This window comes from Emys orbicularis, chromosome 8, assembly GCF_028017835.1.
Source record: "Emys orbicularis isolate rEmyOrb1 chromosome 8, rEmyOrb1.hap1, whole genome shotgun sequence".
Taxonomy (NCBI): domain Eukaryota; kingdom Metazoa; phylum Chordata; order Testudines; family Emydidae; genus Emys; species Emys orbicularis.
This window is the reverse complement of record NC_088690.1, coordinates 78693303-78981660: the sequence shown is the minus strand read 5'-3', so window position 1 is coordinate 78981660 and position 288358 is coordinate 78693303. Positions and strand designations below refer to the sequence as shown.

The window sequence follows — 288358 nt, the reverse complement described above, 5'->3', positions numbered from 1 at the left end:
CAGCATTCCTAATGCATGAATCAATGGTATTTAATAACCACACACGTCTTCCGGCAAATTAGCTAAAGCCCCTGTCTTTGCCAAAGCCAGCACCATTTAAACCAATTTGCCATTTCTAGGCTAATCTGTGCTTGAGATATCACAAACTTACAGAGAAATAAGGAAAATTTCCCCAGATCCTTTATTTTGTTAAACCCTCATCTCTCACTAGCTAGAAACTTCAAACCCAGCCTGTGTTTGTGCCTGTGACACGCCAGGTGCGTTGCTCTGGATGTGAGAGTTTGGAAGGGGCTCTGCTCTGCTGCTGTAATGGAAGGTTCACTTTAACCTTGATGCTGGAGAGATCAGTTTCTCCACCTGCTACAAAGCCCACCACTTGGTACAGGAGCTCTTGGTGACTCCACTGTTATGTTCATGACATACGCACAGAGAAGTTAAATACAAATATAAAACACTTTCTGGAAGGTTGCAGCGTAACACTGTTTCTTAGAATTCAGAATAACTCACAGGAACCTCAAAACAGAGAGCGACAAAGCAGGCTGCTCCCTAAAAATAGAAAGGCACAACTCACCCCACCTTAGTCTAGGTTGTCTTTAGACTCTCTGCTGCTAGTTCCACGTCACACATCAGTCTTCCCTACTGAGCCCCCTGCTTGCAAGCAGAACCAAGAAATACCCCTGAAATGTAAAATGACAGCCCACAATTTTAACTGTTTTCAATGCAGTATGTCCACAAAGCTCTTTTTGTGAAGAGAAACTCCACATGAAATGCAGAGCAGGCTCTCCTGCTATGATACAGGAGAGTTTGTAATGTGCTTATAAAACAGATGTTCTGGGCACGTTCCTCTTGTGCTAGATGGCTCATACAACACAGTGGCATCTGGAACGTACATACCATGACTCCTGAAAGTATAGGTCTTCCAGAACGTGAAAACTCTGGAGCAGATGCAGAAGGGGATGCGTGAAAGATGGGAACTTGGGGGAGTAGCCGATAGATAGAGGGAGGCATTTTCCAAACCACGTGTTCCTCAGCTCCAGCCATTGTCAGAGGGCCTATGGGCTGGGCCAGATCCTCCATTCCTCCTGAGCAGCGCTTGGGGCAGGAGCAAACTGGTGGGGGACATAGGGTGACCAGATGTCCCGATTTTATAGGGACAGTCCCGATTTTTGGGTCTTTTTCTTATATAGGCTCCTATTACCCCCCACCCCGTCCCGATTTTTCACACTTGCTGTCTGGTCAGGACAAAGGTGGCTTTAAGCACCCATTTTACCACCTGTGGGGGGGAGAAGTGGCACAGCAGGTGTTTGTGCCAAGGGAGGTACACAGCTGTTCAGAGGGTGGGGCCTGGCCTTTAGATGTTTGACTGGTGGCGGTGGCCAGAACCATAGACTGCATGATTAGTTCATTGCTATCCAGTGCTGTATGTTCTAGGGGTTGTTGGCCCTATGGAGTAGCTCGACCTCCAGTGCCCTCAGCACAGGGCGCCGTGGGAAGGGGGATGGAAGCTCAGAGACACCGATGGCTTCTGTAAGGAACGTGGGAGCAAACACTGACCAAGCACCCTGCTAATCAAGCATGTTTGTTTTGTGTGTGTACAGCACCTAGTACAAAGGGGGGGGGTGGTCAGTGACTGGGGCTGCTAGGCCCCACGGCAATATAAATATTTATAATAATAATATTGCCTATTCTCAAAGCTGCCCGTTTCCCACTAGTGGGAGCTGGACTTGCTGTAGCACTAGCTGGAGCTGGGGGCCTGAGCCCCCTAGGCAGCTTGGAAATCTCAGCTGCAGAGAGGAATAAATAAGAACAAAGAGCTGAGCTCAGTGAGTGGAGAGGTTCCCACATGTTTTATTAAGGTCACCCACCAGCTGCATTTGTCTTTCTGGAGGACCTGCCATTACCCCTGCTCCCCACTTCTCAGCCCTTCAGTCCCCTGCTGCCCTCCCCTCCGCAGCCCCTCCCTTCCCACAGCCATGCCTTGATCACTACCAGGCTGTTGACTGTCTGCTCACTGGTTCCAGCCACGTCCTCTGCTGCTGCTGCCCGGATCCCCCTCCTCCTCCATTTTCTGCTGTTTGCGGAAGTGAGAGCATTGTGGAGAAGGGGAGGAGTACTTCGGGGCATGCAGGATCCATCTGGTCCCTTCCCATGCCCCGCTTCTTTGTGGGGACCCACCATTTGAGAAACAGAGCGCTTTTCATCCCTAGATCTCAGTGCTTTACAAAGGAGGTCAGTATCATTATCCCCCTTTTTGCAGATGGAGAAACTGAGGCAGGGAGCAGGGAAGTGAGTTGCCCAAGGTCACCCCACAGCCAGTGGCAGAGCCAGGACTAAAATGTAGCATTCCTGAGCCCCTCTCCAGTGCTCTCTCCATTAGGCCATGCTGCAGAGATCCCTGCTGATGGCTCTGGGCCAGCGCCGAGCGCTGTGATTTTTAGTGGTGCGGGATTGTTCCTCCCGACCTCTCACGCTGCCTCAGGGAATAAAGCTGGGGATGGGATTTAGCAATGTGCGTATCCTCCTGGAACCTGTCCAGGGCCCCTGGTGCCCTCGTGACCTCTGCCCCACCATTGTGAAAAGCACCATGCTAGCAGAGTGATCGCAGCTGAGCAGGACCTAGGTTTGATGTGAAGGGCAGTCTCGTGTGCCCATCCTGCTGGGGCCTTGGCTGAGGAAAGGCTGCTACACACCCCCATGGCCTGTAACACCTGCGTTTTCCAGAGGTCTCCCACCCTCCAACTGACCAGGCTTCCCCCACTTGGATATTCAGTCCTAGGTGCTAAGGCAACAGTCCCACAAGCTCTGACTGGAGAGAACAGTGGGTCCAGGTGTTTTCTAGTTGGACAAACTGATTGTCATGGGGTGTTGGCAGGACAATGCGGTACTTGTTTGTGTCCTGCAAGGGACTGAAATAAGCTAGGACTATTTCAAAAGTGATGGGAGTTAATTGCACACTTAGCAGGCACTTGGGGAGAGCTGCTCTGTAATTATCATGCATTGCTCTCCAATGGAAGGGGTCCCTGTCGTTTCTGAAACAAGCCTGTAATTAACGCTTGGTGCTAGCTGTAGCCCAGCCCGGGATCCATTTATCAAATTTGTGGACAGGTGAAATTAACACTGACCTGCTCCTTCCCTTGTCAATTAGCGGGTAGCGCTGAATGACAATCTGCCTCTCAGCTGGGGTTTGGACATGACTGTATGCTGAATGTGGGGAGCAGCTTGTGCTCTTGTTGACGGCATGAAAACTGCTGCTGCTATGGACTTGCTGTCATCTGAGTGCTGTGAGCCAGGATGCCTCGCTGCTCCTAGGTTGCTTTGCCAATGTCATCAGACTGTGTCCAAAGTGGTGAGCTCTCTTGTGGCAGGAGAGGGTGGGGGAGCAGGTTTGGGCTCATTTAAAACCCACTCGGAACACGAGAGTTCAGAAAACAAGTCACCAGGGACGTGCATCACAGGGATCAGCAAAAAAAATGCTGCAGCCTCTGGGTTTTCTTAGGATGGATCAGAACCTGCTTAGCTGGTGAGATCTGACAGGAACAAATGCAAGGTTGGGGTGGCTGTTGGTTTTGCCCTACTTAAAAGCCCGCAAAAGCATAGCCCAGGTGTCCAACAAAAGGAAGAGCCCAGTCTGATCAGGTCAGTGCACAAGTTGTGCATTAATGTTGCAGATTTCCAGGGTACACGTGAGCCCCATGCTGATGCTGTTTTGGGTGGGCGAAAGTCAGCAGCAGCCCCCAAGGTATACATGGGTGGCAGCAGTGGGAAAGCAGATGGTTAGTTACAGCACAGCTAGAACCATCAGGAATTTTTTTTACTAACTTTTCCCTCAAAAATGCCATTTCATTAAACCCGAAACTGTTCCCAAACCAGGACTGGTTTCAGTGAATCTCCCAACTCAGAATTACTGACAAAAGTTTTGAAATTCAGTGTCCCAATTCTGTTTTCAGAACAAAGATTTTCAGGTTGCTGAGTTGAAATGATTTTGTTTTGGAATGTTGGTACATTTACCCTTAAAGGCTGGAGAAAAATGTCAAAATTGAAAGTTTCCGTTAACCTGAACCAAAACATCGTTTGGATTCTCAGTTTGACACCATTTTCAGCATTTTGACTTTTCATCTTGATTTGGGACAGGAAAACATTTTGATACCATGAATTTTCCCCCCAATTTCTCCCCACCTCTAATCACATAGTGGGCTTTGTTCTGCAGTGCATTCGGAGACATGGCAGCTAACCTCCAAAAGCCCATTGTCAACATCGGTGTGATAATCCCCACGCACCTCTGTCTAGGGGGCTGGCATTGGGATGCTGTTTTGGAGCAAACTGCTGTGATCTACAGGCTCTAAAACACTGCACTGGCTTTTCCTTTGGCTTTTGCAGGGAATGAGCCTGTGCTAGAGGGTTAACTGCTGCCAGTGTATGTCAATGATCTTTCTTACACAGAGTGTTACGCAGGGACCCCCCGTCTCTCACCCTGTAGGCTGTGCAGCCACACGTCGCTTCCCAGCAGTCTCTGGAAAGGAAGGGGCTGTCTTCAAAGGCTAGTCATTGTTTGAATGGCTGGAGGCATCCTCATTAGTTGGGAGCAGGGGGAGAATTGAGCTATGGCACAGTTCTGTTAACAAGCAGGTGCCAGACCTCAGAGTCGGCCCTTGTTGGAGCCTGCTGCAGGGTGCTCCCTGTATGGGTTGGGGCCAAGACGTGGGCAAGGGTTCTAGCACTGACCGCTTCCTGTGGCTCCATATGCTCACACTCACATGCAGGTGTTTGCACCTGGGCTCTCACCCCCTCAGGACTAGGGCGGTGAATGTGGGGCCATCCCCTCCCACCTCGACGCACACACAGCCATGGCCTCCTCAGCCCATGTACTCTGCTAGCCTGGAGCTCCAGTGTGCCCAGCCCACCTGTGGCAGAGAAAATCCAGCCAGGCAGCAACAGAGAGCCCCAGGAACCAGCTCTCCCGCAATCCCTCTGCTCAGGGTGCCTCCCTCGCCCGGCCACACTCTGCTCCCTGAGCTTCCCCCTTCCGCTGCATCCCCAAATGACACTTAGTTTTCCTGCCCACTCCCATAGCTCTGCCTCTGTTCTGCAGCTTTCCCTTCCCATCTGCTCAGATGCTCACTGGCCCCCACCCAGTCGCAGGCCGCTTCTCTCCTCTGGCTCCACCGTGCGAAGCCCTAGCCGCTGCTCCCTTCCTTCCTGCTGTCCCCTCCTTGCCCTCTTCCAGCCCAGTTGCTCTTCTCTCCCCAGCCCTGCTCCTCTGCTCTGGGCCTGGCTCCATCCATCTCCCCTGACTCCTGCTGGCCTGTGCCGAGGCCCACCTGCTCTAGGAAGCTCGGAGAAGCAGTTTCCCCTTTGTCAGGAACTATTTTCCATGTCACCAGGGCAGCCAGTCACCCAGGACACTGCAGGAAGCTGGTGGCTGGAAAGGGTGGTAGAATTGGGCCTCCCGAGCCATAGGCATAGGCTGGAGCCAAGAGCAAGGCCTCTGGGTGCTGCAGTAGGACAGGTACGATCTGCTCACCCAGCCAAATTGTTCCTCACCCTTGGCTAGTGGGAGGGAGACTACTGTATGGCTGGGTTAACTGATCTCCCCAATGTGCAGGTGGGGGAGGGGGTAAATAATTCCCAGTTAATAGCTGCCCAAGGACTGGCCCATGGCCTCCCAACAGGTGGGGGCAGAGCGGGGATGAGAACACAGCCAGTCCTTGCCCCTGGGCCTGTGCTCGGCTCCCTGGAGCCCCTAAGAGTGCCTCAGGCCAGCATGCCACGTACCACGACTCAGCACTGGGCGAGCACAGCCCAGCATCCGATCCGAAGGGGAATGCCTAGGCAGGGTCGGTTTCCTACTGCCACCACTGTAAATAGCCAGCACAGTTGGTCCAGCGCGCAAGTTGTAGGGTATGTTTTAAAGCATTGTCCTGGATCGAAAGATCCATGTAATAGCGACTCTCCATGTCACGGGCATTGATGGAAGGATTGGGGCGCTTCCTCCTTGGGTCTGCTGGGCACCCAGGGCAGGCAATGATCTGGAAATTCATTGCCTGTCAGGTCTTCTAGCTTAACAAGCAGAGACACAGTAAACAAAGGGCAGCTGGGACATGCTTACAGTCCTTCCTGTAGAGTCAAGATGTCCATATGGACCACAAGATATTGACAGGAGGCCGCCCAGAAAGGAAGCTCAGAACAGGGTTCTGTGTTGTGCTGGTCTAGTCTTTCATCTGCTCTTCCCACTGTGCACAGAGTTTATCCAGCGTGTTGTCCTTTTCCTGACCTACAATGCGATGTTGTGTACTAGACGCTGCTGTGGTGGGTGCCACAGAACCACCTTTGGTGGAGAGAGTAGAAATACTGCAGCAAGCGCTCATCTCTGCACCACAACGGCTGTTTATGCTGCAACTCCCCAGTTTTCATGTATGAATTTGGGTGCAAATTTCTGCACTGCACATGTGAACGGCCCAGGTATGTATTGTGGGGAGTCAGACAATCTAACACATTCAATCAATACAGCTACACCTATAAGATATCCCTGATCTTAACTCCTGGAAACATCTAAGTCATCTTATATAAACCAGGGGCATGTTCCTAAGGAGAACTCTGCTTTAACAAAAGGCCATAGGAGGTTCCAGAGGTGAAATCAATGGTAGTTTTGCCATTGATCTCAATTGCGATTTCACCTAGGGTGACCAGATGTCCCGATTTTATAGGGACAGTCACGATTTTTGGAGCTTTTTCTTACATAGGCACCTATTACCCCCCACCCCCGTCCCGATTTTTCACACTTGCTGTCTGGTCACCCTAATTTCACCCAATGTATTTTGTCCCAGTTGGTCACAATGGCGACAGCCCCTTCCACACAAACACCAGCCAACCAACAAAAGGAACTGGAAACAAATCAACCTTAAAAAAAAAAGAAAAAAAATTATCAAACAAACCAAGAACAAACCCCAAGCAGAGTTTTGATTACCAAAGGGAGAAAAGCTTGTGATTGCATGGAGTCCTCTAGGGATCTGGTTATTGATTAGACGCTCAGTTACTACAGTGATGGACAGCAGTATAGAACCCTGTGATAGAATCAATTCTGCAGTTAAGCTAGGGTTACCATTCGTCCGGATTCCCCCGGACATGTCCGGTTTTTAGAGTTAAAAATAGCGTCCGGGGGGAATTTGTAAATGTCCGGACTTTTCCCCCCCTCCCCTGCTGAGCACGCGCTGCTGACAGGGCAGCCAGACGGATGGTGCCACTTACATGGGGCTCCGACAGCCAGAGAGAGCCCCTCCTCCGCTTCCCCCTCCTCTCCCCTGCAGCTGAGAGCACTCCCTCCCTCCCTGCATTCGCAGATCACCAGCCTGCCCTTCGCACCGGCAGCCTGGAGCTCCTCCCCCTGCTCCTCCTCCCCGGCACGCTGGTCTGAGCGGCAGAGTAAGGGGGCCAGGGGGTCGGAGAAGGGGCAGGGAGGTTCTGGAGGGAGCAGTCAAGAGACGGGGGGGTTGGGGGGTCGGGGGGGGCTTTCTGGGGGTGGGGGTGTGGATAAGGTTTTGGGCAGTCAGGGTACAGGTAGGGGGTAGGATCCTGGGGGGGGCAGTTAGAGTGGGGGGGTCTCAGGAGGGGGCAGTTAGGGGACAAGGAACAGGGAGGCTTAGGTAGGGGGTGGAGTCTGGGGGGCAGTTAGGGGCAGGGGTCCCAGGAGGGGGCAGTCAGGGGACAAGGAGCAGGGGGAGGGTTGGGGGTCCTGAGGGGGGCAGGAAGTGGGAGGGAGGGGCTGGGGCGGGGCTCCTCCCGTCCTCTTTTTTGCTTGCTGAAATATGGTAACCCTAGTTAAGCCTCTGCCACTCCAGTGTCTTCAGGCCATCCAGTGGGGCGGGATGGGCGTAGCAGAGCGACTGGGACAAGAGGACAACTCTTCATTGGATTCAGTCCGTGCTGAGGGAATGATGGCAAAAGAAATGACAAAACTTAATGTCCTCAACTGTAGCCTATGGCCAATTTTCCAGGGAGTGGCCATGTGGGGAGTTTGAAAACTGTATCCTTCTGTTAAGATCATTGGGCACCAGAACCATCTGACCATTACTTAAAGGACCCATTTGTAAATTAATTTTAACTCTAACTAATCACCAATTTACTTGTGAATTCTCAGAAAACCCATTCTGTGCTCGGTGGGTGAGAGCCGAGTGTGGTGCAGACAGGCTGCATTTTCTGTACATAGCAGAGAGCTGGAATCCCTGCTCTAAGGGCAAAGTTCAGCCTCAGCTGTGGAGCCAGTCTAGCTCCTCCATGAAGTGGTGAGATCTCCCCATACACACCCCGCCCGCCCTTGCAGAGGTCAAGGATTGACTGGGATTACAGGTGACATCTTTACCCCTAGATGGACTCTCAGGCACTGGGATGAGGCTCACTGGTGGAGCAGTGTGGCGGGGCAAACCTGAACTGCCTCTGTGAGCTCTGTACCCTTTAATGGAGGACTGCACCCTCTAGGGAGGTCAGGCCGCCAGCAGACAGAAGTGAGGCCAGCTGAGAGGGCATGATGGTCTTGGTGTCAGGACACTGGTTTGGGTCTTTGGAATTGGGGGTCTTTTATTGAGAGATCCCGTTGGTTCCAGTGGGGCCTGGAGTTAGAGCAGAGCAGCAAGGCCTGTATGCTCTTCCAGCAGGGGCACAGATGCGGGCGGACAGTACACATGTATAGGGCCCTACCAAATTAATGGCTGTGAAATCAGACCTCCCCTGTGAAATCTAGCTCTTGTAGGGGCAGGGCTGGGGGCACCTGGGCTGGGGGCTCCTACCATGCACCAGGCTCCAGCTGCTTGTCCTGGCCAGGCTGGGGACGGACTGGACTTCCTCTTCCCCTGCATGGCCACTCTCGAGGGAAGATCAGATCCACCTCCAGGTAACACCCCCAGTTGCAGGAAGCTCCACTGCTGCTCTGCCTTTAGAGCTGGGCTCTGAAGGCAGCAGCTTCAGAGCTTCTTGCAGCCAGAGGAGTTTCCCAGAGGTGGGTCTGCATCTGATCTTCCCTGTGCTGCTGGGAGTGCCCAAGCTGGGGCCTCCTAGCTGCTAGTCCCGGCTGGGCGGGGGAGGGACAGGACTACTACTTCTGCACCACAGCTGTCTGTTGGTGGGGGTGGGGGAGAGATCAATCTACCTCTGGATACCTCCCCTGGCTGCAGGAAGCTCCAGAGCTGCTGCATTGCAGAAGTGAGGGGGGCAATCCCGCAACATCCCTCCAACAGCTGTGTGGCACCCCCCCCATGACCCCGTTACAACATCTGCAATTTCACAGTATAAACATCTGAAAACCTGAAAGTGACTTATTTTCAAATCCTAGGGCTGTGAAATTGACCAAAATGGGCCCTGCCATCAGCCATCCTGCCCCAATTGCCTCAAATCCAGTGGGGGAATGATGGGGGGCGAACAAAGATCGATGCCTGCCACACCCCACCTCCATAGGCCCGTGGGATGGGGCTGCAGGATCTGCTGTGTCACACCAATGCACCCCAGCTAACATTGTCGAGAGCCTCGCGTGCGTGTGGCTCCTCATCAAAGCCGTGACGCGCAGGGCCACATTTGGCTCCGTTCCCAGTATAGGTCACAGTAACTCCATCGCCACTATGCTAATGAGTGAGATTTGAATTTGGCCCTAAGTGGGATCATTTCTTCAAATCCAGACAGTTCCTAGTGGCTTTGTCAGGTGTTTTTTCCTGGTTGTTAGAACTACCTCCCCCTCGCTGCTGCTTTCAGCCTGCACTGAGCTAGACCTGCCACTCTTTTTTCCCCCCCTTCCCACAGTGCTATGCATGTCCATCACAGCTGTGACCCTGCCCATCTTGGAGCACTCTGCATTGCAGAAAGGCAGAGACCCCTCCTGAAGAAGCCGCCGCAGGGGCTGCTCTCTCTTCAGAGTCAATGAGGTAGCAAAAATCTGGAGGCAGCATGTTGCAAGTTGTTCTGTAAGCCTTTCAGGAGGTCTCCGCTCGCCCAGCTGTGCACAGGCGAAGCAGGCTTCCAGCCCAGCCCAGCCCTGGGGCACAGTGCACTTACAGAGCTGTGTAAATGGCCACATAATTCCCCATTGAATGAGACTGGCAGCAAAAAGGGCTCCAGATCCTCCACTTTAATTAAGAGGAAATAGCTAAATCTCTCACCTGCATTCTTGTGAAGGAAACTTTCTAAATGTGACAGGCACAGGGAGACCTGCCTGAGTCTGCAGACAGCCTGGGTCAGTGAGGAGGTGGGCTCTGCCCCCCTCAGCTGTGCAATGCACTCACACTGACGCCCCGGGCAGGCAAAGGGAGCATGGCCATTGCCCACCAGAGCACTGCTTCTCATGTTAACAGAAGCACTGAGCCCACGTGATTCCCCATTGGTGGATGTGGGGGCAGCTATTGTGGCGTTCCAGCTCTCACAATTTAGTCCCAGTGCTGGGATTCCAGCCCCTGTTGGAGTCCGTCTCCTTGTGACAGAATGGGGAGAGAGGGGTGAAGGATCCTTGGAGCTGCAAGAGCAGCAGAGGCAGGGCTGGGGGTGAGTGATGAACTGTGGAGGCTTCACGTGTGGAGCACAGAATTTGTTGGCTGGAAGTTAGGGGAGAAACTGGAAGCTCTGCACAGTTAGGTGGCATCTTATACCAATGTGTGTATTGTGATCTCAGCTGGGGTCTAGTGAGAGCTGCAGTGGGGCCAGAATCACCTTGCTCTGTGCACTTGGGTGACTTAGACACCAGCAGCTGCATGCACGTTGGGGGAGCAGGGGAAGTTCAAACATGGCAAGGCAGAGTAAAGCCGCTATATAATCTGTTTTTTAATTTTGGGACCAATCTTGTGATCTTCGAACTTTTGAGCCTGCCACACTGAATATGCCAGGAGAGGTAGGGGTAGCAGTCACTGAGGTTTACAACTTGAAGAGTGAGAGGGGATTGGATGTTTATGTTGGGAACGAGACTTCCAGTGTTAGAATAAGAACAGGAGTACTTGTGGCACCTTAGAGACTAACAAATTTATTTCAGCATAAGCTTTCGTGGGCTACAGCTCACTTCTTCAGATGCATAGAGTGGAACACACAGACAGAAGATATTTATACATACAGAGAACATGAAAAGGTGGAAGTACGCATACCAATTGTAAGAGGCCAATCAATGGAGATGAGCTATCAGTAGCAGCAGAAGAAAAATCTTTGAAGTGATAATCGAGATGACCCATAGAAGGTGTGAGGAGAACTTAACATGGGGGGGAAAAATTCAATTAGTGTAATGACCCAACCATTCCCAGTCTCTGTTTAGGCCTAAGTTAATTGTCTAATTTGCATATTAATTCGAGTTCAGCAGTCTCTCTTTGGAGTCTGTTTTTGAAGTTTTTTGTTGCAAAACTGACACCTTCAAGTCTGTCACTGAATGATTAGAGAGGTTGAAGTGTTCTCCCACTGGTTTTTGAATGTTATGATTCCTGATGTCAGATTTGTGTCCATTTATTCTTTTGCATAGAGACCATCCAGTTTGGCCAATGTACATGGCAGAGGGGCATTGCTGGCACATGATGTCATATATCACGTTGGTAGATGTGCAGGTGAACGAGCCCCTGATGATGTGGCTGATGTGGTTAGGTCCTATGATGGTGTCACTTGAATAGATATGTGGACAGAGTTGGCATCGGGCTTTGTTGCAAGGATAGGTTCCTGGGTTAGTGTTTTTGTTGTATGGTGTGCGGTTGCTGGTGAGTATTTGCTTAAGGTTAGGAGGCTGTCTGTAAGCAAGGACTGGTCTGTCGCCCAAGATCTGTGAGAGTGAGGGATCATCTTTCAGGATAGGTTGTAGATCTTTGATGATGCGCTGGAGAGGTTTCAGTTGGGGGCTGAAGGTGGCGGCTAGTGGCGTTCTGTTATTTTCTTTGTTGAGCCTGTCCTGTAGTAGGTGGCTTCTGGGTACTCTTCTGGCTCTGTCAATCTGTTTTTTCACTTCAGCAGGTGGGTATTGTAGTTTTAAGAATGCTTGATAGAGATCTTGTAGGTGCTTGTCTCTATCTGAGGGATTGGAGCAAATGCGGTTATATCTTAGAGCTTGGCTGTAGACAATGGATCGTGTGGTGTGTCCTGGATGGAAGCTGGAGGCATGTAGTTAAGTATAGCGGTCAGTGGGTTTCCGGTATAGGGTGGTGTTTGTGACCATCGCTTATTAGCACAGTAGTGTCTAGGAAATGGACCGCTTGTGTGGATTGGTCTAGGCTGAGGTTGATGGTGGGATGGAAATTGTTAAAATCATGGTGGAATTCCTCGAGGGCTTCTTTTCCATGGGTCCAGATGACGAAGATATCATCAATGTAGTGCAAGTAGAGTAGGGGCGTTAAGGGACGAAAGCTAAGGAAGCGTTGTTCTAAGTCAGCCATAAAGATGTTGGCATACTGTGGGGCCATGCGGGTACCCATAGCAGTGCCGCTCACTTGAAGGTATATATTGTCCCCAAATGTGAAATAGTTGTGGGTGAGGACAAAGTCACAAAGTTCAGTCACCAGGTTTGCCGTGATGGTATCGTGGATGCTATTCCTGATGGCTTGTAGTCCATCTTTGTGTGGAATGTTGGTGTAGAGGGCTTCTACATCCATAGTGGCCAGGATGGTGTTTTCTGGAAGATCACCGATGGATTGTAGTTTCCTCAGGAAGTCAGTGGTGTCTCGAAGATGGCTGGGAGTGCTGGTAGCGTAGGGCCTGAGGAGAGAGTCCACATAGCCAGACAATCCTGCTGTTAAGGTGCCAATGCTTGAGATGATAGGGCGTCCAGGATTTCCAGATTTATGGATCTTGGGTAGCAAATAGAATACACCTGGTCGGGGTTCTAGGCATGTGTCTGTTCCTGTGCTTTCTCCGGGAGTTTCTTGAGCAGATGGTGTAGTTTCTTTTGATAATCATCAGTGGGATCAGAGGATAATGGCTTGTAGAATGTGGAGTTAGAGCGCTGCCTAGCAGCCTCTTGTTCATATTCCAACTTATTCATGATGACGACAGCACCTCCTTTGTCAGCCTTTTTGATTATGATGTCAGAGTTGTTCCTGAGGCTGTTGATGGCGTTGTGTTAGAATAGTTAATGGTGAGAGGCCAAGCCTGCAGTCAGAGCTGCGACTCCAGCATGTGCAGTATCCCTTCGCCTCACTAGGCGCCCAAGGCAGGTACTAAGGGCCAGTAATACACACCTTTGCCTCTCCTAGTGCAGCTGAGCAGCATTGCCTTGTCTGGGAGCTGATTGACTTACTCGTACTTGGAGTAAGTGTTTTGTGATGGCTGTATTTTATCCCGGAGATTTCAGCATGCCAGTGAGCCTTTGAGGGCCAATCCTGTCTAACCTGACTCATCTCTTCTGTCTAGCTGGGTACTGTAGTCTCTTAGGGCATCAAAATGGGCCGTGTGATGACCAACCGTTGATACACGGAGAGCTATGCTGGCTATCTGCCTGGCGCCTGAGGGCCACGCCTCATTTCCATGTACTTTCACATAGGGCACAGTCCACATCTGCTCCTCTCAGGGAAAACCTACGTTGACTTCAGTGGGAGTTTTGCCTGAGTAAGAAGTGCAGGTTCAGGATTGTAATTTTTCACAGAAGAAATTAATACATGCTGCCCTCCATCCGTGGAACAGCCTCGCCTAATGGAGGGGATACTGGACTGGGAGTCAGGAGACCTGGGTTCTGTTCCCTGCCCTACTACTAACCGGCTGGTCACCTTGCAACTCCCCGTGCCTCAGTTTCCCTGTCTGTGTAATGGATGCTCCTTGCCTCCTCTGTAAGGCACTTAGAGACCTGGGTATTTACTCATGCATTTATCTCCTTGGCAGGATGAACAGAAGTTAGTGGAGTTCAGCAGCCATCAGTCCCAGTCTTGGCTTCACCTGCAGAAACAGGGAGGGGCAGCCCATAGCTATGTGTTCAGACTCTAAGGCTATACATGTTCTTAGGACATCTTTGTACAAGTTCCTCTTGGGGTTTCTATGTAGAACTAGGTTTGTTTTTCAGCACTAACTTATCCATGCTGCAGAGGGAATAAAACTAATTTGGCTACTTCAAATCTAGGAAATTTGCTAACTATATGGTTTACTAATTATGCTGAATTTCCCATTCAAGTCTGTTTTAAAAAAAATTTAAATCCGGTTTCTAAGGCCAGAGAGTCCTGCATGAATTGTGGCTGACCCTCATGAGCATTTAGTTAGTTTTGATATGGAAATCTTTTGAAAATGTGAGGCTAGGTCTGTGTACAAATCCAGCTCTCGAGTCTGCCCCGGGGCAGCTTATGATATCTGTCACATGATGGACAGACCCTGTCAGTCATGCTCAGCAGTTAATGAATGTCTCGTTTTGCCAGTGGGGCAAATGGAACAGACAGCGTCATGAGCTGACATCCAGTGCTCCTCTTCTCCTTGCCTCCTTCCATAGTGCTGGACCCCCTAGAGCTGCTGGGTGGGGCTGGGTTACATTAACTCTGCTTCAGTTAGACCTAGGCTGTGAAGAATTCCCATTTAAAAATAAAAAGTTAATGAAGAATATCCATATGAATTCCAAGAATATTTTTTCTATCAAGTTAAAGGTGAACTGGAACATACCAAAATAAACAAAACAAAATAGTGCTTGGTCTGGTCTAGGCACAGTTTCTGTCCCAGTATAACTATGGTGGTTAGGGATGAGTGTTTTTTTTAACGAGTATAGTTAGGCTAGTCTAAATTGTAGTGTGGATGAATTTACACTGATCTACAGGTGCCTTTTGTTGACGTAGCTTATTTTCCCTTCCCATATAGGAATGAACTGTACTAGTATAAACACATTTGTACTAGTATAAATGCTTCTACGCTAGAAGGGTTCTACCACTTTGACTGTACCAGTATAGTTAAAGCGGTACCACTTTTGTGTGTAGACTTGTCTGAATATAACATAAGAACAGCCCTACTAGGTCAGATCAAAGGTCCATCTAGCCCAGTATCATGTCTTCTGACAGCGGCCAATGCCAGGTGCTCCAGAGGGAATGAACAGAACAGGTATCATCAAGTGATCCATCCCCTGTCGCTCATTCCCAGCTTCTGGCAAACAGGCTCGGGACACCATTTCTGCCCATCCTGGCTAGTAGCCATTGGTGGACCAATCCTCCATGAATTTATCTATTTCTTTTTTGAACCCCTGTTATGGTCTTGGCCTTCACAACATCCTCTGGCAAGGAGTTCCACGGGTTGACTCTGCGTTGTCAAGAAGAAATACTTCCTTTTATTTGTTTTAAACTCCTGCCTATTAATTTCATTTGGTGACCCCTAGTTCTTGTGTTATGAGAACTAGTAAACAACACTTCCTTATCTACTTTCTCTATACCAGTCAAGATTTTATAGACATCAATCATATCTACCCGTAGCCATCTCTTTTCCAAGCTGAAAAGTCCCAGTCTTATCAATCTCTCCTCATAAGGAAGCCATTCCATACCCTTAATAATTTTTGTTGCCCTTTTCTGAACCTTTTCCAATTCCAATATATCTTTTTTGAGATGGGGCAACCACATCTGCACACAGTATTCAAGATGTGGGCGTACCATGGATTTATATAGAGGCAACATGATATTTTCTATCCTATCCCTTTCTTAATTATTCCCAGCATTCTGTTCGCTTTTTTGACTGCCACTGCACATTGAGTGGATGTTTTCAGAGAACTATCCTCAATGCCTCTAAGATCTTTCTTGAGTGGTAACAGCTAATTTAGACCCCATCATTTTATTTGTGTATTTGGGATTATGCTTTCCAATGTGCATTACTTTGCATTTATCAACATTAAATTTCATCTGCCATTTTGTTGCCCAGTCACCCAGTTTTGAGAGATCCTTTTGTAGCTCTTTACAGTCTGCCTGGGTCTTAACTATCTTGAGTAGTTTTGTATCATCTTCAGATTTTGCCCCCTCACTGTTTACCCCTTTTTCCAGATCATTTATGAATATGTTGAATAGCATTGGTCCCAGTACAGATCTCTGGGTGGACACCACTATTTACCTCTCTCCATTCTGAAAACTGACCATTTATTCCTACCCTTTGTTTCCAATCTTTTAACCAGTTACCAATCCATGAGAGCACCTTCCCTCTTATCCCATGGCAGCTTACTTTGCATAAGAGCTTTTGGTGAGGAACCTTGTCAAAGGCTTTCTGAAAATCTAAGTACACTATATCCACTGGATTCCCTTGGTCTGCATGCTTCTTGACCCCCTCAAAGAATTCTAGTAGATTGGTGAGGCATGATTTCCCTTTACTAAAACCATGTTGACTCTTCCTCAACAAATTGTTAATTTATATGTCTGACAATATTGTTCTTTATTATAGTTTCAACCAGTTTGCCCAGTACTGAAGTCAGGCTTACATGTCTGTAATTGCCGGGATCACCTCTGGAGCCCTTTTTAAAAATTGGCATCACATTAGCTATCCTCCAGTCATCTGGTACAGAAGCTGATTTAAACGATAAGTTACAGATTACAGTTAGGTTTCAGAGTGGTAGCCGTGTTAGTCTGTATCAGCAAAAATGACGAGGAGTTCTTGTGGCACCTTAGAGACTAACAAATTTATTTGGGCATAAGCTTTCGTGGGCTAGAACCAACTTCATCAGATGCATGAAGTGAAAAATACAGGAGCAGGTATAAATACGTGAAAGGATGGGAGTTGCTTTACCAAGTGTGAGGTCAGTCTAACGAGATAAATCAATTAACAGTAGGACACCAAGGGAGGAAAAATAACTTTTGAAGTGGTCAGAGAGTGGCCCATTACAGACAGTTGACAAGAAGGTGTGAGGAACAGTAGGGAGAAATTAGTATTGGGGAAATTAAGTTTAGGTTTTGTAATGACCCGACCACTCCCAGTCTTTATTCAGGCCTAATCTGATGGTGTCCAGTTTGCAAATTAATTCCAGTTCTGCAGCTTCACGTTGGAGTCTGTTTTTGACGGGGTTTTTTGTTGAAGAATTGCCACTTTGAGGTCTGTTGTTGAGTGACCAGAGAGATTGAAGTGTTCTACTGGTTTTTGAATGTTATGATTCCTGATGTCAGATTTGTGTCCATTTATTCTTTTGCATAGAGACTGTCCGGTTTGGCCAATGTACATGGCAGAGGGGCATTGCTGGCACATGATAGCATATATCACATTGGTAGATGTGCAGGTGAATGAGCCCCGGATGGTGTGGCTGATGTGGTTAGGTCCTATGATGGTGTCCCTTGAATAGATATGTGGACAGAGTTGGCACCGGGGTTTGTAGCAGGGTTTGGTTCCTGGGTTGGTGTTTTTGTTGTGTGGTGTGTAGTTGCTGGTGAGTATTTGCTTCAGGTTGGGGGGCTGTCTGTAGGCGAGGACTGGCCTGTCTCCCAAGGTCTGTGAGAGTGAGGGATCGTCCTTCAGGATAGGTTGTAGATCCTTGATGATGCGCTGGAGAGGTTTCAGTTGGGGGCTGAAGGTGGCGGCTAGTGGCGTTCTGTTATTTTCTTTGTTGAGCCTGTCCTGTAGTAGGTGGCTTCTGGGTACTCTTCTGGCTCTGTCAATCTGTTTTTTCACTTCAGCAGGTGGGTATTGTAGTTTTAAGAATGCTTGATAGAGATCTTGTAGGTGCTTGTCTCTATCTGAGGGATTGGAGCAAATGCGGTTATATCTTAGAGCTTGGCTGTAGACAATGGATCGTGTGGTGTGTCCTGGATGGAAGCTGGAGGCATGTAGTTAAGTATAGCGGTCAGTGGGTTTCCGGTATAGGGTGGTGTTTGTGACCATCGCTTATTAGCACAGTAGTGTCTAGGAAATGGACCGCTTGTGTGGATTGGTCTAGGCTGAGGTTGATGGTGGGATGGAAATTGTTAAAATCATGGTGGAATTCCTCGAGGGCTTCTTTTCCATGGGTCCAGATGACGAAGATATCATCAATGTAGTGCAAGTAGAGTAGGGGCGTTAAGGGACGAAAGCTAAGGAAGCGTTGTTCTAAGTCAGCCATAAAGATGTTGGCATACTGTGGGGCCATGCGGGTACCCATAGCAGTGCCGCTCACTTGAAGGTATATATTGTCCCCAAATGTGAAATAGTTGTGGGTGAGGACAAAGTCACAAAGTTCAGTCACCAGGTTTGCCGTGTTGGTATCGGGGATGCTATTGTTGATGGCTTGTAGTCCATCTTTGTGTGGAATGTTGGTGTAGAGGGCTTCTACATCCATAGTGGCTAGGATGGTGTTTTCTGGAAGATCACCGAAGGATTGTAGTTTCCTCAGGAAGTCAGTGGTGTCTCAAAGATAGCTGGGAGTAGCATAGGGCCTGAGGAGAGAGTCTACATAGCCAGATAATCCTGCTGTCAGGGTGCCAATGCCTGAGATGATGGGACGTCCAGGATTCCCAGGTTTATGGATTTGGGCAGCAGGTAGAATACCCCTGGTCAGGGTTCTAGGGGTGTGTTGGTGTAGATTTGTTCCTGTGCTGCTTTAGGGAGTTTGTTGAGCAGATGATGTAATTTCTTTTGGTAATCCTCAGTGGGGTCAGAGGGTAATGGCCTGTAGAATGTGGTATCAGAGAGTTGTCTAGCAGCCTCTTGTTCATATTCCGACCTATTCATGATGACCACAGCAGTAGTTCTGCAATTTCACATTTGAGTTCCTTCAGAACTCTGCATGCAGAGTTGCATGGTGTGATTTTTAAACCAGTACAAAAGACCATGTAAACGCTCATATACCTCTACCCTGATATAACACTAATTCGGATATAACGCGGTAAAGCAGCGCTCCGGGGGGGTGGGGCTGCATGCTCCGGCGGATCAAAGCAAGTTCGATATAACGCGGTTTCACCTATAACGCGGTAAGATTTTTTTGGCTCTCAAGGACAGCGTTATATCGGGGTAGAGGTGTATTTAAATTTAAATCTGGTTTATTTGAATTTAGCATAAATTGTTTGTTTGAACTGCAGTATGCCACCCTTAAACGTGAATAAGAGCATCAATGCAGAGGTTTGACTGAACTGGTGCAACTGTCATATGTAGACAAAACTGAAGACTTACTGTATTTGCCCCCTGCTCACTAGATGTCTGAGAATTTCTGTGCAGGACTGCCTATTGTGATGTCATTACCAGAACTGGGCAAAAAAAACTGACCAAAACTTTTTTCGTGCAAAATTCAGATTCTGCACCACTGAAACATTTAATAAATTCATGTTGATTTTTGCCAAATAGTTATGATTAAAAAAAAAGTACGAATTCTGGAAAAATCAAAAAGTTTAATTTATTTGGCTCAAAATTATCTTTTGTTTCAAAATTTCCTTTGGTTTATTTTTTTTAAATTAAAAACATTTTAAAAATGCTCAAAATGATTTTTTTTCCATTTTGTGATTTGCCAAAAAAACTTTTTCAGTTTGACCTGAAACAACAATCATTTTCAATTATTTTCAGAATTGCAAGCGAACTGAAAAATCTCTGTTTTTCACCCAGCTCTGGCTACTGGCCTGCTCCAGTCCTGCAGCAAAAGCAGAGTCAAGATCTATTATTACTAAGGTTAAAAATCAGAAAAAAATGTCCTGCGGTGATTTCAGCACATTCTATGGGATCATTGCCAAGGTGGGTCTGCCAGTGTCACCAGACGGGTGTAGCAGGTGTCATGCTCACCTCGCTGTTTTGTCCTACCAGGATACTTACTAAAAGCTGCAATGCTAATTGTGGGGAATTCTGAGTGCTGCTATAGTGGAATCCGATATTCCTAACATGTTCCAGTTCCGTAGGATGTAACAGCCCTGACCACCAGCATGCTCAGAAAGTGGCACCAACTACAGAAAGGTAGAGGAGCAGGGATTGATGGTTGTGGATGTGGTGCCTTGCTGCTATGGGGGTTGGCTGCAGTGCAGTGGTTTCTCCAGACCTCATTTCTAATCTCCACCGAGGAATCCTGTCTCCTCAAGTAGGCCCTGGTCCAAAGTCCGCTGAAGTGAATAGGAGCCGTTTGCCATTAACTTCACTTTGGATCAGGCCCTGAGCTTCCCCAAGGCCCTGCTGCCCTAGGAAGAGCTAGGTGTGGAAACTGTAGAACTCAGCCTGTGGGTTTGGGAATCTTTTTGTCCCCGTCTCCTGTCGTGACTGAACAGTCCCAAAACTTGGGAGTTGTGCCCTGGTTGGAGAGCTCTGATTCAGGCCTCTGACTGTTGCAGTCATGGCATTGCAGGCAGACGCAGACAGACAAAAGCAGAGAAGTGCCCTCCCAGCTGCGTAAGTTACACCCTGGTCAGTAGGGGTGAGTGTAATGTACCCATGGAGGGAGCAGCAGGGCAGGGTCGAATTAGGAGAAGCAACTCCCATGGTTTTGTAAGCAAGCACTCTATCCTGCCCCTAACTCATAAACAATTCTGCCCTTCTACACCTCCAGGTCTGAGTTGAAGATGTTGACCAACAGCCCCCCCCACCCCCACCCCAGCCATTAGTGCCCCCCTGCATGTAGCCCAAGTACTCACATGGCTGCAGATGCACAATCTATTGCTAACCGTGGAAATGTTTTCTCGTTAATTTTGGCTGGAAGGAGAAATCAAGAGTCACCAACATCCTGATTAGAACCCCATCGTGCCAGGTCTGTCTGCCTCCCACCTCCTGCCCGCAGTAACGCTACCCCTCCCCTTGGGCCTGGTGGGGTGGGGGGGAGCCTCTTTGGTGTGTGTATGTGGGGGGGGGGATACAAGGCTGTGTGATACATGTGTGTGTCATGAGATACATGGCTGAGGTGGGTCACTTACACGTTCACCGTCTCACAGAAGCAATGAAAACAGCTTGTGGTGACCCCTTCTCAGCCTCCCTGGCCCTTGGAGTGGCTTTACCTGCACCTCCTGGACTCTGAGCCTTGGGGCCATGCCCTGGGACACGGTGCAGGCCTCCCCTGCTGAGCCCCCAGCATGCTCTCTGCAGGCTGAGCTGCTGCCTTTCCCTAGCAGTGCTGCCCCCGTGTTCTTAGCATAGTAATGGAGGCCGGCGGTGGGAGCAGGGGGCAGGCAGCTAATTGAGCCATTGCTTGTGCTTTCAGTCAGTTGGTGGCCAGCTTCTGCCTGTCAGCTGAGCATCTGCCCCCCAGCTCTGGCCCAGTCTCAAACTCTGAACAGTGGTGCCGGCAGTCATGGAGAGATCTGCCACCCCTCACCACCGTGGGTCTGCCCCCTGCACGGGGGCACTAATGGGTACCCTGGCTGGCTCTCAGGGGGGTGGCTGAGGCTTGGGGCAGGAGGAGGCTGGTAGAGCTGTGGTTGGTGCCAGGGAGCACTGGCAGGACATGCTGAGGGGAGCTCACCGTGTCACTGACTGTAGTGCCCCGTTGGTGTAACAAATCAAACACACATACCTGGAACTGGGCAGTTGTCCCTGTGCATTGGAGCCAGGCACGACTTCACAGCAGCCAGGAGCCTAGACTGACCTGTGCAGACCTGCTGTGTGATCTTGGACTAGTCAGTTTACCTCTCTGTGCCACCACTACCCTCCTTCCCTGGGTGTTCTCAGGACCAATTTTTTGGTGGCCTCAGCATATGGCCCCCAACTCTGGCTGGTGGCCGCTCTCACACTTTTCCCTAAAATATGTAATTAGCTTTAGGAAAAACAAATACACACATCCAAATCATTGTCATTTATTTATTGCTAGCTGGTAAGTCTCTTGTCAACAGTGATATTAACAAACATACAAGTATCACTTTTCACAGCAGACTTACTCAGCCCTCCAAGCCTGGGAACAAATTAAGCCCTGCATGGGGGGGTTGGGAAAGGCAGCAGGGGCCAGGGGCAATGGAGGTTGGTGGGTGAGGGGCTTGAGCCCGAAGCCCATTGGCCAGAACCTGCCACCCCACCACTCCAGGGCTGAAGCCCAAAGCCTGAGCCCCACTGCCCCTGGGAAGGTGGGGAATTCACTGGCTGCCTGCTCCTCCAGTGTGTTGCCCCAGGTGTCTCCAGACCCAACCCTGTGGGCAGCCCCAGCAATCAACATGAAGGTGGTGCATCCAGGAGCACCAGGGAGGGAGAGGGGCTGCTGTATTGCGCCCCCCCCCCCCCCAACACACACACACACACCAGCAGGCTGTGGCTGTAAGAAAAGCCCCTGATGGCCACATCCAGCCATGGTGGCCACATTTGAGAAACTCTGGCCTGTAAGCCCTGTGGGGGAGGGATTGCCCCTCACTGTGTATCTGGGCAGCACCAAGCACAATGGGACCCCAATCTCAGACGGGGCCTCTAGGCCCTACCGTAATGCAACAGGCATGGCTAGTGCCTGTGCTGCTGATGCATGAGGCAGTATTGCATCCAGCCCAGTCTCCTGTAGCTGGGAGGGTTCATGCTGCTAACAAAAATACCAGCATTGTTATACAGAAAGCAAGACAATGCTCATTAAGGTGTACTGTTCAATCTACAGCACAGGGTGATAATCACTATGATTAGGCAGTCACTGTTTATTACTTAGTGGTATTGCTGTGTATTATTTTCTACATTAAAGGGAAACTGTCATGATACATCTCGTGTAGTTTAACAAGCCACGCTAACAAAACCTTCCCTAGAAGAGCCTGTGGGCTTAACCTGGGAGGGGCTGAGCACTCACGGCTCCTATCCCTGGGAGCTCAGTACCTCCAAAACATCGGCCATTTATCTCTAGTTCACAGAAGAAAGTGCTGCTCGGAGCAGGTTCAGAGTCAACATGGGAGAGAGAAATTCCTCCTAAAATGAGAGCGAACAGAAATGGCTCCCTACAGTTCATCACAGACATGCTCCACCTAGGCTGAGTTTGTCACTGTTAGGATTACAGAGGGTCTGGAGGCCCCCATTGTGTGGGGTGTCGCACAAACACATAGTAAGAGACTGTCCCTGGCTCAAAGAGCTCACACTCTAAATACACAAAGTGTGGGAGAGGCATTGGGGGGGGGAGGTGAAGTGACTCGCCCGAGGTCACCCAGCAAGTCAGTAGCAGAGCTGGGAAAAGAACCCTGCTCTGAGTCCCAAGCCAGCATCCTGCCTACTGGCCTATGCTGCTTCCTAAAGATAAGTTGGCCTGCTTTTCTTCCCATGTAACTTACACTGACTGTAACGTACAGGCCAAGCTGTGATGAAGCTACTGCTCTGGCATGATGGAGTGGAGTTCGGTGTAGTGCTGTGGCAGACCGCTTGGGAGGCTAGTTTGAGCCAGGTTTGGTAGGAGACGTGCATGGATTTTGTGCCATTGTAATAAGTGAGGTCACATTACTGTCTTGTGGGCCATAAATCCAAACACACAAGGGGACCAACGCTCTCTTATTGGCAGAGCTCCAGGACCTGCTTCCCACACTGCAACAGCTTGTGCTCGGCTGACTGATTCCACCAGCCTTGCTGGTGTGCTTGGGTGACAGCTTTATGCTGGTCTTAAAGGGACATAATGTCCCAGGCAGGCCGAGGAGTTCGGAGCTGTGCCCATTTGTATGCTGCTGCCTAATTCACCAGCCTCACATGAGAAAATGGGCCAATAAATCACCTGTTTTCCCCACCTGTAACTCTGCCATATTAACTGCTCACATAAAAATGGACAAAGCATAAAACTTACCACTGTGTCCTGATTACAACAGGCTCAGGTCTGCGCACCTGCTAGCATGCAGAGGCCTGTGTTCCACATGGATCACAAGAGGGCGCCTCTTGGGCTCTGATCTGGGCCATCCCTGCTGTATTATGGCCTCCCACTAGTATGGACTGTGCCAAAACACCTGCAGCTGCCCTGCTGCATGTGTGGCAAGGCATGTGCGTGGAGTGGACTGAGGGTAGGATGTGGCCCAAGCTGCCTCCACATTCAAGTAGCATTATTGGCAAGGTCACTTTTCCCCATAGCAGGTCCCAGCTGAACCACACGCAGGTATAGGACCCAGGTGATTCACCTCCAAGTCTATCCGGGTCCTACCTGAGCACATCCCAAACATAAGCTAGTTTATCCTCCCTTTCTTCAGAGAGGGAATGGAGACAGAGTGAAATGACTGGCCCAAGGTCACGTGGGAGCCTGGCGCTGCGAACAGAACCCAGAATTGCTGCGTCCTCATCTGTTGATTTCCATAAGCTCCCCTTCCTCTAACCATGGTAGCTTGAGATTAAATGGCTGTTCCCCAGCTTGCTGCTGTTGTACTACAGAGCAGCGATTAGAGGGCGACATTCATAAATAGTGAAGAACAAGAAGAACGGCCATACTGGGTCAGACCAAAGGTCCATCTAGCCCAGTATCCTGTCTTCCGACAGTGGCCAATGTGCCCCAGAGGGAATGAACAGAACAGGTATCATCAAGTGCTCCATCCTCGGTCGCCCATTCCCAGCTTCTGGCAAACAGAGGCTAGGAACACCATCCCTGCCCATACTGGCTAATAGCCACTGATGGACCTATCCTCCATGAATTTATATAGTTCTTTTTTAAACCCTATTATAGTCTTGGCCTTCACATCATCCTCTGGCAAGGAGTTCCACAGGTTGACTGTGCATTGTGTGAAAAAATACTTCCTTTTGTCTGTTTTAATCCTTTTGCCAATTAATTTCATTTGGTGACCCCTAGTTCTTGTGTTATGAGAAGGAGTAAATAACACTTCCGTGTTTACTTTCTCCACACCAGTCATGATTTTATAGACCCCGTTAGTTGTCTTTTTTCCAAGCTGAAAAGTCCCAGTCTTATTAATTGCTTCTCATATAGCAGCCGTTCCATACCCCTAATAATTTTTGTTGCCCTATTCTGAACCTTTTCCAATTCCAATATATCTTTTTTGAGATGGGTGACCATATCTGTATGCAGTATTCAAGATGTGGATGTACCATGGATTTATATAGAGGCAATATGATATTTTCTGTCTTATTATTTATCCCTTTCTTAATGATTCCCAACATTCTGTTCACTTTTTTGACTGCCGCTGCACAGTGAGTGGATGTTTTCAGAGAACTATCCACAATGACTCCAAGATCTCTTTCTTGAGTAGTAACAGCTAATTTAGACCCCATCATTTTATATGTATAGTTGGGATTATGCTTTCAAATGTGCATTACTTTGCATTTATCATCATTGAATTTCATCTGCCATTTTGTTGCCCAGTCACCCAGTTTTGAGAGATCCTTTCGTAGCTCTTCGCAGTCTGCCTGGGACTTAACTATCTTGAGTAGTTTTGTATCATCTTAAAATTTTGCCCCCTCACTGTTTACCCCTTTTTCCAGATCATTTGTGAATATGTTGAATAGCGTTGGTCCCAGTACAGACCCCTGGGGGACGCTGTTAGTATATAGGTCTGTTTGTTAGCCTGGGATAGAATTTTGGGTTTGACTTTTTGATACTCTTATACTAATATGTGTAAACAAGGGACATTGTGATATTGCTTCTGCCTAGTCAGCTGGATTTGTTAGTACAATGGGAACAGATAAGAACAGTTAAAGTGTTACTCAGGCACACTTTTAGATTGCCTCATCCCCTATCTCAAGGCAAAATCAAGCAACCAGTTGGGAGGGGCAAAGGGGCTTGCAGGTGTGTGTGTATAAAACATTAAAAGACCGAAGAAATGCCGACCGGAGCACAACCTCACTCCTTACGCCTCTCCTGGGGTACAGAAGAGGTGGGATGAGGACCCCAGACCCAAAATGAAACATGACCCTAAGTTGTAAGGGGTGGGACTGTGGGTGTGCATTGCTGGTATATTTGGGCCTGCTAAGGAGGAGGTGGGAATGGGGAACGAGGACACAGGCAAGGCTCTGCGGCTTCAGAGCTGGAAATGGGGATATGGGGTAAATGCTCTGCGGTGTCAGAGCTGGGAATGGAACACTGGGAAACACTGCCAGTGTGTAGAGCTATGGACATGTTTGCTTGGAACTAACCCCAAGAAACATTGCGTTGTCTACACTTTGGACTTCTGGTCTTTTGCTGCTTGCTGTCTGCGTGACATAAACCAGGGAAGTGGGAGGGTTGAGGGAAAGCCCTCTAACAGACACCACTGTTTACCTCTCTCCATTCTGAAAACTGACCATTTATTCCTACCTAATGGTTGAACTGGGCAGGCATGTGTAGTGGAGAGCAGAGAGACATACCCGCTCATCCCCAACAGGTATGCATCACCAGGGGTATGTGTCTCTCTGGGCTTTGCACTGTAGTGTGAACTTTCACACATGCTCAGACACCCTTCAACACTCCCATTCCTCTCCCAAAGCCACAATACCCCTACAATGCCCGGCCCACACTGCTAAGTCCTAGCTGAATTATTCCAGCTCTCCTCTAGTCTAGAGCTTGGCATGACTAGGGTGACCATATTTCCCAAAGGGAAAAATGGAACATCTCATGGGGCTGGCCCAAGCCCTCCCCCCCCTTATGGAGATGCCCCCCTCCTCACCCGAACCCCTTCCCCCCCCTCACGGGGCTGGCCCCTGCCGCTCACCCAAGCCCCTTCTCCCCCTGCCGGTAGGGTGACCAGATGCCCCGATTTTATAGGGACAGTCCCAATTTTTGGGTCTTTTTCTTATATAGGCTCCTATTACCACCACCACCACCACCCCCTGTCCCGATTTTTCACACTTGCTGTCTGGTCACCCTACCTGCAGGGTTGGCCCCGTCCGCTGGTTGCTCGAACTCTGCTGGCTTCCCATGCAAGACTGCCGCTGGTTGCTCACACCCTGCCAGCCCCTCCCTCAACCCCCCCCCCCCCCCGTGACAGAGCCCCGCCTTCCCCTCTGTGTGGGGCTGGCATCTCCGCTTGCCGCTGCACAGTCCTCTGACCGCACCGCACCCCACTTTTTTTTTTTTTTTTACAAAAGTGGGCATTTGTCCCGTTTGCTCTTGAAAACTGATCAAGTTGGCAAGAGCAAATGGGGCAAATGCCCACTTTTTCCAAAAAAGTCGGGATGGGCAGGACAGGGCTTAAAAAAGGGAATTGTCCTGGCCAAAATGAGACGTATGGTCATCCTAGGCATGAGCCATCAGAGACTGGGATAAATAGAGTTTCCCTAGTGTTTCTTCTCATCAGCAAGGACAATGGGTTTGCAGTTTTCAAACCATTTGCTGTAGCTTTGGAATCCCCTCTACACTAAGGGAGGGTATCCATCTCCATATTAACCCCAGAGCTAGGTATCTGTCCACATGCTTGATAACATGTAACATATGGAACAATGCCAGGCACTGGGCACCTCAAAGTAATTGAACTCCGTGAGTTAAAGTGCTAGACATTGAGGAAACCACTGGGCTGCTAGTTGCAGCTCCCTAATTCTACCCCAGCGCTATGCTGGCCCCAGCATAGGTCTGAGCAGCCTGCAGGCTGCTGTAATCTGTGACCCAGGAGGCCCTTTGAGAATAGCCAGGGTGCAGTGGTGCTTTGGGGGCACAAGAGGAGCTCTGCGAGCTGAGGGCTCTCTCACACCTGGGCAATTTTCAACTCACGAGATCTGGCCAGTTTCCAGCCCCTTGGTGCTGCTGGAGTGACTCACAGGGGCCGGAGGATCTGACTTGGAGGGGGGATTTGGCCAGTACTGTTCCTTCCTCTTCACACCCTCCCATCTCTCTCTATTTGTGCACGTCTCTTCATCCTTTCTCATCGCCTGGGAAAGATGTAAACAAAACTACTTCTAGACCTTTTGCAGACAGCCTCGTGCATAAAATTAAGAGAAACTTTTAATACTACTGGATTCCTGGGAAAATCAGACCTCTCCCTCCAACACCTTCATTTGCAATAAATGTCTCCACGGCAGCTGAATCAGAACCTTCCTTTGCCCCTGTCGGCTGCATTTCAAGGAGGCAGTGTCTGGCTGCAGCACTAGTAGGGCTAGGTGGGACAGTGATTCCAGGGCAAGGGCTTGTGATGGGGGGACAATTTTGCTTTGCCCCAAGGAGGAGTCGCAAGATGCTACCTCGTCTGCGTGGGCTGACATGTGAGGGCAAAGTAGGAGCATTATGGGCCGGTGGGATTTTGCTTCTGGGCACCTCGTTAGTAGGCGAAGCTCAGAGGTGGGAGGGACTGGCTCACAAGGAGAACTGAGAAGAGCTAAGTGTTGTGTGGTTAAATAATGATTTATGGGCTGCAGCTGCAGCCTGCAGATACCATGCAAACGCCAAAGAGAGAGGGGCTCATTTCGAGGAGTGCATGTGGGCAGGAGTCTTGGGAGGACGTTAAGGAAGGTAAGATGTAGGACCTGGTCCCACAGGAGCCAATGGGGGTGTTTCTATTTAACTCAATGGGTTTGGATCAGGCCCCAAATGAGGAAATCCATCCGGGCTGTGAGCTGTGTGAGGTGCTGGCATAGTTCCCCAGCGGATGTGGGGGAAGGCCCTTGGCTTGGGGAATGCTGGGTAAGAAACAGTCCTGCGCTGGGGAGAGATGGACTAGATGGGACTCATCAGCCATCTGGAACTCTTCAGATTCTAGATGCTGTACGAGTCCAGGTGTTCGGGTTATTGCGGTTGTTCTGGGCATGCCCAGCTCTCTGTCTGCTCGTGCAATGCCATTGAGGTGGATGGGTGGATTGTTTTAAAATATGCCTCCCCGTATTGGTTCTGGTTTCATTGGCATTCTGAGCTATTAGCCTGTGTGGCCTGCCCAATAAAATCAGGGAGGTTGCTGTGCAGCAGTGACAGGGAAGGACAGACTAAAATCAGGAGCAGGGTTTAGGTGACTGGACCACAATTCTTTGTTGTGCTCCTGTGGCAGATGATGAGTTAAGGGCAGAGACAAGAATCGTCTGCCGAGGGGAGAGCATTTGACACTGTCAGTGATCCTAACCAGGAGTGAGCACCCAGCCAATGCGAGTAGCAGCATGTGAGGCATGGAGAAAGAAGCCTTATGTTTTAAGGGAGAGTAGCTGGAGGCCAGAGGAGTGACATGGTGCTAGGGTGGCATGTTAGTGCTCTGGCTATTTGCAAGGCAAATGGTGATGCTGAACTGCAAGGCAATGTGCAAACAGTGTTAAGCTTGGGTTTTCTGTGCTCCTTTCTCCCCACTCCCAGCATGGCTGGCGGCCTTCGCTTCGGCACAGAGGGAAGACCTTGCTCACCATTTCCTTGCTTCCCACTCTGTGCTTCGCTGACTGTAACAACAATGCATGGTCCTGTGACAACACATGCCCTGTGGGTGTTTGTGGTGTCGTCTTCTGGGATCTCAGCAGGGACCCAAGAAGAACCAAAAGCCTGTGCCAGAGAGGGGAAGGAGGGGCTAAGGGGCTGTGTCTCCAGGTTTGGGGAACTCCTCGAATCAAGGCACCAAGACTCGGTAGTTCTATTCCATTCCATTATAGGTACTTATACCACACTCCTCACCAGAGTATCTGAGCACCTTCCAGCAGGGCATTAAGTGACATGACTAACATCTGTCCTGTGTGTGTTCTCTCATTCTCTCCGCAGGAGAGAAGTGTATGCCGGGGAATGTTGTCTTGTGGATTATATCTACCATATATAAATAATATACACACATGCAGAAAGATTGATCTGCATTTGTGTCAGAGAAGGGTTTGCACTTGAAGCGATAGGTGGGGAGATTTGGGGTGCTCCTTAGTTCCTGGAGGAATTAATTCCATAGCCTTGGACCGGCCCCAGAGAAAGTTCTGTTTTTCACACAGACAAGCTTTGCAATTATTGTTGTGAGTTCTGTTGTGCCAGAGGAGCAGACCTGTCAACCATGTTCTTCGGCTCGGAGCATTAGATGGCCTTTTAGATACCTTGTGCCCAGGCCATGGAGTGCCTTGAAGATAAGACTGGGACTTTGAGCTTGTAGACAGTGGAGGACAGGTCTGATGTGCTCTCAGTAGCCTGTCTTGCTGAGGAGATGCACTGTGGCATTCTGTACTAACTGGAGTTTCCTAAGCACTGAAGGTAGGTTGTGCCCCAGCTATATTGTAGTGCAGCTGAGAGGTGACGAAGGTGTGTATAACTGAGGCTAGGATGAGACCGAGTCTCCTAGCCAACCGGAGATGATAAAAAGCATTAATTGCAGATGCTGCCAAATGAGAACTCTTTGGCAGTGAGAAATCCATGAGTGCTCCTCAACCAGGGGCACCAGAATGGGGGAGGGCAGGTGGCCATGGCCTATCCACTTTTTGTCAGGGGCCCCGCCTCCCCCCCTCCAGCCAGGCTGGCAGCTGGAGCCCAGACAGCTGTGGGGCACTGTGCCGTGGACCCTTCACCTGCCTCGTGTATGGGGGTCGAGAGCAGCCCCTGCCCCGTGGCCCTCTCCCCTTCCCCCACCCAGGGCAGGAGGGGCTGCGGTGCCCCACAGCTGCCTGTGCACGACTCTTACCTGGACCCAGCTCCAGCTGGGGGGCCACAGCCCAGCCAGGGTGAGAGCTGTGGGCAGCTGCGCTTTGGACAGGGCCGGCTCCAGGCACCAGCCCAGCAAGCAGGTGCTTGGGGCGGCCAAGAGGAAGGGGCGGCAAGTTGGGCTGTTCGGCGGCAATTCGGCGGCGGGTCCCTCTGGGAGGGAAGCACCTGCTGCGAATTCCCGCCGAAGAAGAAAGCAGCACGGTGGATCTGGAGCCGGTCCTGGCTTTGGACCCTCCACCTGCCCCAGGAGTCCAGGGGGTAGGGACATGGGCTGGGGGCTGCTCTTGACCCCCCTCACCCCTGGCATGTTGAGGGTCCGCGGCTCCCAACCTGCTCTGGCTTGGCTGGGGGCGGGGCCTCAGGCAGCAGAGGAGGAGCAGGGGGCCATGGCCCCTGACTTTTGGTCAGGCTGTGCCACCCTTGTCCTAAACTACAGATTGCATTGACCAGCTGTGGATGTGACCCTTCAACCAAAGGAGACTTCACCGTGGCTGCAAACACCTCACAATACTTTCCTCTGCCTAGCGCCATTACCTCTCTTGCTCAGGTTCAGCTTCAGCCAGCTGTTCTTCATTCCTGAGCTAATCTCGTCCAAGCACTGGCCGTCTTGGTGGAAGTGGAGTGGTTGAATGTACAGAGAAGTACAGCTGTGTGTCCATCTGCATATTGCTGGCACCTGACTCCATGACATCTGACCGGTTCCCATAGTAAATGTTGAATAGGATCAGAGAGAGGATTCATCCTTGTGGGACTCCACAAGAGGGGACCAGGGGGCTGGAACAATTTGTACAGTGGAGGTGCTGAGAGCCATTGAACCAAACTGTAAACCCTGTCTATGGTGGAAACCACTTCAAGCCAGGGGATGCGGCAGCACCCCCAGCACCCTAGTTCCAGCACCTATGGAGGGGACTAGTGGTGTAGGTTGGTTTCCCACCACTACTCGTTGGTGGAGTCACCATTTTAGTGCATTCCTCTGGACCCTCACCACCGCTCTCTCACAAGGCAGCAGTATCACACAACTGACCATGTCAAATGCTGCAGAAGAGGTCCAGGTGGATGAGAATGGATGTCTGCCCTCTCTTCATTGACAGCAGGAGATCATGATGACTGATATGACTGGCTTATCTCCCTGTGTCCTGTCCCATCATGCACTGGGCTCCATCTAAAACACGGGATAGAGACCCTGGGCGCTGTTTCAAATCCAAGGGGACAAGTTCAAGTTTAGTTCTCAGCTGAATGACTCCACAATTAGTTAGTGAGGGCTAGACCTGGTCAGGATTGTCCAGTCAACACTTTTAAAAATGAAAAACAGTCTTTTTTTTCGAAATGGGATGTTTGTTCCCCCTTTTAAATGTTCTGGTTTTGCAATGGGGCAAATGTTTGTCATCAAAAACCTGGATTTCTGCAAAACATTTTTTTTTTTTAATTTTGTTTCTTGAACTTTTTTGCAGCAAACCCACCATTTCCCTGCCAGCGCTTGTGGGGACCCTGTGCGCTGCGCTAAGCCCCGTACTCGCGGCTGCATGGCACTCCACCTTTCATCAAAGTAAGTTACTGGAGGGGAAAACTAGCTCCCTTCTTTCTCCTCCCACAAGGTGCCCTAAAGCCTGCTCCCAGCTCCAGGGCAGGGATCCAGCTCCCAAGCTCACTGGAGTGTGGGTCTGATGCTGTGATTCAGGCCCATCTCTGATACCAACCCTGCAGCATCAAGACGTGTCATCTGAATACTCTCGAGGAAAGCCCCAGAGGGAGATGACTAAGTGGAGCCCCCAGGGACCTGCTGAATGCTGCTGCTCAGCCTGGCCCACTGGAAATGCTGCAGAGGACATCAGAGGTGAGCAAATGGATTCAGAGCGAGGGTGACCATACGTCCCGTTTTGGCTGGGCGAGTCCCTTTTTTAAGCCCTCTCCCGGCTGTCCTGACCTTTTTTTGGCAAAAGCAGCATTTATCCCGTTGGCTCTCGCCAACTGGATCAGTTGCAACAGCAAATGGGACAAATGCCCACTTTTTTTTTTTTTTTTTTTTTTTTTTTTTAAACAAAGTGGGGTGCAGAGGAATGTGCGGGAGGATGAGTGGGCACAGAGGGAGACAGGGCTGAGGCGAGCAGCGACACCAGCCCCAGCCTCACATGGGGGGGTGGGAAGGCAAGCCCTACGTGGGAGAGATGGTGGCGTGGGTGAGCTCGGGCCAGCCCCCTGCAGTGTCCCATTTTCCCTTTGAGAAATATGGTCACCCTATTCAGAGAGAATGAGAGAGTCTCACACTTCCAACACTTTCCCCCCTCCCTCCAAACGCCATGTGAATCCAACTTGGCCGTGAGTGTCAAAATGCATCCAGCAGCGTACTTATCCCACAGTATAAGCGTTCACCCTGCACTCGGGCCAGTATAGATGGTACCTCTGACCTGGAAGCACTGGAGATCCCCCACAGGGGCAGCTCCAATGAGGTTTCTATGACCAAATGGCTGAGGTGAGGTCAGTGTCATTTTGGTCAATGGTAGGTGGCAGGAGACAGCAGGTGTGTGTGTGGTGGTGGTGGAGAAACAGGTGTGTCATGTTTGGCATGGAGCAGGCAGGTGTATCCTGGTGTGTGGAGGTCAGACTGTGACCTGCTGATGCAGAGCCAGGGCTTCGTGGCAGGCTGGGCTTGTCTTTCAGGAATCCTCACTCGCAGCTATCCTGTCACTATGCAGCCTCAGGGGCTTTGGCTACAGGTCTTGCAGTGGACGTGGTTAGCTGTTGTGTGTGGGAAGTGGGCGAGTGGCGGACAGGATTTCTAGTAGGCCACACTCTGTGCGGAGATGCCCAATAGGAGATCGCATGGAAGCTTCAGCCTGTGCAGAATGCAGCTATCGAAATGCCTGGCAGCATGTCTTGCATGGGGTACACTGCACCTGTGCTATTTGCATTGGGCCCTGATCTCTTTTCTGGGTTCAGCCCAAGGGGTTAATTATAACCACATGCCTCCTTATGGGTTGGACTGTGTATTTTAGAGATCTGCCCATCTCGCTGTGTCCTGTCACAGCTGGCATGCTCACATGTGTGATCCCTAGAGGAGCAGATTCAGAATTGCCCAGCTCCTATTCTACTCGGTGGAGGGGGAGTTACTGGGTAAGAGCATGCTTGAAAACCTGATTGCTTCATTCGGTGGCTAAATGGGAGTGGGTGGAGCTCCTAGAAAATCTGGCCCTGGATTTATACATCTGGGGCTGCTGACAGGGTGTCCCTAGTGCAGGGCACTGAACCCAGGACTTTATCCCCTTTTGTCCTATGGAGGCCACATGCACCGACCTTCAGGACGTATTGCAAACCCCAGACTATGTTTTAGGGGGTGAGCTGAATGGCGAGGGTTTGGTCCTGCCCCCACTGGAGTCAAGGGCAGCTTTGTCCTTGGTGTCTGAAGGCTGGGGAGGATGGCAGTGTTTATGTTGACGTTGTGTTGGCTCAAATTTATTTCGTGCTGTGTGCTGGGATATTGATTGTTCCTGCATCTGGAGTTTTATGGACAGTGCATAAGATAAATAAAAAAAACCCTCATGGAAATATGGAAAAAGCCATGTGTTTGGGGAAGTGGATTGTAAGTACAGTGAGATGATGGGGAGCCGGCTGGGCCATACAGAATGTGGGAGCTGATGGAGGCTGCAGAAGCTATTGTACTTAATTCTCTTGAATGTTATGCTTTGTGTGAATCCAGCTCATTTTCTCCTCCAGGTTAAGCAGTTTGCCTCAGTAAACCAGTTTGAAATGACTCCCCAAATACCTCCTGTGATTGTTTGTTAAATGAGGGCACAAGATTAGCCTAGTTCAATTAGTTAATATTTGTGAAGCACTTAGAACATGTACAACTGTAAAGGGATCATCGTGTTTACAGTGTTGTAGCTTTGTTGGTCCCAGGATATCAGAGAGACTAGGTGGGGGAGGTAATAGCTTTTATTGGGCCAGCTTCTGTTGGTGAGAGAGACAAGCTTTTGAGCTACACAGGTTCTTCTTCAGGTCTGGGGGCTGGTCTTCACTACGGGGAGATCGACACTGCTGCAATTTAGCGGGTCTAGTGAAAACCCGCTAAACTGATGGCAGAGCGCTCTCTGGTCGACTCCGGTACTCCAGCTCCTCGAGAAGAGTAAGGTTAGTTGACCAGAGAGCATCTCTCATCGACGCAGCACAATGAAGACATCGGGGTAAGTCGACCTAAGCTACGTCAACTCCAGCTACATTATTCACATAGCTGGAGTACCGTAACTTAGGTCGACTTACCCGGATAGTGAAGACAAGCCCTGGGAAAAGTACTCATGCAGTGTTACAGCTAAATACAAGGTGGAACAGATTATTTAGCATAAGTACTTAACACACATTATGAAAGGCCATTCAAAGTGAAGTGGCTCGTTAACACCTCTGCAGTCATAAGACAAAAAAGGGAGGTTGATGGGTTGCAGATTGTTGCAATAAGCCATAAATCCAGCATCTTTATTAAGACAATGATTTTTAGTGTCTAGCAAAGTTAGTAATTTAAGCTCTAAGGCTCGTCTTTTGAACGTGTTGTGCAGGTTTCCTTTGAAAATGAGGACTGAGAGGTCAGATATGGAGTGATTATTTTGTGACAATTGTTCGCCCACGAGTTTGTCTTTTATCATTTTTCTCTGTGAGCTCATTAGAGACCATAATGATTGTCTGGTTTCACCCACCTAGTTGATATTGGGGCATTTAGGGCACTGGATGAGGTATAGCACATTGTGATCAGAATGTGTAGGACCAATGGGTCTTGAAAGGTGTGTTGTGGGAGTGTTGATCATTGCAGCAGTGGAGATATGTCTGTGGGTTTTGCATCTGTTGTTCTGTGAGGGGCTGGTGCCGCTTTGAGTTGGTATGTCCTGGTTTATGGGGAGCTTGCTTCTGATTATGAGTTTAGTGAGGTTGGGGGGTTGTTTGAAGGCTAGAAGAGGGGGTTCAGGAAAGATTTATTTCAGGATGTGATCCACATCAAATCTGGGTTGTAATTGTTTAATGATACCCCATATGGGTTCCAGTGTGGGGTGCAAGGTGAAAACTTGGGGTGTGCAGTTGGCAGGTTTTTTTTCCTGTATTGAAGCAGGTTCTCTCAGGGTATTTGAGTGACCAGTTCCATGAGGTGATCTACTTCTCTGGTGGAGCACCCTTCTTTGGTAAAGGTGGTTTTAAGTGTGTTAAGGTGTATATCCCAGACTTTCTCCTCAGAACATATTCTGTGGTATCTGAGTGCCTGGCTGTTGAAAACAGATTTCTTGCTGTGTTTGAGGTGGTGACTGGATCTGGGAAGGTAGGTGTGGCGATCTGTGGGTTTCTTGTATATAGTTGTCTGTAGGGTTCCATTGTTGAAGCTGATACTAGTGTCCAGGAAGTTGATGCTGGTGTGGGAGTAGTCTAGAGAGAGTTTGATAGATGGATGGTGGTTGTTGAAGTTGTGGTAGAAATTTATGAGGGAGTTTAGGTCATCTGTCCAGAGGATAAAAATATCATCAATGTATCTCAGGTATAGCATTGGTTTTGTGGTGCATTTATCCATAAATTCTTCCTCAATGTGGCCCATGAAGAGCTTGGCATATTGGGAAGCCATCCTAGTACCCATGGCTGTTCTCATGGTTTGGACAAAGCGTGTTTTGTTGAATGTACAATGGTTATGGGTGAGGATGAAATGGATGAGTATGGCGATGTCTTTGGGTTGGATATATGAGGGTTGTCCATTGTCTTGTAGATATTTGAGGCAGGCAGCAGTGCCGTCACTGTGAGGAATGTAGGTGTATAAGGAGATGATATCCATGGTTGCCATGATAGTGTTCTGAGGGAGGTTGTTAATGTGGCGGAGTTTGTGGAGGAATTCAGTTGTGTGCTGGAGGAAGTTGGTCCTTTGTGTGGTGAGTGGTTTGAGGTTATTTTCTATGAGTCCCAATATTCCTTCAGTAAGTGTGCCATGGCCAAATAGGATGCATCTGCCTGGTTTCTCTTGTTTGTGTATCTTGGAAAGCATGGAGAAGGTACCTGGGTGGGTTCATGGGGAATGAGTTTGTAGAGGTTTTCTTGGAGTTGTTTGGAGAGGGAATTGATGATATCCTTAAATCATGGGTAAATTGTGGGGTGAGGTCTCCTTTGAGTGCTCTATAGTAGGTGGTGCCGGAGAATTGTTGGTTGGCCTTGTTAACATAGTCGTCATGCTTGAGAATTACCATGGCACCCCCTTTGTCTGCTGATTTGATCACTGTCTAGCAACTGGATATCAGGAACTGTATAGCTATCCTCTTGGTGGTAAAGAGTTTGTGGTGGGTGTGATGTTTGCTACGGATTTCAGTCAGTTTTTTTTCCTGAAGACAACAATCAATGTAATGATCAAGTGTGTGGTTTCATCCATGGTGGTTTGTTCAATCAGATGATTCTTTTTTCTGATGACTGTCGATGGGGACGTGGCAGTTGTGGGTAATGTCCACGTGAGAGAATTCTTGGAGGCGGAATCGGCAGAAGAATTCTTCTCGCTCTCCCCGTGTTAGTATGGTAGCAGGTTCTGTGGTGGGGCAGACGTTCAGTCCTTTGGAGAGTAAGGGGCACTGGAGCCTTTCCAAAAGGGAGGGACGGGGGTCCCACCCCCTGAGGCTTCTCCCCTGCCCCTCTTCTTCCCCCGGAGGCCCCACCCCCGGCCAAGTTGGAAGCTGGAGTGCCCCTCTGCCCAGGGTGGGGTGGGCTGAAAGTAGCGCCCTGCCTGTGTCCCCGAGCCCCCTGCCCAGGGCAGGTGGAAGGTCCCTGGCTCCCCACAGCATGACTCTTACCATGGCCGGGTTGCGGCTCTGAGGCCCCCAGCCAGAGCCAGCTTGTGGAGAGCCAGCACGGACCCTCCATGTCCACCTGCCCTGGGCCGGTCAGGGAGCTGGGGGGGTAGGGGGACAAGGGCCTGGGGCTGCTTTCAGAGCCACCACCCCCCCCCCAGGGCAGGTGGAGGGTCCGCCACGGCTCCCACAACCACCCAGGCTTGCCTCCACAGCCAGGCTCCACGCTGGCCTGGCCGGGGGCTGAGGCCTCGGGGCGAAGAGGAGGGGAAGGGGGCAGTGTCTGCCCCAGCAAAAAGTGGTTGGGCCATGGCCCTCTGCCTCCCCCGGTTCTGGCGCCACTGAATCGTATCAGTTTGTTTTGGAGTGACCTGTCAATCTGCTAAATAATTTCTTTAGTAGAGAGGTGCTATCATGTCAAAAGCTACAAACTTTAAAAACACCAGCCCTGCCTTGGGGTGCTAACAGCACCTCAGACTTTTAAAACAGCAGGCATTCTAACCATGGGACTTGCTTTACTCATTGATCTCTTTGCCGCTTGTTACATTCTTTCCTTTGTCTCCCCTTTGATTTGAAACCAAAGTGGAAACTGACTAGCCCAAGTCACCCTGGGTATCTCCCACACTAGAACATGCTTCAGTGTCAGGGTTGCAAAGGCTGTGGGGAAATGATTTGTCCATGAAATCTGTTTCCAGTGCAATTAAAAATAAAACCATCTCAGATGGAAACGTGTGAAAGAGAGATTGGGGTTTTGTTAAAATCTGACCCCAAAATGTCAGCTTTATGTAATAAACCAAACTGAAAAAGACACAGGGTCCTGAGCTCCCCTCTATACTGTGCGCGGGAGGGGAGTTAAGGAGCAGGAGCTGGATGTGCCAAAGAGCTCAGCACATTGGAAGCATGTTGAATGAGATCTTTTGAAAATCTGGCTCTATGTGTCAGTGTGGGGGGCTGCTGGGGGTTGAGCATGTCTGCACATCTGGCCCCAAGGGCCCTTCCAGCACACTGGTCAGGCTCCGAGCTCTCTGACTCCAAAGTTCCTCCAGTCCACTTTAACGCCACTTACCTCCATTTACACAAGGTTTAACTGAGGTCAGGATCTGGCCCCACGGTCTCTGTGAGCAGCCCCCCTCCCCACCATCCCAGACATGGAAAGAGCCTTAAAGATACATTCCAGCCCTCAGTGGATCCAGACAGGGCAGGAACTGACCTGGAAATACACTGAACTCACAAATGACAACAGACAACAATGACAACTCGCAAATCCCAAGTGAGGATCATGTCGTCTGCTCCAACCAGACCATCCTCCGATAGTGACATTGCTCCAGCCTGGCAGTGCCCATTGGGGCCCTAGTGCAGAGCAGGTATCCGTGCAAGAGCACGTGCCCTGTTATCCACCAGATACACATTTGCCCCCATGTTCTGGGGATGACCCTCTCCCCTGGAGACGGGCTTGGGGACTGCTGCTCCCAGGGCTCTGAAGGGCTACTTTCACTTTTCTTGGGGGATTGACATGAGGAAGATAGTCATAACAAGGAAGTGTCGTCTAATGGTTAAAGCAGGCATTGGGCACCAGCAATGTCTGGGTTCCGTTCCCCGCGATGCAAGCCATGTGAACTGCTCCATGCCTCAGTTTCCCCATCTGTGACATGCTGATAATGACTCCCCTCTGTAGAGTGGAGCTGTTAATACTCACCTGATGCCTGTAAAATGCCTTGAGATTAGTATGCAGAGCACTCTGGAAGGGCAAAGTAAGGAGTGGAAGGGACAGCAAGGAGGGACGTCAGCTGCGCTGAATCATAGGGAGGTGTGGACTCTCTGTCACCTGAGGTCTGTATATCTTTCTAAAAGAGACGCTACAGCTCAGCCAACAGGGCCGGGCTAGATGCGGGCCTCACGGGGTGAGCTTCTCGGGCCTGTGCTATGCAGGAGGTCAGACAGAGGATCAGAATGATTCCTTCTGCCCTTGGACTCTGTGAATGAGTGATTGTGACTAGAACTGCTAGGAGACACCAGAGGGTGCAATATTGCAGATCAGCCGTGATTTTAACCCCTACACCCAACACCATAGTTAGAAAAGCAGGAGAAGGGTAGGTGGTGGTGCAGCATCTCAGCCTGCTGGGTCTGAGGGGAGGCAGAGGAGGGTGAGAGTTTGCTGCTGGGACGGACGGAACTGGAGCAGGGCGGTGCAGTTCCGGACAGGATACGGTAGCACTGTGAATACTCCTTCCCATCTTCACCAGGGAGTGGCCAGTGTACCATGGAGTCGGAGGAGCTGCTGGCTGGTTCAGGTGCCAGTGGCAGAGAGGGGCAAGCAGGATTATGATTTGAAATAGACCTGTGAGATCTACTCCTGTTGAATGATTCAGAGTGACCTGCTAATGAGAAGGGCCGGGCTGCATTTAGATAATTGATGGTGTTTGTATTGCCATGGCATCTGGCCCATCATGCATGAAAACAAGCAACAGGAACGTGGGAGCACCAGGAGCAAAGACGGCGCTGTAGATTGGGCACAATGTGGCATTCTGAAGGTGACCAAGCTGCAGGTCTGATGGGCTGCCAGGAGGGCATTGATCCCCCCCGCACATGGGCAGACTCTCGGCACAAGCACCAGATCTTCTCGGCTCCTGCGAAGCGGGAGAGGCGCTCTCAGGAGCCAGGACCTAGCCAGCAAACCCAGCACCTGGAGGCAGTGGGGTAGTGGATACAGAGCACACATGCTCACGCTGACCCCTACCACTAAGCAGCTGGCTTCAGCGTGGCCTTCCAAGAGGAGCTCATGGTAGCCAGCCACAGGAGGGGATGGGCAAAGGGATAGGTCCTAGGTCCTCAAACTCTCTAAATACCTTAGAGGAGTTGGATGAAGGGATTTCAGATATGCCCAGGGGCTGAGACTCTCCTTGGCAAGCACTCTGCCTGCAGGTGGCATGTTCAGTTCATCTAGGGCAATGTTTCTCGGTTGGTCACGATCCCCAGCGAGATCACGGCAGGCAATCCTGGAGGGTCCTGAGGCACTGAAGCTGCTATTCCGATTCTAAAGCAAAGCAAATAACTTCTGCAGATTTCAGAGTGGTAGCCGTGTTAGTCTGTATCAGCAAAAACAACGAGGAGTCCTTGTGGCACCTTAGAGACTAACAAATTTATTTCTCCCTACTGTTACTCACACCTTCTTGTCAACTGTCTGTAATGGGCCACTCTCTTACCACTGCAAAAGTTATTTTCCCTCCCTTGGTATCCTGCTGTTAATTGATTGATCTCGTTAGACTAACCTCACACTTGGTAAAGCAGCCCCCATCCTTTCATGTATTTATACCTGCTCCTGTATTTTCCACTCAATGCATCTGATGAAGTGGGTTCTAGCCCACAAAAGCTTATGCCCAAATAAATGTGTTAGTGTCTCAGGTGCCACAAGGATGCCTTGTTGTTTTAACATTTGCAGAGTAGCTCAGGGGCAGCCAAAAGCTTCAGAGATTGTGAGGCCAAATTTAGTAGCTGTAGCTCTGCTCCTTTCACGTCCCTCTCCCATCACTTTGCTCCCCGCTGCCCACCCACCATTACCCTTCAAGGTCAGGTATTCCCCATTCCAGAAACACACAGGAGTTCTACCGGCATATCACTGCTAGCACTGGTACACGTGATACTCTGGCTTCTATGGTAAATATAAGGGGGTTGCAACATTTTTGGCTTTGAATAAGAGGCTGCCTGCATGGAAAGATGGAGAAATGCTGAGCCAGTGGCTTCATCCCACCAGCCCCAGCACCCTATCTCAGCCAGACTGAGTGTCAGCCATCTTGTTCTTGTAGCACAGGGATTCTCAAACTTCATTGCACCACGACCCCCTTCTGACAACAAAAATTACTACACGACCCCAGGAGGGGGGACCGAAGCCTGAGTCCGCCTGATTCTCACTGTCCTGTGTGGGGGAGCCGGAGCCAAAGCCAAAGCCCGAGCCCCACTGCCCTGGGCGGGGAAGGGGTCAAAGCTGAAGCCCAAGGGCTTCAGCCCAAGCCAGGAGGCCTGTAACCCTCAGGCTTCAGCTTTGGCCCCAGGCGGCAGGGCTCGGACTTCGGCCCTGAGCCCCAGCAAGTCTAGGCCAGCCCTGGCGACCTCCGTTAAAATGGGGTCGCGACCCAGTTTGGGGTCCCGACCCACAGTTTGAGAACCACTGTTGTTGCAGGGTCCTTCCTGCTACATCTGGGCTTGAGGAAAGGAGACTCAGTGCTGAGCGTCACACCTGTACCGACAGCACCGCGGCCCACTCTCTCATGGCCTTCCCTTGCAGCCTCCAGCAGGGCACAGGAGGGGCAAGAAAATGGACCCTCTCATGGACCCTGTATGAGGGGAAGAGCACCCCGCTCAAAAAGGGAGGTCTTGAACCACTGAAGAACAACCCCTGCCAGGTCCTGAGGGAGGATCAGGGACGACATGTCTGCCAACAGAGCTAACACACTCAGCACGGACACCTGCTCTTACCTCCCTGGCAAAAGGAAAGAAACAGTCTCTGGTGCACAAGCAGGCCTGAAAGCAGGCTGATAGGGATCCAGATGAGTTACCTTGAAGTTTCAGCACCCCTTAGCCCTGCTGGTTGGTTATAGCTTGACCTTCTTTTGCAAAAGAACCCCAGCATGGATGAGGGGTGTATCTTTGTGTCACCAGGAAGACCCTGTGAGAGGAGAACCCATCTGGTGGGTGTGTGCCAGCAGCCTCTATAGCAGCTTGTCAGTAGTCCAAATGGGCCCCTCCATCTGCTAGGCCTCCTAGGCTCAGGCTGTTGGCCAAAATGTAAATCAAGATTCGACAGGCCCAGACACATGGTATTTAACAATGGAAGTATTATTCCTCAGCAAACAGGGAAGCTGAAAATTCCAGGCTTGCGAAGATGGAGCGACAGGGAAAGACAAAGTGAAAATAGAGGCCTACGCATGATATTCCTCAGAAATGACTGTAGTGACCCAGTTTTAGTCAGAACACTTCCCTAGTGAGCTGCTAAGGACTGACATGTTAGCTAAAGAGAGGATATTATAAACATAACCTTCTCTACTCACAGGACTGCTTGCATAATCAGTAAGCCCCTGCTTCCTTGATACAATCCCATGTTACTCCGGATTCCATCACTGGGATTTAAAAATAAATCTTGCATGGACCGTAAATATCAACCTGTCTAAAAATATATGGCAATGTAGATGTGATGAAGCTATGTAATGTTGCTGGGGAAAAGGGCTTGCCTCTCAGCCCTCTTGCTCTTTATAAACTATTAGCAACTATCCACTCTCCTGCTTAGAATTACCTATGGAACTGGGTGGGTGTGGCAGCAAAGAATGAGCTAAAAACACTGACTGCTCTTGCTGGGGAGGGAAGAGCCTGGAGGCATTATGGAGGCAGTACCTTGAATCTCGTCTTGCTTTCAGCTGCTTGATCTGCGATGTAAATCCCACCCTTCCAGTCCAGAAAGACGATGAGCTTAGAGCTTTAGGAGGGGAGGGGAGACGGAGATCCTAGTAAAATGCCCCCTAAAAAGCTCCAGTCCAAAGTACACTTTCAATCTTTACTTCTTCATTTCCTTCCCATCTCCCCATAGCCGCTAGCAGAGGATTTTGTCCTGGAAGCATTTGTCGCACCTTAGACACGATAAGACTTTAATCATCCTCTGATCAGCAATCTCCTGCATCGTCAGATTTCTGCAGATGTCCTCATCTGCCAGCCTTGGCCTTCTGGGCTGTTTGTTAGTTACTTTGCAGATGTCCTTCCCTGCTTGAGATGTTTGCATCACGATCATGAAGGGGCAGCAAGGCGGATTTGCTTCTGTCCTCTTGTGTCTACATAATGTGTGGTTCTGATAGGACCTACCGCTGCTTTTGAGAGATGTGGTTGGAAGCCTTGCCTGTGACTACGTACTCTGACTGCTCCAGTAACACAGTTTATTCAAAATCCTTTTCAAAGAGGTAGGACTAGCAGCAGATTATAGAGTCTCTAGTCTGTAGGTTATTGATTTAAATCCAGCCCTTTCTTCAGGAGTGGCCAAAAACTGTTGACTGCTCTTGGCTGGGGTGGACGGGCATCCACGCTAACTCTTCTGCTGGCAGAAGTCAGATGGTTTGGTCCAGGGAGACTGAGCTATGGTGGTGCCACCAGGTCCCTACTGGGTGACTTGGTGGGGGAAGTTTGCACTGCTGCTGTCTGCACTCTTCTTTTTGTAGGGATAAAGACTGCTCCAGAGCAGTCAGCCCAGCACCTGAATGAGCTCCATTAAAATGTTAAAATGTTAATAGTTCTTCCGGTTCTGTACCGTTAAGAGCCGTCGTTCTGGCGTTTGGAGCCCGGGTTAATAACGAGCAGAGGAGTGAGGCAGGAAGACAACGCTTGCCTGAGTGCAGAGTAAGAGGTTAATTTAGCTGAGTGACACTCAAACTACAGGAGCCTGCAAGTGAATTCTGATTTTCTCTGGCTCTATAGAAACTCTGCCCCACCAGTGCTCAAGTTTTAAACGTTGTATCACTAGGTAAACGTGGCTAATTGGCTCTACCCTGGGGGCATCTGGCAACTCTGGTGAGTGACCCATTCACTGCTGTCACAATCTATCTAGATGTGGAAAGCAAAGACTTTTAAACTCTTTTTGAAGGAAAAAATGGTAAAAAAACTCTAATTTTGGGGATGCACAAATTTTTTTAACTTAGCTGCACAGTGCATGAGCCGTCAGCCATTCAAACACATTTTAGGCAACTTTAGATCTAAGAGTATCTTAATCAGGGTTTCTAAGCGTTTTCTTTGATAAGAAATTCCAGGAATTTTTTTCTCCTTTCCTTTTAAGAGTTTGCTCTTTCTGTACAGTGTGTTACTCTGACAATCTAAGGGAAAAGGCCTGGGGGTGTAATTATCCATCCGATGTTCTGATTCAGTTTCCTGCTGGTTTTCTCTAGTGGTTTTCTGTTACAGTACAAATAACTGGCAGGATTCATTTGCATTTGTACAGTGTGTGTAGCTGGGGTCCAATGGATCAGCATGCACAATCTGAGTGGATAAGGCCTTTGCAACATATATATAAAAAGTAGACAAATGCAAGGAACAACTTTAGAGTCAATTCTTCTCTCAGACCCACAGAATGTGTCCTGGCTCTGATATTCTGGTACATGGAAACACGGGTTCTCAAATAGCCAAGCCGAGATCTTGCCATGCGGATGTAAGAGGGGAATTTTGCCTTTAGGAGAGGTGCCATGTTTGTAACCTGACCAAGCTACTATATGATGTTTGTTCATTTTTATTCTAGACAAAGCCATCCAGGGTAGGCAACTCAGGCCATTGAGCCATAGACCCATCTGCTGCCTGCAGAGCTTGGGGCAGCACTACACTGCCCTACAATGGCACTTGTTTCTTTGGCTATCATGGACCTTTAAAGCATGCAACAAGTGTCTGAGTCCAGGGAGTCATAGCCTCGAACACTAATTTCACATCACAGTTAGCCCTCCACAGAGCTGTGCTTTCCTGCAGTGCTTCCCAACCACTGACTACAAGACAGGGACAGTCCAGTGTAACAGACAGTGAGGTCCTGAGCAACATTTGCAAAGGGGCCCCTGAGTTTGGGCACCTCCATCTTCAGGCCTGATTCTCAGAGGGGTGGAGCTCTCAACTTCAGCTGACATCAATGGGAGACAGGGTATGCAGCAGCTCTGAAAGCCAGGCCCAGGGGATCTCAGGTTGGGGCCCCAATAATAATGGCTACTTCTGAAAACTTCATACTTGATTTGCCCCAAGTCTCACAATGATTCAGCCATAGATGGGATTAGAACATAAGGCATCCTGGCTTCTGGCCCTGTGCTCTATCTACTGCCGCTCTTCTTTGATCCCCCTGCTGTTACTTGTTAACCGTGGAAGGCATCCTGGGTGAGAGACAGTTGGTATGGTGGGTACAGACAGAGCTGTCTGGCGTTGGCACAGGTTTGGAGGGGGAAACCAAACGGCTCGCGCCAGCCTGCCTTAAACTGAACACAGCCTTTGGGAAGCTGGCTTGATTTTCATTGCCCTGCTGATTTGCCATACTCCTGTTTACACCCCTGCCTCTTCCGACAGTAACACCTGCTCGTGAGCTGATGCAGCAGAAAGCGCTAGAAGGGCGCCTTCTGGGTGTGCGGCTCCTGGCTTGACATTTCTTGCTGTGTTTCTGCTGCTTCGAGGAGGGAAAGGGAATGAGCAGATGGCGTTTGCTCGCTCACATTCAGTGCGCAAATCACCCTTTCATTTAGCTTGGTACTGCACCAGTAGTGGCAGGCCATTGGTTTTGCTGGAGGTGCGCCTGCTGTACACGAGTGCGCGTGGAATCAGGCTGCATGTGTCCGTATCCATCCAATGCAGGTGCACTTGCCAACTGTAGTGATGCATGCCAAAGCTTCTCTAGGTGCATAATTAACCTGGGTAGCTGTGCAGGCCAGGTGGCAATTTCCCTCTTGAGCTGTGGGAGCAGGCAGGTCAGTGTTGTGTCCCAGCTGTCAGGGTGGAGCCCTGAAGGGCACTGCTGGGCCAGCCATGGCTGTGGCATTGTAACAACGTGGATTGCGCTACACTGTCTTTTGGAGTGTGCAAAGTACCGGTAATCCTTCCTGAGCAAGCACCCGGCAGGCACCTAAAGTCCCCAAACTTGCAGCTTCTTCCTCCCATGAAAAGGTGAGAGGGGCCCCTGGTTCTGTTAGGTGTTGCCCCTTCACACAGACTGCCAGCCTGATGATGGCTGTCAGATGGTGCCCGTGTGTAGCCATCCACAGGCCCTGAAGGTTTAATCTGAAGTGGGAAAGCCCAGGACTGTCTCTGGTAGAGAGCGGAGGGGCAGAGTGCGCTCCAATTCAGTACCTATTCATCAAGCTCCATGCTGACTGCAGCTGACTTCACACCACCAGCCGGCTCCTAGGAAAGGCAGCTGAATGGTGGCTCTGTGAGCGTCCTTTGAAAGTTGGACTTGACTGTTACATTTAGGAGCACCAGCTTGCAGTGAGCAATGAGAGTGGACAGGACCCTCGGCTGGTACATCCCCTCCTTCCCCTGCCACCCACCACATACACAGCTTTGCCTTCACTCTCCCTTGTCCCTATGCTTTGCAGAGCCCTGACTCGCAGGAAGAGCCTGCTCCTTCTTCCCTCTGGCAGGAGCCCTGCAGCACCTGCCCACTGCTCCTTAGTTGCCCTGGCAGCCTTTTTAGCTCTGCAGAGAAGCAGAGTCCCAGTTCATTATTTTAACTGTAATATTTTGGTTTGATCACTTTTGGCTGCAAAAAGCACCAGCACGGATGCCCAGGATGGCACATTTTGCCTCGGCTGAGCCTTTCTGCTCAGTCACAGAGAGGCAGAAGCAGAGATCAAGGGGCATAGAGCCCGCAGGCACGTATTAGCCTTTCCATTGCAGTTTGGGCTTGACACTAAAGCTCTGTGCTGGGGGCGGGTCCTGTTTTAAATGCCTCGTGCACCAGTGCTTGAGTCACCACCCATGGGCACCTATTCCATACCCCAAGAGATCTCATTACCAGGATATTGCCCCCGATAATCTGTCTAAATTTCTCTATGCTTTATTTCACCCCTATATGGTTATCCTCAGCTGGACCCACACGCTTCAGATTCTTCAATTCGCAAAGAATTCTGGGGAAAATCTGTAGGAATTTGTGCCTCCCCCCAAACATGAAACAGCAGGGGTTGGATCCAAATTCCAGGCGCACATGTGTGTGCGCTTCCTTTCAGTGTTGCCAACTCTTATCTTGCAATGTTTTTATTCCCAGCTCCTAGAATCCTCTGAATATGGAAATATCTCAACTTTCATTTAAAAAAAACAAAACTCTTTTTTTTAGCCATCTGCTGCATGGAAAAAGCTTGAAAATGTGGCACACCCCCTCACCACCCCCTGAAAGCCCAGGAACTAGAAGCCAAATAAAAGAACTCAAGATGTATATTTGTACAGATAATCGTATGTTTTTTTTAGGCCTGACTCATGAGTTTTGACTGTTCGGGGCTGCCGACCTTGAGTTTCTCTTCTGCATATTTTCAGTGTTTTGTAGTTGCAGCACAGGCTCTGTTGTCTTTGTGACCTTCTTTGTGCCTTACATCTACTAGCTTATCAAACTGCGCTGTAAGTTAAAGCTGAAAGCACAAGCAGAGCTGAAGAAATCTGTGCCCAACCCCTAGCACCAATCACTGAGCCATTGCCCGACAGGGAGCAGGCACATGGGTCATTGTTAACTTAATTACCATTGCTTTTAATAAAAGCGTAGCTGCTTTTGGAGCTGCCTCCTTCTGAGCAATGCATAGAAGGCCCGTAAGGGCTGGCCCATCTGTGCCTAAAGCTAACACTCCCTTTGATGGGGAGCGCTGCGGGGAACTGGCCAGAGGCGTCCGCTGCAGGTTTAAGGAGGCTGGTACGTTGTACAATAGAGGATGGCACAGATGTTTCCTAGCGCTGGGCCCCGAGGTGTGGGGGTGGGGCCCTTGGTGCTGTGGGGGAGGGGCTTAGGCTGTTTCAACTCACATGTCCTTTTGTAAGATAACACTTTAAACAATCCAACCAATTCTATTAATCCTGTAGTTGTGTCACTGGTTGGAGGAAGGATGGTTTGTCCGTGTGCTAGTGAGAGCACACAGGTGAGCCAGATCTGCAGCGGGAAATGTTGAGCAATGAGGAATGCTCCTCTCCACGTCTCTGGCTGGAAATCAAATGTCCCTGTGTATCAGCGTTATTGGATTCAGACTGGCTCAATTGGCAGCAGTCACTTTTGGGTTTTTTTGCACATAATGCTGGCTGCCCTGTTCTAGATTTACTGCTGTCATGGCTCAGGGCTGGTTTGCTGAGTTTCAGCCTGTTATGACTGCTCATTTCCTTTGCTGAGAAGGGAAGTGTGGAACAGCTGGGGCCTGCTGCTCCAACATGGGCTGGGCCCGGCCCAGCACCACTAGAACACAAAGGCTTATTTTGCATCATCCAGTGAGCAGGTCCTAGCTCAAATAAAGGTGCTGACTTAAAAACAAATCCAAACCATGACTCCCTCACTGATGTGCCCAGGAGGCAGGCGTGTCTGGCACTCTTTTATTTTACTGTTGCTAACAATCATGTGCTGTTAGCTGCAGAATGGATTTCTGTAACTGTATTTAAATATTGTTTAATCCAAACAAAGGCAAATCAATATGCATAAATACCTGTTAATGAATAGTGACACTTGACAGGCTGTAAAAGATAGTCAGAAATATTTTAGCATCAAGAAGGAAGGGCTAATGGCTTTGAAACAGCCCAATCAATACAAAGCTCAGTAGGCTCACATCACGCTTAGAGGGAGGTTGTCCATTTTGTGCATGACAGGTATAACTTGTTTGTCCCTTCTTGACAGGACTTACGTGGACCACCATGAACACAGCTTTCAGGGTTACAATTTCGGGTATAGTGCCAGAGCGTATCCTTCCCTGGTACAGCAACTCCACACTAGGCCTCTTCACCAGCAAGCCTGGCTCTCTGACACTTGCTCTTTAGGCCAGATGCTGATCTCTGGTTTAGTGCTCATGCCAAGTGCACTGGTATCATTATGAGGGGGCAGGGCTGAAGTAACCTGGCTGCTGCCTGTTGGCAGTCAGAGAGAATAGATTGGGTTTAGTTTTGACAGTTAACAGGATCTGGGTCTGGTGAACTCCATGACCCCCACCCCTCAGCTGGGGCAGAAACATGCACAGAGCAACTCCTGTACAGCATGCACGTGGAAGTGGCTTAAAGCCATATTTGCACATCCTTGAGCCTGGGCAGCTGCCCCCCCGCTAATAACCCCTAAGGGCTCTCCAGCATGACCGAGATGCAGGGAAGTCTTTTTCAGGCACTTAGCCCCCTATGCCAGTGGCAGAGAAGGTGATGGCATATAGCTAATTAAGCTGAAGGCTCACAGCCTATAATGTAACCCTGTGTACTATTTCCCGGGGGGAGGGGACTCCTGGGTTGCAGGACTCTGTGCAGGCAAACTAGATCCAGCCCCTAGTTTTTCTGCAGCAAGCCTGTGCTGGAGCAAGGGCTTGTCCAGCTGCATAGATTTTGCCTGCTTTAGAAAGGGCTCGAGGACACCTTGTGTTTGGTGCCTCATTTCATTGTAAGCACAGAGTTTTGTGTAGTTCCTACAAAGCACTGGCAGCCATATAAATACAACTATTTATTATATCATCAGTAGGGACTCCAGGGCCGGCTCTGGCTTTTTTGCCGCCCCAGGCAAAAAAGCCTCCCGCTTGCCCCCCCGGGGCTCCGCTCTCCCCGGCGGCCAGAGGCTGCGCCGGGGGGAGGGCGGCGAGCCCCGCCGGGGCTCCGCTCTCCGCGGCGGCCAGAGGCTGCGCCGGGGAGAGGGCGGCGAGCCCGGCCGGGGCTCCGCTCTCCCCGGCGGCCAGAGGCAGTGCCGGGGGGAGGGCGGCGAGCCCAGTCGCAGCCCCGCTCTCGGGCCGGAGCGCCGCGCCGCCCCCCTCCAGGTGCCGCCCCAAGCACCAGCTTGGTGGGCTGGTGCCTGGAGCCGGCCCTGAGGGACTCCCACTGGGGAAACCCTGCAGGAGGCATACGGGTTTCCCCATGCCAAGCAGGGGGATCCACTCAGCTGAGTGCCTAATCCAGGCATTGAAGATAACAACATGACTCTAAAAGGGCATGGTTAGCCCAAGTCTGCATGGCCCAGGGACCAAACCATATCTCTCTCCTCCCCCCGCTGTATTAGAGAAACTGCCTTTGGGATGACACAGCATTAGATTAGACACACTTACGTGACTGTACAGCATTCTCCGTGGCAGGAATGCTGCCAGAAATCAAAGTGTTGTTAAAGGGCTTTCTGTGGATAAAAATTCTAAACAGAACCTGGAGTGATGGAGGGGGCATATGGTACCCTGGGTTAATGTACTAGGCTGTCTCCTGTGTCAGGGTCTAGACTCAGGTCACAGGGGAAATGGAAGTGGTGGCCTCAATCCAGCCTTTAATGGACATTTATCTGCAAAGCATCAGAGAGTACAACCGGCAACACGGGCTTAGCTGAGTCGAGCCCTGTGCTTGACTAGCCACTGCTGCCAGTCAGGGAGGGTGATACATAGAAGCTACCAGGCCTGATTGCCATGGGCTGGGAAATTCATCGACAGACAGACTGGTGCCTTTTTTGTTTTGCTTCTTTAGATGTATAAAGAAGGCCTGAAAGATTTCCCTGCCAATAGCTCCCTTTTGACCCCTCCCCACTCATTAGAAATTCAGGTCTTGGCCATCTTTCTTTTCTAAGCAGCCTCTATCAAAAACTGGAGGACAACTATGTTCATAACATCACAGATACCAAGCAAGAGAAACCTGATTAATTGGCAGGATAAATGATTTCTAATTATTTCTTTTTTGTTTAGAATGCCTGAGTTTTTATTTGGGGTTTATTAACATCTATTTAACTCAAAACCCTAACAAACAGCTGGAAGAAAGGCTTTTTTGTTGAATATTCAACATCTTTCAACAAAGGTCGGAGAAGGCTCCTAATCTGAATCTATAGGTCCTCTATGCAGACCTCCAGGAAGACAAGCGTTGATATCCGTGGTGTTTCTGAGGGAAGACACAAGCAGAAAGCACACTTAAAAATAGAAACCTAACAGCTTTCGATCCTTCTGTATAAATTGTAAAGCAGCAAAAGAAAGGGTCACCATTAAAAAAAGAACAAAGACCAATCGCAGTTGCGTGGGAAAGTCTTTTCCCTTTACAAAGCACAGATGTATAGGTGCCTGAATTAGCAAGTATGTGATCAAAAATGCGCATCAGTTCTCTGGACCCTGAAGAATCTCTGCATTTTACTAAACAGATTGAAACATCCTGTTACTTACATTAAACATATTAGAGGTTGAGGACAAGATGCAATATTCCTTAAACATATATACTCCCATTATCTGGTATCTTAGCACAGACCAAGATGTGAAATGAAAACACTCCCCAAAATGTTTGTATCTTTCTTTAATAATGGAGCTGTTGGCTCACTTGCCTTGTGGAGGGATTTTGCTTTGACCAGCAGTTTACTCAATAGTTTGTTTATGCATATCCGTCAAAATTCACCAGGTTATCATGACTTATTTTTTTTTAAGCTCAGTCAGATTACAGATATCCAGGTCTTAACTCCTGAATAATGGTATTTATAGAGCTAAGGAGTTCCTTAAAATAGCCATCATTGTCCCCTTCCCTTTGTTCTTCTGCTGCCAGTTCTTCGTATTCAGTGCGGAGCATGCTCAGCGTGGTGCTGAGGGCATAGTCCCCTTGGTATCCGTCCCTGCAGGCGGCCATCAGAACGCGCACTGTTTTTAGAACTTTTTCTCGAGTGTCATGCTCCGGCAATGCCAGGAGGTTAGAAATAATCACACACCAGCCCTGTTCCACCACAGCTGGCACCAGGTTCACTTGTTTGTACTGCTGAACTTTCTCTTCCAATTGGTCTTCCTTGTTCTCAGAATCCTCAAGCAGCATCTGCAAGAAACCATGTTAAATTGATTATCTGTATCCAAGAACAATAACTACCCTTAGTACTGTTTCCAGCAGGTTATACAGTATATCAGTGCCCATGGGTGAATCCAGACATCCCACGACTCCTGGCTTTTGACAGCATTGTACTCTATTTTATTTCTTTATATGGTGCATGAAGTTAGCCTGAAAGATTTGTTTTGCTTGTTGGGTTTTTTTGCATTAGAAATTCAGGTCTTATCTACTCTGGAAATTGATTGGAGAACGAGTAGAATTATGATATTGCAAGACACTGAAAATCTGATTGAAAGGAGAAGGGGGTGAGATGAGACTGTTTTAAACAAATTATTATTTATTTCCATGCTCACCTATATAACTCCGGCATGTACTAAACACTTTGGATACAAGACCTCTTTGTTAAACACTCAACATCCCCACCCTTCATTTAAGAGCGTTCCCAATTCCCACTGGAGGTGCCTCCAGCAAAGCTAGGGAAGACAGTGTTGCTATTCTTGATATTTCTATGATTAAAACAAAGCAGAGAGAAAACAACTTTTCTTTGAGGGGGGAGAGGGAGATGGGAAACAAAGGGCATAAGCGCAATTTTATGAAATATCCTTTGTGGGGCAACGTTATACCAGGACCGAGCAAGCAAAGCCTCAGGTGAATCCAGTGAGATACCAAAGGGAAGCCAGCAGAGCCCTATTGAACTGCATGGTAAATGCTCCCACATACAATATACACCTGTAACAGGGCAGAGCTCCTAGAATCCAGAGGACAGTGAGATGCGCGGGACACTGGTGGAGCCCTTGTGCTGTTCCACAAGAGACCCCCCCCATTTCCTTAATAAAGGAGAAAAGGGCAGAAAAAGTCACTGTCAAGTCAATTCCTTAAACTGTGCTTATTTGAAGCAGTTGCCTGAAGGCTTCACTGCGCCCGTGGCCTCGGTGCTGCTGTCTGCAGCAAATGGCAGAGAGTTGACTTTTTAGCCTGCTGGCATTTCAGGCCTGATTTTTGCTTTCCATTGCCTTTTCTAGGAGGTAGGGGTCCGTCCAGGATCCTCCCCCCACATCTTTCACCCTGTGGTTCGCCAGCGGCACCATGCTCAAGCTCTGCATCATCACAATTCTCTCTCTCTTGCTGAACTTAGCTCATTGGTGCTGCTCTGACAACAGCCAGAAGGGGATGCTTGGGCACAAGCCACAGTGCTCTGTTCCCCACATCCAGAGACCAGGCACGTGGCTTCCACAGTGTTCCCAGCTCCTGCTGGCCCAGGAAGCAAGAGTATGAGCTAGGATCCTGATTGTGCCATGGCCCAACCCAATGCTCACCTTATGCCAGCCCTAAATAAAAGGTGCATCCATTCTGTTCAGTGCAGTTATATGGACATTCAACAGCCTCACCACGAGTGAGCTGAGACGTGGATTCCCACCCCACGGTCTCAGTTACGACGGGCACGTTTAAGGCTTTCAGCGGGGAATGAGCTGGCTTAGCATACCGAACCTGCACATCCTTTTACAGCTGGCTTCAAATATTCGGGCCTAGCAGAGCTGGTAGGGGAATGCGAGAAGCAGTCGTTGACATATATAGGAATCCCATGCATGTGTCACAGGCTGGAATGTGACCCTAGATGCATCTCAGTCTGTGTGCCAGAAGGAGCTGTTCACAGCACCATTTCCCAAAGAAGAGCAATATGGGGTCTGTTTCCCTTTAAGAGCTATTCCTCTGGCTTGGCTGGTGGCCTCCTGTGATAATTACTATGTATGCGCTTCATTAATTAGATCTGAATAGCACAAGTCTGCTTGCTACGGTATTATCATTAAGGGAAGATTAGGGCTTTTACAGGTCTGATAAGAACAAATTCAAATCTGCAGAAGAAAAAGGCTGGAAATCAGCAGAGATACAGTGAAACTCGCACAAAGGATGAGCCTTGCTAATAAGCAACTCCCTGTCTGGAGGGACCACTCGAGTCTCCCCAAGGTTTCCTGTAACATTTTATCTGGCCCTTTATTTAAGGGCCCACCTCTGCTACGTAACTGACTTTTGTTGATCCCTTGGGTGGTTGCTGCTGGCATGTTTCACGGCATTGTATTTATACTTTGATTTACCATATGTGGGGAGAAAAGGAAGAAAAACTCAGGCGAGATTTCCCTTCCCACAATCCTGCAGGAAAGCCATTTCCACCACCTGGAAAACTTTACAGTATTTTCAGTGCACGCAGATTGTCCATCCTTTCAGGGTTAAACAGAGACAATGAAGCAGGAAAAGCAGTTCAGAACCATCTTCTCTTCTGCTTCATTTCACTGAGCTGGCACTGGCATGGGCTGGAGTTAGTTTTGCTTCATTTAAAAAAAAAAATAGCCTATTGCTTTTCAGTCTGTCACCCCCAAGCTAGTCCTTTACAGCATTTGTGACATCACCACTTATTCAGATTAATCCAGCACCTTTCCAGGTGCTGTTTTTTTCCATTTTGTCTGCAGACGTAATGAGAGCAGTTTGTGATGTACATCCTAGAAAATAGTTTTCACACTCAAAAGGGCTATAACTGTCATTGTTCCAGTATAAAACTTAGAATGTGTAGGGTGTGCAGATTATCTCAAGATAGATTGAATCTGTGAACAGATGGAGTTGCTAAAGGTACAGTATTAAAACATGGAATGGGATTAAAGGGACAATGCTAAAACAAGTCATAGATACAAATTCCTTATTTGTGCCGTTGAAGGGACAGGATTAACTTATATTGGACCCAATATTTATATTTTATAAAACTTCAGACTAACAAAAATATTTCCATCTCGTATAAAAAGTCCATTAAAAACTACTTTTAAAGCATATAATCATTTTTCTTCAAGGTCTGAAACCCAAACACTACAGCAATAAAAATCTGCAGGTGAAACTGACTATAAACAGAAGTGAAACTTGACTTAATTGATTTCATTCTCCAATGTAACAGAAATGCAGAAAATAAACAACAAATCAAACAGTGGCTAGTAAACAGGGTTTTAAACTGATATTTACAGTAATAATCAAAGTTGGTGTTAAGTAAAATAGATACAGATGTTTACTTGGTTACAACCTAAGATTTACAAATGGACAGTGCCCCATAAAATTAAAAGAATTACAAAAATCTAGCTAGTTTGCACATCGATACCCTGGTAACTCTCTTTGCATTTCATTCACTTTGGACAATGAAACCAGAATGATCATTTCCTGGCTCTTCTGCACTCTAGCACACGTTCTTGGTTTTAACATTTCAGGGTAAAAAACCCACCACCTCCAAAACAAACATTGATTTTATTGTTAAAAAGATGCTTAAATGGCTACACAATATTTTCAAGGTTCAGAGACAAGATCAGCCCAGGGAGTACAAACTGCCTATGCCAGGGATGGCCAACCTGAGCCTGAGAAGGAGCCAGAATTTACCAATGTACATTGCCAAAGAGCCACAGTAATACGTCAGCAGCCCCCAATCAGCTCCCCCCCACCCCTGCGCCTCCCGCTCACTGGCAGCCCCGCGGATCTGCGCCTCCTCATCCCTCCCTACACCTCCCGATCAGCTGTTTTGTGGCATGCAGGAGGGTCGGAGGGGGAGGAGTGAGGGCATAGCAGGCTCAGGGGAGGGGGCGGGAATGGGTGGAGGGGGGCAGAGTCAGGGGTTGAGCAGGGAGCACCCCCCAGCACATTAGAAAGTTGGCGCCTGTAGCTCCAGCCCCAGAGTTGGTACCTATACAAGGAGCCGCATATTAACTTCTGAAGAGCTCCGGAGCCACAGGTTGGCCACCCCTGGCCTATGCAATATGGAACCCAGCTCCACAGGGGCTTCTCCTGCAGTGCTGCAGGGAGGCGTGTTGGAGCAGAGCGGGCCTTCCATCCCCTGGAGATAGAGGTGATGCGTGTGTGTGTGGGGGGGCGCATGCAGGGTCGCATGCCCCTCCAGATTTGCTGCTTGGCTTGTACGGAGCATGCTCAGTAACACCGCTGAAGCCAGCTGCCCTCACTCTGAACCCAAATCTCCACACACACACCCAACCCCACCCCACTATCAGCAGGCACAGCTTGTCTCTGCCTGGAGAGTTCCCTGGTACCATGCCTCTCTGTTTGGCCTTGATACAACTGCCCTTTAATGAAGATCCTAAGAACTGTCTTGCATTGTTATAACTGTTCCCGATTCACATGCATTTCCTCACTCCCAGGAGTATAGTTCACATCTTCACTGTCAACCAGTGAACATGGGCTCCAGCAAACTGCCCCACAGCCCTCTTACCTTTTCTACAATCAGGTCATAGAGCAGCGTCACAACACGTATGTAGAGAGTCTCCATGCCTTTTTCTTTGAAGAGATTTCTAAGTACTTGAAGGCCACCAAGCTTGAGGAACTGCAGCTGGGCATAGGGGAAGTGTCTCAGCATCGAAGACAAAGCAAAGAGAGCCTGGCAAGCACAACAGTTAATCAGTCTTCTAGTCCAGTGACAGCTGCCATATCTGAATGAACTCTTGCTCAGCAATCTATTCTGAAGAGCCCTAGCATTCTGGCTTCATCTTCCTTTATGGATTGCCACAAAAGGCAGCTGATTAATGCTACATAATATGGGTGCGATTTAAAAGTCCATCAACAATCTCACTTAATGACTTCTAATCAGGGGAGAAAAACACAACTGTGTTCACTCATGACTTGCTGTTCTGCAAACGCTTGCCCTTGTTAATTTAAATCTCTCCTCACCAGCGAGGTAGTATCTCTGCATGGAACCTCAGTGTGATGTCTGATCCACAACTTACAGGAACTCGAAGACCATGGATACGTCCACATTGCGGTCAGAGGTGTGACTGCAGCTTGTGCAGACATACCCCCACTAGCTTTAATCTCATTAGCTCAGGTACCAGAGCAGTGAAGCTGCAGCACCATGTGCTTCAGGTGGGGCTGTACAAGCCTGCCTATAACCCTGGGTAATTACTCCTGATGAGCAGTGAAACTGCAGCAGCACAGACTTCGAGCTCTCTCAGTTAAAGCTAGTGCAGACATACCCCCTGCTTAGTCCTGCAACCTCTTCTGACTTCAGGGGGTACTGTAGGTGCTCAACACCCCTCAGGATCATGCCCTTTGACCTTTCTCCAGGTTAGATGCTGTCAACACATCAATGCAGCTCTCACAGACTGACACTGCCTACATCAACTTTATATGCTCTCAGACTAAGGCCAGAAGGGACCATCATGATCTAGCCCAGGGGTTCTCAAACTTCATTGCACCGTGACTCCATTCTGACAACAAAATTACTACACGACACTGAGAAAGGGGACCAAACCCAAAGCCTGTGGACTTCAGCCCCATATGGGGGTGTGTGTGTAATCTGAGCCCAGGGCTGAAGCCAAAGCCTGAGCCCCACCGCCCAGGGCTGAAGACTTCTAGCTTGGGCTTTAGCCCTGGGCCCCAGCAAATCTGGTGACCCCATTAAAATGGGGTTGCGACACACTTTGGGGTCCTGACCCACAGTTTGAGGACCGCTTATCTAGTCTGACCTCCTGGACATCGCAGGCCACAGAACCTCACCCACCCACTCCTGTAATAGACTCACAACCTCTGGCTGAGTTACTGAAGTCCTCGAATCATGATTTAAAGACTACAAGTTACAGAGAATCCACCATTTACTCTGGTTCAAACCTGCAAGTGACCCGTGCCCCACGCTGCAGAGGAAGGCCAAAAAACCCCAGGGTCTCTGCCATCCTGACCCACGGGAAAATTCCTGCCCAACCCCAAATATGGCAATCAGTTGGAACCTGAGCATGTGGGCAAGACCCACCAGCCAGACACCTTGAGAAGAATTCTCTGTAATAACTCACAGCCCTCCCCATCTAGTGTCCCATCTCCATCCGTCGGGGATACTTGCTGTTAGCAGTTGCAGATCAGCTACATGCCATTGTAAGCAATCTCATCATACCTTCCCCTCCATAAACTTATCAAGCTCAGTCTTGAAGCCAGTTAGGTCTTTTCCCCCATTGCTCTCCTTGGAAGGCTGTTCCAGAACTTCACTCCTCTGATGGTTAGAAACCTTCATCTAATTTCAAGCCTAAACTTGCTGATGGCCAGTTTATATCCATTTGTTCTTGTGTCCATACTGGCACTTAAATAACTCCTCTCCCTCCCTGGCATTTATAGCGAGCAATCATATCTCCCCTCGGCCTTCATTTGGTTAGGATAAATACGCCAAGCTCTTTGGAGTCTCCTTTCATAAGGCAGGTTTCCATTCCTCTGATCACCCTAGCAGCCCTTCTCTGACCCGGTTCTAGTTTGAATTCATCTTTCTTAAACATGGGAGACTAGAAGTGCACACAGTATTCCAGATGAGATCTCACCAGTGCCTTGTATAACGGCAATAACACTTCCCTGTCTCCACTGAAAATACCTCCCCGATGCATCCTAGGACTGCATTCGCCTTTTTCACAGCCACATCAAATTGGCAGCTCATAGTCTTCCTGTGATTAACCAATACACCCAGGTATTTCTCCTCCTCTGTCACTCCCAACTGATACATCCCCAGGTTATAGGAAAAATTCTTGTTGTTAGTCCCTAAGTGCATGACCTTGCACTTTTCACTATTAAATTTCATCCCATTTCTATTACTCCAGTTTTCAAGGTCATCCAGATCTTCTTGTATGATATTCCGGTCCTCCTTCATATTGGCAATACCTCCCCCAACTTTGCATCATCCACAAATTTTATTAGCACACTCCCACTTTTTGTGCCAATGTCATAAATGAAAAGCTTAACTTTATTATCTCAGCTGTATAGGATCTTCCAAGAGAACTTACTTTGAGCAATTACTTTAAATGGTGTCAGATACAGCACACAGTTCATGGCACTGTCTCCCTATTAAAGCAGTTTCCAAACAGTTTTGTCTAGTGGTTCAGTCGCAGGACTGGGAGTCAGGATTTCTGGGTTGTGTTCCTGGCTTTGCTACTGATTCACCATGTGACACATGGCACATCACTTCACCTTTCTGTGTCCCAGGTTCCCTCTCTGTGAAATGAGGAGAACACCACTGACCTACCCCTACAGGTGTACTGTGAGGCCTAACTGATGTTCAGGAAGAGCCTGAGATCCCTGGGTGAAAGGGTCTAGAAGCGCAAAGGGTTTATATTCTTTATCTCCCAGGACAATTGATTGAGGCTGCTGCTTAGGCAAGGGTTACATCTGTCTGTATCTGCAACAAGCAGTCTGCTGTTGCTACAGTTCCCCAAGGAGCGTGATAAACAAATGCAGCACTAGAACGTGGAGTTGCACAAGAGGCTCTTTCTAAATACCAGAGCTGAGATGCGGAAATGTTCTGTGCTTAAAGCTGTTGTAGCCCGTGCACCTTGCATTCCTCCTGCTATGGTGGGGATAAGCCCGAATATGCAGGAAGGAGCAGGTGGCCAGTCCAAATGAGAGTGGAAACTAATGGCAAAGACATTGCTCTGAATCTTTCTAGTACTAGATACAAGGTTTGGGATAGATGTAGGGCCAATGAGATTTTTACTTTGATTTGGTTTAGCTGCTGATATTAACTCAGTCTATAGTATTTATATAGCCTCAATCACCACAATACTGAAGCACTGAAACAGAGTAACATGAAAGAGGCAGGTTGCAGATCAAGATGGGTTCTGCTCTCACTGAGCTTTGTTAACTTGTATTTCAGGCAGTAGGTCTGTTAAAATAGCCAAACTGGACCTATGCCCATCACTTGAACTGAACCCAAGCCAAAGATTTTCTCCTTCTGGGGGCTTTGCAGTCTGGATGCTGTGCCCAAATACCCTGAGAAAGCCTATGCTCAAATCTCCAGCCCAACCAGCAGAAATAGTACCAGTATTCTGGTGGATGTCACTTTGGCAGACACCCATCCAGCCCCATCAAAGCTCAGATAGCTTGGATAAATATTGAACTTCTGAGTGTTTCTCTAATCCTTCAGAACTCACTGATGTACACCCATCACTCTCACCTCCCTGTTCACTGCTCTCACTGAGTGCATCTTGTCTTAAACTGGATTATGAACTCTGATTCTGTGTGAGTACAGACCCAATTCTGCTTGAGCTCTTTGGGCACTACCGCAGTACAGATAACTCATCCTAATATAAAGATTACTTTGGCTAGTGAGAGAGACGTTTAGGTGCTCTCTCCCTTTCAGAGCTGTTACAGGCCTGTGGTTAAGGCTGAGGAAGGGGGCAATTTGTGGCTAAATTATTGATTTTTACACCTCTCTGATATTCACAAAAATGGTTACTTGAGGCAATATGTTAAGTGTTAAGCAAGGCACCCAGGCTGCCAGTCTACCCCTCAGGAAAGGCTGCTGCTGAAACGAGAACTATTACTGAGATCATCCATCTCAGAGCCTGCCAACAATGGGAATTGACTCCTTAGTGCACAATGGTGTTTCCTGCACCCACTGTGGGCAGATCAGAACAGACAGCTATTTTTTCCCAATCCAATATTTTTCTATTTTATAATCTCTTAGTTGCTCGCAGTAGTTTAGTGGATGCTTCTGTCTCCTCCTCACCACAGTCCATAGTATCAGTGTGCTGGCATGCCGACTCCGCCTCCACCCAAGCACGGCTGGATGGGAAATAGGACTCTCCTGCACTCACCATGTTTTCATTCTGATGGGAGTAAAAATCTCTCCCTGTCACGCACGAATGTTACATGCATTGCAGCTGATGCTGAAGTACCACATCAGCCTGTAGTTCTGCACTACACACCAGAGCCATCCCCTTCATTCAGAAAAAGGCCTTAAAGATTGTCATACTGGATGGTGGGGGTTTAGATTTGAAGAGAGACTGTCACAACTAGAACAACAAGGAGTCTGGTGGCACCTTAAAGACTAACAGATTTATTTGGGCATAAGCTTTCGTGGGTAAAAACCTCAAGTGAGGTTTTTACCCACGAAAGCTTATGCCCAAATAAATCTGTTAGTCTTTAAGGTGCCACCAGACTCCTTGTTGTTTTTGTAAATACAGACTAACATGGCTACCCCCTGATACTTGTCACAACTAGGAGTATTTTGCCTGGAAAGGGGATGTGTTAAGGAGCCTAGACAGAAGCATCCAAATTATGACAAGGAGAGTGAAAACCTTACCCTATCATAATACAAGAACAAGGGTCACTCAGTTAAACTCCAGGCCGTGGTGAAAGGGCTCTCTGGAGTCATTTGTTACAGCTCAGTCAGTAAACTAAATTAAAGAAAATACTGGGGTGATTTCTCGGTCTCTGGTGAGGTCACCCCGTCTCTGAATGCTGCCAGAAGTCTTTGAAAAAGGCAAAAGCTTTGTTTTTGGAATGAAGCAGACTACACTCCAGGGCAATGGTTTTCAAACCCTTCCCTAGATACCTCCTCACCGTCCCTGTGAGGTCATCACACTGTTCGCATCACACATGCTGGGCTAGGCCAGCAGGATGCTCAGTGTCATTTTCAGGAACATGGTGTAAACATTTCTAGCAAGTGCAGCTTTACACAAGCCTGCCTGCCCAGCCTTGACAAGGAGGGAATCTTTTCAAGTGAATAAATGCCTCAGTCTCTCCACTCCTGTGGCCCACACATTCCTTGAGACTCAGGAGTTTATCACAGGCTAGAGGGAAACACTTTCATGGTATCCTCTTTTAAAATATTGACAGCACATCACTGATATTAATGGCAGGTGCATTAAGGTTGAGTAACAGGAGCTACTTTTTCCACTCCTCCTGTGGAATTCACAGTGCCAGAAGGTCACTGAGTCAAACGCTGGGCCTGGATTTGAAAAGGAGCTAGATAATTTTATGGCCAACAACAACCATTTGTAGCTTTGCATGTTAAGGTAAGGGTAATCAGATCTCATGCTTGAGCGAGTAAACTGATCACTGAAGGGGAGAGTGAAGAATCCTGTACCTCAACGTACAGCACTGCACATTTAGCTAGGGGCATTAGGAGAGCTTTTCGCCTTCCTCTGAAGCATCAGATATTGGCCCCTGCTTGAGGCAGGATGCCAAAGTGGATGTAGCAATTATCTTCTCCAGAACATCGACTCCTATTCATTAGCCTGTGATCTTCATGCCGGGATCTGCTCCTTCCCTCCCAGACTAACATACAGCACTGCCTGCCCAACAGTATGAACTCGCTGAGTGATCTGAGTTTTCCTTTTAAAGTAGGGCAAGGCCTATTGCTGCCATGAGGTGACAACAGTGGGCTGGCTAATGGCACTGTACACCAGAGAGGCAAGGTTTCCCTGTCAGTACACAACTGCAGCTTGTTAACTACAACATGGGTCACCTTGAGAGCACTGAAAGAAGAACAGAACCCCATCAGACTGGGTGGAAGGGGGGGAATGCCCATAGACCTCAGGGCTGAATCTGACCCTCTGAACATAGCCTGACACCGCTTCTGTGAATGCGCCTCATTATAAAGCACCACATATCCATGAACAGGCGACACAGATCACATCACTATGTAATGGTGCGAATGCAAGACTATACACCTGGATGTCATATTTAGGAAACGTTAATACACACACATTTTGGCCAACTTACCTTTTTCTTCACAGACAATGGTTGTTCCGTAGCTAAAATAACCATCAGTTTTTGTAGAGCACCACCCTCAATTGCTTCCACTTGAACTTTGGGATTGCTGAGGGAAAAAGCAAAACGAACATCAGGAACAGACAATAGATCACAGGGAAACTAAACAGGTTAGCACACACTTGTTTCTAGGTAAGGGGTTTTGTTTTTTTTAATAGTGGGGATGAGTTACTTTCAAGATGTACTGCAAGGCGTTAATGAATATTAAGCACCTATTTCAAATTGGATTGTTTAACAACATCTGCCTCAATTCCTCCCTATATGAGGGACTGTCTATGAAGATGACACCTGCTGGTGAAATTTGGCACTGCATACCTGATCTAGGAACTGATTTTGTCATTAGGGCAAGCACATGTTTTTGTGTACGTAAAACCTCAAGCTAAACAGAAAGACTTATTTTTAAAAGCCAGCCAGATGCTGACAGTTGCCATGTACTTTCTTTACTCCAAAGAGAACTATTAGCACAGGCAGGGTCATCTAAATGTGAGTGATTTGGGAGATCCTAGTATCACATTGCAAAACATTTTGCTTCTTTCTCCTGATCAGAATGAATACATCCCTGACAGAAGATTGAGAGGGTGCCTCTGGCATCAGCGCCATCACCACATGACCCTGGGTGTGAGCTTCTGAGGCTACCTGGAGGATGAGAGGGAGGGCCAGAGAGGGAAACAATATAGTAGCCATCTGTATGCAATCTGAACATGGAGTACAATGCACCTGGTCTGAAATCAGTGACATTTCCAAAGTCAAACTATGTATGGCAGAATCAACAATGAAACCATCTGAGATCCCAATTTGAAAACTCAATATATGGAAAATTGCAACCACATTTTTACATAAACTACCATCTATTTTCATTTAGGTGTCATGGCTTCTGTTATTTCCTTTCATTAATAACTAATTAAAGTTGTGTTACTTAATTAGCCAACTAGCACACATCTGAGCATGGGGCAGAATAATAGATATCTTCCCTCTGCAGTTTCTGTTACTCCTTCTTGTGGCCTGCATGGCAAAAGGTTGCCGCAGAGAAGGTGCGGTTACTAGACCAGGGCAGTTCACAAATGCAGATCTGTGATTTTGGTGAGTCACCTCCCTCATTTACCTGCCCTGTGCTAATGGAAGCTACACTGCCACAGGCCTGGCACCACCCAGCTGAGCCACCATGCTGATCTGACGTGTGCCTATTTGCATTGCCACCAAACCCTCCCAGTCTGACTCTCAATACCCTCGTCTTGCTGAGGCAACCAAAGTTGGTTGTGAGGTGGTGGGGACTACTCCAACAGCTGGATATCAGCAGGTTGCCCAGAAACATCACAGCTCCCTTTGTACTGATTGGGTGATTCTGGCCGGTGGATCCCTTTACAGAAGTTTCTCTCCTCTTTTGTGTAGGTATGTATTTATTTATCGCAGGATTGTGCTAGTCAAAAGTTAGCCCACATTGTTAAGTCCAGGACAGATACTCTAGATCTTTTCCTTCATATAACCCTTAGGAGGCAAAGGGAGGCATGTATGGTACAATACCATATTTTACATGGGGTAAAGGCCATCATACTCCTTGGTTGGCTGTAAAGTGAAGTCAGTGTTCCAAACTCCCAATCAATTTCAGACTGACTGGCCTGGTTGAGGGGGGCATCTGAAACATACCTGCTGAGGGAAATGTGGCTTTGCAAGTTAACTAACCATGCTGGCTACCAAAGGTCTGGTCTACACTACTGACCTATATCAGTATAACTACATCGCTCAGGGGTGTTCAAACTCTAGCCTCATCTGGAGGCATAAGAAACGTTTCAGTTCTAGTGCCATGTAACTGACAGACTGGCACCAAAAAGATCAATATAATCAGTAGTGCAACAGAAAATGAAATGTGACTGACATAACCTGAAGTGATGGCAGCACAACACATAAGGGGCATGCTAGGCATTCTGTGCTGTTCCTTCTGGGTATACTAGGTTCTCACTAGTAAATATCTTTTTGTTACCACAGGTGTTAACCTAGCAATGATCTCTCCCATCACCATTTCTCGCCTTTCGTTCACACCAATTGCTCCATTAATCCCTTTCACTTTATATTCTATCTATCCCTTAATGGCCTTTTATTCCAGTTCTCACTTTCCACCTCTTTCTTGTTCCTCAGTTTCTATTAACACGCTGATTTATTTAAACACTTCTCTGTCACTGCCCAGCCTGTACTGTAGGACCCGTCTTTCCCCACACCTGCAGAAGGGAACTTTGTCCCCAAAGCTCATGAATTATAAATTATGACTTGGGTCTAACACACGCACAAAGTCTCATGTTATGCAGTTTTCCTTATGGATTATAAATGGCTACAACCACCGTCCACTGTACAAATGGGCTGGAGCTGTATAATTCCAGTTCTTGACCTGAACTGCCCCATAGTTTGTGGGTCTTGGGTCCAGCTAACACCTTGGCTTCAGGAGTTCTCATACTTTGTGGTGCATGCGCACACTTTAGGTAAGGCTACTGACACAAGAGGGTATCAAGGAAGGCAACACATTCCTTACGGCCTCTTCCCAGATAATGCTGCACAACAGGGTGGGGGTTTGAATAAAGTGTGCCCATCCCATATGGGGTATATGAACCATCCAGTGCAGGGCAGACTGGGTCTGGCTAGGCCAGGGAAAACGCGATGCTAAGCGCATTTTACTGCCTCTCTGAAACCCCTGGTGGGCATGTGTGCTGCAGCCTGCCAGCTGGGGGCCTGACCATACAAGCTCGCTGCTTTCCAGGCAATATTTTAGACACACACTTCAAGTGCTCTGATTTGCAGATCAAAGTTTACGCACAGTAATAACAATAAAAAGGCAGGGAGGCTCCAAGGTTAGTACAGGAGGCTGGGAATTACTATTTCTGGGCTGTATTCACTATTCTGTCACCAACTCACTGTGCCATCTTGGGAAAGTCACCTGGAGCCAGCTCCTGTCAGCCTTATTATGGGCTATTCCCAGGGTTTGGTACTGCTCAGCTTGAGTGGCCAAATCCAGCCCTTAACCAGTAGGTGGCTCATTTTACCCAATGGGGTTAGTACCATTAACACAGGGGTGCTGGGAGGGTGATTTCTTTAATGTCTGTGAAGTGCTTGGCCAGCCTGGGCGGATAGGGACTTTCAGCATCTGAGATAAGTTCAGAGTATTACTGTTAATAAAAAACCCTGGACACCCAAGAGGCTGACATGCATAAAGCGGGTTGCAGAGTCCTGTTTATACCATAGCACATGAAGACATGTTATCTCTCTCTTTTATTGTGAGCAATTCTAGTCAGACTGTACCCTGAGTGCTGAGCTCTCATTGGGGAGGTAATGGGGTGGTCTCAGCCTTTTTCAATCTCTTGAAAATACTTTACAGAGGTTTAAAGTTAGTGCTGCAGCGTGCTTCTTTGGGGGTGAACGTGGAAGTGTCTAGATGCTGAAGGGTTCCTCCTTGGTGGGGTTGGTGGTGAGAAATGAATATGCACATTTGGACCAAAATGTCTAGCTGTCTTTGTGCCTGATCCCAAGCGACGCTCAGCACTCAGTACCCCTTGGGCACTTGCTTTCTGAGGAAAGAATACAGTGCATCAGCCTTTCTTGACTTTGAAGCAGCACTTGTGCTGCAGTTAGACTAAGGTCACATGTCTCTGCTACAGTTGAACATTTAGAGTTGTTACGATTACCAGAAAGCTGGAGCAGCCAGTGCCAAGAAACATACAAGAGATAAAGACAGAGACAGGCAAAGGAGGTCATAAAAACAGAAAGACAAATGGGTTTGGGCAGGGAGAAGCATCGAATTGAACCGATGGCTTAATATTAGCTCATAAAAATGAAGCAAACATAAAGCTTTCCTGTGTCAATCAGGGTGTGAGGCAATCTATCAGAAAGCATTTCTGCAGGGAGATTAGAAGCAGGATCACTTTGGGTTTTGCTTTTCTTATCGTTATAATGACTCCGTGTTTCGGAGGTGGCAGATCTGATGTGCGGATTCCAGATTCTAATTACCAGGTTGACCTCAATATAGAAAAAAACAGATTGTGAAAGCCACCTACTAATGGCTTCCTTTGATTCTTTTCCTCACTCAATAGCTGAGATACTGAGAGACTCTATTAATAACAAGCCATATTTTGTGGACTGAACAGCAGAAGCACAATAAAGCAGCAGCCAGTACTATACAAGGTGTCAAGGAGAGAAAATCCAGCTGCTTTTCTTTCCAGCCTGACTCTCCACTTGCAAAGCTTTCGAGGAAATGAAGCCTCTGTTTGGAGGATTTTGGGGATGGAGGAGTTGAAGACAGCAAATTTTTCAAGACAAGGAGAGTTCCAGCCACATCCAGGGGGTTGTGGAAAATGAATGGCCAACCAGGACTGAATAATGGCTGAGATGTGGTAATGAAAACTGAAGCTACAGTGTCAAAGCAGAGAAAAGGCAAAGAATAAGTAACCCTGAGGGAATGGTACTGGAAAGTATAACAAATCCCTCCATTCCAAAGATACCACAGCACATTATAAACATCAGTTAAGCTGTTTCGTGTGAGAGAGGCCTTACACAATGTATAATTCACCTGTGGGACTCACTGCCTTAAGATATCACTGAGGCAAAAGGCTTAATAGGATTCAAGAAAGGGATGTCAAGTATCGGGGCAGCGTGTGTGTCTGTATCCACAAAAACAACAAGGAGTCCGGTGGCACCTTAAAGACTAACAGATTTATTTGGGCATAAGCTTTCGTGGGTAAAAAACCCACTTCTTCAGATGCATGGAGTGAAAATTACAGATGCAGGCATGATTATACTGACACATGAAGAGAAGGGAGTTACCTCACAAGTGGAGAACCAGTGTTGACAGGGCCAATACAATCCGGGTGGATGTAGTCCACTCCCAATAATAGATGAGGAGGTGTCAATTCCAGGAGAGGAAAAGTTGCTTCTGTAATGAGCCAGCCACTCCCAGTCCCTATTCAAGCCCAAATTAATGGTGTTAAATTTGCAAATAAATTTTAGTTCTGCAGTTTCTCTTTGAAGTCTGTTTCTGAAGTTTTTTTGTTCAAGTTTGGCTACTTTTAAATTTGTTATAGAATGTTCAGGAAGATTGAAGTGTTCTCCTACTGGCTTTTGTATGTTACCATTCCTGATGTCTGATTTGTGTCCATTTATTCTTTTACGTAGAGACTGTCCGGTTTGGCCAATGTACATGGCAGTGGGGCATTGCTGGCACATGATGGCATATATCACATTAGTAGATGTGCAGGTGAATGAGTCCCTGATGGTGTGGCTGATGTGGTTGGATCCTCTGATGGTGTCGCTAGAGTAGATATGGCGACAGAGTAGGCAACGAGGTTTGTTACAGGGTTTGGTTCCTGCGTTTGTGTTTCTGTGGAGTGGTGTGTAGTTGCTGGTGAGTATTTGCTTCAGGTTGGGGGGCTGTCTGTAAGTGAGGACTGGCCTGCCTCCCAAGGTCTGTGAGAGTGAGGGATCATTTTCCAGGATAGGTTGTAGATTGTTGATGATGTGCTGGAGAGGTTTTAGCTGGGGGCTGTATGTGATGGCCAGTGGTGTTCTGTTATTTTCCTTGTTGGGCCTGTCCTGTAGTAGGTGACTTCTGGGTACCCGTCTCACTCTGTCAATCTGTTTCCTCACTTCTCTGGGCGGGTACTGTAGTCTTAGGAATGCTTGATAAAGATCTTGTAGGTGTTTGTCTCTGTCTGAGGGATTGGAGCAAATTCGGTTGTATCTTAGGGCTTGGCTGTAGACAATGGATCGTGAATTGACACCTCCTCATCAATTACTGGGAGTGAACTACATCCGCCCTGATTGTATTGGCCCTGTCAACACTGGTTCTCCACTTGTGGAGTAGGGTGACCAGATGAGAGACGTGAAACATCGGGACGCGGGGGGGGCGGTGCTGGCGGAGCAAAAAAACAAAACAAAACAAACCCCAAGAGCCGGCGGCGGAGGAAAAAAACAAACAAACAAAACAAGAGCCGCCGGAGCATAGGAAAAATTGGTGGGGCTGAGAACCCACCGGCAGCTCCACGCCCCGCCCCCCCGCCCCAGCTCGCCTCCGCTCTGCCTCCACCTCACCTGAGTGAGCTGCCGCGTCCTGCTTCTCCCCCCTCCCTCCAGAGCTTGCGGCGCCATGCAGCTGATTAGCGCAAGCCTGGGAGGGAGGGAGGGGGGAGGAGGAGGAATGCGGCATGCTTGGAAAAGAGGCGGGGCCAGGGCGGGGATTTGGGGAGGGATCCAATGGGGCAGTGAGGGGGTGGGGCTGGGATTTAGGGAGGGATCCAATGGGGGAGGGAGGGGGCGGAGTCGGGGCGGGGGGGGGGGGGCGCGAGCCCTCTCCGCCTGTGCGCCAGAGGGCAAAATATCGGGACAATTTGCGTCCTGACCGAACATCAGTCGGGACGCGGGACAAACAAGTAAATATCGGGACTGTCCCGATAAAATCAGAATGTCTGGTCACCCTACTTGTGAAGTAACTCCCTTCTCTTCATGTGTCAGTATAACAATACCTGCATCTGCAATTTTCATGCCATGCATCTGAAGAAGTGGGTTTTTTACCCACGAAAGCTTATGCCCAAATAAGTCAGTTAGTCTTTAAGGTGCCACCGGACTCATAGGCGCCGACTCCGTGGGTGCTCCAGGATTGGAGCACCCACGGAAAAAAATTGGTGGGTACTCAGAACCCACTGGCATCTCCCCGTGGCCCCGCCCCCCTGCTCCAGCTCACCTCCGCCTCCGCCATGAGCGCACCGCCGCGTCCTGCTTCTCCCCCCTCCCTCCCAGCTGGTTCATGGGGCAGGGAGGGAGGACGCGGTTCGCTGGGGGAAGAGGCATGGCCGGGGCAGGGATTTGGGGAAAGGATCCAATGGGGGTAGGGAGGGGGCGGGGCGGGGCAGGGCAGGGGCGGGGAAAGGGTGGAGTTGGGGCGGGGCCACGTGTGGGGGGGTGTGGGCACCGGAGAAAGTTGGTGCCTATGACCGGACTCCTTGTTTTTTTTAAAGAAAGGGATGGGACATTGATGTGGATAATAAGAATATCCACAGTTAAATCAAATAGAATAAAAATATAAGGAATATAAAGCCACATGTTTCAGGGCATAGGCCAAGCACTACCTTATAGCAAAGGAGGAACCTTCCCCTATGGCAGTGGTTCTCAAACTTTTGTACTGGTGATCCCTTTCATACAGCAAGCTTCTGAGTGCAACCCCCCTTTGTAAATTAAAAACACTTATTAAATATTTAATACTATTATAAATGCTGGAGGTGAATCAGGGTTTAGGGTGGAGGCTGACAGCTTGCGACTCCCCCCCCCCCCTGGAATAACTTCACGACCCTCTGAGGGGTCACAACCCCCAGTTTGAGAACGCCTGCCCTATGTGAAGGCTATCCTTCAATTGTCCATTGTGGCGTGCTTTGCACCTTCCTCTGCAGCATATGGTACTGGCCACTCAGAGACATGACATTGGACTTGCTGGATCCCTGGTCTAACCCAGTTTAGCAATTGCCATAGTCCCAGGGCTTTGCCAACCACCCCAATGCCAGTTCACACAGTGGTCCACAAACTTTTCCATTGGTCCAGCTGGTGCACAATTTACAAGCCATAATGTTTCTGTTCCTGCATTTATAGATGCACAAGTGCAGACTTCCATATCTCTGGTCTGTAAATGTGAAGCACTGCCTGTAAGGTCTCATAGACTTTAAGGTCAGAAGGGACCGTTATGATCATCTAGTCTGACCTCCTGCACAACGCAGGCCACAGAATCTCACCCACCCACTCCTGTAACAAACCCCTAACCTATGCCTGAGTTATTGAAGTCCTCAAATCGTGGTTTAAAGACCTCAAGGTGCAGAGAATCCTCCAGCAAGTGACCCGTGCCCCATGCTGCAGAGGAAGGCGAAAAACCTCCAGGGCCTCTGCCAATCTGCTCTGGAGGAAAATTCCTTCCCAACCCCAAATATGGCGATCAATTAAACCCTGAGCATGTGGGCAAGACTCACCAGCCAGCACTCAGGTCATGTGAGTTTGTAAAGTCCCTACGCTACGGCTCAAGCCTCACTGAATCTGGCCTTTGCACTACATACAGGTAATCGTTGGCCTAAAGATGAACAGTCCAGTGTTTGATTGAGAGATAAGTTCAAGGACCAGAACTAGAACATCAGGGTTTGGATGGCTCTGCCAACCACAGAAAAAAATGTTTTAGATACCCTTTGATTTGTGTATCAATAGGGCTTGCAGCAGGGCCTATTTCCTGGGGGTCAGGACAAACACTTGATGCATACATCAACAGATACATTCAGTTCTTTTATGCAAGCCCTCTCTGTCACCGTTTCAAGAGGCACGCTGAAGTCTTCCTGAAAAGTAAAAACAACAGGAGTACTTGTGGCACCTTAGAGACTAACAAATTTATTAGAGCATAAGCTTTCGTGGGCTACAACCCACTTCTTCGGATGTGGGTTGTAGCCCACGAAAGCTTATGCTCTAATAAATTTGTTAGTCTCTAAGGTGCCACAAGTACTCCTGTTATTTTTGCGGATACAGACTAACACGGCTGCTACTCTGAAACCTGAAAAGTAAAGTTCTCGCAGGGCCCAACAGCACATTGGCTGCTGCAGTTGGTTGGAGAGAGGTGTGTCTCAGAATCTCAGAGAGACAACTTTTCAGCAGTCATATATTTTCTATGTCCAGCTTCTCCACATGTGTTTCAGACACCTCTGTGAATTCAACACAGCAGAGATGCCTGAGTTGCTTACCTCTCCTTCACTCTTTAACCTTGGCATCTAAATTTATGAGAACAAGTTCTGCAAAGCTGCCCTACCAAAACTGAGCCGCCACTCTTTCGCATCAATATCTAACAGTGATCGGTTTGAAAGGGCGTGTGAGCTGAACTCCATGTAGCTGCTTGACAAATTTTCTCCATCTCAACATGCTGGGAAATGCTCTACGGTGTTGCCCCTCGCATTCAGCAGAATGAACCCTGATGTCTTCTGGGAATGGCACAAGCCTTCTGCAGGTGACAGCTCACTCAGAGACAGGGTAGGCTCTTTGATCTAGCTTGGCATTTGAACTTTTTCACCTATGCTACGAAGTGTAGTGGAGCTTAGGAACGGCAGCTGGGCCACCGAGGGAGTAGCTTAGAGTTCTCTCATCCAGTTTGTGAAGCAAAAAAGCTCATCCTTGGCTGAATGGGGTCCAAGAAAGAACACTGAAATCCCAACTTTGTGGGAAACAGGTCAGTTCTCCTTATGGAGCACCCAGAAGCGAGTCTGTAGCTCATTTATCCTAAACAGAGAGGTGATGGACAGATGAAAAGTCACTTTGAATGACAAATGTGCAAAGCACCGTCCTTGGAAAGCTCAGAAAGATGATCGATGACATTTTTAGACTCTGGATCAAGATCCAGGATAGTTATCTGGTCAGAGGACATTTGTGCATTAGAGAGGTCTGGCAATAAAGAGATAAGAAAAGAGCCCTATTCTGGAATAACCATCTGAATGCTGAGAAGACTATCAACCAAGGACTCATTTGGGCCAGAGAGGTAAGTAGACTTTGACACAGCCATCCTTCATGGACCAAAGTCTAGCAACTGACACTCTGCTGCACAAACTGCTCAGAAAAAGAAAATTCAGCTAAGTACTAGCTGTGTGGTGAAATCCAGTTCCTGGAGCAAGCCAAAAATAGGCTGTGAATAAGCCAGGGGACTGCAGAGATTGCTAATTATATTTTTTAAAGCTTGAGAAACGCCAGGGGCTGACTTATTTGGTACCCAGTGAAATCCAGTCAGTGCTGTGACCTGGGATGGAGTTCTTTAAATGGTGTGTGTGGGTGTTCGTTCATTTAACCATCCTCATTTGTTTTCTGTTTTGTGCCTGGAAGGAAACTATTTGCTGTTGATCCTGTAAATAAAGTTGACTCACATCTCAAACTGTTCTGGGGTCTTAGGGCTTGTCTCCATTTGAAATCTGTTGTGGGTTAACTTGAGTTACTTTGCATTAAAATGCCTTCTGTCCACAAACAAAATATTTGTAGTGAATTTTCTGGCAATTTAATTTGTGTTTTTCAACCCCCTGTGGATCCAGGCTTATGGAGGGGATGAGTTTACCTGGAGCAAAGTAGGTATGGCCACATCCTCCTCCTGAAACAACTGTTGTGCATATACCAAGCCGTCCTACTAGTATCCTGCACTGCTTTGCTGGCTACCTGGGTTGTCCTCCCTGTCTACCTGCATACCCTCTATGGCTCCAGGATCATCCTGACCGGATGTCACCTTTCCATTTAAATAGTTCCTGCAACCAGGTGCTGTCTTTGGGATTCCATCTCATGTGGAGTTTGCATAATCCTGATTATTGATCAGCCATGCCTTGTGCTTTGCCATGGTCCCATACTGAGATTGTGAACTTTATTGCTCTCTGGGGAGAGGAGCATGATCAGGCCCATCAGAATAGCAGCCCCTTAGCACAGAACTACAGGTGGCTATCACCACAAATGCAGGATAGGGCACAACTGGGACACCCTCCAGTGCCACAGTAAGGCAAAGGAGCTTTGGCTGGAGTACAAGACTGCTGAGTACAATAGGATCTCTGGGAGAGCAAGCACAGTCTGCTGGTACCATGAGAAGCTGGACTGTCTATTTGTCGGAGATCATACCACTCAACTCCAGCATTTTGTGGGCTCTGACTGAACCTCAAAACCAGGATCTTGTCAACCCAGTAAACCCCGAGGCAGACAGTCTCAGAGTCCAGGACCACCACACAACACAGCCAGAGGATCAACCTGAACCAGAGGTGGAGGCCCAAACTCAGCTGAGATGAGGTGGCTGAGTGATTAAGGTGATGGACTGCTAATCCATTGTGCTCTGCATGCATGGGTTTGAATCCCATCCTCATTGGGCACATTTAGTCTTCTCCCCGGTGGGAGGGATAGCTCAGTGGTTTGAGCATTGGCTTGCTAAACCCAGAGTTGTGAGTTCAATCCTTGAGGGGGCCACTTAGGGATCTGGGGCAAAAATCTGTCTGGGGATTGGTCCTGCTTTGAGCAGGGGGTTGGACTAGATGACCTCCTGAGGTCCCTTCCAACCTTGATATTCTATGATTCTATGAACTGTAAAGGACCAATTCCAATATGTCTGGAATGATACATTAAAATAGGACTGTATGGGGGATGAAATGGTAGGGAGACACCATGTGTGTTAACCAGGAGATTCTCTGAAGGAATAGCACTTACTGTAGCAGTGCACTCAGAAAAGAAAAAGCAAAAAAGTAGTATTTCTGGCTCAATTTTATTAATGCCAACATGAGCTATTATGAGGTAAATTGCTCAAATCATGCTATGCTTACATTTCAAAAAAGGAAGAGATTTTAAAGGCACTTTAAGGACAGCATCTTTGTCACAACATACACAACAACATCTAAAAGGGCACTGTAATAGAAGCACTTTATTACAAACTACACAAATTGCACTGAAACTCTACATAAAAGGTGATAATCATATTTGATGTGGGCATGTTAATTCCTTACATTAGTACACATACACCAGAAGACATTCAGTAATCCTGATAAATGCTTTATACAAAAGCATACACATTCTTCATAAGTGGCCCTTAGACTCAAAGCATGAGCACAATGCATTCCTCACACTGTGCAAAAGTAGTTGTATCACTTCACAGAGGCCTCCAATCTAATCTGTCTGTTCAAAACAATCACCAAGTCTGCCCACTTCCTGCTCCCATCCATGTGCAAGGCTGTCTTGTGCTCTCGTCTCCCTTGCTCCCACAAAGGTTGTGCAAACCACAGCAAGCAACTATCACTAGAATACAATTTTTCTCATCAGCCTCATCATCAGGATCCTCCATCCTTTCAGTCTTCCAAATGAACATGCCACAGTCATTCTGCAACTACTCTGGGTATAGTTAAACAAGATCGTCCTATCCAAAAGGGTTCATAAACCAGGCAAGCAGTTAGCTGGGTTTCCCAGAATGGGTAGTGGAATGGAAACAATATCAATGTCCACAGAGAACATGGGAGCAGAATTTCCATTTGCCATTGCAGAAAACAGTCCATACTTTCTCACGATCTTAGCATTAAGGACCTTTCTAGACCACTCCCACATAAATATTTGTGAATCTTCCATGGTGATCAACCAGGCCTTGCAGTGGAGAAATACCCTTTTCTAATGATAAGCTCGGAGACCTGGTGGAGGGGACAAAGAACTGGCATATGGGTTGCATTAATGGCTCCAATACAATTCAGGAACCCCAACCAAGCAAACACATTAAATAACCACCTGTGCACTGACTAGTCTTATGACCAAGGGGAGAGTACTTTCTTGATGTCACAGAGGTGTGCACTGATAACAGGCCTAACAGTTGCTCTACCAACATTAAACTGTTCAGGAATTGACTGGAAGCAATTGGGAATAGTGAGCTGCCAGATAGTGATGGCCATGTGCTTCTCCATGCTGAGGGGAGCTCTCAGGTGGGTGTTCCACCGCTGCAGCTCCAGGATGAACTCTGCACAGAGTTCTAGGAAAGCGGCATTTGACATCCTGAAATTCTGCCACCGCTGCTGGTCATCCCAGGTCTGCAACACTCCCACCTGTTAGTGTTAGTTGGCCAAGCCCCAAAGTGGCACTCCACCAAGTGAAGTAGAAGCGATTGCTTGATTTCAGCCTCCTTCTCATGTGGCCTTATTGCCTTGGTCCTGAAGTCACTGCGTAACTTTAAATATGCTAGCAGCAGGCTGTTCATATTCATCACTGTGAGGAATGCAGCAATTGCAAATGTTTCCTCCATGCTGCCTGAGAGTGCTTTGAAAGTGCCACCAGCTGGCTCACAAAAAAAAAAAAAAAAAAAGAGATGGATGATGGGATGAAACAAGAAGAAATATGGGAATTACTAAACTTGACCCCAAACCCCAGAATTCTGGCAGGTATCACACAATGCACAGTACAAAAAAATACCAGAACATGTACAGCACTGCAGCAGAAAAATGCATCATGGGATGTCTGACCAGAATGCTGAATGCTTACTTCAAAACATTGCTGTGCTGTGTGGCTGCAATGATATGAGGCAGAAGTACTTTAATTTTGGATATTACTATGGTGAGAAGGGCATACTCACATAACACTTGTCAAGTGTAGCATGTCATTAGTTGCCTGCTCTAAACCAGAGGGTCAGTCCTGGGACACAATCAAATCCCTCGGGTTTTCCTGACTAAAGAGGGTATAAAAGGACAATATTTCATGGTCAAAAGATATCACAGAATCTTGCTCACAGAACATGGCAATGATAGGCTCATCAGTACACAACGCTTGTCCATTTTCCGTTCTCCACCCTCAGAAGCTTCTCATAGGTAGATCTGGTATAAGTGACCTCGCAGAACTGTAAGGAACAATGCCATGCAACTCAAGATTCTGGAGGATCCAGGGTTTAGATGAAGAATCTTTAAGACACATCCCATTGGATTTGAAGGTAACAGTGTGGTCCCTGCCAGCCAAAGAGCCAGGTACTAGTGGTATCTGCCCATGCAAAACTTCATGCCCTGCATCTCCTCTCTTATCAGACATTTACAAACCGGATCTAGATATTTAGGATTAGCATGTTTGGACTTATTGGTTAGTCCAGAGACAGTTACAAAGTGAAGAATATTTTGGAAGGTTTTCTTCTAATAAAATGGTGGGAAGTAATAAAAAAAATCCATAGAGTATATTAACCATGATGTGAAAAATATAACTGCTGACTCACCAATGGTGTAGTCGGAAACTTTCGTAGTGACTGAGGGAGTGCAGGGACCTGTGCTAGTGCCACTGTTCCTGCTAATATAGCAGCAACATGAAATATACAAGACAAGATACTGGTCAGTGTAAATACTGCCTAGAGAATCACCTCGTGCTGCTGAAGAATGCTTCTAACAGCTGTAGCAGAGACACAGACTAAGTCCTCTACTGCTGTGATAAGATGGGCTAGGAACTACACAAAGAGGGGGAAAAAGACTCTCCTCCCTTTCCTGTTTCCAATGGGAGAATTAAGCCCTTGCCTCTTCAGTTTCTGCTCAGTGCTTTCCCAGAAGCAGCAGTGAAATTTACTACACAGCTACATAATTTCGGATTCTGTTCTGTCTTGCGCATCATCATCAACGCTTGTCAACTAAATTCTAAATGGAGATTCTTTATTACTGGTGATGATAAACAAGGCAAAAAGAACCTAGCTGTATTTTCAGATCCGAGGAAGAGTTTGCAACCCTGGTAGTTAGAACATTACACTTCTGACTTGTAAACTTGAGCAAATTTCCTGTGAAAGTCATCGAGAAAGCACGACAGCCCAATAAATATGGAACCCCATGGAGTAATTTGTAGAGGCACTTTTCTGATTGTAACAGCACTGAATGAAATCTCTTATGCTGGAGACCTGTTACTGTCATTCAACCAAAATATAAGTCTGGGATATTGAAGTTCTTTTGTCACATCTATCTAAAATAAATAATGAAAACTCAGCAGTAAAGGATCTACTTGAAAAATTGGTATGTCTTTTGACGCTTTGTTGGTCACCGAGAGAATTAGATCTAATTAAAATCTCTGAACCATGGCTAAAGAAAAACTCTAGAGGTTAGGAAGTTTTACTAGATTGAAGGTGTACAATTCAGCTTTCAGTGTTTCAACATTTCTATTTTTTAAGTGAAAATGCCTCTGCTAGAGATATTTCAGTGCTCTCGATGACCGAAAGTCCATCTGAGAATTCTGAAAACTCAGAGCATCTCTGTACAGATAAATTGCATGATCCTGCTTAAGGGGATGAGTCGGCTGGACAACAACATAAATATGATTAGACAGATCTTGATTTACAATTATATGAAATTCAACAGGCACTAATCTATTAATATACGGAGGGATGCCAGCATCAGAAATCTCTTGCCGACATGAAAGATTAGTGATAGTTTAAGGATTAGAGTACAGGCACACATATTTTGCCCAAATAAAGACTACATGGGCACCTTACCAGGATCTAAGGCCCATGGTTTAATTTGCATCAAATGGAACAGATCTAATCAGACTCCTGTTTGGTTGAGGTGTAGCACACAGAAACTATGGATCCCAACATGCAATGCTCCATCTTGATTCAAATGGCCTTGACAGAGCACTGCATGTGGAGACTTGTAATTTCAGTGGGTTGCACTACTGCAATAAAGGTGAAGGCAGCTGCATTGAAGAACTCAGCCACATTTGACTCTGGGACCACACTTTGCAACCCATGGTCTATTCTCTTCCCATCATCAGATTATCTGAGTGCCTTCCAATTGTGCATTAAGTGGTGTGACTAAAATGTGTCATGCGTAGTTCATTCTCTCTCTCATGCGGTCCCCAGGGGAACATCTGTGTGCGCAGTAGAGTATTTTGGTAGATTTTTTTAAATGTACACACTACTATGGGTTTATACTAGAGAAGGGAGGCTGAAGAAGTGTGATGAAGTTCTGATGATGAGATTTGCAATGGTGTTTAGTTCTTGTGGGAGTTTGTTCCACAGCCTCAAACCAGCCCCTAAGAAAGCTCTGTCTACTGCACAGACAAGCTTTATCCTCGTGGTAGAAAGTTCTACTGTGCAAGAGGAGCAGAGTTCTTGACACAGTCTTCATCCTGGAGCTTTAGGCTCTTTTAGACACTCTGGGCAGAGGGCACTGGGTCTTGAAGATCAGGAGTGAGACCTTAAACATGACTCAATAGTCTACGGGAATCTAGGTCTTTTACCAATATTTTCAAGTCCAGCACTGGGGTGACTCTCCCTACATCCAAGAACAACTGAATATAGCTCCATCCTGTGGAGCTGCTAGTGGTCCTCTGAAAGACAGAGAAAGGTGGCTCTGCAAAAGCAAGATGGGGGTACTCCATGCTCCAGGAGCTGAGTGCACAGTCTCCTCAATGTTCCCGTCTCTTGCACTGAGCTCATATCAGACTCCATAGCAACTGCAGTGTGTGCCACCAGACTGATGCACTGCCAAGCTTCCAGATGCATTTTTTAAATGGACAATTTTGACCATAAGAAAAAAATATATATATTTTATCACTGCAGTCCCTTTCTAACCTTCTGGATTTGTAACTTTGCCTGGGACAATCTTAACATGTCATTTTACAAGCTCTGCACATTTTTAATTTTGGGACTGCAAGAGAGTGGCTGTGCCCTTCAGCAAAAGGAAGAAATAGAAAACCCGCATCTGAACCTAACTATTGCAGCTCACAGAGCTGGCGGAAGGGAACATTCCATTTTCTGCCAGTTTAGATTTCACTATGTTATAACTATAACTTCCCACAAGAGGTTAGAGATTATTACAAATCGAGGAATGAATGGCATGTTTGTCAGAACACTGCAAACATCAACAGCACAAGGAAAGAGGAGGAGAAGTAATAAAAACAAGTGGTGAAGCACTTCGATCAGTGATATGATAACTTTGTAATTTGTAGCACGCAGTAAAAGTGAAATAAAATAAGTTCCTACTGTGCCCCAAGTAACCTGCCTTGCTGAATCCTTCCTTTATGTGGGCTGCAAGGGCAAGGCATATTACACCAACTTTCTATTCAACTTATTTGAAAAACAGATCTAATAGGGACAGGACACATGCAGAATAGGAGCCACACATTTTGGGAGCTGATGCATTTCCAATCCCAGACTGTGAGAATCAATTTCTTTGGCTTTTTTCCTCCCCCCCTTTCTATTAAAATAATGTAATGCTGATGAAAGATACTAGACTAACAGCAAGCTCTCTAGTTATTGTGACAAAGTTCCTCCTCTATCTTGGTGGGTCCTGCGCTTATTGGCGGATTTTCTTGCCTCAGAGATTCACCATGTGGGTTGGGGAACAGCCCAGAAACCTTCCCCTCTGGAAGAACCCACAGTCCAGGTCAATTGGGAGGTTTGGGGGGAACCCGGGCCTGCCCTCTACTCCGGGTTCCAGCCCAGGGTCCTGTGGACTGCAGCTGTCTATAGTGCCTCCTGTAACAGCTGCATGACAGCTACAACTCCCTGGGCTACTTCCCCATGGCCTCCTCCAAACACCTTCCTTAGTCTCACTACAGGACCTTCCTCCTGGTGTCTGATAACGCTTGTGCTCCTCAGTCCTCCATCAGCACACCCTCTCACTCTCAGTTCCTTGCGCCTCTTGCTCCCAGCTCCTCACACTCCCACCACAAACTGAAGTGAGCTCCTTTTTAAAGCCCAGGTGCCCTGATTAGCCTGCCTTAATTGAGTCTAGCAGCTTCTTCTTAATTGACCCCAGGTGTCCTAATTAGCCTGCCTGCCTTAACTGGTTCTAGCAGGTTCCTGATTACTCTAGTGCAGCCCCTGCTCTGGTCACTCAGGGAACAGAAAACTACTCATCCAGTGACCAGTATATTTGCCCTCTACCAGACTCCTGTACCCCACTGGTCTGGGTCTGTCACATTATCCACACAACAGTTATTGCACAGGCTCAACCTATACTGCCCATCAGTGGGCAATTATATAGAGGCTAACCTCTATGGTGGGGAAGATAATTTGGTTTCTACAGATCACAACTGAGATTGCCAATAAGACAGTCATGATGATCGTGGTTTTCTGGCAGGGACATCTGTCTATTATGCACTTGCAGACTCACCAGCTCATTTCACATATGCCACCAAGCAGCCTTTGTGTGAACTTCTGGTTCACTCCTGGCCTGGGTCAAATTCAAATTAGTGACTCAGCCACATTTGCTTTTCCTTTGCTATTGTCACTGGCAAAATTGTTTCATGGAAATCAGTGGCACTGATTATGGAAAGAGATGACTCATGATTATTATTACTAAGAGAAGGAGTGGTACTAGTTGTAAATCTAAGGTCATGTGTATCCTTGTTTTTTGAAAGGGAAAAATGGATTTTGACAGCATTGTTAACTTTTATGTCTTTATTCCGAGAATGATCCAAAGTTTAAAATTCAAAATTTAGGGTACTTTTAGATAAAGAAACATCAGAAGCACACACAGTCAATGGGAAGGGGAAGTATGGAAAAGAGTAACACAGAGATCCCTGAGGCAAGAGTTGATCACAAATTAGATATGAGCTTGCAAAGCAATATGGCAGTAAAAAAAATCAAATTAAATTGAAAAAAGCTACAGTGGTATGATGGGATTTGGGGATACATACTCAGAGGTATGGCGAAGAGCAGAGAGGCACTTGCCCTTGTCTATATATACAGCTCTGCTGAGTGTGCGCCCAGAATGTTGTGTTCAGTTCTGGGCACCTCAGTACCAGAAAGACAGAGACAAACTGGAGAGTACTGAGACAAAAGCAAGGGAAAGGATTAAACAGTTGGAGGGACAGCCCTAGGAGGAAAGATTGAAGGCAATAGGTATGTGCATATTAGCTAAGGGGGCTGGAGATCATGCGAACTGTAGACATGTCTGGGAAGGGAGAGGAAATGTTTAGGGTGGTAGGAGGTGGTTTTATTAGGAGCAATGGGACAGAATTAAAAAAGAGAAGTTTAGACTAAGTATCAAGAAAACACCCTGACACTGAGCTCTACTGGAGCAAATTCTGCCCTCAGACCTAGTGGTCCGAATAGGAGTTATCTGTGAGTGCCCGGGGCTGAGTTTGGCCCTCAGACTGTGGAATAATCTTTCAAAGAAAATGGCAGAAGCTCCATCATTTGAGACTTGTGAAACGGCTGGACAGTAGGGCAGACTGCAGAGAGCCATGCTGTGCTGCGCTGGCGCCCACAGAGTGGAGGAGGTCAGGCTCTCTCAGACTGGGGCCTGAAACTCTTCTCTGTCTTGTTTTATTTACAATGGAAAATAAAACAGTGCCAGCATCTGCCTGGGATGCTGTGTGAGATTCCCTGGGTGCTTGGCTCAGCACCAAGTACCCCCTCTCTCCTACACACAGCAGGGCTGCAGGGTTCCCAGAAATGACCCCTTATGGCTTCTAGGGACTGCCTCTCTTTCTGTGCTCTCGATATCCCCTAAAGGGGTCCAGCAAGGGCAGAGCCCCCCGGGGAAGAAGAAGAAGTGATGTGGGCCTCGCTGGCAGGGAGATGAAAATTGGAGAAACAGAATGGTGAACTTCCATCCCCTCAACCTGTTCTTCTCTTCTGTCCCCCCAGCCGTATCCCTTTTGAACCCCTATGCCCCATTCTCTTCCCCTGGAACTCCTACCCTCCATTTGACCCCCTCAACCAGTTACCCCATTCTGATCCCCTGGCAAAATTCACAATCACTCTCCTGTTTCAGTTTGGATCACTCTTTCCCTCTCTGGATAAGCTCTGGGCACAGAAACAAGCTGCTCCCTCTCATTCAAATTCATTAGGTAAAGGACTATTATCACTGTATGTACGTTAGTATCCTCATATTTCATTAATAGTTGATCTATATGAATCTTCTGTCTAGTATATGGGAAGGTGGGGCCTAAGCTCATTTGCTTTGATGAAAGCAGGAGCTGCTGGTAAAAAGGCTGATAACCACTAGACTAGATAGGACTTAATAGGTCTCTTCTATCTTCAGGAGAGATACAATATGTGAAATCAAAAATGTGATCAAATTCTGTGAATCCATGAAACATACTAAAAAATTTAGTACAGTCTATTTAGCTTTTGCTATAATCTATGTATAAGGAATGGTTATGACTGAGGCACATCTTAAAACAGCAAGAAAAATGTGATGTTTGTGGGAAGATCTATGACTGAAAATGACAACATTCAGATGCTCTGCTCTCAGAAATGGAAAGTGGTTTATGCTTTAAGTTTGTCTGGCTGTGCAATATACGAGTCCCTAAAACATATTTACAATTTATTGAGAGTTTAAGTGGTGTACAGAATCACATATCTGCATAATAGGAATTTGAAAAGATCCTTGCAAAAGGACATTTTTAGAATACTCAAGCGATTGAAAGCAACACACCAATGGAGCTACCTATGAAACTGACAAGAATTTTTGAACAGAGGCTTCCATATTTGGTGAATTTCTGATAGGCCATATAAATGTACTAATGCTAAAATTATTCTCACAAATAATAAAGATATAATGCTAAAACAGATAATTAAAATGTGACCATTTGAAAGGGGTTCAGTAATTCCATTCTTAAACAGCTGTAAACCTATGTGCTTTGAAAAGGGCTGGAAACAAGAAGCTGGATGATTGAGTGCTTGTTAATACTTGTGTGGCTGAATTTTAGATTGCAGATTTAAGAAAAGCGTTAAAATAGTTCAACTGAGAAGTGACATATGCACAGAGTATGTTTTTCTGTGGCACACAAACGAAGCACAGATACAGCATGAAATATTACTAACATGAATGATTGCTTAGCAGTGCTGTTAGCCCTAGCATAAAAACTAAGCTCCATATTTAGACTGACACTACAAATCTCAAACATGGAACCCAAGTAAAGGTTGTGTCCATCAAATTGAAGAGTGTGCAAGTAAACACGCAGAGGTCAATTCCATATACAACCATAACAACTTTCCTTCTTGCCTTTTGAATGTGAAAAGTTTCCATTCTTCCAAGTAATCAGGAAATACCCACAATCAATTCACTGTCAGTGACTTTCAAGGTGAACTGCACAGGAAATTTGAAAATTATATCTACCTCAGCAGTATGTTCTCAGTGTCCCACTGAAGAGACTAAGCAGGATAAGTCAACACAACTAAAAATTGACCATTCCTCCTTGCATTTAGGTCTTGCAAAAATTATCCCCCATCAGATTCCATCTCTGTGCGATCCCAGAATGTATCATCCTGTGATGTGACAATGACCACAGAAGCCTAGTTAAAACAAGGAGTTAGCAAATCCCCTTTAAACATATTCTACGAGGCTTTAAATTACTTTAAGATAAGGTATCAAAAAGAAAAACAAGTAGCTCATACACACAATAAAAAAAGCACTTGGTAAATATAATAGAGCTATTGCTTAAAATAAATAAATAAAAACAAACATGGCCAACTCCTGCTAATCAGATCTGAAATGGAGAGACGTGAGGGGCACACACCAAGGGCCCACCACAAGGTCAGCATTGCAGCATTAGCCTACAAAAGACTATTCTCTGAGCACCTTGCAGAAACCAAGTTATCATAGACAAAGGCCTTGTGAGCTACAACTAAGAAGATTAAAAACCACCCAATAAAATGGAGCCCTACGTAGCTGTGCTGATCAAAATACAGTAAGGAAGAAAGTAGAAAAACCTGACAAAAGGAAAACTAGGTTTCGATGGGCAACAAAATACAACAATATCATATGAAAGATGTGAAGCATAAAAGAGATGTTAGATGTTCAAAAGGACAGAATGCAGGAGAGACATAAAAAACCCTAGAAGAAAGATAAAATCTCCACATCAATGCAATACTTCCTTCCTGCTTTCTATCAAGCCATGCAGCTGATAGAACTAGCAGGGGAGCAGCAGTGCTCCTATGAGAGAAGAAGCACGTCTCAATGTGACATAATGGATTACATAGATGTAAGTCTGGTTTAAAATGAGCAATTAAGTTATTGAGTATTTGCTGCTAGGAGAAAAGAATTGGGGAGAATAAGTTTGAGCAGAGGAAATGACTGTGCTTTTGATGGGCTAATGTTATATAGAAGGCAATTTAACCATGGAAACACAGTTCACACCATACATGGACAAATGGCATGAGGATAGACTGGCAAAAAGTAGAGGAACCTTGGATTGATATCAGTTGTACATCTATGTCAGAGAAACCAACAAGGGACAAGTCAGCTTGTTACAACAAGTCCTGCAACGTGTCCAACTCAAATCAAGATAGTCCTTGGGGCAGCCCTACACAGCATATATACAGTAACTCCTCACTTAACGTCCTCCTGCTTTACGTTGTTTCGAAGTTACGTCGCTGCTCCATTAGGGAACATACTCGTTTAAAGTTGTGCAATGCTCCCTTATAACGTCGTTTGGCTGACTTTACAAGGGAGCATTGCACAAGTTCCTCTTCTCTACCTCCTCCCCCTCCCTTCCTCCTTCCCTCCCAGCGCAGTTGTTTGGCGGCGCTTAGGACTTTCTGGGAGGGAGGGAGGGAGCGGGGAAGCTGCTGCCCCGCCCCCCAGCAGGCAGGGCCACCCGGAATATAAGGGCTTTAGGGGCTGCAGGGCCCTGGGCTAAGGGGGCCCCGGGGCCCTGGCCTGCAGCTCTAGAGCCCCTTTTGGAATGCGGCCCTACGAGCACGGACTGGAGGACTCTGGAGGAGCAGGGGCAGCCGCGCAGCCAGTGGCCGGAGAGAAGCGGCGCTTTCCCCTTCAAAGCCGGCCAGAGAGAAGCGGCGCTTTGACGGGGAAAGCGCTGCTTCTCTCCGGCCGCTGGCTGCCCCTGCTCCTTCTGAGTCCTCCAGCCCGTGCTCGCAGGGCCACATTCCGAAAGGGGCTTTAGAGCTGCAGGCCAGGGCCCCGGGGCCCCCTTAGCCCAGGGCCCTGCAGCCCCTAAAGCCCCTGCGTTCCGGGTGGCCCTGCCTGTCGGGGCGGGGGGAGGGGAGGGCACTCCCAGAATCACAGCTATGGGGGAGGTGCCGCACTGCGCAGTGCCGCCTGCACACCCCCTGCACCAAACAGGAGCTGCCCCAGGTAAGTGTTCTGCACCTCCTGCCTGCCCCAGCCCTGAGCCTCCTCCCGCACCCCAACTCCTTCCCAGACCCTGCACCCCCAGCCCTGAGCCCCAGGGGTAAGCCGGGGCACCTTCCCACCACAGTACAGTACTGTACTGTACAGTATATAATGCCTTTTGTCTGCCCCCCAAAAATTTCCTTGGACCCTAACCCCCCAAATTTACATTAAATTTTATGGGAAAATTGGATTTGTTTAACATCGTTTCACTTAAAGTTGCATTTTTCAGGAACATAACTACATCGTTAAGTGAGGAGTTACTGTATATATCCCCAGTGTTCTGGGCCGCTCAAAACCACAAAAATATCCTGACATTGACATCTGCTGGGACAAATCCTACCCCCAGATATATATATCCCCACTTCCCGCTGACTTGACTGGGAATTACCTGTGCGTGACCAAGGGCATCATTTGGCCCTTTGACAGTGGAACAGTCTTCTAAAGCAGTGATTGTCAGCCAGGGATACGCATACCCCTGGGGGTATACAGAGGTCTTCCACGGGGTACATCAACTCATGTAGATATTTGCCTAGTTTTACAACAGGCTACAGAAAAAGCACTTGTTAATACAGTACAAACTAAAATTTCATACGACTTGTCTATACTGCTCTATATACTATATGTTGACATGTAAGTACAATATTCATCTTCCAATTGATTTATTTTATAATTATATGGTAAAAATGATTAAGTCAGCAATTTTTCAGTAATAGTGAGCTGTGACACTTTTGTATTTTTATGTCTGATTTTGTAAGCAAGCAGTTTTTAAGTAAGGTGAAACTTGAGGGTTACGCAAGACAAAGACTCCTGAAAGGGGAATGGTTAGCTGGAAAGGTTGAGAGCCACTGTTCTAAAGCAAGTAGGAAGAACATGCTATCGCAATGGTGCCAGGACCTTGGATTAAATGCAACCAGAACCCTTTTCCACTTTCAGAGCCTGGTATGCAAGAAGCTGACCTATCCAACAGAAACGCCAGCTTGCTGTAGAGACAGTATCCCTAATGTAGTTCACTGCAGAGGAACTTACTCCTGTGTGATAGGACAAACCTTCCCTAAGTTCAGTGTTCATATCTGGAGTTTGGGTCATGCCAGTTCCTAATTTTTAATAGCAAAATATCCAAATACAGCAACCAAACAAGGGCAGAGTGACATTTCCTCCACCAGAGATGCTAGTAAGGCAGCATCCCTGGTAATCACTCAGGGCTCTAGAATCATGAGTAATTCCATGACTGCAAAGCAGAGCCACCTTCCATGGTTCGTCTGTTTGATGGCTTCCAGCCCTTTAAGAGAAAAATGCAGTTAGTGTATATTCAAGAGGGCAAAGTCAAGCTGGCTAGTATTACAGGATGAGAAAGAATGACACAAACTGCAGTGCCATAATGTAGTATAACAGATGGATAATTAGATTTATACTAAGAGCTGTAAAATAAGTAATTAAATAAAAATATGGAACAATGAATCTGTCATAGAAAGACACCTGCCAGAAGCCCCAGGAAGATCCTACAGCTGGCATCCAACATCCGACTAACAAATGAGTGGACAATAGAGCCAATACACCACTAATTTAGGTCTGATATAAAGAGGCAAACAATGCCTGTGGCAAGAAAGAGTTGTAGCTAAACAGCAAAAGGCAATCCCTTCCACCAAACCCCAAAGCAGATTAAAATGTTACCACCAGATCTGGGCAATAAAATCTTAGGTGGTGTATAAAACCAGCTATGCCAGACTGTCCTGCTAACTGCATGCGAACAGCAAACTGTCAGACTGCATTTATGTCTGCAGACAAAAAAAAAAAATTATTATAATGGAAAAAAAATATTATGGTGGTGTCATAAACCAAACAAAGACCGGAAATCCAACCTCTTGGCAAACATTCCAACTTCCGTTAATATACCAAGAGTCTTCCCTATTTTGTCTCTAGGTTTTGCATCTTTAGTGAGTTGTGTGTGTCCCCTGTGTGCTAATCAAATGCTAATGCAGGGGTCGGCAACCTTTCGGAAGTGGTGTGCCGAGTCTTCATTTATTCACTCTAATTTAAGGTTTCATGTGCCAGTAATACATTTTAACGTTTTTAGAAGGTCTCTTTCTATACGTCTATAATACATAACTAAACTAGTGTTGTATGTAAAGTAAATAAGGTTTTAAAAATGTTTAAGAAGCTTCATTTAAAATTAAATTAAAATGCAGAGCCCACCGGACCGGTGGCCAGGACCCAGGCAGTGTGAGTGCCACTGAAAATCAGCTCGCGTGCCGCCTTCGGCACACGTGCCATAGGTTGCCTACCCCTGTGCTAATGCTTAGGAAGAGCCTATATACTCATATACCAGACGGACTGATTTTCAAAGATGTGAGCACTTGCAGCTTCCATTAACTTCAGTGGGAGTGGGTGGGTGCTGCTCAGCACCTTTGAAAATGAGGCCTCTAATGTATACCTGCATTTTTAGTTTGTTGCTCCTTGCTGTGATGATTAAAAACAAAGATTCTTTGGATTCTCAGGATCTAGAGGCATTGTACTGTCAGGTGAATACAGAGAGAGGGGCAGCATACGGAAGGAATGATAAGAAATACTACTGTAAATGTTAGACCAACTTATCTGTCCCCGACAGTGAGAGATTGTTCCCTACAGTCTTTTCTGGAGTGTTTTGCCAACCTGCTATGATTTAAGAGAATGGACTAGATGACTAACACCCCATCTACAATGATCACAGAAACTGTGTTAGCTCTTTTCTAGCACAACAGTGATTAAATGCAGTTCTTGCTAGAAAGATATGAACAAGCACTCCCTGGTCCGTGCAGAAGGACATAAACTCCCTTCACAAACAAATCACCAAAAACGGTGCTTTATGTAAAGCTGTAAATCAACCTTAAGACTGTATGTGCCATGCTTATCAAATGTTCAATATGCATTTCAAAAAGGTGGTTATTCTGCCATAGATCAAATTCATCTCCCTGCCTAAAGATCGCGTTTGCTTCATCAGATATATGTATTATGAAAATACAAGCCTATCTGTACATTGCACAAAGGCAGAATTCATTTGTTCAGGTGAAGTTTGAGCAAAAGCCCTAATAATTTTGTTGGCCTCTCTCCAAAATGGTGATCCCAACAACAGTAATAATAATACAAGACTCTGTTGTCCCTTTATGGCACAGTATCATGATGGTTGTAGTGCAGAGCCCATCAGCACACGGAGGGTGCATTCCTGCAGCCACTCCCCTGTGGCACCTAGCCACCTCCTCCCCACCTCTTTTGGGGTGTCTTATACCCCATAGGGTGCAAGGAGGGAACTATCCCTGCTATAAATAACTAATTCTCACAAAACACCTGTGAGATAAGTAGGCAAATAAGTATTATTCCCATTTCACAGATGGAGAAACTGAAAGCAGAAAGATTATGGACCTTACCCCTCACCAGAAAAGAGTCAGTTTCAGAACCAGGACTGGAAATCAGGAATTCTTGGTTCCTTACCTGTACTCAGACCAATCTCCCCTCTCTCACTCATGCCTAGGAGTGCCTCGCTGAGCATCTATGGGTATGTCTACATTGCAATAAAAGACCCGTGACTGGCCTGGGTCAACTGACTCAGGCTCGGGTGGTGGGGCTATGAAATTCCAGTGTAGACATTCAGGCTCAGATCTTGCAAGAGGGGAGGATCCCAGAGCCCAGGCTTCAGCCCGAGCCCAAATGTCTACACTACAATTTTTTAGCCCCACAGCCCAAGCCCCCATGGGCTGGAGTCAGCTGACCAGGCCAATCGCAGCTGTGCCACGGGTCTTATTGCAATGTAGATGTACCTAAATGTTTCCCCCTGTACTCATGCTCTTACTCTCTTGCTGTACAGCTCATTCTTAATAAATACACTGTGTGTTCAGCATGCCAGCAACAGGAACCTCTACAGCAGGGGCGGGCAAACTTTTTGGCCTCAGGGCTGCATCGGGTTTCAGAAATTGTATGGAGGGCTGGTTATGGGAGGGGGCTGGTCCCCCCCCATCCGCCCCCCCCTAGGACTCCTGCCCCATCCAACCCCCCGTTCCCTGACGGCCCCCCCGCCTATCCCCCCAAACTCCCCTGCCCTCTATCCAACCCCCCCGCTCCCTGCCCCCTTACCGCGCTGCCTGGAGCACCGGTGGCTGGTGGCGCTACATCCGCGCTGCCTGGCTGGAGCCAGCCATGCCGTCGCCACCGTGCAGCACAGAGCACCGGGTCAGGCCAGGCTCTGCAGATGTGCTGCCCCAGAAGCTCGCAGCCCCAGCATTGCGGCGGAGCGAACTGAGGCTGTGGGGAGGGGTTACAGCAGGGGAGGGGCCAGGGGCGAGCCTCCCAGGCCAGGAGCCCAGGAGTCAGGCAGGAGGGTCCCGCGGGCCGGATATGGCCCGCTGGCCATAGTTTGCCCACCTCTGCTCTACAGGGTCATGCCAGGCCTCAGCTCAGTCTCAGGCTAATCTTTTTGCATGGAGAATTTGCAAACACTGAGCACAAGTGTTCAAAGTCAGCTTTCTTCCTGGCACTGTCCTGATCCTGGTGCTGCTCTGTGCATGCCCCAATCCTCCCTGCACTGTGCTAAAGCAACCTGAAGATTGCTCTAACTTAAACTGGCCTGTAATGGCAACAAGGGCCTGAAAACATAGGTTAGGATCATCATGAGGCAGGGGTGTCAGGACCATACCCTCTTTTCTCTAATCGCATTCCCTTTTCCCAGCTACAAGGTGTGTATGGGGGGGGGGGGGGGCTCTGTGCCACTCCAGAATCCCTCTTGTACTGCCTCTCTGAGGTAGTTAAGCAGGTTTTGCAGCCAACAGTGTGGTATAAAGTACAACCACGCCACCCAAGGATACGCCCATTCTGGTTTGGATATATTTATTTACTTTCAAAATTAGTCACCATAATACCTAAAGCATTGTAAAAAGATGGCTATTTGAATGTACTGCAAGAGGACTTAAGCTTTAGTGTAGAGTGCTTGAATTCTAGTACTTTGCCTAATACTCTTCAATGATATTGAATGACTACATAAAGGATTAAGGCAAGACTAATACTCTTGAGAGATGTTAAAAGGTAGCCTAGGGCTGAGACCTTTTTACTAGTCATTCTATCCATTTGTTTGCTTGCTTGTTTGACTTTGTCTTTTTAATACAGTGCTAATAAAATGAAATCTCTGCTTGAGTCTCTCTGGAAAGCCAAAAAGAATTCACAGAGACTGTTTGGCTGTTTTGTGACAAACACAACATGGCATGAGAATACGCATGCCACTTTTCACTTTTCCAGCAGTGTCTTCAAAATGCAATGTCCTATTTTAACCCTGCCATCTGTTTCTTAACTCTCTTTGCATTCCACTTGTAACTGAGAAAGCTGCTACATTGCATCAAACAAACTGTTTTATCATTTACCTCTGATTTTGTTTACGGATGTGCCATATCGCAACTACAAATTTTAGAGGAAGGCTGTCTCATAAGCAAATATTCTGTTGACCATGCCTAGCACACAATTTTCAAATAGTTAAGTATTTGTTTCAATCCATGGCAATTATTTTAAAACTACCCAAAGACACTAGTGCTCAAAGAGAACTACATCCAGTGCAAGCTTTGAGTTTAAAACGTTGGCTGTTTCTGCTCTCCTTGTATTTAAAAGAACATGGTGAAAATCTTTTTAAACTGGAAAAGTGTATTTATTTTCTTTCCTCATAACTAAAATATAGTATTTTGCTCAATTAAAAAGCAAATAAATATCCTGGAGAGACCAAGCAAGGAAAATTTCAGTCCCAATAGAGAACATTGCAGAAAGTTATCAGGTAGTGGAAATGGAGCTATAACAAAACCCCACAAAACTGTTTTTAAAACAAGTGCATGGTATGACCATTTTTGCCCCAATTTTTGGACATACAAACAGAAGTACATATGGGCCAAGCAATAATCCTATCCTGTAGTCTGGCTAGGAGAGAGTTAGCAGAAGCATTTTTTTTTCCCAAAAGAAAAAAAGGATGCTTAGAGCCACAGCACCTGGAGCTGTGATGGTGTAAGTAAAGCACATACCACCCCGGTCAGTTCTTGTGGGAATCCATCAAGGAAATCCTGGTGCTGCACAAGGGGTTGGCAATTGATTCTCTGAGTCATCCCTGTTCCAACAGTTACACATTGTGGTAAAGGGTGATGGAGCTACCATTCATTGGATGAGTCTTAAAATCAAGGTTCTAATTGCTGTCATTGAAAAATCTCACGGCACTATTCACAAGAGTAATGATGCTAACATCAATGTCCTAGCCAACACAGCAATAATTTTTTCTGTAGTTACAAATGGGTAAGAAATACTTCACTTTGTCCCAAATTACTGTTATTATTAATTATTATTATTACTACTATTTATTTTTGGTAGCACCCACAATATACCTTGTGCTTTCCAAATATAGAAGGAGGCAGAATCTATGCCCCAAAATGTCTATATTCTATGGATCTATGTACACTGCAATCAGAGGTGTGACCACAGCACTTGTAGATATGCCTGAGCTAGCCTGATTATCAACAACAGTGAAGCAACAGTCACACTTCTGACTGCAGTGTAAACATAATCTAAGGTTATGGAGCTTGAAGGCGTAATTTTCAGCTTGAGGAGACATACTTGGACTAGCTCTGATTGAGCCAGCATGCTAAAAATAGAAGCGTAGCCACAGTGGTGTGAGCAGTGACTGGCTAATCACTCCAAATATGATCCTGTCCGTGATTCTAGGTACATACTCTGGTGGCTAGCCTCTCCTGCCACTGCAGCTACACTTCTATTTTTAGTGAGCTAGTTTGATCAGAGCTAGAATGGGTATGTCTACTCAAGATGGAAGTTACAACTCTAATGTAAACATACACTAAAAGACAAAACACACAAAGAGTATAGAACAGAGAAGTTACTTATCTTGTCCAGTAACTGGAGTTCTTTGAGATGTGTGGTCCCGATCTGTGGTCCTGATCTGTATTACACTGCAGTACACATGCGCTTTATGTGCCAGAGACTGGAAGATTTTTTGCCAGCAGTGTCTGGTTTGTGCCTATGCCTTTCTCCTCCTCATGCTCTGAACAGAGGGTATAAAGGATGGTGCAGACCACCCTCCCCTCCAGTTCCTTCTCTACTGTGAATACTGCTTGAAGGATCCAAAGCAGAGGGAAAGGAGAGTGGGTAGTGGCATACAGATCAGGACCACACATCTCGAAGAACTCCACTTACTGTACATGATAAGTAACTTCTCTTTCTTCGAGTGCTGGCCCCTACGTGTACTCCACTGTGAATGGTTAACAAGCAGTAGTCACTGAGAAGGATGCGAGCACTTCTGTGGTACCAATGACTGGAGAACTGCTGTGCCAACAGAAGCATCAGCTACAAATATGGCATAATGTGTCATGACAGCATGGTCCAAACCCTACTGCTTTACAAATGTCAAGGAATGGAAGGTCTCTAAGAGAGGCTGCAGAAGCAGCCTGGGCTTTAGTAGAGTGAGCTCTCACACCCTATGATAGAGGAGTGATCATCAAGTTGTAATAGAGCAGAACACATCCCAAAAGCCACTTGGAAAGTCTTTGAGAAACGATCACTTCCCCCTCATCTGTTCTGCAAATTATATAAACAATCTAGGTGATTTAAAAAAAAATGGTTCTTTGCAGGTAGAATGACAAGGCCCGGCAGAATCCAGCGAATGAAGGCTTCTATCCTCACTAGTGGTGTGTGGTATTGAGAAAGGGTAGGCAGGTGAATTGTCCAATTAAAATGAAAATCGAAGATCACCTTGGGTGTAATTTTAGTGTGCAGTCTTAGAGGAACTTTATCCTTATGGAAGACTGTGTGTGGTGGATCCAACATTAGGACTACTAGTTACCTACTCTTCTGGCTGAGGTGATGGTCATGAAGAGGGACAACTTCATAGACAAGTGGTTTAAGGAACAGGAAGCCATAGGTTTGAACAGAGCCCTTGTTAATGCTGACAGGATCAGACTCAGGTCCCATGTTGGAGGAGGTTTAATCACAGGATAAAAGGTTCTGACCAGAACCTTGTAGAAAGCATACTGTCACAGGATGGGCAAAGACTGAGTGGTTACCAACAGAATGACAGGTGCTAATGGCCACTACGTGGAACTTTAGGGAGCTGAGAGAGGTCTTTAAGGAAAGAAGATATTCCAATATAACAGGGATGTCCGATTCCTCTGGGGTTATCTGGAGAAGCTGTGATCCATCTGAGAATCTTTTCCACTTAACTGTATAGTGCTTTCGAGTGGACTCCTTCCTATTATTGTTAAAGATAACATGGACTGCTCCTGAACATGTTCTTTCTAGGTTCGATGCCCATCCAAATACCAAGCTATCAGGTGGAGGTAAGCCGGATTGGGATGTTTGATCCTGCCCCTGTCGTGGGACAATAGGTCTGAATACTGATGTATGGGCATACTGACATCTAAAGAGAGCTGGGATAGCAGAATTACCTGAGCCATGTGTAAGCAAATCAATATGAGCTGGCCACATCATGCTTGAGCTTCCTGAGAACCTGAGGTAAGAGAGGGATCGGTGGGAAGGTGCAATTTAGGTGCCCCAACCAAGGAACTAGAAATCCATCCCCACTGGAGTCCTGACCAAGGTGCCCTCCCCACCACCACCACCCGGAGCAGAAGGCCATCCATTTTTTGTCCTCTTCTTGTGATGCAAATAGATCCCAAGTCAGAGACCCCCATTGATGAAATACATTCTCTATCACAGAATTGTGTAATTCCCATTCGTGGTCCTGGCGGAAGACTCTGCTGAGGTGGTTTGCCAGTGTGTGATGCACTGCTGACATGGTAACCTGGTGTCCAATACACCAGTTCCACAGATTGACTGCCTCTACACAGAGGGGGTGGACCTTGCTCTCCCTTATTTGTTGATGTAGAAACCTGTTGTCATATTGTCTGACATCACTTGAGCATGCAGGGACTGAAAGAGTGTGAAGAATCAGTTGCAGGCTTCTCAGACAGCTGCAGTTCTAAGAGGTTTATGTGCATCCTGGACTTCAGGAGAGTTCATATCCCTGCACTATATGTCCATCCAGATGGGCAATCCACTCTAACAAGGAGGCATCTGTGATCAAAGTCTTCTCTGCTGAAGGAGGAGTAAAGAGGATTCTCCCCCCCCCCACACACACTTGATCCCTGTTCTCCCACCAGGCTAGATAAGCCCACACTGTGTGTAGGAATGAGACTCACTTCTCTGCACTGTGTCTGTCTGGAGTGTATACCATCCAAAGCCAAGACTGCAGGCCACACAGATGAAGTCTCCTGAAAGGGGGCACGTATGTAGAGGAAGCCATGTGATCTTGAAGGATGAGACACGAACTGATCAAAATCTGTGGACTGTCTGAGTAGAGCGAGTTCCTTTATGGATTGGACTCTGTGCTGGGAAAAGTATGTTTTGGCCCTCATGGAGTCTGAGAGGTTCAATAAATCCCATAATCTGTGCTGGAACTCAAATGGACTTTTCTGTATTTATAGAGTCCCAGTGATCAAAGAAGAGTGAGCAGGAACGTGGTTACTGCCAATACATCCTGATAAGACCTGCCCATGAGCAGCGGGCTGTCAAAGCAGGGGAAAACTGATGATGTGTGGCACCTAAAGTGAGCTGCCACTACTGAATCTTTTAATATGTGTAATCAGTTGTCTGTTTTCTCACTAAACAGGTTGTTCCCTTCAAAGGGAAAATCCTCCACTGTAGATTGGACTTCTCTGGGGAATCGAGAGGCGCAAAGCCATGATGCTCAATGCATGACAATAGCTGACACCATCGATTGGGAGGTCATGTCCATTGCCTCGACTGAGGCTTGGAGGGATGACCTGGCAATCAATTAACCCTTCTCAATGAGAGCCTGCAATTGTGCTCTATCCTCCCATGGAAGGATATCTGAATTTTGTAAATTTGTGATAGTTAATAAAATCGTATTTGGAGATTGGGACATACGGGGGTACAAGCCAGACCAATGAATAGCTGTGTCCCCCAGCCCTCTAACCTGGAGTGCCCTTTACAATGCCTTGCTGCTGCTCACAAACAGCCTCCAGCATGTAAGTCACTCACTCCCAGCTACATCTGAGTGCTGCAGCCAGCTAGTCACACCTTGGCTCTTACCAGCCTTAGTTATACTGCAGGGTGACCCCAACACATTCCCAGAGCTTCCCCCAGAAACGTATGTCCTGTACTGCCCAGCCCTCTCCTGGACAGTACAAATATATTAAGTCCATTATTCTTTTAAGGGAATAATATGCCAGCTTATTATTTTAAACAGAGTACCCAGACACTCCAACTCAAGCATACTGGATTAGATAAAAGAGTAAAACAAGTTTATTAAATACAAAGAGAGAGATTTTAAGTGAGTATAAGTGATGAGGCATGGTTACAAGAAAAATAAAGATAAAACGTTTACTAGTGCCTAACTTAACAAACTATATTAGATACAAGCAAAATTTCTCACCACATACTCCAGCAGATTACTGCCCAAACTCTCAGGTCAGGATTCCCACCCCCACTCCAAATCTAACAGCTGTTTTCCTTTGTCTTCTTAGGTACAGAGACAGACAGGGAAAGAGAGGAGGGGTATATTTTGTCACAAAGATTAACACCAGACAGTTGGCTATGTGGAACTGCTAACCAAGTTCAAACGTTTAGCAACTTTGTCAGGTGGAGTAGATCTTGGTTGATGTTGTCTACTCCTTTCAGCATTAGCTTACATGACCAGGGAGTTCAGGGAAGGAGATGTAAATAAGAACTCTCCACCCTTGGCTGCAACATAGAATTTCTTTTCTGTCCCTTTTGGAGTGGAGGCACATGTTGCTGGTGATGCCAGACAACCTTAGCAGGCTCCAAAACAGCCTCGCTAAGGGGAAGCTCCTCCTTGCTGGGCCCTGCGCTCTAAAGAATATCTAAACGTTTGTGAGGTGTCACTTGTGCCGACTCTAGTGGGAGTGTGTTGGTGACGCTCCTTAACAGATCCTGAAATTGCCTGTAATTATCAGGCAGAGTAGGCAAGATGGGTGCAACTGCCTCATGGGGGATGGCAATGACACTCTCACTGGAGCCAACAGTTCTGGCAGTTCCAGTTGCTCTTCCTCCTCTGTGAATGTACAGATTCTGAGTAGTGCATGCATGGATCCCATGGTCCCCAGTAAGGCCAGTGAGAGGAGTTGAATGATGGTTGGGGCTTTCCCTATAGAATAGGGTACCACCAAGTCCCAAGGATGATATCCTGATTTATGAGACTGTAAGGGTGCCCAAGAGATGCTGGACCCTCTGTCTGGGCTAACTTCTGGTCTTGGTGGGGTTGAAGACTCCCTCACCTTAACATCCGATTTGCAGAGGAGGAGAAGGTAGCCTCCAACTCTAAGGGTGGTGCCAATGGTACCATGGCTATGTAAGATATAGGAGAATGGCTTTTTCTTACACACCATCCCTGTACCAATGGTGTCAAGATCTCTTTCGTAAAGACTGCTCCGACAAGATAAGAGATCTCAGATCCAGGTGGATAGTGATGTACTCATGGGTAGCGTATCTGTCAGCAGAATGAGGAGGGTCTTGTCCATCCATACTGGCAGAGTCACAGTGTGACATTTATCCATTGACTTTTCTTTACTGGAATGCATTAGTACCGTCTATGCAAGAGGCACTTTGTGTTTATTCTTTGTCAGTACTGAGGATGGTGCTAATCTAGAAGCACCCTCGGTCTTCGGAACATGAAGGTCAGTACCATGCCCCTTGTGAGATCCTAAGCTTCCCGTACTGAGTTGCAGAATCTCACCCAACTTGGATGGTGCTGTGGAAGAAGCCTTCTTCTTGGAGAGGATCTAGAGGGGGATCTCCCTTTTTGTTTATGAGAGTGTTTCTCATTCTCCTGTCTTTGTGAGAAGTAGTAGTCCCAGACTCTACTTGTCATGCCCTGGATCAGAGGTGACCATGCTAGGAGGCACACTTCTTGGTGCCTCTGTCCATTTTACAGGGGGGATCTGCACAGCCCACGTCTGACTGGTGCCTCATAGCAGGATCCGTAAGAAATTTTTGAAGCCGATACTCACGTGCTTAGTGGGTTCAGCTGGGGAAGGATTGGCAAATACTGCACCTTGAAGGGACATGAACTGACCAAGGCAATAGAGGCACCTTTGATAGCTGTCATTAATGGAGAAGGCTTGGGGGCAGGAAACACAGTTCTTAAACCACAGGATCCTGGGCATAATAGTCACCCTGTATGGAGGGGAGGGGACCCAGAGATCTAACTTACTCTAGCTAACTAGAACTAAGAAACAAAATACATACCTGCACAGGAACACACAGACCGACCAGCACTCAAACAAGAAGTGGGTGTAACACAGAAGTCATGTGATCAAATGGCCACATTAAGATAGTATGTTTTAGCAAGACAGTGAATTTGTGTGCATGTACAAAATGTGTAGATTCTCTAAGTACCTACACTCTAGCGATAACCAGACTGTCAGTTACTTGTAGGCATCACAGCAGAGGTGAGTATTCAGAAAGAATTTGAATGAGAGAGTAGAAGTCTTGTGGATGACTTCAAGAAGGGCATATTATGCAGAAGAGTGGTGTGGAAGAAGACACCGAAACACGGGACACGCTTACATCATTGGCAGGGTGGAGGAAAAGGGATGGAATGAAGGAAAAAGAGACAAGGACAGCTAAGTAATGCAGGGCCTTGAAGGCCAGGACCACTTCCCACTGAGTCAGTACTGTCAGCAGACAAGATGCTAGCTGTAGGATGTGACATAAAACCAAGGCCCGTGGCATTCTTATTAAGAGCAGGGTGCTAAACCCCAGTGTCTTAGAATATAATTAGGCAAATTCTAACTTTGATATCTACCTAAATCACTTCTACAGCTTCAATTGCAGAAGATACTCTTCACTTTCTGTGCTGAATTGCTGATAGCGTTACTCTGCACTCTAAAATAGCAGTTACATTTCACCCAACATGGCTTGAGTGTCAGCAATGAACACAGTGATTGCTCTGTATAGTTTGCACATGAACCTGTTAAGTTTGTGAAAAGCTTTAGGATTTTTAGGATGAAAGGTGCTATAAGATCATTATCCTTTTGGTACATACATTTCTTATCAACAGCACCATACCAACCCCTATAATATCATTATATGGTACGCTGCTAAAACAACTGCACAATCTTCCTAGCTGGCAAACACGCCACTGGCAGCAGAAGTCTGCCAACCGTGTGATTCTCAGAGGCCCAGGAGACAACACTGTGCTGGGAGATAATCACTTAGTTCATGAACTGTTTTAAAAATTAGCAGTGGATAAATCATTAACATATTTTTTAAACTATTCAGCAGCTATCACAAAGCAGGTCCGCAGCCTGGAGTGACTAAGGGCCCCGCAGCAGGAAATAGGTTACTAATCCACTTTTGCTCACCTAATAGGCAGCAGACAAGAGCTGGTCACTGCATCATCAGTGCAATGTTTGCCCCATCACCACATTGTTTATCGTTAAGCCTACATTTTAGTCATGGGTATTTTTTGTAAAAGTCATGGACAGTTCTCGGGTAGTAAACAAAAATTCACAGCCTGTGACCTGTCCATGACTTCTGCTATATACCCCTGATTAAATCTTGGGGAAGGAGGGGTGGCCCGGGGGTGCCACGGGTGCTGAGGAGGGAGGGGGGCCCTGCTGGTGCTGGGGTGGGGCGGCAGCGGCATGCAGTCCTGCCGGGACCCCCACTGGTGCTGAGGGTGGGGGCGGGCAGGCGGCGGCGTGTGGCCTGGGACCCCACTGGTTCTGGGGGTGGGGTTGGCAGGCCCGGCAGGCTCCCTACTTGGCTACACGTCTCCCCAGAAGTGGAGGCGTGGCCAGACAGCTCTGCGTGCTGCCTCTGCCCAGAGTGCTGGCTTCGCAGCTCCCATTGGCCAGCAACCACAGCCAATGGGAGCTGCAGAGGCGGTGCCTGCAGGCGGAGGCAGTGCGCAGAGCTGCCTGGCCACGTCTCTGCCAAGGAGCTGAGCGAGGGGGATGTCACTGCTTCTGAGGAGCCCCCCAAGGTAAGTGCTGCCCAGACCCTGCTTCACCCCATCCCGTGCCCCAACCTCCTGCCCCCTCCCACACCCAAACTCCTGCTGCTGCTGTTGGGGGAGGGAGGGCGCGGTGGCCTGAGACTGCCCCACCAGTGGCCAGGGCAACTGGCGCAGGGGCTGCCTAAGCTGCCCCCGGGCCAGGCGCACCAGCCACTGCAGAAGTCACAGAAAGTCATGGAATCATGACTTCTGTGACCTCCGTGACAAACTCGCAGCCTTATTTATTGTCACTGAAAAGTATCAGACTGAATCAGCTCACTGGAGAACAGAAACAGAGGATCCTACTGCAGACACCACATCTCTTTGTGGAGGAGGAGGTTTGTTTAATTTCAGACTTCTGGCTAGCATTAGGAGTGCCTAGGGCTGGACAAAGAGAATCCTTCAGAATTTTGTTAGCTCTGTGCATATCCCTTTCTGATAATCTCCAGAACCCATTTCTCAGAAATAGATTTTGCCCACACTAGTAGGAATTTGGAGAGATTGCCACATGTCTGGAAAGGAAGGGTCACTGCTGTTTTGGGAGACTTGTGGCATGCTTTGGACCTTGAGTGTTGGGTGGTGTGGGGTCTCAACTGAACTTTCTGACCATGAATCCTTTATTGCTTTATTTCCCTCCAGCAAGGGCTAGATCGTTTTAAATTCAATCTGGAGGATGGATAAGAAAGGAAGAGGCTCTGGTTCCTACTGTAGAGCTTGTATTCTCTTCTTGGGGTCCTGGAGGAAGAAGGCAGAGACCATTTTTCTCTCCCTGCATTTTCTTCAACTAACTAGCCTGTCTGAGGATCCTCCAAAGGAAACCACACTCATTGTAGCTCCAAAGACAGCTCTTGGACAGATCTCCACATCAGGAAAATTCCTAAGGTGATCTTTTTTTCTTACAACAGAGATTTTCAACCTTTTTTCATTTGTAGACCCCTAAAATATTTCAAATGGAGGTGTGGATCCTTTTGAAAATCTTAGACATAGTCTGCGAACCCTCAGGGGGTCCTCAGACCACAGGTTGAAAACCACTGTCTTACAATTAACAAGGTGACACAGTCTTCACAATACTGGGACATATGGTGCTGCTATGACAACTGGAATGGGATGCTAGTTACTAGTCTTATCCTGAGATCTAATGAGCAGTCACAGTTCCCAGTGAAGTTAGAAATCAATGAGAGTTGCTGATACTACAGCACCTCTCCGGATCAGGCCCTATATTTGGTGAGTTTTTGAAAAGAGAGAGACATTGTTATGACACAAGCACCATAAACTCAACTTTTGAAGACAGGCAAAGATTTCTGTAGAGCATGGATGAATATTCATGAAGGAGCTCAGTTTGGGAGAGGAAATGAATCAAGTATGACAAATGGTACCAATTAGAAAAAGAGGGTGATGTCTATTTTTAGAGAGGTTAAAACCAACACAAAAGCTCATTCTTTATTAACCCTTCCTCTCCCCCTCCTGCCTCCAAATAATACAGCTCGTTGGCTCTGGCTCTTGATGCCTAAGGTGCTGCCCAAGTTGGCTTCGTCTTGTCTGAACAGAAGTTTTGGGAATTAGCCCGTGTTTGTTTTATAAAAATAAAAGTTTTAGTCCGTAGCTGCAGGGGCAGAAGTGGCAATTTCTACTAGGAGATTTTTCCTCCAGCATCACAAGACTTGAAGGAATCTTTGAAACAGGAAGAAAATGCATTCAAAATCTGCTGAAAAGAGCACTCACGTGGAGCTGTAATCACTTCAGATGCACAGAATTATCAGGAGAAGAAAACTCATCTCACTTAAAATCAAAATCCAATTTGAATCAAAAAGGAAGAGGGGCTGATTTGCAGAGGTTCCAAGCACTCACAACTTCAACTGAAGTCAAAGGAAGATACAAAGGAAAATCATGTCCAGAATCTTTAGACACTACAGCAGGCTTGATCAGTATATTGATGGTTTCAAATAGGGTTACATAATTTTATGCTGTTTTAGAGATACTTAAACTGTGCATTATTAGTTAGCAGAGGTGCAGTGTTTACAGCCTCCTTCTTGTAAATTAATAAGATTTTTGCTGTTTGGTCCATGGGGGTGTTTTTTCTGGTTAACATTAAGGGGGTTTTGCTCTTTTTTTAGGAATATGAAATGTGCTAATTAATAACACCTACTAAAAAGAATATTAAGAGCTAAACAATTAAATGACGGACATAGGCAATTAAAGGACTGAAATCCGCAACCCCAAAAAAGAAACTTAAGACATTCTGAGGTCAACACCTGTATAAATAGACAGGCCTCACATTGTTGCCCTACACAGTAAGACTCCAATGAACCAGGGGAGGGAGCTGTTCCAGTGAGGTAGGGCACTCTCAAAGAATGCCCTCCCACCAGCCCCCCTCCTGTATAAATCTAGGTTATGCTAGCTCAACCACTCCCACTGTCCTTATGCTGCAGGATCCAACCCGGAGAGAAGCAGCTTTTGAGGCACGTAGGGCCCAAACCTTTAAGGGTTTTCAGATCAAAAGCAGCATCTTTTCCCTCATTGACTACTACACCTGCCTTTTGTGCCAATTTTGAATCATATATTTTTGCTAAGTTTTAATCAGTCTAAAAGGTCTAAAATTAACCAAGCCTGGAATCAGATGGCCAAATATTTATTAATTATTTCTTTACTACAGGAATACCTACAGGGTTCAAACAAGATCAGGGCCCCATTGTCCTACGCACTGAGTGAATACATAGTGAGAGACTAATCTTTGCTATAGAGGTTCTTATACAGCACTCATCACCCGAGTATCTGAGCACCTTCCAGTCGTACATTAAACAACATGACTAACATCTGTCAGGTATTTGTTCTCTCATTCTGTTCAGGGGAAGATTTGTTTGGAGGGGAGTGATTTGTTCTGGAACAGATTCCTCTCCCCCCCCCCCCCCTCTGCTTATTGCTGTGAGAAGGCAAGGTCAAAGAAATACGCCTTGCACTTAGAGCAGAAGGTGGTGAGGTTTCTGATGACCCTTAGATCCTTTGGGAGTTCATTTCACGGCTTTGGGCTGGTCTGTCCCTACTCCAGACAGCTTACAGTATAAATAGTTTAAAAAAAAGGTGGCTAAAACTTATCAGCTCACCAGTTCAGAGTTACTTGAGTTTCTGATCGAATCTCTCTCCTATCTTTAAAAATCATATACGTTCTCCAGGGCCATCCTTAGGCATACACAGCATACGTGGCTGCGTAGGGCACCATTTCCCTTGCTGGCTGCGGCTGGAATCCTCTCTTCTCCGGCCCCTCCCCCACGCTGGGCCAGCGGGCTTCTCCCCAACCCCACCTCCAACATCCGGCTCTGCCGCCCCAGCCTTGGGAAGCCCAGAGCTGCGTGGCCCACCGTCACCCGGAGCAGAGTCCCTCCCTGGACCCCGCCTGCCTGCGCTGCTCGGTCTCCAGCAGGGGCCAGGACAGGAGGGAAACGTCTACGTGAGTTAGGGGGGCGGGAGGAAAGGGGGCTTAAAGTGACAGTGCTCTCACGGTCTCTCACACTTCCCTAACACACACAGACTGCCTCTCACACCCACATACACTCTGCTTCTCATGAGTCACAGTCCCCCAATACAGATTGTCACATACACACACAGTCTCACACTCCCCAACACACAAACACACAGTCTCACACTCACGCACACACATTATTATTGTTATTACTGCTTGGTACTTCCTGTCAAAATGCTCATGGTGAGCCAGGAGTGCCATGGGGCTGCAGGAGGGCTGTGGGCTCTGGCAAGATGCAGCTGCCATGTGACAGTGTGAAGCCTGCCTTGAGCCACCGCCGCAGCATCTGCTGCATACGAAGCTCAGTGTGTGTCAACAATGGTTTGGGGGGGAAGAGTTTCTGGGGGTCCGCAGACGGGGGTGGTGACTGTGCCCCCCTCGACACACTGGGGTCAGCGGCACTGGCTGGGGACTGCCTTCAGTGGAGCAAAGGGGCACCAGTTTAATAATACTGCATAGGATCCCATAAATCCTAAGGACAGCCCTAGTGTTCTTTATGAGAAGAAGGGGTAACGTTTTCAAAAGTACCTAACCTACTCAGAAATCCCACTAGAGTCAATGGGACTGACTCAGCCTGCTAAGTGGCTTAGGGTATGGATAAACTGCAGTTAGACACCCATGGCTGACCTGAGCCAGCTGACTCGGGCTCAAACTAAGGGGCTGTTTATTGGCGGTGTAGACGTTTGGGCTCAGGCTGCAGCCTGAGTTCTGGGACCCTCTCGCCTTGCATGGAATTAATGAATGGGCCCAATCGAAAGCCCAGGCCTATGGCAAAAGGGGATGTGGAGTACATTCAGAACTTTCTCCTTGTGCTCTGTCATATGGGGTGTCTGCATTCAGATATGACTTGTGTTTTTGGGATCCCACCATTATATCTGAGGTGGACAAGGTGGTAATGTACTTTCCATCTCTGGACATCCATCTCAGCTTCTTTCTTATTTTAAGGTATTTCTGTGGCCACTATATTTTTATTCTCTTTTTTAAAACTTTAAACGGGGTATTTTCTGACACCACCATATTTATTGAACAGTTCTGCACTCCAAGAATTCTATAAATAAAATCATCATCATTGAATTTGGCACAATTTTGCAATGGGAGTAGGAAGCCTGGCTGGTTGACTGGCTCATCTCAGCATGGATTATCTCCTTGGCATGTTACAGTATCATTTGCTAGTAAAGTTGGGTCCATTGTTCTCTATAAAGCACAGCTCTGTCCCTTCCTGTGACCTGCCTTCAGTAACTGTTGCCATGGTTATTACATTTCAATGCTTTTCAGCAAGGGGATGCTGCGAATGCAGGATTGTCTCTAGCAGCAGTGATTTATGTGGCTGCAGTTAGGAATAATGGGTTCAAATTGCTTACTGAAGCCAACAATTGCTATTATTTTTAGTTTGATCCAATCTCCTTTCTGGTCTGTGCCAGGTTCAAGAGTATAGTGGAGGTTAGAAAATATACACAGAAGAATAAATGCTTCCTAAAGAGAACAAAACATTTATCAAATGAGAGTAGATTAGAGGTCTCTCTTTATACAAAGCCTCCACTTTTCAATCAACCACAGACTGTTATAACGAGGCATGGAAATAAGCTAATGAATATATCCTGCAGTGTAGGATTCAGGTGTAGAAAGCATGATGAGGCTGTGGAATACATCCTAAGGGTCAAGATATTATACAATAATAGAATATTAGGGTTGGAAGAGACCTCAGGAGGTCATCTAGCCCAATCCCCTGCTCAGAGCAGGACCAACACCAACTAAATCATCCCAGCCAGGGCTTTGTCGAGCCGGGCCTTAAAAACCTCTAAGGATGGAGATTCCACCACCTCCCTAGGTAATCCATTCCAGTGCTTCACCACCCTCCTAGTGAAATAGTGTTTCCTAATATCCAACCTAGAACTCCCACACTGCAACTGGAGACCATTGCTTCTTGTTCTGTCAAAACATTATAGACCAAAACAATGCACATGACATAAATAACTGGATGTAACTAGTATAATGGTGCACTATACTACAGTCTCCGGGTTGCTTCATGCATGTTCTCCTTTGTGATACAAGTGCTGGTGTGAGAGGGCTGTTCCTATCCCTTTGCATGAGCAGGTATTAGCACTGTGGCTCTGGGTGGGACAGTGGTGATTTATATAGAAAGGGGTAAGGTTTGAGCCATATTTCAGACAAATTTTCAAGCTTAAAAAATGGTCAAAGTGAAACTCGTTTTGTTTAGTTCCAGTGGTCCTAGGGGGCAGTTAGTGGCAGTGGTCCCAGGAGGGGGCAATCAGGGGACAAGGAGCGGGGGGGGGGGGGGTTGGAGGTTCTGAGGGGGGCAATCAGGGGGTGGGAAGTGGGACGGAGTGGATGGGGGCGGGGCAGGGGCAGGGCTAAAGCAGGGCTCCTCCCTCCCAGTGTCCTCTTTTTTGCTTGTGGAAATATGGTAACCCTACCCAAAGTGGGTCATGACCCCATTTTACTGGGGTTGCCAGGGACTTGCTGGGGCCAAAGCCCAAGCCCCGCCACCCGGGGCCAGGAGGGCTTCAGCCCTGGGTGGTGGGGCTCAGGCTTTGTCCTCCCCACCTGGGGTGGTGAGGCTCAGGTGGGCTTGGGCTTCAGTCCCCCCTCCTGGTGTTGTGTAGTAATTTTTATTGCCAGAAGGGGGTTGTGGTGCAATGGAGTTTGAAAACCGCTGACCTAGATTTAAAAAAAAAAAAAAAAAAAAAAAAAGTTAGTTCATTAGTCTGTAACTTAAAAATGAATAGAACCTCACTAACTCCTGCTTTGCTAATCTGCAGTCTACTAATCCACAAACCTGATAATTCCCAGAGGTGAAAAAGAAAAACCACAGTAACCTCGTATCATTTCTCAGCAAAGATTTCATGGCAGAATCCTGCAGAGAGTGCTCACATTATGAAGACTTCCTTACTTTTACAAAATTCACTACGGCACATTTGCTGCTATGCTGAGGGGTATCATGAATAATGGAAACTAAATTGCACTTGTCAGAACAAATGAACAATGTGCATTTTGCAAGGCACTAGCCTTGATGTTCAGCATGTTTGTTCGACTACTTGCTAATTTACAAAAACTGGCCATTCACGGCAGCTCTCCTAGTCACTTGTGCAAATGAGCAAGGTTCTAACCAAGTTCTTAAATTCAGAAAGCTGCTACTGCATTGCCACTGTGACCACCTTTCAGATCATATTGCTGTATGGGGAAAATCTCATTCCAGCTTCCTCTGCCCCCTACTCAGAGAGCAGCAGTGGATCCTCAGCAGATGTATCGGGGATTCCCTATGGCAGCTTCACCCCACCATCTCTGTGCAGGGTGGGTTGGCTGGTCCATCAGCCATATCCCTCCTCTGGGTGGAAGGAACCACCTGTACAGCTGTATTCTCAGTGCCTGGGGATATAGACCTGACCCCAGCCCATGCCACAGTATCACATTTAACATCTTGCATTGGGGAGTGGATTCAACCTTCTGAGCCAAATCTTTTCTCCTTTAAAATTAATGTTAAAACTTCTATGAACCCTAACTGGAACAGCATTTGGCAAGTCAAGCTCCCTCCTCCACAGGTGTGGAACTTCCTCCCCCCGGCAGCAATTTGGTGTAGTTTGACTGCACAAGGGCACAGGGGGGAAGGACCAAATGAGGGTAGTATGCAGGGGGTTAGAGGAGATGGTGTATGGCCTGGTCAGTCTAGAATCATAGAAGATTAGGGTTGGAAGAGACCTCAGGAGGTCATCTAGTCCAACCCCCTGTTCAAGGCAGGACCAACACCAGCTAAATCAGATCCTCTGCCTTCCTCCTTCACAAAGACCCATGGAGGCTATTTTAGCTATTGGACTGAACTAGCCTTTGTAAAGCAACTCTGCAACCATTCGTTACACTATCTAACTGTGCAGCTCCTGAGATTTTCCAGAGAAAGGTTTTCTCCCATGGGCCTGTCAAACTTCATGGAACAGTACATGCCAGAGGTGGCCAACAAAACTATTTCAGGTTACAGTATTTACATGTGTTGTTGCCAATTTGTACAGGGAATCAGTGCTTTAAAGTCCTGAAGAGAGAAATTCCTTTTTATAATGTTTCTTTGTATTCCTTTCTTATATACTTGATTTTAATAAACCAGGGAAAAACCTAGGATAGGAAATTATTAAAGGTGTGTCGTTATGGACTAAAAAAAATAATAATCAGGAAATGCCCAAGACAAGAATAATACAATCAATAAATACTACTACTTTGAATGTCACCGCTATCTTCCACTGGAGGATCTCAAAGCACTTGGCAACCATTTCTGAATGTAGTCACCCTCTATGCAGTACGGAAGGATAATAATCCTCATTTTACAGATGGTAAATTAAAGCACAGGGAAATGAAGAGACTTTTCCAAGCTCACATGTAATGTGTGGCTGTCAGGAACAAAACCCAGATTTGATGACTCCCAGTCCCATGCCCTAGCCATACATTCAGCTCTCCCCCTCCTCTGTTTTGTGTTCTGGGTTCTCACAAATGTCTCCTCAAAAACCACTTATTCTCCATGCTCTGCTCTAGACCTTTGTATTAATTTTAGGTCTGCAAATCTATACATCTGATGAGCTTCAAATTAAAATCAAGCAGCTCATTAACAAAAAGTCTACCTTTATGTGCAATGGACACGGATATGCCTCCTGATTTTCTTCATATTAACCTGCATCTGCACACTACACTATTATCCTTATTTACTGCTTCGTGCAACACCTTTCACATGAGTGCTCTCAAGGTTCTGTGCTAAATAATATGAAACAACACTTTATGTTACTTTGTTTCTTCCAATTTCATTTTAAAAGCTGGAAGAAGATGACACAGTAAATTGGACCAATTCTATTAAATGACATCTGTATTTTTTACATTTATTTTTTCAACTTCTACCTTGTGGAGATTCAGGTTAGAATAATCTCTCTCATGACACTGATTGAATGGGATCAAGCTCTGACTTGGTTTGACTCTTGAAAGATTCAATTAATCATAAAGCCAATTCCATTTTGGGCTCCATCTGTCTTTATTCCTTTAGGGATTAATAATTGCTCACTGTGTTTTTACACGCTAGTTGAACTGAAATTAAGACCGATTTCAGTATGAAACACTCAAGAAGAAAATGCATTTCTTGAAGGAAAAATTTCAGAGCCATTATAGTTTCCAGTCTGGATAAAGATAGTATTAAATAAACAGAGCAGCACAATATTAATTTAAAATTCTCAAGACTATGAAATAGGCACACAAATGAATTTCTGCTTGCTACAGCTCACGCTCACAAACACTCTAAAACGATATTGATGATAATGCAATCTTTTTCTGAAGCAAGGTGAGAAACACAACAAAGGGAGGTTAGAAATCTTAGACTTGTACATAAGCTGACAACACAGGTTCCTGCTTGTTCAGACACCCTGTTTACACTGGGCCTGGACTAGGATTTGGAAATGGTGTTTAAAATATGCTCTGTTACACTAGTCACTATCTGCTTGGGGTTAGGAAGAAACTTACCCCATTGGCATTTTACTGTATAATTTACCATTACAGGGGTTCTTATACCTTCTTCTGCAGCACTTTGTCAGACAGGATACTGGACTAGATGGGACCACTTGAATTATGTGATAAGGCAATTCCTATGTTGATGTGATGGTTCTTTAGTGGCCTAGGTAAAATGAGTCCATGATCCCAGTGAGCATACTGAAACAAAAACCACCACTATAATTGCCTCTCAAATGCAAACTTTTTGGTCTCAGCAGGGGGAGGGGCCAAGAACTGGATCGGCCATGGAGAGTCACTCCCCAAGGAAGTCATTCCAGAACAGGGCTCAGGGCCACAGACATGTTGACAAGCATGGAGGGGGGCAAGCCGGTACTGCCACTACCTGTGTTGTAGCTGTTCTGTGAATAGTCTCCAGCCCCCTCCCCTCCCCCCCCCACTTTAAATAATATTGAAGGGCCATTTCAGATTGATAGAAGTCAGGACATTCAAAATTCGGGTTAAATTTCACCTCTAACTGAACTGTACCAGAAGGACTATATGTAGAGGCAGAAACAACTGTAAAGAATAGTGAAAAAAAGTATAAGTATTGGTGAGTAGGATTTTTTTCCAGCCACATATTCCTATGGTCCAGCCAACACCATCTGACTGCTGTTGGAGTCCCTTATCCATCCCTGACCCTTTATTTTCAGGACATTCAGTAAAGGAGACTCTGGAAAGGACTGCTGCAAAAGATTATACTAATGCACTCCATGTTAAATTCATTAGATACTAAAACAGAGAGAATCTGTGAAAAATTAAATGCACTGGAGGGACAGCTAGACACTTCTGATGGAAGGCTGAGGGCTTAGATGTGAAGACAGAATCCTTTGATGGCTGCTTATGAAACGGGCTGCAGTACCCAGGAAACTTATTAAATACAGCAGAAAAGAAGAGTGACATATGGCATGGAGAACCTAGCAAACCAAATTAGTTTTAAAATGTATTCAGATCTCATGTAGTCCAGTGTCAAGGGGCTGAGACACTATGGGAAGTGGATATGATAAGATTTCCCAGAAATGAGATTACTGTGATCTAATGTGTGTGAGAGAGAAATAGTTAATTGTAGATGTTCTCTAGAGATGTGCACCTTAGCACTTCACTTCCCTGGGCCTGTACTTCTAGTGTATGGCCAGCACAGACTCTGGTAGCTCAAAATTCTGAGCCATTGGTCTTGCTGTCAGTAAAGCAAGTTGCCCCCTTTAAAAAATGCAAGGCAGTTCCTAGTGCCTCGGATGATCACTTTCTTTTTAGTGAAAGCAGTATATAGTATAAAAAGTGATTACAATATGTATCCCAAGAATGGCATAGGCTCTGAACTCCTTAGGGATGGGCAAATGGGGAATGGCTGTGAGAACAACAATTTCAGGTAAGTAATTCTCTCTTCTCTGTCAAGACACATCACAACAGATCCCACTCACAGAATACAAAACTCTCAGGAGGTCTCAATGGGGGAAAGTAGTAATGGCTAAAAAGATGGTTCAAAAGACACTATTGGAGGAAGAACTAGGGAACAATCCTTGTACAGTAACAATTCAAGCCTTTTTAGGGGAGGGTTAAATGACCTCTCAAAGCATTTTAAAACACTCCATACAAAAGAGTAGAGAGAATCAGAGACATGGTAAAGTTTCCCCTGTTGGACTCACCAGGCTGCTGTGCTCGGGTATCTCACAATAGACCTGTGTGCTTTTAACCTTACCTTGGTCTGCATAAGTTCTATCTCTATCAATGTGTTTGGTCTCTCTGGCATACTTCCCAGGCAGATACTCAGTCTGTTACCTCTTCATGGAAGTGGGACCAGGACCAGTGCGGAACCCTGCCAAGACCCCCTGGCTGCGTAAGCACACTCTTTCCCAGAGCTCCACCCTTGTGGGCACTCAGTTTTACTGTTTACCTCCCCAGGGACATAACACACACAGACTTTGCAAATGGTTCCAAAACCAATCACTCGTTACTTTAGACAGCCCAAGAAATATACAGATCTAGACAAAACAATACAACACCCAACCCTGCCTCAGAGCCCCCACCGCTCTTGGGTATTCTTTGGGATTTGGTCAGAGTCCACTAGGCTGTCCAGGGTCCCCACCTGAAGCTGACTTCTCCTCTGAATCACAGAGTCTCTCTCTCTCTGTCCTGCAGCTACCTTCCTTCTGCGCTCTCTCCCCCGACAATGGTCAGTAAAATACCCCCCCCCTTTTTTTTTAAAATAACCACCAGTCATTTTTTTTAGGTAACACCCCCCCACACTCACACACAGCCCCCCCACCTGGGCAGACTGGTTCTTTTGGGTGGTAGCCAACCCTTTGTCCACGGGTGCTTCCATCTGAATAGAGGACCATCACGTTTTAACAACCCTTATACCGCTACCCCTTGGAATTTCAGCCCAAGATGGAGGTAAAGAGACAAAATTCATAAGCTGTACATAGAGTCCCCAAATCATCACAATCCCCAATTCAAATCATATCGCTAGAGGGCAAGCTATCAGGAGCACTGCTAGCCTGGAAGTGGATCCTGATCACTGCGCTTGACATTTCTTATCTCTTCCTTTTTTCTCATCACTATAGGCAGGAACCTACAGGAACCCAGCCTTAGACACAATCAAAGCAAGCAGCTGTTTAGGATCATGATGTTTTGGGGAACCCTCATCTCAGGCTAGCTCTGCATCAAATAGGCCAGCCCTATCTCCCACTGCACTAGAGCAGGCCTGCACAACATGCGGCCCGCGTGGGCTCACTGTGCGGCCCGCGGGGGTTGAGTAGATGGGCTCACTGTGCGGCCTGCGGGGGGGTGAGTAGGCAAGCGGTGGGTAAGGGAGGGGGGCTGAGTAGGCGAGCGGGTGGGCAGTGGCGGGGAATGAATAGGCGAGCCGGGCGGGTGGAGGGCTGAGGAGGCGAGTGGGTGGGCAGTGGCAGGGGGGCAAGTGAGCCGGTGGAGGGGGGGCTGAGGAGGCGAGCGGGCGGGCAGTGGCAGGGGGGCAGGTGAGCCGGCGAGCCGCAGGGGTGGGGGGCTGAGGAGGCGAGCGAGCAGGCAGTGGCGGGGGGTGAGTAGGCGAGCCGGGGGAGGGGGGCTGAGGAGGCCAGTGGTGAGTTGGTGGCTGACCTGTTTTACTGATCTGGTCTGGCTCCAGGCACCAGCAAAACAAGCAGGTGCTTGGGGCGGCACATTTCTAGGGGCGGCATTCTGGCGCCAGCCATCATAGGTGCCGACTCCGGGTCATGGGGAAAAAGTGCCCTCGCCGCCCCAGATCGCCTCCGCTCTGCTTCCGCCTGCTCCCCTGAGCGCACCGCTGCCGCTCCGCTTCTCCCCCCTCCCTCCCAGGCTTGCCGCGCGCGAAACAGCTGTTTCGTGCAGCAAGGCTGGGAGGGAGGAGAAGCCAAGCGGCGGGGCACTCGGGGGAGGTGGCGGAGGTGAGCTGGAGCGGGGATGGTTCCTCTACCACCCCGTTACTTCCTGCGCCCCCCCACCCTAGCTCACCTCTGCTCCACCTGCTCCCCTGAACACGCCGCTGCTCCACTTCTCCGCCCTCCCTCGCCTGAGAGGGAGGGGGGAGAAGCGGAGTGGCAGCACGCCCCAGGGAGCAGGCGGAGCGGAGGTGAGCTAGGGCAGGAGGTCACGGGGGGCCCGCAGGAAGCAATGGGGGGGGAGAAATGCGGCACGCCGGGGGAGGAGGCGGTGCTGGGGATTTGGGGAAGGGGCTCGGAAGGGGTGGAGTTGGGGTGGGGCCAGGGACAGAGGGGCACGAAAAAGAAAGGGGAGGCGGACAAAATTTTTTTTGCTTGGGGTGGCAAAAATCCTAGAGCCAACCCTGCCCTCTCCAAGGGTTGCAGCTGTCTGGAGGTGCCTGCCTTCCACGCCTTCCTCATTAACACCTCATTCATTCAACAGGGCAATTGATTACAAAGTGGGGGGAAGATCTTATTCTACTTCTAGCAAAAAGACATTTTTCTTTTACCTTAATTATACTACCTTAGGGGCCCGCTATAACATATTACCGAGGTTCAATACTGCTGTTTCGGTGGGGCGGCGCTGGGGAAGGAGGGTTTGTTTCCACGGGGCAGGTGGCGCGGGGGTGTGTGTGTGTGTGTTTCGGTGGCGCTGGGGGGGTTGTTTCCATGGGGCGGGCGGCGCGGGGGGGTTGGTGGCGCTCAGGGGGTTACGGCCCTCAGCTGTTTTCTTTGGAGTAATATGGCCCTTGCCGCCTTACGAGTTGTGCAGGCCTGCACTAGAGCAACAAGAGGGGAGGAGACAATTCTCTGTCAGAGCCCCACCCCTTAACTCCTTGCAGCTGGACGGACAGGCAACTCATGGCCAAATCCTCAGCTCTAAAAACTTGGAACCCCACATATTGTAAGGTCAGAGCTAAATACCTCACTGAATACCTCACAAAATCTGATTGTGGCATTCAAATTTATACTGAAAAAGCTGGATCAATATAACTTCCAAAACTCACTGCACATAGTTTGTCCAACCATTAAATCCATAAAAGCAGAAATTGGAGGTAGAGAGGGGAACATAAGCAGAGGGAACTGTCATCTGGATCCTGTACATGTTGAGGTAACTGACTGCAATCTTCTCTAGGCCAGCTTTGTCCATGACAAACTCTAATCAGAACTGGTACATAATTTAGGAGATGTCATTTATTCAGTATTTTCATTGTTCCGCCTCTTTCCCCCCCTATGATCTTTTTTGTCTGTTTAGTTTACTTTTGAAACCTAGTCACTAAAGTATAATAATGATAGCCCCCTCCAGCATTCCATGCAATGTGATTAAAGGGTAGCCCGATTGCCTCTTATTTGTGGAACATTTTGTACCTACTAGTTTGAAAAATACAGGGAACACGTGAAACTAAAGAGTCACGGCAGGTTAGGAAAATAACGTAGGTGTTATGGAGAAAACTCTTTGAAGCCCTTAGCTGAGTGTAGAGGCTGTAGTAAAAAAGAAAAACAATATATGAGCGAGGAATAAACACAGGGAGAGGAGACAATGGAATCCACGTTGTTTTTATACTGAACATTGTTTACGCCTTTGCTAGACTACCATTCAGGCTCTTATTCTTCATGAAGGTAATTATAACTTAAAGTAACCAGGCTGAATACATATTTTAAAGGGAAACAGCAGTAATTAGAATACCTCAGAGCACTGCACACACTACACATTTACTAAAGGAAAGAGGGAATAAATAATGAGTTTTCCATACACCACAGCAGTACTTCAGCGGCTGGGTCTCATGGCTCTCCCACTAAATCCTGCATTTTTTATGATGCATAGTAGGACTGTATCATACAGGTTTTACCATAGGAAGGGGAGAAAGGTGTAGGAAACACTACTGCACAGTTCCCAGAGGAGTGCCTTCCTCAAGGATTGGTGGGTCATGAATGCAATGAGTACAACCTTCAAGCCCTGCAGATCTGGACACAAAGGAGGTTTTGAGCCTTGAGAGAGGCCGTCTTCTTCCTCTGACTTTGTTCTCCATGTTACCTCTCCCTCTATGAAAGCATAGCCTCCTAAGGAGCTATGATCCCATTAGCCACACCTCACCCACACAGAGGGAATGGCACAGAACATATTCTCTCTCAGGATTTGCTGGTGGTAATTCTGCTGGTTGCAGGGGAGCATGCTTGGAAGGAGTGGGTGAGCAGGATGTAAAGACTCTACTCCCCCCACAACCTTCTGTCTTCTATACAAATTTCAGATGGCTTCTGCTAGAGAATGTCGAGGGGAATATCCAGCCAATTGCACTATTTTCCCCAGTGGGAAATTCAGATTCATTAGGATTGAGAGAATTCAGGTCCTATTAAAAGCCACTGGAAATCAACAAAGTTGAATATGCTATAAGGTAAATTATATCTATTTTAAATTTGGTTGTGGAAACATGATCCAAGGGTGAAAGCACCTGATGGAGGGCCAGGAGATCTGGGTTCCATCCCACCAATTAATGGCCTTGGGCAAATCACTTAATCTGGGCTCATTTTCCCAGCTACAAACTAGCATCCCCAGTGCCCACTCTCTACAGGTTACAGTCATTGGTAGTGCCAAAGTACTCTGAGATCCTTAGTTAACAGATAGTACATGAGTGCCAAGTATCATCTTCATTAAAAAGTAGTTGGCTCACCTAGTTTTAAATTAATAAAAATTAATAAAGGTATTTATGAAATACAGAAATTACCTTTAAAACACAGCCAAAATGTCAAAACCTTGATTTCTAGACATTTCTAATATTCTGAATTCTCTCTGTCCTACTGTGTCTCATGAGATTACAAAAATGTCAGCCTGCTATTTGATTGTTAATTACTCTTTTTTCATTATATTTCAGACACTTAAAAATGTTTAGGGATTTACTCTTCTGTGTAATTATATGTAATGATTAAACCAGGTTTTATACTGCACTGCAGTTTTTCCTTTAAGGTTATTTGTTATGGGGAAAGGCTAAACAGGCTGAGTTCATTTTCATTACAGAAAACTTTAAGGTGACACAATAAAATTAATTTGAAATTAAAGTGCAGTGAGGCTGATAATTCCACACTAGTAAGGAGTTTAAACAAAAACAGGAGACACAATCTAAAAAACAAGAAAGTACGAGCAAACAGGGAATCCAGCTAGAATTAATTCATCTGAAAGGTGGTACACATAGAAATAAATTGTCAAACAAGACCACTGAAGCAAATACTGAAAATGAATAAAGAGATAGCGAGCAGTTGCAATACATAGAGTGAAGCTGGAGGAAGCAGGGACAAACATGAAGATGGATTTGAAATAAATGTATAGGGACTGGGCTTGTTAGGTTAAGTGGATTTATTTTCCTGTCCAGAAATTCTTATGTCCTTATGAGTTAAGAATGCACTGGTTTTAATTTTAATTTTACTGGGTTTTATTGCTTTATGCCAGACCCTTAAGGTTGTTTAACAGAAGCAACTGTCAACTGGGTTCAGTGCAAAATTTGACTTTATTTCAATTGACTGAAATCTAGTAGAAACTTTTCCCCCTTGACAAGTGAACTTTTCAGATGCAGGCACTGACTATTCTTTACCCCAACAAAGACGGAGACTGGATATAATAGGAAAATCATACAAGTATGGAGAACTGACATCACTGAATGACTGATGGACAGTGGTAACAGACCCACCTTTTGTGAGAAAGGAAGGCATAAAGCTCAAGGGTCTAGAGATAAAGTGCTCGGATATCATAGTGATGGGCACTGAGCACAGAATAATTACCTACACACAGCAGACAGATTCATTAGACCTTGAGAAAAAGGATTTTATTTTTCTGTATTGTATTTTTTAGGAAAGTAAACGTGCAGGTCTCTTCTATCACTCCCCCCCTCACAGTAGCATTGAAGGGTCTAAAACCTTCTGTGATGGATGTGATGTCAGGCTGCTCTGTAATTTATGAATACTGGATGTTGATTTGGTTAGTGGGACATTTACTGTATGAATATGTTCATTTAGTTTAATAGGGGGGTTGTAAGAAAAACAAACAGTAAGCAAAACAATTGCCATCTTTGTTAAACCCCTGTTATTCCCCTGGCTGTCTTCATTGCTTCTCCTGATGATTCCTCAGCTATTTCTCAATGCAGAAAGAAACAGGAGAAAGCAGCCTAATTAACTGATACCCCATACACCTCCTAGTTCTCATTGTGGTAGGTGCAGCTTCAGCTACCTTCAGGAGAAGGTGTAAGGAAGGAACGAAGCCACATGGAGGAGAGGAAGGAGGAAAACATCCCAGAAAAATACTGGAATGAGGAATTCCTCAGGAGAGGGAGAGATTCCCACAAAGCTGGCAGAGAGGAAACAGGCAAAAAAATGTTGGATGTGGGGAGCAGGCCTACTGGGCCAAACACACCGAGAACACTTTGTGCTTTCCCAAACATAAATGGGTGCATTTATTTCTAGGTATTTTGGATCTGGAGTCAATGTGTCCCACAGAACAGGATTGAGAGTCAGGAGATGTGGGTTCTAATCCTGGCTCTCTCAATGCCTTGCTGTGTGGCCTTGGGCCAGTCACTTCTTTGTGTCAGTTTGCTTGTCTGTAAAATGGAGATAATGACACTTACTTTGAGACTTATGGAGAAAAGCATTATATAAATATGTTTGGTATTATCACTCCTCTCCTAAACTACTGTGTCAAACTGCTGTGCATTGTTAAACATCTGCTGTACTTCATCCCAGATGTGGCTGCATTTCAGCAGTGGATGATTATCAGCTTGTTAAGTTTGGCTTTGTCTTCACTACCCGCCGATCCGGCGGGTAGCAATCCGTCTATCGGGGATCGACTTACCGCGTCTAGTGAAGACGCGGTAAAATCGATCCCTGATCGCTCTGCCGTCGACCCCGGAAATCCACCTCGGCAAGAGGCGGCAGCGGAGTCGGCGGCAGCGGTCGACTTTCCCGCGTCCTCACCGCCAGGTAAGCCGACCTAAAATACGCAACTTCAGCTACGGTATTCACGTAGCTGAAGTTGCGTATCTTAGGTCGGACCCCCGCTGCAGTGTAGACCTAGCCTTTGTAAAGCACTTTGGGATCCCTTGGGATGAAATATGCACTGTAAATTGAAAATAGTTTATTTTCCCCTTGTACACTGTTTATGAAAATGCCTTTATTACAAATAAATGCCTTTATTACAAATATTTAATTTTAAAAATTACCAAAATGTGAAAAAAAATGTTTTCTGATGTAAATCTTTTAAAGATTGAGATACTACACAAAAATATTATTTTTGTACTTAAATCTCTGATATCGTGAAACACACAGATGCAATCTGTCCATGGCCTTCCCTGTACTTGATTTACACAATGAGGAATTTTACGGGCTGTAAATAGTCTCAGGACATCAGAAGACTCTTCTCTCATTGGAAATATTCTTAGCTTAATATAGCTCCTCTTTGCATAAAACATTAACATTTTTGTGATGTTTAGGACCCAGTGGTGTGAATCCTGATTACCTTCGGGTTCTAACACTCTGTCACTCTGATGGTACTCCAGCGTACAATCAAAAGTATGCAGAAGCTTTTTCCATACAGTAGTTTTACTTGCTTCCAAAACGCTAAATCTTAATATTTTATACTTACATATATTTAAATTTTAGCAGCACTGGATAAATGTTAACATGCTTTTATGCTAATGCAATCACTGACAATCCAGATAATGTTGTGTATTGGCGTATACTGTTAGTGAATTATGGATACCTAAATGTACTATAGCACAAGCCTAACAATTATTTTTGTTAGTGTATTTAACTTTTATTTGCAATCACAGCACTTGAGAATTGTTTACATTAACTTTACTTCTGCAAACTCCTGAACAGAAAACATTTTGTTGAGGTTTTAAAACAGCAAGACCGTGACAAGTTGCAGTAGTTACAATACTGGTACCATTTAAAGGGATCTAACCACACTGAACAACATTTGATGTGATCACAGACTAGGTGGCTAAGACCAGTCTTTCAGAACCTCAAAACTAACGACTTAGAAGAAAAAACAATGGATGAACTCTTGCATTCCTCCATAACAACACTCTCTCCTCTCAACCACACAACTTGATTAGTACATAAGTAGGATTAGACTTGTAAAAAAAACCTTGTCCATATACATAAAAACAACATGTGTAGTAAGGGGAATAGAACCCAAGACCCTCTACTTCAAAAACACAAGCCTGTAGCACAAAACTACAGTAACCCAACCACTAGAGGGCAGTCTCTCTCTCTCACACACACACACACATATACATAGTTTTGACAATACAAAAATAACAGTCTCCAGTAAAAGATAATAGTAAGCTGAGCAAGAGATCTTCAAGAACTCACTGACAGCAAAATATCACTGGGTCAAAGGTATGGAAGTTTGTGGTTTTGCTGCACCTCAGGGGGAAGTGGCGACATCATTCTGAATAAATCTGAATATGTTTGGAAAAAGCATTCTTTTCTGGGCCATGGGAAGGGGTTGGAAAAATCCTGATCCTTGTGGAGGGCTTGGCTAAGATGGACTCCTCTCAGCACTGACAACAGAGCATTAAATGGGAGCAGAACAACAATGGAATAAGCCACACAGTAAGACCTTGGCTACACTTGCGAGTTACAGCGCTGTAAAGCCGCCCCCAGCGCTGTAACTCACTCCCTGTCCACACTGGCAAGGCATTTGCAGCGCTGTATCTCCGTGGTTGCAGCGCTGCATGTACTCCACCTTCCCGAGAGGAATAGCGAGTATTGCGCTGCCGCTGCAGCGCTGCGGCACCAGTGCGACCGCCCAATGCGCTGTGAATGGCCTCCAGAATTATTTGGCAGTATCCCACAATGCCTGTTCTAGCCACTCTGGTCATCAGTTCAAACTCTACTGCCCTGGCCTCAGGTAACCAACCATGTGACCCACCCTTTACATTCCCTGGGAATTTTAAAAATCCCCTTCCTGTTTGCTCAGCCCAGCGTGGCGTGGAGTGCTATCAGCGAATCTTTCCAGGTGACCATGCCTCCACGCGCCAAGCAAGCCCCAGCATGGAGCAATGGCGAGTTGCTGGACCTCATCAGTGTTTGGGGGGAGGAAGCTGTACAGTCCCAGCTGCGCTCCAGCCATAGAAATTACGATACCTTCGGGAAGGTATCAAAGGACATGATGGAAAGGGGCCATGACCGGGACGCCCTGCAGTGCAGGATTAAAGTGAAGGAGCTGCAGAGTGCCTACCGCAAAGCCCGCGATGCAAACGGCCGCTCGGGTGCTCCCCCCGCGACCTGCCGATTCTACAAAGAGCTGGATGCGATACTTGGGGTTAACCCCACCTCCACTCCGAGCACCACCATGGACACTTCAGAGCCGGTGTGGGGGGAGGAGGAGGAGGAGGAGGAGGAAAACGGGAGTGATGGTGGTGGGCCGGATGGAGACACCCCGGAATCCCTGGAGCCATGCAGCCAGGAGCTCTTCTCAAGCCAGGAGGAAGGTAGCCAGTCGCAGCGGCCGGTGCTTGGTGGAGGACAAACAGAAGAGCAGGTTCCCGGTAAGCGGGTTTTTTGGGGGGGAAGGAATTTTTTCGGTGCGGGCTCTTTGGGAGAGGAGGGTTAGGCATGCATGCCTAGATGCGGAATAGTGCATTGATGTGGTTTATCACATCGCGGTAATCAGCCTCGGTAATCTCCTCGAATGTCTCATCCAGAACGTGTGCAATGCGCTTGCGCAGGTTTATCGGGAGAGCCACCGTGGTCCTTGTCCCAGCCAGGCTAACGTGTCCGCACCACTGTGCCGCGAGGGGCGGGGGGACCATTGCTGCACACAGGCAAGCTGCATATGGGCCAGGGCGGAAGCCGCATTGCAGTAGAAGACCCTCCCTTGCTTCCCAGGTCACCCTCAGCAGCGAGATATTGTCCAGGACGAACTCCTTTGGAAAATGTTGGGACAGTGTTCAGTGTAGGTGCCCCCTGAAGCTGTTGGCTCTCCCCAAGGCACAGAAACCCAGAGGACAGTGCAGCCCTGAAACAATCAGTCCCCCTTTCTCACCATTTTGAGGCTCCCATGGGATGTGTGTGCTCTGTTTCGGACGGGAAAATTATGCTATTGTGTAGACCCAGTGTGGTTTCTACTCCTTAAGTGCGGGGGAAATCATTACTCTGTCTGGTATAAACAATGCTGCCTCTGTTAAATGTTGCATTTTGCCTATACAGCTGCATCAACCTTGAGACCTCAGCCGTCCCTCTTATCGCCTGCTCAGAGACTGCAAAGACTCAAAAATAACAGGAGTACTTGTGGCACCTTAGAGACTAACAAATTTATTAGAGCATAAGCTTTCGTGGGCTACAACCCACTTCTTCGGATGCATATCATCCGAAGAAGTGGGTTGTAGCCCACGAAAGCTTATGCTCTAATAAATTTGTTAGTCTCTAAGGTGCCACAAGTACTCCTGTTATTTTTGCGGATACAGACTAACACGGCTGCTACTCTGAAACCTGCAAAGACTCAGGAAGAGAACGCGAAAAAGCAAAGAAGACATGCTGCAAGAAGTGATGCGGCAATCTATTAAAGAGAATGAGAAAGCACAGAACTGGAGGGAGAGAGAAAGCAGGATCCGCCAGGAAAATGCAGCGCACCGGTGGCAAAGCATGGATCAGCTCATAAGCATCCTGGAGCGCCAAGCAGACGCTATCCAGGAGCTCGTAGCCATGCAGAAAGAGGAGCAGTACTGCAAATGCAAACGCCACCCCCCCCACAGCCCTTGTCCCAAAACTCTTTCCATTGTGCCCCACTGTCACCTCCAACCCACTTTCCCCAACTTCCGTGTTCTTCACACCACCCGCTGCCTCCAACACCAGTATCTTCACCACCCAGCCCTGAAAACCACGACCCTTACCCTCTGCACTCAACCCCCATCACCATGCAGTATAGCTATCCTGAAGTGCAGCACTCACTGCACAGCACACCAGACAGGACATACGCAAATCTGTGATTGTACCGTTCCCCACTCCACTCCCTTGTTTCTTTTCAATAAATTTTTTTTTCTTTTCAATAAATGGATTCTTTGGCTTTGAAAACATTCTTTATTATTGCATAAAGTAAAAGACTCCTTAGCCCAGGAAATAAACAGGCACTGCAAGGCTTCTTGTCTGCTTAGCAAACACTGATTCCTAAAGATTGGAACTACTGCACTTCGCTCCCGTGCAGGGCACCAGATATCACTGCTGGTTTCAGCCTCAAATTGCTCCCTCAAGGCATCCCTAATCCTTGCAGCCCCGCGCTGGGCCCCTGTAATAGCCCTGCTCTCTGACTGTGCAAATTCAGCCTCCAGGTGTTGAACCTCAGAGGTCCATGCCTGAGTGAAGCTTTCACCCTTCCCTTCACAAATATTATGGAGGGCACAGCACGCGGATATAACCGCGGGGATGCTGTTTTCGGCCAAGTCCAGCTTCCCATACAGAGATCGCCAGCGGGCCTTTAAATGGCCAAAGGCACACTCCACAGTCATTCGGCACCGGCTCAGCCTGTAGTTGAACCGTTCCTTGCTGCTATCAAGGCTCCCTGTGTAGGGTTTCATGAGCCACGGCATTAACGGGTAAGCGGGATCTCTAAGGATCACAATGGGCATTTCAACTTCCCCTACCATGATCTTCCGCTCTGGGAAAAAAGTCCCAGCCTGCATCTTCCTGAACAGCCAAGTGTTCCGAAAGATCCGTGTGTCATGCACCTTTCCGGGCCAGTCTGTGTTAATGTCAATGAAATGCCCACAGTGATCCACAAGCGCCTGGAGAACCATAGAGAAATACCCCTTCCGATTAACGTACTCGGATCCTAGGTGGGGTGGTGCCAGAATAGGAATGTGCGTCCCATCTATCGCCCCTCCACAGTTAGGGAACCCCATTTGTGCAAAGCCATCCACTATTTCCTGCACGATACCCAGAGTCATGGTTCTTCTGAGTAGGATGCGATTAATGGCCTTGCAAACTTGCATCAACACGATTCCAACGGTCGACTTTCCCACTCCAAACTGGTTTGCGACCGACCGGTAGCTGCCTGGAGTTGCCAGCTTCCAGATTGCAATAGCCACCCACTTCTCCACTGGCAGGGCAGCTCTCAATCTTGTGTCCTTGCGCCGCAGGGTGGGGGCGAGCTCCTCACACAGTTCCATGAAAGTGGCTTTTCTCATCCGAAAGTTCTGCAGCCACTGCTCGTCATCCCAGACTTCCATGACGATGTGATCCCACCACTTGGTGCTTGTTTCCCGAGCCCAAAAGCGGCGTTCCACGGTGCTGAGCATGTCCGTGAATGCCACAAGCAATTTCGTGTCGTACGCGTTACGCGGCTCGATAGCATCATAGAATCATAGAATATCAGGGTTGGAAGGGACCTCAGGAGATCATCTAGTCCAACCCCCTGCTCAAAGCAGGACCAATTCCCAACTAAATCATCCCAGCCAGGGCTTTGTCAAGCCGGGCCTTAAAAACCTCCAAGGAAGGAGACTCCACCACCTCCCTAGGTAACGCATTCCAGTGCTTCACCACCCTCCTAGTGAAATAGTGTTTCCTAATATCCAACCTAGACCTCCCCCACTGCAACTTGAGACCATTGCTCCTTGTTCTGTCATCTGCCACCATTGAGAACAGCCGAGTTCCATCCTCTTTGGAACCCCCCTTCAGGTAGTTGAAGGCTGCTATCAAATCCCCCCTCATTCTTCTCTTCTGGAGACTAAACAATCCCAGTTCCCTCAGCCTCTCCTCATAAGTCATGTGCTCCGGACCCCTAATCATTTTTGTTGCCCTCCGCTGGACTCTTTCCAATTTTTCCACATCCTTCTTGTAGTGTGGGGCCCAAAACTGGACACAGTACTCCAGATGAGGCCTCACCAATGTCGAATAAAGGGGAACGATCACGTCCCTCGATCTGCTGGCAATGCCCCTACTTATACAGCCCAAAATGCCGTTAGCCTTCTTGGCAACAAGAGCACACTATTGACTCATATCCAGCTTCTCGTCCACTGTAACCCCTAGGTCCTTTTCTGCAGAACTGCTACCTAGCCATTCGGTCCCTAGTCTGTAGCTGTGCATGGGATTCTTCCGTCCTAAGTGCAGGACTCTGCACTTGTCCTTGTTGAACCTCATCAGGTTTCTTTTGGCCCAATCCTCTAATTTGTCTAGGTCCCTCTGTATCCGATCCCTACCCTCTAGTGTATCTACCACGCCTCCTAGTTTAGTGTCATCGGCAAACTTGCTGAGAGTGCAGTCCACACCATCCTCCAGATCATTAATAAAGATATTAAACAAAACCGGCCCCAGGACCGACCCTTGGGGCACTCCGCTTGAAACTGGCTGCCAACTAGACATGGAGCCATTGATCACTACCCGTTGAGCCCGACGATCTAGCCAGCTTTCTATCCACCTTACAGTCCATTCATCCAGCCCATACTTCTTTAACTTGGCAGCAAGAATACTGTGGGAGACCGTATCAAAAGCTTTGCTAAAGTCAAGGAATAACACATCCACTGCTTTCCCCTCATCCACAGAGCCAGTTATCTCATCATAGAAGGCAATTAGGTTAGTCAGGCACGACTTCCCCTTGGTGAATCCATGCTGACTGTTCCTGATCACTTTCCTCTCCTTTAAGTGTTTCATAATTGATTCCTTGAGGACAATTTTTCATGATTTTTCCAGGGACTGAGGTGAGGCTGACTGGCCTGTAGTTCCCCGGATCCTCCTTCTTCCCTTTTTTAAAGATGGGCACTACATTAGCCTTTTTCCAGTCATCCGGGACCTCCCCCGATCGCCATGAGTTTTCATCGGACTCCTCACTCATCGCCATGAGTTTTCATCGGACTCCCCACTCTCACTGTCACTTTGGATCTTAAGGAATAGTTCGACAGCCAAACGTGACGTGCTGGCGAGGCTCGTCAGCATACGCCTCAGCAGTTCGGGCTCCATTTCCCGCAGACAGATCGCGCTGCACAGAAACCATTGAAAGATGGCGCCAAAGGTGGACGGAAACAAAGGGATTTCTGGGATGCGAAGCGATGCATCACGGGGCGTTGGGACAGGACCCAGAATACCCCGCACCTACGCCCCCTTCCCACAACCCACGGCGCCAGAATGGGAAGAGGTGCTCTGTGGGATAGCTGCCCATAATGCACCGCTCCCAATAGCGCTGCAATTGCCGCAAATGTGGCCACGACAGTGCGCTGGGCAGCTGTCACTGTGGACAGACTGCAGCGCTTTCCCTTCTCAGCTGCACGAAGTCAGGTTTAACTCACAGCGCTGTACATCTGCAAGTGTAGCCAAGGCCTAAGATAGCATCCATGGCCTCTGCTCTTCCCTTCCACAAGGGGCTCTGACCCATGGTTTTCAAGGACAAACCAAGTTTGAAGAAAATCAGTTGATTCATTTTAAAGCTGAAAGGTCTTCAGTCTGAGATTTGTGCGGAGTCTGAGACAACTCAGTGTTCTAAACCACAATTGTTTTCAATTAATCTAAAATGGAATAAAACCATTTCAACTGGCTGCCTTCAAACAAAGGTAAATGACTTGACCAAAGTCACACAGGAAGTCTGTGGCACAGCCAGGAGTAGAACCTAGAACTTTTGTTTCCTATTATCTCAGGTTTCCTTTTGTTCCCCTCTACCAGTCTGTCTGTATCTACTTATTGTCTCTTGTATTATACTAAGGCCTTGTCTACACACAAAAGTTTTATCACTTACACTACACACACACACACACACACAGTACTCTTAAGTGTGTGCACCGTTACCCCAGTATAAAAGTACTTATACCAGTAAAGCTTATTCGTGTATGGAAAGGAGACTAAGATACACCTGTATAAGGATTTTTATGCCAGTATAGCTGCGTCCACACCAGGGGTTGTACCGGTAAAATTAAATTGGTTAAAAAAAAAAATCACTTCCATAACTGAAATAGTTATACTAGTATAAAATCTGTGTGTATACCAGGAAATAGATTGTAAATTCTTTGGGTTAGAGACTGTCTTTCTGTTCTGTGTTTGTCTATGAGGTCCTGGTCCATATCTGAGGCTCCTAGGTGCTACTGCATTACAAATAAATAAATAATAAGATTCCAGGATTGCCACTCTCTCTGTATGTCACTCAGAAGCCTAGAATGTCTGTTGAGTCAGTGTGAAATGATGGACAGCTACAAGCATAGTTGAGAGCTCTTTTCATTTAGAGTATCACCAGGTTCAATCATCCCTGTGATTCAGGGTCTGTTACCACCTAATTATTAAGTTCTCAGCCATTCTGACTTCATGAATTACAAGAGTCCTAGACCACTGTGATATCAGAGATAACTCACCCAATCACCACCCTTATTCTACTGCTAATGTGCATGCAACAAATTCATTGGTTGTATGAAGGAGACTGCACAGAAGGTGGATTATCTTCACCTAACTGCCACACCCATGCAACAATACAGGCTTAATAAATAATAACAATAGTAATAATAATCTTGATTTAGAAAAAAACACAATGCAAAAAAAATGTGTTGAGTGAAGTACTCTGAATGTCCAGGGAAGTTTAAAAAGGAACACAAAATAAGCACTTAGCTAATTTACAAGCAAATAAATTAACCAGATATCACAAACTAAACATGTCAGCATGCAAATGTCTATTTAATAAAAAAGTTTAAGCACAGCAAGGTAAAAAGAATAAAAAGTTCCTCAAATATGGAAACGAAGGAATGAGACAGTACATCATCTGAACCACTGAACGTTACCATCTGTCAGAAAGCTCTTTTAAAAAAATTAAATGTTTGCAAGAACAGTACTTTAGTACTATATCTGAGAAAGATATACTTCTTCCCCACAATAGGCATTTGTAATTTAGTGAGAAAAAATATACATGCATTAGTGAACAATCATTAATTTCTTGTGTCATGTCTGTGTTGCTTTAGCTTTCTCGGGGAAGATGTGGTTTAAAATTTTCCCCTTTATATTTCAGATTGCCCTTAAATGTTTCCAAATTCCCTGCATTGTATCTATGACAGAAGTAAAAACAACAAGGTGTCCGGTGGCACCTTAAAGACTAACAGGTTTATTTGGGCATAATAAATAAATCAGTCTTTAAGGTGCCACTGGACACCTTGTTGTTTTTGTGGATACAGACTAACATGGCTACCCCCTGATATATGAAAGATGTGAAACTTACAATTAAGTTTCTACGCATTAGCAGAAAGTCCAATAAAGCCACTAAAGATGTAGTTTTAAATGGTACTCTAAATTATCAGAATATAGAGCAGGGATTGCATTTCTGTTCTGAGAGAATGTCTGACAAAGAAACCAGCCTATCATATGAATTCATTTTGAGTTTGGAAATTTTTTTAGCTTACTTGGCAGATCTCACTGAGACGAAAAATTCAAGCTTGGTCTGAAAAGTGAGAGACAGATCATGAGCTGGTGTAAATCAGTGTAACTTCACTGAAGTCAATGGAGTATGCCAATTCACACCAGCTGAGGATCTGGCCCACTGTATGTAAGCTTCTAAAAGAAACGCTAGCTTTTATAGGATAAAAAATGACAAATAATTCACAATGATGTAAAGTGTGACCATATTTCAAGGCATAAGAACAAGCAGACTTTTTAAAAAAGGTTTCTGGCTTTCATCCTTCTCTCTGGGTTTCTTGACTTCTCTGTGTTTATTATTCACATTCACCCCTTCCCCCCCACACTCACTATAAAAGCTTTTAAAACAAACCAACATTCAAACCCAAGCTGCCAACATTCCTACAATTTGAAGCACTTTAACACAGTGTAACATGAGGAAAAATGGATTCCTTTCCGTGGTAGCCATCTTTAAGTGAGTTATAAACATCTTTCAGATCAGCCCGTCGGCAATTCAGTTTCTTGCCACCAAGTTTAGCCTTTACATGTTAGGAATTACACATGTGCATTTCAATGGCAAAATTAGGCCCCTGGATTCAGAACCTTGACTTGTGTTCTCCCAGAAGACTAAAGTGTATCTGATGTCACAATCTCACTATTCAAAAATGAACTGTTCCCTGGAGAAGAGAAGAAGAAAAAAGACAAAGGGAGGGGAGAAGAGAAGGGAAATCTCTCTGGTGTCACATTTCCACTAGCCTTGGAATTTTTCATGTGTACCAGATAGGATAAAATACCCATCTGTTCAGAAAGGTGAAGAAAAGTATCTCGACTGTCTGATCTCTTAAAAAGCTATTCTTTCCCATTCATCCTCCCCCACCCCCATTCCCAGTGAGGATACACGCACTGCTCACCTAGATAGTGCAGCTCCCAGGACAAAGGCAGCATGTTCCTTTAGCACAGGCTCGGTGCTGTTTAGTCCATTAATCACAAGCTGAAGTCCACCCAAGGAAAGAAAGTCTTTCGCATTGTCCACCTATGAATGAATAGATTCCACACTAATGTAAAACTTAACATGCATCACTTGGGTTCCCATCAAGTTTTCAAGCAGAGTAAATTAGAACAACATCTAAATCAATTTTATCTTTTCCAAATCTATCTGGAATTTTGTTTTGAAAGCTTGTTAAAATTAAAGAAAAAAAATTATGGCTCATAAATCATACACTGCTCCCTGTGAGCATCACATTCCACACTTCCAGAAACAATATACGCTGACAGGTGGCTATTATCAAATATACAACGCATCACTGAGAATTCAAATAATTTGATTAGCTATCAAAACTTTCCCCTGACACATGTGTTGTTAACTCAGGGAACCTGACACTGTCAAAACAAAGTAAATTCTCACTTATTCTCACTCTAGAAGGCCATTATTGGGAACATAGGGAATTGTATGTTATACATATACACAAAGTGAGCTGTAATTGGCAGTCTTGAAGTATTAGAAATAATTGTCAAGCAGCCCGTCAGCAGCAGCAATAATGCACTAACTTCACATTCTAAGCTTCTGGTTAAAGCAAGAGATGGACAAACTATTCCTGACATTCTACATTAATATAGTGCAAGGCACTGTGTTAACTTGAAAGGTAGAAGCCAACCTCGAATTAATGGAGGCTAGCAAGAAACTTTCCTTGGATGCAGGTTATCCCGTAAGTGCCTGCTGCAGGGTTTCTTGTGCCTTCCTCTGAAGCAGCCAATACTTGGCTGACCACTCTGAGACAGGATTCCAGAGTAGATGAACCAGTGGTCTGATCGTCTATATTCTTACATTCATCTGCTGAACTTTGACTTGAAACAGATTTTGGGCTACCACAGAGAAAAAGGAGGGAAAAATAAATCTGAATCAACACTAGAAAAGTGCCTGCAAGTAGTTTGCAATTGTTACCTAAAGGGAGAGTCTCAAGCAGTTCAGGCTTATTTAGTGCAAAGTTTAGTGCAGGGGTAGGCAACCTATGACACGTGTGCCGAAGGTGGCACGCGAGCTGATTTTCAGTGGCACTCACACTGCCCGGTCCAGGCCACCGGTCCGGGGAGCTCTGCATTTTAATTTAATTTTAAATGAAGCTTCTTAAACGTTTTAAAAACCTTATTTACTTTACATACAACAATTGTTTAGTTATATATTATAGACATAGAAAGAGACCTTCTAAAAACGTTCAAATGTATTACTGGCACGCGAAACCTTAAATTAGAGTGAATAAATGAAGACTCGGCACACCACTTCTGAAAGGTTGCCGACCCCTGGTTTAGTGCTTGTAATTTTAAAAGAAGGATTTTTCAAAAATCTACTAGAGAGAGTAGTCTTCAAGGAATTTTCAAAATCGTTTTGTATATTCATGGAATTTTTTGTTTTTAGAATTCCCACCATTCCCATTTGGTGATGGAGACAAACACTGAAAAACAACAAAAAAGAGACTGTTGCGTCAACAAGGTAAAACTGACCATTTCAGGTTCCCTGCCTAAGCTGACTGAAGTGCTAAAAGTAACAAAATACTCCAAATAGAGTACAACAGAGTTAGCCAATTAGTTTCAGATGTAATAATCTAGATTTTTATTAGTAAAATATTTTTATCTTGACAGTGTCCCTTTAACAAAATTGGTTATGGGTCAGATACTTCAAGCAAGATCCTAATCATACAAACACTGATCCATGTGCTTAATATAAGCAGTCCCATTGGCTTCACTGCCTAAATCCTACTGAATCAGGGCTTAGGTTTATATGCATTATCTATAATTCATTATGAGGTGGTACCCAACATTCATTTGGCAATTTACTGCTCCTCAGCAAGAATCAATGGTACCTTGGAGTCCAGTTGTGAGATCATTTATCTTTTGCAGCAACCGTTTTTTCCTAAGTCCTTTTGGATCACATTCTTCTAACTTTTCTATAAACCTGACCTCATGTATCTCCTTGCCTTTCTCTGAGTCAACCCTCCTTTAGTTATCTTAAACTGCAATATAAATCTAATCTAATCTCCTTGATTATGCCCAACCACCGTAATATTTAACAATATTTAAAACTAGAAATATCAAGTATCTCTCAGTCTGTAGGAGCAATAGATTGGTTAGTTTACACTTTGCAGATATGTCTATATAAAGAGCTTAATGAGGGAAAGCCAAGTCAAAAACCATGAGTTTTGCATTTAGTACTGATCACAGTGAGGTCAGTCGTCATTCTACTCTCACCTGGGCGCGAGTCCCATAGTCTAGCTCCAGTTCCCGTGAAAGGTCTCCCAGTCACAAGACTGGAGTATAAATTGTAAAAATGATATAAAAACTTTTTTAAAAAATGTTTTAACCTTATTTTGTTTCTTGGCATCTGTTGTGAAAACTGCTACTTCTCACGTTTTTTTTTTTTAAAGCACATAAGCATTAACCAGGGGTTCTCAAACTGGGGGTCAGGACCCCTCATTGAGTCGCAAGGTTATTACATGGGGGGTCACGAGCTGTCAACCTCCACCCCAAACCCCTCTTTGCCTCCAGCATTTATAATGGTGTTAAATATATAAAAAAGTGTTTTTAATTTATAAGGGGGGGTCGCACTCAGAGGCTTGGTATGTGAAAGGGGTCACCAGTAAAAAAGTTTGAGAGCCACAGCATTAACCTCCCTGCGGAGCTGGGAATGCATTGCTGAGCAATGTATGCAGTGTTGTTATTGCAAATGCTTAGCTCCAGCCCATTGAAAACAGCAGAGAAGAAAGCCCAAGATCAAACGAGCACTCATGCAAGCAAGCATGCGGCCGAGGTGGGGGTATGGGAGACAAGTAAATATGACAGCAGTCACAGAGGGAGCAGCTTTAAATTGGGAGAGAGAGAGAGAAAATGGAGAGAGAGGAAATATTAGAAACGGGGAAAAAGAAGACTGTCAATAAGACAGAAAGGAGAGGAAATTAACACCGTGAAATGGTGTTGCAGTTCTGAAGGGGAAAGGAAGAAAAAGACAAAGAAAGAAGAGTAAATAATCTGAGAGAGAAAAATGAGACTGCAAACTATGAAAAGGGGCCTGGGCTCTGTGTGCACTGGGGTGTTAACACTCTGGGCTCTGTTTATAAAGGAGTTATGCTCTGTTTTCTTTATACTTGCTTTGTTTTTTGCATGTTACAGATAACAGCACAGCATTCTCGGTCTCTCCACAGCTGCCCCAAACACACTAAGCTGAATCCTGATTAGCATAGGGGCCAACTGATTCTGGCAAAATAAGAGCTGGAGAAGACCTGTGACCCTGAGCTGATTCTCTGTGAAAGTTCAAGTTGGGTAAATCTCCCAATCCAGTCCTTCCCCCACCCAATCCCAATCCAGTCCCTGACCCCTTACCACTGCTTCCTCAGCACATCCAGTGGCTTCTCTGCTAGATCCTGAAGGACCAATCACTGCTTATGTGCCAGCAATCTGGGACTTCCCCATGACTTGCTCCTCAGAGTAGACAGTAATACTCTGCTAGGAAACCTCAGAGTACAAAAGATTTTCCACTCCAGGGCTTCCCATCAACAGTACACTTCGCATTCTGAGGACTGAGGAGCCAGTACAGGGTAGCACACAAGAGCTGGAGTATTAGCATTAGTGGTGCAGTAGGGTCTAACTTGGAGGTCCATCACCTTGTAAAGAAGACGGAATGGAGCCAACGTTTTTCCTCAATAGGTCTGTGTAGCCTTGGCTTCTTGCTTTCCACACTCTTCTGTAATGTCCTGTTAAGGATTGCTACTCAGATCCATCGGCCTGCATTGGTGTAACTGAGTCACAGGACAGAGAACTCCTGACATTCTTTTTTGTGTTATGCTCCAGGAGCGTATTTGGCTGTCCTTCAGTAATTACACTAAGCAAGTGTTGCTAAAGTTATTATTAAATAGAGATAACATCCAGGGGGCACTCAACTAGCTGGAGGAAGAAAGAGGAGAAAGTTATGCCTACTGAAGGGCAGGTAATATTTCTTATCAGCTGCCTGTGGGACATGGAGGGACTGCCCATACATCTGCAGCTATCCTCCATTCATATTACAGCTTCCCCTCCATTTTCTCTCTTCTAGTAGTTCAGAGTCCCACCTGTTTGTGTTTGGGTATGATTCCCTTCACCACTCTGGTCCTACAGAACAGGAAGCAGTGAGCACTTACCATCTATACTAGCATTTCTGAATCACAGGGATTGAACTTGGTTCCCCCTGATCCTGGAGCGTATATAACCAGCAGTTAGGGCATTGGCAGTCCAAGTTTATTCTTTGAGTAAGTCAGGTGCACATGGCAGCAAAAGTATTGCAAGGAAAGAGAGTGCCAAAGTTTGCCACTCTGTGAATGTCTGTGAGAAAGATTCAGTATGGGAATAGGAGATGAAAAGCTCTGGAAATAATACTTTGAAAGAGATTTTTCTTTTGCAGGAAGCTTGGCAGATGGACTTTGCTTCTCATCAGACCATTTTTTTCTAGCTTCTCCCAAAAACTGTTTTTTAAATGCATTTCATGCTAGTGAAAGGTGCCAGATTAACATCTCTGGAGACTGAACTCCACAGAGAAGGTTCAGCACTGAGAACAGCAGTGGAAGCTTCCCCATATTTGCCTCTGTCAATCTGCTTCAAACTAAACGTGACATCTGCATGTGATATAAGAGGGTACTTTTTTCTCTACAAGGTTCATTCTGGCCTCGGTCTCTGCACCGAGATTGTTCACAAGAAAGCAAATAGGTGCTGAAAATGATTTTTGGGACATGGGCATCTGTTTACTGGGAACAAACTCATTTCACCTACCATCAGACAGCTGTTTGGTGGCCAAAAAATTCTGGTCACTTGTGGGCCCACATCCCATTTCTAAGTCGCTCTGAGCTAAAAGATGGGTTTTCTGTATGTGTGCGCGCATGCCTGGGTTATCTTTCTTGATATAGTGGCTTTCTGTATGGAGAAGTGTGAGGAGAGATAATCATGAAGGGTGACCAGATAGCAAGTATGAAAAAAATTGGGACACTTCTTTTTTCTGTAGTGGAGGGGCATAGTTGTGTATATAAAAGACAAAGCCCCTCATATCAGGATGGTCCCGATAATACCAGAACATCTGATCACCCTAGTCACACAGGACAACAGATGCCTTTCATGTAATAATAAAAGAATAATAATTTTATTTATATTTATGAAATACCCATCCCTGTACCCTGCAAGGCATTCAGGGCACTGATTAATAATTTCAACAATAAAAATATACACACAAATGGCAAATAAAACCCATCTTCATCAACCACAGGCAAAAAGATAGATACATACAGAGGGCTGAGAGCACATCGCAAATTGTGAAAACTTGGCCTCTAGGTAAATAGCGATTATATTTTATCAGTTTAGAATAATAATGTATTAGAAATGCAGATATAAAATAAGCCTGCAGTGGTCCTGTGAAATCACTTATTGTCTTCGGATTGCCATAATTAATTTGTATTATCTGATAGTGAAAAGAAGAATAAAACCGCATTTATGATACCAAATTCCCTGGATTTTACACAGCAGCTGTTAATGTTTTTTTGTTACCTCACCTGATGAACATAATATTCCAGGTCGTACAGTGCTGCTACTTTCTCATCCAGAGTAGAAGTAGAGCTGTTGAATTTGTTGATTAATTTAACCATAACTTCAAAATCAGTTTCTATCTTCATATTGAGTTTTTCAAACTCCTTCTTCAGCTCTTCTATGGGACGAAACCTTTGTCTCACATCTTCCAGATTAGCCTTGGAAATGAGAGAAGTAAAACCAAAGGAAATACAGATGATAAAACAGTGGATTGGGGGAGTACATCATCCTAAAGGTACACCCCAGCCTACAGACAACTTAAAAGTGGAATTTGACCTTCAGTGAGTTTGAGGGCCTTGATTTAGAGATTTAGGGAGAGATTTTTAAGGTATTTAGGTACCTAAAGATGCAAATAGGCACTCAGTGTGAGTTTCAAAAGTATATAGATACCTAACTCCAACTGAAATCAGGGGGGAATTTGAGATTTTGAAAATTCCACTAAGTTTCTATCTGCATCTTTAGGTGCCTAAATACCTTTAAAATCTGGCCCTTAGATACTAATATGAAGAGAGAAGAAATTACCTCATAGCTTTGTCTGCACCTACCATTCTATATCATCTCTCTATCCCCTTCCTACACACCATTCAAGATTAAGCAAAATAAAAAAGCATTACTCTTGATATGCCATAAGGCTAAAAGTGCCACAATACTTAAATCCATTCAATACTAACATCATCGTCATCTTGTCACATTTTTATACAGTGACTTTCACCCCAACGGCTCCAAAATTACAAATACCAGAATCACTTCACCAACCACTAAAATGCAGGCACCTAGCATATACTCAGGCAGGCAGCAGCTATTTAAGAGCATCCAGCAATCTTGCATAACAGTTTAGGACAGGAAATAGAGAGTATTGTATTTAACTGAAACATCAAGGTAATTCCCTAAACTGAATTTGGGCTGGCTGCTGTGATGAAGGCCCTGTCTCCTTAAACTCACTTTTAAAAATGGCCAAGAATGTGTTAAATACTCAGTCTGGTGATGTGACAGTGCAATAGAACTCTATTTTATATAGTATCTCTCATACAAACAATACCCTATAAAGTTTTGCAGAGTTCAGTAACAGCAGAGCGTGAGAATATAAAAGTTACATGTGGAAAGTAAGAAAGAAGAGAGATACTTTCAGCTGAGATATGAAAGGAGATGAGAAGTGAACAAGGTGGAGAGACTCAGGTAAATTGTTCCAGGTAGCGTTAAATTGTGTGGACGGACACAGTTGAAACTTCTGATATATAGATAAAGCCAGAAAGGAAGCAGAGAAAAAAGGCTAATGTGAGATACGTTGAAGCGTGGCCAGCAAGATTATGAAAAAAAGGAAGACCATTCCAGGGTCCACTTCAGAATGAACAGAGATATCAGAGAATGGAAATGATGTGATCACTTGTCTTTGTATGGAAGAGAATTGTGTGAGGATCTGAGCCCAAAAGATTTTCAATTTCATTGCTCATTCCAACCTAATATACCCTAGTATTAAACACACACTTTATGGTTCATGCGAAAGAAAACCGTGAGCTCAAGCTGTCAAAGAGAACAATTTAGGGATGAAAGTTAAATCACTGTCAATCTAATGGTAGCTGTACAATTTGTGCTACTGTTTGCTTTGGTTAAATTGCTATATACACTGTATGGAAATTCAGAACACTACCCCCATTCCTCCCAACAAAGGGAAATGAGCATTAAAGTTATAGAGCAAAGTTCATCCTTGGTATTAAGTCAACTCTACTTCAGTGGAGTTACCCCAGGGATGAATTTGGTCCTTGCAGCAGTAAATGATGTAAAATGGAGTATTTTACATCCATTAGATGTAGCTGTTTTTAGCCCAGTTGTTGACATATCTATTAAAATAGTTTTTGAAGGACATGGTGTGACCCTAGGATCCCCTCAATGGCAAAAGGTTCAGTACTCTGTGTGAGCAACTCCTATCAGGCCTGACAAACGCACTATACCCAACACACTGCTTTCGTAGTACTTATCCAACAAGTGCCTAGTAAGGTATCAAATGAAAGCCAATGATAAACTGGTCATCAATATAACTAAGAAATGCATGCACTGACACTCTATAAGGAAACGTGTACATATATACACTGAAATTATGTTTTAAAGCAGGGGTCTCAAACATGCGGCCCGTGGATTTCCTGCGGCCCGCCAAGCGGCCCGCGGCCCCCTCCTCCCCCGGCCTACCTCCAGGCCAGGGGTGGGCAAACTACACCCGTGGGATTGCCCCCCTCGAGCCCCGCGCCGCTCCTGAAGCAGCTGGCATCACGTCCCTGCGGCCGGGGGGAGGGGAGGGAGCAGAGAGCTCCGTGTGTTGCCCTGGTTTCCAGGCACCGCCCCCCTCCCCCGCAGCTCCCATTGGCCGGGAATGGGGAACCGCGGCCAATGGAAGCTTCGGGGGAGGTACCTGGAGGAGCGGCAAGCAGTGCGCCGAGCCCTGCATCCCCCTCCCCCAGGGGCCGCAGGGACATGGTTCCAACTGCTTCGCGGAGCGGGGCCGGGGCCAGGACAGGCAGGGAAGCAGGCAGCCTGCCCTGGCCCCAGTGTGCGCCGCTGCCACCCCAGAGCCACTTTAGTAAGCGGCTCCGAGCCAGAGCCCGAAGCCCTCCTGCACCCTGCCCCCCAACTCCCTGCCCTGAGCCCTCTGCCTGCACCCCAATCCCCTGCCCTGAGCCCCCGCTGCATCCCACATCCCTCTTGCACCCCAACTCCCTACCCTGAGCCCCCTAATGCACCCCACACCCAACCCCCTGCCCTGAGCCCCCTGCCTGCACTCCCAACCCCCTGCCCTGAGCCCCCTGCTGCATCCCACACCCCTGCTGCACCCCAACCCCCTGCTCTGAGCCTCCTGGCTGAACCCCAACCCTCTGCCACACCCCTCACCCCTCCTGCACCCCACACCCTGATCCCCTGCCCTGAGCCCCCTGCTGCACCCTGCACCCCAACCCCTTGCCGCACCCCTCACCCGTCCTGCACCCCACACCCCAATTCCCTGCCCTGAGCCCCCTGCCGTACCCTGCATACCTCCTGCACTCCCTGTCCTGAGCCCCCTGCCGCACCCTGCACCTCAACTCACTGCCCTGAGCCCCTGCCACACCCCTCCTGCCCCCTCTGGGGGCAGGAAGGGGGCAGAGTTGGGGTGGGGACTTCAGGGAAGGGGTTGGAATGGGGACAGGGAAGGGGTGGGAAGAGGCAGGGCAGGGGCGGGGCCTCATGGAAGGGGTGGAGTGGGGGCAGGGCCGGGGGCAGCGAGGGGGTGTGTGTCAGTGATGCGGCCCTTGGGCCAATGAACTAGTCCTCATGTGGCCCTCCTGGTCATTTGAGTTTGAGACCCCTGTTTTAAAGTCTGTTACAAGGCAGAGTGAACAAACAGGGCTTCTGCCAGACAAAAGCATGTCTATTCACCTATCCCTGTTGCTGATGTAAATTAAGCATTCTAAAGCCAGCACAATGGAACCTCTATTTGCATGTGAAGTTAACAGGAAAAACAGGTTGAAAAGAGGGATGTGAACCCAACAGGGGGAACACACGGGAGAACAAGCAATGGGGAAGAAGAGACTGGTGGTGTTGGGGCACCTCAAAAGGGGCATTTCAAGGTTTACTGGACTGTAAGAAAGGAAGTTATAGATATGTATGGTATATCTGTATTTCCAAACTTGTGATGTTTCTGGGTGACACCCCCAGACAGACTGGCATCAGCACTGCCTAACCTGTTTGATGGCCCATCAAGGATCATAAACTGTACAATGAACCCATTGAAAGGAACCAGGGAAGACATCTTATGAGTCAGCAAAGCATGTGGTATGCCTGTGGACAGAGAACTCTAAGGCTTCCATGCCATGTACTGTGAAGCTTGTGTTTGGGACAAAGGAAGTACAAGCCGCATGGCAAAAGAATATAAAAGGCAGCTGCATCATCTCCGTTTTGTCTTCAATCCTGTTTCTTACCTCTGGAGTAACTTTTCTACAAAAAAATGGTTACCTACCTTTTTGTAACTATTGTTCTTCCAGATGTGTTGCTCATGTCCATTCCACCACGTGCAAGGCCGTCCCTAGAGATTGTGGTGCCCTACGCAGCCCCACTGCGGGGGGGCTGGCCCCGGGCCTCCGAGGTAGGGGGAGTGTCTCACTCCCAGGCCTCCACGGGGGAGAGGGGGGCTGCGCCCAAGGGCTTTGGGAGGCAGGAGCACCCAGTGCAGGAAGGCAGCAGGAGTCAGGCCCGCCCCCGCACTCACGGGGCGGCGGGAAGTGGAGCGACCCGGCCTCAGCCTGCTCCGCTCTGCTCCCAGGTTTGAGAGAAGGCGGGGGGGGGAGGGGGGAGAACAACCCCCCAGCACTCACCAGCGGCGCAGCTGGGAGCCTGCATAGCAGAGCGGGCTGGGGCCGGGTCGCTCCAGTTCCCGCTGCCCGGTGAGTGCAGGGCAGGCCCGACCCCAACCCCTGCTGCAGTCCCCCAGGACCCATAGCTCAGGGGATGGGGTTTGGGTGGGAAGGGGTGGAGTGGGGGTAGGGCAGGGGCGGGAAGAGGCGGGGCGGAGCAGGGGCTGAGGGGAAAAGGGTGAGGCAGGGGCGGAGGCAGCTTTCCTGGGCCTTGTTGTGCGCAGCCCATGAGGGGCCAGCTCAGCCGTCCGGGGGATCGGGCTGGCCGCTGGAGCTGGATGCAGCATGCAGCTGCGTAGGGCACCAGGAAATTTGGTGCCCCGAATTTCCTGGTGCCCTATGCAGCTGCGTAGTTTGCGTATGGGTATGGACGGCCTTGTCCACGTGCACAGTTGTCTGAGATTTCTGCCCACGCCCTGGAGTGGTGCTCCCACGCCGCGTTATATTAGGCACCGCCGGCTCTGCACCCTCTCAGTTCCTCGTGGCCGGCAACTCCGACAGAGGGTTAGAAGAGCAGGAAGAATGGACATGAACACATCTGGAACAACAACATTTACTAAAAGGTAGGTAACCGTTTTTTCTTCTTCAAGTGCTTGCTCATGTCGATTCCATTTTAGGTGACTCACAAGCAGCATCCACGGAGGTGGGCTCGGAGTTCATAGCTTAGCGGCTTGCAGTACTGCCCTACCGAAGCCAGCATCGTCCCGGGCCTGCTGGGTCAAGGCATAGTGGGACATAAAAGTGTTGACAGATGACCAGGTGGCCACTCTACAGATGTCCTGGATAAGCACATGGGCCAGAAAGGCTACTGAAGAGGCCTGCGTCCTGGTAGAGTGGGCAGTGACAATCGCCGGGGTGGCACCTTCGCTTAGTCGTAGCAGAAGCAAATGCAGGGAGTGATTCAAGAAGAAATTCTTTGAGTGGATACAGGGCAACCTTTCATTCTGACGGCCAAAGTGACGAATAATTGCATCGACTTACGGAATGGCTTGGTCCTGTCAGTGTAGAAGGCCAGAGCCCTTCTGATGTCCAGGGCATGTAGCCTGCACTCCTCCTCCGATCTATGTGGCATCGGAAAGAAGATTGGTAAGTAAATGTCCTGGCTCGAGTGAATCTGAGAGACTGTCTTGGGGAAAAATGCTGGGTGTGGCCTTAGTTGGACCTTGTCCGTGTAGAAGACCGTGTAAGGCGGCTCCAAGGTGAGCACTCAAATCTCAGATACCCAGCAGGCCGATGTCACTGCGACCAGGAGAAGGAGGGAACAGGAAGCCAGTGGCTCGAAGGGAGGACCCACAAGCTGCGACAGCACCAGATTCAAGTCCCACGGAGGGACCAGATCCCTGACATGCGGGTAGAGGCGTTCCAAGCCCTCAAGGAATCTGGCCATGATATCCTGAGCAAAAATCAACCTGCTCTCAAACGGCAGGTGGAAGGCTGAGATGGCCGCAAGATGGACCTTGATCAATGAGAGGGACAAGTCATGGAGCTTGAGGTGCAGGAGATAGTCCAGAATAAGCTGCAGTGAAGCCCACTCAGGATGAACACCTTTGTCCGCAATCCAGCAGGTGAACTGTTTCCACTTGGCCATGTAGGTTGCCCTGGTGGAAAGCTTCCTACTTCCCAGCAGAACACGCTGAACCTCAGCCGAGCACTACTGCTCTTGCACGTTTAGCCATGCAGCAGCCAAGCAGTCAGATGTAACACCGCCAGGTTGAGGTGCAGAGGACTGAGGTTCTGGGACAACAGATCTGACCGGAGCGGTAGCTGGAACGGGATTGCCACTGAGAGGTCCATCAGAATGCTGAACCAGTGTTGGCGCAGCCACGCCGGCACTGTGAGGATGACGCTCACCCTGTCCTGTTTGATTTTCGTGAGGACCCTAGGTAGTAACGGCACCAGAGGGAAGGCGTACATCAGAGCCACCGACCACGGGAGCAAAAAGGTGTCCGACAGGGATCCTCTGTCCATACCCCAATCAAGCAGAAGACGTGGCATTTCCTGTTCTGCCGGGACATGAACAGGTCTACCCAGGGAGTTCCCCACCTGCAGAAGATGGAACTGGCCACCTCTGGATGAAGGGACCACTCGTGGCAAGATGAGAACGTCCTGCTGAAGCCATCTGCCAAAGCCTTCTTGGTTCCTGGAAGGTGAGCAGCTACAAGATGGATGTTGTGCTGCAGACAGAAGTCCCAGAGCCAGAGGGCTTCCTGGCAGAGGACAAATGACCTGGCTCCACCCTGCCTGTTGATATAGAAGACCGCAGCCGCGTTGTCCATCAGGCCCTGGACTACTCTGCCTTGTATATGAGGTAGAAAGGCTAGGAAGGTTAGTCAAACAGCCTTGAGCTCCCTGACAGTGATATGCAGGGAACGATTGTGACTGGATCAGCGACCTTGAGTATTGAGGGTGCCCAGATGGGCTCCCTAACCCAGGTCTGAGGCGTCGGAGACAAGGGTCACTGACAAGACCAGGGCCGTGAAGGGAACTTCTTCCAACACTGAGTTGGGATACTGCCACCAGAGGAGGGATGACAGGACGCTGTCTGGAATCCTGACTACTCGGTCCACGCTGTGCCAGTTGGGGACATAGACCGATGCCAGCCACACCTGAAGAGGTCTGAGGCGGAGCCAGGCGTGCCTGACCACGTAAGTACCTGTTGCCATGTGGCCCAGCAGCCTCAGACACGTGGGCAGTGGTGAGCGGGTGGGCTCGCAGGCCCGCCATGGCCTGGAACCGAGTCTCTGGGAGGAAGGCCCTGGGCCGAGTGGAGTCAACAACTGCTCTGATGAATTCTATGCATTGTACTGGTGTCAAGGTTGAATTGTTCTCGTTTATTATCAACCCCAGGTTGCGACAGGTGGAACGTACCAGGTGAAGATGTCTCCGCACCTGCTCTGGAGACCGGCCCCTTATCAACCAGTCGTTGAGTTACAGATATATTTGGACTCCCCGATGTCTCACGTAAGCAGCCACTGGTGCTATATACTTTGTGAATACCCTCGGGGCCGACGAGAGACCAAAGGGCATCACTGTGAATTGGAAATGGCACCGGCCCAATATGAAGCGGAGGAAGCGCCGGTGCCCCGGGAAGATGGAAATATGGAAGTATGCATCCTTTAAATCGAGGGTGCCGTACCAGTCTCCCGGATCCAGGGAGACCATGCAAAACTTCAACTTCTTGAGAGACTTGTTGAGGCAACACAGGTCTAGGATGGATCTGAGGCCCCTTTTTGCCTTCGGAATTAGGAAGTAGCGGGAGTAGAATCCTCTGCCTTCCATGTTCCGAGGAACCTTTTCCACTGCCCCCAAGCGCAGGAGGTTTTTGACCTCCTGAACAAGGAGTTGCTCATGAGAAGGTTCCCTGAAGATGGACGGGGAAGGCGGGTAGGAGGGATGGTTGGCTATAAACTGCAGGGTGTAGACCAAAGCAACCACGTCTAGCACCCAGCAGACGGAAGGGCGGGGTTGGATCCAGTACATTAGCTGGGGTGCCGTCCTCGAGCGCACCCTCAAAATGACTGCTTCTGGCCTCCCTGACTTGTGGGAGGGTCAGGTTGGGCAGCTGGGCGGGAAGAGGATGGGTAACGTCTCTTAGGCCCTTGAAGCCGGGGCAGTGGCGCATGCCCCGCTCGGAGCAAAGTCCCAACTGGGACTCTATTGACTAACTATAACACTATTAACTAACTATCTATAAATTATGTACAACAACAATGAAACCAGCCAAAGGTGCTTCATCCAACTGTCACCGGCAGTAAGAAGGAACAGAGGACGCAGGGCCGGCGGCTTTGGCAGTGCTGAAAAAGATGCCAGCAGCTTTATCGGTGCCATAGCTCCTGAAGTCGGTCTGTCTCAGTGTCCAGAGCCAAGAGACGATGCCGAGGACTGTAGGTCTGCCTGGTTAGGGTCCTTAGATTAGTGTTTCATACCAGTGGTACTCAAACAGGCCCTGGAGCTATGTCCCATCAGAGGATGTTAAGGTGACTAACCTCACAGGGGATTGTGTTCTGATGGGCTGTGGCTCAGAGCGTAAGGAGGAAGCCAGTTTCTTCTCATCAGAGCGAGAAAGAGACTACTTTCTCTAAGAGGAATGTGCGGAATTTGGATTGGCGGATGACCTGGCTGCATCCCATTTGCTGGGGAGAGTCTGGACCGAGGTCCAATGTTGGACTCAGTGATTTCATAGAATCATAGAATATCAGGGTTGGAAGGGACCTTACGAGGTCATCTAGTCCAACCCCCTGCTCAAAGCAGGACCAATCCCCAGACAGATTATTTTTTTTTTTTACCCCAGTTCCCTAAATGGCCCCCTCAAAGATTGAACTCTCAACTCTGGGTTTAGCAGGCCAATACGCAAACCACTGAGCTATCCCCCCTCCATGAGAAAGTCATAACCAAATGTCCCAGTCTCTTCTGGCTCTGGAAGTCAATTCATGGCAGTGGGAACACTTTTGTGGGACATGTCCCTCTTCTGGACAATAATACACTACAGGTGACTATCAGTTACAGGGAAGGCATTCCAGCAAGAGACACTCTTAAAGCTGGGAGATCCAAGCATAAGGGTGACGGAAAAAGCTTCCCAATCTGGAAGGTCAGGAAGCAGGAAAATGAAAACCTAAGCTATGAAGTAACGGTAAAGGTAAAGTTAAAACAAACAAAAAAATATTTTTTTTACAGTATTCCTACTACTTTTCCTTTCCTCTAACTACACTAAAAACTGACAGGTAAGGCACTATCTACTGGGGGGAAAAGGAGAAGTGGTCTTTGCTGCGGATTCCATCCCAGACCAAAGGCCACAGAGATGGAACTGGGGAGCGGTTGGACCACACAGTGCTATATATACACATCCCACTCACAGCTCAAGGGGGGAGGTGCACGTGTGGTCCGACAGGCACTGCTGATTAAGATCTCCGATCCCAGGCACAAGGGCTCTGCTGCACCTACAGTGGTGCACCTATCACTCTAAGAAGAACCTGTTCTTATTATCCTAGCTCTCTCTTAAATCTTAATTTTTTTGTAAATATACACTTCTACCTCGATATAACGCTACCCGATATAACACGAATTCTGATACAACGTGGTAAAGCAGTGCTCCAGGGGGGCGGGGCTGCGCACTCCGGCGGATCAAAGCAAGTTCGATATAACGCGGTTTCACCTATAACGCGGTAAGATTTTTTGGCTCCCGAGGACAGCGTTATATCGAGGTAGAGGTGTATTTGATTTCACTATAAGCAGATTCCAGTGGTGGTGTTGTTATAAAGGACCTGATCCGCAGTTGTGCCAGTCAAGCTGTGTGTACACTGTCTCTTTGGAGACAGCTTACTAGGCTATTTCTGAGAGTGTTTGGTGACGGGGCTGGATATTACAGATTGGGATGCTGGCAGAGGGGCTCGGGGATTAGTGCGTGTCTGTCACTACCCTGCACAGGAGAGGGTTAGGTCTCTGGAAGTCAGTGCTTGTCTGTGTCCAGAGGCTGTTGGTTTCAGGAAGCTGAGCTACAACAGGCATCAGGCAAGACTGCTTCACACTAAGGGCAGGTGATGGTGAGATACCTCACAACTCAGAGTATCTCTGGGGAGTGTCACACATGGCTCATTCTCACACAATGGATTATTACTGATTTTTGCATTTAAATGACATTCATAAAAGAATTCTGCTATCAGTAATATTGGCTACCAGATAAATAATTATCTGAAAAAGGAGATGTCTTGCCCAAAGGATGATAAGAATATTGCTAGAGCAACTGTAACACATTGACTGGACTAAGGGAATAACATTTCTAATCAACTGATAGGCTAAACATCTTCGTGATATATGGGGACTGTGATGGCAGTATAGTGTTTTTGGGACCCAAAGAGGGGGCATCACAGTCATTGCTCACTTCCCTTGCCTCAGTTTTCCTATCCAACTCAGGCAACAGCCACATACAAGAGTGAAGCTTGGACCCAGAGGAATCCTCTCTGGTGCTCAAGAGAAAAAAGCTGCATCCCATTTGCTCAGCCTTATATACACAAACGTAGTTTGTTTTACTTTGAATGGTGGCCTCTATGTGACTGAGTAGCCAAGAGCGGACAACCTGAGTTGAAACTTTATGTTATGCTGGCAGGCAGAGAAATAAATGAGCAGGTCTCTTTTTGAAAAGAGCGGGCTTTTTTGGCCTTTTTAAGTGTATTTGTTTTATATGAGGACTTTTTTTGGAACTGACTTCTGTCATGGAGCCTTATCCTGTTCCCATTAAAGTTATAGGGGTTTTGTGACTGGCTTCAATATGAGCAGGAATGGACCTTCATGAGCTAAATGATCCAAACATAATAATTACAGCTGGTTAATAATTCACTGTCAATAAACCACCTAATGAATTTAGCCCACTTTTTGTTTGCAGATCATTCAAGAACCAAATCTGATTGAATCAGCTTATTTGGAAGTGCTCACCAAATAGGCTGAAATGTAGTCACAAACTATGGGGAGTTCACAGATTCTTGTTTGCTTTTCTTTCCCATGGCATGTGATTGGTTACCTAGAGTCAGAGGGTATTTTTTCTACTTCCTGATTCTGAGTGAAGGCTGTTAAACAGGATAATAATGAATAGCAAATAATACATTAGACAAATAATCCTCATACTAGAAATTACTACACTTTGCGGTTTTGCAAACGTTTTCATGAACCAAACCAGCAATCAACTAAATTAACAAAAACAATGAACAACAGGACCACACAAGAAACAGTAGTAAGATGTATTCACAAAAATGTTCACATATTACTCTTGGTATTACTCATTCAAATCTAATAATGATGTCCAACCAAAAAAGCCAGGGAAGCAACATCCCACCTGAGGTCTTACTGACATAACCTACTTCATGTTCACGGAAGAGATTTGCCATTTCACTTCTAGCATCACTTGTATGACACGAGCCTCAGTAAGAAATTTAGATCTGGGGTCTGGGGGTTTCAGAGGTTGATTATATGGAGATTCAAACTTCCACACTTGTGGTTCAAATCTGACTCCGGAAGTTAGTGACCACAAGGCCACCTGATGGCTGTTCTGTCACTGAACCAGTAACCTGAGTCCACTTCCAAAGTGCACTAGCGTCCACACTGTGATCACCACTAGTGGCAGCTTTTCCAGCCACAGTTTATGGTGTACCAATTATCAACAAATATGTTACACTACATGTATAAATATATTAACTACAGCTGTGCAATAAAAGGCTTTTTAGAACAAGGCGGCTTAGAATTATCTTTACAAAAGCTTTCAATTTATATAGAAATCCCAGCTTTAGCAACATAGCTGAGGAAATCCTGACACGCCATTGAAATCAATGGGAAATTTTGCCATTGATTTCAATGGGATCAGGATTTTACCCAGAAAATTTATATTTGCCTGATAACCATAGGCAAAGCAGGAAATGGTCTGTTGGGTTCCCCTTACACTGGTGGTTTTCAACATTTTCCCATTTGCAGGTCCCTATAAAATTTTGAATGGAGCTGCATACCCCTTTGGAAATCTTAGACATACTCTGTGGACCCCCAGGGGTCCATGGACCATAGGCTGAAAACCACTGCCCTACAAGATTGTTCCCCACAGTACATTTTCCAGCACTTGTAGCCATGTTATTTCTAATGCATGCTTCATACAGTGTTACACCAGCCTTTCATGGGGTGCTTTAGAAACAGGAAATACCTTTTGTTCCATTGTGCTTTCTGTCTTTTCTTTTTCCTTCATTTTAGCCAAAGCCTCTTTGAGTTCCTGTGATGTAAATGAGTTTGAGCTGATATGCATCTCATCCAGCCTTGCAGAAAAACAAAAACAAAAAAACCCACATTATATGGGTGAACAATTTATCCTTAAAAAAATACAACAATCAACATTTGTCGGGAGAAAAAGTTGAGTACTAAATTCCCATTTATCTAGCACAGAACATGCAGAAAAATCAATGCTCCAAAGTAAGGTTAGATCTAGTGCTCAGTTTAGGAGTGTGGCTTTAAGACACCATCTTGACAGTCATAAAGCTGTGGTTTGAAAATCCTCATGGCAACACGAGATCTCAATTTCTAATACTATAAAAACTGCTCAATTTATCTCCCTAATCTATTATCTGGGGATGTATAAAACAGGAAAGATTTCATAAGCAAAAAAAGAGCACAGGTGTGCCCAGAATATTGACAAGGATCTTTTACTTGTAAGTCTTGGGATGGGTGCATTCAGTTCCAAAGCTGACATTTTGATGATTATGATATCAAACCAAGGATTGGGCAACATGTAGTTCCTACAGTCTAAGAAACTAACTCTGCTGTTCTTTTTGCTTTGTCCTAACCTGGTCCTACTGGTAAGGAGGCTTACTTTTGGCAGTGAGCATTGTTGCACTGGCGAAAGGAAAACCCAGGGTTGGGACATCTCAATGAGCTTCTGCATGCACTGGATCATAAGTAGAGGTGGGGGGGGGGGGGAGGGGGAGGGCACAGAATGGTAGTACTCATGTATTTTGAGAAATAAGTCCCCATGGTTACAAAACCTGTCTTTGTAAAGAGAGCACAAGGAGGGAAATGGGGTTGAGAGTTGTATTTTTTAAGCAATTTTTTAAAAATAGATGTAGTGAAGGCTGGTGACATCTTGAGTGTGTGTCAGCAAAAACTGACACTTAAATGAATGCTTAGAGCCAATGCACAACAGCAAGTAAAGACCTTGTTGTATCTGACTCAAACCACTGTGAAAAAAGCCTCCATAAGCTATCCTGCTGCATTAATGTCTAGAAAATAATTTGCACCCCATTGCTACAGAAAGTTTCAAAAGAACAAGTGACATTCACAAGAAATCATACTGCAAGTTTAGTTTCAGAATCATGGCTTTACAAAGTATGAAAGTCTCTCCAAAAGCAAAGTGAGGGCACAGTTTTAGCACCCATGCGAAAAGGAAGTAGGGCAGCTAGGGCCCAGTTTACAGAAGTACTGAGCACCCCAAATGCCAATTAGAGACTCTGCGACCTGTGGATATTCAGCACTTCTGAAAATCCGGCTCCTAATAAAAGAAATGAAATCAAAAGCCCATCTACCTCTGTATAGCAGAACAGCAAGTACTTTATACTACTGTACCTTTTCCTTTTCTTCTGGTCTTTCATGTCACTTTTTTCATTTTTGTTATCTAGAAGCCTGGCTTCTCTTTCCCCTGTTTGAAGATTTAATCGCACATGTAACCCTGCAGGAACAGCCTGACCTACAAACAAAGGTTAGAGTATTTTAGGCCACATTTATTCTTCTCAGGATTTACCATGCTGGGCATATTTAAGTCAGACACTTCTATTCCAACGCCGCACAGCAAAGATAGTGAGTCAAGCAGAAAAGTCAAGGTTTGCAGTGTGACAAAGAACAGGGTATTTACTGTAGCCTGAGCACTTCCCCAAAATTAATAGGCGGCAGGTTTAAAACAAACAAAAGGAAGTATTTCTTCACATAACACAGTCAACCCATGAAACTCCTTGCCAGGGGATGTTGTGAAGGCCAAAAGCATAACTTGGTTCAAAAAAGAATTAGACAAGTTCATGGAGGATAAGTCTGTCAATGGCTATTAGCCAGGATGCTCAGGGATGCAACCCCATGCCCTGGGTGTTCCCAAGCCTCTGACTGCCAGAACCTAGGACTGGATAACAAGGATTGATCACATTGCCCTATTCTGTTCATTACCTCTGAAGCATCTGGCACTGGCCACTGTCGGAAGACAGGATTCTGGGAGACATGGACCATTGGTCTGACCCAGTATGGCCGTTCTTATGGCACCTTGACACAAGTGCCATTTAACCTCCAGGAAGTCCCATGACACACAACTGTTAATATGGCTGACACTCCGTTCCCTGACCACCTCACAAACTTAGATCCAGATTGCTGACTCCTCAATTAAATAGTGACACTTGGTTATGCAGAGTTCCCAGTGAGCTAGGGACACTGGTTCTGTTACTGGCACAGTAGTACTTTTATCATAGTGGGTCAGAAGCCTTAGAAATCAGACCTCTCTGTACTTACATGTCTCAATCTAAAAATCAGTAACAGCCATAGGTGCGTAGACAAGCTCAATGCATGCAGCAGAGGATCCTTTCAACTTCAACAGGTATATTCTGGATATTATGTTACTTTGCTGTTCTGTAGCGTATTGAGATGCCAGATTTAAGGAATATTTGATCAACATTAAATGCCAACAAGAAGATAGGAAATTCATAGTCAGTCATCCACATCCCTCTAAAAATGCTTTGGCCTAGTCACAAGATTGAGGTTACAGCTAACTGAGAACATTTCAGCATGGACCTGTATTCCATGGATGAAGTGGAAATGGCAATATTTCCTGTGAGGTATGATTCCATTTTCTGTGTACTTCCTCTTTTAATACAAGAAGTTTGCCTGATAGATGGGGGTGGGCATCTTACTAAATCTCTCACACTCTCACACACACACACAAACACACACACACACACACACACACACACACATTCTCTCTCTCTCTCTCTCTCCGCTTTTTCTCCCCCACAATATGAAGATTTTGTATTTAGTCTTCCTTTGTCTGTTTTCCTTAATTTAAAAGACATATAGAGTGAAAGGGTATGTTTGTCTTTTTGAATTTGAGACACACAACATTTCCTATTGAAGGGCACTGGACGCATAGATAATTCATTTTATTATAAATATGTCTTCTCAAAATATGAAAGCCTCTAGTCTGAAGAACTAGTGTGCGGACTCCACCGACATAAGAACACAGAGGTATCTAACTGGTCAAAGCTACTGGTGCCTGAACTGCTCCTCCATCATCAGTCTGGAGTGTGTCTCACATCCTTAAACAAGGAACATCCAAAGTTTATACTGGTTTTTAAATGTACAAAGGTGGGGGAAAGTCCAGACTAAAGGATTTCCTATTCTAATACGGTATATTTATGATAAAAATAAGTTGACTTCCTACATTTCCCTTTAGTAGGAAATGCTGCATGTCTCAAAACAAAGAGACAAACATGTCCTTTCACTTTAGAGTAAGGAAAACAGACAAAAACAGATCAACTATAAAATGTTCATGTGGCATCCTATACCTTGGAGGAGCATCTTGTAAACCCCACATTCCTCATCTGTATACAATTGTGATATTGCATATAAAGCAGGCCGTGTGAGGTATCAGGGGAAAGGTTATGATTGTCTGAAAGTCATTTTTCTATCTATCATTAATGCATATGAAGCTATGAAAATTGTGTTGTATGGCTGTCACTGAAACATACTGTAAGCTAGGGAATCAGCCAGATATTAGCTCCCCAGCGGCAACAGCAAGGAAAATAACCAACACCTGAGCAGGGTGTCAAACAACCCATCAACAGCCATTGTCCAGCAAGGGAGCTACAATTCAATGATTCACCTGCATGAGGCAACACCAGGGGAAGTGCTCAACCTTGCCTGGAGACTCAGCATTGCCCCCCAGACATGCCTGGACTTGTGTTCCCCAAGCACATGGGACTAAGGGTATAAAAGAGAACAAATGGGGCTCATGCTTGGCCTTTCTCCTGCACCCACCTATGCTGCAAGCAACAAGGACTCCAACAGAGGGGACTGGCCCAGGTTTCAAGGGTGAATGACTAGGATATGATTATGAACTGCAATATCCAGTGGGGTGAGAAAATCTAATCTAGATGTTACCCAGTCTAATAGGGTTGAGAGCTTAGACTGCGTGCTTATATTTTATTTTCGTAACTAACTCTGACTTTTTGCCTATCACTTAATATCTATCTTTTGTAGTCAATACATTTGTTTTATTGTTTATCTTCATTTGTATGAAGTGTGTGGCAAAGCTGCTCAGGTTTGCAAAGACTGGTGTATATCCACTTTCCATTGATGAAGTGGTGAACCAATTAATAAATTTGCACTGCCCGTCTTGAACAGTGCAAGGTGGTATATCGCTGAGGTAGAGTGCTGGGTGGGATTTGGCTGGTGCCTTTCCCTGTGTGATGCATGAGTGGCTCTGGGAGCATTCATGCTATCTTGCTGGCTGTGGGGCTCCACATGCTGTTGTGCTGAGTGATAACAGCACCTGGAGAGATTTGCTGCTGGTCACTAGCAGGGCATTGTGAGAGACAGCCCAGGCTGGAGAGAATTAGGGGGCACAGCGGTCCCACAGTCCCAGGCTGCGAACCCAAGGATCCAGTCACAGTTCAGATACGTATATGAGAGAGGCGTGCTCTCAGACACCATAGATCTTCCATCATGAGTCTCATGACTCAGATGGGGAAGAAAGATGCAGTGACAGCAAGGACTCTGTGTTCCCCTGTGACAGCAATCTAGTCAGGGGGCAGCTAGAAGATGCTTTTAAAAGAAAGGCTTTAGTAAAGTCTTGAGAAAAAAAGACAAGCCACATCTCCACTCTGTCATTCAAGAGACATCAGACTGAGGATTCTTAAACATACTGATTGTAAAATGAAATTATAGAGAGGGATTTCCAGACAAATAAATATATTTGCCTCTTAGCCTTCATTAGGTATGAATACCATTTAGACCGAGACAAGCATAAGGAGAAAGCAAGGTTCTTCCAGTCTCAAAGTGAGCAGGATTACCTCACTAGGTCAAAAGCACCTGGAGATAACGAGGTTACAAATGCAGTATTTTCTCAAGTAATTCATGAATTGTCAAGTGTAGCCAGAAATAAATGTCCCCGTTAGAACAGTACGGCATACTCTAGCTTTCACGTTCCACATGCATCTGGCCACATTAGTTCACCATGTTGCAGGGGACACGAACAAGGATGATGTGTTTTACTTAAAAGAAACATAAAAAAGAGAAGGAAGAAAAGCAGCCTACAGTAGGACTGAATGACTCACATGTTACTATTTCTCTTACTTTTATTTGCTGGTTGCTGAAAATAGAAACTGAATGTGAATCCCAGGGTTTGTGAGCTTGCAAATGCAGCACAACTGAATTAAGGATTTTGCCATCAGAAAAATGACACACACATTTCTGCTTCTGGGTTTTCACACTTTCTTGAATTAAGTTTGACTAAGAACAAACCAGGAAAACCTCTGGTTGCATGTATGTAAAAGATAAATAGTATTCATTCCATCAAGAAGCTTGTCCTATCATTTGAGACAGCAGCAAAGTCTCATGGTGCAGTAGTATAAGGAGAATCACTTTAGTAACCTGCCAAAGATGAGTCTCAGTTTCAACAACAGTCTTATTCACTCATTCTAAAATGTCCCAGATCTTTGGCACAGGGCAAGGACTCTCTTTTTGCTTTGGGGCATATTTAGTGTTATTATTTTAGAATGAGTTTAGAGCTGGTGAAAAGCATCAGATATCTCTTTAGCCAAAGAACAGAGACAGCAAACTAAGCTCCCCCAACTACCTTCCAATGCACCTTGACCCTGACATGAAGAGACTACTTCTAGCATCAGAGGGTAGTTCAGCCACCATGCCTATTTAGCCCTTGGCCTCCCTGCTGAGACTGTCAAGAAGGAGGTCACACAGTGGTGTTATTTCCTGTGTTGTGGTCATCTGTCCAATACAAACCAGATTAAGAACTCAATTCATTTTACATAGGCCAACAAAGATCTGCCTGATGGTAATGTATTTCTGGGACCAGATTTGAACCAGTGACCGCAAGGCTCTCCATCCCACTACCAATCCCCTGAGCCAACAGTGCCCAGCCCCTTAGTTGTAAATAATAGATAAAATCCATCATACAGAAATATCATCACACAATAAAGGACTCCTGATGCTACTTAAACGCTGAGGCATTTATGGGAAATAAATGTCAAGGCAAAGCGAAGACACATTTTCAAAGCAAGAGACATTGATCCAATGATAATGTTCTGTTACTATGATTTTATACCCACTGTATATTTAATCGCTTTATTTAATGGCTGCTGTTACAATGGAGACAGTAGCTTCCTGCACTATTGCTGACCCAGTGGATTCCAGCATTCAAGCTGGGCTTAGAGAACAACTCTCTTCTGCGCTTCCACCAATTGGAGACCAGCCTATATATATAAAAAAAGAAGAACATGTCTGCTTTATGACAAACTGCTTTCTCAATCAAGAGCCAACCTGACTATTTTCCAAAATCTTTTCTGACACGGATATGTTAAACCTATCTGAATGTAAAAGTATTGGCATACTAAAACGATGTGGTGCTTCTCAGGTCTTTCTTGAGAATTAACATCTTTTTATTTAGTCACATTTTGCCTGTCTTGAAAGTTGCTTAAAGTGACATAAAGGAAGAATTTAATTTATAGCCCTATTCTTTTAATCTTGGTCAGCCAGATTTTTTCAGACATCTGTTTATTTCTTCTTATAATATATTAGACAAAATAACAGCCCCAGAGTCAGCTTCAAGGCAGCAATTCACTCTCAGGGGTTCCGCTGACATTTATAAACTGATCCTATTTCTCTCTTGTGTTTTATGTTATCAGCTAAACCTGTCAACTTAAATTATTGCCTTGTAACCAAATCACAGTTATCTATTATTCTGTTATGTGTACATTTCTGAAGCTTTGTACCTATATCAAGTTTTGCAGGGGTTGAAAACAAAACTATAAATAAACAACTGGAAAACAGAATAGGTTACCATTACATTGACAACCAAAGTGAAAGTCATAAGCATCATACACAGAGCTACTACAGCAATGGGACCCTTGCACTGCATACGCCTCATGCAGAAGTTTAATTAACACTTGTAACATTTTTTCTTGACAGGGATCAAATGACTCCCTGTTGAAGGAAAAGGCCCAGGTAGGGTCCATCGAATTATGGAAGTAAATGAATGGTTACGCAGGTGGTGTTGGAGAGAGGGCTTTGAATTTTTAGACCATAGAATGTTGTTCCAGGAAGGAGGATTGCTAGGAAGAGATGGGATCCACCTAACTAAGAGAGGGGAGAGCATCTTCGCAGGCAGGCTTGCTAACCTAGTGAGGAGGGCTTTAAACTAGTTTAGCTGGGGGATGGAGACCTAAGTCCTGAGGTAAGTGGGATACCGGGAGGAAACACAAGGAGGAGGGTGCAACAAGAGAGGCTTCCTGATTCATACTGAGAAAGCAGGGCAATCGGTTAGTTATCTTAGGTGCCTGTACACGAACCCAAGAAGCCTGGGAAACAAGCAGGAAGAATTGGAAGTCCTGGCACAGTCAAGGAACTATGATGTGATTAGAATAACAGACTTGGTGGGATAACTCACATGACTAGAGCACTGTCATGGATGGGTATAAACTGTTCAGGAAGGACAGGTGGGGGAGAAAAGGTGGAGGAGTTGCATTGTATGTAAGAGAGCAGTATGATTGCTCACACTCCAGTATGAAACTGGAGAAAAGCCTGTTGAGAGGCTTTGGGTTAAGTTTAGAGGCAAGAGCAACAAGGGTGATGTCATGGTGGACTTCTTCTATAGACCACCAGACCAGGAGAATGAGGTAGACGAGTCTTTCTTCGGACAACTAACAGAAGTTTCCAGATCACAGGCCCTGGTTCTCATGGGGGACTTCAATCACTGTGACATCTGCTGGGAGAGCAATACAGCAGTGCACAGACAATCCAGGACGTTTTTGGAGAGTGTTGGGGACAACTTCCTGGTGCAAGTGCTGGAGGAACCAACTAGAGGCCATGCTCCTCTTGACTTGCTACTCACAAACAGGGAGGAATTGGTAGGGGAAGTAGAAGTGGGTGGCAACTTGGGCAGCAGTGACCATGAAATGGTCGAGTTCAGGATCCTGACAAAAGGAAAAAAGGAGAGAAGCAGAATATGGACCCTGGACTTCAGAAAAGCAGACTGACTCCCTCAGGAAACTGATGGGGAGGATCCCCTGCGAGGCTAATATGAAAGGGAAAGGAGTCCAGGAGAGCTGGCTATATTTCAAAGAAGCCTTATTGAGGGCGCAGGAACAAACCATCCCGATGTGCAGAAAGAACAGCAAATATGGCAGGCAACCAGCTTGGCTTAATAGAGAAATCTTCAGTGAGCTTAAAAACAAAAAGGAAGCTTACAAGAAGTGGAAACTTGGACAGATGATTAAGGAGGAGTATAAAAATATTGTTCGAGCATGCAGGGGTGTAATCAGGAAGGCCAAAGCACAACTGGAGTTGCAGCTAGCCAGGGATGTGAAGGGTAACAAGAAGGGTTTCTACAGGTATGTTAGCAAGAAGAAGGTCAGGGAAAGTGTGGGACCCTTACCGAATGGGAGAGGCAACCTAGTGACAGATGATGTGGAAAAAGCTGAAATACTCAATGCTTTTTTTTTTGCCTCAGTCTTCACTGCCAAAGTCAGCTCCCAGACTGCTGCACTGGGCAGCACAGTATGGGGAGGAGGTGAGCAGCCCTCAGTGGTGAAAGAACAGGTTAAGGACTACTTAGAAAAGCTGGACATGCACAAGTCAATGAGTCTGGATCTAATGCATCCGAGGGTGCTGAGAGAGTTGGCTGATGTGATTTGCAGAGCCATTGGCCATTATCTTTGAAAACTCGTAGCAATCGGGGGAGGTCCCAGACTATTGGAAAAGGGCAAATATAGTGCCCATCTTTAAAAAAGGGAAGAAGGAGAATCCAGGTAACTACAGACCCGTCAGCCTCACCTCAGTCCCTGGAAAAATCATGGGGCAGGTCCTCAAGGAATCCATTTTGAATCACTTGGAGGAGAGGAAGGTGATCAGGAACAGTTAACATGGATTCACCAAGGGCAAGTCATGCCTGACCAACCTGATTGCCGTCTATGATGAGAAAATTGGCTCTGTGGATATAGGGAAAGCGGTGGACGTGATATAGCTTGACTTTAGCAAAGCTTTTGATACGGTCTCCCACAGTATTCTTACCAGCAAGTTTTAAAAGTATGGATTGGATGAATGGACTATAAGGTGGATAGAAATCTGGCTAAATTGTCGGACTCAACAGGTAGTGATCAACGGCTCGATGTCTAGTTGGAAGCCGGTATCAAGCGGCATGCCCAAAGGGTCGGCCCTGGTGCAGGTTTTGTTCAACATCTTCATTAATGATCGGGACAATAGGATGGATTGCACCCTCAGCAAGTTCATGGATGACACTAAGCTGGAGGGAGAGGTAAACATGCTGGAGTGTAGGGATAGGGTCTAGAGTGACCTAGACAAATTGCAGGATTGGGCCAAAAGCAATCTGATGAGGTTCAACAAGGACAAGTGCAGAGTCCTGCACTTAGGACAGAAGAATCTCATGCACCTCTACAGGCTGGGGACCAACTGGCTAAGTGGCCGTTCTGCAGAAAAGGACCTGGGGATTACAGTGGATGAGAAGCTGGATATGAGTCAGCAGCGTGCCCATGTTGCCAAGAAGGCTAACGGCATATTGGGATGAATTAGTAGGAGCATTGCCAGCAGATTGAGGGAAGTGATTATTCCCCTCTATTCGGCACTGGTGAGGCCACATCTGGAATATTGCATCTAGTTTTGGGCCCCCCACTACAGAAGGGATGTGGACAAATTGGAGATAGTCCAGCAGAGGGCAACAAAAATGATTAGGGGGCTGGGGCACATGACTTACGCGGAGAGGCTGAGAGAACTGGGCTTATTTAGTCTGCAGAAGAGAAGAGTAAGGGGGGATTTGATAGTAGCCTTCAACTACTTGAAGGGAGGTTCCAAAGAGGATGGAGCTAGGCTGTTCTCAGTGGTGGAAGATGACAGAACAAGGAGCAATGGTCTCAAGTTGCAGTGGGGGAGGTCTAGGTTGGATATTAGGAAAAACTATTTCACTAGGAGGGTGGTGAAGCACTGGAATGGGTTACCGAGGGATGTGGTGGAATCTCCATACTTAGAGGTTTTTAAGGCCTGACTTGACAAAGCCCTGGCTGGGATGATTTAGTTGGGGTTGGTCCTGCTTTGAGCAGGGGGTTGGATTCGATGACCTCCTGAGGTCTCTTCCAACCCTAATCTTCCATGATTCTATGACTGGTCACGTTGCCATCTTAAACAATAAGAGCTACATCCTGCCCTGACCCAAAAAAACCAATATAGTGAAAGAAGGTACTTTATTTGCTACTGACCAGGGCTGGCTGCTGATTTTGCAACATTTGCATCGACTGGCTACTGACCCAGTTGTGCCACTTCTCCACCAATCTAGACCTCCCCAGGCTGTGGCTTGCACCCTGGCTCATTGCAGAGGCATATGTGTAAGCATGCCCTTGTGCATCAATGCAGAATGCTGCTTGCCTTTATGCCACACACAACATATACCAGATTGTCCTGTGCCCTTCCTTCTCCTTGCATACATGCATAAGAGGGACAGGATTGAACCACAAATTATTTTACAGCAATTTTAAAGCAATAAAGTAGAAGACCATCAGGCAAATCATATGCACACTCATGTATATCACATATGTGATATGGAGGTAATATCAATGTGATGCAACAGACAGCCAAGTGATAAATGAATTATGCACCTTTGACCATCTCTCCCACCCTCTGGCCATTAACCCGTCTCCTGGCGATTACATCTAACTTTCTAAATTCCCGAGCAGCTTACAAAATAACAATAACCCAACCTACCAGAGAAACATTGCCACTCTCACCCTTAACTATGGACTCTCCTCACAACAATCGCACCTGACTGAAGTCCAGGGCAGCCAAAATTCAGTCCTGCACCAGCATCAACTCTCTACATACAAAATGTAAATGACTTTCAAGTTTGTTATCTTGTGCCCCTGCAGGGATAAAAATGAGAGCCTTATACCACTGGCAAGGGGAGATTCCCAGATTCCCAATGTGACCCACCATTGATTCCTAGCCATGGAAGAGCCTGAGGTAGTACATTAATGAAGAAAAATCTATTTTCAGTAATTTTTAGAGGTTTTTCTCATCTCCCTTTTAGCCCTGAAATGAGTCATGGTAACTAAGGAACCTGGATTTACAGTGGATACAAAAATTAGCTCCAATAAATTTTCCCCCCCAAGCTCCTGTTGCTAAAGCCTTCGCATCTCATCATCCCTTCCTACATGCATACGCACGTGTACACATACAGAGTAGGTAACTATATGGATTTTATATATATAAGGGCTGTCAACCGATTAAAAAATTAATCACGTGATTAATTGCACTGTTAAACAATAACAAAACAGAATTTATTTAAATATTTTTGAATGTTTTCTACATTTTCAAATATATTAATTTCAATTACAACACAGACTACAAAGTGTACAGTGCTCACTTTATATTTATTTTTTATTACAAGTATTTGCACTGTAAAAAAACCCAAAAGAAATCGTATTTTTCAGTTCACCTAATACTGTAGTGCTTTCTTCATTTAACAACGTTCTCTTGCTAACGATAAAAAGTAAATTCACAAGCCCATAAGTCTGTGGAGGCTGAACACCCTCGGGAGCTTATGGAATTTCTTCCTTCTAGAAATATATTGAGGCCCAAACTTGGTCATATTAAAACAGGTGCAAGATGGATCACTTCCTTCACTGAGAGCGATGAAATTGTACCCTCGCAACCCCAACATCTCCATTGAGCTTCCCACACCTATTCTTAAACCAGCTCTCCACTGATGGTAAAGCCAAATCCATAGGGTAAAGGAAAAGGCATTTGTTTGGCTGATGCTAGGTGGTGGCACTCTCCCCAACCCACACACACAATCTCCCTGATAACCACCAAAACATCCCCTTATCCACCTTTACCTCCTTCTTCACCCTTCTGTTTCCCCCCCCTTGGAAAATCTATTAATAGTGTGAAAAGCACAGCTATGATTCAGTAAATGGCTCTACAGTTCTAGGAAATAATCCTCTTGATATACGAGCAAGTGTCTGATAAGATCTACCTATCTCTTCTCTCTGTTTTCTTTTGAGTGGGCGAATGGGGATAGAGGCATTTTATTTCATACAGGCAACAAAAGAATACACAAGTCAATATGTGTATGTTACCTGCAAAACAAAACAGCAGCACTGTGATATTAAAAAAAAAAACAACCTAAGACTATGTGATAGACAATTTGAGTATCCTGCAAAAGTTATCTGATGCCAGATTATTTATTAGTTTCATAAGAAAAGGATACAGCCTCCCCCCCTGAGCTATGTTGCACACCCCCTAGCTGTATCCAAGGTTCTAGACCAGTAGCCCCCAAACTTTTTATGTTGCACCCCCCCACTCATAATTAATCTGTTCCCCCTCCCCTTCGGCCCCCGGGCCAGGAGTGGAGCCAGAACCAGGGCCAGATCCAGGAACGGAGCTGGGATAGAGCGGAGTGGGTAACACTCCCTCCCCGTGCCCCCCGGGGCCTGGCCCAGGCCCCAGCTTGCCCCCACGAATGTTCCTCTATGCCCCCCTAGGGGGATGCACCTCACAATTTGGGGACCAGTATTCTAGACCTATATATTGACTATCCAGATAATGAGGTGCATGCACATTTCCTAGTGGTATAATCCTGTAAAATTGCCCTTCCCCACTATCAGACTTCATCTCCAATAGGCTGAGGCTGTTGAAAGGATATAATTTTATGTGAGTGGACTGTTGTGCCCCATGCTACAGATGCACAAAGAGGACGCTTATTTCCTGTGCTTAATGCTGTGTTAGTAGGATAACAGATGGATAGGCTTTATTCTGAAGAGGGTTGACATATACTGTGAGACTGAACTTTCTGCATAGTACATACAACGGCGAAGGGGTTGTCAAAGCACCAGCAACTTTTACAAAGGTGAGTATACTCCTCGGATTGTTCATTATTTTAAACTGGAACATTTTTACATACAAAAGTGAGAGAAATGTAACAGGCACAGGTCGAGGAAGCAGAAAGACTGAATCTCATTTTGCTATTCCCTGATCCTTTTCTACCCTCTCTAAGGCCTTTTATATTATTTTGTTATCCTCACTAGCATTCACAACTCCTCCTAATTTAGTCCCCTCTGAAAATTTAATTAGCATACCATTTATCATCTCTTCCAGATCATTAATGAAAATGTTTAATAAAATCAGACCTATAACTTCACTGCAGAATCCCACCAGACACCCGCTAAGTTCATAGGATCTCATTACACCTGGTTTGCAGTGCATCAGCCAATGGCTGGGCTCCTATCCATAGCAACTGGACACTGTACCAAATATTTTACTGAAGTTTTGATGTAACTTCTATTGCAAACACTAATTTTGTAATTGTATCCACGAAGTGACCATGTTTGTCTAGCAAGATTTGTCCTTCATAAAATACATGCCACTCACTGCTCATAGTTCTGTTATTCTCTAGATTTTTATAATTTGTTGCAAAAATCACTGATAGCCTATTATACCTAAGGTTGAAAAATACCTTTTCTTTATAACCTAGTTATTTCAGTTGCTGATAAACTATCTGAAAATTCACTTTGGGAGCTGAAATCTTCCGTGCATAGTTCCTATCTGAGAGTGATTTTATTTTGAAAGTTTAAGAGCTGCTTTTAAATTATGGAAGAGTGGAAAACACAAAATACTTTTGCCATTACAAAAAAATTGTAACCACCCTTAAAAAAAAAAAAAGATTGAACTTGACAAATAGCTAGCTCTTAGTGAAGGATGTGATTTTTTTTAAATCTATTTGATTTACTAAAGTTTTAAAACTACAGATCTCCCAACAGTCCCAGGTTTCTTACGATTGTCCTCTTTGACCCCCAAAACCCCATGTCTCGATTAAAGTGGTTCCTCTCCTGCAGGGCTAGCTGGGCTCAGCTCCCCACTTCAGGCACTGCGATCCCGTGCATTAAGTCACAATGCCAATCAAATTTGGCTCATTTGCCCCTTCATCTCCATCTATGGAGGTGTAGACAGGCCAAATGGAGCAGCACTGTGAACAAGTGAACCATGGGCCAGGTTACAACACTCAGAGGTAGCCAAGCCCAGCAAGCCCCTCCGGGACAGGAGCCACTGTAGCCACTGTTGTAGGATGAGTGCAAGGCAGTCTTACTCTGCAACCTCCCACCAGCGTCAGCAGCCAACCCTCCCTCCACAAGGGATAGCACCCAACACCACCACTACCTCCACCCTAACAGGGCAGCACCTTTCCCACTTTAGCTCCTTCAGATGTTGGGAGGTATGAAAAAGTGTACTGAAAATACACAAATTTTTGTTAAAAAATAGAGGGCCTGATCCAATGGTAGTCATTCTATTTATTTCAGTGGGCAATGGATCAGCCCAAAGTGCATATTTCAGGAGAGATGTGCTATGTATGCATTCACGGCATAAGAAATAGGCACACGTTCATTCCAAGGATTTACTAGCTTCAAAGGGCTGTGGCTATACATCAGGAAAAGCAGAGGAACTTGAACAATTCAAATAGTTCCAGATATTTTATCCTTTTCTTATTTTAAAAAATGCAACAAAAATACACACAATGGCGTAAAATATGCCATTAAGGTGGCATAATTAGAAACCAAAAAAGTCAAGTAATGCAAATGTCATTAGCCTGATTTTCAGAAGTGCTGAGCACCGACAAATCCCATGGATGTCAATGAAAGTGGCATCTTTAAATAGCAGACCATATCCTGGCAACAGCAACTAGACCATACTTCACATACACCAGAATAATAACGGCCATATTGGGTCAGACCAATGGTCCATCTAGCCCTTTATCCTGTCTTCTGACAGTTGACAGGCCAGGTGCTTCAGAGGGAATGAACAGAACAGGGCAATTATTGAGTGAACCATGCCCTGTTGTCCATTCTGAGCTTCCGGCAGTCAGAGGCTTAGGCTATATCTACAGTACCGCGGGATCGACACTCCGGCAATCAATGCACCGGGGTCGATTTAGCGAGTCTAGTGAAGACCTACTAAATCGACGGCAGAACGCTCTCTGGTCAAGCCCAGTACTCCACCGGGAATGAGAGGAGTAAGGTAAGTCGATGGGAGAGTGTCTCCTGTCGACCCAGCGCGGTATAGACACTGCAGTAAGTCGAACTAAGCTACGTCAACTCCAGCTATGTTATTCACATAGCTGGAGTTGCGTAAATTAGGTCAACTTACCGTGGTAGTGTAGTCATAGCCTTAGAGACACTCGGAGCCTGTGGTTGCATCCCTGACCATCTCTGACTAATAGCCATTGATGGACCTATCCTCCATAAACTTACCTTATTTTTGTTTTAATCCAGTTATACTTTTGGCCTTCACAACATTCTCTGCTAATAAATTCCACAGATTGACTGTGTGCTGTGTGAAAAAGGATTTCCTTATGTTTGTTTTAAACCTGCTGCCGAATAATTTCATTGTGTGACCCCTGGCTCTTGTGCTATATGAAGAGGTAAACAAAACTTCCTTATTCACTTTCTCCACACCAGTCATGATTTTATAGACCTCTATCATATCCTCCCCACTTCGTCATCTTTTTTCCAAGATGAACAGTCCTAGTCTTTGTAATCTCTCCTCATACAGAAGCTGTTCCATACCCCTAACCATTTTGTTGCCCTTTTCTGTACCTTTTCCAATTGTAATATATCTTTTTTGAGATGGGGCGACCAGAACTGCATACTGTATTCAAGGCATGGACGTACCACGAATTTATATAGTGGCATTATGCTATATTCTGTCTTATTGTATCCATTTCCTAATGGTTCTTAACATTCTGTTCCCTTTTTGGGCTGCTACTGCACACTGAGCGGATGTTTTCAGAGAACTATCCACAATGACTCTAAGATCTCTTTCTTGCATAGTAACAGCTAATTTAGATCCCATGATTTTATATGTATGGCTGGGATTATGTTTTCCACTGTGCATTACTTTGCACTTAACACTGAATTTCATCTGCCTTTTTGTTACCCAGTATTGTGAGATCCCTTTGTAACTCCTTGCAGTGAGCTTTGAACTTAACTATCTTGAGTAATTTTGTGTCATCTACAAACTTTGCCACCTTCCTGTTTATCCCCTTTTGGAGATCATTTATGAGTACATTGAACAGCACAGAATCTCACTTATTCACACCTGTGATTTCAGTGAATTATTGAACCTTGTGAATTACTAAGAGAACAGTTCAAAAAGCCAAGCATGCTGTATCACAAAAGTTGCTTTACTTTGTTCATTTGACAATGTTCTGTAATTTAATCTGTAAAAATAATAAAATTTAAATAAAATGAGAGCGTACTACTCAACTATTTTTGCTAAACAACATTTGTGGCAAAGGAGAGAGAGAAACAATTTAAAGTGTGCAAGTTGGGAGGCATTCGGCATACCAAAGGGTGAATACATACTTGATCCAACTGCCACTGAAGTCAATGGGAGTACCTCTACGGACTGCAATGGGAGATGGTGTCTGTGGTGTGATCTGACTTTCCAAAGTGCCAGGGGGTGCATGATCCCTGGCTCTGCCCCAGGCCCTGCACCCCATTCCACCCCTTCCTCCAAGGTCCCACCCACCCCACGCCTCTTCCCATCCCCACTTCACCCTAGCCCCACCTCTTCCCACCCCCGCTCCACCCCTCCCCCAAGCGCTCTGCATCCTCACTCCTCCCTCCCAGCCTCCTGCCACGAAACAGCTGATTGCAGTGGGCAAGAGGCGTGGGGAGGGAGTGGGAGGTGCTGATCAGCAGGGCCTGTCAGTGGATAGGAGGCACTGGGTGAGGTGGGGGGGAGCTGATAGGGGGGCTGCCAGTGGATGCTGAGCACCCACCATTTTTTCCCTGTGGGTGCTCCAGCCCCGGAGCACCCATGGAGTCGGCGCCTATTGATCACACCCTTCATGAAGTTCTACTATAATGCACTATTGACTTTCTTGTTAAATGAGAAGATTCAGAGACAGAGACAGACACACACACACAGATTTTGTTTACCAGTAACCAGAGCCATGTCTGCGCATTCACACTGGTGGAATCCCCCAGTGAAGACAGCTTTAAAGAGGATTCTGTGAACACAGTGCCAAAGCGGCACTATGCCCCACAAGAAGGAATGCAAAGAGGCCGTTGATCATACTCTCTGCTGGGGGAAACATACCATAAAACCTACAGGACATGCAACAAGTGATATATGTTGTCACTGGGATTTCGTACTTTTGCATTACCTAACTTTTCTGATTGTAACTGTCACCTTAATCGTTGCATTAATGGAGATTTATTTAAACACAGTCCATCAGACTATGCCTCAAATACTTGTTTACCTGGAAAGGTTTATAAAGTCACCCTTTTGTTCTAGTGGCATCTAAAAGGCCTTCTCCTCTGTAATTTGTTTTCCCCAATAGATATAATGAAAATGTTTTTTTAAACTATTTCAAAATCAAATCTACCAGTCAGTAATTTGATCTGCAGCAAACAGAGAAAGGATTGCAAGCAAAGTGCTTTTCAATACAGCATACTTAATTACACATGCAAATGCATCAGCTAAATTTGGGCACTCTGTTGGACAACTAATTATGTTGAAAACACAACTGCCAGCTTAATAGACCACACTGTTCTCCCAATTCCCCAAGCTGTTTCTGCTTTCTAGACTGGCCTGCAATTGCAGGGGGAAAGGCGGGGGGTTGTTTGGATTATTTAAATATGCACTATACAGGTATTGGCCTCTCTGCCTGCTTATGGCTCAGTAAGACCAACATTTATAATCCTTCCTTGCCAAAGCATCTCTGGCTGCCCTTTTTGGCTTTGATTCTGCTCTTCCTCAGGCAGTCAGTGAAGCCTACAATGATACATGATGGACCCTTCGAGTGAGAAGAAACTATGAACAAAAACTGCTCTAGCACGTGCCTTGGGTTCTACTTACACCTCCACCACCCTCTCTCTGCCTGTGAGCCCAGCACTGACACTTAATTTGCCCATTTCTCCCACAAGCATCTCCTGCCTCACTTTTCCTGGTCAGTAACACCCACCATGCTCTCCTCGTTTAAATCCATAGCACAATAAGCATGGACCCTGCTCAGCTGTATACTGTTGTTGTGAGCATTACAAAACACCTCGTGCCTTATCCTACAGTATTTACACAGCCGATACAGGAGCCACCGCACGAAACACTGTGATGCCATGCAAGCAGCCCCACTGGAAGGCAGAGTGGAGCAATTTGCAGTTGATGGTGACAGTCACGCATCACCTTGACACGGTTGAGCACTACTTCTGGGCCTGGGAAACAAGCACCGACTGGTGGGACCACATCATTATGCAGCTATGGGATGACGAGCAGTAGCTGCAGAACTTTCGAATGCGTAAGGGCACTTTCCAGGAACTGTGTGAAGAGCTTTCTCCAGCCCTGAAGTGCAGCGATACTAAAATAAAAGCTGCTCTGACAGTGGAGAAGCGAGTGACGATAGCTCTGTGGAAGCTTGCAACGCTAGACTGCTACCATTCAGTGGGGAATCAATTCGGAGTGGGTAAATCTACCGCGGGATCTGTTGTGATCCAAGTGTGCAGGGCCATCCATAGACTTCTGCTCAGAAGGGTAGTGACTCTGGGCAACATGCAGGATGTAGTGGATGGTTTTGCCGCGATGGGGTTCCCTAACTGCGGTGGGGCTATAGATGGAACGCATATCCCTATCTTGGCACCAGACCACCTTGCCAAAGAGTAAATAAACCGAAAGGGATACTTCTCAATGGTATTGCAAGCACTGGTGGATCACAGGGGCAGTTTCACCGACATCAACGTGGGATGGTCGGGAAAGGTGCATGACGTGCACATCTTTAGGAACTTCAGTCTGTTCAGAAAGCTGCAAGCAGGGACTTTCTTTCCAGACTGCAAAATAACCATTGTTGATGTTGAAAGGTCAATCGTGATCCTGGGAGACCCAGCCTACCCCTTGCTCCCATAGCTCATGAAGCTGTACACAGGCAGCCTGGACAGCAGTAAGGACCAGTTCAACCATAGGCTGAGCAAGTAGCCCCTTTGTTATTGCTACCTGCTGTGCGCTCCATAATATCTGTGAAACAAAGGGAGAAAAGTTTCTGGTAGGGTGGGGGGTTGAGGCAGATCACCTAGCAGCCAATTTTGAGCAGCCAGATACCAGGGCAATAAGAAGAGCACTTTGAGGGGCTCTGCGTCTCCGTGAGGCTTTGAAAACCAGTTTCAGCAGTGAGCCAAAGTAATGTTACACTTATCTGTGTTGTTCCTTACTAACATCCTTGTCCCCTTCATTGCATTTTCTCCCCTGTAAACTCCACCCCCACTAACCACCACGTGTTGAATCAATAAAGAGCCTTTTCTCCTCAATTCATTTTTTATTATGCACACAAACACACAGAGACAGCAAAGAAAAGTAAGATAACCTGGGGCAAAAGGGTTGATAAACCAAGGTGGAGGGTTGAAGGGGGGAAGAAACATGGACAGCTTGCTTACTGATGCATTGCAATAACAATCAAAGGTGTGGGAATGGGCACCTTCTGGTTCTTGCATTCAAACACTAGGGGAGGGTACAAGGGATACTGAACTTTCCCCCCTGCTCCCCCCCCCCACCTCATAGGACGTTTGGGGGGAGGAGGATGTGGAACTTGGCGATGATGACAGAAAGTTCAGCATAGGCTGCAGCGGGACTCTAGCAGCCAGCTGCCTTTCTTGAACCTTAACCAGATGCCTCAACATGTCTGATTGCTCCTTCATAATCCGCAGCATCTCTTCCTGCATTGAACGCTCTTGTTCCCTGCATGCTTTCCTGTCCTCCCTGTCCATGTCCAGGTTCTCAGACAGTGTAATCCTCCATGCTCTTGTTCAATGAGTTAATGTGTGCCTCTGAGAGTGACATGTCCTCCCAACTTTTCTTTTTCTGCCTTCTAATCTGGGAAAGTCTCTATCCCGGTGTGGAGGATGCACTGACGGACAAGGTTTCAGTTGCAAGGAATACAAAGTACAAGGGTAGCATTGATAGTGCATACATTATTTCTGGTGCAAAATTAATTCTTTTTACAAAAAAACACCCCTCAATACACTTCACTGCAAGCCAAAACATAACCACAATTTCTGGCCACTGCAAGAGTCTGTTTGTTGCTCCAGCCATGGCGAGTAAGGCCATGAGGCATGGGCGAGAGGTCTTGTACTACATCTTTTGTGAAGACATCCTTGGGATCACTGGATGGAACTTCAGAAAAGCCCCCTTTCCCCTAGCAACCTGGATGGTGCTTGAGGACAGGCACCAGTGTAAAGCCCCCTAAACAGTTAATTTTTATTTTTTTTACAGAAGTGGCACCGGGTTGGGAGTAGGGAGACAAACAGGAAGCCGCCCCCCCCCCCCTTTTTAAATGCTGGTTGCAATACACGGTGATCCCTTCCAACCAAAACCAGGCATGTTTGGGAAAGCATGGTTGTGTGACCCAGATTTCACCAAATAGGAGCAGATTACTTGTTGAATTGTTTGCAATTTAAGGGCTAGCATTGAAAAGTTCCCATTTTCCCTAGGTGACCATATGCGCTATCACTATCCTGAGGGTAACAGAGGCAGCAAGGAAGTAGATGCTGCAAGCGTGTGAGTACAGAACCGCTCCTTATGCTGCAACACTGTGTGCCGCAATGATGCCAGCAGAGTTAATACTGGAGTGGCGCGGGAAGTGTCCTAACGTGGTGGACGAAATAAGGCAGCCCTTCCTGTAAACCTTCTGCAAAGGATTGCAGAGTACCTCCATGAACGCTTCCTAGAGATCTCCATGGAGGATTCCTGGGCCATCCCCGTGCACATAAACAGTCTTTTTCGGAGAGCACCTCTGCATAGCTGGAGTGGCCACCGATACCCACTGCACCTACTTTTTTGTTCAGATTAAACATTAGAAATAATAGCATGAAACCCCTACAGTTTGATTTGAAATGTGTACCCACCAGGGGTGCCTTCCCCAGCATCATGCTCCGCCGACAGCTGGTCCTGTGAAAGGATGGGCTCCAGGGTTAAAAACAGCTCTTGGCTGTCGGAGAGAATGGATCCTCCACTTGCCTGCCTCACATTCTCCTCCTCTTCCTTGTCAACAATAGAGGTCGCCCGGAGCTTCTGGGAGGTATCCATAGAGCGTTTTGGAGTAGTGGTGAGGTCGCCGCCGAGAATCGCATACAGCTCCTCATAAAAGTGGCACGTCTGTGGGTCAGAAACAGAACGACTGTTCGCCTCCCTTGTCTTCTGGTATGCTTGTCAAAGCTCCTGTATTTTCATGCGGCACTGCTGCATGTCCCTGGTGTAGTCCTTCTCCCCTATGCCCCACGCAATCTTGGTATAGATGTCAGTGTTTCTTCTGCTGGATCAGAGCTCTGCCTGCACAGACTCTTCTCCTCACACAGCAATAAGATCCACCCATTTCCTGTGTACTCCGTGCTGCAGCGTGTTTGTGGCCTTGAGTCTCCATGATCAGCTGGGCTGACGAACTCTCCAGGCTGATCAAACAGGAAATGAAAATTCAAAAGTTCCCGGGGCTTTAACAGGGGAGCGGCTGTTTTCTGTACACCTGGCTGACGTACAGTGGAGTTGAAAGTGCTCTCCAGAGCAGTAACAGTGGAGCACTGTGGGACACCTCCTGGAGGCCAATTAATTCGAACTACACAACACAATGTCTACACTACCCCATGTCGACCCGTGGATGTCGAATCAAGCGCTACGTCTCTCGCGGAGGTGGAGTACAGAAGTTGACTTTACAGATCACTTAGGTCAGCGGAAGGGACTCAATAGTGTAGACAAATACATTATTAAATCGACCTAACATGGCTTATGTCGACCTAACTTTGTAACATGTAGACTAGGCCTCAGAGTGAAAACAGAAACTATATCAGCAAAAAGCAGCATGGAGAAGAAGAAAGGGTCACCCTTTTGTGAAATTCACAAAATATGGGTTTTCACTTTACAAGTGAAACCTTTTCTCAGACTTCTATAGCCAGTCACTTATTATGCATTCCAACATTCCCTTGTTTATAGTATGATGCATGTGCTTAGTGAATAAATATGAAGAACTTCAACAACTTATGTTTTAGTCTCATATTCAATCCAATCCTGCAAACTGTTGTGTACCTCCAGTGCTCAAGTGAGCCCAATCCTGCAAAGTGTGAGTCACTCCTGAACAAAGTGGGAATTGGGGCATTCAGCACCTCAAAAATCAGACTTAATGCAGAACATCTTTGCATAGTTCAACTGCCTACCAAAACATATGCCAGTCTGTGTGAACCCCATGTGTCACTGTGTAGCCAAGTCAACAATAAACCAAATTGCCAGTATTACCAAAGCCAGATATAATTCCTCTTCAATTCAATAAGTGTTCTTACTGCGTGTCCTAAACTGCTGGATAATGTTGCTGTGACTTGCCAAATGGATTGCCACCCCCGAGGTGAATGTGTTTCAGCAGTGCTTAGGTATAGTTTGAACATTGGTTTGTTATATTTGTAAAGCACCCTGGGATGAAAGGACTTACAAAATAAATAAATAAAACACAGGTAAGTAATATAAAATGATGAGAGAAAAACAGACCGCCTTCAAGGTTCCAAATATAGCATTTCAGTACACACTGTACCTGTTGGAGTCTTTACTGAGAGCAATGAAATCATACAGCTCACTGCCTCAAATTCTACCTTTGATAGGTCGTGGTCTGTTGGCTCATTTCAAATTGTTACGTAACAGGTCATGTTAGCATCCCAGCATCAAGATCACCTTGAGCTGTGTCATCTACAGTAGGTATCATAACTAAAAAGAGTCTAGTCACATGGACAAAACCACTGGACAGCTATTTCCCTTTTCATAATAGGTGAGTGATCTGAAAATTCAGGTTGGAGACTAACAGATTGCGCTGAATAAAAGCACCTGCCAGCCAGGCTGCCAAGCAATAGCGAAAATGAATCTGAATAAAAGCTGGAATAAGAAGATACCTTGGAGAGAGCCCCGTTTCTATAGCTAATGCAGTCATAAGGGACATTAACCTAATTTTTGTCAGGACAACCTGTCAACACTGCAGCACTTAAGATGGGCACTAAGGGGTTATTTCATCTCTAAGATGGATCACAAAGAATGAAATTAGTCATGTTGGTTCACAGAAAAATAAAGCCCTACTTGTTCAGGGACAAATCATGGAGTGGGTTTTTGTGCGTTTTTTTTTTTTTTTTTAAAATAATGTGTGAGTAAGCACAGCAGCTGATTTTACTGATCACACAGTGCTATATACCCTAGTTTCATAGCCGAGGTCTGACTCAAGCTCATGCACTACATATTAGAGACTACTTGGAGGTAATTTTCAAAGATTGCCTCTTGCAGACAGGTATCAGGAAACACAGAACCTGTTATCATTTATCCTTCTTATGCCAGGTGCATTACTTCTAAGGAAAATGCTCAATTTCACTCCTTGGAGGTTGGAAATTTTTGCTGAATTAAACCACTTACCTCTCATTCTGAAGGTTCCAGGCATGTATAGTGTACACACTGCAGTTCAACCATATATAACTGGTCATTTGTAGGATTTTATGAATGCGAGAATGGAGAATCATGTATGTGTGTGTGACATGATTTGTAGAAGAGTTGGAGGGAAGGGGGTTTGATTATTCTGCCTTCCTGATGGCTACTGTAAGAGACATACCGAAATTGCCTGACTTGTTCTTTAGGGACTTTCCATGAATGAGTAGGCAAAAGGGAAGAGATGAGAGACTACAGCCTTGTATCTTGATGAAAGGTGCTCTTCCCCTTCAGGAGACCAGCCCATTCCTTCCAACCTTCTAGCTGTTTATATATACGCTTCTTTAGCTTCCATCATGTCTGGGTACTTTACAGTGTTAAAAATCAGAAACACATGAACTAAACTAATTGTCAGGCTACCAAACCACCCACTCTGGAACTCATTAGTAATAAGGTGGTGATGGGGCTTTGCATCATGCAAACCAAACCCCTAACTGAACAGGTGAGCTTCCGAGCTTTACCAAATCAACAGAGGAAGTGGCGTCTACAGGCAAAAGTCTTCTACTGACAGCAACCCTCAACTTGGTCCTCAGTCTGTAGAGCGCTTTAATTACACACAAAAACCCTATGTTAAATGAATATTATTAAGGTTGCAAAGTAAAGCTCTCAGAAGTTAGGAAATGCCATAGTTGCCTGTGCAACCTTAATTCAGCAGCCTTGTGCTTATCCATTATGATACTGTCTTTAATTTATATTATCACATACTATTTTTTCCAGAGGACCCCTGCTTCATTCAGTGTTCAGGCTGGACAGTACTCAATGAGCAGTCGTTCAAAATTTTGATTCCTCCTCATTGTTTAACATGCAGCCCCAGGTCTTATTTACTATATACTTTTCAAAACCTGCTCTGAAAACAGGGCCTTTTCTACTGCACTGTAATTTATTTTCCTCACACCCCTGTGAGGTGAGGGAGTGCTATTATCCCCATATTACAGGTGTCAAGTTGGGCACCCGGAAAATGAGGAACAAACAATTAGCGACCACCTCTGAAAAGTTTGGTTTAAGTGACTTGCCCAGCATCACACAGGAACTCCGCAGCAGAGGCAGGGTTAGAATCTGATTCTTCAAGGAAGCGTTCAATTGCCCATCCTTTCTCTTCTTGCAATACCCTTTCTCATTGACTACACTTCCAACTACTCCAACAAATGAGGTAAGGAGTCCTACAGCCAACCTCCTCCTTTGTTATATAACCCTGATTCATCCCAAGAGCAGGTCCATCCTGTGTACTGAATGGAGCAGGGGTCCTATAGTTCTGACATTTCCTAACTTTTGAGTCCTGGACTTTACATCCTTAATAACATTCTTTTAACATATTTTTGTATGTAATTTCCTAGAGTTTTAAAAAAAATAAACTGAAAAAGCAAATTCCGTCATGTAGCATCATACTGACATTCACATGTCTCCTCAGCAAGGTAGGAACTTTTAGATCCACTTACTGCACAGGCTTCTGCCATTTGAGCTCATGGAGTAACTGATAGTGGCAGTAGGTTGCCATCCTCTATGTCAATCAGCATTAGAGGTGGATGAGACACTTTGACAGTGGATTTCACACATATCTGCTGACAGCAGGGGAATGGCAAGACTCAAGGATTTTGGGTTCCATTCCAGGCTCTGGAGAAGAGCATGCTCCAGTGGGCACAGACTCTTCTATCCTGTCTCCTCCAACCTGTCCCTTCCCCACCACTGGCCCCTTGTCCCAGTCCCATTCTCCTCACCCAAGTAGTCCCAGTCTCCATCCCTCAGGCTTCTCATCCCAGTCCCAGTTTCCTTGCCCAGCCAATGCCCTCCTGGCTCCTCATCCAATTACAGTCTCCCCACACCCACTCCCCATTTCTTTCCCCAGCTGCCATGCTCATCATCCCAGTCTCCACTCCTAGTTTCCCACTCCAGGCTCTTTGTCCCAGTCTACTCTCCCAACCCCATCAGATCCAGCTCTTATCCTCTCTGCATTTGAGACAGGCAGCTTCCTTCTCCATATTGCCTTGGCCCTAGCAGAGGAATCATTGGGAACACAAGAGAGAGATTCCATAGTCTCAGTTTCAGTGCCTAGCCCAATCACAGAGCAGCTGGGAAAAAACGGTTACTCACCTTCTCGTAACTGTTGTTCTTCAAGATGTGTTGTTCATGTCCATTGCAATCGGGTGTGTGCATGCACAGTCATCAGAAAGTTTTCCCTTAGCAGCTCCCGTCGAGTCGGCTGTGGAGCCCCCTGGAGTGGTGCCTTCATGGCGCTGGATATAGGACCCTGCGCCACCTCAGTTCCTTATTGCCAGCTACTCCAACAGAGGGGAATGCGGGTGGGCATTGGAATGGACATGAACAACAGATCTCGAAGAACATTTACAAGAAGGTGAGTAACTTTTTTCTTCGAGTCCTTGTTCATGTCAATTCCAATCAGGTGACTCCCAAGCTCCACTCCAGAGGTGGGGTTGGAGTTAAGGACTTGCTGACTGGAGCACCACTCTGCCAAATGCTGCATCATCTCTGGCGTGCTGGGTGATAGCATAATGAGAAGTGAACATGTGCATGAAGGACCAAGTTGCTGCTCTGCAAATTTCCTGTATCAGTACCTGAGCCAAGAACACCGCTGACGTGGCCTGTATCCTTGTGGAATGGGCCGTAAGTGCTGGGGCTAGGACCTTGGCCAGCTCGTAACACATGCGGATGCATGCCATAATCCAGGAAGATATTCTTTGAAATGAGACCAGGAGCCCTTTCATCCGGTCTGCTATCGCCACAAACAGCTAGTTCGAATGGCTTAATGCGCTCGATGTAGAATGCTAGCGCCCGCCAAACATCCAATGAGCGTAGCCTCTGCTCTCGACTACTGGCATGAGGCTGAGGATAAAAGACACATAGAAAAATGTCTTGCCTAGTATGGAAGTGTGACACTACCTTGGAAAGAAAGGCTGGGTGAGGCCTGAGTTGCACCTTATCCTTGTGGAAGACCAGTTAGGGTGGGTCGGAGGTAAGGGCCTTTAACTCTGACACCCTCCTAGTTGATGTGATTGCGACCAGGAAGGCTACCTTCCACAACAGGAAGAGGAGTAAGCAAGTCTCCAGCGGTTCAAATGGGGGCCCCATTAATCTAGAGAAGACCAGGTTAAGGTCCCATGCAGGAACAGGCTGTCTAATCTGAGGATGTAGTCGTTCCAGACCCTTGAGGAAATGTCCTACCATGGGGTTGGCAAATATGGAGCGTCCAGATGCTCCGGGGTGGAAGGCCAAGATAGCAGTGAGTTGTACCTCGATGTATGACGCTGCCAGGCCTTGTTGTTTCAGGTGCAGAAGGTACTCTAGAATGAGTTGTATAGGCCGCTGGGTACACCAGCAAGTGAAAGTTTTCCACTTAGTTAGATAAGTGGCCCTGGTGGATGGTTTCCTGCTGCCAAGTAGGGCCTCTCTTACTGGTTCTGAGCACATAAAGTCCATGGGGTTTAACCATGAAGCTTTCAGGGCGTGAGATGGAGGGACTGGAGGTCCAGGTGGTGAAGGTGACTGTGGTCCTTAGTGACCAGGTCGGGGTGGAGTGGTAATGCGATCGGGGCGTCCACTGACGGCTCCAAGAGCATGGTGGCCACCAGAATTACCTCCACTGTGTCCCTACAGACCTTGAGATGTACCTTGTGCACAAGAGGGATCAGGGGAAGGGCATACAACATGCAGCCTCCCCAGGGTAGCAGAAACGCATCCGTGATCGAGCCAGTGCTGTGATTCTGGAAGGAACAGAACATTGGGCACATTCAGTTGCTCTGGGTGGCGAACAGATGGCCCTGGGGAAACTCCCACCTTTGGAAGATGGAGTGTGAGACATCCGGACGGATGGACCACTCGTGATTCCAGAGGGCTTCTCGACATAAGGGGGAGGAACGGGTTCCACCCTGCTTGTTGATGTAAAACATGCAGTGATGTTGCCTGTCATCACTGCCACGCACTGTCCTTGCAGCTGGGCCTGAAAAGTTTGGCGTGCTAGTCATACTGCCCCGAGCTTCTTGATATTGATATGAAATGGGAGCTTGTCCTGTGACCATAGGCCCTGTGTTTGGAGATCTCCCAAATGTGCACCCCAACCCAGAGCTGATGCGTCTGCTACCAGGGAGAAGGAAGGCTAGGGACTATTGAAGGGGACTCCTTCGCACTCCGTCCGAGGGACTCGAGAATGTGTTCTGGCACTTTCACCACTGAGTCTAGGCTGTCGCACTTCAGGCGGTAGGCAGACGCAAGCCTCGCTTGTAGGGGTCTGAGCCTCAGTCTGGCATGCCGGACTACATACGTGCAGGCTGCCTCGTGGCCGAGGAGACTCGGGCATCCCCTTGCAGTAGTGGCTGGGTACCGCCTTGTACGGGGAGATTTTGGCAAACCAGTAAAGTGCTTGAAACCACTATTGCTAACAGTAGCCAAGTCAGCAGGCCACACTGAACCATGATTGCTTATTACTAAAAGTAGCCAAGTCATCAGGTCGTAAATTGGTCATGCAGCGGCCTTAGCGTAACCAAGGCAGGAGGGGCGGGTATTTTGGGTGCCACAGACAGGGCAGCTTGAGCCCGCGCCCTTCCTGCTAAAAATGTTGAAATTGCTGATGCATGTATTTTAGAAAAACAAGAAGTATGTTTATATGTGTCCCCGGGAATGTTTATCAGGGCCCCAAGGCATGGACACGCTGGAAAAGAAATAAATAAAACAAAACATCTCTGGTTAATTGATGATCATCAGGAAACCTCTTGCTTGACCTTTAAAAACTGCTTGCTTAGCAAGTTTTCTTTCAGGGATATGTCATTGTATTATTAATGTATAAATAAAGGGAAAAGTTTGAGGTAGTTGGACTTCTCAGAAGGGGCTCTTCAGGGACGCTCCCTCTGGGCGCATCTTGGGGTCCCCACCGGCAGACGGAAGTTTGGCCAGCAGAAGCCACCCGAAAGCCACTGGTGGTAAGAATGAACTGAGGAGGCATGAGGTCGGCAGGGTCCTATATCCGGTGCCCTGAAGGCGCCACTCCAGCGGGCTCCACAGCCGACCCGATGGGAGCTGCTAAGGGAAAACTTTCCGACAACTGTGCATGCAGCGCGCACGCACCTGATTGGAATTGACATGAACAAGCACTCGAAGAAGAGCAGCCATTAAAGAGATGGTGCAGCTTCACCCCTGTAGCCTGGGGCTGGAGACAGCATGCTCAGTCACTCATTGGAGATGGCACATACAGAGCCTGGTCAACTCTAAGAGCTCTGAACATGCTAAGGGTGCATAGAATCTTTGGAGATTTTAGTTGCTAAAATCAAAGGGCTTGTCTACACAGACAATTAATTCACAGCATGCTGGGGTGCAAAGCTACCCCACACTAGCTTGCCTCGGACTAACTGTCAGTGTGGACACTGCTGACATGCATTAACGGTTTGTTAGTTCACTCTGATCTAGTCCTCTCTGAAATGGGACTAGACCAAACCCCAGCTTGCCATGAGCAAAATGAGTAGACAATCCCTATTAGTCTCTACTAAGCATGTGCAAACTGAGATTTTTCAAAATCTTATAACTTGGCCAAATTTGGTCAGATTTTCACTGGAACAGCAAAAGGCACATCTCTGAAACAAAGATTACATCCCTGAAAAATTTCCAAGCCCCTGCTCCGAAGCATACAGGTGCTAGAGCATTTCACTGAAAGTCACCAGACTTTTTTTTTTTTTTTTTAAACAACATCACAAATCAATGCATTTTCCCCTAGCCTCATTTTCTGAAACAGTTGAACTGTTTTGGCTAAAACTTTCAAAAAAGACTGAGACAGAGACCAGCATAGAAGATATCGGCCCAAATGCTTAAAATTTAGCAAAATTATAAGCAACTGAATACAGGCTCTTATAAATGAGATGTGTTTGACAACCTCAATGATAGGCAGAGCTTCCAGCCCCACCTATAATGTATAGTTCTTTCTACAGCACTCATCAGCACATTATACAAGTGTCCCAACTCCTCCAGGATGGAAGGATATATAGTACATAAGTATTAAAAAAAAATACTGATATTATTTCCCTTTTTATAATATGCAACAGTATTATGATGGGACCAAATCCTGCTTCAGTGGGAGTTCCCTGTGCAAAAAAGTACAGGATTAGGTCCCATGGCTTAAACAGTACTATATACCTGAGCAAAGACAGCAGGATTTGGCGCGTGACCTGTAAAAACATTCACATCTCAAGTGCAGAGAAAGTGGAAATGTGCACACTAGCTGCCAATCAGAAAATTTTGATTCTTGAATTGTCCCTAAACCTATTGTGCACATCAGCATTGGACTTGCACAACTAACTGAATACTTATGGGCACAATTTCACATTTTTCATGTGCCAACATGAGATTTACAAGTGTAACAGGTGTGTACACACAAATTTTGCATGCACAGCACAGATGCCAATCTTTGACTTTTAGTCTCTAAAACTGTAACATTAATAATCCCCCTGTATTTGCAACTGCTGCTCTGAAGTCAGAAATACACCCTCCCCCGCTTTGGAATGGAATGGAGGGTTAAAGAAAGTGTTGCATCCCTGTGCTACTAAGAATTCTGTACTCAAAGCAGAACTAAATCATCATAATGGCCAGTAACTTCCCCCGGGAAGGAAATCCTTTCAGAAGATATATCAATATCTTGTGTAATTTTAGAATGTATCCAGGACAATTTATAGTGCCAATAATGCCAAGAGCTCTGCCACAGAGGAAGAGCTACTACATCATCAAATGTCCCCCATCCTGAATCAAAGGTCAAGCAAAGCATTGCATATGAAAAGGTGTCCTTATACTTCAGGTTCTGTCACAAAATATATCTTCCCTCAGCGTGTGTTCTAGCTGCTTTCTCTATTCCAGAGTCGGATAAATATCGGTGGTGTCATATGGACAGAAACGGCAAGTGCTTTAGAAACCTTCCGATGGAAAAGTGCTGTACAAGTGCAAGGTATCATTTAGGACAAGTGCTGAATAATGCAATGCTGGAAAAGTTATAGGGCCAGGTGATGTCAATCAGTATAGCTCCACTGAAATCAATGGAGCTACAGCAATCCATACTAGCTGAGGATCTGGCATATAGATTTTAACTCTGTCTCAACAAATCAAACAGTGCAAGTAAAATATAAGTGACCCCAGTACAGAGGCAACAATGTTACACTGCAGAACACATTTTTATTGATGAGAGTGAAATATATGTAAATTTTATTAATGAAAAGTACACTTGAACCATTAAGTTCAAGGAAACACTTTTCAGAGTTGAACCAGGCTGTAAGGAGAAAATAAACTGTCGGAAAATGGCACCTTATTATTCAGTAGATTTTTTCCCTGCACGTACTTAGAACCCAGCCCACTTCCCCAGAGCTGACTCAATTTTGGCTTATAGATCATCAACAGAATTATTAACTAAGTTCCAACTGCAAGGCCAAATTCTGATCTTAGTTTCAACTGCACTACTCCACTCCACACCACAGGTTTACACAGGTGTAAGTGATGGTATAATTTTCCACGAGCCCAGACTCAGTGAGCCTTGCATCAGCTTGTTACATAAGAACAGCGCTTTGGTACTGAAGGAATTTCCAGGACCTGAACACAATAGGTGCCTGCTTAGGACCTTGATTCTCCAGTAACTAGAAAGTTCACAGCACTGATAAAGAACTTGCCTAGCAAATTCCTTAGAAGCTAAATTGGCCTCAACATCAATAAAGTTTCAGCACCAGAAGGCTCAATCTCTCGGTCAGCATTCTTTATGTCTAGGACTCCTTAAAGCCCAGTGCAGATTGTGGAGCATGGCTGTTATGCCTCTTTAGCACAGACTTCTTTGGTCCCTGATTCATCCATATCTTGCCTCTCAAGCTGAAAATATCCTACTCCGTCCCACCACAGTGGGAGGTGCTGATCTGAGGACAGACCTGTGACTGGGCTCATGAGATCTCCTCACTGAAGAAAGCATAGAGCCTCTGCTGCCTACTGAGCAGTGATCAGGGAATAGGATTCCTCCAGACAAGACAAACAGCAGGAACACACATCTGCCTCTGGGGACATATAACTCATGATGCCTTCTTAGCTGCATTTTTCGAGGCCTGTCCAGGCCTGGCTTTGAGTACACAGAAAAATTTCTTCTGTATATTTTTTAGGTTTTTCAGCGCAAATGGCCTCACATCAACTCATAAAATGCTTTTTTTACCCCCTCTTTATCTTGAGTCTTATCCTGTTATAATTAATCCACTTAGCATAGCTGTACTTCAGAATGAGTTGAACTGCTACAGGGTTCTTGTGGATGCATTCCCATATCAAATTAACTATAATGCTTCAGGTAGTCCTCCCACTGTTATTCAACACTGCACTGTTCTACATCTGAATTGACCAGTCTGGTTACCTATGTGCTCTCCACTGTTGTGGGATTATCTAGCTAGATGTCTCTCTCTGTTTAAATGCTGACACACCTCAAGTGTACTAATTTGTGATGCCTGCTCATGTAGTTCACAGTCCCTAAGTCCATTACACCTTATCGTCTGTGCTTCCATATGGTCTTGTCAGGAGATTCTGGATGTCCCTGCCCCCTGGGCAGACGAGAACATTGTCTAAACTAGCAATTAACAGCGCTGCAACTTTCTCACTCAGGGGTGTGAAAAAACACCCCCCTGAGCGCAGCAAGTTGCAGCGCTGTAAGGCACTAGTGTAAACAGTGCCCCGGCGCTACACCCCTTGTTGAGGTGGCCCAGCGATGCACTACGACCACACAAGGCATGTTAAAGCACTGCCACGGCAGCGCTTTAGTGTTACCAGTGTAGACTAGCCCTTAGTCTCATCTTTCCAGTAGTCACTGGAACGTCAAGATCTAGCAGAGCAGATGCAGAAGGGGTACTTCCTGCAGACATGCCAGTGCTGCACTGAAGAGCAGTGGCAGAATTAAAAAAAGCTCAAAAAACAAAACCAACACTCCGGTAATGCTCCCACTACATGTGCAGACTATGAGGCGCTTCCTGAGAAGCAGCAAAAAAACCTGGTATATGTTGGTCAGTTTAACCATGGCCCACAATAAGCAGACATATCCTTTGGAAACCACACAGGCAAAAACAGACGCTGGCCAGAAGTATATTTCTCGAGACAGCCAAAATCTCTTTATATACACAAACAGCCAGCTAGCAATTCAGCTGGAAATGCCACTAGAGACCTAGTCAGAGAGCCAGAGTGACAATGCTGCTCATCCAGTAAGTATGATTTTGGGTATATCTAGCAGGAGCTAGATACCTACAGCTGGCCCATGCCAGCTGACTCCGCTCGCCCGGCTTGGATTGTGGGGCTGTTTCATTGCTGTGTAGACTTAGTGGCTCGGGCTCCAGCCTGAGCCCTGGGACCACCCCACCTCGCAGGGTCCTAGAGCCCGCACTCCAGCCCGAGCCTGGAACTCTCCACAGCAATGAAACAGCCTCACAACCTGAGCCACAGGTCAGCCATAGATTTTTCTTTGCTGTGTAGACATACCCTTAGGGTCCAGAATAAAAAAGTTGGCATTAGCAGGTTAGCACAAGCTAAACTAGCTACTTAACTATAAAACGGTTTAATAGTAAAAGATAAGGGAGTTTGGGATACCCCTTCAACACCAATATTGCTGCAGAGCCCTTGCACCTGCAACCAGTCATGACAAGAAATGTACTGAAGAGATTGGAGCCACAAAGCCCTTACTCAACCCCATTTCAGAACGTTTGGTGCCACAAGACTGTACTCATGGGGCCCAAATGAGCAGTGCTCTCCAGAAGGCTCTCGAGGCTCAACAGTATCAGAAGTTGCATCCTGCAAGTGGAAACATGCAAAAGCCACCTCAAAGAATACTAGAGGGATACAGACCGAGCCATTTGTCACACAGCAATTTGTGTGCATCCTAAAAAAACCCTCCAATAAAATTAGAAATCACTAGCAAATAGCAGAAAACCTCGATCATGCACTGAATACAGAAAAACATTTGTACCATTGACTTTAAAAGTGCATAACCAAGGCCTGGTCTACACTAGGAGGTTATGTCGAATTTAGCAGCGTTAAATCGAATTAACCCTGCACCCGTCCACACAACGAAGCTATTTAGTTCGACATAGAGGTCTCTTAAATTCGATTTCTGTACTCCTCCCCAATGAGGGGAGTAGCGCTAAATTCGCAATGGCCATGTCGAATTAGGGTAGGTGTGGATGGAAATCGACGCTAATAGCTCCGGGAGCTATCCCACAGTGCACCACTCTGTTGATGCTCTGGACAGCAGTCCGAGCTCAGATGCTCTGACCAGCCACACAGGAAAAGCCCCGGGAAAATTTGAATTCCTTTTCCTGTCTGGGCAGTTTGAATCTCATTTCCTGTTTGGACATCGTGGCGAGCTCATCAGCACTGGCAACGATGCAGAGCTCTCCAGCAGAGGTGACCATGCAATCTCAGAATAGAAAGAGGGCCCCAGCATGGACTGATCGGAAAGTCTTGGATCTGATCGCTGTGTGGGGCGATGAGTCCGTGCTTTCAGAGCTGCGATCGAAAAGACGGAATGCAAAGATCTACAAGAAGATCTCAAAAGCCATGACAGAGAGAGGATACAGCTGGGATGCAACGCAGTGCCGCGTGAAAATCAAGGAGCTGAGACAAGGGTACCAGAAGACCAAAGAGGCAAACGGACGCTCCGGATCCCAGCCCCAGACATGCCGTTTCTACGAGGCACTGCGTTCCATTCTAGGTGCGGCCGCCACCACTACCCCACCACTGACCGTGGACTCCGAGGATGGGATATTGTCGACGGCCGCTTCCTCGGAGATGTTAGCGGACGGGGAAGATGAGGAAGGAGATGAGGAGGATGAGGCAGTCGACAGCGCTTACAACGCGGATTTCCCCAACAGCCAGGATCTCTTCATCACCCTCACAGAGATCCCCTACCAACCGTCCCCAGGCATTAACCCGGACCCTGAATCAGGGGAAGGATCAGTCGGTAAGCGTTTTAAACATGTAAACATTTATTTTGAACAGAACAGGAATATTAACAATGGGTTTTTCATGATTAGTTTGCCCTAGGCGCTTAACGTTTAAGTCCTTGGCAGTGCAACTACTGGAAAATAAGGTCTATATGTCCGGGGATAGAGCTGAAATCCTCATGGGACATCTCCACGAAGCTCTCCTGGAGGTAATTGGAAAGCCTTTGCATGAGGTTCCTGGGGAGAGCGGCCTTATTGTGTCCTCCGTGGTAGGAAACTTTTCCGCGCTAGGCTATCATCAAGTACTCTGGGATCATTGCCTTGCAGAGCATGGCGGCATATGGCCCTGGTTTTTGCTGGCTTTCACGCAGCATGCGTTCTTTCTCTGTCTCAGAAATCCTCAGCAGACTGATGTCGCTCATGGTGACCTGCTTAGAATTAGGGGAATGTTACTATTGGGACTGCTTGCCTGTTCCTTTACAGAACTGTAACCGGCGGTTTACAGCCACGTGGTGGAGGCGGGAGAGGGGCAGCATACAGGGATCTTTCCCGGGGACAGCCGCGAGGGGGAGGGATAGGGGCAGAGTTCATGCTTGCCGGATTGCCGGCAGCAGGAACTGGCCAACGCTAGGAGCATTGCTTTGAACGTGAAAGGCACTGCTATAATTTAAGTTTTAAGCAGCCAAAAGTCTACGGCTTACCATGTCAGCCTGCTACCCGAATTCCACTGTCCTGCCCCGCTTGTCTGATCTCCACTGCAAGACCCCAGGCACTGAATGCGAAGGCCGAAAATTCGACCTTGTCCTGAGTGCGCATGTGATAGGTGCTGTGCATGGTCTTGTTCACAGAGAAAGACTATGTTCGTTGTTCACAAAAAATTATCTTTTTGAGGAATCCACTCCCTTTTTCCCATCCCACAGCTGCGACTGTCTCCCGACCTACCCTGGAATCCCCCTCCCAGAGGCTGGCGCAGATTTGGCGGAGAAAGAAAAGGACACGGGACGACATGTTCTCAGAACTTATGGGCTGCTCCCGAGCCGAGGCTGCCCAGCAGACCCTGTGGGGGGAGAACATGTCGCAATACCATCGATCACACATTGAACGGGAGAAGAGGTGGAGGCAGGAAGACCAGCAGGCGACTCAAATGCTGCTTGGACTAATGAGGGAGCAAACGGACACGCTCCGGCGCCTTGTGGATGTTCTGCAGGACCGGAGGCAGGAGGACAGAGCCCCTCTGCAGTCTCTCTCTAACCGCCCTCCCCCGCCACAAAGTCCCATACCCCCCCTCACCCAAAGTCCCAAGAAGGAGGGGCGGCAGGGGCCGTGAAAACTGTCACTCCACCCCTGCAGACTGCTCAAGTACCAGAAGGCTCTCATTCCCAAAAATTTGATAAGTCCTTTCCTTCCCGCCTCACCCAAGCCCCCGTCCCAGTTTCATCCCCTGTGTAGTTGCTAATAAAAAATACGTTTCTGTTAATTACTGTTTGCATCATGTTCTTTTAGACGAGAGTGTGTTTGAAGGGTGGAAGGGGGTTGGTAATTGGAGAGGACAGTCACCATTACCAGGGTACAGACACGGGGGCAGGTTCAGCAGCAGGTCACACACACATTGAAGTCACTAGGCACCCTGGTCAGTCTGGGAGGTGGTTTTCATGTTCGGGGGGGAGGGGGGGGCTATGTGACTTTGTGGCAGGGGAGGGCGGTTAGAGATCTTATGCAGCGGTCCTTATCCTGGATCACAGAGCCACGCAGCAGGGGATCTGTAACCCTCCTCCCCCGCCACAAAGTCACATAGCCCCCACACACAGAGTCCCGAAAAGGAGGGGTGGCAGGCTCCGTTGAAACAACCAGTCCACCACTGCGGACCGCTCTAGGAGCAGGAGCCTGTCATTCCTCGAGTTTAGAAGCGTTCTTTCCATCACTACGCCCGCTCCCCACCACAGTCTGCGTCCCAGTTTCAACACTTTACCGCGAAACCCATAATAAAGAAAACGGGATTCATTAACAAAGTTCCATTTATTTTATTTTTAAACGTGTGTTGGAAGGGGGGGGATGGTGTGAACGGGGTATGTAGCTGGAGAGGATAGTCAGCATTAACCGGGTAAAGAAACGGGGGCAGGTACAGCTTCTCTTTAAACAAACTTAATAGTCACAGGTTACCCTGCTCACTGAGGAACCTAGCTTTCAAAGCCTCCCGGATGCACAGCGCGTCCCGCTGGGCTCTTCTAATCGCACGGCTGTCTGGCTGGACGTAATCAGCAGCCAGGCTATTTGCCTCAACCTCCCACCCCGCCATAAAGGTCTCCCCCTTGCTCTCACAGAGATTGTGGAGCACACAGCAAGCTGCAATAACAATGGGGATATTGGTTTCGCTGAGATCACAGCGAGTCAGTAAGCTTCTCCATCTCCCCTTGAGACGGCCAAAAGCACACTCCACCACCATTCTGCACTTGCTGAGACGGTAGTTGAAGAGTTCTTTTTCAGTGTCCAGGGTGCCTGTATAGGGCTTCATGAGCCAGGGCATTAGCGGGTAGGCTGGGTCCCCGAGGATCACTATAGGCATCTCCACATCCCCAACAGTTATTTTGTGGTCCGGGAAGTAAATACCTTCCTGCAGCCGTCTAAACAGACCAGAGTTCCTGAAAACACGAGCGTCATGAACCTTGCCCGGCCATCCAACGTTGATATTTGTAAAACGTCCCCTATGGTCCACCAGTGCTTGCAGCACCATTGAAAAGTAGCCCTTTCTGTTAATGTACTGGCTGGCCTGGTGGTCCGGTCCCAGGATAGGGATGTGAGTTCCATCTATAGCCCCACCGCAGTTTGGGAATCCCATCGCGGTGAAGCCATCTATGATGACCTGCACGTTTCCAAGGGTCACTACCTTTGACAGCAGTAGCTCAACGATTGCGTTGGCTACTTGCATCACAGCAACCCCCACGGTAGATTTGCCCACGCCAAAGTGGTTCGCGACTGACCGGTAGCTGTCTGGCGTTGCAAGCTTCCAGAGGGCTATGGCCACTCGCTTCTGGACAGTCAGGGCTGCTCGCATCCGGGTGTCCTTGCGCTTCAGGGCAGGGGACAGCAACTCACAAAGTTCCAGGAAAGTTCCCTTCCGCATCCGAAAGTTTCGCAGCCACTGTGATTCATCCCAGACCTGCAGCACTATGTGGTCCCACCAGTCCGTGCTTGTTTCCCGGGCCCAGAATCGCCGTTCCACAGCATCAACATGACCCATTGCTACCATGATGTTCACGGCGCGGGGTCCCGTGCTTTGTGAGAGGTCTGTGCCACTCTCAGACTTCATGTCCTCACCGCGCTGCCGTAGCCTCCTCGCCCGATTTCTCAGCATCTGCCTCTGGAAAAGGTGTACGATAAGGTGCGAGGTGTTGACAACGGCCATAACTGCAGCGATGGTCGCAGCGGGCTCCATGCTCGCAGTGCTGTGGCGTCCGCGCTGTCACTCACCAGAAAAGTGCGCAAACTGATTGCCCGCCGGCGCTTTCAGGGAGGGAGGGCGGGAGTGACGGTTGGATGACGACAGTTACCCAAAACCACCCTCGACACATTTTTTTCCCCAGCAGGCATTGGGGGCTCGACCCAGAATTCCAATGGGCAGCGGGGACTGCGGGAACTGTGGGATAGCTGCCCACAGTGCACCGCTTCCAATGTCGACGCTTGCCCCGTTAGTGTGGACTCACAAAGTCGAATTACTGTCCTTAGTGTGGATACACACGTTCGACTTTGTAATATCGATTCCACATATTTGATTTAAGTAAAATCGAAATACTCTCGTAGTGTAGACATACCCCAAGGAAGCTTCCAAGGGACGCTGAGAGAGTGAAGCAAGCTGCTTGAATTGAAGACATCCCCCCTACTTTTTTTTTTTAAATGGAAAAAAACCATTAATAATAGATTTTCAATGCAAGAAGAAAAACTGAAACCCACACCAAATTCTCCTGGTAATAACAGCCTTCTGAAAAAGCCCAACTATTAATGTAACAGGGACATCCATCAATCAAACTCAAACAAAGTATTTTCAGAGCTAAAAATGGAGCAGGCAAACATCTGCTTTTTGCAAGTGATGCACTTAAAGCAAAGAACGTGATAAATTATTGCAAGTCTAGGTTTGAACTAATCATCTTCCCCTCTGGATGATCAAACTGTGTGAGTGAGTGTGTGGGGGTAGCCATCCCAATCCACATATTGCCATAGTACTGTAATTTGTGCTCAACAGATTGCAGGGAAGAGGGACATACAGGCACAGTTTTGTTTAAAAATGGAGGAATACTTGAAAAATTTCTCAGTCACTCTCAGGATCTACCTAATATTGGAGAAGCATATGAGAAGATTTTAATGGTCCTTTAAACAAGAGCGTCTCAACTTTTAAGAACTAGTTCTCATTATTAAAGTTAAAGGTGTTCACATTAATACCTTCCCACCCTCCACCTTCTCTGAACCAATCTAAGTCCCTGCTTACATTAAAAGTAATATCAGGGTAATATTAAGCAAGATAAGCTGAATATAAACTTGTACCTTTTTTGTTTTAGTTTCTTCCTCTCCCTGAAGGACTTTACATTTATTAAGGCTAATTCTCCCCTTGTCTGCAATCATCTCTCACTGCTCTGATCTCTGTAGACCCTTTTCAGTTCAGTTCCCTTCTCCTAGATGCGTGCTCTCCCCTCTGATTCTGGTGTTGTCCTCAAATTTGCTGACAACAAAGTTTATACCAAAGAAACACCCAACAAAGAAAGTAATGAAGAAGAATGTAGAAGTGCTTCAGATTTTTCTTTTCTTAAGTTTATGTGGTCAAAATAAATTCTAGAGACACAAAGTGCTAGATTCAGCTAGTATTAGCAGTAACCATCACTGCTTAAAGTGATTACCTACATTGAAAAGTGACACTAAGATGACATTGCAGGGTTCTGTGCTTATCATTTCTCAATGATTTCCGTATCTCAGCGCTCTGCTTACAATTAATAACATGCGTTTTCCAGCTGCCAGCACGGCAAACTCAGCTTGCGATCTGAAACTGGAGTTTTTTCCCTATCTTCACCAATTGTAAAGTTTCTGCAGGCTGAATTTTGCCCTTTGTCATCACTGAATTTAGTGGGGATTTCACAGTTGTGACTGAAAATTCTATTGACAATGGTGCACAAGAAGAAATAGAATCAGCTCACTCTCGCTAAATTGGCTCTGTAGGGCTAACAGGAGTACAGAGTAGCAAAAATGTATTTTTATCACTAATTGCAGATCTGACTCCAATACAGACAAGAAGCAGAGCTAGTGAGTAAGATGATGCAATTATACATAGTCATTTTTCAGAGTAGAACCACATTTTGAAATTGCCAGAAGCTTCACTGTTGTGAGAAAAGCAGTTCCATGGAACACCCAGAGGGGCTTGGAGAATCAGCGGTTCGCACACCAACATTTGAGGATTACTGTTTTAAGTCTTTACCTAAATACAGCAGAACACATCATTAGGTTAATTCCTGCAATGAGGCTTTTTGGTAAACTTCTGTATATGCATTATCTGGACTTGGGAGAAGAGAGAACTAGCCTGAGACTAGACTTAATTATTTTTAGATAACAAGGGCCAAATTCCAATATCACTTACAGGTTATGTACATCTGGATGATCTCCATTTATTTCTCTGGAGTTATCCCAGATTTACACCACTGCTGAGCAGAATCTAGCCTATGGGATGTGTCATTCACTCCTGCGGGACCTCTGCCACAGCCCAGCCTTACCATTTTTCAAGCATCCTCTTTCAGAGCTTTTGTCTGTTTCACTTATTATCCGCTAAATTTGGTGCACATGTAATCAGCTTGCAGTCCTTTATCTGGCTTTGACATGATCCATCTTGCAATGATTTCGTGGTTTATCATGTGACCATTAACTGTTTGTGCAATGTTCTGGGTGCCTCAGCTTTATAAAATCATCATGGTTGCAATTACCTAATAGAATATACAGCAACAGTTTCCCAATTTCTCCTTCACTTAGTGACATACTATATCTTGGGGGAGCGTCTTGTAACCCCCATATTCCTCATCTGTACCTAATAGTGATATTGCATATACAGCATGCCATGTGAGGTATCAGGGAAAAGGTTATGATCAGCTGAAAGTCACTGTTTTATCTAAATATGTATATCTTTAGAGCATATTAAGTTATGAGATTGTGCTGTAAATTGGGGAATCAGCCAGCTATTAGCTCCCCAGAGACAACAGCAAGGAGAGTAACTAACGCCCGGGCGAGGTGTCAAACAGCCATCAACAGCCATTGTCCAGTAAGGGAGCTACAATTCAATGACTCACCTGCATGAGGCCACACCAGGCATAGGCGCCGATTTCCCCTCTGCCCCATGGGTGCTCGACCCTCCCCACTGCCCCGCCCTCGCCCCGCCCCAATTCCACCCCCTAACCCAAAGTCCCCGCCCCACCTTTTCCCATCCCGGCCCCCTCCCTGCCCCCATTGCACCCACTACTCCCAAGTCCCTGCCTCTTCTCCATGTCCTCCCCTGAGCGTGCCACATCCCCGCTCCTCCTCCTCCCTCCTGGAAAGTCCTAGGCGCTGCCAAACAGCTGTTAGGTGGCAGGTGGGAAGCGCTGGGAGGGAGGGGAAGTAGCGGGGATGCGGCGCGCTCGGGGGGGGGGGGAAGAGGCGAGGCAGGGGTGGGAGAAGCTTGGCTGCCGGTGGGGTGCAGAGCACCCGCTAATTTTTCCCCATGGGTGCTCCAGCCCCGCAGCACCCACAGAATCGGTGCCTATGACACATGGGGGAATTGCTCAACCTTGCCTGGAGACTCAGCAATGCCCACCAGACATGCCTGGACTTGTGTTCTCCAAGCACATGGGACTGAGGGTATAAAACAAAAACACATGGGGCCCATGCTTGGCCTTTCTCCTGCCCCCACCTATGCAGCAAGCAACTAGGACGCTGAGAAGACTGAAGACTCCAACAGAGTGGACTTGCCCAGGTTTCAAAAGTGAAACCTGTACACTATGAACTGCAATATCCAATGGGGTGAGAAAAACTGCTTAATCTAGATGTTGCCCAGTCTAATAGGGTTGAGAGTTTAGACTGCGTACTTATGTTTTATTTTCTTTTGGTCACTACTCTGACTTTTTGCCTATCACTTGTAATCACTTAAAATCTCTTTTGTAGTCAATAAATTTGTTTTACTGTTTATTTTTACCACTGAGTTTGCCTGAAGTGTGTGGTAAATCTGCTCAGGCCTTGCAAAGGCTGGTGCATATCCACTTTCCATTGAAGAAGTGGTGAAGCAATTAATAAATTTGCACTGCTCGTCTTGAGCAGTGTGGGTGTGGGGCTCCACATGTTGTTGTGCTGAGTGATAACAGCGCCTGGAGAGGTTTGCTCCTTGTCACTAGCAAAGCATTGTGAGAGACAACCCAGATTAATGAGTTAAGGGGGCACAGCAGTCCCACAGTCCCAGGCTGCACCCCGGGGATCCCATCACACTTAGGTTCATCAGAGGGATTTGAGCATTTCCTAAAGGTAATACAGGATGAGTGAGGCACCTTCCTTTCCCCAGCCCTGCTCCACCTGAGCCAGGTTCCCTCCATCTCAAGACTGGGACCAGGTCTTGGAGAAAGGCAGTGCAGCAGTCAAAGAAGGCAGCAACCTGGCACAGGGTGATGCAGCAGGCTGAGGAAAGGAGAGCGCCAGGCCTCCAATCTCCTGCACTATATCTTTCAGGAAAGGATTTGGTTGCACTGGGGGCTTCATGGGGGCTTTCAGCTCCTGGCCCCAGTCCTGCCGCAGTCACTGAGGACAGCTCCAAGTCTCTCCATAGCCCGTTTCAGATCCCAGGTTTTGTTGCAGCTCTTCATAATGGTTTCTAGTGGCTGCTTCTGCGCTTGTTCCTCCTAGCTTCTACTAGCTGTAAACAAGAGGGAAGACCCAGCAGCACCATGTGGATTTGCAGCCCTCCTTGGAGCACTGCATGAGATTTACTTTCCTAGTAAAATGTATTGTCAGTTTATAAATAAAGTCTTCACAATATCTCACAGCACTCTCTCTGCTGTTAACTCTTCCTTGAGAGGTGGCGGATTGTTTCTGCAGACTATAACGTGCATATTAGTGAGATGACTATATTTACTAATGCCATGGCTGACAGATTAAATGAGAAGGAAATTAATTAAGATAAGGTGGGTTTCATTTAAAATAAGGCAAACAGCAGATATTATCTAAAACCTATTGCATATTATGTAGGCGTTGAAGGATAATTTAAAGCTTCTTGTGGGAATGTTGCTAGACATACAGAAAACCTTTGACTGAGTTGAATGGAGATATGTAGATTAGAAAAACATCTTTAAAAAAATCTGGTCTGGGGTTAAACTTCAGATTGTTGATAAGATTCATTTATTCATACCACTAAGAGATGGTACAGACAAATGACTTAAGATCCTCTCTCTTGCGTCACAGGAGCATAGCAAGGGCTTTAGAATCTTTGGAGATCTCTAGCAGTAGAGGGGAAATATCACTTGCCAGGCTGCATAAATTACTTCTGTTTGCACATGACATACTGTAAGTAAGTGATCCATGCAAAACTTCTTTCAGTGTTAAATGTCATGGAGAAATTTGGAAAAATATCTAGGTATAAGTTAGTTATTTTAAATCAGAAATCTTATTCTGAATTAGAGAGTCTACAAACTCCTCCATGTCTATACCTCACAGCATTCAAAGAGGAACAAAGAATTAACTTTGAATATAGGACTGATAATAGTTTTAGAGATAATTGGGATGTTAGCTCTACAAAATGTCAAGACAGACTCATGGAGTTGAACTCCATTCCCCAGCCTACACTTGTGGTGTACAGCTAGTAAACTACAGATGCTTTTCTCCTTCAAAAACGTCTTGTAGAGGTTAGGAACATTTATTTCTAATGTCTATTTGGGAAAGAATAAAGACAAAATAAGCTTCTAGACCTTAAGAACATAAAAAAAATGTAATTTACATCACAGACTAATTCACTGCGGATTCCAGAGGTGAATTCATTGCCAAGGGCTGAGATTAGGAGAAAGTTTACCAATTCAGGAGCGTGTGATGGATCTCTTAGAGTTTCCCTCACAAGAGCAACAAACTTTTTGTCATGCAGAAATGGAGGACATGGAGCAGAATGCACAGAATGGGGTGTGTGTAGGAAGGGATCTGTTGCAAGTTTGAATCAACAAGCATGTATCTAGAATAACTGAAAAACATAGCTATAGCCATATATGAACTATGGTATTAATCACATCTGTGATTTGTGAATCAAAGCTAAGATATTCCTTGCAGAAGACAAAATTTGATTGGGAGCTGGACCATGCTACTGAGAAAAATCAGATTTTGTGCTCTCCAAGCATCTAATCTACATCAATTTCTTATACACTGTAATAATGACAATTCAATACAATTAAGACTCAGATGAGAGTAAGGGTATGTCTACACTACGAAATTAGGTCGAATGTATACAAGTCGATTATTAGAAAGCGATTTTATACAGTTGATTGTGTGTCCCCAATAAGCGCATTAAGTCGGCAGAGTGCATCCACAGTACCATGGCTAGCGTTGACTTTCAGAGCGTTGCACTGTGGGTAGCTATCCCACAGTTCCCGCAGTCTCCGCTGCCCATTGGAATACTGGGTTGAGCTCCCAATGCCTGATGGGGCAAAAACATTGTCGCGGGTGGTTTTGGGTACATCTAGTCAGTCGCCCCTCCCTCCGTGAAAGCAAAGGCAGACCATCATTTTGCGCCTTTTTTCCATGCAGACGCCATACTGCTTTCAGCAGACGGGGCAGTAGGACTGCTAATCGTCGTCATCCAACCACCGCTTCCGCTGCAACTCTGCTCTCCTGATGCCATGAATCGACCTCGCAGATCCTCTCGTCGTTCTTTATAAATATGTATTCTCGTGGCATCTGTCATCATCCACCGCTTCCGCTGCAACTCTGCTGTACTGCAGACGCCATACCACGGCAAGCATGGAGCCCGCTCAGCTCACTGCTGCTGTTGTGAGCATTGTAAACACCTCGCGCATTATCCTGCAGTATGTGCAGAACCAGAACCTGCAAAAGCAGGCGAGGAGGCAATGACAGCGCGATCACGATAGTGATGAGGACATGGACACAGACTTCTCTCAAAGCACGGGCCCTGGCAATTTGGACATCATGGTGGTAATGGGGCAGGTTCATGCCGTGGAACGCCGATTCTGGGACCGGGAAACAAGCACAGACTGGTGGGACAGCATAGTGTTGCGGGTCTGGAATGATTCCCAGTGACTGCGAAACTTTCGCATGGGTAAGGGCACTTTCATGGAACTTTGTGACTTGCTTTCCCCTGCCCTGAAGCGCAAGAATACCAAGATGAGAGCACCCCTCACAGTTGAGAAGCGAGTGGTGATAGCCCTCTGGAAGCTTGCAACGCCAGACAGTTACCGGTCAGTCGGGAATCAATTTGGAGTGAGTAAATCTACTGTGGGGGCTGCTGTGATCCAAGTAGCCAACCAATCACTGAGATGCTGCTATCAAGGGTAGTGACTCTGGGAAATGTGCAGGTCATAGTGGATGGCTTTGCTGCAATGGGACTCCCTAACTGTGGTGGGGTGATAGACGGAACGCATATTCCTATCTTGGCACCGGACCACCTTGGCAGCCAGTACATAAACCGCAAGGGGTACTTTTCAACGGTGCTGCAAGCACTGGTGGATCACAAGGGACATTTCACCAACATCAACGTGGGATGGCCAGGAAAGGTACATGACGCTCGCATCTTTGGGAACTCTGGTCTGTTTGAACAGCTGCAGGAAGGGACTTACTTCCCAGAACAGAAAATAACTGTTGGGGACGTTGAAATGCCTATAGTTATCCTTGGGGACCCAGCCTACCCCTTAATGCCAGGGCTCATGAAGCCATACACAGGCACCCTGGACAGTAGTAAGGAACTGTTCAACTATAGGGTAAGCAAGTGCAGAATGGTGGTAGAATATGCATTTGGACGTTTAAAATACGCTGGCACAGTTTACTGACTCGGTTAGACCTCAGCGAAACCAATATTTCGATTGTTATTGCCGCTTGCTGTGTGCTCCACAATATCTGAGAGAGTAAGGGGGAGACATTTATGGCAGGGTGGGAGGTTAAGGTAAATCGCCTGGCCGCTGATTACACGCAGCCAGACACCAGGGTAATTAGAAGAGCACAGCAGGGCGCGCTGCGCATCAGAGAAGCTTTGAAAACAGGCTTCATGACTGGCCAGGCTACGGTGTGACAGTTCTTTGTTTCTCCTTGATGAAAACCCACCCCCTTGGTTCATTCTACTTCCCTGTAAGCCAATCGCCCTCCTCCACTTGATCACCGCTTTCAGAGGCAATAAAGTCATTGTTTCAAAATCATAAATTCTTTATTAATTCATCACACAAATAGGGGATAACTGCCAAGGTAGCCCGGGAGGGGTGGGGGAGGTGGGAAGCACCGGGTGGGGTGGTGGATGAGGGGAGGAGGGAAGGACAAGGCCACACTGCACTTCAAAACTTATTGAATGCCAGCCTTCTGTTGCTTGGGCAGTCCTCACGGGTGGAGTGGTTGGGTGCCCGGAGGCCCCCCCACCGCGTTCTTGGGTGTCTGGGTGAGGAGGCTATGGAACTTGGGGAGTAGGGCAGGCGGTTACACAGGGGCAGCAGCGGTGGTCTGTGCTCCTGCTGCCTTTCCTGCAGCTCCACCAGACGCTGGAGCATATCAGTTTGGCCCCCAGTAGCCTCAGAATTGCATCCTGCCTCCTCTCATCGCACTGCTGCTAGCTCTCATCTTGCTCCTGCCACCTCTCATCTCGCTCGTCCCTCCTGTCCTCGCGTTCATTTTCTGCTTTCCTGGACTCTGACATTGTTTGCCTCCTCGCATTCTGCTGAGCTCTTTCAGTGCGGGAGGACAGCATGAGCACAGAGACATTTCATTGCAAGTGCGTTTTTTTCACCTTATCTGCGCTAGCCTCTGGGACGGAGAGGATGGGGGAGCCTAGAAACATTTGCAGCTGCGGGAGGAAAAAAAAAGGGAGAGTAGTATTTAAAAAGACACATTTTAGAGAACAATGGGTAGACTCTTTCGCGGTGAACCAAGCTGTTAACATTACATAGCACAAGTGCTTTCGGTACAAGGTAGCATTTTGCCTCTTATATTGAGTGCCTGCTGGTTTGGTGTGAGAGATCACACACGCAGGGCCGGGCAACAGAATTCGGCTTGCAGGCAGCCATGGTAAGCCACAGTCTTTCAGCTTCTTCAACCTTCATAACATGTGGGAAACAGCAGCGCCCTCCTTTCCCATACCAAGCACCCGTTGGGTTGGCCATTTAAAAGGAGGGACTGTACTGGCCATGAATGCAGTCTTCAGGGCAAATTAATCATTAAACACGCTTGCTTTTAAACCATGCATTATATTTACAAAGGTACACTCACCAGAGGTGCCTTCTCCGGCTTCATGGTCCAGGAGCCCGCCTTGGGAGGGTATTGGCTCCAGGGTGATAAACAGTCCCTGGCTGTCGAGGAGAATGGTTTCTTCGCTTGCGTGCTCTGCGCTACCCTCATCCTCCTCCACCTCATCTTCCTCGTCCCCAAAATCCTCATCCCTGTTGCATGAAATTCCCCCCTTGCAGGTGTCCACCGACGGGGTGGGGTAGTGGTAGGGCCCCCCCTAGAATTGCATGCAGCTCATCATAGAAGCGGCATGTCTGGGGCTCTGACCCGGAGCAGCCATTTTCCTCTTTGGTTTTTTGGTAGGCTTACCTGAGCTCCTTAATTTTCACGCGGCACTGCTGCGGGTCCCTGTTGTAGCCTCTGACCATCATGCCTTTGGAGATTTTTTCAAATATTTTGGCCTTTCGTCTTTTGGAACGGAGTTCTGATAGAACAGATTCATCTCCCCATACAGAGATCACGGATTTATCTCCCCAAACAGCGATCAGATCCAGTACCTACTGTTCGGTCCATGCTGGAGCTCTTTTGCGATTCTGGGACTGCATCACCTGTGCTGATGAGCTCGCCACGCTGGCCAAACAGGAAATGAAATTCAAAAGTTCCCGGGGTTTTTGCTGTGTACCTGGCTAGTGCATCTGAGTTTAAAGTACTGTCCAGAGCGGTCACAATGGAGCACTCTGGGATAGCTCCTGGAGGCCAATACCGTCAAATTGCATCAACACTACCCCAAATTCGACCCGGCGATGTAGATTTCAGCACTAATCCCCTCTTCGGGGAGGAGTACAGAAATCGATTTTAAGAGCCCTTTAAGTCGACAAAACAGGCTTGGTCGTGTGGACGGGTGCAGGGTTAAATCGACCTAATGCTGCTAAATTTGACCTAAACTCGTAGTGTAGACCAGGGCTAAGAAACAGTGATTCAGTGGGAAAAGATCCAGTTCTTAATCATGGAATAGTGGGAATAAAAAAAATTTTAAATTATGTTTTAGAAATTTTAATAATCTGTATTGGACACTACAGAAGATGAAAGATTAGGTCTGAGATCAACACATTTCTGTTACAAGTGTCAAAACCACATAGGAGATTTAATCCACATGCTGTGAGACTGTGTGGTCACACATCCATCTTGGGAAAAGGCAACAGGGAAATTATCATTCTGGACATGGGTTATATGTCAGGCTAACTGATACTTCTGTTCTGCAGGATACTTAATCAAGAAAGGCAATCTGGATGCAGACTGAATCAATGGTGTCAGAGAGGATAATATTAGAGGCATTGGAAAGACAGTGCTTCCCCAACAGAGGTGAACAGACGACTAGCCTTAACCAGACTGAAACTTTGGTGAGAAAATTGTATAAAATAGAGGACATATATTTGAAGATGCATAGAATTCACTTATTAATTATATTGATGTATGAAATTATGTCATACAACTGCAGTGGTGGGGGGAAATTCTACATACGGCTTGATCCTGCACAACACAAACATGAAGTGTTGTGCATATAAACACAGGTTTAATAAGTGATGAGCAGAATACTGAGAACAGGTGAATTTGAGCCTGCATTAACATGAGTAGTAATTCTGTGTAGTCACCAAGTTATTCCTGCCTAGCACCACGAGCGGGGTCTAAGAGGGCAGCATGAAGCTAAGTGCTTTATTACATGCTAAGAATTGTACTTAATTATTGTCTAAGAGACCCCCATTCTTCCCCCCACACCCACTTTTTTTAAACCACTGTGTACTTGGAAACAAGGGAGCTGCAGGGGCTAGAGACTTCTTACAGCTCATGGCAAAGGGCTGTGCCTAGGGCCTAATACAAAACTCACTGAAGAAAATGAAGTCAGTGGAAAGACGCCCAATGGGCTTTGGATCAGACCTCATGTGCTCAATCTGATCACACTTTGGAATATAAAGACCTTTTGCCCCCTGCAAGAATCTTCAGGATTAAGGCTGTACTAAAGGTTCTACCTGAAACTATGCAGTGAGATGCTCTGAAGGCTTTCAGTTAGGTGCTTTTGAAAATTTTACCCTAAGTAATTTAGGGGCTTTTGAAATTTTTACCCATGATCTCTGCTAAAATACATAATTATAGAAAAATATAACAACCCTGGAAGCAGTGCACTAAATGATTGCTTTGATTTGGAAGGGGGAAGGACGAAGCTCATGCTGGGGTGTGTCCCACAATACCTTCCCCTTTGGTGCAATCTAGTGCATTCCAAGAGGTAAAACATTTCCTTTTTCAAAGCATCTTAGGGGCCAGGGATAATGGTCATCCCAAACAAGGGCGGCACATAGGGTGACCAGATGTCCCGATTTTATAGGGACAGTCCTAATATTTGGGGCTTTTTCTTATATAGGCACCTAATACCCCCCACACCCTGTCCCGATTTTTCACACTTGCTATCTGGTCATCCTAGCAGCACAGCAATACCTTAAGAGGCTATAAGATCAGAAACAGTGGCAAACCTCCCAAACCACTACCCCACACCTGACTTCCACTCAAACATTGTCCTCACAGTTTATACAACTGAAAAAAGCAAAAGTTAAACTGACTGATTAAGAATTAAACAAATCACAATCTTTTGGTGCTGAAGAAAATCTATTAGAGGAAAGAATAAAATAGGGGCTTTACCCGAGTAAGGGTTTCAGGATTTGGCCACAAGTTCACCTTGCAATTGATCGATCTCGTTGCTCCATTCAAACAGGAAAATATTAGCAAAGAATAATAGACAAATACAATGATGTACAGTAATACAAACAGGGTGAAGAGGGAATCAGTCAGATGAAGCGATTATTGGTACATAATTGTGCTGAATGTGTTCCAATGGACTGGTAAATCAATATCATGCTGGTAGTACTGTGCTTAGTAGGCTGATGCTTAGACTTGGCAAAATTAACATACAGTAGGACCTTGCCAATCCATACTTTGCTAATCCACACTCTTTAAATCTGTGCACCCCCCCCCCCCCAAATTGCTTCAACTACTTCTCAGCAAAGGTTTAATAGCAGAAACAGTATAGTGCTGAGGTCTCACTTTACTTCTTCTAAAAAAAATTATGGTGCACATTATGAAAAATCATAAATAATTAAAACTAAGCTATGCTTGTCAAATTAAATGAACAAAGTACTTTTTATGATGCAGGAACTTTGCTTTTTTATTGTGTGTGTTCAGTTACTACCATAAAAAATTCAGTCATTTGCAAAGGTAATTTGCAGTGGGAATCAGTAAGGTGCAACTATAGTTATTTTCTGTTCTGGAAAAGGTCTGTTTGGGGCTTAATTGCCTACTTATGGTAGATGTTTCAGATAGAATGGCTTTAGTCTAGGCCAGTGGTTCTCAAACTTTTGTACTGGTGACCCCTTTCACATACCAAGCCTCTGAATGTGACCCCCCCCTTATAAATTAAAAACACTTTTTTATATATTTAACACTATTATAAATGCTTGAGGCAAAGTGGGCTTTGGGGTGGAAGCTGACAGTTCGCGACCCCCCCAGGTAATAACTTTGTGACCTCCTCATGGATCCCAACCCCAGTTTGAGAACCCCTGGTCTAGGCAGATGCCAACCAATGGCTATACTGGCAATTTATCAGAAGTCCAAAGTCTGTGCCTAATTTGTAAAAAATGGAGAAGACAAAAGCCACCTCTTTTATATGTTGGTGCAGCCAACAGAGACTATTAATCCAGTAGCCAAAATGCAAGTTTTTGGCAATACCTTGTTTTAGTGTCCATACAGTGCTTTTTTGTGGATTCTGACTTTCTAGATTAAATTCAAAGAAACTGCTGGTCACTGTTGAGCATTCTGTAATACGAGTACTTATTACCATTCCCCTCCTGATTCACAAGCCAGGTGACACTGAAACCATAAGAACAGCCATAGTGGGTCAGACCAAAGATCCATCTAGCCCAGTATCCTGTCTTCCGACAATGGCCAATGCCAGATGTCCCAGAGGGAATGAACAGAACAGGTAATCCATCCTGTCACCAATTCCCAGCTTCTGGCAAACAGAGGCTAGGGACACCATCCCTGCCTTTCCTGCCTAACAGCCATTGATGGACCTATCCTCCATAAACTTATCTAGTTCTTTTTTGAACCCTGTTACAGTCTTGGCCTTTACAACATCCTCTGGCAAGAAGTTCCACAGGTTGACTGTGCACTCTGTGAAAAAAATACTTCCTTTTGTTTGTTTTAAACCGGCTGCCTATTAATTTAATTTGGTGACCCCTAGTTATCATGTTATGAGAAAGAGTAAACAATACTTCCTTGTTTACTTTCTCCACACCAGTCATGATTTTATAGACCTCTATCATATCCCCTCTTAGTCGTCTTTTTTCCAAGCTGGAAAGTCCAAGTCTTATTATCTCTCCTCATATGGAAGCCATTCCATACCCCTAATCATTTTTGTTGCTTTTCTGAACCTTTTCCAATTCCAATATATTTTTTTGAGATGGAGCGAACAAATCTGCACACAGTTTTCAAGATATGGGCATACCGTGGATTTATAGAGGCAATATGATTATTATCTATCCCTTTACTAATGATTCCAAACATTCTGTTCACTTTGACTGCCGCTTCACATTGAGTCGATATTTTCAGAGAACTAGCCACAATGACTCCAAGATCTCTTTCTTGAATGGTAACAGTTAATTTAGACCCCATCATTTTATATGTATAAGAGGGATTATTTTCCAGTGTGCATTACGCTGCATTTATCAACATTGAATTTCATCTGCCATTTTGTTGCCCAGTCACCCAGTTTTGTGAGATCCTTTTGTAGCTCTTCACAGTCTGCTTAGGACTTAACTATCTTGAGTAGTTTTGTATCATCTTCAAATTTTGTCACCTCACTGTTTACCCCTTTTTCCAGATCATTTATGAATATGTTGAATAGGATTGGCCCCAGTATAGGCCCCTGGGGGAAACCAATGTTTACCTCTCTCCATTCTGAAAACTGACCATTTATTTCTACCCGTTGTTTCCTATCTTTTAGCCAGTTACCGATCCATGAGAGGACCTTCTCTCTTATCCCATGACAGCTTACTTTGCTTAAGAGCCTTTGTAAAAGGCTTTCTGAAAATCTAAGTACACTATATCCACTGGTTCCCCCTTGTGCACGTGCTTGTTGACCCCCTCAAAGAATTCTAGTAGATTGGTGAGGCATGATTTCCCTTTACAAAAACCATGTTGACTCTTCCCCAACAAATTATGTTCATCAATGTGTCTGACAATTTTGTTCTTTACTATAGTTTCAACCAGTTTGCCCCATACTGAAGTCAGGCTTACCAGCCTGTAATTGCCGCGATCACCTCTGGAGCCCTTTTTAAAAACTGGCATCACATTAGCTATCCTCCAGTCATCTGGTACAGAAGCTGATTTAAATGATAGGTTACAAACCACAGTTAGTAGTTCTGCAATTTCACATTTGAGTTCCCTCAGAACTCTTGGGTGAATACCATCTGGTCCTGGTGACTTATTACTGTTTAATTTATCAATGTATTCCAAAACCACCTCTAATGACAGTTCAATCTGTGACAGTTCTTCAGATTTGTCACCTAAAAAGAATGGCTCCACTTTCACTGAATTTCAATTATTTTTTAATGAAAACTTCACACTAATATTTTGTTATGAAACACAATTAGCTAAGAGGTACATATGTTATATCTGTATTAGCAGTATACCTTGTTAGTATGCCCTCTTCTCCCCTTCCCCCGTCCTGCCGAACCAAGACACAAGACATTCTTTTTGTACTCTCAAAACATGTTCACTTGGCAAATTCTTATATATCCACTCATGAGAATTAATTTTCAAATATTGGACAATTATAGACATAGAATTGCTGAAGATGCAATGGACAGAGAAGCCTCTAGTAAGAAGCTATAGCTGTGCATCAATCACTAAGCACCCAGAGGCAAGAGTAAACATTGACTGGGGGTGGTTTCACTCTGCCTAGGAGAATGTAGATGACCCACTTACAAATAGAATTTGCCAAATGCAAGAATTTGAACACAGCTGGCCCACAAGGTTCTCTGACACAATACCAAGGATAGTAGAGAGACTAGCAGAGATAAAGCATTCACAGGTTGGTCCAACAAAGGTATTTGACACTAACTATATCTATTCAAGAGTGATAGGCCTACAAGCAGGTTCTTGATGTCAATCTCTTGTGAATATTTTGTGACATGAGTTGGCTCCTGTACCAACCTCAATGTTCACTGACTCTGACATGAGGATTGCGAAGGCGAAGTCTAACCTAAAGAAGCAGCTGCAACAAAGATGCCAACTAAACATACTTCAATGACTGTGTAGGTGACTTCTTTTGAGGATTCCACAGTTCTCTGAGTAGTAAACTGGCTAGCAAGTGGTATCATCAAAGACTTCGTGACAAATTTCAGAGTCTACACCAGAGGTGGGCAAACTACGGCCCGTGGGCCACATCTGGCCCGTGGGACCCTCCTGCCCGGTCCCTGAGCTCCTGGCCCAGGAGGCTCGCCCCCGGCCCCTCCTCTGCTGTTCCCCCTCCCCTGCAGCCTCAGCTCACTGCGCAGCCGGCACAATGCTCTGGGCGGCGAGCTCCTGGTGCAGCGCAGCTGCAGAGCCCGGCTTGACCTGGTGCTCTGTGCTGCGCGGTGGCGTGGCTGGCTCCAGCCGGGCGGTACGGCTGCCTGTCCTGGTGCTCTAGGCACAGCTGTAGCGCCGCTAGCCACCGGTGCTCCAGGCAGCACGGTAAGGGGGCAGGGTGGATAGAGGGCAGGGGAGTTCGGGTGGTGGTCAGGGGGCAAGGGTGTGGATAGGGGTCGGGGCAGTCAGAGGGCGGGGAACAGCATGGTTGAAAGGGGGTAGGGGTCCCGGGGCGCGCAGGGGACAGGGAGAAGGGGTGGTTGAATGGGGAGGGGTTCTGGGGAGGGGGAGTCAGGAATGAGAGGAGGGGTTGGATGGGGCGGCAGGGGTAGTCAGGGAAGGGGGTTCTGGGGGCGTTCAGGGGACAGGGAACAGGGGGGTGGATGGGGCAGGGTTCGTGTGGGGGCCGTCAGGGAACAGGGGGGGTTGGATGGGGCAGGAGTCCCGGGGGGGCTGTCAGAGAGCGAGAAGCGGGGGGGGGCTGATGGGGGGGGGGGCGGGCCATGCCTGGCTGTCTGGGGAGTCACTGCCTCCCCTAACCGGCCCTTCATACAATTTTGGAAACCCAATGTGGCCCTCAGGCCAAAAAGTTTGCCTGCCCTGAACACAAAAAGTTTGCCCACCTACACTGAACACAAGCTAGCAACAGCTGGAGTATACACACATTTTGTCTTTGATAGGTTCAAAGACTTCAGCACAAGGAAGGTCACAGAAGCAAGCAGAGAGCATTGGTCGAGGACAAGAACACAACTACCTCAACAGAAAGTAGTCTTGACGGTTACTGAAAATAAGAAACAGTTGATTGACATAATCAGTACAGAGCTCATCCAAGACAAGAAGTTTCACCAATGCACTGAAGCACAAGCTTATCACAGGCAGAGACAACACCCCAACTGAAATAAACCAGGGAGGTGTGGTGATCAGAAAAGAAGATATGGCCACCTCACCGGAGGAAACCGACAACAAAGTAACTTCCTATTTTGGCCTTGGCAAAGGCACTGTGTTGAAGTTTCTGCGAGCTGGACACTCCCTCTGTCTGCTGGGCAACATCAGTGCACCAAAGCCTAATATCACTGAACAGGCAACGAAACTCATGGCTGCATGCGATGAATAATCAGAACTATGCCACCATGTGTGAAACATGGCAAAAATCACAGGCAGCAAAAATTGGCAAAAGTACCACGTCAACACCAAAGCTCAGCACCTTATCACTAACAACTGAAGCATTTATAGAATGTAAAATGAGCGCATCGTCAGTCACATGTGTGGAAAAGTGCTCTGGATCCAGATACATCACCACTTAATCCACTGCAATATGGATGGATAAACAAAGTTTTTTGGAAACAGAGACTTGGAACTATCACACAATGTCATGCTTGCTCCTTCTGAAGTAGTCAAGTGCTCTCGTGAGAATAATGTACCCTATACATTTATGAAAGGTGGATGTAATAGTGCCAAACTGCTATGTGCCTTATTTTGTGCATGCCAAGGAGGTGTGCATGTTGCAACAGACTGATCAAATCAGTTTTAGCATTTGCAAAGGAAAACTATGATGACAAATGAGTGTACTGATCTGAATATACAGGTCACTCAATTGTAGCGTGAATCAGAAAGATCACTTAGTAATCCATTATAATGATACCAAAATGAAGTATTTGGTTAAAAAAGTGTTATAATTTTGTTGAATATTTTTCGAATGAAAAAGAGTGGTGATCACTGTATCAAATTAAAACTGCTATACCGCAACCCCCTCCTCCTGTACCCCTATTATTGATATATGTATTGTTATTGATTGATATGGCAAATGTTAAATACATACATTTCACATATTGGAACTCTTATGCCTTGATTTTGTATGCCTCAAATCATGCAAACTTTTACTCTCTAGGGCTGGGGGGGGGGGGGGGGGGAAGAATATGAAATGATGATATTTCAAAAATGCTCAGTAGTGAGGGTCATCAGACAGATTCCTAAAATGTATGGTCTTGAGATACAGAATCCACCCCAAAACCCCCCCCCAAAAAACAAAAAACCCCACACACCTTGTTTGGCCCATAAAGCAAGAGTGGCTGCCAAACTATGTGGGTTGTTTTAATCAAGATGTAGTAGCACATGCCTTCATCTGCACTCTCCACACCTCCATACTAAAGAGAAGGGCAGATGTGGGCCATGTGCAGAACTCCACAGACTGCACTTGGACCAGTCCTACCTGGGCTGCTTGCATTCACAAAGGAGCTTCCGCTATAGAAAAATCAAAGTAAAGCAAGCATGTCACGGAGGACTGACTGGGTGCACAGAAAACTGCATAGCTTTATATCGTTTACTTAGTGCAACAGGGTGAACAACACTTTTACAAACAATACCCCTGCGTCAAAAAGCTTACAACGTAAGTTAGACGGTTCCAACTCTGTTTGACTAATTAGTTTTTATATAGCCACCATCACCGTGTCGTGAGTGACTCATAGCAGACAGGAAAGTATCACCATCCTCATTTTACAGATGGAGACCTGAGGCACACAGAGTTTATATATTTTAGAATTTTATCCTGCAGCTCATCACACAAGTCTGTAGCAGAGTCAGAAACAGAACCCATATTTCACAAGACCCCATCTAGTACCTCAGCCACAAGGCCATTCTTCCCCTCTTATCTTTGCACACGTGATAAAGGATTAGGCATGAGACCAGGAACAGTCAGCATTAGAGAGATCACCACCAACTCCAGGTTAAGAGAAAGAGGGGAGTTTGGGAAAGGAATGACTGAAGTTGCTTGGTGCACAAAACAAGAGAGCTTGTTCCAAACACAGAAGGTGGCATGAACAGAAGCAGTCACAATTAGAAAAGAGACAAAGGGTTTACAACTTAAGGAGAGATGACTGGATAGAGCCCCAGGCATTAGGGGTCATATGGGGAAATGAAACCAGAGATAAGCGACAGTGGCCATAACCCTGACTGTCACCCTTCCAAACATTAAACATTTGCAGTCACCCTGGAGACCATTTGGGTTTTCATACCTTCTGTAATTAGCCTAAAGCACTCTCCTGTTGGCCTACCTCAAGAGATTATGGTAATTCTACAGGACAGATTTTCCTCTGCAGATGTGTAGCAGGTTCTTTTTTTAAATACTGTACCTGCAAATGAAGCATGTCATCTAGTATAAATGAGGTTTTTAAAAAATTCAATTTGCTTCCATAGTTCATGCAAATCTGCGATGATCTGACCAGATGGATACAGCTTTCTATTTCCTGGATTGCTCACATCAGGTTTTGTGAAAACTAACATACCCTTGTGGTTTAACTATGTATTTCATCCATTGCTATTGCCAGTGCTAACATAAATATTTCAGACACTTGCATGATAATGTTTTACAGTTAGGTATGGGTCAATAAGAAGCCACAGATTCAGATGAATCATTATTTCAGCTAAAGTAAAGCCTCAGAGAACTTAACATGCCCTACTTAGTGGCACAGGCAAGATCCACATTTGACTACTACAATACAAAATCCATAAACAGAACCTAGTGTTGTCTCACTTCAATCAAATTAGCCTGAATGATATGCCCTAACACAGAATTCTTATGCCAAAGCAGCAGCATTTAATCCTTTTGTAACCAGACCCTGGGGATCAGCAGGAAGGTGACAAGGAAGTTGAAGTGGGACCCTAAGATCTGCATGCAGAAATCTACTCTTGTCTACTATCATCTCATTTTGTTTAAAAATCTTTGATATCTGGTAAGAATAGGATTGGCCCATTTGGCCAGCTAAACATATTCAACACCATAAAGATTGATGTCTAAATATTGGCACATATGGGGTATTTTATATCCCCAATGAATCACTCTTTCCAATCAAGTCACAGGGAATCAAAACTTTCAGAAAATGTCTTTAAAAACTGTTCACTACATGAATACATTTTTTCAGATGCAAGCTTTCGCCTGTTTAAAAGTATGCGCAAATCAGATAGCTACTGACCCCTTTTCTGAATGCACAAAAACTCAGACAAGTACACACAAATCAGATAACTATCTACCCAGGCTGAGGCCCCTTTGAAAATGTAACTATAAACAAGGCATCATCAACTCCCTCACTGAACGGACAATGGTTTCATTCCTTACAAACAGAGCAGTAGGCTCACATAAGCCTCCTCCACCTTTCCCCTGCAGTTTAAACAACAATAACCACAGATTTTTAAAAACCTGCAATAGACATTAAAGAGTTCGAGAAAAGCCCCCTGAGTAACTGTGGTACCAATATGGGCAGGGCCGGCTCTAGGTTTTTTGCCGCCCCAAGCAAAAAAAAAAATAATTGGCTGCCCCCCGCCCCCTTTTTTTTTTGGCTTTTACACGTTTGCACTTTGCAATGGTTTTTTTTGTTTCTTTTGTTTTGTTTTTGACTGTTTAAAATTACAAATTCTCTATTTTCATTTTTTTTTTTTGTTAGTGAAATAAAACAATTTCCTACTAGTGTACTCATTTACTCACTGGGCCGACCATGGAGTGACCTGGGCTGTGTCTGCCTGGGCAGAGCTAGGGCTGCCTCTGCGCCGGAGGCCTTGGCATAGGCAGGATGTCAGCACCAACCCCAGGGCTCATGTGGTCTGTGCGGGTCGGACCAAGTCATGCTGCTGGCGGCTATCCAGCCTGGCTGTCGCTGCCGAGTAGCCAGAGGGGCCTGGAGCTGCGTGGGAGACACCGAACAGCTCTGCCTCCTGTCTCTCCTTCCCCGCGAGCATGCCCAGGGGCTTGGCCCTGCCCTCCAAAGCTGGGCGTCACAGCCCCGTGCCGGCAGGAGCAAGCAGCGGGCATTGGGGGGCTGCTTGGTCTCTCCAGCCAGGGCACAATCACCTCCGCTCCCCTGGCGCCAATCCCAGTCTGAAATGGCTGTAGCAGCCCTGCCCACGGTCCCACGTCTTGCTATGCAGCGCGGGGAGGGGAGGAGGCTCTGAGAGCAGGGCTGCATCCTGGCTCCCACACTGGCCTAGGGCCCCTGTGGCTGGAGGGGCAGCGGATCCCAGGGAGCCTGGCTTGGGGCAGCCTCAGCAACACCCCAGAGTCCCGGGCGGTCACCCTGCGGCGTGGCCGGGGACAGAGCCAGCAGGCTGGCGGGGGGGGGGGCACCGCCTGTAGCTCTCACGTGTAGCGAGCTGGGGCGGCTGCAGGGTTCGGCTGCCGGGGTCCGGGGCAGAGCAGCCGGTGGCTGGTGATTGCAGGGCAGTGTGCCCGGGCCTCCTGCTCTCCAGGACCCCCGCGAGCCGGCCGCGGGCTCGGCCTGCGCAGCGGCACAAGTTCAGCTCAGCCCAGGCTGCCGCTCCCCTCCCCGGGCAGGAGGCGGCACGGGGGGGGGGGGGGAGGAGGAGGCGGGGACAAGCTGAGGAGGAGCCCGCAGCCGGCGCTGGAGGAACGGCCCGCCCGGCCGCCATGTTCCGCCGCCACCCCCTGTGCTCCACGACCGGGGCAGGGCCACGCTACCAGCTCCTGCCTGAGGGGGGCTGGCCACTGCCCGTGGGAGAGCGGCAGGGACACACTCCCCACTGAGCTGGCTCCCCCTGCCCCACCACACAGCCCCCGCGGCACCCGGTCAGGGAACAACAGGGCAGTTAGGATCCAGCCCAGGACACTGCCTCAGGTCGGAGCTGGGGCTCCAGCATTATGCCGCCCCTGGTAATTTGCCGCCCCAAGCACCTGCTTGTTTTGCTGGTGCCTAGAGCCGCCCCTGAATATGGGCCTCCACAAGTAGAAAGTCTAACTATAGCCACAAGTATTAAATTAACTAGTTCCTATTACACATTCAATGATCCATGTAGTATAGTCAGAGAGTGCTGATTTCTATTCATGCTGGACACGATTCTGTGATGTGAGACTTTAAACATGAATAGGGGAAGACTGCCGCCGAGTCTGCCAGCAAGTTGCTAGACTCTAAAGCAGTGGTTCCCAAACTTTAACAACCTGTGAAGCCCTTTCACAAAAATGTCAAGTCTTGTGAACCCCCTCTTAAAAATGAATATTTCCAGGGATTTTCTCCTTTACCTGAGTATAAATTATAAAAGGCAAATCTTGGAAATATAAAATTTGTTTTTGTGACATGCTTATTACACACTATGTATTATTAATTATTATTTATCATTACAGTATTTTTATTGCATTATGAAAACGGCAACACTCTTCCAAGGTCTCACTTTCGTAGCTTGTATCACGTTGAATAAGCCTGTTATAAGACAAGGCTCCTATGTTTCATCAAGGAGTATGGGATGTGAAACAACATGAAGGTATTTAAGAAGCCAACTCAAAGAGTTCCTCCTACACAAGCATTCAGGTCTTGAGCAGTCCAGGCAAACAACGCATGTTACAACAAAGCTTAAACTTGTTCTTCATAATAATTTTAAAAACAATACTAGCTGCCTATTTAATTTTAAAAACAGCAAAAAATATCAACCTTCAAGACTCCTTATAAGAAATGGAAAAGGAGGTGAAGTCTCCCCAGTGTGATAGATCTGCTTGCTTTGATCTGCTTAGCTCTTGGAAGTCTAGGGGCTCCGGGCTGTTGGCCCCATGCTGCCTGGGGTCCCTAGGGACAACTCTGTCCGCCATTAGGGAATTTCCCCCCGAGAACCCCCTGTAACATTTCGCAAACCCCCAGGGGTTCACGAACCCCAGTTTGGGAACCACTGCTCTAAAGTAAACTTAACCAGTCAGTGGAGATCCCGGTCCGGTTGCTGTGGTCTGTTACCCTACTAGTCTGTAGGCAGTCACTCTACCCCATAAGCAAAACAAAGTCTTCCTTTGGCCAGCCACTAGGAACTATGCTAAGTTCCTCTCAAATGGTGCTAGAATTTGGATACAAGTCTGTATGATCAAGATACTGTTCGGCCTATTTAGATATCACATTGGTCTTTTTGGGTGTGAATACAAACTCTCACCTTCTCCCCTACTTAAACTAGCAGCATTTTTGCCTTTAAAAAAATGACTTCAGCTTGAGACAGAAAGTTTGTAAGGAAGAAGTTTCACAAAACGACCCAGACATACATTGTATGAATGCACAAGCATATGAACTGAGTCCCAGACAGCAGCCCTGAAAATCTCTGCAAGAAAGACATTTCTCTAGCAAACTGTGGAAGCTGCTTTGGATATGGCTCAATGTGATCTAAAGACTTCAGCTACTGTGGCACTCCCAAGGCCATAGCAAGCTCTGCATTTTCTCTGCTCAGAAAGACAGCTCTCTCTCACCCCTGAAATTATCCACATAAGCCACAGGTAGTTTTTGAGATGTACAGACGGGCTTGCTTTCATTTACGTAAAGAAATGAAAACTCAACATCGGGACCATAACAAACAAAAAATTTTAACTTTATGTATACATATGTACATCCATACTACAGCTTACATACAAAGGAATGACAATAAAAATGACTAACCATTTGAAAGCATGGAAATGAACAGTTAAAGAAAGGAAATACACACTGAGCTATCACACATTTTTTTCAATAAATGCACATTTTAACTGCTATGTCACTGACATGAACCAAATATACTAGGGCTGTCGATTAATCACATTTAACTCTCGCGATTAACTCAAAAAAAATTAATCATGACTAATTGCACTGTTAAACAATAAAATACCAATTGAAATGTATTAAATATTTTTACATTTTCAAATATATTGATTTCTGTTACAACACAGAATACAAAGTGTACAGTGCTCACTTTATAATATTTTTTATTACAAATATTTGCACTGTAAAATGATAAAACAGAATTTTTCAATTAACCTCATACAAGTACTGTAGTGCAATCTCTAGCGTGAAAGTGTAACTTACAAATGTAGATTTTTTTTTTGTTACATAACTGCACTCAAAAACAATGTAAAACTTCAGAGCCTACAAGTCCACTCAGTCTTACTTCTTGTTCAGCCAATCACTAAGACAAACAAGTTTGTTTACATTTACGGGAGATACCGCTGCCTGCTTCTTATTTACAATGTCACTTGAAAGTGAGAACAGGCATTCGCATGGCACTGTTGTAACCGGCGTTGCAAGATACTTACATGCCAGATGCGCTAAAGATTCATATATCCTTTCATGCTTCCATGCTGATGATATTCGTTAAAAAAATAGTGCGTTAATTAAATTTGTGACTGAACTCCTTGGGGGAGAATTGTATGTCCCCTGCTCTTTTACACCCACATTCTGGCATATATTTCATGTTATAGCAGTCTCTGATGAGGACCCAGCACATGTTGTTTGATTTACGGACATTGTCACTGCAGATTTGACAAAACGCAAAGAAGGTGCCAATGTGAGATTTCTAAAAATAGCTACAGCACTCAACCCAAGGTTTAAGAATCTGAAGTGCCATCCAAAATCTGAGAGGGACAAGGTGTGGAGCGTGCTTTCAGAAGTCTTAAAAGAGCAACACTCCGATGCGGAAACTACAGAACCCGAACCAACAAAAATAAATAAATAAATCAACCTTCTGCTGGTGGCATCTGACTCACACGATGAAAATGAACATGCATCAGTCTGCTCCGCTTTGGATTGTTATCGAGCAGAACTCATCATCAGCATGGATTCATATCCTCTGGAATGATGGTTGAAGCATGAAGGGACATATGAATCTTTAGCGCATCTGGCACATAACTATTTTGCGACGCCATTTACAACAGTGCCATGCAAACGTCTGTTCTCACTTTCAGGTGACACTGTAAACAAGAAGTGGGCAGCATTATCTCTTGCCAATATAACCAAACTTTTGTCTGAGCGATTGGCTGAAGTAGGACTGAGTGGACTTGTAGGCTCTAAAGTTTTACATTATTTTATTTCTGAATGTAAGGGGGGGGATTGTACATAATAATTCGACATTTGTAAGTTCAACTTTCACGATAAAGAGATTGCACTACAGTACTTGTATTAGGTGAATTGAAATATACTATTTCTTTTGTTTTTTAAAGTGCAAATATTTGTTTTCAAAAATAAATAGAAAGTGGGTAATGTCCACTTTGTATTCTGTGTTGTAACTGAAATCAATATATTTGAAAATGTAGAAAATATCCAAAAATATTTAAATAAATGGTATTCTATTATTGTTTAATCGCACAATTAATTGTGATTAATCTTTTTAATCGCTTCACAGCCCTAAAATATACATGTGAAGAATTTTGATACTAGAAACATTAGACTCTAATTTCAGTCTTCGAATGAAAATTTTTAAATATCCAAAAAAGGGAAGTGATGCAAACATTAAGGATCTTGTTCTACCTATTAGGAAACCTAGTGAATAGACTTGAAGCCTAAAGGGAACGAACGAACACACACACACACACACACGTAGGGATGCACAGCTGTAGAATCACACAGAGTCTGCAAACAGTTCTCTATGAGAAGACTCAGCTAGGAAATCACCCAGCACTCAAGTGCAGCTCCCCTCTGAAAAGTACACCCAAAATAATATTGTCTTGTGCTTTAGAGAAATCTATACAATGCAAACTCAAAATTACCCCCTCCCTCAATGTGGAGGAAGATATGAACAACTTAACCCCCCCGCCCCATTAGAAATTGCACAAACTGGGTTTTATAACAAACAAAAACAAGTTTATTAACTATAAAAGGCAGATTTTAAGTGATTATAAGGGACAGCAAAGAGAACAAGGCAGATTACTAAGCAAATAAAACAAAACACGCATACTAAGTTTAAGATCTTAAAGGGACTGGTTTCAAGAAGTAATTTCTCACCCTAAATGCTGTTTTAGGCAAGTTACAGAGTTTCTGTAGCTTAGAGTTCCAGGTATTTCTCCTTATAGACTATATTCCTCCATCTCAGTCTGGACTCAGCCCTTGCCTTTCCCACAGCTCAGTTCCTTTGTCTCTTCAAATACTTTCAGCACTCTTTCTTCCTGGACAGAATGGCAATGGAGAAGAGTCCTGTTTTCCTTACACAGCCTTACACAGAATTTACATAAGGCGGGAAGCCTTTGTTTCCAATGGAAAAGCAACAGCAGCGTCCAAGGTGGCAGTTTTTACCAGGTGACAATATCACCTTACCTTGCAGTGTCAAATCAGCCATGAAACCAGATTTATTTGCAATGTCCACAGGATGGGATCCACATCTTCGAAGACTCATGGTCTTTTTCCTAATGGCCCATTAAGGCTGACTGCTCATTGTCTGGTGGGCGTCTCCAAGTATAACCACAGTTGTAATTGTTACATAGTCAATATTCCTAACTCCAGATACAGAGATGATACATGCATACAAATTGGATAATCACAATCAGTAAATTATAACTTTTCCAATATCTTACATGAGACATCTTGCATAAAATATATCTTAATTATGCCATATTCATATCATAAGCATATTTCTATAAATAATATAGAGCGTCACGTCACAATCCCATCTTATTTTATCTTCACAGCAATGTAATCACTAGGAAGCTCTCTCTCATTTGAACTGTAGCAAATGTGAAAGCTGCTGATCAATACTGTGAGTGGCTTACATCACTTGATTTCCAAACATCAGTATGAATTTATCTCATTCAACATATCTAGGCTGAAGGAAACAAGTGGTTAAAGGACTGAAATAATAAAAACTGATCATTCTTCTGAAGGGGAATGTAAACATAGTCCAGAGTTGTTAAGTAGCAGGAGAGAAAGGATCTGTGGTCATTTCTAAAGGTGCAGAAAGTCAGTTTCTTCAGATTACCCAAGATCTCCAAAGTATGAAACTGTTCCCTCTGAAGTAAAAAAGAAGAACATTGATGAGTTTGGTGATCTTGCAAGTAAGACCATTTCTATGCCATCAATGTCATAAAAACACAACCACAATGACAGTCATTGTTTCAGGCCTTCTAACCAGCTCTCCAGTATCAGCTTCATTCAGCAGTAGCCTCTGTCTCGGATACTCCAAAAACGGTTAAAAAAAAAAAAATCAATCTGTGATTATGCCATTAACACAATGAAAGGTAAAGACTTGCACACGATAAGAAAGTTACAGCCTCCTTTTATGCTAACCATCATCATCTTCAAAGTAGCATAAAGTGATCCATTTAAAGAAATGATTGAAGCGCTTCACCTCAGATATACTCCTCATGACAGCTTTAAACTCACAGATCCACTAGTAGATGTTGAAAGTGAATACGGAAAGGAAAAATGAAAGGAAGACCTGAAAGAATTAACACTGACATTAATAGAATAATGTTAGTTGAATCTGAGGAATGAATAAGTAAAAACTACAAGCAGCCATACAGGGAAATGTGTGTACCTACTTATTAAGTCACAGAATTTGGTGGCCAGGTTGCTGAAGACAGCATCCAAGAACGCAGACAGGAGTATGGCAAAGATATTGTCGCCATTTGCCCAGAAAACAAAAATAAAGTGAAAAGGTCAAAGATCTCACATGCAAGTCTCTTAAACTTCTAATTTATGGGTGTCCAGCACACAAAACTTAATTGAGGAAGAAGCAATGCCTAGCAGAGTGCTAACCTATTTTACTGGGATTTCAAAAACTTTTCTGCAACCATTATCAGCCTCATAATTTGTTGACAGAAATGGAAGATTGATGCTCTAGCTTCCCAATGACACTTGATGGAACAGAACTCTCAGGATAACTGTCTCTCTACATTTACATTCAGCTACCCGAAGCACATTGAAGTTTGCACTCAGCACAAGAAGGACTTGTATAAAATGTGTGCTGTATTTTGATCAAACAAGGGACTGACTCTACAGAGAGGTACTAAATTTACAAAAGCAACTGCAGAAAAATTGAGGGATTTAACAGATTACAGCCTGATGACACTGTCACACAGTCTCAGCAGAAATCCAGTTTGATCTAATTAGCAACAATGAACTGGAATCATACAAGGACAAAATTGAAAAACAATTCCGAGAAACATTGGTATCTTTCAATTATTTAGTCAACATGACTGACCCCAAGTACAAGAGTCACAGGCTGAGATCAGCACAGAAGACGATGTAATGCTAATATGGCTGATGAAACAATCCCAAATCCCTTCTTTCTCCCCTAGTATTTAAAACTGAAGATCCAGATTTCTAATCAAAGTGTTTGTTTGTCAAGGACATTCTGTCACAGTTTATTTAATCAAAATGATGGAAGACTGGAAGTAAATTCACAGAGAAAAGGACAGCACAATGCAGAACTCTGACCATTCTTAAAAGACTGCATTCCTGTATAGCCATCTTAGCACCAATTGAGCATGTCTTTAGCAAGGTTAAAACTCAATAATAGGGTAGGTGTTGGAAAAACAAATAAATTGGTATAATGGAATCAGAATCTAAGGGTTGACACAAAAGAGCAGTGCGGCTAGTCAGACTGACAACTTGACTATATTCTGTTTTACTTGCAGAAGTGCAAGCTTTTCATTTTAGACAAGGTGTGTATTTTTTTAAGTTTGAGGAGTAAATATGCTAAAAGTGGGTCACACGGTACATATTAAGTGTTTCATTTCAGAAAAACGTTAGGGATAGAGGAGGTGTTGGGGATGGATGTTAATGGATCTTTCAGGTTGGGGAAGTCACAATAACCCTAATGATTTTTATAAGGTTCAACACCAAAGGCACATGCTCATCTGCAAAGTGAGGCTCTACATGGACAAAACTCGAAGAGCAACCACTGCTTAAGCCATTTACAACTGTATCCTGAAATTCCTTCCCTAAGACAAGCAGTGAATGCTGATGAGCTCCCCACTTTATTAAACTCTTTAGTTCGTTTGCATAATTTGAAGCGGCTAAAAAATAAAGCATAACAGAATGCCCAAGCAATGGGGAAGTCACTTCTAAACAAAAACAGCAATGACATTTATAACAACTGCAAATATATACATATTTTACTTCAACAAAAGGTGGTGATCTGCCAGTTTGAATACTGAATAGGGACACAACAAGACTTCCATACATAATGGTGCAAAAACTCAATACACACACACACACCCGCAGCTTTGTGAAGTTTAAGGGCTTTTTGAAGACATTTATGTTCTAGAAAGATTTACATATGGGAAAATTGTTCAGCTATAGCAGGCTGAAACCTCAAGAGCATCTGAAAGACAAATGGATCCCATAACTATTCTTTTGACAATAATATTGAGTAGTGATGCAGCTCTTAAAATTAAAAAACCCTATAAAATTAATTAATACTTACTACACCCTTGTGAGGTGGGAAAACATTTTCCCAATGTACATGTGGGGAAACTGAGGCACAGAGAAGTTAAATAAATCCAAGACCACAGTGGGAGGCTTGCTATTTCCGCCAATAAACCAAAATGTGTGTGTGTTAACTGAGGGCCTGTCCCCTTCAAAACACACCTTCTGTGCCTATAATATGAGATCTTGTGGTGAAGTCAAAATGCTGGATGTGTGTCATCTCAGTCAATCCATACCCAGTGGCAAACATCAAGTTATAACTCCACTGCAGAATCAAGCAGAGGAGGCACTGATCTGGGAGGGAGAAAAGTTCACATAAAAATATCTCCAAGAACTGCAAAAGGAATTTGGATTAAGTTTCCTTTTGGATGGTTTCTCTCTGAAGTCTGCCCCGGTGCTCACATTTTTCTTGAAGTCATTTGAAAACATGATATGTCTATAACAACGAGTACAAATGCACTTATACTGTGTTGTGTTGGCCCTTTTCATGACCCAATGCAGTGAAATTTATCCTAGGGAGATCTTGGAAAGTAATTGCTCTCACTTTGGATTGTTCTGCACTTGTGAGAGGAATGAAGATTTCAGAACTGGATTCCTCACCACATACCAAAACATGACAATTTTATGCAGAGGTGCTCATCATACTATAGGGGGGGATCTCTAAGTACTGTCCAGCTGGCAAACATGACCTAACAGACACCTTCTTTCCCCTGTAACAGCATGACGAGGATGAAGCTGATCAACAGCAATTTTCTATTAAGAACATAAGAACGGCCATACTGGGTCAGACCAAAGGTCCATCTAGCCCAGTATCCTGTCTTCCGACAGTGGCCAATGCCAGGTGCCCTAGAGGGAATGAACAGAACAGGTAATCGTTAAGTGATCCATTTCCTGTCGCCCATTCCCAGCTTCTGCGAAACAGAGGCTAGGGACACCATCCTTGCCAATAGCCATTGATGGACCAATCCTCCATTAACTTATCTAGTTCTTTTTTTAACCCTGTTATAGACTTGGCTTTCACAACATCCTCTGGCAAGGAGTTCCGCAGGTTGACTGTGCGTTGTGTGAAAAAATACTTCCTTTTGTTTTAAACCTGCTGCCTATTAATTTCATTTGGTGACCCCTAGTTCTTGTGTTATTGCTTGTGAACTCAATCAGCCACCTGTTCTATCATGGAATACAGGAGCACAAATCAAATATTATGCCTGCAGACATTTATGCTGCATACTTGCAAATACATGTATATACAAACTGGTGGGATCCTCAGGCTCTTGGGAAGCTGACAACGAAGTCCTCAGTGTCGCATATTTTGGCCATCCCTACTCTGAGTCTAGTCTCCACTTGGTGGATATGCATAGCCATCCTTAACATTAACAGCATATGAAACAAGGGGAGATTAGATTCCTGAAATAATAAGCATGAGAATCTTTACAAGAGGTAGTCCATCTTTCATTTTCTTTATCATAAAGCATTTAAGAAGTCTGAAATACAATATACTTTCAAAAGATGAACTGTGGGGCAGAAACACAGTTCTAACCACAGTCACAGAGATTATAGCCAGGCTATGAAGGGCATCCAGCACAAAAATAGATTCATTTATATTTTTTGCAGGTTTGCTAGCTATGTCCCATAAGTCTTTGGGCAGCTGCAGATTCTGCTGGTGCCTCTGTGCAATGGCCAAGAATCTTACGTTCTGGGACAATACCAGCAACCCAGAAGAGCCAAACTAAATACTGGGGTAATCTTTAAAAAGTTTGATATTAAAGTCACACACATTAAGCCAGAATTAAGAAGCACACTTTTGAGAAATATGTAACTTTCAGATTTAAAGGAATAAAACTAGACTTGAAACAGCTAAGGATTAGAAAGCTTTCCTGTTTTAAAAACTGCACAATATTACACTTACTACTCTTAATAGCAAGTTTGCCATCGAGCGATATTTAATCAACCCAGGAGACCACAGCATACCAGAACAGCATGTGCCAACAAACATATAAAATATGTCTTTTGATAGACAGAGAAAAAGAAAGTGCTTCTGAGCTAGTAATGGAGGCACATCATCTACCATTTGACTGACAGAAAGCTCAGTTAGTTGTAAAGTCCTGGAGGTGCACTAGCAGAAGTTCTTGAGACTGACTATGACCACACAACACCAGATTTGGTGGTAGTCTTGTTTCATTTCACTGAGGCAGAAAGCTGTTCTTCCCACACCAGACACCACTTTGTTTAAACACCAAAAAATGCAGTTGGATTTGATGGTTATTTTTAGTTTCTATGACGTTTCTGTCAGTGATGTCAGACGTAGTTTCAAAGGGACACAATAATTCACCATCAATGTGTTACCTGGACGGACTATTTGCCACTGATACGTTGGGTAAAACACTTCTAAGTCTTCAGGATCAAGATCATCCTCTGCTACTGACTCTTTGCCATTCTCTTCTTTTAAGTCACTTTCTTCTGTTTTTGTTAGGGCAAACTCCTGTCGGATACACAAGATACAGCTCATTAGTAATTGCACCTGGATTACGTAGTGTCCGTGGAGAATACATTCCTCAGGTTTTTTGACACCTGAGATTCTTTCTACATGGATTAAAAATATATATTATTAAAGATTAAACCAGCATAACTGTTATGACATTTATGTTGAACAAAGCAGTGCATCTTATTTCCTATTTTAGTGCAGGTTGCAAGCTTCAAGCGAAAGTTAACAGAGCCAGATCTATATTATAGCCCAGGCTGGCAGCACTGCCTATTAGGAAGGTGTGACACACTTCCCATCATAAAGACGCTGTTTTCAGTAGCTTATAACTTTGCCAAACTAACTGTTCAGCTGAAAGTTTCCATGCTGTGTTTCTGCCTCAGACTGACTGTTTTCTGGAAAATTTCAGCCAAAACTGTATGGCCATTTCCAAGACCAAGGATAGGGGAAAATATGTTGTTTTGCCCATGTTAAAAAATTCTGGCAACCTCTTCTTTGAGAAGTTTCTAGGCCCCCCATGCTTTGGAGCAGGGACTTGACATTTGGCAAAGGGGAGCCGTTTGAGTCAAGAATGTGCCTTTGACTGTCCCTTTGAAAATCCACCCATATTTGGCCAAGTTATAATCCTTTGGAGGAAAAAATAAAATCACGGTTTACATATGCTCAGTAGAAACTTGTTAGATTCCCTGGCTATTCCATCCACACTGAGCATTCTCCACCCTGGTGCTGAGCAGGACTTGCCCTGCAATTGCAACTCTGGGCTGCTACGCACAAGGATCTGTCTTTCCAATGCTCCCAATGCCCCCACCCCGCCCCCCGCCACTGGGCCCAAAGAGTGCGGTGAAGGGAGCTGCCTGATTTGAATGCAGATCAGAAAAGAGCCGGACCAGGGACGGGAGGGAGTAGATTTGGTCAAGCAGCCAAGGAGGAGGAGGAGAGTGGGACTGTGAGCCAGGGAGCAGAGACTGGGACTGGATGGGGAAGAGGACTAAGACTGGGGTAGAGGGTGACTGGGGCTGGGACAGGGATTCCAGAGGGGAGAGATTAGGATTTGCGGAAATAAGGAGATTGGGACTGGAATGAGAAGCCTGAGGATTGGAGGCTCAGATTAGGGTTAGACTGGCTAGGTGAGGAGAATGGGACTTGGGTGAGGACCTGGGGTGGGGAAGAGACAGGAATGGGACAGGGCAGAAGGAGTCAAGTTTGGAGGTAACTGGCAGAAGAGTCTATGCCCACTAGAACACACTCCCTTTCAGAGCATGGAATGGAACTGAAGATTCCCGAGTCCAAACTTTCCTCTGCTGTCACCAAATATCTGTGAAACCAACTGGCAAAATCCTCCTTTTGTCCTCATCCACATATAAGATGACAGTCTACTACAGCTACTCATTATCATTGTAATCACAAGCAGCACAGTTCTGTGCAGTGGATCTAAAGGTTCCAATCCTGCTGATGAACCATGTAGGTGTCAATATGATGCTGCATGATGGAATTTGTTTCTTCATTTTGCTTTTTCAAAAAACCTAGGAAATCACACACACAAACTTAAAAGAACCTTTTATTAAGGTTGCAAAATCAAGCACTCAGAAGTTAGGCAGTGTCAGAATTATGGTTGTCTACTCCTTACAAAATAGGAAATGCCAGAGTTAAGGCACAGACAACCTTAAGTCTGGCATTTCCTAACTTTTGAGTGCTTGACTTTGCAACCTTATTCTTATTTTAACATAGGGCTGGAGAGTTTGCGCACAGCTGTGCACGTGTATTTATATTCTTTGGGATATTCAGAGGGAAGGACCATTCCATAACAAAAATGAATTACATTGAAAGGAATGGCTATTTTGTAACGATGCAGAGACAGTCTCAGTTTTAGAACCTCTCATCCCTTTTGCACCTTTTTTTAAACTGGCTTTTATTTGTAGCATTTACATTATATTAAGAGCTAAGTAGTTATATCTTGATTAAACAATAAGGTGGTGATTGGATCACTATCTACAGATATCTGAAGTGTGTGAATACCCAGACTAATGGATGACAAACAGGAAAAGTTTCCAATCAATGAGATCTATTAGTGTGTGGAACAGTCTCCCAAGGAAAGTAGTGGAAGCCCCATTACTTCAGGCATTTAAAACTGCACTGGACAAAAAACAATTAAGGGTATGCTGTAAGTAACAATCTTGAACTGGGAGGAGATGAGACAGTGAATCAGATGTGACCCAATAGGTCTTTTCATCTCAGATTTCATAGGAATTGTCATAATGGACCAGACCAGTGCTACATCTAATCTAGTAACCTGTGTCTGTGGCCACTTCCAGACACTTCAGAGGAAGGTACAAAAATCTATCAGTGGACAATTTGGAATAACCTGCCTGTAAAGGAAGTTTCTTCCTAATCCCTCTCAAACAGTTTGGCTCATTCCCCAAAACAATAGGTTTTATATAGTTGTTACTCTTCTAATAAATATTTTTAAAACAAAACAAAATTAAGTGGCTAACTGAAAATTCTGGACCAAATTCTGCATTCACCTCTCCCACCAACTTCAATAGAAGTTGTGTATGCATATTTAATGGAAGAATTTGAATTGTTTGCATTTAAATGTATGTTACACAATTTCTAAAAAACGTTTGAGTGTGGGAAATATCAGTCTATAGTTCTGAGCAAGACATGTGCAGTTAAAAACAATGGTGAAAATATACACCTCTACCCCAATATAACACGAATTCGGATATAACGCAGTAAAGCAGTGCTCCAGGGGGGCGGGGCTGCGCACTCTGGTGGATCAAAGGAAGTTCGATATAACGCAGTTTCACCTATAACGTGGTAAGATTTTTTGGCACCCGAGGACAGCGTTATATTGAGGTAGAGGTGTATTATAATGATTGAAAAGTTATAGAACATTTTCATTTTAAATGTCAAAAGGACAGAAATTTGAGAAATACAGGGAAACTAGAGCTTAATTCCTACTTTTCCTTAGTGCATGATGAGAGGATTAGAATTGTTAAGATTATGACAAATGGTTAAAGCTTAGTTACAATCATAAACATAAGCAGTCAGCTTCTATTGATGAAAGTGAGAGTTAACATTTTCTGAGCCAAGAGTCAACAAAGCTAATATAAATGAGCCACTCGTTATTACTTTGCTTATTTATGTTGTTAGATTATCCAAGAGGGATTTAATGATACACAGTCCCATAATACATTCACCAACATGCCTCTTAATTTTATATCTGTTGAAACACATAATGGAGACAGCTGATGTTTACGAATGGTCTCTGTTCAATATGAGTGCTGCAAATCTAAATGTACTGTAAAGGGTAACAGTACGTGTCTTTCTTCATTTAAACAGTTGCTTCAGCTGTTTGGCCTGTGATCACTTTATAACTATCCCATTTTCACTAACAGTCTAAATACCATTAACATTTGCTGTGGTAATGAAAATTGGCAATTGCACAAACAAGTTTATCATTATATTTTCTACTTACATAAAGTACATCATTAATTGGTAACTACTTTTGTTTTACTTAGAGAATCAAAAGGTAGAAACCAAAACAGGTTCTACAAAGAAAGATGGACATTTTCTTAAAACCAGATACAATGTTAAATTGGAGTTTAAATTGAGATTATTCCCAGTCCAGGAGATTAGACACACCCCAAATGGGGTTCCCTGTGTCCCATCCTTCCTTAAGACTAGTAGTAGCGGAGACCACCTACATGAGCTCTTCTGGGCTGGCAGGTGGCCCCCATTACCACTCCCGTGGCCAGGCTGAGGCCTTGCCTCTCCTCAAGCCACCACTATCTGCTGCAGACAGGCTGGGATCTGTCGCAGAAAGGGAAGGGACTGAGCCCTTCCTAACTGAGCAAAGGACTCTGTATGGTGGGAGCCTTGCAAAGCCCTGATAATGTAATGGTAATGAGGGTCATTCCCATCTCAAGGTATGTCTACACTACACACTAAGCCTGAGCTCTGACTCAGGTCAGCAAGCACACAGGGCTCTGGTAGGGGGGTGGGTCACAGTCTGAGTCCCGCTGTGACCCGGGTCCTAGCCCTGTCATTTTGCAGTGTGGATACAAGTCAAGCCACATACTTGAGTCACAAGGACTGCATAGTTCAGTATGGATGTACTGACACAGCTGAGACACCCAGGTCCAGCAATTGTAAACCCAGATTTACAATGCCGTGCAGACATTCAAGCATGGGCTTGGAAACATAGAGTCCAATACACTGGGAGACACAGACACAGGCTTAGTGTGCAGGGTAGACATACCTTCAGTGTCCTCTGCTGGACTGGTGTTGTCAAGGGTCCCAGACAAGCGTATTTCAGAGCCCATGAAGATGACTGGGGCAGCTTGCACCTCTCTGAGCTAGTGTGTCATGCTGTCTGCAAATGCTGGCAGGTGACACTGCATTGGTTACACTCAGGGACACGTATTCAAGCTTTCCTTTGCAACCAAGAGAATTAGATACATTTTTTTTTAAATGAAAGCTGAAGTTATGTCCCCAAATTTGGGTATCTTATTTTCTGGTTGTTCAGCTTTGCACCCTTACATAGATGCTGAGTACACACAGCTCCCATTCATTCAACTGAAGTCTGAAAAAATCAGGCTCAAGGTGTCTCAAGTTAGGCATCCCAACAAAAACCCCAAAGGGCCCAAAGTCATATGCCGCTTTTGAAAATGTGGGTATAAGTGACTTGCCCGCAGTGATCAGAAACACAGCTGGGAACAGAATACTCTTGACTTCCATCTCCTGCTCTCACCACTAGACCACACATTTAGCTTTAGTTTTTGTCCTAACGAAATTAAAGTTTTAGTTGCAGCTGCTTAAATAAAACCAGGTGCATGTGACAAAATGTGAACGTTGCCTGAATCGCATGTTTCCTTTTCCATGTCCTCTTTATTGCTCAGCATCAGGCGATCCAGATAGGCTTACTTCTTAAAACTTTTCTGAAATTTTATACCATAAAACATTTTAAAAAAAGGCAAAATGCTGCAAAGATGAGAGGTGATGCACTGCCATACATAATTTCAGGAGAAATAAATAAGGCTATGCTCACCCCACCAGTACCAAGTAATTCAAATGATTTAAATGACCTTTTATAGCCATCTTTCACTCTTAGATTAGAAGATACTTACTGGAATTCTGTCACTTAAGCATGAACAGAAGCACAATGCAGAAAGCAGCAAAACCAGCAAGTTCAGTTTAGAGGCAATGGACAGGAGTCCAATGCAATGAGACATTGCAGTCAGTCTAGAATTCAAAGAAACAAAAACAATTATATAATATGTTAATACACACTCTTCACAGTTTTCAACATCTACCATACCACATTCTACAGTTGAGTATTATATTTATTAGACACACAAGGAGGGGGAGGTAATATTTTTTATTGGACCAATTTCTGTTGGCAAGAGAGACATGCTTTCAAGTTACATAGACTTGGACCTGAAGAAGAATTCTGGTAGCAAATTTAGGGCCTGTTTTTGGGCCTTTTCACATCCCAGGGCTTTTTCACATTACCTCATGTTAACAAAAACATAGCTGGGACCAATATTCTACCCCTCCAAATGAAGATGCACCTTTCTGTGAAGTATCATGATATAATCTGCAAGCAAAATCCCACAGCCCTTACTCTGGCAAAACGTTCACAGAAGTCAATAAGAGTTTTGCCTGAATTAGCACTGCAGATTTGGTCCTTTTTTATTTCCTGTGGCAACTCCAAAGAAGTGACTGAGGAGCTCAAGTGCAGTTCAAGACTGAGGCATTTCAACCACAAGGCAGGGTATGGGAACAAGGCTTTCCTTGGTCATCACCACTGTCTCCAAACAAGAGAGACTGAAAACCTTTGGCGCCAATTCAGCCGACGAAATGGGGAAGGTTCAGATTCCTGCTGAAACCCATAACCCAGCCTGAACATGAATAATAATAAATAAAACAGTAGTAAGTCAGATTTTCAGAAGGGTAGCGAGTGAGAAGCTGTTCCCTTAGCCAATGCTTCAGTTTCTGAACTAGGCCACTAATATGCGATACATAAGGCTATGATTTAGTCACGGAGATCGTGGAAATCACAGAATCTGTTACTTCCAGCGACCTCTGTGACTTCAGCCTGTAGTGGTTGGTAGCTGCAGGGTCCCCAGCTACCCAGGGGCACAGGGAGCTGTGGGGTACCCCTGCCGCCTCTCGCGGCCCCTGGAACTCCCAGCTGCCAGGGGTGGCGGGGGAACCGCCGAGCTCCTGGCCACTGGGGGAACCAAGCTCCCGGCCGCCATGGAGGAACCCCCTAGTTCCCGGCCGCCGCAGGTTCCAGGAGCTGCGGGCAGCAGGGTACCCCGCAGGCCCCAGCTGCTGCAGGCAGCTCCAAGCCCCTGTGCAGCTGCCCGCTTCAGTTGTCGCGGGTACTTTTACTAAAAGTCACGGACAGGTCACGGCTTCCATGAATTTTTCTTTTTTGCCTGTGACCTGTCCATGACTTTTACTAAAAATATCCCTGACAAAAATCTTAACCTTAGCGATATACTATGACCAATGCCACTGGTTTCTCATCTGGGACACAGAGTACAGCACTATTGTGGCCTAATTCCATCAATTTCTTGGGAGACACTGTTGTGTGATTTCAGTCAATGCCATCTGCTTCTCAGAGGAATGGGCTGAAAGATACAAATGCTGACCAAAAACCACATATAATTTTTCCCCATCCACAATTCTTACAGCAATTGCTGTTCACCATACAGGAAACAGATTTTGCTTCTGTTATAAAACAGAAGACACAACTGAACATAGAAAAATTAATTTATCCCCAAAACAAAAACTGAAAATCTGATAAGTAGTAGTAAGAAGTTCACCAAAGCAGTGACAGAGAACTTACAGCTCACTAAAAATAAGACTCAAATGTACTGATAAGACTGGTGACAAATCACAATACAGCTCTCTAAAGGCTACAAGATTGTGCCTGCCTGGAATGCTGCATGCCCCAAAACACTTAACATCTTGTGCAGGTTACAGTTAAGCAGGAAGAGTTAGATGTTAAATACAAGGGAATATGTTCATAAAGAGAAGCATCCGTATCTTGCCACCTTGTTACAGGACAGAAACATTTAGATGCAGCGAGACATTTTCAGACTAAATTTTAGAAGGACAAAAAGCGTGTGTGTGTGCGTCTGTGTGTGCGTGTGTGTGTGCATGTGTGTGTTTGCAAAACAAAACAAACTTTTCCCCGGTCCACAAACATGGCTTTGTTTGAGACTTCATAAAGCTTGCTGCATATTTAAAACGTTTTAGCTGTTAAATTTGCTTTGTTTCGTATATCTTGTAACAGATGAAAATGGAAAGATGTGGCTCTATATATGGTTCTGAACAGATGATATGATTTGTAATAATAAACTTGTTTTACAATATACAAAATTAAGGAAATTTGCACTGGTGTAATTACCAGCGTAAATTTCCCTAACATAGAAAGGGCCTTTGTTTTAAATTATCCTCTACTTTTTCTCATAGAAAATTAGGTGCTTAAGAGGCTACAGACACCCAGACCCAGAAATCCTTTTGTTCCCAAGAAGCAAGTGCTCATGTCATAGCGTGCAATATTTTCAGTGGTGTGGCTCATTACCAGCTGAGAGTTTCCACTACAAAAAAGTTCTGTTCAAGAGCTTCTGAAAACCTCATCTGTATTGGTGGCTACAGTAACAGTGCTTCCATTATGCTCTCTATTAGCAGAGACATTTTACTGATGTTACTAGTTGTGCATCAGTAACTGCTGCACAGCTCAGTGAGTGCAGCCAGTAGAGACCTAGGTGACACAATTCAAAGGAATTCAGTAACAGGAACATATTTCATGAATTCTTACTGCGGCTGGGTATACACCATTCTTTTGTGTTTTAACTCTAAATATGCTGTGTGTATTACGTGTCTCCAATAACTCTATCAGAAACATTATCTGAATTTTGATCAGCCATGCTATAGGATCACGTACCCCTGACTTCTCTTGTGCCCTTGTCATAGGCTTAAAAGCCAGAAGGGACCATCCTGATCATCTAATCTGACCTCCTACACATTGCAGCCCACAGAACCTCACCCACCCACTCCTGTAATAGACCTATAACCTCTGGCTGAGTTACTGAAGTCCTCAAATCATAATTTAAATACTTCAAGTTACAGAGAACCCACCATTTACACTAGTTTAGTGCAAGAGACCCATGCCTCATGGCTGCAGAGGAAGGTGAAAAACCCCCAGGGTCTCTGCCAATCTGGCCCGCGGGAAATTTCTTCCTGACCCCAAATATGGCAATCAGCTAGACTCTAAGCATGTGAGCAAGACCCACCAACCGGACACCTCTACTCTATGTTGCAGCCAACAGAAATGACAGAAAGTATAATAGTCCTAACCCTGTTCTCAGCTAAAGATCAAGGAAGTAATACTGGGATTATAGCAGCCTTGCAAAATTGTTAGGAAAGCTTACCAGCCCAAGCATAAAATCTATTCCGCTGCCCTTTACCAAGATGGCTGATCATAACAAAAATACTAATGATAATTTACTCACCCATCAGCAAGACTCACTCTTGTCAGGTAGAACTTTGCAAGGCTGCATTATAGAATGATAAAACTTTTAGTGAAATTTGGACATGGATCCTGATTGCCTCATGCAAGCTGCTGAAGTACCCTCAACTTGCATTGGCTTCAATGGGATTTGAGAGCACTCAGACTCTGACAGGATGAGGGCCCTAATATGGTGGTTTACTGGTTTTTTTTTTTATTATTATTAAAGGTTTTAAAAGATGAATGCCTAATATGGCTACTACCCAGAATGTTACAGGTTACCTATGTGTCAATTTGAGATACTAGTTTCAATGTAGCTACGATGATCAAAATCAAATATGGTCTCAGCTTAATGGGGAGTCTCTAGCCAGTCATTCCAGACAGACAAATTCGACATTCTAGTAAGTTTTTACTATCTTTAACTATTATGAACCTACGATATGACCGACAAACATAACAAAGCTAAACTCATTTAGGAAAACATAGAAGTGAGGCCTCCTCAACAAAGCGTTCTTTGCATCTGAAAAAGACATGTTTACTTGGGGTGGGGTGGGGGGAAGGAAGCAATCCAAAGGAATACTGTAAAAAGATTAACTTACAAGTAAAGCACATGAGTTTTGTTAAAATAAGGAACTGCTTAAGATCCCAGATCAATAACAATATTGCAATGCAAAATTTGAAACATTTTCAATACATGTTTTAAATAAACTACTTGAAAATTATTCATGTTATTTTTATACCATAGCACCCAGAGGCAATCAATCAGGATCAGGCTCCTAATGTCTTAAGTGGTATATAATCACGCAGGAAAATTCTAGGAAAACGTATCTGTGCAGACCTGAACATTTCTTCTTAGCGCAATAAGGTCCACAGATCTATTACAAACGGTAGGTACTTTACCCTGCTTGCAATTTGGGGGCAGAACCAGACCTGTCAATCACTGGCAGCAAGGGAACATCCTAGCTACCTGAAATTCCCTCCAGCTGAGAATTTCCACAGCCAAGATAATTCCGTTCTACTTTCCTAAATTACAGAATGTGTTAACTATGCTCTGAAGAAAAGGCATAGCAATTTCTCCTAATGCAGAGCCTGGGACTCATCTCCCCTAACATCCCCAGAATCAGGTTTATTTTGTTAATTTCCCTCTCTGTTCTGGATGATACATTTGTATCCAGGGTGGGCCCAATCTGTGAACATTACTACTTGAAGAAAGGACATTTTAGCATAAGCACAGATACATTTTCCTATTCTTCATCATAAGGTCCACAGATCAGTTACAATGGGATTTTCACAGCAATGGGCCTCCAGGATAGGAAGCAGGATCTCCCTTTAAACACGGACATAGAATCATAGGACTGGAAGGGACTTTGAGAGGTCATCTAGTCCAGTCCCCTGCACTCATGGCAGGACTAAGTATTATCTAGACCATCCCAGACAGGTGTTTGTCTAACCTGCTCTTCAAAATCTCTACTGATGGAGATTCCACAACCTCCCTAGGCAATTTATTCCAGTGCTTAACCACCCTGACAGTTAGGAAGTTTTTCCTAATGTCCAACCTAGCCCTCCCTTGCTGCAATTTAAGCCCATTACTTCTTGCCCTATCCTCAGAGGTTAAGAACAACAATTTTTCTCCCTCCTCCTTGTAACAAACTTTTATGTACTTGAAAATTATCATGTCCCCTCTCAGTCTTCTCTTTTTCAGACTAAACAAGCCCAGTTTTTTCAATCTTCCCTCATAGGTCATGTTTTCTAGACATCCTAAATGCGGAAATTGTGCATCTTCCCCTGGGCACTGAGGCACGAACAAAATACTTCTGCAAAAACTGGCACTGGTCAGAGTTTGGATGATCAATATACAGAATTTGGTATTATTATGTATTGATGGCCATATGGCCACCTAGCAAAGCTCAATACAAGAGATATGACTTCTCTATCTGAGATGGTCAGCATTCCTACAGATTAGATTGGTCATTGTTTCTTGAATTTACTTTCAGAATTAATGCTATGACAGTTCTGAGGACTACTTGGCTGAATTAAAAAGTACAACAGTTGATCTCAGAGAGAGTTCCCATCCTCATCAACTCTTCTGATCAGAGAGGGTTGTTATTAGGACATCTATTTTAATAGATAGGAAGTATGACGGCACCTGTCACAGGGGTGCAATTAGGATAGTGCTGTAAGAACCAGAATACATTTCTAAGGCTGAGCTCTATAACTCTGCAGGGCTGGAATCAGGACAGTTCTCCTAAGAAAGCCTTTAATGTTGGGATTTTTGCACAAAACTTCCATTTCCTTGAACTTGCTGAGAACATTATAGTACAGAGACTTGACCTTTTGTTTTGACACTCATGCACAGACATTGGAATCCTCCTGGATGAATTTGACACAATGTTTCATCCTTGAATGGGGTACTTAAAACATGGACTCTGCTTCAGCCAGTAGAATAAGTTCTATTTGTTGACTTCTCACTAAGCTCCATGAGACTGATAATCACTTCATCCAAGTATCCATTCTGAATCTGTCTGGTGCTGGATGGAGCACTGGGTTTTGGCAATCGCAGACTTCCTCTGCAAGGTAGAGGAAGCGAAGGCTCAATGTTAGCTTAATCAAGCCTGAGAACCATAACCTCTTCAGACAGAAAGACAAACCGTATCATTGTTCCCAATAGGCTTCACTAAAAACTGGATTTTTGTTTCGGAGACACCACTAGTTTTCTTTTATGACCAACTTCATCTTTTGTTAACATTCTTCTGAGAGGAGATCTTGTACCTAAAGGAATTCATCCTCAGCACAGGCTTCTGACTGACTACCCTGGCACCCATATGTCTGTGTTTATCATGAATCCAAGATATTCCATAAGCCATATCGTTCTGTGTGGTTGTTTCAGCTCTATCACACTCTGTAAAGAGCTCTGATTAGCAAAATTTTCCAGGAAGAAGCAAGAGTAAAATTCCTTCTTTCTTAACACCAGTATTAATGTTACCATTATCCTGGACACACTTGTCAGATCAAATGGTAATGAGAATTGAAAGGGGAAGGGGGGAAAGCTGCCATCACATGACAGTTCTGTGGAATGATAAAATGGGAATGTGAAGATGAGTCCCCTTTAGGAACTCGTTCAAATGTTTCAGATGGAGCCCTGATCTGTTTGCTCCTGATTCTCAAAGGCTAGAAATAGGATGGGGAACAGCCCTTGATGGGAATGGGTTATATCACTCTGATTTGAAGGAAATGGATGGTTTTATTCACATTCTAACATTTCAGTGGGTAGCTTGAGCTTCCAAACAAGACACTTATTAAAAGGGAGCAGGAGACATAGTCCCTTCCTTTTGTCTCTGGCTTTTCTTGGCCTATCTCACTCTCTGAAGCTTGCAGGGGTACCAGCCTCCACAAAACGCTGCAGAGCTGAGTGAACAATCACCCCAAAAGGGAAGTGAAACCCTAGGATAATGGCTGGGTATGAGAAAGACACATTATTGAGACAAACTGTTCGTCAGAAATTGAAAATACAAGGTTGGAATTTCCTTCAGAAAAGCCTTGCTGCAGGGAGGATTCAGTGAGCTGCCTGGAGGAAGGGGGGGGGGGGGGGAGGGAAGAGAATGATAAAAAGAAAGGGGTAACTTCAGGAGGTGGGCATTCCCCTGCAGCCAGTGACTGACAGGTCTGGCTCTGCCCCCAAGCTGCAAACCAGCTGAAGTACTCATTGCAATGAAGCTGTGAACCTTAGCTTGACCAACCCTGAAAACATTTAAGTATGTGCATAATATTACTCTCATAAGCATTTCCCATTGACAGCTCACATGAGTAAAATTATGCACGTGCTAAATCTTTTACAGCAAGGGTCCTCAACCTTTTTCTTTCTGAGGCCCCACCAAAATGCTATAAAAACTCCACAGCCCACCTGTGCCACAATAACTGGTTTCCTGCATATAAAAGCCAGGGCCAGCGTTAGGGGGTAGGGCTCAGGGACCTGGACTTCAGCCCCATGCAGTGGGGGTTCGGCTTTCTGCCCTGGGCCCCAGTGAGGCCTGGTCTACACTACGAGTTTAGGTCGACTTTAGCAGCGTTAAATCGAATTAAGCCTGGACACGTTCACACGACGAAGCCCTTTCTTTCGACTTAAAGGGCCCTTTAAACCGGTTTCTTTACTCCACCTCCGACGAGGGGATTAGCGATAAAATCGGCCTTAGCGGGTCGGAATTGGGGTAGTGTGGACGGAATTCGACGTTATTGGCCTCCGGGAGCGATCCCACAGTGCTTCATTGTGACCGCTCTGGACAGCACTCTCAACTCAGATGCACTGACCAGGTAGACAGGAAAAGCCCCGCGAACGTTTGAATTTCATTTCCTGTTTGCTCAGCGTGGAGAGCACAGGTGACCACGCAGAGCTCATCAGCACAGGTAACCATGGAGTCCCAGGATCGCAAAAGAGCTCCATCATGGACCGAACGGGAGGTACGGGATCTGCTCGCCATATGGGGAGACGAATCAGTGCTAGCTGAACTCCGTAGCAGTAAACGAAATGGCAAAATATTAGAAAATGCAGCCCCACGTCTGCCAGCACCCAGATCGCCCTCGGCCTCTTCTGGGTGCTCAGCAGAAAATACTGGGCCATGAAGGAAAGAGGCCATAACAGGACGCACAGCAGTGCCGCGTGAAAATTAAGGAGCTAAGGCAAGCCTACCACAAAGCCAGAGAAGCAAACGGAAGGTCCGGGGCAGAGCCGCAAACATGCCGCTTCTACGCGGAGCTGCATGCCATTCTAGGGGGTGCAGCCACCACTACCCCAACCGTGTGCTATGACTCCCTCACTGGAGAAACACACAGGGAAGCGGGTTCGGGGTACGAGGAAGATGAGGATGGAGATAATGTAGATAGCTCACAGCAGCAAGGAAGCGGAGAAACCGGTTTCCCCAACAGCCAGGATATGTTTATCACCCTGGACCTGGAACCAGTAACCCCCGAACTCACCCAAGGCGTGCTCCCAGACCCTGAGGGCACACAGGGGACCTCTGGTGAGTGTACCTTTGTAAATATTACACATGGTTTAAAAGCAAGCGTGTTTAATGATTAATGATTAATTTGCCCTGGCAATCGCGGCCAGTACAGCTACTGGAAAAGTCTGTTAACGTGTATGGGGATGGAGCGGAAATCCTCCAGGGACATCTCCAGAAAACTCTCCTGGATGTACTCCCAAAGCCTTTGCAAAAGGTTTCTGGGGAGGGCTGCCTTATCCCGTCCGCCATGGTAGGACACTTTACCACGCCAGGCCAGTAGCACGTAGTCTGGAATCATTGCATAACAAAGCATGGCAGCGTATGGTCCCGGTGTTTGCTGGCATGCAGACAACATCCATTCCTTATCGCTCTTTGTTATCCTCAGGAGAGTGATATCATTCACGGTCACCTGGTTGAAATGGGGCGATTTTATTAAGGGGGAACATTCAGAGTTGCCCGTTCCTGCTCTGCTGAACAGAAATATTCCCCGCTGTTAGCCACGCGGTGGGGGGGGGGGGGGGGGGGGGGAGAGGGGTGAAGTGATCATCCCAGAGAATTGGGGGGGGGGAAGGGGAGTTAGTTGGGTATGTGCTGCATGTTAACCCGGAAACCGGAGCCCCTCATTTTACATTGCAAACCCATTTTACATGGCCAACCCAACGGGTGCTTGGTATGGGAAATGAGAGCGCTACTGTTTGAAACCATTCCCACATGTTAAGAAGGTTAAAAAAGCCAAAAGACTGTGTCTTACCATGGCTGCCTGCAAGCCGAAATCTGTGGCCTGGCACTGCGTGAGTGATCTCTCACACCAAACCGGCAGGCCCTCAATATAAGAGGAAAAATGCGACCTTGTAACGAAAGCACATGTGCTGTGTAATGTGAACAGCAAAATTTAACGCGAAAGAGTGTACCCATTGTTCTCTAAAATGTGTCTTTTTTAACCACCTCTCCCTTCTCCTCCACCAGCTGCAAATGTTTCTCCTTCACAGAGGCTAGTGAAGATTAGAAAGAGAAAACGGAGGACGCGGGATGATATGTTCACGGAACTCCAGATGTCCTCCCACGCTGACAGAGCACAGCAGAATGCGTGGAGGCAGTCAATGTCAGACTACAGAAAAGCACAATATGAACGAGAGGAGAGGTGGCGGGCTGAATCGCGGGATGAACAGAGCAAGTTGCGGGCTGAAGAGGACAGGTGGCGTCAGCTTGCAGACAGAAGGCAAGAGTCGATGCTCCGGCTGCTGGAGCATCAAACTGATATGCTCCAGCGTATGGCTGAGCTGCAGGAAAGGCAGCAGTCGCAGAGACCGCCGCTACAGCCCCTGTGTAACCAACAGCCCTCCTCCCCAAGTTCCATAGCCTCCTCACCCAGACGCCCAAGAACACGGTGGGGGGGCCTCCGGCCACCCAGTCACTCCACCCCAGATGATTGCCCTAGCATCAGAAGGCTGGCCTTCAATAAGAGTTAAAGTTTTAAACTGCAGTGTGTCCTTTTCCTTCCCTCCTCCCCCACCCATCCCGGGCTACCTTGGCAATTATCCCCCTAGTTGTGTGATGAATTAATAAAGAATGCATGAATGTGAAGTAACAATGACTTTATTGCCTCTGCAAGCGGTGCTCGAAGGGGGGAGGGGAGGGTGGGGTGGTTGGTTTACAGGGAAGTAGAGTGAACCGGGTGGGGGGGGGGGCGGAGGGTTCATCAAGGAGTAACAAACAGAAGTTTCACACCGTAGCCTGGCCAGTCACGAAACTCGTTTTCAAAGCTTCTCTGATGCGCACCATGCCCTGCTGTGCTCCTCTAACCGCCCTGGTGTCTGGCTGAGCGTAATCAGCGGCCAGGCGATTTGCCTCAACCTCCCACCCCGCCATAAATGTCTCCCCCTTACTCTCACAGATATTGTGGAGCGCACAGCAAGCAGCAATAACAATGGAGATATTCTTTTCGCTGAGGTCTGAGCGAGTCAGTAAGCTGTGCCAGCGCGCTTTTAAACGTCCAAATGCACATTCCACCACCATTCGGCACTTGCTCAGCCTGTAGTTGAACAGGTCCTGACTCCTGTCCAGGCTGCCTGTGTACAGCTTCATGAGCCATGGCATTAAGGGGTAGGCTGGGTCCCCAAGGATCACGATAGGCATTTCAACATCCCCAACGGTTATTTTCTGGTCCGGGAAGAAAGTCCCTTCCTCCAGCTTTCGAAACAGAGCAGAGTGCCTGAAGACGCGAGCATCATGTACCTTTCCCGGCCATCCCACGTTGATGTTAGTGAAACGTCCCTTGTGATCCACCAGGGCTTGCAGCAGCATTGAAAAATACCCCTTGCGGTTTATGTACTCGGTGGCTTGGTGCTCCGGTGCCAAGATAGGGATATGGGTTCCGTCTATGGCCCCACCACAGTTTGGGAATCCCATTGCAGCAAAGCCATCCACTATGGCCTGCACGTTTCCCAGAGTCACTACCCTTGATATCACCAGGTCTTTCATTGCCCTGGCAACTTGGATCACAGCAGCCCCCACAGTAGATTTGCCCACTCCAAATTGATTCCCGACTGACCGGTAGCTGTCTGGCGTTGCAAGCTTCCACAGGGCTATCGCCACTCGCTTCTCAACTGTGAGGGCTGCTCTCATCCTGGTATTCTGGCGCTTCAGGGCAGGGGAAAGCAAGTCACAAAGTTCCATGAAAGTGCCCTTACGCATGCGAAAGTTTCGCAGCCACTGGGAATCGTCCCACACCTGCAGCACGATGCGGTCCCACCAGTCTGTGCTTGTTTCCCGGGCCCAGAATCGGTGTTCCACGGCATGAACCTGCCCCAGTAACACCATGATTTCCACATTGCTGGGGCCTGTGCCTTGTGAGAGGTCTATGTCCATGTCAATTTCCTCATCACTCTCGTCGCTGCGCTGCAATCGCCTCCTCGGCTGGTCCTGGTTTTGCTTTGGCAAGTCCTGGCTCTGCATATACTCCAGGACAATGCGCGTGGTGTTCATAGTGCTCATAATTGCCGCGGTGATCTGAGCGGGCTCCCTGATCCCAGTGCTAGCTATGGCGCTTGTTCTGAAAAAAGGCGCGAAACTAGTATCTGACGGACCAGGGGAAGGAGGGAGGGAGGGAGGGGCGAGTGACGACATGGCGTACAGGTACAGGGAATTAAAATCAACAAAGGTGGCTGTGCATCAGGGAGAAACACAAACAACTGTCACACAGAATGGCCCCCCACAAAGATTGAACTCAAAACCCTGGGTTTAGCAGGGTTGATTTCACGGAGGGAGGGAGGGGGAAGCTAATGAATACAGAACAAATCTATTTTTTACATCTTAAGCTGGCAGCCGACGGTGCAGCATGACTGATAGCCACTGCAGTATGATGACGATGGATACCAGTCGTAATATACCATCTTCTACCAAAAGGCAAGGGGCTGCTGCTGTGTAGCAATGCAGCCCCACGTCTGCCAGCACCCAGATCGCCCTCGGCCTCTTCTGGGTGCTCAGCAGAAAATACTGGGCGCTTGGCAGAAAATAGCATACTACGACTGATAGCCATCATCGTCAAGACAGTTCAATAGGACTGAGCATGTCTGCCCAGGTGCCCATGATCGACAGCCACTGCAGTACGATGACGATGGATACCAATCGTAATATACCATCTTCTACCAAAAGGCAAGGGGCTGGTGCAATGCAGCCCTACAGCTGCCAGCCCCATGGCTACCAATCATGCTGCACCGTCTACCGCCAAAAGGCAGTTAGCTGCTGCTGCTGTGTAGCAATGCAGTCCCACGTCTGCCGGCACCCAGATGACATATGGTGACGGTGAGCTGAGCTGAGCGGGCTCCATGCTTGCCGTGGTATGTTGTCTGCACAGGTAACCCAGGTAAAAAGGCGCGAATCTATTGTCTGCCGTTGCTCTGACGGAGGGGGAGGGGCCTGACGACATGTACCCAGAACCCCCCGCGACACTGTTTTGCATCATTCGGGCATTGGGATCTCAACCCAGAATTCCAATGGGCGGCGGAGACTGCGGGAACTGTGGGATAGCTACCCATAGTGCAATGCTCCGGAAGTAGACGCTAGCCTCGGTACTGTGGACGCGGTCCGCCGACTAGAGCACTTAGAGCATTTTATGTGGGGACACACACAATCGGCTGTATACAACCGATTTCTATAAAACCGGCTTCTATAAATTCGACCTAATTTCGTAGTGTAGACATACCCTGAGTCTAATGCTGGCCCTTCAGCCACTGTAAATGTTTTCTCTTTCAGAGACTCCTGGCAAATACATGTCAGCAGCACTTACAGTCACCACCAGGCCTTTAAAATAACATGACAAATCTAATTAGTTATTTAGATAATAATGTTTATACAAACAACCTCACAGTTTAATTTTAAACATCTTTTAGTCAATTAATTAACTGACTTAATGAATTCCTTCAGAATCTTAGACATTCACAGAAAACAGGATTCTCCAGAGGGCACCCACATGGCTTTATTCATTTGTGATCTGTTGTTTGAGCAAGGAAGAGCCAGGCACAGAACAGGAGATGCAGAACCACTGCTATCTATCATCTAGTCCAGGGGTAGACAACCTATGGCACACACGAGCTGATTTTCATTGGCACTCACACTGCCCGGGTTCTGGCCACCAGTCCGGGGGGCTCTGCATTTTAATTTAATTTTAAATGAAGCTTCTTAAACATTTTAAAAACCTTATTTACTTTACAAACAACAATAGTTTAGTTATATATTAAAGACTTATAGAAAGAGACCTTGTAAAAACATTAACATGTATTACTGGTATGCGAAACCTTAAATTAGAGTGATTAAATGAAGACTCGGCACACCACTTCTGAAAGGTTGCCGACCCCTGGGCTAGTCATACTGCAGCTGTCTGTGCCCTGCCTAGTGGCTCACCAGATCCATCTCAGGGGTGCCCAAATCCTGCCCTAAAACAGGTTGCTATGGAAACTTGCCAGGAGGAAGAGGGCTGCAGCTAATCTGCCCAAAATGGTGCAGGTATCCTATGTCCACATCTTTAATGCTGAGGGGCAGCCCATGAAAACTACAGGTCCCACATTCAATGTTCCACCTTAAAAGAAACCTCCCACTCCGCTCAAGATGGAGTATTTTAAGAATTGTCCTCAAAACTCTGAGGACCCTCCTATTGATCTGTACTCATAAGAATGGCCATACTGGGTCAGACCAAAGGTCCATCTAGCCTTTATTGGCTAGATGGACCTTTGGTCTGACCCAGTATGGCCAATGCCCCAGAGGAAATGAACAGAACAGGTAATCATCAAGTGCGCCATCTCCTGTCGCTCATCTCCAGCCTCTGGCAAACAGAGGCTAGGGACACCATCCCTGCCCATTCTGGTTAATAGCCATTGATGGACCTATCCTCCATTAATTTATCTAGTTCTTTTTTGAATCCTATTATAGTCTTGGCCTTCACAACATCCTCTAGCAAGAAGTTCCACAGGTTGACTGTGCGTTGTATGAAAAAATACTCATGACCTGCCTCCCCCATAGGCTCTATAACCTTCACTATCTTTGATCCACACATGCCATCCTTGTGTCCGGAGACAACCCCTTACTTTGAGATTAAGTAGCTTGTTCAACTTTGAATTATTACATAGCCTGGCAATTGGAGCAGGTACGGGGATAATGAGCAGACAGGTAACAAGCAGGTGTGGTTAGGATGAAGGTCACTCTGGAGGAGGATATAGATGGGAGCCCTACATGTTACTTTGCACACGGCCCACAAAACCAAGCACTGACCTCCTCTCTGCCCCTCTGTACAGTCTGACCACTGCTGGTACAGAAATCCTCTCTGCACCCACTGGTCATCTAGAACAATTTTCCTCTCTCAGGCTCAACACTACAGCTGGGATTTGAAATGACAGGGAGCAAACCTCCCTTTCCCCTGCCTATATATAGCTCCTCATTTCCTTCTCCCTCTGCTACACTGCAGTTTTATTGCATAGTTCATATTGGAACTGCATGAGGTTTTTTTGGTAAATAGCTATTATTTCCATTAAATAGCTATTATTTCCATTAGTCTTTATTTACGAGGTGATGCTGTAACTCTTATTAAATCCAGAGGTGCCAGCATTTTGAATAGTTTTTTCAAGGGACATTCCTCCAAGTAGGAAGAGGCATCCAGTGGCTGTGTATGCATTCTGGTGAATTTTAGCTTTCTTCTGAAATGAATAAAAACGCACATTACAGAGCTCAGTCGGGTGTACACAGGAGCCTGCCTACAATTGGCCATCAAAGAGGAAGAGATTTTATTAACATAATCATAGCTTATATGAAAGTGGAGCTTTTTGTACTTCCCAATGTTTCCACCATTCACTTGTGGCTCTTAAACTGAAATAACAATCTCCTTTCCCTCTCAGGTAGCTTCCCTGTTTCTAGGACTACAAAGGGACTCAACGAGAATAAAAAGACATGCAAAAGCATCTCAGCATTCTAAAAATATATGTAACTCTGTGTGCAGAGTTAGAATAACACATAACCAAAACATGTGCACACACTATACATAAATCCATACAAGCCCTGCAGACTCTCATAAACACCACGTCTGCACATGCACACTAGATGCACTACACACATGCACCATGGAAGGATTTGTAATGCACACCAAACACCTACACACCACGCCACACATGCACCTACACCACTTCCTTTTTGTGTATTGAGGGGTGATTTCAGGCCTTCCTTACAAGGACCTAAGCCGTTCCTTTTCTCTCCGTACCCTGAAGAGATTCCCTGGGTTTCACCTTCCCCTTAGCACTCCTCTCTTCTCTGCTGCCTGCCTCTATGCTGTGAGGGAATCTAGGTTTTTAATTTAGAAGAGGGCCAACAAGTCCTCCAGTAACTCACTAATTTATCTTATTCTTTGTAGTTCGAGCTCATGTTGCTATTTGAAAGGACAAATCACTTCTGTGTACTTTTTACAGATTTTAGTAAAAAGAGTAAGCCGTTATTAAAAATCACATGAAACACCATTAAGGGAAAAACTACTATGATCCTCACTGAAGTAATTAAGAATAGAGCAATACAATGACCAAATTGAGCTCCTGGGGGAATTCTGCGCCACTGCACATGTGCAGATTTCATGTCCCCCTCAGATTTCTTTGCTTCCCTGCTGAAAAATGACTTTCTGACCGGGAAGCAAAGGGAAGCCGCAAGAGTGGTCATGCACTGTTCCCCAGCAGTATGGGTGTGTTGTTTTGGGTCCCCGAGGCAGCCAACGGAGTGGTAAACAATTGGAGGGGAGGGGCGGGGCGGGGCTGGGGATGCCCCAGCCAGGGGCTCCTACCCTGTGCCAGGCTCAGCTACTAGTCCAGGCTTGGCTTGGTTTGGCTTGGCTTGGCTGGGGAGGATGGGACTTCCTCTTCCCCTGCAAGGAGCCCCCAGGGCTGAGTCAGACCCACGCCCAGAAATGCTCTCCGGCTGCAGGAAATGGTGCACCCCTCGCCCCCACTTCCTGCCCCCATCACTACTCAGCTGTGGGGAGGAGGAGTCACAGTATGGGGAGCCGCTCCCCTATCCACCCAACCCCCATGCAACCGGACCCACCTCATACCCAGATTGCCCCACCAAGCCTCACCTCTTGCACCCAGAACTCTCTCACTCACCCCCCTGAACCCACACCCCGACAAGCATCACCCTCTGCATCCGGAGCCCCCTTGCACCCAGCCCCCCACTCCCGCCAAGCCTCACCTCCCTGTATCTGGACTTCACCCCTGCACCCAGACCACCCCCCGCACTCAAACCTCCACCCCAACAAGCCCCACCCCACATGCACCTGGACCACCCTGACTATCCCCCCACACCCAGGTTCCCACTCCACTGAACCCTACTAGGCCAGCACCTGGACTCACACCCCACCACCAGCACCTGGACCCCCCCCCCCCCCCCGCTGAGCCCTCCACACCCAGACATCCCTCCCCCCCCACTGAGACCCAACCACCTTCACCTGGACCCTCCTGCCGAGTCCCATTGCATCTGCACCCAGAACCCACCCCCCCAAATGAGCCCGTTCATCCAGATCTCCCTCGCACCCGGTCCCCCCACTAAGCCACCCACACCTGGATCCCCTACACTAAGCCCCTCGCTACTTGGATCCTGCTGGGCTGAGCCTGTCTGCTTACATCTAGTGTGCTTGGCACGGAGGGGCAGGGTCCCGGGGTGTTTCTGGGACAGTCTTGGCCTTTGCGCTGTATCAGGGTCGGGTGCAACTCTACCGCTGAGTCCATGTCCAGCGGTTAGGGGGCGCAGGGTGATCTTCTACCTCTGTGCAGTCAGTAGCCTGTGCTCCCCACTGCCATGCTGGAGCCTCCACATTTATTTACTGACAAATAAAATGTGTAGAATTTTAAAATATTGTGTGCAGAATTTTAAATTTTTTGGCGCAGAATACCCTCAGGAGTAACACTGAGGTCACAAAAGAAACTGAACCAAAAGATCGATGGGTTAACAATGATATGGCTCAAATTATCAATTGGTCAAGTCAGCAAACGACTGCAACAGGTAATCAAATAGATCATGAGGCTGACAACAAAGAATCACTTTTATTAATCCTGCAACAGGAGACTGAAGGAGGCAGCTGTTTTGCCTCAGTCTAAACCCACCCTCTCAACCCTCCCAACTAAAAGATCTTGCTCATGGCCGTGAGACTGATGCAGCTGGTTAAGGACATAGCAGCCCCTTGTGGTTTCTAACCATTACCAAAAGATATCACCAGGAGCAGTAAAATCACCTTAGATATTATTAAGGAACTGTAGAGATCAAAGTGGTTTCTTAAGTTCCTCCTCATTGCTACTCCACACTTCCTCCTTAAATCTCACCATTGTTATGGTAACTAATATTCTCTTATTTCCCCACATCCTAGAGTTTACCAAGTTATTTCAGAACAAAGAGTTTCACTGAATATGCTCACACCTGATACTCAAGCAGCTTCAAATAGCACTCTTCCTTAACCAAGGAGGCACCTGGAAGGATTCCACAGCAGAATTAGGATTTAGGGAATCATTATGCACGCTGTTCCCAAAAAAGGCTGCAACCTCCCCTTCCCCTCCCTCTAATAGAGCAAGGAGACATCTCTCCCTCCATAATTAAGGGGGGGGGGAGAGAGATACTTAACAGGACAATGAGTTCCAATGCCTTCATGGTCTTGTGATCTCTGACTTATGTGACTGCAGTTGCTGAAACCAGGTGGTGGAGGACCTTGGTGATACCACCTGATGTTGACAAAGGTCTCTCATGCAGTTTCAGACTGGCCAGGTTGGCAGCCAGTGACCCAAGTCTTCATCTTTTCTTCCCCTAGCCTGCCTGCAGGGGGGAACTAAAAACGGTACTTCTTGCACATGATGACGGTAAACTGAGAAAGCACACCACCATTCTGCATAGTATTGACCATTATGGGGGCAACTCCACCTTACTCCACCACCTTGGGCACTACCTCAATAGTTTAGGGGCCAATTAGGTGGTCCATCCACCCTGGATGCTGTCTACATGGTCCAATCCTGTTGTAACTAGCAGGAAGCAGGCCTAAGGTCACTATGGAAAAATCTCACTCAGAATGACCATTGTCTGGAAAGATCCACTGTTGCAACCCTTGGCATTTGTTGCCTCAAAGATTAAAAAAATAGGAACTGTGTGAGGCCAACTCTGAAGACATCACTACAAGCCTCCAGGGTGGATAAAAATCAATGATTTTTTTAACTTAAATCGGATTTTTTTATAACATGCATAAAATGCACCCAGCAATCATCCTTTCATGCCACCAACTATAATAAACTTCAGAGCTAAGGGTGAACCATTCAAGAAATATATGTTTGCTGATAATGTTTTAAAGAAAGTCACACCAGTGAACTGGTGGAAGTCACTTAAGCACTTGGATTCAGAGACTGTTGAAGTGATAATATCACTTAACAGAAGTAGCTTCTTCTGCCAGTGTAGAAAGAATATTTTCTTCCTTTGGACTAATTCATTCCAAACTGAGAAATCATTTGGGACCTGAAAAAGCAGGAAAGTTTGTTTGTTTTTCTTTTCCAGATTATGAACAAACAGGAAAATGAAAGTGAAGACAACTGAGTTAGCTGCAGATGCCAATATTTTAAATTTCTCATGTTGATCTGGCTGACGTAGTCTATTTAATATTTTTTTAATATGAATTTATTATCCAGTTCGCCTCCCCCTCAATGCGAAGAGGAAATGCAACAGCCTTTGCCCCTTGAGCTAAGATTTCCAAGCACTTCATTCAAACTCACTTGTTTAGATAAAGCAAAAACAACTTTATTAACTGCAAAAGATAGATGTTAAGTGATTATAAGGAATAGCAAACAGATCAAAGCAGATTACTTAGTAAATAAACAAAAACAGAAACTAAGCTTAACATACTATGAGGATAGGATTTGAATTAATCTCTCACCCTGACAGATGATGCAAGCAGGCTTGCAGATTCTTAAGGAACAAGCTGCACTTGCCTTGCAGCTTGGAATCCCCAGGTTTTCCTACACAGGCTAGAGACCCACAGCCTGGGTCCAGCAATTGCCCCAGTTCAGCCTTTTGTTCCTTTGATGTTTCTAGGAGTACTCGTGTGGGAAGTGAAAAACAACAGATGTAACTCAATGCCTTATATAGCTTTAGCATATGGCGGGAACCCTTTGTTCCAAAACCAGTTCCCAGACCAGTTTGTGGAAAAATACGGACATCCCAAAACGGAGTCCAGAGTCATAGAAACATAGAAGATTAGGGTTGAAAGAGACCGTAGGAGGTCATCGAGTCCAACCCCCTGCTCAAAGCAGGACCAACCCCAACTAAATCATCCCAGCCAGGGCTTTGTCAAGCCAGGCCTTAAAAACCTCTAAGGCTGGAGATTCCACCACCTCCCTAGGAAACCCATTCCAGTGCTTCACCACCCTCCTCGTGAAATAGTGTTTCCTAATATTCAGCCTAGACCTCCCCCACTCCAACTTGAGGCCACTGATCCTTGTTCTGTCATCTACCACCACTGAGAACAGCTGAGCTCCATCCTCTTTGGAACCCCCCCTTCAGGCAGTTGAAGGCTGCTATCAAATCCCGCCTCATTCTTCTCTTCTGCAGACTAAATAACCCTAGTTCCCTCAGCCTCTCCTCGTAAGTCATGTGCCCCAGCCCCCTAATCATTTTCATTGCCCTCCGCTGGACTCTCTCCAATTTGTCCACATCCTTTCTGTAGTGGGGGACCCAAAACTGGACACAATACTCCAGATGTGGCCTCACCAGTGTCAAATAGAGGGAAATAATCACTTCCCTCAATCTGCTGGCAATGATCCTACTAATGCAGCCCAATACGCCGTTAGCCTTCTTGGCAATAAGGGCACACTGCTGACTCATATCCAGCTTCTCGTTCACTGTAATCCCCAGGTTCTTTTCTGAAGAACTGCTATTTAGCCAGTTGATCCCAAGCCTGTTACAGTGTATGGGATTCTTTGGTCCTAAGTGCAGGACTGTGCACTTGTCCTGGTTGAACCTCATCAGATTTCTTTTGGCCCAATCCTCCAATTTGTCTAGGTCACTCTGGACCCTATCCCTACCCTCCAGCATATCTACCTCACCCGCCAGCTTAGTGTCATCTGCGAACTTGCTGAGGGTGCAGTTCATCTCATCTTCCAGATCATTAATAAAGATGTTGAACAGAACCGGCCCTAGGACCGACCCCTGGGGTACTACACTTGATACTGGCTGCCAACTACACATCGAGCCATTGATCACTACCTATTGAACCCGACAACCTAGCCAGCTTTCTATTCACCTTACAGTCCATTCATCCAATCCATACTTTTTTAACTTGCTGGTAAGAATACTGTGGGAGAACGTATCAAAAGCTTTGCTAAAGTCAAGCTATATCATGTCCACTGCTTTCCCCATATCCACAGAGCCAGTTATCTCATCATAGAAGGCAATCAGGTTGGTCAGGCATGACTTGCTCTTGGTGAATCCATGTTGACTGTTGCTGATCACTTTCCTCTCCTCCAAGTGCTTCAAAATGGATTCCTTGAGGACCTGCTCCATGATTTTTCCATGAACTGAGGTGAGGCTGACTAGTCTGTAGTTCCCCGGATTCTCCTCCTTGCTTTTTTTTAAAGATGGGCACTATATTTGTCTTTTTTCAATCGTCCGGGACCTCCCCCAATCACCACAAGTTTTCAAAGATAATGGCCAATGGGTCTGCAACCACATCAGCCAATTCCCTCAGCACCCTCGGACGCATTAGATCTGGACCCATGGACTTGTGCATGTCCAGCTTTTCTAAATAGTTCTTAACCTGTTCTTTCACCATTGAAGGCTACTCACCTCCTCCCCATACTGTGTTGCCCAGGACAGCAGTGTAGGTGCTGACCTTGTCTGCGAAGACCAAGGCAAAAAAAGCCTGGTCACATGCCCTTGCATACCTTGCTGAGTCATAGCAGCCATTACTTACAGGCTGTCTGGAACATTCTCAAGAAGGCTTACCAGGTGGGGGGAAAGCTTCTCCTAAGGCCTATTGTGTATCCTAATGGCCCATTACCTTGAACAGGCCCTTCACAGCCAGCTATCTGGACTGGAAACATTTTGCCTAGTGGGTGTCGCCCAGGTGCAACTACATTTGAAATATAGATTCATAGTCAATATTCCTAACTTTAAATACAAAAATGATACATGCATACAAATAGGATAATCATACTCAGCAAATCATAACTTTTCCAATGACACCTTACATGAGCCATCTTGTACAAAATTCATCATAATTATGCCATAATCATATCATAATATCACTGTGAAGAATATGGAGTACAGTGTCACAATGGGGACAGAATTGGATATGCATTAAGCAGGTATGGAGACAGGACATATGACGCTGAATGTGGTTAGGCAAGTTTGGTGCCAGGAAACAGGACACTGGCTGGGATTAGAAAGATATAGAGCCAGCACACTGACATTTCCCAGGACCAATTTCTAAAATTAAAGATGGTCCCAGCCAAACTAACTATGGTAGAGGTGTAGCTCAATTCAGAAGGAATTAGTATGAAAAATGCTACATAAAGTTTATTAATCATTAGCATCTACATTGCGCTGAAATGCCACTAGCATGTGTATTCAACTAAGTGTTGTAGCACTTCCATTAGGCTAATGTTCCTTGCTGCAAACAGGATAAAAAGCAGAGAAGTTCATAGCTCTCACATATACAACACCAATACAGCCTACCTGCTACCCATGCTTAAACACCTACATTTCAGTCCTTCCCAGCTAACACCTCACTGTTGGGACCATATCAGTACCGAGATTTCTTTTATAAACTGCTCTCTCTCGAGTCACGGATTCCTACTATTTTAACAGAATTGCATGAGTCACCATGAGAACCAACTCAAAGCGCCTGCAAAAGAGGGGAAAGAAAGGACCTTTACAAACAGCTCTATTGATCTGTGAGAAACAGTTAGCTGTGAAGTTTATGAAAAATGCATTCCCTCACTCTACTACAGTACATGAGGCCAAGGTGACAGTTCTTATTTAAAGTCAACCCATGGGCATAACTCTCAGCAGAAGCTGGAATTCAACAAAGGAACTATGCTAATCACATGTTGGAGCTATACAATGCCACCAAAAAGCAGGCCATTGTTTATAGCTATTGACACTGAATTGCAGGATATAAGAACAATAAGAGAGACATAATTCAAATTCTCCACTATAAGCTACTTCTGGAATGGAGCACAAACTTTCAAAATGAAGCCCTATCAACATTCTCTTAAGACTTGGTTACGTTCCTGGCTCTTTGAGCTCTGGTCAAGTGTAGGTAGTCTCTTGGTCTATCCAAGGCCGTGATCAAGTGTCTTGATGTTTTGGTCTTTTGGCCTCGAGATGAAAACCTTGCCTTTGTTTCTGGGACCTTGAAGTGAAAAATTCTTTAAGGTGTGTTATCCAGGGGTTAGATCAGAGGACTGGGAGCCAAGATTCCTAGGTTCCATTACTGGCTTTGCCACTGACTCAGTGTGTGATCTGGGGCAACTCACTTCACCACCCCAAATCTCAGTTTTTCCATCTGTAGAATGGAGATAAATATTTACGTATAAGAGGATAGTAAGGTTTCTCTCAATCTGTAAAAATGCTTTGAGTTTCTTGGATAAAAGGTGCTATACATGTTAAGTGATGTTGTTCTTTTATCTCCCTAATGAGCAAACTTTAAAGTGAGACCAATACTTTATGTAAATCACCGAAAAAATACATGGGCAGTTATGAGCTTGAAGAGAACAAGAAGGGGTGTGTAAAATCTATAAGAACTGGATATCTTTCTTGATCATATGTACTCTTTTAGCCATACCTTTCATTTCAAGATTAAAGACCCAGGCATGGTCTACACTAAAAAGGTAGGTTGACCCAGCTATACTGCTCACGGGTGTAAAAAAAATCCACTGCTGAGTGATGCAGGTAACCCAACCTAACCCCCGGGGGTAAACAGCACCAGATCAACCTAGCTACTGCCTCTTGGGGAGGTGGATTACTTACGCCGATGGGAGAACCCCTTCTGTCAGCATAGACAGTGTCTACTCTGAAGGGCTGCAGCTGTGCCACTGTGGCGTTTCAAGTGTAGATAAGCACTGAGCCCTCCCCACCAAGCAAGAGCACTCCTCAAATTGAAACAAACCAAGGTGAAAACTGTTAGCCAGTGGAAAATACAATTTTTAAAAACTTTTTTAAATGTTAGAACTGCAAATATAAAACAGCGCTAATCACAACTCCAGAGTCATGAAATGAGTGGGTTGTATTGGCAGACACACGCACCAAGAAAAGGGGGCAACATTCTTCCCTCTCCTTTATTTCCCCCATGTACCAGTTCTACAGTATAGAAATGTCATTTTTGTTTTGTTGCTGTGTAATAGGCCTACACAAAGGAAACTGATCAACTGTCTATTAACTATATATTGCTCTGTTTCTACTGTGCCTAGTATAATGGGGCCCTGTTCTTGGTTTGGCCCTAGGCACTACCATAATTAAAATAATATAAAGAAACAGGGAAATTTACACAACGTACTGACAAATGCACAAAGGAAACATGCAAAAGAAAAATATTTCTTCTAATCTCTCTCAATTATAGGTGTTACTTGTAACAACAGTAGGTAACAAATTAGAAATTTGATCAGTGCAATGTCCCTTTAGTTACAACTGTCATTACAACACAGCTCATTATGTTTCTTTTGGAACGTTACTGAAACAATCACTAAGGCACCGCAGACTGCAGCATTCTTCTCTAGAAAGTTTTAAGTCTGCTTTGTATTAATTGGAAAGGTGTGGACCAAGGCCAACAAAGCAGGTAAGGCTGACGGGTAGATCTTTTAGGAGGCTTGCACTCCTTCCATCCATGAGGTGGCCACTGATCTTGTTGTGTGGGCTGTAACCTTCTTTGGTGGAGTCTCACCTTATGCCTTATCAGCCTCTACTATGCAAAGCTTTGATCCACCTAGTTATTGAAGATTTAATGGCCTTCTTTCCTTTTATTGCTTAGAGATAAAGGATGAATAGGAAGTTTGATTTCCTAAGTGTTTCAGTTCCACATAGGTAGATTTTTTTAATGTACTATGGATAGCTAGTCTATGCCAATCTTCACCTTTCAAATGCTTCAGACAAAATGAAGGTAGAGCAGTGACTTGTGATCAATGGAAAAGCTGCATCAGTTCTCTGCACCACCTGATCACTGCAGAACATACAGCACTGATAATCTATAGAAAGAGCTTCTCCTTCTTAAAACCTGATGGTAGATGCAATCCGTATGTGAAAGGTGACTGACATGGTGAGGAAACAAATGGGGATTTAAATGGTGAAGCTACTAAAGATATTAATATGGAGCACAGATTCCATGACAGAAAACCACCCAACAGTTCTGCTGCATGTAGGAATTTCTTTATGCATGGGTATGAGGAAATGAAACCAGGTTTGTCTGTGCCCAAGATAATGCTTAAGTGCCTAAAGGCATGTCTTCACTAGCAATGTTAAAGCGCTGCCACAGTATCGCTTTAACATGGCTGTGTAGTCGCGGAACCAGTACTGAGAGAGAGCTCTCCCAGCACTGTTTAAAAAACAAAAACGAACAAAAGACAGCCTGCCTGTTTTTTCACACCCCTGAGCGAGAAAGTTGCAGTGCTGTAAAGTGCCAGTGCAGTCTTAGGGCTTGTCTATAACTTGGACTTTGAGTGAGTGAGGCTTGTCAAGGCTGATTCCCCACTCTGGCACTTCGAGTGCAGAAGGTGGGGGCCCGCAAGGATTTAAAAAATTAATACTGGCCACTCCAAGCTGGTATTAAACTCCCAAGGTCACAGCTTCTTTCTGACCTTGGATGGGTAGATGCTGCCAGCACCCAAGTGCAAAAAAATAAAATAAAATAAAATAAAATAAAATAAAATGAATCCCTGGGGGAGGGATAGCTCAGTGGTTTGCGCATTGGCCTGCTAAATCCAGGGTTGTGAGTTCAATCCTTGAGGGGGCCATTTAGGGATTTGGGGCAAAAATCTGTCTGGAGATTGGTCCTGCTTTGAGCAGGGGGTTGGACTGGATGACCTCCTGAGGTCCCGTCCAACCCTGATATTCTATGAATTCTATGAGAACCCAGGAAGGAACACTTGAGAATTCCTTCCTGTGGGGTACCCTCAAGCCCTTTCACCCCCCCACCGGGGAAGAGCTGAGGGGGAAAGAAAAAAAAAGGAAATCAGCTGTTGCCACCAGCTAATTAAACAACATATGCTCAAACTGCTTAGGGACATAAAAATCCAATCCTGTTTAAAAAGGTAAAATTTATTAAAAACAAAAAGAAAGGATATACATTTGGAACTTAGGCTTTTTGCTAGATCTTAAAAGAAAAAATTACAAAAATTAAGCATCAAGATAGCTCTCTTGAGGTTCAGCTTAAAGGTTACAAGTAAAACAAAGGCATCTGGGGTTAGCACAAAGGAATCCACAAGCCAAGAAATAAACAGAAATAAACTTAATTGCGTCTTTCTAAACATTCCTAATCTACTTACACATTTGGGAGTTCCAAATACAGTAACTCCTCACTCAAAGTCGTCCCAGTTAACATTGTTTCATTGCTGATCAATTAGCCCTGGTCTACACTACAAGTTTTAAGTCGAATTTAGCAGCATTAGATCGATTTAACCCTGCACCCATCCACACAACGAAGCCATTTTTGTCGATTTAAAGGGCTCTTAAAGTCCATTTCTGTACTCCTCCCCAGTGAGGGGATTAGCGCTGAAATCGACATCGCTGGGTTGAATTTGGGGTAGTGTGGACGCAATTCAACGGTATTGGCCTCCGGGAGCTATCCCAGAGTGCTCCATTGTGACCGCTCTGGACAGCACTCTCAACTCAGATGCACTGGCCATGTAGACAGGAAAAGCCCTGGGAACTTTTGAATTTCATTTCCTGTTTGGCCAGCGTGGCGAGCTGATCAGCACAGGTGACCATGGAGTCCCAGAATAGCAAAAGAGCTCCAGCATGGACTGAACGGGAGGTACTGGATCTGATTCCTGTCTGGGGAGAAGAATCCGTGCAGGCAGAACTCCTTTCCAAAGACGAAATGCCAATATATTTGCCAAAATCTCCAAGGCATGATGGAGAGAGGCTACAACAGGGACACACAGCAGTGCCGCGTGAAAGTTAAGGAACTGAGGCAAGCCTACCAAAAAACAAAGGATGCAAACGGTCGCTCTGGGTCAGAGCCCCATACATGCCGGTTTTATGATGAGCTGCATGCAATTCTGGGGGTGGCCCCTACCACTGCCCCACCACTGTCCATGGACACCTGCAAGGGGGGAGTCTCACGCAACAGGGATGAGGAGTTTGAAGAGGAGGAGGAGGAGGAGGTGGTTGAGGATAGCGCACAGCAGGCAAGCAGAGAATCCCTTCTCCCCAGCAGCCAGAAACTGTTCATCATCCTGGAGCCCATACCCTCCCAACCCTCCCAAGGCGGGCTCCTGGACCATGAAGCCAGAGAAGGAACCTCTGGTGAGTGTACCTTTGTAAATATAATACAGGGTTTAAAAGCAAGCGTGTTTAATGATTAATTTACCACACCAAGCCAGTCGCAAGTAGTCTGGAATCACTGCAGAACAAAACCTTGCAGCGAATGGGGCCGGGCTTTGGCTGTTTGCCTTTGGCTGAAAATAAGTCCTCCCTGCTGTTAGCCACGCAGTGGGGGGAGGCCTGTTCATGGCTGACTGGGATCTTCTCTGATACTAGCCATGCGGTGGGGGGCGGGGTGAAGCAATCATCCCAGAGAATTGGGGGGGGGAGGGGTTGGATTGTGCTGCACATTCACCCTAAAACCGCAGCCCCTCCTTTTAAATGGCCAACCCAACAGGCTTTGCTTGCTATGGGAAAGGAGGGCGCTGCTGTTTGAAACCATTCCATGTTATGAAGGTTGAAGAAACCGAAACCCTTTGCCTTACCATGGCCGCCTGCAAGTCGAATTCTGTTGCCCAGCCAAGCGTGTGTGATGTCTCACACCAAACCGGCAGGCACTCAATATAAGAGGCAAAATGCAATCTTGTAGCAAAAGCACATGTGCTATGTAATGTAAATCACTTGATTCAGTGTGAAATAGTCTTCCCTTTGTTCTCTAAAATGTATCTTTTTAAATACTACTCTCCCTTTTTTTCCTCCCGCAGCTGCAAATGTTTCTACCCTCCCCCTATCATCTCTGTCCCAGAGGCTAACACAGATTAGAAGGCGAAAAAAACGCACTCACGACGAGATGTTCTCAGAGCTCATGCAGTCCTCCCGCACTGAAAGAGCTCAGCAGAACGCATGGAGGAAAACAATGGCAGAGTCCAGGAAAGCGTTAAATGAACGCAATGAGAGGAGGGAGTATCCAATGCTGAGGCTAATGGGGGAGCAAACTGACATGCTCAGGCGTCTGGTGAAGCTGCAGGAAAAGCAGCAGGAGCACAGACCGCCGCTGCAGCCCCTGTATAACCGCCTGCCCTCCTCCCCAAGTTCCATATCCTCCTCACCGAGACGCCCAAGAATGCGGGGCGGGGGGTTGGGGGGAGAGGGAGGCTACGGGCACCCAGAGGATTGCCCAAGCAACAGAAGGCTGGCATTCAATAAGTTTTGAACTGTAGTGTGGCCTTGTCCTTCCCTCCTCCACCACCCCACCCGGTGCTTCCCTCCTCCTCCACCCCTCCCGGGCTACCTTGGCAGTTATCCCCATTTGTGTGATGAATTAATAAAGAATGCATGATTTTGAAACAATGACTTTATTGCCTCTGAAAGCGGTGATCAAATGGAGGAGGGCAACTGGCTTACAGGGAAGTAGAGTGAACCAAGGGGGGGCGGGGGGTTCATCAAGGAGAAACAAAGAACTGTCACACCGTAGCCTGGCCAGTCATGAAGCCTGTTTTCAAAGCTTCTCTGATGCGCAGCGCGCCCTGCTGTGCTCTTCTAATCACCCTGGTGTCTGGCTGCGTGTAACCAGCGGCCAGGCGATTTATCTTAACCTCCCACCCTGCCATAAAAGTCTCCCCCTTACTCTCTCAGATATTGTGGAGCACACAGCAAGCGGCAATAACAATCGAAATATTGGTTTCGCTGAGGTCTAACCGAGTCAGTAAACTGCGCCAGCGTGCTTTTAAACGTCCAAATGCATCTTCTACCACCATTCTGCACTTGCTCACCCTATAGTTGAACAGTTCCTTACTACTGTCCAGGGTGCCTGTGTATGGCTTCATGAGCCCTGGCATTAAGGGGTAGGCTGGGTCCCCAAGGATAACTATAGGCATTTTCAACGTCCCCAACAGTTATTTTCTGTTCTGGGAAGTAAGTCCCTTCCTGCAGCTGTTCAAACAGACCAGAGTTCCCAAAGATGCGAGCGTCATGTACCTTTCCCGGCCATCCCACGTTGATGTTGGTGAAATGTCCCTTGTGATCCACCAGTGCTTGCAGCACCATTGAAAAATACCCCTTGCGGTTTATGTACTGGCTGCCAAGGTGGTCCGGCCCCAAGATAGGGATATGCGTTCCGTCTATCACCCCACCACAGTTAGGGAATCCCATTGCAGCAAAGCCATCCACTATGACCTGCACATTTCCCAGAGTCACTACCCTTGATAGCAACATCTCAGTGATTGGTTGGCTACTTGGATCACAGCAGCCCCCACAGTAGATTTACTCACTCCAAATTGATTCCCGACTGACCGGTAGCTGTCTGGCGTTGCAAGCTTCCAGAGGGCTATCGCCACTCGCTTCTCAGCTGTGAGGACTGCTCTCATCTTGGTATTCTTGCGCTTCAGGGCAGGGGAAAGCAAGTCAAAGTTCCATGAAAGTGCCCTTACCAATGCGAAAGTTTTGCAGTCACTGGGAATCATCCCAGACCTGCAACACTATGCGGTCCCACCAGTCTGTGTTTGTTTCCCGGGCCCAGAATCGGCGTTCCACGGCATGAACCTGCCCCATTACCACCATGATGTCCAAATTGCCAGGGCCTGTGCTTTGAGAGAAGTCTGTGTCCATGTCCTCATCACTATCGTGATCGCGCTGTCGTCGCCTCCTCGCCTGCTTTTGCAGGTTCTGCACATACTGCAGGATAATGTGCGAGGTGTTCATGCTTGCTCCATGCTTGCCATGGTATGGCATCTGCAGGAGAGCAGAATTGCGGTGGAAGACGACTGTTAGCACTGCGCACATTTCCCGAGGAAGAACACACGTACTCGGGAGCCCATGACAGACAACATGGAGAAATTCGCTATCGAGACAATAGCAGCAGAGCAGAGTTGCAACAGAAGCGGTGTATGACAATGGTTTGCAGACCTTCTGCACCATCTGCTGCCAGCAGCACCCAGGACACAACAGTGGTGGTGTTGGTGAGCTGAGCTGAGCGGGCTGCACGCTTGCCGTGGTATGGCATTTGCACAGAAAAAAGGCGCAAAACGATTGTCTGCCATTGCTTTCACAGAGGGAGGGGAGACCGACGACATGTAACCAAAACCACCTGCAACAATGTTTTTGCCCCATCAGGAATTGGGAGCTTAACCCAGAATTCCAATGGGCGGCAGAGACTGCAGGAACTGTGGGATAGCTACCCACAGTGCACCGCTCCGTAAGTCGATGCTAGCCACAGTAGTGAGGACGCACTCCGCTGACTTAATGCACTTAGTGTGGACATACGCAATCAACTGTATTAAATCGATTTCTAAAAATCGACTTCTATAAAATCAACCTAATTTTGTAGTGTAGACATACCTTAACATGCTTGTTTAAAGCTGCACAATGCTCCCTTATAACTTTGTTTGGCAGCCGCCTGCTTTGTGCACTGCTTGCAGAAAGAGCAGCTCGTTGGAGCTAGCTAGTGGGGGCTTGGAACCAGGGTGGACCGGCAGCCCCCTTATCAGCTCCCCGCTCCCCTAAGTGCCCTGTGCGGAGGCTGTCCAGCAGGCTATCAATTACCTGGCAGTTCAGATATCCCTCCGCGCACTGCCATGTGCTGCTCCTGCCCTCTGCCTTGGAGCTGCTCCCAGGAGCCTCCTGCTTGCTGTACGCGGGGGGGAGGAGGGAACTAATGTCAGGGTGTCCCCCTCCCCCCCGATCCTGTCCCCCACTTACCCCATCTCCATAGAGCGGGGGGACATGACAGGGCTCAGGACGGAGGGAGCTTGCTGGCAGCAGCTGCTGTCTCAACTCGCTGATCTATTTAAAAAGGCAATGTACTCAGAGTGGGGTCAGCGTACTTAAAGGGGCAATGTGCATCTTTCTCTCTCTCTCTCTCTCTCTCTCACACACACACACACACAGGGTGCGTCTCTCTGTCTGCCATGCTGTCTCCCCTCCCTCCATTGGTGCTGCCTTGTAGAGTGTAAGGCTACATTAACAACAATGTGTTAACCCTTGAGGGCTCAGCCAGTGCTAGTTCATCATTTAGTAAGGCATTCCCTGGGAAATATCCCACCCTCTGACTTCACCACCTCAACCAAGCTTCACAATCATCATTGCTGTGTATGGTGAAAAAAATTTCCCTAGAACCTAACCCCACACCCCCATTTACATTAATTCTTATGGGGAAATTGGATTCCCTTAATATAGTTTCGCTTAAAGTCGCATTTTTCAGGAATATAACTACAACGTTAAGCGAGGAGTTACTGTAAGTAATTCTAGTTATGATCTGATGATTTTTTTATCATACCTGGCTTAAAGCTTCTCATAGCATAACTGCCCCTTCTTCCCCTTTCCCAGAGAACACACCAGACAGACAAAGGGAAGTTTTTTCCCCATTTTAAAAAGTTCTAGCCCTCCCATTGGCTCTTTTGGTCAGGTGCCCACTCCTTTCTTTTTACCTGTGGGCTTGTTAACCCTTTACAGGTAAAACAAGTAGAGAACAGCTACTAAGAGGAATTTTATAGCTAACTGGCTGGCTGGGGAGCCACCCTCCTCCCTTTCATTTATCACAGGGCCCCATTTAAAACAAACAAACAAAAAAAATCTAGTACAAGGCTTGAAAATATCTGCTTTCCACTGGTCAGTGAATGGGAAGCTTTCCCCGGTGTGTGACAAGGGAGGGCAATGCCTAAAATCTGCAGAAATTGAGGATTTAAATTTTCATTTTAAAAAGTGTAAGTTTCTAGCCTACAAAGAATGAAAACTTTCCAAGCATGACCAGATGCAGAATAATTTCTGAGTCTGCAGACAGACAGCGCCAGAACTTCTGTTCCTGCTCAGAGCTACCCAAAGTAGCAGAAGAGTGACTGCTGTTACAGGGTTCTGAACAGGAGCAGTCTCGTTAATTTCACTCTGCGACTGTTCGGAAAAGCTCTGAGTCCCAGCCAATCCAGGCACTGGAGAAGAGAGGAGGATCCAAAAACAGGCTGAGAGTAAAGAACACAGAGACATTACCCACAGCAGTTGGTCTCTGCGATTGTCTCATCCTCATGATAAGTGCTCTGTTCAGAGGCTTGGTAGTCTCTGATTCAGAAAGGGAAAAACTGAGGGATGAACCTGAGCTTGATTTATTGAGTGTTTTTCATCCTCCACTTGGATTTATGGGAGGAGTCTGAGGCACTTAATAGAACATTCTTTTGTCAGAAAGAACCTCAGGAGCATCAAAGTCACGGAGATCTACTTATTTTTAGACTTTGGTTTCTTTGGTCCTGGGATTGTGTCCCCTTTTGGGTTTTGGAGCTCCTTTCATGTTGGAAGTTGAGAACAGGGGGAGGGAGAAACAGCTGCTGGAGGAGAAGAGTCTCATGAAGTAGACACAATAATAAGCTGGCCTCAAGAGGGCAGGAAGGTCTGAGCATTTTGCCTCACAATATACAAAGTTCTGTAGGGTCTTGGGAGAGGAATGGAGAAGACTTCTCCAATTCCAGGGTACAAAACCTGATTGCCTTCCTAATGGGAGAGGTAGGCAGGTTAATACCTTAGTTGAGTAGAAGGGAGGGAAAAACAGACAGAACTGCCACTGAATTGACAAGCTGCCCCAATGTTGCTGGAGGACATGGAGTTGGAGGCACTTAACCCTTTGAAAGCAGTCTCTGCTGGCTCCTACAGTGCAGAAATCTGCCACTTGCTGTTCCCTTCCTAGGGGATGAAGCTGCCAGCTGCTGCATTAAGGAGGACAACATTAGCAACGAAGGATGAAGTTGCCTTGCTGAATCTGCTGGGTTAGCTAGGTGGAGGTGCTTTTAGGGGCAGCCTGCTCTGTGGATGCTGCAGAGATCTGGCCAGAAATTTCAGACTCAGAGAGGTGTCTTGGGAAGGTCACTTCTCTGGAAGGCCTGCAGTCACTGCTTCTTCTCAATGTTAGTTCTCCCTCTGTGCAAGGCAGCAGAATGCAGGAGCTGATCTTGCACTTCCTTCTCTGCTTAGCCTTCACTGTGTGTGGCTTCCAGCAGAGCGGGGAGCACTCAGAATCCTCCTTGCCTGACACATTATCTAACAGGAGTCTTTTAGGGAGTCAGTTTTATCTTTCTCCCTCTCCAAAATCGGAAGAGCAATGGGATCCAAAGCTGCTTTGTTTCTGGTCTGCGACAGGCTCAGTCTTCAGCCATGTAGCAACCAGGTCTCATTCTGCCCCTTAATACTAGGGAGATCACTAGCCCATCGTAGGACTGGCCAATACTGAAACAGAAAAGAACAAATCCATGCAAGTCCCCCTCTCATGAAAGCCAGGCCTAGTCCCCCCCCCAAACACTCTTGACATAGGATAACATTTTATAACCTTACCTACCTTAGAATTGCCAGCTAAAGCCACACAACTCAAGGCTATTCCCCTCATCCTTCACTCCAACCCAGGTAGTACGCTTCTGGGCAATTATAGCACACCTCACCCATCAAGTTATGTTGCAGTTTAGGACCTAACCCTGCAGATACTTAGGGTATGTCTACACTGCACAGTTGTCGCCAAAACTTTTGTTTTTCGCGGGTACTTTAAAAGCCCCCCCGCGAAAGACAAAAATTTTGCTGATGAAAGCAGCAGTGTGAACACTGCTTTGTCAGCAGGATGGCAAAGCTTATGCCCCTCGCGGGGCTGGAAGTATTTTGTCGGCAAAAGTGCCGACAAAATACTGCAAAAGAGCATTCACACACGCTGCCTTTTAGCAACAAGGCTGTGTCAACACAGCCTTGTCGGTAAAAGCTCCGTAGTGTAGACAAGCCCTTAGGGATGTACATAATCCCATTGAACTGAGTGGCCCCACCCACATGTACAGTTACTCACATGTTTAAGTGATTGCAGAATTGGGGTCAGACTAAGTTTCACAGGGCAAGGACGCTGTAATTTGTGTATTAAGTATGATGCACATTTATGTTGCTATATAATAAATAATAATTAGAGTGACCTTTGGTCTCCCACACGGTCAGTCTGTCATAAGCATCAGAGTCGTTATATTTAAAAGAACTAGTCGGAGAGAGAATGTAAGGAATTGTTACAGAAATTCTGAATTGGCTTTTAGTCTCTGGATAAAATAGGACTTTCTGATGAGCTGGATGAGCTTATTGTTATGTATCAATTCCATTTCATAACAGCAGCGAGAGGCACTGCAGGCAGAGCACTTCAGGATGATTATTGCATTTCTTGGGTAGTTAAGTAGACCTGACCTTCAGCCACATGCCTTATCACAATGCCGGAAGTGATGTCTAATTGCCCAGAGATGTACTGCCTGGGGAGCCTTATTGTTTAATTATAGGGTTAGGAACATTCGGCCAGTCCAGGCATCTGATTGGCTCCACATGCCTAAGTGCTTTATAATGGGCCAGTACACTAGTGCAGTGGTTCTCAACCAGGAGTATGCATACCCTTGGGGGTACGTCAACTCATCTAGATATTTGCCTAGCTTTACAACAGGCTACATAAAAAGCACTAGTAAAGTCAGTACAAACTAAAATTTAATACAGATAATGACTTGTTTATACTCCTCTATGCACTGAAATGTAAGTAGAATATTTATATTTAAATTGATTTTATAATTATATGGTAAAAATGAGAAAATAAGCAATTTTTCAGTAATAGCGTGCTATGACACTTTTGTATTTTGATGTCTGATTTTGTAAGCAAGTCGTTTTTAAGTGAGGTAAAACTTGGAATACGCAAGACAAATCAGACTACTCAAAGAGGCACAGTTGTCTGGAAAGGTTGAGAGCAACTGCATTAGAGCATACCTCTGCACATGAGCCAGAAGAGGCTCTCTTGCTCATTGCAGACCCAGTTTCAGACCAGCCAGGCTCTCCCTTTAATCAAGCAGTCTGTCTTGTTTTAGCAAAGATTTACTGATAGATTTTCTCTTGGAAGCAATAATAGATGGATGGAAAGAAAGAACAGAAATGAGTAAACATGGTAATTATCCCCAATGTTGCAAATAAGAGCGATTTCTCATTCCGAGACAAGCCTGAAAAACAAGATTAAAATGCTTGAGGGACATGTTCTTGAAACCGCAGGTAATAGAACAGATAAAATGTATTTAAAATATCTCACAGGGGACGTGTACCTTTTAGCTAATAGCTATTAGATACTAAATTGTATTGTGAAAATAATATTCTTCCACCCTTCATTATGGAGTTAACATTGTACATATAAAATGAGTAAAAGAGCAACGTGTCTTTAAAGGCAATTGAGTCTGGTTCCAAAAAGCCAGACTCACGCCCCTAATATGCCTTGGAAACCAAAGCACGACAAGAAACATAAGTGGCATCTGCAAGCACAGACATTATATCAGCAATATTAATAATCCATGCAAAGGACACAATTTAACAAACAGAAAAAAGGGGAATGTGGTGGGATAAAGCATGAAGCGATAGTATCTCAACTAACACTTAAGAGGAGGTGAAAAATGGACTTGCTTCTCCTGACTTCCACAGTGCCCACACCATGGCTGCCAGCTAACAGACTGCCTGAAGTACCCACCACTAGAAACAATTTGTCATATGTCAGATCAAATAAACTCTTAATAGACCATTGCACTCCCTTAAGCAGAAGGCAGCCAAACTCCAAAGGAAAAATCCAAGAAGCCTAACTGGCCATGTTAAACAGAAGTGCTTACATCAACAAAAACACTTTTCATTTTAAAAACACATCATTACAATACAATCTATTCCCATGTAGCAGCTTCTGTGCAAGACCGTCATCAGCAGTATCCATTATTAAAAAACAAGTGAGGTTTAAATTATCACTCTTGGGCTGAAACACGACATAGATAAAGAATGTGAAGTTTCTGGACTAACAGAACAGTATCTCACTCATTCTTGGGAGACATTTAGAAGAGTTTTGAAGATATAAACTGCTTTATAGCTGCTAAGGATTATCACCATCTTTCCACTAAAAGAACAGGAGTACTTGTGGCACCTTAGAGACTAACAAATTTATTTGAGCCTAAGCTTTCGTGGGCTACAGCCCACTTCTTCGGATGCATAGAATGGAACATATATTGAGGAGATATATACACACATACAGAGACCATGAAAAGGTGGGAGTTGTCTTACTTAATTGGCCTCTCAGAGTTGGTAAGAGAAAAAAAACTTTTGAAGTGATAATCAAGATAGCCCAGTACAGACAGTTTGATAAGAAGTGCAAAAGATGATTGTATAACACTGTCCTATATTGTCAGTATTTTTTCTTCAAACGGTATTGTACATGCAGTATGGATTGGTCTTGAAGTACAGCTTAATCAAGTGCTTCTTTGTCTTTTGTCAATGAAAGCAAAGGGGAGATAGAAGCCTTAAAGACTATAACTGATTTTAAAACCAGGCCTTTAGCCCTGCATCAAGGAGATAGCCCTGCAGTGCTCTCTGCTGGACTTTCCGGACCTCTTTGCCATCTTCTAGCTTTCAAGTGAAAGGTTGATAAGGAGCTTGTCCTGTGCAGTGGGAAAATATTTCATCAAAACCAATCCTTTCTGATTTTTAAAGGGGACAAGAGATGAAAACTAAAGACCATTCCTTGTTCAACTTTTGCATGTGGACATGAAGGTCCAGCAAGTCACTGATCGAGCTCTATGGGATCTTTGGTAGATCTTCACAATGAGCTCAAAACTGTGCCATGTCCGCTGATTGAACTGTAGCTCAGAAACCAGAACGGTCTCTCTCCATGTTGTACATGAGTTTGATGCAAACTGAGCCATTACAAACATTGAATCTATCTCCCCTTGTAAGTATTCTCACACTTCTTATCAAACTGTATGTACTGGGCTATCTTGATTATCACTTCAAAAGTTTTTTTCTCTTACTTAATTGGCCTCTCAGAGTTGGTAAGACAACTCCCACCTTTTCATGCTCTTTGTATGTGTACATATATCTCCTCAATATATGTTCCATTCTATGCATCCGAAGAAGTGGGCTGTAGCCCACGAAAGCTTAGGCTCAAATAAATTTGTTAGTCTCTAAGGTGCCACAAGTACTCCTGTTCTTTTTGCGGATACAGACTAACACGGCTGCTACTCTGAAACCTGTCATCTGTCCACTGCATCTTTTCTTTAGCCTGAATATCTTTAAACATAACTATTCATTGTGGAATTAAACAGTTACATTCTGGTATAGGAGGAACAGTAGAGTCTATCATTTGGGCATGTATGGGGCAGGAGCTAATTTACAAGATATTTAGATTGAAAAAAAAAACTCTACAAGGCAGGATCTGCCTTTTTGTTATATTTGTACAACAGGGCCTCAATTCCCAACTAGGCCCTGTAGGCACTGCCACAATTCAAACAAATACTGCTACTGCATCTGGATAGAGTCTCCTCATCCCCTTCAAAGCCCTGCTTCTGTTCATCTCTTGCTTCACCCCGCTGCCACCACCCTGCCTTCCATGTTTTCAGTATCTCTGTATTTTCCTTCCTCCTGTCCTTTTCCCTGCTTGTACCTGCAGTCATATCACACTGCGCTGGGATCCTGTCACATCTAACAAGCTACAGAACACCTAGATACTGCATGAAGTGGTGTTATAAAACCAGTAGGTAACATTCCCCACTGAGTCACTGATGAACCTAAATCCCAGCACAGTGTTAGGGGACACTGTTCTGCTGGATGTGCCATGCTACAGGGGAGTTTCAAAACCAACATCTTGTGATAATTAAAGATTCTCTAGTACTTTTCGCTAGAATAGGGGATGTTATCCCCAGTTTTCTGGCCAAATTTTAACTCCAATAATTACATTCTGCCTCCCTAGCTACTCCCTGAAGTAGCAACAGGATACTGTATTCTTTGATGCCTTCCCTTTATCATTGTGTATTACTGCTGTGAGCTGTTACACAAATGTTGTGTCCCACATCAGAGGTGGTTGTCCCAGACACTAATAATATCATCATTCTAGTTTGACATACAAAAGTCTTGACATCACTAGAAAGGGTTTGCCAATATAGCTATACCAGCAAACCTTCCTAGAGGAGGTGCAGTTTATACCAGCAAAAGCATATCTTATACCTGTTCCTCGAACAAAATAAGCTACACCAGTTGTGACATTATCTGATTAAAATATGACCATGCAAATCATTATTGCTACCACTGTTATATAATTGCAACAAATTTTATACAGAGTGTAACACATGGCCAGAAAGGGTTAAGCATCCTGCAGGCTAATTGACTCAGAGTCAACCTATAGAGACATGTTAGAAATGGTAATTAGGGCCATTCCATGCTAGATAGGCTAGAGCTTTGAAGTGCAAACCTGTATTGTTAGAGAATTAGAGGTGATACTAATTGTGTGTGTTTACTTATATCTTAGATGCTAGCCATGTAAACAGACAGTTCCAGAGATCAAAAGGGAATATTACCATTTAGATGAATCTTGGGTGCAATAATGTCATTGTCTACATGTCTCTAAAGTTTGTGATAAACTGCTTAATGGATAAATTATCTTATGTTAATCCATGTAGTTAATTACCAGTGAGGTTTAGGAAACAGAAGGTTACATCAAAAGCCTATTGTTCACCCAGGACTGTATAGTCAAGTGGCTGCTAGAAAACTGAACAAAAGTCTCTTGGGTCCTGATCCTTTTTATCTCAGATCTGCTTGATGCTTCATACAGGGGAAGCTTAAGACACAAGAGTAAGCTCCCAGTCCTGACTGGAGCACCCTGAATATACACATTGGTCTATTACCTATGAACTAATTCTGAAAGAACTCTTTGCAACTACAAAGCTCACCATCTCTGCTATGAATCTGAATCTCAAGAATTGTACTCATGTCTGTATGTATACTGATCTTTTAACCAGTACTCACTTTTCTTTTTTAATAAATTTTAGTTTAGTTAATAAGAATTGTCTGTAAGCATATATTTGGGTAAGATCTGGAATATTCATTAACCTGGGAGGTAATGTATTCGATCCTTTGGGATTGGTAGAACTCTTAAATGATGAGTAAGATTTTTACTAATCCTCATCATATTTGACTTGGGTGTCTGGGTGGAGCCTATGGCTGGGTTACTTCAAGGGAACTGTGTTGTTGGGTTCTGGATAACCAGTGAGGTATTACAGATGCTGTTTAGTGCTGGCTTGGTAAATCTAAGTATTGGAATATCCACCAGCTTTGGGGATTGCCTTTCCCCCATTCTTTGCAGTTCACCCTAATTGACAGGTTTCAGAGTAGTAGCTGTGTTAGTCTGTATCCGCAAAAAGAACAGGAGTACTTGTGGCACCTTAGAGACTAACAAATTTATTAGAGCATAAGCTTTCGTGGGCTGCATCCGAAGAAGTGGGCTGTAGCCCACGAAAGCTTATGCTCTAATAAATTTGTTAGTCTCTAAGGTGCCACAAGTACTCCTGTTCTTTTCACCCTAATTGAGTGACTTCAGTTGGCTCCCCTGGGACCCTGGTCACACCCGTAAAAGGATTTTTTCACCAGTTTAACTGTGTCAACACTAGGGTTTTTGTTGGCATAGCTATGTCAGTTAAAATGGTGGTTTTTCCCCCACACTCCTAAGCTACACTGCAAAAACCTTTTAAGTAGACCGGAACTTCTGTACACCCATTGTTCCCCACCAGGAGTCTGGCCAATTCCAGGAATCTTACATAGGAAGGTGCATGTATGCAACCAACCTCCTCCCAGGCAGATGAGAAAAGTAACTGGGGAAAAAACAACAGAAGAAAATACAGTGTTTGAAAGAGGCACTGGGTAAAAACTAGTTACTGTTTTATTTTATGTATTACAATGCTCCTTTTCATTTGATAAATGGATTGGAAATCATCTGTTTCACAGGCATTTCTGCAAGATCTTCTGCAATTTCCTGCTGAATGCAATGTATAACTTTTGGGAGTGATACAGAATCCTAAGTATATTAGAGAGGGACTGCATTCCTCTTTCCCCAGCAGCAGAGTCACAAAACAGTCCTAAATCACTGGGCCTTTCAACACAAGTACCAACAGTTTCTATTCTTAAAATGGAGGGAGGAACCTCATTGGTTAAAGTGCAAGAGTGAGGCTTTGTCTACACTAGCACTTTTGTCAGTCAGGGGTGTGAAAAAAACCCCACACCTCTGACCAACGCAAGTTTCACCGACCAAAGTGCCGGTGTGGATAGTGCTATGTTGGTGGGAGACCCTCTCCCGCCAATATAGCTACTGCGGATCATTACGGGCGGTTTAATTATGCTGGCAGGAGACCTTCCAGCGGCACAGCTGCAGCAGTACAGCTGTGCTGCCGTAAGGTCTGTAGGGGAGACACAGCCTGAGAGTCAGGAGACCTAGCACTGCCTCTAAGCAAATCACTTCATAACTCGTGTGTGTCATAATTTACTTAGAGAATGAGCCCATCAAAATTCTCTGGGCATATCTGCATAATTAAAATAGAAACCATGCTGCTCAAAGTCAATCTTCAGTAAACTCCCTCCCTACCAAGGTAGGCCAGATATATTCCCCACTGCCAGGCCTCAAGGAAAAGCCAGCGAAATCAGACGAGTTTTAAGCCTAAACACAGTAGGATTTACCTGGACTAGTTTAGCACATGCTAAAGGCAGCGTGTCCTGTCTACATGCTTTTAAAACACAGTTAGCAGGTTCTAACATCACACCTTTAAATAAGGCCTATGGGCTCGTGTGCATTATGAGTTAATTGATTACCAGTGAACACACACCTTTGTCCCAAAACATAAATGTTTCCAATTTACCCTAGGCAGAGCCCTCAAATTAACTCAAGGTGAAAAATCAAATGTAGCCAAGCCCTTACATGGCGACTTAATGTTCAGATTTGAGCTCTGTTGGACCAGTGGGGGGAAGCTAATTCCAAAGCCTAGGCTCAGATGCTCAAATCTAGGTATTAGCAGGAACAATTCAGCTGATCTCAGCTGCCAGGCAGTTTCTCCTTCTCTAAAAATGGAATAAATATCCCCATGAGATTTTAAAGTTTCTAAGTGCTTTGAGATCCTTGGAGGAAAAGTGTGACAGAATTGCAAAGGACTGGAATATATTAACATTATAGATAGAGGAAGAGAAAAAAAAAAAAAAGAGGGGAAATGTAAAGGAAGAATGAGAGAAGCAGGAAGAAGCAGTGCCTCCTAAAAAACTAAACTGAGCAGGATCCAGCAGAGGAGGCCTGAAAATCACTCTCCCTAAAAAAGCAAAGGGGGAAAAAGTAAAATTAATGCCAACAAAGTGGGAGGAACACAAAGAGAAAGGGGGAGGCAAGTGTGTCATCCGGCATTCCATTCAGTGTTCTTAGCACCAGAGCCATGCTCAGCATCTATTTTTCAAAAATTATTTAAAGAGCATTCAATGCCTCATGAAAAACCTATATTTAGACACAGTTTTGTCTGTATCTAGGTTTCTTTTCAGCTGTGGGTACTGGCATCAAAGCAGAGGACACAGATGTAGTCCCTGCTCATATAGGATCATTGCTTCCTAAGAACACATTAACTACACCACACTACACACACACAAAATCAGTTAGGTGCATGCGACAGAGGAATTTTCAAGTATTTCGGGTTTCAATGTGACATTTCCAACAGGGAGTAAAACAGGCATTTAAAAAAAATATGAGAAATGTTTGATTGTGTCCTCATATGAAACAAAGTTCTTGTCTTCTGGTAAATATCACAAATCATGAAGAACAAAGTAATAGATACAAATCTGTCATTTCTGGGCACTCTTTGTATACACTTTCATGTACATAAATCATGAGCCAAATCCCAAGGTCTTTACTCAGCCCATACTCATAGCTGGTCTGCACTGAAAACTTAACTCCTGAGAGATGTAGCTATGCCAGTGTGAAAAATTCCCAAGAGAGCTAGTTATGCTCACCTAATCCATGGTGTAGACAGTGCTAGGTCGACGGAAGAATTCTTCCATCAACCCAGTTACTGCTCCTCTGGGAGATGGATTACTTACAGCAACAAGAGAACGCCTCCCATCACTGTAACCAGTGTCTACCCTGAAGCACTACAGCTATGTCGCTTTAGCATTTTAAGTGTAGACATACCCATCAAACTCCTACTGTCATAAGACTTTTGCCTCAGCAAAATTCTCAGGATTTTACCCTAGATGATGTGAAAATATAACTAATGACCTTGTGCCATCGACATAATTGCAGCTTCAAGGGAGTCAAAGGAGCCTCTTGTTGCCATATCCTTAGAGGTGGAGAAGGCCTTTGACTGTTTCCTGGGATTACCTTTTACTTGCTTGCTAAATTCGGATTTGGTAGTCAATTATCTCATGGATTAAACTTTTTATATGAATCCCTCTTCCAGAGTGACATCTTCCAGAGTGGTAACAAATGGCATTATTTCAAAACCATTCCCACTTCACAGAGGTACAAAACAGAGTTGCCCCCACTGACCTCTGCTGTCAGAACACAAGGTCATGCTTTATGCTGATGACACTCTTGTTCTCAGCACCTCTCAGTCTGCTCCTAACTATTAAACCTAATAAATGCACTTGGACACCTCTCAGGATATAAAAATCAATTGGAATTTCTGGACATAAGCAAACATGCTCATAGGGAAATCTATGATAATTGGAATTTTAGGCGGCAACCCAAACATGAAATATTTAGGGATTCTCCATTTCATTGGGGATGAGTATCTGGTCAAAATTAATCTAGAGCCCAATCTGGGCAGAATGAGAACATTTAGCCTTTGTGGCAAAATTAATATTATCAAAATGAATGTGTTTCCTGAATACGGCATATCCTGGGAGGTTTCCTGTTTACTATTCCTTTGTTTTATTTTAGGAAAAATAAAATTTTACAATATTTCTTGCGGGGAGAAGCCAACACTGGCTTTGCATAAACTGCAACTCCCAGTCACATTTGGAGGCTTCCATTTCCCCAACCTGCAGCATTAGCATACAGCCTTTACCCTTAGATAGGCAGTCCTGCGGCTCCAGAATATAACAGAGCAGACCCTTTCCCGACTGTTGGTGGGAGGGGAGTTAGTCCCTTTCGCTGGCAGGAATACTAGGTTCAGCTTATTTCCATTTTGATTGTAAAATGTCCCCCATAATATTGGCTACCAGACAAACATGGGCCAGTTTGGCTAGAAAAAAAATTAAATTCCATCCCTTGTCACACACTGATGCTGTACTTTGGGGCAACCCACTGTAGAAAATCAACAAGAAAGCACTAATTTGGAGAGAGTGGATGGACAAGAGGGCTTGTCAAAACTGGGAGCAGAGTGCACTGTTGTAATTGCACTAGCACAGCATTGGCTCAAACCCCTAATGTAGATGCATCACACTGGCGAAACAAGTGAGTGTAGCATGAGTGTAGCTTCCCCCAGATTCAAACTGGTGTAAACTGCACCAATGCAAGCCACTTTTTACATCAGTACAGTCTATCTGCATAGGAGGTTGGGCCAGGGGCAGCTCGAGTGGTACAAAAAAAACCACAACATACAACAAACCCAACACCCAGTGTAGACAAATGCTTAAAGCCATACAACGCTTTCACTGCTGGATTAAAATTTAACAAATATCTAACAATCACTTCAAAGTTTCATAACCTTGAAGGAGACCTGCTTCTCTTGAGCCTATGCCAGCTGTCACTTGAAACTGAGTAAAGGGACCCAGGCAACATCCAAACCTTTGGAGTTTTTAAACCCACAATTTACAGCAGGATCTAACTCATACTAGGCTCCTGCTAGATCTTTTTAACAGTCCAGCAATTTATTTTGGAGGACCATGAAAAGTAATAGCATTAATAAGTTACCATAAGGAGAAACAACCGCAAAAAAAGCATAACTATACTAAAGCAGGAATCAAGGCTATGAGAGAAACATTTTCAGAGCTGTTTGTTTTTCACTCTTCATTGTCTTGGAAAAGAAAATGGAGTGAATGTGTTTCATATGGATATTGTCCACCATTTGTTACCATACATCTATTCAAGCTTACTTGAAAAACAAACATTTTAATTAAAAACCCACAGTACAGCATAGTATGGCTGTGAAATATGCTTGCAATAACAGATCATTACAGTAAATGCAATACAGTTTTATATTACATTTTTCAAGTAGTGTCCCAAAATGTTTACAAATTAAATACTCCAGTAAAGAGTAATTCAGAGGCACAGTGTTAAGCAAGGAAGAAAAGATGTTTACAGATCACGGTGGATAAAAATAAATGATTTTTTTATTTAAATGGGATTTTTTTGATAAAATGCTTTTTGAGGAAAAACCCTACCTAAAGGTAGTTTTAACTAAGATACATTGTAGCTCAAAGATATTTTATAGAATAGGGATTATAAATTCTAATTCTATAGTATGAGACAATATATTCATGTAATGTTTAAGAAAAGTTTTGTAAATGAGTTTCAACAATTCATGGATTAGGGACCCAATTTTATGGGGTTCCAGGGGCTTCTGTATAGATTATTTAGGTTAATCTTTCTATCTACCCAATGGGGCTCAATCTAGAAGATACCATCAGAGATGCTTAGTTTTGCAACTGTGGATTTGTGTATCCAGAGATAACATGCTTCTTAACAGCAAAAATGTTTTTAAATAAATAAATAATATATAGAGGTGAGAAATAACAGACCTCAACCCTATTGTCCCTCTGCAAATTTGTGTACACAGAGTCAATCCCTTACCTCTCTCTAAAAGTGCAAAGTTTCAAAAAGTTCAGTGAATAGAAGGTTGTTGGGGGCAGAATAGATCTGGACAAGGAGGAGAAGTCTGGAGATAAACGTGAGAAGGGAGTAGAAACAGGCAGTAGAAACAAAAGTGAAACTGTTTGAGCAGCATACTCCAGAAATCTTGGTCTTTCTGAATGTAGGTTTCAGAGTAGCAGCTGTGTTAGTCTGTATCCGCAAAAAGAACAGGAGTACTTGTGGCACCTTAGAGACTAACAAATTTATTTGAGCATAAGCTTTCGTGGGCTACAGCCCACTTCATCGGATGCATGAATGTAGCCTTCATTGATTTGAGATCTACCACACCATTCTCTCACTAGATGGGAAAACCTATAATGGCAGCAGGTCGTAAAAGAGACCCAGTTGGGAATAAGAACCATTCAAGAAATATATGTTTGCTGATGATGTTTTAAAGAAAGTCACACCAGTGAACTGGTGGAAGTCACTTAAGCACTTGGATTCAAAGACTGTTCAAGTGATAATCTCACTGTTAACAACAGTAGCTTCTTCTGCTGGTGTAGAAAGAATATTTTCTTCCTTTGGACTAATTCATTCCAAATTGAGAAATCGTTTGGGACCTGAAAAAACAGGAAAGTTTGTTTTTCTTTTCCAGATTATGAACAGACAGGAAAATGAAGGTGAAGATGACTGAGTTAGCTACAGAAGCCAATATTTTAAGTTTCTCGTGTTGATCTGGCTGACATAGTCGATTTAATTTTTTTTTTTAATATTTCATTTAACTATTTTAGTTAAAAACAATTTTAATAAAAAAACGATTTTAAAAAACTTGAATGTTTAAATTCAAAAATGCATATGCTTGTTTTGTTAAAATATTATACGTTTGCTGTTTATGAAAAAAAATCCAGAATACATAACATTATTGTTTTAGTTAAATAAAACAATTTAAATGTCTGTCTGGTGATGTTCTCCTCCTAATACATCATGGCAAAAAAATACTCCAAATATTAATGATTAACCTGTTGAATTGGAGATGATTCACCTCCCAATGACTTCATAAATATCTGATTCAATTACCTTTGGTAAATGAAATAACCAAACAATCATTCATTTTCTGATATAACTGTAAAACTAATCTGAAAAGGTTTCAAAATAAATCACTTTAAAAATGTCTAGCGTGTACCTTCTAAAAATGAAGCCTACATCTATCTCTGAGTTGTGAAGAATATGTATTAAGGTTGTTATAACCAATAAGAATGCACTTTTACGTAGAAATCCATGATTAAATCGAGTTTCCCTGACTAGTGATTTAAATCATGATTTAAATCACTTTTAAATCACTAATTTGATTTAAATCAAATCCACCCTTTTACAGATGAAATCTGAAATGAGATGGAGAGCCAGGAAGGCTATTCCAGACAGTAATGGTTGTAAAGGAGAAGGTTCTCTCTCCAAATGGTAGAACTACATGAAGGGACTGAGAGGAAGCCAGGGCCAGACAAGCAATGAAAGAGAGGAGAGGCATAAGGTCCATGTGTGACATTGCACTCCATATATTTACGGAAATATGCTTATGAGTGTAAATATAATGTAACTGGAATATGCTTCATGCAAAAGGTCTCTTGTAAGGTATCATTACAAACTTATAATCTACTGAGTGTGGTCATCCTATTTGTATAAATGTATCATTCTTGTATCTGAAGCTAGAAATATGAAGTATTACTCTGAAGTCCTATTGTAACTATGCAAAGTGTGGGCCATTAATGGTGGCTTGGAATCTTGATGGCTCCCATTAACTAAGACAATTGGTTGTGAATGGCTCTGTTTACTCGCAAACCTTCCTGGGTACATGCAGGCCAGCCCTGAAAGAATGGAGAATGAGGTCTTACAGTGACATGATTATGTCATCTGGTTTCGGAATCCATCTTAAACCTGCTTTTCCATTTAGAACGGGGTGGGCAAACTACGGCCCGCGGGAAGGATCCGGCCCCTCAGGGCTTTGGATCTGGCCTGTGGGATTGCCACCCCGTGGCGCCGTGGGCCCCACGCCACTCCCAGAAGCAGCCAGCCCCACGTCCCTGCAGCCCCTGATTGGGGGGGCGCAGAGGGCTCCATGCGCTGCCCTCACCTGCAGGCACCGTCCCCCGCAGCTCCCATTGGCCAGGAATGGGGAACCGCAGCCAATGGGAGCTTCGAGGGAGGTACCTGAAGGCACAGCAAAGGCAACGCGCGGAGCCTGCTGCCCTCCTCCCCCAGGGACATGGTGCCAGCCGCTTCTGGGAGCAGCGCGGCATGAGGCCAGGCAGGCAGCTTGCCCTGGCCCCACTGCATGCCTCTGCCACCTCAGAGCCACTCCAGGTAAGCGGCGCCAGGCCATAGCCCGAACCCCTCCTGCACCCCACACCCTAATTCCCTGCCCTGAGCCCCCTGCCGCACCCCAACTCCCTGCCCTGAGCCCCCTGCTGCACCCCCGCACCCCTCCTGCACCCCAACCCCCTGCCCTGAGCCCCGACGCACTCCACACCCCTCCCTGCACCCCTGCCCTGAGCCCCCTCATACAGCCCACACCCCTCCTCTGCCCCAACCCCCTGTATCAGTGTTACAGAGGGCAGACGGTTTATGAGTTTACCCTGTATAAGCTTTATACAGAGTAAAATGGATTTATTTGGGGTTTGGATCCCATTGGGAACTGGGTGTCTGGGTGCTGGAGATAGGTGACTTGCTGAGCAGTTTTTGGTTCAAGTCTGCAGCTTTGGGGGCATGGACCAGACCTGGGTCTGTGTTGCAGCAGGCTAGTGTGTCTGGCTCAAGAAGGCAGGGTTCTGGAGTCCCAAACTGCCAGGGAAAACGAGCTCAGAGGTAGTTTCAGCACAACAGGTGACAGTCCCAAGGGGGTCTCTGTGACCGAATCTGTCACACCATGAAGTCGGCTGGCATGAGTCCACACAGAGTATTAAAAAAGTGGAGTTGCTTGATGTTAGGGTGATGCATTTGATCCTCTTTGTAGGTGTGAAAATTCCAGCAGCAGCATTTTGGACATGCTGGAAGCTAGTTGGGATTTGGGAAGGTTGTAGGGAAGGGAGCTAAAATAGTCAAGACAAGAGAGGACAATGACAACAGGCCTGATAAGGAAAACCGCAATAACCTTTTTCAAAGTAGAGAGAATGATCCATTGCCCAGCTGTTTACAAGCTCTCCAGTGCTATCGGTGAAGTACATAAATAAGGCCTATACAGGTTAAAAAGCCAAATATTTATGGGAAATGGATAATAAAATGCAAGGACAGCAAAAGAAAAATTAAAATACTTCAAAAGTACTCAATACCAAAAAGCCCTAAATGGTTTCACATGGGTTAGTTTTAGACAAGTTGTCACTTATGCAAAAACTAAATTAACCAAATGGCAAGTGTATCTCATGTGATCTAACCCAGACAGATTAAAAAAAAAAAAAAAAAAAAAAAAAAAAAATCAGAGCTCTCAATCTACTGAGAAAAGCAAAAAGTTATGCCACAATGAGAAATGTGGTACAAGTACCTGAACAGAACAAAAGATAAAGAGGATGCTTACTCTATGGAGTGAATAAAACACAAGCAGGTTAACAAGTTAACTCAGGACATAAGTGGAATGCCTAAAAATATAACGGACGGAGGGATAGCTCAGTGGTTTGAGCATTGGCCTGCTAAACCCAGGGTTGTGAGTTCAATCCTTGAGGGGGCCACTTAGGGATCTGGGGTAGAAATCTTTCTGGGGATTGGTCCTGCTTTGAGCAGGGGATTGGACTAGATGACCTCCTGAGGTCCCTTCCAACCCTGATATTCTATGATTGACTCTATGATAAGAACATAAGAACGGCCACACTGGGTCAGACCAAATGTCCATCTAACCCGGTATCCTGTCTTCCGACAGTGACCAATGCCAGGTGCCCCGGAGGGAATGAACAGAACAGGTAATCATCAAGTGATCCATCCTCTGTCGGCCATTCCCATTCCCAGCTTCTGGCAAAAGGAGGCTAGGGGCCCATCCTGGCTAACAGCCACTGAGGAACTGTTGAGCAAAGGAAAATTAGCAGGTTAAATGAGCCTTATAACTTTGAGCCTGAAGAGATCTGAGATTTGTCTTTTTCTTAATCGTGTCTGGTGTGACAACAAGAGTTCTTTGACAAACTGTTTATTTGCTTAGACAACTCATTCTCCCTAAACAAAAGTTGCATGTTACAGCATCTTTCTTTACAAATGTCTTGGAAAAGGTGTGTGCCTTGCGGTTCCTGAGGCATGGTGTCCATGGTGATAAACTGGCCTGCAGCTAGAAATGGTCTAGAAAGGTAACACCTTGAATGAGCATTCAAACCTTCAAAGTAAAAAAAAGTCTAAAGGAAGTGGCAAGTTGATTAGAGAACACTGAAGTCCTAGATCATTACAAGCATTAAGCCAAATGTTCAGTTCTATGTGCCAGGCAAGCATATGGCAAAACTGGCCAATGGCTATGTTAAACCAGAAGCCTTTGGGTTTAGAGATGGTTAGGAAGCAAAATGCAGGGAGGGGACTAGTCAAGGCACTGGTAAAGGTAAATAGAGCCTTCACTTCTAGGTCACCAGTTCAAATCCAACCCAGTTCAGTAGGGATGCAAAGGAATAATATATATGGCTCCTTTCTACCAACTAATTCATTATGATACAAACTTATCACAAGCAGCACCGTCAACCCCAAGGCCATGTGATGAAAAGTGTCCTACTCATATCCCTTGGGGTAGTGCCTATACATTAAATTTGAGGCACACGTGTGAAGAATCTTGCACTGCCATTGCCTATGCTGTACCTGCTCTGTGGTGAAACAGAGGACTTCTGTTTCTAGGGCTGTGAATCCAGAACTCTTCACCAGCATTATTCACATTAAATGAATAAAACAAAGTGAAATGAGCAGTAAAGCAAGCACAGCTGTGCCCCCTGATCCATTATGCACTGCCTTGAAAGGAAAAAGGGCTTACAACAACAAGCTTACCATTCTGTCTGTAGTGAGCTTGGGTGAAAGCAGAGAGGGCCTGGCAGAAGGTTCTTCACATAGGATAAACCCTGTGGTAGGGATATAAGAGCAGACAAACAGAGCATCCCTTGCGCACCATGAAAGTGAGCATCCCTTCAGCACCTCTCCGTCTCCATTTAGGCTGGAGTGGAGTGAGGCTGCTGAAGGTAGGGCAAAGGGCAATACTGTTGGATCCACAATTTTGTGGATTTATGGGTAGTGAGCCTCTAAGTGTACGTCTACACTGCCATGTAAGCCCAGGGTTCAAACTTAGGAGCAAGCCTAATCCAACTTCCATCTACAGACAAGTCATGCTAACCCTGGTCCCAGAACCCCTTGGGGGTGGACAATCCATGCCTTAGTCCAGGACCCAGAGTTCAAGCCCAATGGCTTTGTAGTGTAGACACAGGCCCATCAGACTCATGCTCTGGGAGTCCACCAAAAGTATTCCACAAACCCATGGGCTCACTTGCTTTGTCCTCTGCACAGTCAAGTTTTCCTACCCTGCACCACAAACAAAGGGCCAGAGTAGCCACATTTTGGGAGGGCAGCAGGAAGTCTGGGATTTGGGTGGTTGGATTCAGGCCCACATAACAAAGTTAAGACAGGTTGGGACCAAGGGTTCAATAATTCCTAACATGGGGTTACAAATGATGCTCAAGCCCTAGGTAAACAAACCCATAGTCAGCTAACTCAAGTTCTACTAACCCTGAGCTTAGCATGTGTCTACCCAGCAATGTATGTGAAAAATGCTGCAGTCACTATTCTAGTGCAAATGCTAGAATATTGGCCAATGACAGTCTGTCCTGCAGTCCAGCATCCTACCCCTGGCTTTGAAGGGTGCAGTCAATTCCATAACACCCACCCCCAAAACCCTGCTTAGCTTCCCTACACCAAGGGCTTGATCCTGAGAAACAATGAACACCCACATCTTCCCTGGGAGGTTCAAGAACTCAAGATCAGGCCTAAAGTGGATTTACTCTGTCTTTGTGCAGGGGTGGGTGAATTTTATCTGTAATGAATAGCTAACTTCATATAAAGACAGCAGGCAACTTCCAAAAACACATTTCAGTCTGTGTCAGAAAGACTTCCTGGCACTTATAAGCAGCACAATCAACTTGCATAAAAGATAAAGGATTCCTGCATTTTCTCTAGTCTTCCCAATGTGGAAGCAATCTGTGTGCATTGTTGTAATAATCAAGACACAAGAATTCTTTGAAACCCAAGTGGTCTACTGCCAAATTAGTTTTAAAATGACCAGGCTTCAGTTTTTGGTATGCAAAACCCATTTCAATAAATTTGCTCATCAACAGAGTTTGCCAGAGTTGTTCTGCATCTCTGAACATACTGATAATAAGTTTTTACTATAATAACTGATTTAAATGATTTTTACTCCTGGTCCATTTGAGGAAATTAAGGGAACTGGCCACTTGATTAGAGATAGGTAGGTGCAGCTGAAACACGTGCAAGTATAGTATACCTAGAGCAAGATTAAGTGCTCATTTACGCTTCTGTGGTTCAAGGTTAAGCATTCACTTGCTCTAATTTCTGAGTCTGCCTCTATCAAAAGCCATGCCAGGCCATTAGAAGCATTATAACTATTATTAGTTCATAATATTATTATAGCATTTTGCTACACTTGACATCTGTTGGCTGATAAATTGAACAAGTACATAAGAAATAATTATGCAGAGATTTCTTGCAAAAGAGCACAATGCAGAGGACATTGAAAAAGTCAATTTTACAGAAACATGCTTGAAATGAAAGTTCTAAAATTAATAGTGAAACCTTTAAAAAACTCCTGTTAAACAAACCATTGTGTTTAAAATAGGTAGTTGTTACATTTATTTTTTATTTGGAAATTTAAAAGCAGATACCTGGCACAACCTCTCCCCAGAAACACCACACACATCTATACAGGGACTCTTTCCTTGCAACCCAGTGACCCAGAGGTTTTGAAAGCATCTCCCCTTCCTTTGCAGACACTAGCAGCAGACTTTGTGAATTACTGGCAAAGATTCTCATTGTGCAGGCAAACAACATAAACTCATGGTTCAGGACTGCTCTAACCTGCTCACTGAAAATCCTATAGTATTATCAACACACACCCAGAATAAGTTATAGATTCTTTCATCCCATGAAGCCAAGTGTTTTACAAACTATATTTGGTACCCAAATCATCCAATATCTATACATGTACATTCATCCAACAGATATAGCCATATTTTTGAGCATCTTAAGCGTTTATGTAGCACTAATTACACTACACAGCCTTTTGAGACAAGAAGAAGAATCAGAGAAACCATAGAGATAATTTAGGGAAGCAGAATCTAATTGTCTAGACTGAAATTTGGTCAAGGCACCCCATATTTGTATAAGGGCTATGGGAACCTTAATGACAAGTGAACAAGAACTTGCTTTTACATCTCATTGGAAATACAGCCTCCTACAGCAGCACAATGCTCCACATAACACCAGACTTTGGCATTGGTTAAGTATTGAATTACAACGAGGGGGTACCATTCACTATTCCTCCATCATTTTCCCAACATTCCTCAAGTGCAACTTTGTGAGAGGAAGCAGAATTATGGTTAACATACTTAAGCTAACCAGTTTCAATAGATGAATGTGGTGAAAAACAGGGTCAATCCTGACTGCACTGTAGTCAATAGTTTTGCCATGGACTTCAATGAGGTGAGGATTTCACCCCACAGCTACAATAAAATGACAGAGCTCAGCCATGCAGTTGCCAGCAAAGAAAGATGATACAATGGATGTGTGACCCTAAGAGCATCCCAATGCCAGAGGGCTCACTGGAATCAGGTAATGAGTTTCAGCTGGCCTGACCAATTTGGTGTACCCCAACTCACTATGGCTATAATCTGTATCTAATAGGTGTCATGTAATATGTCATTGGAAAACTAGTAACTCACTGACCATTAATATACTTGTATGATGTACGTAGGGGGTGTGTATTAAGAGTTTTGGACATATAATGGAATTTGACTAAAAAATGTTTAAGCCAGGCATGTCTGGGGAGCTGGTAAACAGGTATGCCCTAGACAAAGGAATGTGTTTGCTTCTCTGACCAGCCTTCTTGTCAGGAAGAGATAATGAAGGGTCATTTACACATAAGAAAAACAAAGCTATCAGGTGGGGAGAACACAGCATGGCATCAACTCCCCTGCAGGAGAGAGAAATTTTATCTGAGTTATAAAGACACGTGGCACCTCAAACGATAAGTAAATGACTCCACTGACTGCATACAATATTGCTGTATTATAACAGTGTATCAAGTAAGATACTTTCTGAAAGCTAATGGCACACTGGTGATTAATATCACCATGAACAGTATGTATTAACACTATATAAGGAACTATAGATACTCATTGATATTATGCTTTACAATCTGTGACCAAATAAATGGAAAAACAGGTTTTCCCCAGACAGGAGGGAAGACAGCTATCTGTCTCCAAAGAAATTAAGCAAAGTGTGACCTAAAACATGGAAGCCCCATCTATACAAAAATCAGCAGGGGGAATAGAAAGACCACAGGAACAGAAGACCAGCATGAGGTTATCTTGCCCTCTTTAAACTAGGTCATTGAACTTTGGAAGCTATAAGCAGAGACAGAAAGCCATTTTGGCATCCATCACTAGACAGGCACAAAGGGCTAGAGCTCTCGCAAGCTGAGAAAGATGGATTCTTCAACCAAATGGAGGGGAGGCGCTGACGTCGCTGGGAACTGAATATAGGTGAGAAACTTGCTTAAGCAAAGAACTTTCACCTAGGAAGACATGGGAAGCCTGCACCTTGTACTTCTGTGTGGAAGGTTCTAACTGAGGGAAAGTCAGCCATGGCTGGGAAGAAGGAAGACTGGTGAGGGAAAAAAAAAAAACCATCTTGAACAAAGCCTGTACCTTGCTAGATTAAGTAACCCTTTCTATGTTTATTCCTTTTACTTGACATTACTTATGTCCTATTGTTAATAAATGGGTTTTACTTTTACTATAAGGGCTATGTTTGAAGGAAAGGATGTATTTGCCCTAGTTAAATTAATAAACTAATGTGCTTTTGTCTCTTTAAAAGGAGCAAACAAACCTAATTATTTCTCCGAGTGGTCCAGGAGCGGGTGGGATGCTTCAGGGCACACAGTTTGGGGAAAATTTGTGACAGGGAGTGTGTTGGGGGGTCACCCGGCAAGTGGTAACCAAAGCTGGTAGAAGTCCACAAGCAGCTGTTGTGCTGCTGGCAGGCTGCTGGGGTCAGAGTTGCTGATCCATGGATGTACAGCGCACAGACACTCATGGTGTGACCTGCATGTTCATCTGTTGGTTGCAGGTGTCCAGGTTGCAAGCCACAGCAACGGGGCATTTCAGGCATCTAGGATTACAGGGCAGGTGGTGACACAACCCTTCACTCATCTGGACTACATCTCAGAATGTGACAAGGTGGGGCTGTGTTTCAGAAAGGCACTGACTGCTCAAAATTCAGGACAGTGGGAAGTGGTGCTGGGGGCATTTAGGACCAGTCAGAGCCAGGCATTGATATTTTCTCCGGTTAAATGTATATGGATTAAAGCAGTTACTCTTGATTAAATCAATTAATACACAGTGGCTGAGTCCTTATCTACACAGGAAAATTGACTCACATAGCTATAGCAGAATATTATTCCAGAATGAAGTCACTTCTGTTCTGGAATAGTGTCCATATGTAACCCAGGGACCACTTCGTGCCAACTGGCAGAGGGTACAGGAATGCACAGGGATCCCTGGGTCAGAGATATGCATATTAGTTCACCAAAGGGTGGCATGTGATCATCATAAGCACTGCAAAATGTATACACAGATAATATTTAAGAAGTTACGTACCTATACTGAAAATTATATTCTTAAGGATTTGGGATTAAGGCAGGTCACCAGGAGGTGACATACCTCAAAAATTTTTCTTTCGGCAAGTGGTAACAGACGCTTATCTCCGTCTGGTCATAAGCGTATTGCCCGCCTCACAATCTATGTCTGTTTGTATACTGAGCCTGATGCTAATCAAGAGATTCCAAAATCAGCAAAAGAGGAAAGCCACTGGAAGGAATAATGAGCAGAGGGTGTCCTGTTTATGAGTAATGGCAAAGGATTGTTCTGCCATATCTAGGGAGCACCCACGGACACTTTGGATTCTTCACCAAGGAGACAAACTAACAGAGTGTGTCTTATGAAAGCAGGATCACACCCAGCCTGGAAGGATGTTGGGTGTGCAATACTCCACAAGACAAGAGAGTACCATGTTAATTAAGTCTAGGCTCTGGAATGTGTTTTATGATTTTATTTCATCTGTAACCATTTGTTTCCACTACTTCTACCTGCTATCACAAACAAAACAAAGCACAGAGATTCATTCTTGATTTCACTATAAACATATCTAAGTGCTGTGTGCAGAACTGTGATATGAGATGGAACTGGTAAACTGGGGTGTACTGTTTCTTTGGAAGCAACAGATCTGTGAATACTGTAACTGCCTAGTAGAACAGTGGCTGGACACTCCAGGGAGATAAGCAGAGGGTGGAGTGTGCCTTTCCCTAACCTGAAGAAAGGCAGTGAGGCCTGCGCAGGCCTAGAGGGGAATGCTTGTATTGCCCTCGGAGTTGGGGAGCTGACCTCTGGGAGATACAGACACAGCTTCCTCATGCAAGATGCCTCACAACCCTGGGAAGTATCACACTGCACAGGGAGCTATTCCAGAATAGCTTATTCCAACACAGCTAAGTCAATTTCCCCATGTGCACAAAACCGAAGTCTCACTTTGAACATAAGAACGGCCATACTGGGTCAGATCAATGGTCCATCAAGCCCAGTGTCCTGTCTTTCAACAGTGACCAATGCCAGGTGCCCCAGAGGGAATGAACAGAACAGGTAATCATCAAGTGATGCATCCCGTCACCCATTCCCAGCTTCTGACAAACAGAGGATACGAACACTTCAGAGCATGGTTTTGGATCCCTGTCCATCCTGGCTAATAGCCGTTGATGGACCTATCCTCCATGAACTTATCTAGTTCTTTTTTTAACCCTGTTATGGTCTTGGCAAAGAGTTCCACAAGTTGACTATGCGTTGTGTGAAGAAATACTTCCTTTTGTTTGTTTTAAGCTTGCTGCCTATTAATTTCAGTTGGTGACCTAGTTCTTGTGGTTATGAGTAAAACAACACTTCCTTATTTACTTTCTCCAAACCAGTCATGATTTTAAAGACCTCTATCATTTCCCCCCTCCCCTTAGTCGTCTCTTTTCCAATCTGAAAAGTTCCAGTCTTATTTCTCTCTCCTGATATGGAATCTGTTCCATATCCCTAATCATTTTTGTTGCCCTTTTCTGAACCTTTTCCAATTCCAATATATCTTTTTTGAGATGGGGCGACCAGATCTGCACACAGCTGAAAGGATAAAGAGGAGTGTCTGACTGACCTGCTCTAGAACATTTGTTGTTTTATATACCATTATTCAGTTGCTTTTTTTATTTATCTTCTCCTCTTGAGGTTAAGTAGCCCTAATCTTTTTAACCTCCCTTCATGCCTTCAGAAATATGAAACCTCTCTTGCATGCCGCTAAGAGTTTTGCTGCACTTGTCTACACTGTTTCCATTTCTGCTACATTCTTTCTGAGATGAAGTTACAACAACTGAACACAGCATTCAAGGAGAAGGAATACCAACAACTTATGTAATGGCATTAACATATTGTTCTCTGTACCTTTCTTAATACACAGCAACATTGGGGATTGTACATTGAGCAGAAGTCTTCACAATGTAATATGAAGTTCAATTTTTAACCTGAAATTATTCATTGTCACCATTAAAGACACAACATTTTCCATAAGAACGGCCATACTGGGTCAGACCAAAGGTCCATCTAGCCCAGTATCTGTCTTCCGACAGTGGCCAACGCCAGGTGCTTCACAGAGCATGAACAGAACAGGTAATCATCAAGTGACCCATCCCCCATCATCCTTGCCCATCCTTTGTGAGGGTTATAATAGAAGCAATAAAGACAAGCAGAATATTAGAGTGCACATTCTCTATTCTATGTGCTAGTAGATGTTATACATTTGTACCAAGTAGAAAAATGGGCCAAACATTAACAGAATGCAGCTCATGCTCTTGCCCACTGACCAGAGTTAAAAGTTTTTACACTGGAGTTTAGAAACCAACTCACATACTGAACAAGAGTGAGCAGGTTATCAAACTAAAGATAGATTCCTGCACTTAGAGTGCAGATGCTGAAATGAATTACACAGGGGAGACTGGCTTAAAGCCAGGGAGATGCTCAGGGCTTACCTCTCATTTCAATTCCTCTTCCTCTCTTTTACTGTTTGACAGTTGGAAACAGCACCTGGAAGTTGTTTGTTGCCATTGTAATGCAGCTCTCCACATGACCTACTTTGAGGACTACAGGTGGATCTCAGGACTGAACAGTTAGGGTAAGGGCATAGCAGGCCCATACTGACTGTGGGCAGGGCCGGCTCCAGGCACCAGCTGAGCAAGCTGGTGCTTGGGGCGGCAGATTGTTCGAGGCGGCATTCTGCCCAATCCTAGGGCGGCATGGCCGCTTATTTTTTTTTGTTGTTGTTCCGCTCCGGCCGCCCTGTAGGGGGCCGGAGCACCCTGCAGGGCAGTCCTCTTCCTTCCCTCCCTGCAGACCGGAGTGGAGCCCTCGCGGCAGGAGGCGGCACAGCGGGAGGGGCCGCGTGGCAGCACCCCCGCTGTAGCCCTGGCCACCCCCTTCTCTCTCTCTCCCGCCCGCTCCCTCCCCCCCCAGCCGGTCCCCCTGGTTTTTTTTTTGCTTGGGGCGGCCAAAAAGCCAGAGCCGGCCCTGACTGTGGGGTGCCAGCTAATACCTTGCCATCTGAGTGGCTACATGATAATGGGAGCAGCTGGACCAAACTTGGGACTGACCACAGAACAAAAATAAAGGTCCTCAGAGAGAATTTGCCCAGTAGAAAACAGCTGAACAAGGAACCTCACTGGGGGACCAGCCATAGCTGTTGTGAGCTGAGTCCAATGGAGGGTGGCCCTGATGAAGAGATATACCTGAGATATGCTGCCCATAGAGAATAGACTCTGACAGCCTAAGAGAGGTTTCCTAGCAGAGCCCAGGAAGGCACCCTGCCTGCAACAGACAAATCCCAGTTTGTGTTGACTTTTCAAAATGCCAGTGTCTTTTAAAAACAACTACGTCTTGAGAAGGAGCGTGTTAGGTCTTGACTACACAGGAAAGTTTTATCAGTTATATCAATATAACACACATACACATACCTCAAGTGGACACTCTTATTTCAGTGTAAGAGCGGCTTTTTGGGGGGCATAGCTTAAACCCCTTCCCAAGCTAAATAAAAAAGTAGTACTCAGATTCCAGTTTAAGAGTGTCTATGCAGGCAGGTTATACCATAAACCATATCAGTTTAAATTTACACAGGGTTCTCAAACTTCATTGCATCGGGACCCCCTTCTGATAACAAAAATTACTACATGACCTGAGGAGGGGGAACTGAAGTCTGAGCCTGCCCGAGCCCCACTGCCAGAGTCGGGGTGTGTGGGTGTGTGTCCCAACCCACTTTGAGGTCCCGACCACAGTTTGAGAACCAGTGAGATAACTAACTCAAATTAGTTATCTTGGAATTTAAAAAACAACACAAAAACAAAAAATCTTTTTTTCTAGTGAAGAGACAGTCACAGCTTTCTGTTTATTGCACAGGGACAGGGTTCTGATCCCAACAGCTTATAGGCAAGCGCTAAGACTTCCCCAGGCCTTTTGGTTCATTCATAATAATGTAATACGTTTATGAACCCCTGCATCACTATTTTGTTAGACTGTGGTTTCCTGAGCAGTTAGGAGCTCATTCCCTACCTGAGATGGGATTATAGAATCATACAATATTAGGGCTGGAACAGACCTCAGGAGGTCATCTAGTCCAATCCCCTGCTCAAAGCAGGACCAACAGCAACCTAAATCATCCCAGCCAGTGCTTTGTCAAGCTGGACCTTAAAAATCTCTAAGGATGGAGATTCCACCACCTCCCTAGGTAACCCATTCCAGTGCTTCACCACCCTCCTAGTGAAATATTATTTCCTAATATCCACCCTAGACCTCCCAATTGGGATTCACATATTGTCCCAAATAGAACAATTTAAGCTAATGGTTACAAAATGTTTTATAAAAGTTACATGCCTACTTCTTAAAATCACTGTACTGAGACAATAATACATTTCAAAGTGCAATTGGGCAGCTGCGCCTACTCCTTAACATGAAAATGCGCACATAGCCCTACTGGAATACAGCAATATGTTCATAATGAAATCCTGATTTCAGGCTTCACAACAAACCTGAAACAGGGGGCAAAGTCTGCAAACCTCTGGTGAATCTTGGGCTGAATTTCAAGTGATAGCAAGCCTATTTAGGGTTTCCAAACAAAAAACAGTTAATTTGGGCTGAGTTTCACTTTGCCTTTTGGGGATTTTTTGAAACAGAAGCTTTGAGAGTGAAAATTCTAATGACGTCAAAGAAGTTTACTTAAAGCTTTACAAAGCGGTACTGCCTTGTTTTACATGGCTATATCCCAGAAGAATCTGTGTTTTCTGTCATCACTCATTTCAGGTGCTAAGAATATCTTTGTGTTAATAATAAATAGCTAGCTTTATATAGCACTCCTGATCTACAGAGTGCTTGACAAATATTAACTGAAGCTGACTCATCTACTTCACAAAGGGGAGTTAAGTATTATTTCCCAGATGGGGAAACTGAGTTAGAGAGAGTTTAAGTGATTTGCACATGGTCTGAGAGGAAAGTCAGTGGTGGAGCCAGGATTAGAACTCAGGAGCTCATGGCTCTCATCCTCAAGTTCAGCCTCACAAAACCTCCACAGACCAACGTGAGACATATTTAACATGCTATCATATCTGTCCATCTTGAGCCAGTCATCTTTTAAATAAGCCTCCGCCTCAACTTCACTGTGACACAAAAACAGTAAGAGGGGATTTGGGGGGGGGGGGGGGGGGAGAAGGATGAGGATATGCTCCTCGACAGGATGGGCAAAAAGAGGCTTGTTGAGGACATTGTTATTGTTAAATGTAAATAAATTCAGAATTGGACCAATGAGTGAGTAGAAGGTAATGTAGTAGTAGCATATCAAAAATTAATCATTGTCACCAGTCACTTCCTTATTGCAAGGGTGGAGCCATGCTTTGTACATTCAAGGGGTATGCTGGCAACTTGCCAGGAACCCACACATCACACTTAGTTTCCATAAATGGAGTAGATTTACATCCCCCTCAGCTCCAAGTGAGATGTGGTCCTGCACAGACAACAGGACCCAACATGCAACACTTACTTTTCATAGGAGAAGCTACAGAAGTCTCCACTAGATGCACCTCTATATTAAAGATGGTGCTATTTGCATTGTAGAACTCCTTGGGGCCACTTTCTGAATATCTCTGCCTTGGATGCAGTTATACAGCCACCATGTTGGGACTGGATAAGAGCAAATGGCAGGGTCCAATACAGCCATTTTAGGGTACGATAAACAAAACGTACATTAAAAAGTCCACCCCTAACAATGCAACTGTTTCAAAGACGACATGTGCTCAGAGCAAATATGAGCTGCATGATCTTATATAGCTGAAATAAAGACTTGTAGGATCCATTGTAAAAGGCAGGTCTTGTCACCCACCTCACACTAAGACCTTGTGAACACATATAAGGTTTGCCAGTATAGCTATACTGACACCAGGCTAACTAGTGTAAATGCAATTACACCAGGAAAAAACAAAAAAAAAAGTTTGTTCCAGTTCAGTGAGCAAAATAAGTTAAACCAGCAAAAAAAAAAAAAAAAAAAAAAAAAAGCTTTTGCTGGTGTAACTGTGTTTACACTAGGGCTTTTGCAACCATAGTTATATCTAATAAAATCAATGAACAGATTACACCCTTAACTGACAGTTACACCTACAAAACTTTTAAGCGTAGACTTGGCCTAACAGAAAGGATGGGAGTACTGAATGTTTAATAAAGGCTTCCATTATCCAAAATGTTAGTCAAGCATTGCAGTTAAATGGGAGGATTAAAAAACAAAACAAAACCGTTTTTAGTAGGCTTATAATAATAACCTCTTCCCCTCTCAACTGCTTGGCTTTCACTCTCTTGGCTCATATAATGCTACCATTTCACTAGTTCTCCAGTCAGCTAAGGGCTGGTCTGCACACAAAGTAACTGAACTGTCCCAAAATAACTGAATCAGTTTTAACCCACACTGTTTGTTATTTTAATGGATGTTTTGTGTGTGGACACTCTTAAGAGTGCTCCTGATCAGTCAGTTTTTAGTGACCTAAGCTAAACCAAAACAGGACACTTTTATTCTAAAATAAGAATGTCCGCACTCAGAAATAGTATCATAATAACAAAAGGTACAGACAACAAGTAATTCAGTTTTTCAGTGCAAGTTTGCGTGTAAACAAGCCCATAGAATCTTCCAGAAGAGGACCTGGATTTCTAATGTAAAAAACAGATTAGCGGAGGAGCTCTTTTTGAAGCTGCCTTTCATTTCCAGGCCTACAATATACAACACAAAAGTAGCTAAAAGGACACAAGGCCAATATTTTTTCATTGTCAGGTCACCTTTAAAAAACACATTTTCTTACTTTCCTTACAACAGGTTGTAAAATCAAGAACTGCTTTATAATATATTATACTGCTTCCTTTCTTCATTTCATTTCTAACAAAACAGAAAAATTACAAAATTTAGCATAAAAATCTGTTTTTACTGTAATAAAAACTCATGGAAACATCAGTTTTAAGTTTTGCAAAATCTAAATTTTGAGTCAAATTTGACTTGACAGTGTCCCTTTACACTAAAGCCATTTTAAAAAGATTAAGCTATTGGATACGAAAAATGAAAGGCATCTCTCCCTGGATGTTTTCAAAGCCACAAAAAAGAGTCCTAAGACTCAGCCGAATCCAACATACCCAGAATTTCCATGGAAAGCAACAGTGCAAAACAACTCTATTTTATATTCTCTCTCACACAGACTGTATCCCACAAAGCTTCACATAGTTAACAACAGAGGAAGACAAGTAGTAAGAGCTATAGGCAGGAGAAAAAAATGGTTTTCACCTAAGACATGGAATGCAAGTCAATGAGGCAGAGAGAGATGGGGCTGGAACAATTAGTGTTAAAATTCTGTGTTTGACAAAGTGGGTAATTTCACCCATGAAAGCTTATGCTCCAAAATGTCTGTTAGTCTATAAAAAGAACAGGAGTACTTGTGGCACCTTAGAGACTAACACATTTATTTGAGCATAAGCTTTCGTGGGCTACAGACCATTTCTTCGGTTCCATTCTATGCATCCGATGAAGTGGGCTGTAGCCCACGAAAGCTTATGCTCAAATAAATTTGTTAGTCTCTAAGGTGCCACAAGTACTCCTGTTCTTTTTGCGGATACAGACTAACACTGCTGCTACTCTGAAACCTGTTAGTCTATAAGGTGCCACAGGACTCTTTGTCGCTTTTTCCAGTGTTAAAACTGTAACCCAGCCCAGGACATAGAGCAGGGAAGGGGTAGCGTATCACCCACCACGGTACCACTACTGCCTAGCATTGTCAATTTTGGATTGACGTATTCCTGGAGGTTTCATCACATAACAACCTTTAATTAAAGATTAATCTTTAATCCTTGAAGACTCCACAACAATCCCAGAGGGTTGGCAATTCCACTGCTGCCCCAATACACCAGGCTGCTCAAATTGCAGCCCAAGGAGTTCAACTGTGTGGCATATAGCTCCCCATTTTTAAATATAAAGGCTCCCATGGCCACATGCAGCAGGTCCCAGCCCACAACGTAGCCGGGGGGCTCAGCTCAAGGAAGAGCATCACCCACCAGGGCCCCTCACTTCTGCTGGGAGGAAAGCACAGTGAATGCACGCTGGGGACTGCCAACACGAAGGGCCATGCTGTATGCCTGGCCAACTTGGTCCTGCACCACAGTAGAGTTGCCAATTTTAGTTGTACAGATTGCCTGGAAGTTTCATCAAATGACAATCTTTAACTGTAGCTCACTCTTTAATTCCTGGAGACTCCAGGACAAACCTGAAGGGTTGGCAATCTTACAGCAATCCGCAGGGCCACGCTACCTGCTGCGACCCCTCATCTGCAAGGGACAGGCGGATGGGTCACACCACACACCCGTCACCTGCTCCCCAAGGCAGGAAAGAGGCAGAGGGGCACGCGGGCATAGCAACGGGGCAGGTGGGATGCAAGGCACGCCGGGAGCTGGGCACATTGAGGGGGATAGTAGGACGCAAGGTACACGCCGGCTGACAGCAGATTCACGGCTGTCTGGACAAGGCAGGAAGTCCGGTGGCTCCCTGTAATCTGCCCTACGTCACACAGGCCCAGCGCCCCCTCCTGCCACAACCCGTGAGCGGCCCCACAACCCCTCATGGACGGGGGCTTCCCGGTTACCCCACTCGGCTCCTACCTGAGCCCCCAGCCTAGGCCTCTCACTGCGCACGCTCCGCAGCCTTCGCTGATCGCGCGCACAAACACCTCCTCTCGGCCTCCGCGCACGTGACCTCGGCCACCAATCAGAGATCGGCGCATTGACTCGCTGTGCTCCGCCCACCGGAGGTTTTCGCCCCGCCCCCATAAGCCTAGCCCTCGGAGACTGTTAGCCCCGCCCCTTCTATAGCTCGTGCCTGGCTGACGCTGCCTTGGTTGCTGGGCGTTCCTGGCCCGGGCTGTCTCTTATCCCTGCCCCCCCCCCATGCCCCGGCCCCTCCGGGGGGTGTCCCCGGTGGATGCTGTCAGGACAGGTGCCGCCAGACACGGGATTCCCTGCATGCAAGCCCGAGGGCAGCTTGCTGACCTGAGTAGGGGGCTCTCTAGCTTGACCTGACAGATTGGGCCAGGGCTCCACCGATAACAGCAGCGTGTCTCTACGTGTGGCCTGAGGTCGCTGTGGCTCTTTCAGGTGCCCTATGGAGCTTCACATGGTCTTACTGGTGTAACGCCGACAAACCCTGGTTGCCGGCGGGCGGGATCAAACCGGGGACCTGTGGAGCTTAGTGCATGAGCCTCTACCGCATGAACTAAAAGCCAACTGGCTCTTAGCGAAGGCTGTAGAGCAGACTCATTTTATCTCTAAGTGGTCTCAGTGCCACTAGATGAGACAGAAAACCACACCCAGGAGGTATGTGGGTTACACTGGCGCCACCCATTAGGGCCCCAGCACCCATCCTGACGTTCTTTTCGATGCCCACAGACCACAGGCAGCGTGAGCGTAGAGCATCTGACTGTGTATCTGGCGCTTCCCTTTGCCAGGCTGCCTGTGAGATCCCTGACAACAGGTGGCTGTGTCCTCACAGAGGAAGTTTTCTTTGTTACATCCCTGCAAAACCAGCTTAAAAGCCCCACAGGACAGTTTAAGTGCTGAAGGGTTCCAGACGGAGAGCACCTGGCATTTCTGCCTAATAGAAGCTTCTCTATTGCTCTGCCCTATTCAACTTTGGGGTGACAGGAAGAGAAATCATAAATAAAGGCTACAGTGACAGGTGGCAGATGGTCTCACTGCTGCTCAGTATTCAGTGGTCACCATTGCTTTAGGCAAGAGGCCTATTCCCGACAACAAAAATCAATCCCATTAAAGCAATATTCGACCATAAAAAAACCAATCAGACTAGAAATGATTGACTAATTATATTTCAGTATTAATTGAAGTGAAATGGTTAAAATAAATTACTTTTGCAGATGGCAGCTATGGCCTTTTGTGGGGAGGGGTTTGCCTCACTCTGAAGTTAGCTGCCTAGTGAGATATCTTTGCCTATATGTTTAGCACTCCTGGTTTTCTCTTTTTGTGATCTCTGTGCTGATTGTAAAAGCTAAGACTTCTGCTACTTCAGTCATCTTGTGTGGTCACTCTGACCATATTAGACCACAGAGATCATTCCCTTTTCATAATCTTTGGGCACCAGCTGTGCAACAGCCTGCACTAAATTTGCTTAACCAGCAGAAGGGGAGGGACGGAGACAAGACCTGCTATTTACTCTTTTCAGATATCATTGACACAGCCAGCATCAGTGAACTCAGTATCGTACAGTGTGCTGCTAAAAGAACAGCTGATAGCTTTGCATGTTAACCTTTGTATCCATATGGCTGCCAAGCCTTAGAAAGAAAGAAAAGAGTGCACAAGCATTTTTTTAAAAGTAGCAAGGAAAATTCCCAAATGATAATTAACTTATTTCATCAGATGATTCCTGCATCATCTTGCACAACACACACTGTCATGGTGTGCCATTGGTTTTTAAGTCAAGTTCCGCATTGATTTCACAACATTTAAAACGATTGACATAACATATGGCCCAAGAATGAAGTCCCAGAGTGTCTCTGCCTGAAAACAAAGATCTTGCTCCTGCTCCCATTGAAGTCAGAGGGAGTTTTGTGGATATCTGTCTGTCTTGGGTACTTACATAGTCCCCATTAATGTTGTACCTGATCGCCTCACCATCTTTGATGAATTTGTACGGGGAGATTTTGGCAAACCAGTAAAGTGCCTAAAACCACTATGGCTTATTGTTAAAGACCGCCTAGTCAGCAAGCTGTAAATTGGCCATTCAGTAATCTCAGCTTGACCAAGGCAGAAGGGGAGGGGAGTTTTCGGATGCCTCAGAAAGGGCAGCTTGACCCCGCGTCCTTCCTGATAAGAATTGTGTTGAAGTTGCTGATACATGCGTTTTTAAAAGAGTAGGATATGCCCCAGGAATGTCTATTGAGATCTCAAGGCTGCAAGTTCTGGAAAAACCCACACCTGGTTAAACAATAATCAGAAGGAACCTCTTGCTTAAAACTGCTTACTTAACAAGGTTTCTTTAAGAGACATGTCATTCTATTACCAATGTGTAAATAAGGGGACTCTTCGGGACTGGCCTCTCCCTCAGGATGCATCTTGTGTTCCCCCAGCGGCAGATGGGCTGCCGCTGTGTCACTCGAAAGCCACACTCAGCTTTGGTAATTATCAAGGGTTGGGGGTGTTTTACTAATCTTGTTGCGGACGTGTGTAAGTGCTTGAGACTAGTAAAGTTTAGCTTTAAGTGAAAGCACTCTTGTGTTGTCCTGTTTGTGCCAGCCATCTATCGGTCGGACGGCCGTGTCTCCCCTGATTTATTTCCTGACACCTCCTCGCACAGAGTAAAGTTACCAAGAGCTTTGGGTTGAAAGAACCCTGGGTAACAAATTTATCCAAACAACATCCGTGTGAGGTAGAAAAGAGAAGTACTTGTATGAGTAAAGCAAATGGGATGTGGCCTTGATGCCTTTCTTTCTCACAGCACAGGGTCATTCTAAGGGCTCAATTATACCACACAAATATCTGACTTGGGGACCTGCCATTCACCTGGGTTACAATGTATAAAATGTTCAGAAGCATTTAAGTACCTTAAGCCCACATCCCGTGGACTTTCAATGAAGCATAGGCTCTGAAGGATTTCAGAGCCCGAGCCGGAATGTCTACACAGCTATTTGGCCCAGGTCTGTAGACCAAAACTCTGAGACTCGCAGCAGGGTTTGTTTTTGTTTGTTGGGGGGGGGGGGGGTTTGCTGTGTAGATGTACCCTAACTGCTTTGTAACTGAGTCCCCTGCTTTCTGCAGTTCAGGCAGGTCCCATACAATGGGTCCTTACAGTTTGAACAGCTGCTTGCACCATGCGATGCATTGAAACAATTGGGAACTTTCATCCTTTGCTATAAATGCAATCATAATAAATCCAACTTCACTTGCACTGGATCCCACTGACTAACACTTCCTTGCTCAGAAGTTACAATTCTCTCCAATTATGAGGCTTGATCTTGCAGTCCTTGCTCACATGAACAATTTAAATGGCTGAGAAAAGATTACTTGCATGAATAAGGGTTGGATGATCAAGCCCGTAATGCAGAAGGCCCAGCTCAACCTGGTGTGACCCATTTAAATCAATGGAGTTACACCAGAGAGGAATATGGCCAATCCCATGGACTTAAACAGCATATGCCTGGGAGTGAATTTAGCACACAGAATGTCCACCTGAATCTTACTTTGCTGAATGCAGGTAACATTTTGCTGTAATTTATACCTTTACATACAACAATTACTTGGCTTGTATGTATGAATGATCCTGGATGAATTCTTGTAGCCAAATGCTGTGAGAATGTGGAGAGCTGTATCTTTATTGGTAGTGAAAAGAATCAGGCTGTATCTTCACTACAACAAAAGGTGTATCTCACAGTGTTGCCTTTGCAGATCCTTTCTGGAGTCCTGCTGCTTTATACACTGGCTCTTCCCTTAGCAGTCACATGCAGGACCCCAGTGATGGAAACACTGCTTAGCTAGGAATTGTGTGTGGGGGGGGAGGATGTGTGGAGGGAAGTTATGGCCTCCCTACTGATGGGGGAGCATAGAGGACCAGATCTACCCAACAAGTTGTTGGTACTGCCCAGAAAGGAGGCATGTGGCCAAGGCAGCTTGCCTGTGCATCCACTCAGCAGCAGCCTCTGCTGATGTAGCCCCTACAGTGGGCCAGTTCTAATGCAAAAAACCACATACCCACAGGGATAGGAGGTGTAATTTACACATCTATGCATCAGCTTCTGTGAACGTGGCCCAAAGGGTCTTTCCTACTTTCAGCTGCTTGTTCCTCAGACTATTTCCTTTTATTTCTCACACCTTCTGAGGGAGGCTGAGATGTTTCAGATGAATACAAGAGTGTTAACTTGCAATATTTGCACCTAGTATCCCCTGGGCCATGCTGAAAAAGAGGCGAGAAAGTTAGACCTAAGAGAGAGAGATATAAACCTCTTCTTTTTGCCATATATGCAGTCCACAGCAACAAGGCAATTCAAAGTTAGAGCTAAAATCCTATTGGTAACTTACTCCTTTCTGCCTAAATATTGCTACTCAGATAGTTTGCACCCAGTCAAGGAGTGTGTTATTAAGAATGCCCAAATTATTGTATAATTTAGGTCATGGGTCAAATCTGGGACTATGGTAAATCTCAGTGAAGTGGATTTTCCAGTAACGTATGGCGTGACCTTTGACTCCTAATAGTAAATAATAATGGTCTATGAGGAGCCAGTGTTTGATCTTTCATATGTTTAGAATTTTCTGATGCTAAGATATTGCCATTCACAGGGAGATTGCTGTAGAGTCACAGTACGATATGGCCTAATGGGTATGCAGCTTCACAGTGACAGATTTACAGAGCACTTCTGCTCTAGTCCAGGATAGACACCGAAGGTCCAATCCTGCAGCCCTTACTCTGGCAAACCTCTGGCTGATTTCAGCATAATAGCTGCAGGATTAGCACCAGCATTCCATGACAAATCTGATAATGTTAATCTGGTTTTTCCAAATGCGCTTAGTATTTGCGAGACAAATTGGGTGTCACTGAAGTAAGTGCCCCCAAAAGAGTTATAAAATCAGAGCCAGCTCGCCTCGGCATCCAAATGGATGTAGAGAAAATAGACATTTAAACTACAGACTTATTAAAAACAACCAACCCAGAACTGTTCAGACAAAGATGGCTTCCCCATATTTGCCACAAGAGGTTAAATAATTAATTTTAGTGAGACCCTCAGCCCAGCTTTGTAAATGACCAGAATGTCACCCTCAGCCTAAAAACTCAGACTCTGGAAGAACCACAGTATCAGGCTGCATAAAACTCTCTTCCTGTCCCCAAGTTCTCCACATTCCCAACATCACAAAGGCTTTAGGCCCACTCCTGTGAGATACTGACACTCAGTTCCCACTGGAGACAAAGCAAGAGTTCCTCACAGTTTGCACTTTGGAACCTTAGTTCCAATCTGTGCTTGAACCCAGCAACAAAGAAACTCACTGGCAATGTAATCTCTAAAATACAATGTTTTAGAGATCAAGGGCCTGGTTCTCTGCTCACTAGTGCCAGGGCCGGCTCCAGGCACCAGCTGAGCAAGCTGGTGCTTGGGGCGGCAGCTTGTAGGAGGTGGCATTCCGCCCAATCCTAGGGCGGCATGGCCGCTTTTGTTGTTGTTGTTGTTGTTGTTCCACTCCGGCCGCCCTGTAGGGGGCAGCGGTGTGGAGGGCAGGAGCGCCCTGCAGCAAGCCCGGCAGGGCAGCCCGCATTCTTCCCTCCCAGCCGACCGTGCGGAGCCCTCCCAGCAGGGGGCACAGCGGGAGGGGCCGCGTGGCAGCGCCCCGCTGAAGCCCCAGCCGCCCCCTTCTCTCTCTCCCCCTGCTCCCTCCCCCTCCCCCCGCTAGCCGGGGCACATCTGCAGGGCAGGGAGTCCCCCTGCACCCTGGCCCTGGCTCCGGCCGTGCCGCAGGTTTTTTTTTTTTGCTTTGCTGTTCTCGCCGCCGCGGTTTTTTTTGTTTGTTTGTTTTGTTTTTTGCTTGGGGCGGCCAGAAAGCCAGAGCCGGCCCTGACTAGTGCAAGCACAAATCCGGAATAAGTCCACTGGAATCAATGGACTTACAGCAGAGCAAAACTGGTGCAAGTGAAAAGATAATCAGGCTCCAGGATCCTTGTAAATTTCACTTTGCACAAAACAATAGAGAGGGGTGACTGAGAAAACAGAATGTGAACAGCAGAGAGGACCAGACAAGATGTGATCGACACAGCCCAGAATGGGGAGGGGGAGAGAAAGAAAACAGATGAAGGGAAGGGATATGTTTTGCTGCTACACCTTCCCGGCACCTAATGAAGTAGTGAGAATGGCCTTGGCCAGCCACATCAGTCACGGGCCTATGACACTGGATAAGTTACTCTCCTGCCGCAGCCTGTGTCACAGCTGAGAAAGGAGCTAATGATGTCTGCATAGCAGCTGGAGGCTGACAGGACACTGAGCTCTGCCTCTCACATGAGCAGCAGGTCAGGCCGTGGTCAGTGTCAGATGACTAAAGAGGCAGTGCCAGTACAAGTGCACGTGGGGTCTGTTAAGGGAAAGCAGTGCCAGTGCCAGGGTTATGGGAAGGGACACTTCAAAGGAAAAGGTGGAAGAGGAGGCAGAAGAGACACCAGAAAGGAAAGCCACAGAGGACCAAGCAATGCCATCAGCCCATGCAGCTCATGTTGCTATGTGTATCCATTCAAGAAAGAATGAAAGAAAGAGGAAGTAAAAGGAGCAGAGGAGAGTAGGGAAAAATGGGAGGCAGAAGCAGAAGAATTAAAACTAAGGGCCAAATTGTGATCCCTTACTCACGTTGGGGAGTTTTTACCTACACAGTGAGTGCCATTCAGCTCCCCAGTTTCAGTAAGACAGTCACAGTCTGGCCCTAAGATAGCAAAGAACTGGATGGAATAGCAATAAAAATAGCTCAGATAGAGCTAAATGCAATGATGCCATTAAGGTTGCAAAGAAACGGGTAGAAAATGCAAAGAAGTTAGGCTTCCTCTAGGAATGTTAGCTCAGCCACTTTGCACACATGTAAAGTTCTGTCCCTGTTTTTCCTGTGAAATGTGCAGCCTTCAGTTTATGTTGTTAGATATTTACCCTAAACTATCCAGGCTGTGCAGCAGCACATTGATGATGCGCTATGAACTTTGGCCAACATTCTCAAAAGCAACTAGTGATTGGGATGCCTTAATCTTTGGGTGCCCATTGTGAGACACCTGAAAGAGCCCAAATGATCAGAGAGCAGGTGCTCAGCAGTTTCTGCAAATCTAGCCCCTACAAGGTGTCTCAAGTCGGGCACCCAAAAGCACTAATCACTTCTGAAAATCTTGCTCCTTAACTTCTGCTTTTCCTGATTTTGATTTGTACGCACTGCACACTGGAAATTAAGAGTTGCCCTTGCGCCATGTCCCAAGGGCTTGTAGTCAGGCCCCTGCGTATTTTGCAGCAAGCCAGATGCCAATGCTGTGGCAATGACCCCTGGTTTCTGCAGCACTCTGATGTGGCAGTGTGGGAACTCTGTTTAACTGAG

General features: G+C 45.8%; 1 protein-coding gene and 1 non-coding gene across 3 annotated transcripts; one reads left to right on the top strand and one right to left on the bottom strand.

The window, feature by feature from the left end:
* Window positions 1-50949: 50949 nt before the first annotated feature.
* SIL1 (SIL1 nucleotide exchange factor) lies at window positions 50950-281031 on the bottom strand. Of its 2 annotated transcripts, none has more exons than XM_065409239.1 (10): window positions 280910-281031; window positions 218491-218605; window positions 213226-213361; window positions 145533-145653; window positions 144124-144232; window positions 132036-132227; window positions 126387-126508; window positions 61981-62077; window positions 55721-55885; window positions 50950-51462 (listed from the first exon to the last, which is right to left on the bottom strand). In XM_065409239.1, exons 1-10 carry the CDS (start codon window positions 281029-281031, stop codon window positions 51097-51099), a joined length of 1545 nt encoding a protein of 514 aa, XP_065265311.1. In that variant the 3' UTR covers window positions 50950-51096. The 2 variants fall into 2 exon arrangements, with proteins under 2 accessions (XP_065265311.1, XP_065265312.1); XM_065409240.1 differs by having other exon boundaries at window positions 55721-55837; window positions 280910-280987.
* Window positions 72820-72901, top strand: TRNAS-GCU (transfer RNA serine (anticodon GCU)). Its single transcript has one exon. It is a non-coding gene; the product is annotated as a tRNA-Ser (tRNA).
* Window positions 281032-288358: the final 7327 nt, after the last annotated feature.

Bases quoted from the DNA above. Each gene is read 5' to 3' on its own strand.
- SIL1 (XM_065409239.1), bottom strand. From the start codon at position 281,031: ATGCGCCGATCTCTGATTGGTGGCCGAGGTCACGTGCGCGGAGGCCGA. The intron at 126,509-132,035 runs GTGAGGTAACAA...ATTCATTCATAG, and splicing joins TGGAATATTATGTTCATCAG to GTGGACAATGCGAAAGACTT. The intron at 55,886-61,980 runs GTAAGTTGGCCA...TGTGCTTGCCAG, and splicing joins CATTGTCTGTGAAGAAAAAG to GCTCTCTTTGCTTTGTCTTC.